This window comes from Heteronotia binoei, chromosome 1 (genome assembly GCF_032191835.1).
Source record: "Heteronotia binoei isolate CCM8104 ecotype False Entrance Well chromosome 1, APGP_CSIRO_Hbin_v1, whole genome shotgun sequence".
In the NCBI taxonomy this organism is placed as follows: domain Eukaryota; kingdom Metazoa; phylum Chordata; class Lepidosauria; order Squamata; family Gekkonidae; genus Heteronotia; species Heteronotia binoei.
In genome coordinates this window covers 71,591,170-71,879,527 of record NC_083223.1, presented here as the reverse complement: position 1 = coordinate 71,879,527, position 288,358 = coordinate 71,591,170, and the positions used below count along the sequence as shown (strand labels likewise).

The 288,358-nt window shown below is 42.9% G+C and overlaps 2 protein-coding genes and 2 pseudogenes across 3 annotated transcripts; 2 read left to right on the top strand and 2 right to left on the bottom strand.

Moving 5' to 3' along the window:
• The first annotated feature begins 72,782 nt into the window (after nt 1-72,782).
• Nucleotides 72,783-73,468, top strand: LOC132567201 (ferritin light chain, oocyte isoform-like; annotated as a pseudogene).
• A 41,641-nt stretch (nt 73,469-115,109) lies between these two features.
• B3GAT2 (beta-1,3-glucuronyltransferase 2) lies at nt 115,110-159,657 on the top strand. Its single transcript, XM_060235617.1, has 4 exons — nt 115,110-116,042; nt 150,644-150,788; nt 159,271-159,419; nt 159,519-159,657. Exons 1-4 carry the CDS (start codon nt 115,485-115,487, stop codon nt 159,603-159,605), a joined length of 939 nt encoding a protein of 312 aa, XP_060091600.1. The 5' UTR covers nt 115,110-115,484; the 3' UTR covers nt 159,606-159,657.
• Nucleotides 158,819-273,319, bottom strand: SMAP1 (small ArfGAP 1). Of its 2 annotated transcripts, XM_060235596.1 has the most exons (11): nt 272,824-273,319; nt 212,631-212,764; nt 211,496-211,581; nt 209,154-209,229; nt 205,815-205,892; nt 205,169-205,249; nt 187,429-187,513; nt 171,661-171,791; nt 167,007-167,172; nt 164,329-164,657; nt 158,819-161,016 (listed from the first exon to the last, which is right to left on the bottom strand). In XM_060235596.1, exons 1-11 carry the CDS (start codon nt 272,939-272,941, stop codon nt 160,882-160,884), a joined length of 1,419 nt encoding a protein of 472 aa, XP_060091579.1. In that variant the 5' UTR covers nt 272,942-273,319; the 3' UTR covers nt 158,819-160,881. The 2 variants fall into 2 exon arrangements, with proteins under 2 accessions (XP_060091579.1, XP_060091589.1); XM_060235606.1 differs by lacking the exon at nt 205,815-205,892 and having other exon boundaries at nt 272,824-273,296.
• Nucleotides 190,580-191,012, bottom strand: LOC132569495 (transcription initiation factor TFIID subunit 13-like; annotated as a pseudogene).
• Nucleotides 273,320-288,358: the final 15,039 nt, after the last annotated feature.

The following is a 288,358-nucleotide window of genomic DNA, read 5'->3' as shown; positions in this document are numbered from 1 at the left end:
ACCAGCAGATCTTGAGCAAGGACTACATCTTGAGGGGGCAGCATCCCAGGTGGCCTTGACAGTGCTCCCCAGTCCCAGAGTATCCTTCACCAGCAGCTGAAGCATGTGTGCCAGGCATATGATGCTCTTGAGGCATACACTTTGCAGCATGTTGCTTCCATGACTATGTAATCAGGCACAATGCTGCCACCACTTACCCACTTCCTCAGGCTTCTCTGTAACACATGGCGGTGATATATTGCACTGTGTGGTCTGTGTGGCGGAATATATTTTGGGTTGGCCCTCTTTATGATCCTAACCATATTCTTCATGGTCTTAAACATACTCTTAAACATACTCTTTATGAAATTGGCTACAAGAACTCTTTCTGAGAGTAGCTATGCTCTCGTGAAATGAGCACTAAGCTCTTCAAACAGCTTAGAAGCCTCTATATTTCTCTTTGATGCAGTTATAGCATTTGGTCACCAGAGGTTTCAGTCTCTCAGCATTAGGGTTGCCAATCCCCAGGTGGGGGCAGGGGATCCCCCGGTTTGGAGACCCTCCCCCCGCTTCAGGGTCATCAGAAAGCGGGGGGAGGGGAGGGAAATGTCTGCTGGGAACTCTGTTATTCCCTATGGAGATTTATTCCCATAGAAAATCATGGAGAATTGATCCGCAGGTATCTGGGGCTCTGGGAGGGCTGTTTTTTGGGGTAGAGGCATCAAATTTTCAGTATAGCATCTAGTCCCTCTCCCCAAAATACCCCCCAAGTTTCAAAAAGATTGGACCAGGTGGTCCAATTCTATGAGCCCCAAAAGAAGGTGCCCCTATCCATTATTTCCTGTGGAAGGAAGGAATTGAAAAGGTGTGCCGTCGCTTTAAATGTGATGGCCAGAACTCCCTTTGGAGTTCAATTATGCTTGTCACAGCCTTGATCTTGGCTCCACCCCTAATGTCTCCTGGCTCCACCCCCAAAGTCTCCAGGCTCCACCCCCAAAGTCCCCAGATATTTCTTGAATTGGACTTGGCAACTCTACTCAGCATCATGGAGCCTCTATAGGGGGTCAGATGGGGGAACTGGGTACAAGTTCAACCACTATGGCAGCCATTGGCATAAACCCAGCAGCTAGGAGTAGGGAACTGGTTGCCTGAGGGGTTCCCAGCCATTATTGTTTGTTATTTACATTTGGCTTCCAAATTGGTGACATCAGAAGCACAACTGAATGACATAAGTAGCCGTGTGTGAGAGGTCATTAATGCCTATATAAACTGTGGATTTTTCCGCCCACACTGCTGATCTGGACCAAAGTGTAGCTAGACTGCCTCTGTGTCAGATTATGCCACACTAGTTGGGACTTAGAATCCTGGACTGCTCTGCAGAGACATTTTCTTCTGCTGAACAGCCTAAGGGAGGAAACAGCCTTTGCTGATTTAAACCATCTTTGGTATGAGATCTCAAACACAGAGAAAATCTAGAGCATAGCATCTATTAAGACATGGGACTTTGATTGCAAATGGGAAAATGTAACTAATAGGGGAAGTCCCTACTGAGACTTATAGTTTTCATTATTGCTTTATTGTATTCTCTAAATGTGTAACTGTTTTCTGTCCATATATTTTAAGCCTTCTAAAGGAGTGTTCTTAATTCTAAAGGAACTGTAAGAGCAACTGTACTAATGTAATCTCTGTTCTGTCTTTCTATCCATATATCTGAAGCCTTCTGTCTAAAGAAGAAACTGAAATGTACTAATGGTATCTAAACTGTTTGCCTTCTGTCTAAAGAGAAACTTGGAGTCTAGTAAACTGTTTTTGCTTTGAGAAGCCTGGAGTCCGATAAAGTTTATCTACGAGGTCTTAAAACTTATTAGTGGATATGTATTAGCCTTCTGATAACTGCAGGTTGTTTTAGTTCCTGCAGGTTTTGATTTGGATGTTTTATATTGCTGGGGGTACAACAGAAATCCCCCAACAGTCTGCATCTATCCTCTGCACATGAAGCAGAACCACTTTGTAGCCTGGTGGCAAGGCTGTCCCCTCCTGGGCCCTGGACTATGCCCTGACAGTCCTGCTGGCTGTTCCAGAGGACCGGCATGAAGAGCATGGTTCTGCCTCGTGCTCTGGAGAGCTGAGCCTTGACCATCAGCACTGCAATCAGCAAAAGGTTACATCCTCCATGAGGGAGAAAGGTTGGCCATCCACAGCAATCATCTTGCCAATAAGGCAAGTGACTACTTCCTGAGCCCTCCACATAGCCCTTGTGACCTCTTGGAGGGTGGCCCACCATGATGTCCCACCTACAACAGCCCAAGTGTGGGGAGCCTTTCTTGAAGGGGCCTCCAGCTCCCTATCTGCTTCTGTCTGCTGAGAAGGAGTAGGCCTCTTCTTCCTCCCACTGGCCACCATTCTTTCCTCTGGTGGCAACATAACTGAGTGCACCCTTTGCAGGTGCCTGCAGAAGATGGAGTAGGACAAGTGTTGTGGTGGGTTTGCACCACTCCAGACATGGCTATGGCAAACCTGGCACTCTTCCACACAAGGGTCACTGGGAGGGTGAAGAAATGTTTCCAAATTGTGCCCCCAGGCACAGCTGCTTTCTGCCACTGGGCTGGGAGGGGTCCTAGAGGGGCAACAGGAGGCAGGAGAAGCAACGGGGAATTGGGATGTGGGAAGGGACAATACTTCCCCTCACCCTCTGAATCATTGCTGTCAGAGACCTCTCTAGAGAGTTTTAGCAACTGCTAGTGTCTCTGGGCAACTCTTTGCCTCTGCAGAGAGCCCCAGGAGCAGATTGGTGGAAGGAGGCTCCAAGACCCCTGATAGGGCTAGTCTCCAGTGAGCTGGCCAGATGACTGTGGGGCCCAGAGATGGGGGCCTGTGGTACACAGGGAGTGGAGGATATCTTCTCCCCATGACAAGCACCCTTTGCACCCACTTTCACCCTCATGGCACACAGGGGTATTCACATTCAGGAGGGGTGGGAGAGTATAAATGTGGGATACTTGTGGGTGGGGGGCTGTAACTGGGACACTTGAAATGTAATCTACGCCCAAGCTGGAGAGGGTATAAAGGAGCTAGTCCTAACATTCATTATGCAAACAACCCTAGAGGCACAACTATTACTTAGGAACATAATTGAAATAGTTCCCCTGCATTATTTCAGTGTATGAACATAGTCTACAATTCAGTCTAGAAATACTTGGTAGGGCAAGAAACAGTGAACAATCATTCTTCATTGTGCAAGACAGTTTGCATCACTAATCATTTTAAACAGAATACTCTGATTCCCACTGGTCTAGAGTGGTTGGGGTACCCACCAAGCTGTTTTGGAGTAACTTTGGGGAGCCTCTGCCAAAAGTCTTGTCATGACTGCCTTAAGGGGGACTGTGAGAGTTGTGGACACTGGACATGCTTGCTTTTCTGGTGGGGCTGCAGTGTCTCCCAAGCTGTTGTGGGGTAACATTGGAAGTTGGAAGTCTCTTGTGATTTCTGCCTTTCTGTCATTGCATCACTAATCACTATAAATGAAAAATTTCCACCGGTCTGGAGTGGTTGGGGTGCCCATCAAGCTGTTTTGGAGTAACTTTGGGAACCTCTGTCAGAAGTCTTGTCATGACTGTCTTTCTGTCCTTCAGAACCTGCCTTTGGAGACTTGGGAAGGCTGCAAGTAAGGAGGGGGGGCTTGTCTTGTTTCCAGTGTCTGGTAAAGGGGAAGTCTACCCAGGGGAAATTTCCCTGTGAGTTTGGTGTCACTGACTTGTTCCTGGGCCATTCCATAGACTCCTGTAACTGCACCTATCTTTTCTAGACAAGGGGTCTGCAACTGGGACCCCAGAGATGTAATCCATCCCCCACTTGAAGAGATTGTAGAGGAGCAGGCAGCAGAGTGAGGTTCCCTGTGCATTTGGTGTGTGTAGCTTGCAGGGAGTCCATATACACTTTGATCCTGTGCCTGACATCCCACCCACCCCCCAGCACTTTCCTAACTTGCCCTTAGTCCTGCTGGGTTTACACTGCCTCAGTGGAACTGGTTCTGCTGGGCACATTGCACTGGTTCTGCTGGGCTTGCAAAAATCCCTCCTTCAGTTTCTCCTGCAGAGATTCCTGGGGACTTTGAGTCTGTTCTACTGGGCTTCTATTGCCTTTGGGAATTTTTTTGCTGGTTTTTCCCCTCCGTTGGAAACAATGGAGAATGGGGACATCTTTGAGGGGGCATAACTCAGACCCTGTACGTCCAATCCTCACCAAACTTAGAGGACAGGTACAGGAGAGTCAGCCAGAGATCTGCTATGAGATTGGTGTCTCTAGTGCACTGGAGGGGGCATTCTACCATTGTCACAAACTGAACCGGTTTGTCTAGTATCAAAAAGTTTGTGATGGCCCATGATTTACAAACCACACACACCATGAACCACAAATCAATACAAATCCCATCTTCCCAGTTCATGCCCATCCCTACCCAAGTCACCAAATGACACAGGATTTTAACTCTTGAATGTGCTTGTCCTTAATATCAAACTAGACACTGGGTGATTTTTTCATGTTCTTTAATGGGAAATAGCAGTTTTGCAGACTATGGTGTTGGGGAGAGAAGGGGTTTAACCCTTTTCACCTGAGCTGTTTTGCCAGTCCCCATGCTTTAACTAGCCCTGGAAAGGAGGGAAAATACAGGCCAAGACAAAGCTTGAAACACTAAGTACATTATCCTAGTATATGTACAAAGCTTTGTTTCAAAAGAGCTGGGGACAACCTCTGATCTTTATGGCCAAATATAGTTTCTTATCACTGTGGCTCAATTAGACCTACAGGACAAAAGGTATTGTAATGTTGCTTAATAACTGGGGAGATCCCTTCACTGGCTTTAATGGCTCTGATCAAAAAGCCATCAGAGATTAACCTTTCCAGCTGCAAGGAGAGAGCAGGGCAATGGAGGGTGTGAAAGAAAGCTACATTCTTGGTAGAAGACATAAAGAGCTAAGCAGACAGACTCTGCTTGGAACAAGTGAAACGCCTTGAAGTGCAGGAACTTTCTCACTCTGTCTCTCCCTCCCTGTGATGTAGGGCAAAGAGATATCTCTCTACCTGCAATCTACTTTTATACTTGTAACGAAAGCAAACACTGCAACATGCCATAGGCTTCCTGGGTTCTCTCCTCCAAAGGAGACCAGTCTAGGTATGCATTAGCTGATGAACCTCAGAGCTAAGCAACATGGCAACATTCTCATGGCTGCTACCATTTTAATTTAAAAATACCATAAGTATAGTGCTTTTTTTCTCCCCCTCTCCTATGCCTTTCAAAGTGCTGAAACAGCCAGCAAGGGGGGGGGGGGGGCATGCAGCCATTTCAGCACTTGATAAGGTGGGAGGGGTAAGAGTGACTCAGCCCACTGTGCTGCAGGATTGATCAGGATTGAGCACTTGCGGCATTTTAAAATGATGTTAAAATGGCAACATGGCAGCCATGAGGATGCTGTCACATCAAGCTTGGCCATAAGCTATCATTCTTGCTTGCTATTAACATAATATCTGGTCGTGCAATATTAATCCATTCATCGAAGAAGGAAGGGAATTCCTGATGAGCACCCCTCCTCAATGTAGCCTCAAGTCCCACCTGGTCCCGTGGGCATTTCAGGAGGTGCAGCATGCTGCTAAGTGAGGGGAAAGGCCATGATGAATCACTTACATCAAATTGCAATGTTGACTTAACACTGTGGGGGAAAGTGTAGATGACTGGGGAAGGCAATGGCAAACCACCCCGTTAAAAGTCTGCCGTGAGAACATTGTGAAAGCAACGTCACCCCAGAGTTGGAAACGACTGGTGCTTGCACAGGGGGCCTTTCCTTTCCCTCTAACCCAGTGTTATCCGAAAGGTCTAACTTTGCCAGAGGCCTGCCAACAGTATTTAATTTTCATAAGCTAATTAATCAATACAGTATATTTTATTTATACCACAAACATTTCTTTGGCATGAAGAAATCAGCCCTTCCCCCTCAAGTGTGTAGCAGACCCTTCACATGAACAGCCAAGTGTGCTGAGTGCGTTCCCAGTTCTTGTCCCTCTCAAAAACCCCCACAACACGGGCCTCAGTGTGATCAGTGCTCCAGCCAAGGTCTTGGTCATGCAATTTCAAATCAGTTTCAAAACAATTGAAATGTACAGTGTCGATGTATCCGTGACTAAGCCTTTGGTCAAGTTATTCAACTTAGTATAATTTCTCCCTTTTCCAATACCATATATGCTTGAAGAATAGCCAATTAATATTGTTCCTGATGTATCCAAATATCTCAGATATTTAATTGGCTTCACCAGAACTTCCACTATCACATAGTATAGTCTCATTTTTCTAGTTGCATCATAAATCAAATGGCAATAAGTTTTAAAAACTGCTTTCTTGTCTCCCATTCTGGCAGTTTTTATAGCATGTGATTAGTTTGTCTCTGTATTTTTAAACAATTTTTTCTAGAAATAATTATATACTGGCCTTTAATTGTGGTATTTTATCTATATGGCCGTGTGTGTGTGTGTCAGCAGTAATCCTTTATGTGAATATATCGGTGCATGCATTTTATATAAAAGAGTAATACTCCTCAGAATTATAGCACTGCTATATTGCTATTCATCTCCTGATGTCTTAGCACCTGCAGATTTATAGAAATATCATTTTGCTGCGAAGTGTGATCTATGCTGTATTTATTTTAAGATACATTGCTTAAAGCAGCAAAGTTTTAAATAATGGAAGATAGATTATGTCTGTGGGATATTCACACTCTGTTTCCTGTTGCCTGCAAGTCCATTGTTCCCCTTCTCTTCTCATTTCATCATTACAGGACATTTTGAAAAGGTACCTATGAAATGAACAGCCTTACCAATGCATGCACTCCAGTGTTTTGCTTCGCTTTGTTTTTTTCCTGAAGGAGAAATGTGTCCATTACCTGGCTTTTCAGACACACTACAGTGGCCTGTCTCCTACAATGTGCCCTAAGAATGAGGATAAAGACATGAATAGGCAACATTGTGAACTGCAGCTTCTTTTTTTGTTTTTAGGCAGTTTACACAGAATGAACCCCCCCCCCCCATGAATTCAATAGTAGGGCTGTCAAACTCCAGGTGCTACCTGGAGATCTCCCCTTATTTCAGTTAATCTCAACGTGACCAAGATCCATTCCCCTGGAGAAAACAGAGGGTGGATTCTATGCATTATATTCTGCTGAGATTGCTCTCCTCCCCAAACCTCCCCTCTCCAGGCTTCAACCCAAATCTCCAGGTACTTTGCAACCCAGAACTGGCAACCCTAGCTGTGCACCAAGAAAAGAAATAAGTGTAAATTTGTATCCGATGTTCAGATGTCCATAGTAATTTTTACTATGGTTGCTTTAAGTTGATAGAGGACATTGATGATTCACAAATCAGCTCTGTATGGTTTGTTCAGGTTAAGGTGATTTGGGGCCATTATTTTCAATGGGGATTCTACTGGAGAGTCTAGGGCATCTATTTATAAAGATAAGGACAACAAAGCTGCACACAGAGCTTAGTCCTCTCTCTAACCTAAAAGCCTGCCAAGATTTAAACTAATTGGACCAATGGGGTTAATTTCACAGGCCCCAAAGTAGGTGTTGCTCTCTTCCCATGGGTGGAAAATGGTGGTCAGCAGTGGCCTAGCAGGAGAGCACAGCCATTCAGCAGCATTTTTTTAAAAATCAGCTGCATGTATTTCATTTTCCTACTCTCACAGTGCCTGACAAACAATAAAAAAGTTACCTCTCTGCTGAAAACTCTACATTTGCCATCTTTCCTTGTTGTGGACCGTTTGGTGTTTGTTTCCTTTCAGAATGTGAGGAAGGCAGAAAAATCTCCCCTTCACATCCCCAGAGCTTAAGGACAAAGTGTCTCTTGGGGGCTTTTTGTGGGTGAGCTGAAAGTTTCAAGCAAATTTCACCAAAATTGCAAAGCAACTAGTGCTGCCAGTCCACTAAAGATGCCCAAAGTTTCAAGTGACTTTGACCAAGGCATCCAATTCTATGGGCCCCTGAACAAGGTGCCCCCCAGTCATCTGACTTCCAAGGCTGCAGCACTGCACCACAGCAGCCAGACCTCCAGCTCTGCCAGGAGTACCTGCATCTGATTTTTAGCCAGGAGCAGCCTTCACTTGGTAGATACCCAAAGATGTAAAACAATTTAGACCTTTAATCCTGGTTTAACTCTGTCCCCAAAGTGACATTCTACACCAGGATCATAGAGAAACCAACTCTATGACTCTATGATTCTATGGTTTTAGTGTAGAATGTCAGCTTGGGGACAACGCTAAATCAGGATTAAAAGTCTAATGCAAAATTGGTGGGAGTTTCTTAATACCTAAGAATCCTGGATTTGCGTTACCTGTCCAGGAACTGATTGAAGCATCCCAAACCATCTATATCTTTGGTTCAGGACTTTCATGAACGTCATGGATGGCACATATATATCTGATGTGCTGCCAGCTACACTGGCTCCCAGTGAAGTACTGGGTTAACTTCCAGGTTCTGGTATTGACCTTCAAGGCCTTGAGAGGTTAGGGACTGACATATCTACAGGACTGTCTCCTCTGTTATGTCCCTGGGAGAGCATTATGCTCCTTGGACAGCAATCTGCTGGTGATCCCCAGCGACAAAGACATTAGCTGTCCTCAACCAGGGCCAGGGCCTTCTTGGTTCTGGCCTCAACCTGGTGGAACTCTCTATCAAATACCATCAGGGCCCTGCGGGACCTTTTGCAATTACATACAGAGTCTCAGGCAGAAGTCTCTCATACCACCCACAGTTTGATCATTTTAACTGGAGATGCTGGGGACTGAACCTTCCACAAAACAAGCAGATGTACTGCCACTGAGCCAGATGTACTGCCACTAGGGTTGCCAAGTCCAATTTAAGAAATATCTGGGGACTTTGGGGGTGGAACCAGGAGACTTTGGGGGTGGATCTAGGAGACATTAGGGGTGGAGCCAAGATCAAGGCTGTGACAAGCATAATTGAACTCCAAAGGGAGTTCTGGCCATCACATTTAAAGGGATGGCACAACTTTTCAATGCCTTCCTTCCACAGGAAATAATGAAGGCTATGGGCACCTTCTTTTGGGGCTCATAGAATTGGACTCCCTGGTCCAATCATTTTGAAACTTAGGGGGTATTTTGGGGAGAGGCACTAGATGCTATACTGAAAATTTGGTGCCTCTACCCCAAAAAACAACCCCCCCCCCCAGAGCCCCAGATACACGCGGATCAATTCTCCATGATTTTCTATGGGAATAAATCTCCAAAGGAAAAATAGAGTTCCCAGCAGACATTTCTCTCCCCTCCCCCCGCTTTCTGACAACCCTGAAGCGGGGGGAGTGTCTCCAAACCGGGGGATCCCCTGCCCCCACCTGGGGATTGGCAACCCTAACTGCCACTTTCCTCTCAACTGAAAAGCATGTCAGGCAATATGAAAATCTCCATGTGATGGCGATGGCCCATACATACAAAAAAAGAAGAAGTCTTGGAACAATCAGAAGCTTTACTGCATTATGATAGCTGTTCATAGACTATCATAATTGCAGTGACTTCTTTTTTGTTTTTGTTTTGTAGTGTGTGTGCACACACACGCATGTGCATACATGCCTGGAAGTCATAGCAACTTCTGGCAACTCCTACTGGGGCATGGAGGACATTCAAAGAGGTGACTTGATACAGTCTGCCTCTGCCTCCAGGTATTCCAAGGAGGTCTCACACCCAAGTATTTGCCACAGTTGTCCCTGCTTAGCTTCTACAATCTGACAAGCCGTGACAAGTTCTTTGATGCAGGAACTATCACGGCCCAGGCTGGTTCTTAGGGGCATGGATGGAGAAGGAGCCCCAGAGAGAGAGGCAGAGAAACCACAATGCCAATGTGTGGGATCTCAAGTACTATTCAAGCAGAACATATACAGGATAGTATGAAGTTATTGTATACCGAGTCATACCACTGGCTCATGACATCTCAAGGGTTTCATGCAGATGTCTTCATTGCTTAGTTACCTGAGAACTCTTCAATGGATCCACTAAGAATGAACTTGGAAGGAATTTCTCGAGGCGGAGCATGTGCTCATCTCTGGAGTCTTGCCCGCAGCCAGTAGCCTAACTTTGTGCCAGTGGTTACTTTTAGCAAACAGACAGTGAGACACTGCAAAGCATACTTGACAAGTGAAAAGCTCTTCTTCCTTAGCTATTAATTAATTAGGAACTGTGGTAGATAGCGGAGTTTTAATATTGTACAGTGCTCAAGCATATGCAGGTGGCGGCAGCAGTGGCACCAGCAGAAGAAGATGATGATGATATTGGTGGCAAAACAGCAGTAGTAGCAAAGATTCAGACTGCTTGACTGTTAGAATTAATTTCAATGAAAACACAGAGTTTTAAGGGATCCACAGCTCTAATAGAGAGAGTGATCTTATATAGCAGTGTGATACACTATGCCCAGAACATTTCCTTTGCCCACCAAAGCAAGGCACACTTCTTTTGCTACATGAAAGAAGAATCTCACTAGCACATGGCTAAATGCCTCTTTAATAATGAAGTATGAGTGCAGCTGCTCAGACATAAGCGTCACAGTATCCTCTGCTAAATCAATACAGACTCATTATGTATGAATTATTAATACTGCTTATTGATCACCATTGTTTATGCACAGTCTAAAATGAGCCGGGCTTTACAGACTCACAAAAGGGCATGATTCCTTACTTAACAGTCTAATTTTAGATTCTAATATGATGTCTAGTTATCAAGGAGTCACTGGCAAAACTTTTTTCTTAATCTGAATATGGGATGCCACAAATGAAAACAGTGGCTGTGGACAGAAGCAATGGGAGAAGACAGAATTAATGTTGAATTCCAGTTGTGTAACTTGCAGTTTGGTTGGGTTTCCTACTTTTAAAGTGTTATTTAATGTGCTGTGGGGGCTGGTTGCTTGTTTTCATCTGCTGCAGTTACTCAAAACTCAGTACAGGAAAATGCTCACATTTTATACAAGCATTATACCACTAGACCCAGAATATTGGACGTTGTACCTGCTGACATCAACAATTGTACGATACCTCAGTAAACATGTTTCTGCAAGGGTACTTGCCAAGTGTGAGGGGTTGTTCATTCTACTTATTTATATATGAAAAACCCATTTTTCCTTCCCAATGGGAACCAAAAGCAGTTTACAAGATAGTTCTCTTCTCCTCCATATTCTTCTTGTAACAACAATAACCCTGTAAAATAGATTAGGCTTGGAGAGTGAAAGGCCCAAGATTCTCGCCAAGCTTCTATGGCAGGATAGAGACTTGAACTTGTGGCTCTTACATCATAGTCCAACACTCTAACCATTACACCACACTACTCTGGACCCTACCCATTTGTTCTTCATCAAGAGCTCCAGGCTATTTTTCCACATCCAGATTTATTTTTCATCTTACAGCATAGGGGGAGAAAACAGGAAACTGGCATTGGGAGACCAAAGGTTTTCATTGAGAGAACAAAAGTTTTCATTTTTAATAACTTATTTTAAACTATTAGCTACCTTTCTCCCTTGCAGAACTCAAGGCAGCTCACAATATAAACAAATATTATTAATTTAATTTTTTAGAAAACACAATAAATACAATAATTATAATAACCCAATAAAATAAAAAATTAACTACAATTAGGACTGCCAATAAAAAACTACGTTGGTCAAGTAAAACTCTAAATAAAACTGTCTTTAACTGTCTTCTGAAGATCTACAACAAAGGGGCCAGGCACACTTCCATGGGGAGGTTGTTCCATAATTGGTGGGACTGCCACTGAAAAGGCTCTCTCTCATGTGCTAACCAGTCAAGCCTCTTTGACTGGTGGGACAGTTAGGAGGGCCTTAATTCTTAATTCCCAGACAAGAAGATGGTCCTTCTGATGCCCCCACCCCAAGCCATGTAGAGCTTTAAATGTCAAAAGCAACACTTGGAATTAGCTTCAGGGGCTGATTGGTAGCTGCAGTCATGTGCTCCCAGCAGCTGGCTCCAACCAGCAGTCTATCTACAGTGTTCTGCAATGGCTGCTGTTTCCAAACACTCTTTAAGGGTAGTCCCAAGTGAAGTGCATTGCAACAGCCCAGTCTTGATGTTATTAAGACATGGGTCATAGTGAGTAGATCTGACTGAACCAGGAACAGGTGCAGCTGATGCACCAGCTGAAACTGGTCAAACACACTCTGATCCACAGCAGCCAGCAGGTTTTCTAAGATGACTGCTGTGGTATTCTCAAGATGTAAACCTGGATTTGCAAGAGGCGTATAACCCCATGCAAGGCAAGAGACATGTGAAGTTCTTTGTCTGCCTTTCTACTAACCCAGAGAACCTCTGTCTTGTCAGGATTACATTTTAGTTTGTTCATCCTCATCCAGCACATTACTGATCCCAAGCACTGGTTCAGAACTTCAACAGCATCCTTGGACTTAAGTGCAAAAGAAAGGTACAGCTGGATATCATCTGCATATTGGTGACATCACAGGTCAAGCAACTCCTACGCATCTGTTAATTCTCCCCTATCCTGATGTGACAGATTGCACTTCTAAAGAGGCTTAGAAGTGTAGTACCAACAGCTAAAGGACTATGAATGGTTAATTCTTCACAAAGCCAGAGAGCCTTGAGTGTCAGACTGCTCTGGGCAGTCTGATAGGTTGACTCAGCTGAGCAGGAAAAAAGTGTTGAGAGAGCTGGATGTCAAGGAGATTCAGTCAGAAACTCAGCCTTAACTGAGAATAGATGTGTAGTGAGACTATCTAAGAACAGCCCTGACAGAAAAGGGTTTAGTGATGACAAAGTCATATTTCAGCCATGACTGAATACAGTCTGACATTAAGCATTAGCTGAGAGCAACTTGAACATAGACAGAGAACTGGGAGAAAGTTTGGCAAGGAGGTTTGGGTAGTAGTAGAAGACTCCCATTTAGGCCAAAGGAAAGGGCATAGATTTCCTAGAGAGAGAAGAAGAATCACTTCCCAGTCAAATGGGGACAGTTATCTCTAAGGAGTACAGAGATCCCTGGTCTAGTGTGATTAGAAACTGTCTTTAGATACCTAAAAGCCTGTTAACAACTCAAGAAGTGTAATTGTGTTCCAAGAGAAGGGGTTTGGATACTGGGAAGAGGGCTCCAGCCTTCTGAGCACCAAAAGAGTCATACCTGCATTAGCATTTTCAGACAAATGAGCCTTTTGGAACCCCAGATTTGCTTTGTAATTGCAGCCTAAGCCTAATTTTTATCCCGTTCTTCTTCTCTCAATCATCACAATGACCCTATGAAGTAGAACAGGATGAAAGAGTGACTAGCACAGTATCAACTATTGCACTTCAAGACTGAATGGGGATTTGAACTGAGGTCTCGACAGACCTGGTCCAATGTTCTAACCACCAAAACAGATTGGCTCTTTAATAATTCAGTCTTAAAAAGAGGTATGCTCATTTAAGTCTGTGGGTTTAGGACTGCATTGCAATTGTAAGTAATGGTTAAAACAGTCAGCTAACAAAAACTGATATCTCACAATGATACATTTCTTTTTAAACCATTACATTTCTAACTCGCATACAAAAATAAACTGACCTTGAAAACATTGATATTTAAATGTATTATAATCTTTTTTATTCCATTTTTCTACCACAAATGAATGGTAGAAAAGATACTCACATACATCACAGTAAGGACACAATATATTTTCATAAAAATATATAATTATATAAATATAATTAAGCAGCCTCACACTTTATCATCATACAACAATAGAAAAATCCAGAACTCCCACATGAACATAATCACATTTGGAAAGTTAAGGACATTATAAGCAAAACCCTCACAACACATCACAAACCAACAAGTGAGATAAAAGCAGGATCATTTACTGGAGGAACGGCAGTGAGTAATTATAAGGGAAAGTACTACAGTGGGGAAAATTAATAAATACAAACGTGTGTTTATGTGTATATTACAATAAACATGCTGTTTTGATAATTAATAATGTCAACAAGCAATATGATGGGAGGGATGGGAATGAGAATTCATACCTGGTGTCTATATTGTTGTGTAAAATGGAAATAGTTTTCAAAGGAGGCTTAGATAAATATTCTTAGTAATAAGATGTTATGTAAAATTTGTAACATTAAAAATTTTAATATTGGTCAGTTAGGGGTAGCTGAGTCGGTCAAGATTTTAAGCTGCTTAATGTTATTTTAATAGTTGGCTTTAATATTTTTATTATTGTATTTGTGCATCTCTGGGGAGGCAACATATGAGGTTTCCAAATAAATATACTCAGTTTCATTATATGCTGAACAGCCTTTCAGTAGTACAGCTATTAAAAGAAATAGCATTTGTACTTGTCTGGTTTACCGAATTCTTTCAGTATACAACTTATTCAGCAATATGTACATTTTCCCCAACAAGGAAAAGAGTGGCTAGCTCTTTTGATGAGCTGCCTGGTACCAGAGGCAAGAGAGGAGGAATTACTTTATCATCTCTATCATAAGCCACATTTTGGCTATAGTCTCAATCACCCCTATGCCACAATGATATAATGGTTCATTTGAAGGGATTTGCTTGTAATGACTCTCAAGGATTGTTGGTGACAAAATGTCACAATGTGCTAATATAAAAGCTCTCCTATATTTTGACACACTTAGAATTCTAAATTGTTTGTACACTTCATAAGTACTGGTCCTGGAAAGTTTAGATCAAAAGTGGAAGGTGAACAAAGTTCATGTGCCACAGCATACATATTCTGGTAATTTATATTGCAAATGTTCTATTGCAAATGTGACTAATGTTCAGGCCTTCTCTACCTTGTGAGACAGACAGGAGGGGGAGGGGGGAAACACTATTAATTTCTTGAATTACTACTTTCTTCAATTTGCTCATAAATGCATCTTCCAACACTAAATAACTTACCATTTACTGAAAAATATGTTCTTAACAGTAAAATATTAGTAGCACTGAAGTAGAAATTGGCAGAACTTCACTCTATAACAGGTTGGGTTCCAAACATTGCCTCAGCAAATGCTGGGAGATTTGGCGGTCAGTGTCTGGGGAGGGCAGACTTGGCAGAGGATGTGATGTCACTTCTGGGCTCCAGGCTACCTCCTCTAGTCTCTATAGTATTTATTGTAGAGACTCTGGGAAATCCATAGAGCAGGAGTCCCCAACCCCCGGGCTGTGGGCCAGTACCAGACCATGGCCTGTTAGCAACTGGGCCATGAGTTGTATAATTATTTCATTATATATTACAGTGCAGTAGTAGTAGTAGTAATAATGAAGAAGAAGAAGAAGAAGAAGAAGAAGAAGAAGAAGAAGAAGAAGAAGAAGAAGAAGAAGAAGAAGAAGAAGAAGAAGAAGAAGAAGAAGAAGAAGAAGAAGAAGAAGAAGAAGAAGAAGAAGAAGAAGAAGAAGAAGACGACGACGACGACGACGACATTGGATTTATATCCTGCCCTTCACTCTGAATCTCAGAGCGGCTCGCAATCTACTTTACTTTTCTCTCCCAAGACAAACACCCTGTGAGGTGAGTGGGGCTGAGAGAGCTCTACCAGAAGCTGCCCTTGCAAGAACAGCTCTGCGAGAGCTATGGCTAACCCAAGGCCATACCAGCAGCTGTAAGTGGAGGAGTGGGGAATCAAACCTAGTTCTCCCAGATAAGAGTCTGCACACTTAACCACCACACTAAACTAATAGAAATAAAGTGCAGAATTGTATCATCCCAAAACCAGTCCCTGGTGCCAAAAAGATTGGGGACCGCTGCCCTAGATTGTCACTCTAGCCATTGGAGGCTAAATGGAGGCCATTTTTCTCGTGCTCCTCAATTCACTAGGTGCAAGAAATTGGGGAGGCAGATAATTCCCTGCCCTGTGTGGGTAAATGGGAAGCCTAATAAGAGAATGGCTTGGTGCACATAATATTGTGGCACACAGTAACATTTGCACAATAAACAAATTATGTTCATAACAGAGACAAATATCTAGGGTATGTGCCAGACACAGAGAACACTAACTCATGCTGCTATGTCATAATCTCTGGTCATATGTACGCTGCTGGATGCATATGAATATGTTTAAACTGGTTTTGAAAGGAAGGAGGACGTTGTAGCCTCTCATACAAATGATAAACAGCAGGGAGTTGCATCATTCCCTGATTCAGTAACCCATTGCATGCTTGACAATGCTTAACTTCAGATGGCTTATACTCATTATAATGCTGTGGTTTATGTGTGAAATATTTTAATCTTGACAGCTTTTTTAGACATTATGTTGAAGCCAAAAATTATGTTTGTCATACCTGAAATTCTGCAAGACTCCCCATTTAATTTCCATTAGTCCTTTGCTCTTGTCATGTGACAGTTTTCCTGGCAGTAGTAAAATATTTAATATCTTCTGTGGGAAATATTATTCCTGACACAAGTTTTCCTTTTTCTGCCCTCATCCCAAGCACATTTCAGCAAAACTAATTTGGAAGCTCAATGATGCTTTAAGGAGGATACTTTGAGCTAAGCCTGTATTTCTTGTTTATACAATATAAACAAGGACTTGGTGCCAGAATGAAAAGCATTTAATATTGGGCATGCTATAAATTTCCTATGACATTTTGCCTTGGCTTGTGATTCAGGGGGATATTTAGCGTTTGTTAAAGATCTCCAGTCAAGGTTGCAGGGCCACTCATCTCTGACTGTGCGATAAATATTTTTCTGCATTAAAAAAAAAAACCCACCACAAAATATAGATTAACTGAGAATGACTGAACAATAGCAAAGCATTTTCTTGCCTGTGATTCCAAGTTTTTAGCAGATTTTAGATCTGTCATATATTGCCAGCCTCTTTAATTCAAATCTCTCCCCCACCCTTTAATGATATGTGATGTTTACAGAATTTATATTATCATATATTTATTTAAGCATTGGCAGACATCTCCTCAAAAATGGTTCTGGAAGTGGCTAACAGTTGGGAAATAATTAAAAACACAATAATTGTCATTCACCAAAAACATTAAAACAGCAGACAAATAAAATACTCATAATGTTAGGCTGAGAAGGAACCAACTGTAGGATGTCTACTTACCATCAGCTTAAAACATCTATCCCTACCCTGGCTTATTACCTGAATCCTCTCTTAGGAGGAAGAAATCCTTGGGTGCTGCCTTGGTATCTGGGGCTCTAGAGGATGACTCACACACACAATTTTGGTGAGTTCTGAAGCGCTTTACCTCTGACAGAAACCTTTTCCTGCTTTGCTCATCCCCCCTCCCCTCCCCCCATTTGCATTCTTTGTTTATATTAACAGAACAAATTAAGTTGATCTGACTACATAAAGATTTTGAATGAATTTCTATAAGAAGGGGACCTGATTCGGGGGGGGGGGGTGTTTGTAGCAGGGACTCCTTTGCATATTAAGCCACACACCCCTTAAGAAGGCAGTCCTCCAAAAGCTTACAAGGCTCTTACTACAGGGCCTACTGTAAGCTGCAAAAGGATTGGCTGCATCAGGTGAGGTCTCCTTTCTTAAGGGTACAAGGCACTGTTTCTATTATTTGGGGGACCCCCTTTTTTAGATTTCAGGTTTTTCTGAAATCTTGAGTCTTTTTCTCAATTTTGCAAAAAGATCTGTCTTGTCTGTTCATGGCTCCAGTGTCCAGATTTAAGTATCCACAGATGGGTTCATGTTGAGAATTAGGTACATAGATAGCCCATCAGGGGAGGGTGGGATATAAATATAATTAAATAAATAAATATGAGTTTTAATAAATAACTATCAATGTCTGCATGTATGCAGAATTCATATAAACAAAACCACATAAAAAGAAGCCCCCCCCCATTAAGGTAGGGCAGGGCTGGGGAAGGTGGAGGGGGAACTAGGTGATTGGACAGGTAGAGAAGGGGAAAAGAAAGAATTGATTGGCAGGACTGTGTAGGAGGAAAGAAATGGACGCTTGGCTAGGTTGGAGAATGAGGAGAAAATACAGAGATAGGGAGAATTCTGGAAGGAGGAGGAAACCAGGCCATTTGACAAATTGAGAGGGGAGGGGAAAACCAGGTGATTAGATAAAGAGGGGACCAAGTAGAGGGCGGGATGTCTCCTATCCTGCCAGTTCTCATGAGTTTCCTTCTTGTTATATTGTATTTCTGAAATTTATTTACTTATTTTTAAAGCATTATGTGATCTATTAATGTCATTTTATAAATGAAATATAACTTTTTTCTTTATGATTCATAAGATCACAAGGGAGGAACAGGGAGAGGTTTTGTGCTATGTTTTAATGGGCTTGCAGCCCGGACTGGGTCACTTTTGTACTACCAGATCTGGGCACCTTGTTACCCCCTCCACCACGAGGGACTGGTGGAATACAAATGTGCAAATGGAATATTTTAAACATTAAATTGAAGGCATTTCAGCTACAGCAGAGATACTCTTCAGTTCCTCCATGCCTGATATTTGGTTCCACCCATTTGTAATGACTGGCAAATAGAAAGTACTTACTGTACCAAGCTCAGGTTGCCCACATGTACTAATGAATGTGGCACTGAACACAGCTTATCTGTAGGATTGGGTAGTAAAAATTTTGTTGTGTAACACAGTATTGCACTTTCCATTTCAGGAGTTAAAAAAATTGATTCCCCTCAGCAATCCATGTAAAGAGCAGGAGACAAGATTCTGACTCTCATAAGGCTGCCAAGTGTTCGTGATAGCTTTACAAGCGGCAAAATCTCTTATTAATTGTTCACATTTGTGAACCCCTCGCCATTCTGGCACAGTTCCCTTTCCTGCAAAGTTATTACTCTGGGCAATCCATCCCAATCGTTGTCACAGTCAAATGTTAATTCACAAAATAATGAGAATATGGAAATTCAAAATCTTCCACAGCTTCAGTGAAGACTGGTGAATCACCTTACTGTTAGTATGCAAAGGTCATTCATTGAAGATCTTGGCTTTATAACAATTATAGAGACATTGCAAACAGGGCATTAATGGGGCAATACATTTTCAGTGAGCTATGTAACGGAAAACTCTAGAGCTGATCAGGGCTGTAGCCACGATTTTAAAAGTGGGGGGCTTTTTAAAAAGTCAGGGGGCACTTTTTCCCAACCACTGTGGGGTTTGCCACTTCTCAGAAGCTTTCTGCAGTTGAGGCAAAATCTGGAGGCTCTGAATGTGGCAAAGTCGAGGCAGTCAGCCCTAAAACTTTGGAGTCAAGAAAGGAATGCACCTTGCACGCAAACAGCGGGGTTTCCTTCCACCTCATTCTCCCCCACTCCAGCACTTGGTAGCCAGCAGCTCTATCCATCCCCATCCACCCATCTATCCATCCCCACTCCCCAGCAACTTCCTCCGCCTCCCTACTCCCTGCCTGCTGCTTTTGCTGCTGCAGTGCACTGTGCCCTGCTCAGCTCTCCTGGCTCTGGCTGCCACCACTGATGCTTCACCAGCTCAGCCTTGGCAAAAAGAAGAAAAAGCAGACTGCACCCTGGAAAGCCCCCGGAGAGGGAGTTGGGAGGCCCTGCCTGGAGGTCAGGGGGGAAATGCCCCCACAGGCCTCCCTGTGGCTACAGGCCTGGAGCTGATGCTAACTCGTCATATGTCTGCCTCCCTGAAAAGAAGAACGTCAGCTTCCTTATGAGAAAGCAACCTTATGTGCAAGGGGGGGGGGGGGGTTGTAGCAGGACCTCATTTACATATTAGGCGACACATCCCTGATGTAGCCAATCCTCCAAGAGCTTACAGAGCTCTTAGTACAGGGCCTACTGTAAGCTTCAGGATAGGGTTGCTAAGTCCAACTCAGGAAATATCTGGGGACTTTGGGGGTGGAGCCAGGAGACTTCGGGGTGTCATTTCCTATGATGTCATTTCCAGGTCAAAGGTCAAGTGATGTCACTTCCACCCATTCCAATGATGTCACTTCCAGCACCAAAACCCCGCCTCCTCCAGTTCTCCAGTGGAACTGACTTCTGTAGTCTGGATGAGTTGTAATTTCAGGAGATCCACAGGTCCCACCTTGAGGCTGGCATCCCTAGAGCTAAGCATCATACCAACAACTATATCCTGAAAATCATTCTTCAGAAATGAATGTACTTGCTTGGAAACTTTAGGCAAGTCAGACTTCCAAGCTCAGCTCCCTCCTATGTAGATTCAATATATATTTAATAGTACCATTGTTGTTAAAGCTGTCAACATAAATAAAAAAGCTGTACAATAACTGCTGTCCTATTAGCCTCTCATCATTTCTGCCTCTTGTGTATGTTGGTGGTGCGTGTTTCAAGTGGGCTTCCTGTCACATTTCTGACTTTCCATTCTATCCTCTAAAACCAGCTGTAAATACTCCAGACCTTCTGTATGAAGATTATTACAATTCAGTGTAAGTCACTAATGTTCCCTTGCTTCAGTAGCCAGGAGGTGATTGCTGGAGTTTCTTATGCAAACCGGCAGCATGTTCAAACAAAGGTTCAAAATCTCAGACTCCTGTGGTAGCTTGCTGGGAGAGTTTGGACCAGTCACACACTTTCAGCCTAACCTACCAGCTTGGCAGTAGGTTCTGTCATTTGAGGTGCTCTATCATGGAATTCTGTCATTTGAGGTGCTCTGGCCAGTCCAAATGGGGCAATGACCACACTGAGCAAAACACTCTCTCTCTTCATGGGGGCTGGAATGACAATCACAGGTCTAGGCTGTCCCAGGAAGGCAGCTGAGGCAAGGAACACAGCAGTGGAAAGGGGCCTGAGAGCATATTTATCCCCCCAGCTCCAAATGGAAGGTAAAGCCCAGGCATCTAACACACACACCTGCCAGCATGGATGCAGATGGCTCCACTCTCACCCAATCCAGCTGCCTAGTGGCAGCAGACTGAGAGCATCCTTCCCCCCCTCCCTTCTCAAATTAGAGGCAAAAGCCAGGACATTTATCCCCCCTCCTCCACCCTGCGAGCATGGATGAAGAGGGCTCCACTCTCTTTCAAGTAAGCCGGACAAGGCAGCAGCCTGAGAGCATCCTTCCTCCCCCACTCCCAAACAGGTGAAGCCAGGGCATTTAACACCCCCCCCCCCAAGAGCATTGATGAAGACGACTCCACTCTCCCCATGTAACCTGGATGACAGAGGCAGCCTGAGAACATCCCCCCCCCCCATCCCTGAACGGAAGGCAAAGCCAGTTAAAAATAATTTTAAAGAGCATGAATGCAGATGGCTCCACTAGTAAGTTGAGTAACAGCAGCAGCCTGAGAGCATCCTCCCCCGCCCCTCCCCCACCCCTCCCCCAAGCCCTGAATGGAAGGCAAAGTCAGCTAAAAAATAATTTTAAAAGAGTATGAATGCAGACGGCTCCACTAGTAAGTTGGGCAGCAGCAGCCTGAGAGCATCCTCCCCCGCCCTTCCCCAGCTCTGAACCGGAGGCAAAGCCTGTTAAAAAGTGCCCCCCCCGCTCCCAGGGAGGCAAAGTCTTTTTTAAAAGAAAAAAGAAAGGCCTGGAGAGCAAGCTGCGCTGGCAGCCTCAACCAGGAATGAAGCAAAGGCTGGCCTCCACACACACACCCGCCCAGAAAGCCCATAGCTGCTGGGAGGGGGCCAGAGCCCACAGCCCTCACCCCCCAAAGCAGTTTAATCCTTGCTCAAGAGCCGGCTGACCTCAAACTCCCCCCCCCTCCGCTCCCCCTCCCCGCAAGCAAATGGGCGTTTAAGCCCCACATCTCCAAAGCAAGATCTAACTTGCCCAGCAGCCACAAGAGCGTGCCGCCGCCCTCAACCTACACCCAAGTACATTCTACAATCCCCTTGCACATGGTTTTTAAACTGGCCAGCGGCTGCGAGGGCCTGCCACCCCTACTGAGCATGACAGCTTCAAAAAGCGTGGTATGTGCTGCTGCCACATGGGCCTGCCGCCTGCAGCATGGGAAAAAAAAATAACACCAAGGTGGAGAAAAAAAACCCCAACCTTTTCTTTGGAGAAAAAAAAAAACAACCCTTACCTGTTGTTTCCAGATTGTGGCTCAGCTCCAGTCTGTGCTGCACCTGCTGCCTCAGCTTGTTCTGAGGCCTCAGGCTGGGGCTAGGAAGCAAAGACGACCACCAAGCAACTTGCCCACGCCCACCAAATGAGGGCTGCTGGGACAGGAAATGCGGCTGTTGAAGAGAGGAGGGTGAGGCAAGCCCACTGAAGCCTGCTTCTCTCAGAACTTGAAACTGCCCTGTCAGTCAAAGACTTGTGCTGGCTGGGGGTGGCGCCGGCAAGGGACACACAGGGAATCACAGAAACAAATCCTAGAGCATCTCTCTGGTATCATAGAGACAAAATCCTAGAGTGGCACCAAAATTGGCGCCATTTTTCCCCCGCTTCCGGATTTTTGGAGAGCGGGGGAGGAGGCTGCATATTGGGGGGGGGGTCCCCCGCCCGGGCAGGGGAGTTGGGAAGCCTACTTCAGGAAGATTGGTTGCATCAGGGGTGTGTCACCTAATATGCAAAGGAGTTCCTGCTACAACAAAAGTCCTGCTTATGTGTATGATAACGCAAGATAAATATCATTTTTCACATCCTAATATAAAATCATAGAGGCTCAAAGACTGTCTACACAAAGAGCTGGATTGCATAACACAACTACTCCTGGACTGTACCATTTTATTCCTCAGGTGTGGAGATTATTTAATGTCTTCAGTTTTTTTAAAAAAAAAATAACCCTCCACACCAATATTATGGCAAGAGAAGACTGGACTAGAACCCTTGTTCCTAACATGTACTCTTCTGTTTTTCATAGGAAGCAATTAACATGTGAACAGCCATTTTTACTCCAAAGTGGAACAGCCCATAAACAAGTTTTGTTCATTATGCCTTGCCTTGGTAGGACCGAATAGCACTGATGCGGCAACATTTATAGCTACAGTCCTGCCAGCGCAGAGAATGGAGAGACACAAAACTGTGCTTCAAAGTCCTGGTGTTACCACGAAACACAGGGACTTTGTAATGTGTAAACAGGCCCTTTATATCCCGCCCTTCATTACCCAAAGGAGTCTCAGAGAGGCTTTACTACCCAAAGGAGTCCCTGTGAGGTAGGTGGGGCTGAGAGAGCTCTCCCAAGAACTACACTTGAGCAGAACAGCTCTGAGAGCGTTATGACTGACCCAAGGTCACTCCAGCTGTTGCATGGGAAGGAGCAGGGAATCAAACCTGGTCCTCCCAGATAAGAGTCTGTTCACTTAATCACTACACCAAACTGGCTTTCAAATTTCACATAAAAATGAAGAATATGTTGAGAGAGAAGACAAATATCAAAACCAAAATGGGAACTGATATTAATAAAAAGCACCAACTACATGGCATCCAGATCCAGCTCTTCTTTAACTTTCAAAATAGATTTTATTTTTGCTGCACTCAGAGTGGTGACAGAAAAAGTAGCCAGGCTGTGTGAGCTCCCAGTCTGTTATATGGAAGAGTTATATCCAGGTGAAGGGACACATAATTCAAGAGGGAAAGATTTTTCAAAGGCTTTGCCAGCTTATTTATAGCCTGTCTTTCCCCAAATGGCACTGAGATATCTGACAACTAACTTTAAAATACAGTCCGATCACTTTAAAAAAGAAACCCTTTTCATAACAGTTTTATTCCGAATAAAAAGTATCTTTATAATAGGTCATCAAAATGGCTGTATACACATTCCTTAAAACCAGATAGAGTTTTCTGGCAAATCCCTTTTGCTCAGCGACTTCTAGAACTCTGTGCTAGTTTCCAGTTGCTAATAAATTACAACCATTGCTAATAATAATAACAACACTTGTGTGATGTGAAATCACAACCAACTCCTGACCACCTCAGGGACTATGGGGTTATCAAGGGTCAAGATTAGAGGTGGTTTGCCATTGCTTGCCTCTGGATAGCATTCCTGGACTTCCTTGGTGGTCTTCCATCAAGAATTAGCCATGGCGGACCCTGCTTAGCTCTCTAGGTCTGACAAGATTGAGCTTGTCAGAGCTATTGACTACAATTCTTGTAAAAAAAAATCTCACCCCTCAGTTGGGTTCCCATCTACAGTTTCCATATCCCTTTATTCATATTTCTCTTTATAGTTAATTGCAGACCTCCGATTCAGTGGGAGCTCACAGGAGCACAGCTCCTGAACCTTTCTGAGAGTTCCACCCCCTCCTTCTGAGAGTTCCACCTCCTTGTCCATTGAATAGTATGTGCAGTTGCATAACAATCCCCGGATGAGCTCCACCACCTATTTTTCTACACAACAACCCCTGGTTAATTGCCAGATCTATTTGAATCCTGGTGTACTGGGGAGTTTTGTTTTTTACTTTCAATGGTCAATAGACTTCATTGCAGTGTAGTACTAAAAGGACTTAGAAGGAGATAACTCTGTTTAGGATGGCACAGGGAATGACCTTGTCAGACAAAAGGTATGACAGCCTTCATACTGCAGTTTCTATTTATTCCATTAAGACACGTAAGCTGGGTAATGCAAAGAGAGAGTGGCTTTTGTTGATTGATCATCTGCCTTTCAAGGGAGTCACTTATTAAATAAGCTATTATGTTTAAATACATTTTCATATTACCAAAATTTCAGTATACATCCTTCTGTGAGATAGTGAAGGAGGTATGAATGAACATCCAGTTTCACAAATAAAACTTGCTACTTGTTAAAGGGAATGCTTCCTTTTTGGATTCTGAGCTGGAGTAACTTATCAGAATCTAAGGAGCCTCAAAACTAGCCGCTAACTTCACCCCTGTTTTTAAAGCCCCAAATGCTTTGGAGCAGGCCTGTAGCCAGAAAATTTTAATTGGGGGAGCCCTCAAAAAAAAATTGGGGTGGAGGGGCCCCCCTTTGGCGGCTCCCACTCTCTCTGCTGCCACTGCTCTGGTAGATCCCAATCTTCCCACTGCTCTGGTGGCCCCCGCCCCCCTCCACGATGCCTCCCTCTCCCCCCCTCCCACTTACTCACCCAGTGAAGCAGTGAAGTGCAGGCTCCTGGGGCTCTTTCAAGGCGCCCCAAACCACCCGAGGCCGGCTTTCCGGTGCACTCAGCACGTTCAGCACTGGGGCAGCCAGCGCTGAACGTGCTGAGCACGCCGGAAAGCCACCATAGGAACCAACGGCCTTGGCATGGCTTTTCCCGCCAAACAACTGATCAGCGGGGGGGGGGACCTTGAAAGAGCCCAGAAGCCACGCTTCACTGGGTGGGTGGGAGGGAGGGAGGGGGAGGTGCCACATGAAGGGGAATGGGGGCCGCCAGAGCAGCGAGATCGGGGACAGTCAATGAAGTGGCAGCAGAGAAAGCAGGGGCCACCAAAGCTGCGGGGAAAGGAGGGCCCATAAAGTTCAAAGGGGTGTTGGGTGGGGAAGCCGTGCCCCCCCCCCCGGTGGCTACAGGCCTGCTTTGGAGTCTGATTGAACACTAGTATGATCACTACCATGTAGTGTTCCCTCTAAGCTGAGTTGACATTTTTGTCTTTGCTCAGGAAAAATGGCCCCAGAGCAAACTTTGCAGAACTTTAATGCAAGTAGCTCACAAAGTAGAATATTTGCTCACAAGACTCCACAGCTTAGAGGGGGTATTGCTACCATGTGAATCTCTCCATACCCTTGGGATGTATATGGACCTACCTACTTGCCTACAAAAGCCAGTGTGATTTATCCCTACTGCAAGGGGAGCTTGCCCTGCACACATACACACATCTTTGATCCTCTAATGGCATACGAACCTGTCTCCAAAACAACTTCTGATTTTCAGCATCTTTGATTTTTCAATCTCTATTTTAAAAAATTCAGACACTGCTTCAGGAACAGGGAAGGGAGTTGCTTGTGATTGTCATAATGGCCAGCCAGTCAGAATGTTTGCTGGAAATGGTAAGATTTGCTTGCTTTGGAGTTGTATTGTTTAAGGAAGGTGTAGAGTCTGATCACAAAGGGGTGAGTGTACACTCACCTGCGACATTGCCATGCAATGGGATTGAAATTGTGCACTGTGACTTTGGCGACTGTGCTGCAATCTTACACATACTTGTGGGGTTCAAGGAGGGTAGAGAGTGAAGTGTTGGGAAGGGTAAACACATACAACCTTTTGGAATAACAAGTCCATAGCTTATGTATTTATTACTACAGACAAAGGAGCAATAGCACAGCATGGGGACAGATCCTAGCATTGGGCAACCCACCTGCTGCTTGATGAACCTTTCCCCTAGACTACCTGATGAGAGATTGACCATGAAATGGCAGGACAGATGTGAGCACTGGCTTCTATGTGGTTCCCCTTCCACCCAGGATGGAAGTCAGCCAACAGCCCCCTGCCTGGTCCTGTGGCTGAGTGACTCTGCACTCCAGGGCACCTTATGGAGTGCCACCAAAATGGGGGAAGTGTGCATGTAGACATGGCTTCCCCCCAAAAGGACCCATCCCAGTGCCCAAACCACAAAGCTGTGACAGTAAAGAATGAAGTAAACAACACTATAAATCATATAGCCCAAAATACTAGAGAGGGCAAGCCACTGCCGAGGACAAAAAGGCTAAGGCCCAATGTGGGGATTCCAACCATCAACAGTGCGGCAGGCTCTTGCCGCACCCCCACAATGTGCCTCACAACTTGATATGGGTCACCCAAGACTCAGCGAAGTTGTCAGAGACCCAGCCCATGACCTGCCCCTGCCAGACAGCATGCAGTTAGGCCTGCCTCCCTCCAGCCTCTCCCACCTCCTGACCCACCAACTATGGTGAAGGTAAGTCTCAAGCCATGCTTACTAGTAAGTTCCACTGAACTCAATGGGATTTATTTCTAAAGTTAAATGCTTGGGATTGCATTGTAGGTCAGTGGCTGTAAAGAGTATAACAGCTGCTGAATGTCTTCCATCTACAAATTTTCCTAGTTTAATCCTCTGATTGCATTCCAAAGAACTGTGAAGACTTCTGTTTTACTGACGGTATTTGGATTGGGGTATTTGTGAAGCATTTGATCTTAAGTTTTGACATAACTATTTATTTACTTTTATTGATTTTTGTACCTTGGTCTTTGTTCTTAGAGACAGGTTGGCAAGAAATAAACAAGTAATGCTTAATAAACACATAATGCCTCCTAATTCATAATGATAAAAAATCATTTGATTATCTAATCAACAAATTGAATAAATTCAAATGTAAAGGGTTGTGCATCTTCATTATACATACCAGAAAGATTGTTGGGTTTTGATGCTGGCATTTTTTAGATGTACCAAGTTCATATTGTGCATGGGAACTACAAAACTGTAGTCAAGAAGAGACATTTCCAGTCCAGGGCCATTGCTGTTACAAATAAGAATTTTGGGAAAAAAATGATTCCATGGCTAGCTACATGGAGATCTTTCTAGTCATTTTCCTCATCAACATGTCTAGCATTGGAAAAAAGAGTTCCCAAATGGTTTACCTTTGAATATTGCATTTAAAAACACTTCAGCTGTTCACTGACACATTTGTTAGTGTTTAGCTGAGTGCAGCCCTCCTGGGGCAGGCCTTAGAAAAAGCCAGCATGATACTAATGGCTCCTGATAGAAGGTCATTCTCCCGTTCCTTCCAGCTAATGTATCTGGAGTCAATAATTAGCAATATTGTGTTGGATAAAGTAATAATTTATTAAAGTGAGTCTGTCATGAAGGAAAAAGTGGAGTGATTAGCTTTACATTTTGATCAATTAATAGCACTCAGGCCAGCAGCTTTTCTGAATCATTCTGAAGCCTCAACGAATCAATTGAGTTTGTAGGAAGTCCATTGAGAGGCATAAATGGAAACATTTGTTACTTCACAATATTTATTTTTACAAATAGGTCTCATCATTAGATAACCTTAGTGTTATGAACCACTGGAAAGTACTCAAGATATCCCTTTAGAAATTACATGAGTAATTGAAAAGTGTTTTTGTGGTGAGCTTTTAACATTTTTGAATGACCTGAAGTTCAGGAAAGAATGCTTTTATAGCTATTGATAAGTAATAAAAATACAGTGGATGTAACCCATCGTGCCCACAGCAATGGAGAAAGGCAGGATGGCTGGATTTATGTATAGGAGGCATGCACTTGCTTTCCATGGAATAGACTTTAGTGGCCAGACATCACTAATATCTGGCAAAAGGCATGTCTGGCAATTGGCCACCCACACGGATAGATGGAAAAGGACTCCATTGAGTTCTATGAAGATGCAATTGTAGAAGAGTGGATAGTTAGTCCCCGCCAATGTTCCCTCTAAGCTGAGTTAGTGTGAGCTAGCTCATGGGTTTTTAGGTTCTGGCTCACGCATTTTTGTCTTAGCTCAGGAAAAATGCCCCCAGAATGAACTAATTTATGCAGTAGCTCACAACTTTAATGCCAGTAGCTCACAAAGTAGAATTTTTGCTCACAAGATTCCACAGCTTAGAGGGAGTGTTGGTTCCCACCAAATGTTATTTTCAAGCCACATGTTTATGGTTGACCAATTAAAAAAAATGCAAATGTCTCATAGGCATTATCCTACTTTATAGATTTGATAAGGTAGAGGAAATCAGGTCTCATTTTGTTATAGAACATCTGGTTGTACATAACAGGAAATGTAGCTAAACCACAAGGTCAACAGTTATACGATAGGAAGCATTGCTTAGCTGCAAAAGGGGATGGGCGAGACTTATATTCTATACTGAAGAGTAGGGAAACGAAACCTAAAGTGTGCCAGAAGGGGAAAAACAAAACTTAAGGTTCAACGGCCATACAAGCGCCAGGTGTATCTCAAAGAGGGAGGGGGAAATATGGGGTGCGCGTGTGATAGATTGAAAGGGATAGGGCAGAAAGATTGTGAGGCTGTTGGCTAATTGGTCAGCAGAGCCAGCCTAGGCGTGTTAGGAGTGGCTTAAATTGAGCTATGCTGCGACACAGACTTCAGAGATTTGGGTGAGTTTACTTGCTCTAATCTCTCTGTGCTTTGCAAACCACGAAATAAACGCTTGCTTCTTTGACCCACTCGTCCAGAACTCCTTTCTTCTAAATAGATTGGCCTTCTGGCCATAACAGATTTGGTGGCAGCGGTGGGATACAAGGACTCCTGAGTGAGGGTCTCAGTACCGACTGGCGCCCTAGTCCTGGGCCCACTGGTCCCGCGTTTGGGACCAGGAGGACGGTCATTTTCTCGATGTCGTTTTGACACCTCACAGAGCCGAACCGTTCCAGTGGGTTGGAGAACCAAGCACATGAGGGACGACGTGCTCAACGGAAAGAGACTGTCATCCCTGGTGAGTATTATTGGTCAAGTTAGACTTAATGGGAAATAAGACATCTAAGGGTCCCAAGGTCAAGGGGGACGCCCCGTTAGAAAGACCTAAGGACAATAAAGGTGGGAATGGAAAGGGGACACAGGTTGAGTTCCCTTGGGATTCTCCACTCGGGCAGTTGTGCCGAGAGTGGGAAAAAATTAAGGATTATGGAGTCTCTAAGGAAATGGTAGTTAACAAATGTTTGAAGGAGTGGCCACTCATTAGAGACTTGCCTTGGGGCCATATTTAGCCTACATATGGTACTAAAGATAGGGCGGTAGTGAGGGACATGGAACAGTACTGGCTCTGTCTGGTGCCTAGACCTGAGGTCCCAGAGAACCTCCACTGTGTGGATGTCTGGCTGGCCTTTACATCACAACAGATCATGATGGCTGTGGGGAGGAAGGGAGAGATGGGGCCTGAAAAGGAAAAAGCAGAGGAGGAGAAAAGGTGGGACCCCTTGGATCATCCCCCTCCATACCACTTGCCTAATGCCACACCATTGGAGGAGGATGACCAACCCCTCCCCAAGGGAGAACAGGGTCAACACCCCACCCCACACGAAGAGAGGGGGCGAATTAACTACGGGGAGTTAAGAAACATCATTCAAAGGAACCAAGTGTGGGGGGATAAGAATAAGGAAGTGCAACAAAAAGTACAAGTAAAGGAAAGAGAGTCCAATGTGGGGAGGAAGGAATTATCGGGTGGAAAAGGGGGGTAGTGAAGAAGATGAGACTAGTGAAGGGGTGATGGGGGGAAGAATTGCTCCCCTCTGCCAGGTCCCAATGGGGAATGGAGTAGGGTTTGTGGACATCCCGCTGACCTCCACGGAACTATGTACCATAAAAACTCAATTGCCACCCTTGTATGAAAATCCTAAATTGTTCAGGGACAAACTAGATGGCCTCTTGAGCTCGTCAGTTTATACATCCAGTGAGCTTATGCATATTTGTAAACAATTAGTGGGAACCAAGGAGACCCCCTAGGCTCTCCGCACTGCACGTACCGAATGGCTCAAAGAAGGAAATGATAGGCAGGAGGCGGAGTCTTTAAGAGTTCTCCCTGAAGTCAACCCGGAGAATCTAGATTTTCAGAACCTGGAAGGTCGAACCTTTTCTGTCACTTATCGAAGTCTGTTACTGGGGGGCATTGTAAAAATGATCCCTAAGGTCTTTAACCCTCAAAAGGCCTTTGGACACCCACAGAAGAAGGAGGAAAGCCCACTGGAGTATTTAACTCAATTAAGGGAGGGAATGTTGACTTTCACTGCAATTGATCCGGAGTCGGGGGAAGGAGAAGCGGTTCTTAAGTTACAGTTTGTTTCAGATAGCAGTGAGGAAATTAGGAAGAAACTTCAGAAGTTGGATGGGCTTATGGGAAAATCCTTACAGGATTTAGTAGGTGAAGCTCAGAAGGTAGTAGCGAGAAGGGAAGAGGTAGAAGAAAAGAAAAAAGTAAAGTCGATGGTCCAGACAGTGAAAGAGGTACAGAAGGAAATTTTGGGAGGAGAAGGATATAGAGATGGATTTTGGTACACTCCGCCTCTGGGACGCCGGCCCCGTTACGAGGCTCGGTACGGAGCTCCGAAAAAAGGGATGGGACAGAGAAAAGAGGGTTTCCGGGCACCCCTCCCTAGGGATATGTGTAAGTTTTGCAGAATGAGAGGACATTGGGGCAGAGAATGTCCAAACCGCCGACAAGGCCAGGCCGAACTTCATCGGGTGGCCGCTATGTACGACGGAGACAATGAAGACTAGGGGGGGTCGGGGTGTTCTGCATTTTGGACCCACTTCTGCAGAGCCCATGATAACCCTAAAAGTGGGGCAAAAAGGGCAGGAGGTTAGTTTTTTGGTAGATTCAGGGGCAGCGAGGTCTTCCTTGGCACAGCTACCCACTGGGGTTCAAATTTCAAATTGTAAACTTTCTTTCTTCCCCCCCCCCCAATAATATTAATATTTATTGACAAACAGATGACATAACAATAAAAACAAAAAACCAGTAATATACACATAAAACATATTAACATCAACATCAACATTAACATTTAACATCTAATGGAGTGACTGAGCTAAAAAAACAAAAACTATCAATACTTTCTTAACATTTCAAAACCTAATTGATTAGCCCATAAATACATTGGGTTCCAAGTCTCTTCACACTCCTCCACCTTTCCTCCTTTCAATCTACACGTTAACATATCCATTTCAGCTGTTTCCAATAATTTAGACAGAAATTCATTTCTGTTCGGTATTTGCGGCTTTTTCCAGTATTTAGCATACAATATCCTTGCTAATGTAATAACATGGAGTAACAACCTTTTCATTTTTTTTGGTAATGAGATTTTACAAATATTTAAAAGATATAATTCTGGTACATGAGGAATTTCCACTTTCAGCATCTTTTGGCACCAGTGTGATATTTGTACCCAGTACTTTTTTGCAAAATCACATTTCCACCACATGTGGTATAGCGAACCTTTTACTTTTGTGCATTTCCAACACTTATCTGAACTATTTGGAAAGGCTTTTGAAAGCTTTTCTGGGGTATAATACCAACGGTAGACCATTTTATATAGATTTTCTTTTAGCAAGGTAGATTTAGACAATTTAAGATTTTCTCTCCAAATTTTTCCCCAGTTATCTAAGTCATCTAAGTATAGCCAAATTCTTGTAACCATTTAATCCAACTTTCCTTTACATTTTCACCTTGCATCCTCAATTCCAATAGCCAATTATAACATCTGGAAATCAGTTTTCGGTCTGACTCTAATATAATGCAATCGAATTCATTCAGTTTTTGGGGGAAACCTAACCCTTTATCCGTCTTATATCTTGACTTAACTTGTGTTCTGAGCCACCAGTCCATTCTAGAGATTTGATCGGTATTCAATTCCTGTTTGGCATCTAATAAGCTTTCGTAGGTATAGTCTTCTTCCCACTTAAAAAGGTTTGGTTGAACCAACGCTTCAACTGGTGAGAGCCATTTAGGAGTATATCTGTATATTTGATTTTGAATCTCCGACCAAATCTTGTATAAGGACTTCCTTATTTCATGTCTAAGAAATTTACTTCCTTTTGTTGGGCAGTCATACCAAATGTATGAATGCCACCCTCTAGTCAAGTCGGCCCCTTCCAATGTTAAGAGTCTTTTATTTCTTAATAGCAGCCAGTCTTTAACCCAAGTCAGGACACATGCTTTATGGTAGGTTTGCCAGTCTGGTAAGGCAACCCCCCCCCCCCTTTCTTTACTATCTTGAAGGACTTTTAGTTTAATTCTCGTTTTTTTTATTTTGCCAAATGAATCTTGCCACTATCTTATTCAATTGTTTAAAAAAGGTTTTAGGTAGCATAATCGGCAACATATGAAACAAAAATAAGACTCTTGGAAGTACGTTCATTTTAACTGATGCTATTCTCCCCAGAAGGCGTGTTAGGAGTAGCTTAAATTGAGCTGCGACACAGACTTCAGAGATTTAGGTGAGTTTACTTGCTCTGATCTCTCCGTGCTTTGCAAACCACAAAATAAATGCTTGCTTCTTTGACCCACTCGTCCAGAACTCCTTTCTTCTAAATAGATTGGCCTTCTGGCCATAACAGATTCAGGTCTGCAGCAAAGTACTTTAGACATGATAACACTGAAAACTGTCTACCATTTTGATGGCTGAGCTTACTTTGCTTGTCTCCATTTTTGTTCTCTTTGGCATAATCAAAAAGAAAGTTCAGCCACAAAAGGCTCACTGCAATCAAGCAGAGTTCTGGTGAAGCTCTTTCACCTGACCAGTTATTAAGGACCAATTTATAGCCAATTATTCCGCTCAAGTGAAATGCAGTCTCCTTCCACAGTCCCTGCCTGCAGCCTAATTCCCCATGCCCATTTCCTTTAATCACTGCTCATAAACAATGACCTCCTTTCTGCGGTCAGTCCAATCTTCCCTCCCTTTTACTGGATCAAGTTTGAGTTGACCATGGGTCACTGAAAACTGAGGAAGTAGTACTAATTTTGAGTCAGCCAGCTGCCTAGTACTACTACTATCACCACCTATACACCCACTACTTCATGGGTGACTAAAATGCTACAAGGACAATCCAGTGTCCTGACCAATAAGATGAAATTTAACTTTTTTGCAACTGGATTCCCCCCCATCAAAACCAACACATTAGTATAGAAGCATTTCAGTGCTTCGCAAGAGAACAGTTATTTACATTATCAGTAGTCCCTATAGTTTATATTATTAGACAAAATAAGATCTTTTACAAAGGTTTGAGGAAAGCATAAAACTGTGCTTTATGCAGACCATCTTCTTCCATGTGTTCTTTTGTGCCAACTACAGTTACCAGGAGGCCATCTCTTGGCTATCGCACCACTTGGGGTGGCTCATCTGGTATCGACTAGAGCCTGGGCCTTTCCCATCATGGCTCTGGTTTTGAGGAATGGGATCTCTGAAAAGGTGAGGGGAGCCCCTCTCCTTGGAGATCTTCAGGAGGCAATTCAAGGCCTGCCTGTTTGACATGGCTTTTGAGGAAATCTAAATTGGCAGACATCTTTTAAGATGGGGAGCGGGGAGAGATTTGGGACTTCTACTCTCGGTTTTAGAAGAGGATGTATTAATTATTATGGTAAGCTGCCTTCTTGTTGTTGCAGCCACAAACATTTCTTCCATCCATTAAGCAGGAATTTATTCTTTATGTTATTGTTTCTAGCTTCAAAATAAATGTTGATGAAAGAGAAACAGTCAGGGTGCTTATCTTTCAAGTAACAAGAGAGCTACAACAAAAATATCAATTTCAATCGGTTATAGAATCACTATAATAATGTTGAGCTGTGACTGGAGTATTTGTTTCACATATAGAAGATCCAATAGGCTTGCCAATCCCCAGGTCCCAGCGGGAGTTCTTCCGCTTTCCCAGGCTCCTTCCCGCCCCCAGTCAGCTGGCTGGCAGGGGAAGCCCCACCCCCAAAGCCACCATGTGACTTTCCCCCTCCGGAGGCTCCAGTCTCCAATTGATAAGGCTTCTTCTTGGGATGGGGTGTCTGTGTTACTTGGAAGAAGTTGGATGCAACTCGTGAATAGGCTTTTGCTTTTGACAAGTACTGGCTGCAACTCTGACGCACTTCAGTTTTGCCAGAAATGGAGGTGTGGGGGGAGAACATCGGCTGAGCACTTCATTATTCCCTATGTGGAGATCGATTCTCATAGGGTTTAATGGGGAATTGACCTGGAGGTTTCAGGGGCTCTGGGGGAGCTGTTTTTTGAGGTAGAGGCACCAAATTTTCAATATAGTATCTAGTGCCTCTCCCCAAAGTACCCCCCAAGTTTCAAAATGATTGGACTAGGAGGTCCAATTCTATGAGCCCCAAAAGAAGGTGCCCCTATCCTTTACTATTTCCTATGAAAGGAAAACATTTTAAAAGGTGTGCTGTCCCTTTAAATGTGATGACCAGAACTCCCTTGGAGTTCAATTATGCTTGTCACACCCTTGTTCCTGGCTACGCCCCAATATATCCTGGCTCCACCCCCAAAGTCCCCAGATATTTCTTGAATTGGACTTGGCAACCCTAAGATCCAAGATTCAGTCTCTGGAATCTCCAGTTAAAGAGGTTCAGATAGCAAAGGCACTCTCAAGATGCACTGCTGCCAGAACAGACAATACTGAACTAGGTGGACAAATGTCTTTCTTGATATAAAGATGCAGGGGCTGTGGCTCAGTGGGAAAGCATTTTCTTGGGATGTAGAAGTTCTCATCTGACCTGTAGAAGGTTACATCTCAGATGGTGAGGCAAGGGGAATACATAGCAGGGCCTCTGTAATAGTAAGAATGTCCCCCAAAGAAAACCAGTGGAATATAATGGATTATTTGATTCTGGCCATTATTTAATACAATAGCTGTTACAGTCCTTAAAACAATCTGAATGGAGAACCTAGCATTTCCTATAATGAAAATGTGTGTGTGGTTGCTAAATGTTTCATGGTTTAACAATATGCCTGCTCTAGTAACATCCAAATTGGTTTACTGCAATGAGCTCTATGTTGGTCTGCCCTTAAAGACTGTACAGAAACTGTATTTGGTACAGAATGCTGCAACCAGAGTGGGCTTCAGAGACCATATCACTCCAGTCTTGTTCCATCTACACTGGCTGCTAATTTGCCTCTGAGCCCAATTCAAGATTCTGGTATTGACCTACAAAGCTCTGTATGGCTCAGGATCATTGCATCTTAAGGACCTCTTTCTCCCTTATGAACCTACTGATTCACTTTGGTCATCTTCAGAGGCCTTGCTTCCAGTGGCCCCACCGTCTGAGCAGAGCCACTGACAGAGAGGGGCTGGGGGACAAAATTCAGGGAGCTAAAGTCCACTGGAGGGCCTTTGAAGCTGGCCAGCCTGATGCTACATCCAGCTAAACATCTTTCAATTTATTTTAATGCAGTTCTGGCTGCAGCCACTAGGGGTGCAGGGAAGTCTGAGCACCCCAAAATTGCACTCTATTATCTGCTAGACTTCCCTTTCTCCAGTACTGAAGCAAACTTTCCTAACAGATCATGCTAAACCCATCAACTAATCTGGCAATGGAGCAGGCAAGCAACCCTGGCTCATAGCTGCTCCTCTAACTGTCAGCCTGCAGCCTGCTAACCAAGGTCATTTTCTATAATAGTCTATCCTTTCTCTTCCTTTCCTTGTACCCAGCGCAGTCAGATCTTACAAAGCGGTAGTTAGGGTGCTGCATCAAGATAAAACAACCTTTCCCTTCTTTTCCCTAATTTCTCCCTCCCCCTTTTCTCATTCATTCCTATCTCCCCCCACCTAATTTTTCTTCCCTCCCCTTTATTTTCACTTCTTGGTCTCAAGACCTTCTCATCCCTATTCTTCTTGGTAACAGAATGTACTTAAGAGTGGGGAGGGAGAGAATATTTCCCCATGATCTACAAAAGTTGTAAAAGGATGCTTCCCCTCTTCCATCCTTTACATGCATGGTAATGGAACATTAATCTGTTTTAGAGTTTATATGTGTGGAACAGAAGTTACAACTCCCAGTTCCGGCACTGGTGGAAGATCTAATAGCCCTTTGTAAAGGCTACTTTGTTATATGACAAATTATGTAATCTTTTAAATATAATTCAACATTAGATTTATAACAAGGAACAGGCTTCCTCAGGAGGTGGTGGGCAGCTATTGAGGGATGAGGAAATGATGACTATTCAGGTGAACTGCGCTGCTGTATTTTTATGTATTTATTTTGGAATTTGGAAAGTCTGGCTCCGCCCAAAGTCTCCTGGTTCCACCTCCAAAGTCTCCTGGCTCCACCCCCAAAGTCCCCAGATATTTTCTGAATTAGACTTGGCAACCCTACACCAGCCAGTTTTGTGATTCTTGATGTCAGATGTGTGTCCATTTATCCTTTGGTGTATGGTATAACCTGCTTGCCATGGCTGGATTAACAATTAGGCCAAGTAGGCACTGGCCTATGGGCCCTCATGCCTTTAGGCTCCCCAGACTGGCTCCCCCCCCCCAGTTTTCCCCCTGCTTGCAGCCCTCCCAGACTACATGTTCAGCTAGCAACTGAGCTGCTCTTTGCCCAACTTGCCTGGTGCGGCTGCTACTGACATTGTCACCAAGTTTGCCTCTCTCTGGCTCTCCCCTGCAGCTTTGTCAAAGGAGCTTTTGAGAAGGTGCTTGCAGGCTGCAGCAGGTGTTGCAGGTGGTAGGGTGGGAACTCTGACTCTGGGAAAAATTGCGAGGGAGCCCCCAAGATTTTGACTGCCTAGGGGCCTCCACAGGGTTTAATCCGGCACTGCAGTGTTTGCCCTATGTACAGAACGGATTGTTGGCACTTAATGACATATACAACATTATAGAAGATGAGCAAGAGCCTGAGATAGTGTTGTTAATGTTGTTAGGTCCAGTGAATGTATTGTCTGGGTGTATGTAGCAACAAAGTTGGCATCTAGGTTTAGTGCAAGCTCTGGTACTAGTGTTCATGAACATATGAACATATGAAGCTGCCTTATACTGAATCAGACCCTCGATCCATCAAAGTCAGTATTGTCTACTCAGACTGGCAGCGGCTCTCCAGGGTCTCAAGCTGAGGTTTTTCACGCCTAGTTGCCTGGACCCTGTTTAGTTGGAGATGCCGGGGATTGAACCTGGGACCTTCTGCTTACCAGGCAGATGCTCTACCACTGAGCCACCAAATTAGATATTGTATTATTGTGAGTGAGGAGTTGTTTAAGATTGGCGGCCTGTCTGTTGGCAAGAAAAGGTCCCCCCCCGGTGAAAAAGAACTGTCATTATCCAGTAGAGGTTATAAGTTGCTGATGATGCCTTGAATTGTTTTGAGTTGAAAGTTGCATGCAACCACTAGTGGTGTCCTGTTATTGTCTCTTTGGGGCCTGTCTTTCAACTGGTTTTCTCTGTGTACCATCCTGGCTTTGTTAATCTGTTTCTTCTCTTCATTAGGTGGATATTTTAGTTCCAAAAAGATTTTCTCTCAGGTGAGAATCTCTGTCTGTAGGACTGGAACAGATGCGGCTATAGTGTAGAGCCTGGCTGTTTTTAATATATATACAGCCTTACAGCAGAGCAGCCCCATCTAAATTCATTCACATAAATAGACTTAGACTGAAGTAACTCTGCATAGAATTGTACGCTAATGAATCTAAAAACTCTGACAAAGGAAGAAATAAATTATTTGCATTACCTTTTTTCAACACTTTGCTAATTTTATAACAAGTTTGCATGCTCTCCTTGACAACACTGAATATGCATAATGGAAAATGTGCAGAGTAGCAAAGAGAAGTAACATAGAAAAAATTGTGAGATGGTTAAAATAACAGTAATTTAAAAAATGGATAAATTGTGTTTAACAATGCCAAAGGACAGGAGATAGAAATCTTGACCTACTCAGCTGCACCATACTGAATGATATAAATGTTTACTTCACAGATTTTATATCTCTTAATAATATCTAGTGGATTAATTGCTAATAATTTGTAAATACATAGGAAAAGAGGTCTAAACATGCTCTAAGAGCATCAAGTGCTGACAGCAATTGAATGTCAGTTAGAGGAAAATAGAACAGAGGGAAAATCAGCCTGCACAAGTCTCTGAGAGTTTGTAGAATCATTGCACACACACACAAACACACCAGCTAATTAGGGACAATATGTCAAATTACCCTGTCAATCTTCCCTTTTTAAATCCAAATTTAGCAACTTTAATAATTTCATATACTTGCATCTTGGCTTTTTGTATACCCTTTACGAACATCATTACACATAGCCTAGTTCAAATCTCAATTTAACTACAAATTCATATTTTGGTCTGTATCTTGGTCTTTCCATTAACTGGGAAGCCCAGATGGCTAGAAAAGCAGTTGGAAGATGCAATAAAATTCACACATAAAGATAGGTACAGGATAACATGCATAAGCCTTTGCATTTGTACTAAATACCATTGTTCTAGGAACAAAAGGATTATTGCCACCATTCAGATGGTTCATATCCCACATTCTGTCCTGTATCGTGTATTTTCAGAAATTCTAGAGAACCAAAGCCCAACATTGGAACCCTGAAGGCTGTTCTTGTTGTTTTAGTGCCTCTTGTGAAGGTGCTTACATGGTTTGGGACTAATCTGGATGCCAGCCACAGAATTTGCCTGCCCTTACAAAGAAGTTCAGAAACAAATACTTTCTGACCTTCTTGCTCCGTTGATCTTTGAGTCATCTTCTCAAAGCTACATAAGCTGGAGATAAAATAATTGTGAGCACTACTGAGGATTAGATCTGACCAAGAAGTCCAGCAATGTTGTGAAGCCATACTCCCAGAGCCTGCTACAAAAATCTCACTGTGGTGTCTGAGATCTTGATATTGCAGCCTCAGACCAGCACAACAGCTGGGCAATTGAGGACAACTCACTAGGCAGTAGCACTGCTGAGAAGGCTCCAGACTCAGCAGCCTTGAATCAATCAATCAGGGAGCAAGCTTGAGTCAGCAATGTAAAGTGGTTGCATAAAAGAAAAATGGAAAAGACAAGCACAACCTTGGAATGCATCAGCAGAAATGCTGCATCCAAGACACAGATAATAACAGTGCCAGACTGTTCTGCCTAGCTTGGTCTTAATAGGAATACTGGCTTCTTTTTGTTTTAAGAAGATGGGCATTCTTTGTGGGAAATGAAGTTGAGGAGTGTTGAGAGGAGAGCAACTATTATATAGTGATGAATGCTTGGAATGTTCAGCTGAAATCTTCTGCACACTTAGGAGGAAGCCCACTGATAGATGCGTGAAAATTTTAGGATTGTCAGCCTCCAGGTGGGGTCTGGAGATCTCCCACTTTTACAACTGATCTCCAGTGGCAGAATTCAGCTATCCTGGACAAAATGGCTGCTTTGAAGGGTGGACTCTATGGCATTGTGCCATGCTGAACTCATTCCCCTCCCCTCCCAAGCCCCGCCCTCTCCTGGATCCACCCCCAAAGTCTCCAGGTATTTCCCAACACAGACTTGGCAACCCTGAATTAAGTTTTTATTTAGACTGATGCAGAGAGACTGGGTTGGAACCTGCAAGCCATCAGTGGAAGGTACTGCAGGAAAATTTATTCCTAGGATCACAAGAGTCAGGTTGAGTCATAGTTATATAAGTCAGGATGCTAGACTGCTGTGGGGTGGGGACAGACTTGTTTCCTTTTTGCTTTTATGTTTGTCCATGTATTTATTGAGGCTGTAGACCTTGCCGTTTGCTGTAACTCTGATGGGAATGTTGTTGGAGGATGAGTGAGGTTGCCTTTGCCTGCTTGCTTTCTCTTTTGCCTGTAACACATGAAGTATCTACTCTGTCCTGGCAGGGAGGCTCATGTCTGGTTCTCAAGGACATGATATCTCCTACAGACAGTCTCAGCACCTGGCATGCAAGGGAGGGTTGGGGGAGAAACTGTTACCTTTGCTTTGCGCAGGCTTTCTGCTATGAATTTTGGCAGGCGGGTAAAGGTTCAGGAGAAGGTATATAGATCTGGCTCAAGGGGTCACAGCCAAATCTAACACAAAGAGTCGTACCTGCAGTATTGTGTCTATCAAAATTGAGGCAGTGCAAGAATAGTGTCAAGCCCCTCCATTTTCTTCTTATTTACTGCTCAAGGCCTTCTGTTATTTACTGCTTAGATGGCCTGGCAATCTGGCATGCTATTGTTTTTTACCCAGGATGGTTCCTGTTGTGTCTGCTTTGGAATGTGAGATGTCACCCGCCCTGGTTCTCAGAGTTCTTATCTATTCACAGGCAGGGCCGGTGCTACCGCTGTAGGCAGCCGCCGAGAGCGCAGAGCCAAGCAAAGAGCACTGGGCTGGGGACAGGGCACCAGTTTGGGCCCTCCCACCCTCCCTTGCTTACGAGCGGACGGAAATAGTCCGCTCAGAAATTACAGCGAGGCTCCTGGTCTCCGCATGCGTGCCACTGCTGACTGCCGTCGCTCTGCCTCTCGCATCACAGACGCTAGAGGCAAAGCAGCAGTGGGCAGCGACAGCACACACGCAGAGACCGAGAGCCTCGCTGTCGCTGCACTCACCCTTGTCGGTGCTGGTGGCGGGGCGGCAACTACAGCTTGCCCATAGGAGGAGTGCAGCTGTGCTGGCAGCCTGGGGCGGCAAAAACCCCAGCACCACTCCTGTTCACAGGTCCCTGGTAGAATGCTTTGTAGTGGGGAGTTATTATGTTATGTTAATCTGGTGGTAACCTTTAGATTTGAATATTGCCGCCATTTACTAATGGTTTATATTATTCTATATAGTGATTGTGCAGCTGGTACTTCATCAGTATTTTCACTGACCATGTCAGTGAAGCACTACCTGATTTCTAACAAATGCATCTATTTGAAATAACAAAGGATCTCATTATTTGGAATATCAGGGCTTGACAAATAGAGAAACTGAAATGTATAGTGGGGTGTGAGTGTGTGTATGTGTGATGGAGAGATTAAACAGTTTTTCTTTGCAAGGGGCAACCAATTAGTTCCAGCAGCTATTAAAGTGTTCAAAGCCAAAACGCTTGCCCAAATCCTCTATGGTATCCCTATTTGGATCTCAGCTTTTACCAGGAAAGTGGAGGGCATTCAAGCCTCATTCTTTAGACAAATTCTTGGTTTGCCAAAATGTGTGTCCTACTTTGCTCTCTGCTCTGAAGTGGGTCAGTCTTTGGTGGAGACAAAAGCCTGGATTGCAGTGTTTAAATTCTGGCTCAAAATTCATTTTAGAACAGATCCCAACAGCCTTCTTGATTGTATGAAAAGAGACCCATATATTTCATCCTGAACAGCAGTGCTTCTGTCTAAACTCAATCAATTGGGGTTAGAGGTAGATGATTTTTCTACCGCTGATGAGTCGTATATCTTCAGATGTATTAAACTGAGACTATGGGAATCGGAGGAAACGAAATTACGGCCAACTGACCCTTATATTTGCTCTCCAGCTTCCTTAGGTCTTTATGCTTTTTGTGGCAAAATGCCCAATTATCTATCAGACCTAACCACTCCAAGTCATCGCAGGGCATTTATGTTGGCTAGACTAAACGCGTTTCCCTCCAAAGTTTTACAAGGGAGATATCAGCGAGTCCCTTTAGCCGACAGACTTTGCTCCTATGGAGCAAATACCCCTGACTCAATCCAGCATATGTTGCTTGATTGTTCTTTATACCATAACCTCCATAAAGATTTATTTGGCAAGCTTTCTTTTTCTCCAGATTTGTCTATTCTGCCACCCTGTTATTATTTATTGAGTGATACTGAGGGGGTGGTTAGTGAGGCTGTGGCAAAATTTCTGGCTGACATCCTCAAATTTAATTCTGACCATGTTTGAATGCATTTGTAAGCTCGGTTTTATTTTGATTTTATCTCCAATGTTTAAGTTTTTATATTCTGTGTATTTTTATCTGAATCTTTTATGCCATTAAAGGTTTGGTATGGTATGGTGATGGAGAGAGAGAGAGAGAGAGAGAGAAGCAAGGTACAACTATCTTACTTACCTTGAATAAAACTCTTGGTCTTACAGGTGATTTTTGTATTTCTCCCGTGGGATTGAGACAGCAAAGCAGCCTCTTGCTCTTCCCCAAGGGGGGGGAGGGTAGCGGAGCCTCAGCCAGTGGAGAAGTTTGGCCCTGTAGTTCCGCTGTGTAATTGAGAGAGCCTGGCACACTGTAGTTTAATTGAGAGAACTCTAGCTGTGCCAGGCTCTTTCAATCACACAGCAGAGCTACAGAGCCAAGTTCCTCCACTGGCTGAGGCTCCTCCTCCCTCCCCCTCCCTTGAGGAAAAGGAAGGGGGAAGAGGGAAAGAGCAAGGAGAGGCTGCTTTGCTGGGCTGCCTCAATCCCATGGAGAAAAACAAAAATGGTGATGACAGAAGCAGGAAAGAGGGAGAAGGAAGCAGACCATAGGCATTTCTTTGGGGGATGGACAGAAGCCTTGTGGGGGCTGGATCAGGCCCATGGGCTGCACATTTGACACCCCTGCTTTGGTTCCAGATGATGCTGAGATGAAATGTGAATAGCAGCACCTTGAATTGAGCCTGGAGGCAAACCGGAAGCCAGTGGAGATGGGAAAAGACTGAAGTGATATAGTCTTTATGACATGCTCCAGTAAAAACTGGATACAGCATTCTGTACCAACCGCAGCTTCTGGATAGTCTCCAAGAGCAGATCCACATACAGCACATTGCAGTAATCTAATTTAGACATTGCCAGGGCATGCACCACAATGGCAAGATCTTTTCCACCCAGGAAGGGCTGCAACTTGCTTGGCAGCTAAAGCTGGTGAATGGCACCCCTCACCACCTCTTATCCAACAGGACACCTGGGTCCAGGAGAGCCCCCAACCTTCTCCTTTAAGGAGAGTGCAACCCCCATCCAGAACAAGGGACAATCAATTTCCTGGGTCAGATGTTCCCACACTAGCTGCACTTTCATTTTCAGCTTGTTAGCTCTCATCCACTCCAAAACTTCCTGCAGGCACCAGTTCACAGTTTCCAGAGCCTCTCTGAGTTCTCCTGGTAGAACAAGATAAAACTAAGTGCCATCTGCCTGTAGGTGGCCCAAAACTCTAGATGACTTCTCCCACAGCTTTACATAGATGCTGAAAAGCATGGGAGACAAGATGAAACCATATGTCCCTGCCTGGGAATTAGGATCACGAGGAGATGCCCTCCTGAATGTCCCACCAATTTAAGACACTCGGTTGGTGGGTACATGAGAGAGGACCTTTTCCTTGGCAGCCTTAGAATTATGAAGCTACCTCCTCAGGAAGGTGAGCCTGGCCCCCTCATCATCAATCTTAAGAAGGCTGTCGAAGATAGTTTTGTTTAGGACTGCATTTGATTGATTTAGCTTTTATTACTGGCAGTCCTAGTTGGAATGACTTTTAAACAATGACTTTTATGGGTTTTATAACTACTTTTTATTGTTTTAATAATGCTTAATCTATATTGTACACCACCTTGAGCCTCATAAGGGAGAAAGGTGGCTAATAAATGTTTAAAATAAACATAAGAACATAAGAGAAGCCATGTTGGATCAGGCCAATGGCCCATCCAGTCCAACACTCTGTGTCACACAGTGGCCAAAAAATTTATATACACACACACACACACACACACACACACACACTGTGGCTAATAGCCACTGATGGACCTCTGCTCCATATTTTTATTTAAACCCCTCTTGTAGGTGGCCATGCTTGTGGCCGTCACCACCTCCTGTGGCAGTGAATTCCACATGTTAATCACACTTTGGGTGAAGAAGTACTTCCTTTTATCCATTTTAACCTGTCTACTCAGCAATTTCATCGAATGTCCACAAGTTCTTGTATTGTGAGAAAGGGAGAAAAGTACCTCTTTCTCCATCCCATGCATTATCTTGTAAACCTCTATCATGTCACCCCGCAGTCGACGTTTCTCCAAGCTAAAGAGTCCCAAGCGTTTCAACCTTTCTTCATAGGGAAAGTGTTCCAGCCCTTTAATCATTCTAGTTGCCCTTTTCTGGACTTTCTTCAATGCTATAATATCCTTTTTGGGGTGCGGCGACCAGAACTGCACACAGTACTCCAAATGAGACCGCAACCTTGGGAGGCCTCATAGGCCAGAGGCTAAGGGACAGAGCAGCAGTCCCTCAGCACCATACTCTGAAACCTACCCTTGAGGTAGGTCCAGAACCACTGCAGAACAGGGCCTTCCAGTCCCAGATGCTAATCCAGATAGATACTGCGATTGGTGGTATCCAGGGCTTTTTTTGTAGCAGGAACTCCTTTGCATATTAGGTAGGCCACACACCCCTGATGTTGCACGTCCTCCAAGAGCTTACAGTAGGCCCTCTAAGAAGAGTCCTGTAAGATCTTGGAGGATTGGCTTCATCAGGGGTGTGTGGCCTACCTAGGGTTGCCAAGTCCAATTCAGGAAATATCTTGGGACTTTGGGGGTGGAGCCAGGAGACATTGGGGGAGGAGCCAGGAACAAGGGTGTGACAAGCATAATTGAACTCCAAGGGAGTTCTGGCCATCACATTTAAAGGGACAGCACACCTTTTAAAATGTTTTCCTTCCATAGGAAATAATGAAGGGTAGGGGCACCTTCTTTTGGGGCTCATAGAATTGGACCTCCTGGTCCAATCACTTTGAAACTTGGGGGGTACTTTGGGGAGAGGCACTAGATACTATACTGAAAATTTGGTGCCTCTACCTCAAAAAACAGCTCCCCCAGAGCCCCCAAAACCTCCAGATCAATTTCCCATTATACCCTATGAGAATCGCTCTCCACATAGGGAATAATGAAGTGCCCAGCAGACGTTTTCCTCTCCCCCCTCACCCCCCCATTTCTGGCAACTCTGAAGTGAGGGATTGGCCTCTCTACTCATGAGTTGCTGCCAACTTCTTCAAAGTAACACAGACACACCATCCCAAGAGGAAGCCTTTCCAATCGGAGCCTGAAGCCTTCGGAGGAGGAAAAGCACATGGCCCTCTGGGGATGGAGCTTCCCCCCACCGGCCAGCTGACTGGGGGCGGGAAGGAGTCTGGGAAAGCGGAAGAACCCCTGCTGGGACCTGGGGATTGGCAAGCCTAGGCCTACCTGATATACAAAGGAGTTCCTGCTACAAGAAAAAGCCCTGGTGGTATCAAAAGACGCTGAGAGGTCCAGGAGAATTAACAGGGCCATACTCCCCCTGTTTCCCTGCAGCTCATGTTATCCACCAGGGCAACCAAAGCTGTTTCAGTCCCATAACCAGGCTTGTTGTAGCATCACCCTTTTTTTAAAAAAGCATGAAGACCAACAGCATGGCAGTGAGAAGGCTAGACTGAGCCCATCTCTCTAACTCACTAGATTGCTATGGGCAGATAGAAAAATTTACAGACTGAGTTAACAGACTTCAGGTAAAACTTCACCACCATGAATCTACTGCATGAGTAAACCAGCCCTAAATTCTTTGCCGCATTTTCACTACTCTTGGGCACTCAGGCACTTTATGAACGTTGCATTAATGTAGTATGATGGCCCAAGGTATGGGGAAAACATCACGCAGCATAAAATCATTTTAATTCTTCCTTTCCCCATTAGTTGGCCAGAGAACTGAACATGGACTCATGCATATAGGATTTAATTACATTATTAAAGCAGTGTAAACTTAAATGGAATGGGAACTCATCTTTCTACAGCCAGGCAATCCCTGTGCATGTTTAGCTGCTGGGAATTGCTTAGTTCATGTACATAGTCTGTGTATTTCCCATTTGGCACAGGAATGTATTTAATGTGCTTGATTTCATGGTCCTTTTATTACTGAGAATAATTTTTGGAGCATTGGCCTGCCAAGAATGTGCAATTTATATAGACATATGGTATTTACTTGGGTGCCTATGGAAAAAAAAGTCAACTGAGTTCAAACAACTGTAGCAACTTTATTTCCTGAGAAATGCCAGGCTTTTATGTAACAAGATAAAAATGAGCTCTGCAGTGCTTGGAAAAAGAGAGTGATTACCAAGAGTTGGAAAGCCTGCAAAAGACTGAGGCTTTAAATTACCTCTGGGAAACGCTGTATCTCCCCAAGGCCTTTTTCCCCATCCACTACTAGAAAATAAAACTTTAAGGACTACCATGCTGGCTGAGATCACATCTAAGGCAGGACTTTGCCCTAAACAGCAGCCAAAAGCCAGTCAGAGTCAACAGGACATGATAGAAATCACCAACCTCAGTTGTCACTTTCACTGTTTAGTAGTCCAGGGTTGCCCAAGAGGAGTGATTCCCACCATGATGCCTCTGGACTTGCCAGTGTATTTTTTGCCTATTTCTTCTATCCCCAGAACATTTCTTTCCTGAAGTCAGCAGCCATTCCTTACTTTCCTCCACTTCCTTGAAGCAGGAGGTGTTTTTGAACAGCCCAGGAGACATCACCATTATGTCTGCAGGGAGCACCCATGCAGGAAAGAGCTTTCTCCATCACAGAAGGCTGCTTGGCTTGGAACCTCCCAATGTTTTTTGATTGGCCCGGTCTTCATAGCAGCCATTTTGTGGTGGTGTACACTATTCTGTTCTCAAAAGTCCATAGACTTAACAGGTTTGAGGGGTCCTGCCACAGAGCTTCCATTTCTAGTGCCTACTACCTGCACTTTTTATGGAGAACTGTGTTCAAAGCTGTCCCAATATAGCACAGCAATGAATTCCATAGTTGAGTTTTGCATGAAGAAAATGTCTCATTTCACTTGTCTAGAACAATGAATTAAATGTTCCTGAGTGTTTTCACAGAGAGAAAGAGATTGTTCTCTGCACTCAGAATCAAAACAAATGTGATGTTGGGGTACGTGTGAATGAATCTCTTGTACCTTTTAAAATGTAAACAACAGCTGCAGGGGAATGGCCCTGTTGTATCATGGAAAACCCTGAATTTAAGGCATTGTGTATGCTCTTATTTGATTATGTGCAGTGTGTTATTGTGCATAATGAACTAGATCAATTTGGGAGTCTAACCCAGTGTATGATTAGTGTGTGATCTTGCATTTACTCAGGTTCTGGACAGAACCTGCAGTACTGTGATTTACTCAGCAGAGCTGACCACCGGGAAGCACTCTGGTAGGCCTCTACTTCTTTTCAGCCATGTTTCATTGATAAGTATCACAAGATCTTTTTTTAGGAGACAGATGATCCACCCTCCTCAATAGCCCTTTTCTGTGCCTTCTCTAGTTCTATAATAATAATAATAACATTTAATTTATACCCCGCCCTCCCCGCCAAAGCAACTATTTGTAACTAAAGCAACTATTTATAACTATGTGGCAAGCAGAACTGTAGGACCACCGTATGTTTATATAATGGCTACCAGGTCCTTTTATGAGCAGTAATGCACAGGAAAGCAGTTCCGGCTGGCTTGGCACCAGGGGGTGTGGCCTAATATGCAAATGAGTTCCTGCTGGGCTTTTTCTACCAAAAAAAAAAAGCCCTGACGGCTGTATACCTGGTTGCTCCACACAATTACTCCATCATTGATGGCTGGCCACAGAATGCATTAACTAACTCCATTAACAGCCCTATATTTATGGCTGAATCAAAAAGTCTACCTCTATTTGATCTGAAATGGTGCAATCACTCAAGCAAGCCAATTTTGTGGTCATCAGCTGATAAGCACACATCTTTGAACCATCCACAGAGGTGCATGGATCTGTATCTATAGGGAAAAGGTAAAGGTAGTCCCACTGTGCAAGCACTGAGTCATTACTGACCCGTGGAGTGACATCACATCACGATGATTTCTTGGCAGACTTTTTGTTACGAGGTGATTTGCCATTGCCTTCCCCAGTCATCTACACTTTACCTCCAGCAAGCTGGGTACTCACAAGTAACACAATTCCTCTTTTCTAGTTTGACCCTTAGAGTCTGCATTGGTCAAATGGATTTAAGCAACTTAATTTAAGTATGGGCAGACAGGCATACACAGATATCAGAAATTAAGTTCATGGCGACTTAGCCATCTTTACCTAGCAGTGTGAAAAATCTGGATGTTGAGTGAATCGCAGCACTTTATTAGCAAATAACCATAGACCCCTGCCTTTGTTGCAGACAATAATAACACTGTTTCTTGTTTGTTCAAGCTGCCATCGTTATTCTCCCAGCTGATGGGTTTGATTTATGATTCTTAATATCTTTGAAGTAATGCCAGTGGTAATTGCACTTGCAATATTGATTTTTGACAAAGCCCGTTTTATTCTATATGAAACCATTGCTTTTAAATCAATGACACACACATTGCTAGTTCAGTGATAATAACACAAATATTCTGATAATGCTTCGCTTCAGGGTTGTTGTTTTTTTCTGTCCACAGTTTTTGTTTATAATGCGCAGCTTTGAAGGCTTGAAGAAATGGCTAAATAAAATTGCTGGATGCTCACCAGCTCGAGAGACGCTGTCCCAGCAGTCTCATATATTTTATGCAGAACAAAACATTCTTAATTAAGTGGGTCCTGCTGTGAAAGGGGAGGAAAAAAACACTAGCTTGCTTCCAAGGGAACTGAGCTCGAATGATTATTAAGCATTCTAGAAAAGAAAAGAGGCATGCACTATTTTTTTTTTAAAAAAGGGAGAGAGCCAAGGGGGAAATCTTCATTACAGGGAAATGGCTGACAAAGTCTTTTAAAATGACATCTTTCCCTTGTGCATGATGACGCTAAAGGTAGATTTCCCCCCGCCCCCCATGATACTTGCATTAAAAGTGGTGGTCCTCAATCCATTCTTATTTTTCTGCACTGGAGCTTTAATTTCTCAGTTGAGATTAATGGCATTCGGCAATTCAAATAACAGAAGCCATTACAGCAGAGAAACCGAACATGTGACCCACCACCTCCCATTATCCTCCCAGCCGTTCTACTTAGTACTTGTCCAGGTTAAAATGTTGCAACATTTCTCTATGATTTAGTATCATTTCTATTGTGATATGACAAGCCTGTGTGAATAGTAAGTATTGGAAAGCTGGCAGTAGCTTGGAGGCATCAAAAATTCTGATTGCTACATTGTGAGGAACAGTTAGGGTACTTTGCACTTCCCCCCAAACTTTCCCAGGGATCTCTTAATAACAGTCCAGTTGTCCCTGAAGTGGAAGGTTTTCTTTTTATTGGACCCTGGCCATTGCCCTTCATGGCAGTTGCCTAGGTGACTCTTCATTAAATATCCTTGGCTGCTCCGTGCCACAGAATATGTTGGCAACATTGGCAGGAGGTGAGCTCAGGCAATCAATGTTCACAAGGAATGCCAAACATGACAAAATCTGCTCAGTGCTAATGGCAGGGGGGAAATAGGAGGAAGCAAAAGAAATTCCTCCAGCGTTGCATATGACGAAGTTTTCAGAAGAGAAACTTGGGAAACTAATGTGAATATAGGACAGGTATTTGAAGGTTATGTAAGTTCCTTGGGGCAAAGATCCATTTTTTAAACTTATGTTAACTTCTGTGAGGTGTCACAAGAGAAAGAACATCGAACAACCTTTGTCAGTTTGCAGATGAAGTTTAACGGGACTCAAACCTTTGAGTCCTGATCAAAGGGAAACAGAACACAGGTGCCAAGAAATTGCTGTTCTTGAGGTCTTTCTATACCAGCACCCCATCAGATGATCAGCAGCATTTAGAGGCCCAATTCATGCATTATTACACCAACACAACATTCATTTCTCATCTTCTAGGTCCCAAACAAATCTAGTGACATTTGGATGACAGGCTTACTCAGACAGGCAGACTGTGCAAATAATACCCACCTCAGCATCTCATCTCAGTGTCTGGAATGTCCTACCATTTGAAGCTCTACTGGTGCCTGACTGGTTTTCTTTTAGCACCAAGCCAAAACATTTCTTTTTACTCAGGCCGTTAACTAAGGAAGGGACTTGATCTTTTGGGGTTGTTTTGAGGCCTACTTCTATACTGAGGAGTGTTTTCTGGCTTACTTTTAGGTTGCTTAATGTCTGTTTTATTATGTTTTTCTGCCCTGGCTTGGTTTTAATGGCTTCTTTTAAATCTTGGTAATCTGTGTTGTAGTTGTTGTTTCATGATTTTTATGGTATTGTTTTTATTTATAAACCACCAACTAGAGAGGTGGTATATATGTTCTCTGAATAAGTAATATAGTAAAAGTGGCTCTTGAAAAATCCCACTGGAGTTCCGGGCCCTGCAGGATTTATCTAAATTTTGCAGGGCCTGCAAGATGGAGCTCTTCTGCCAGGCTTTTAATTAATCTAATGGACATCCTCTGAAATCTTTGCTTCCCCCAGTACTTTACTATCATTGTGCCTAAGTTGTGCCTAAATTGGGCCAAGTATTCCAGGTTTTGGCATCTTGAGCTCGGTGGGGTCTGCGGAGCTCGCTCGCGGTGACCCCCCCCCCGAACCGGGCGGTAGGAGGGGTGCCACAGCTGTGGCGCCCCAAGTAACACTCTGGAGGGATCTTCTGATAGCAAAGGGCTCTACAGGAGCCAGGAAAACGGCGGCAGCTGGTCCCTATCTCTTCTGTCTGCCCTGATGCTCCTCCATTGCAGTTACCATGATGGCAGCAAGAGATGAATACCCGACTGCTTTCTTTTTCTAACAAGCTTCTACTATACTATATCATATTTCTGCCTTAAACAGCAAGATGCTACAGTGCAAGTAAGTCTTTTTATTACCACCAACTAATGGATCTTCTGGTATAACACCAATTGGGACTGTTCAAAAATAAGGGGGAAGAGGAGAATATTCCCCCCCCTTCTGTTTTCCTGAGTGAGGCTTCAAAAAGACAAAGAACAAACTTAACAACTCTTAAGAATTTAAATTGATTTGAACAGGGATATTTGAAAGGATTTGGCTTACAACTAAACAAGCTACAATAAGAGTATTATTTTATCTTAATACAGTCTGAATAAAAGTCGTGTATATTTTTAAGAGAAATGCTTCTGATATCTGATGGAGATGGAATTGATTACAAGCAGACTGTAAGAGGAAAGCACATAGCTGGAGGAGTTTCAGAAAGATAGATTATCTGGGACTTGGAGCTGGTTTTTTAACTTTGATTACTGGACTGAGTTTAACTGTAGAGAAGATAGCGATTCAACCAAACGAAGCATTTGAAAAAAAAAAAGATATTATGGTTGCCATATCTTCATTAAAGCAGAACATCGATCTGTTGGCAGAGTTAATACGGGACAAGGTGGAAATCTTTGTTTTAAAACACAGTGGAATGGAAAACATATACAAGTGGAGTGATGAAGGGATCCCAGTGATGTCTACAGAGATGAAAGAGCTGGATAAAGATCCAGTAGGAAAGGAGTCGAAAGAAATCAAAATGGAGACATTATGTGTAGCTACAAAAAGGAGGCGGAAATCAAGCTGGATTAAAGTTTTTGCAGGAGGAAGTGATGGTGTGGAGATCTCATCATTTCCAATAAAATGGATATATGTGCTTAAAGGGAGAAAAGGCAGACTGCTTTAAGAAGACCAAGTCATGGAAAGCTTTTAAAAAGAAGGGATTATAGATTGTTGCTCTTTCTTGTAATTGGTTAACATGGAATTAATAAAAGGGAACTGGCATACGGCCTTGAATAGCTTGGAAAAGAAAAGCAAGACTTCCAGAGAAGCATGACTTTGAAATGGCAAAGAGACTCTTAAAATCAGAATGCTTCTTTTCTGCTTGCTATTTGATTTATGAAGCGTGTATTTTAAAAGTTAAATAGAGCAATTTAATAGAGAGTGGATTATAGATAGGTATGGGTTTTTCTATGGGTTAAAATAAATAAGGGTGAGAGAGGGGGCCGTTTTCACTTAGAGATTTTTTTTAAGTCAAATAGAGCATTTAATAGAGAGTGGATTATAGAGAGTATATGATTTTTTTATTTAAGAAAAATAATAAGTATGGAAAATGAGGCTATCATTGCTTATTAAATTTGTGCCTGTTGTTCTTTCTCTCTTAGGGTAATATGGAAATAGGAGATATAGTCTCCAAAAAGTTTAATGAAGTTAAATACTTAAAGTTAAATACTTAAATATCTAACTTAGATAAATAACTAGTTTGGGTCAATTTATAATAATCTAGACAACACAGGTATTTGGAAGCTTTAAAGATCTGCTTATTTTTTTTTAAATAATAGATCTTGTTGATATTGTAACAGATAAAGTACTGTCTACTAGTTTTATTTTGTTTTTTTTTATTATTTCTACTTTTATTTTTTTATGTTGGAAACAATTAAGGTAGTATGAAGGATAAAATGATTACAATCTTCTCCGCTTATGATTATGTTTATTACTGTTAAAATTAGTACTTATCCCTAATATGGTTAAGATTACTTAGTGGCTTTTATTTTGTGGTTGGCTTTGATGATTTTCTTGTTTGTTGGTATCAAAGATGAATAGTTTAGATTCATATTATAAGCATAAATAGAAAAAAAAAGCTCTATAATAAAATAATATTACTTAGAATGTAATGGTTGTACTGGATTAAATGTAAGACTTGCAGGTAGAAAAAATTTAATATCAGGTTTGAAAGAATCCAAACCAAGATGCCATTTCTTGATGAGAAACCTGCATTCCAAAGACATGACTGGTTAGTTTGAATCAGCAGATCAAATTCAGCATCCCACCAGTTTATTTGGCCTCCCTTTGCCATATTGTAACATCGCAGAGATGGCAGATTCAACAGTGGGCAGACTCCTTTACTCTGTGCCTCACTGAAAGGTAGGGTTGCCAACCTCCAGGTGGCAGCTGGAGATCTACTATTGCAACTCTGTGGAATTATATCCTGTTGAAGTCCCATCAGGTCCTGCCGACCTTGGGGTTGGTTTCAGTGGGTAAAATTAGAACTCATTAGCAGAAAGAAGAAGAAGAAGAAGAAGAAGAAGAAGAAGAAGAAGAAGAAGAAGAAGAAGAAGAAGAAGAAGAAGAAGAAGAAGAAGAAGATATTGGATTTATATCCCGCCCTCCACTCCAAAGAGTCTCAGAGCGGCTCACAATCTCCTTTATCTTCCTCCCCCACAACAGACACCCTGTGAGGTGGGTGGAGCTGGAGAGGGCTCTCACAGCAGCTGCCCTTTCAAGGACAACCTCTGCCAGAGCTATGGTTGACCCAAGGCCATTCCAGCAGGTGCAAGTGGAGGAGTGGGGAATCAAACCCGGTTCTCCCAGATAAGAGTCCACACACTTAACCACTACACCAAACTGGCTCTCCAGGTGGCACAAATTAAAAAAAATAAATTTAATTAAATAGAAATATTTAAACGCGCAGGATGTATGCACAGCAGAAAACATCCAGCATCTGAGCAACAGCAACAAAACATATGAATGCCAAAATAGGCTAGCAATTATTAAAAGGGAAGCTGCAGCCCCTTACAGGTCAAGTCCTCCTAACAAGCTCCATGGCAAAGTCACAACTGAAGGGGGATCACTTCCATCTTCGTGGTCAGCTTGTCACCTCATCAGCAAACATACTCTGGTCCCTCCTGCAAGGTTAGCAGAAAGTGCTAAGCAGAGCTTCCAAAGGAGAGAGAAATTCCTGGACTGCTGCCACTCCCTTCAAGTAGGAGAACCTAGCAGCTGCCAGTAATTATCTCAGCCAAGCTTTATCCCCCTCCCCCAAGGTTAGAGCCTGCCAAACATTACTCTCTCCCAGTCATCGAGGCTTAGCAAATTATAGGTTTATTCAGCCCTCATCCTTTATAAGTCCCTCCCCTCCCTAAACCCCACCCTCCTGAGACTCCACCCACAAAGTCTCCAGGTATTTCCTATCCCAGAGATGACAGCCCTACAGAAAGGACACAAGAGGCCTCTTGGGATGCAGATGTACACACCCTATGCCACTGTGGGTTCCAAGCTTTCATCCTCAGCCCTCTTGTTCTCTTTCAGGTTCATGTCCACCACTCCATTGCTTACACTGCCCCCCAGTCATCTAGCTGCTGGGCTCAGTCTGCACCTTGCCTTCTAGGACTTCAGCTTTCTCTAGACAGCACCTTCTCTCCTATTTCAGAATCCAGGCTGCAGACAATGTTTCCCTGAGAAGTCAGAATATTCATAGACATTCCAAAAATTGCATTAGATCAACAATATAACCATTACCAGCACAGTATAATAATTAATAATGATCAGCTATCTTTTGCATACAATAATACTATGCTGTGAGTATATATTCCACAGCCCATTTTTCATTATCAGTTGTTGAACTATCCAAACATTCAACTGAGCAGTTTTAATAAAGTATATTCATGGCAATGGCAGTTCTTATCTGTACCTAAGACAGAAAATGAGGACAGCATTCTGAGGTGGTAAAACAGACTGCACCATTTCAGGCTGCAGGTAGACAGACACATTTAGAAAGCCATCCTACATAAATGACTCTCTGCAAGTAGAAAGTTAATGCAACAAGGAGCATGTCTGGCTGGTAGATTCTCTGTCTCTGATGTGCAAGGAAGGTTGTTGTGGTTGATTATACAGACGAGCATTTTTAAAAATGGCACATCTCACCTGCATTCTAAAGAGGCAGAGTCTGTTCCACCACCTCAGGATCTCACCACCAGGGCCGGATCACCCACTAGGCAAACTAAGCAATTGCCTAGGGTGCCAGGAGAGGGGCACTGAATTGGGCTCCCCCCCCTCCTGGTGCCCAAGAAAATGCCTAAATTTGCCTCCCCTCTGCCACCGCCACTGCCTCCACCACCACCGCCCACCCCATCCCTTCCCTAGCACAGCACCGTGCTCCACCCACCTCCCGGCACGATCAAAGGCTCGGCCCTACCAACTTCAACGTGGCCAGCATCAGATCATTCTTTGAAGAGAGCACTAGAGGAGGCTTCGCTCCCCCCTCACTTCCAGTTCCAGAAAAGAGGGGGGAGAAGCCTCCTCTAGCACTCTCTTCAAAGAATGATCCAATGCTGGGCATGTTGAAGCTGGTAGGGCCGAGCCTCATTGCATTGTGCTCCTCTGATCAATCGAGGTGGGGGGCAACAGTACATGGTGCTGCTTTGCGATGCTGCAGAGGGAGGGAGGGCATCGGTGGGGGGGGCAGGCAGGGAGCCTGCCTGGGGCACCATGCATGCTAGAGTCTGTGCTGCTCACTACCTCATTCAGGGTCGATGCTTTTGACTTCAAACTGATAGGGGGTGGTATTTGGGAGGAGGTGACCAGCACCACTGGTTGTCAGCTCCCTGACCCATTCTGCAGCTGCCCAATGAGGCTGCATAAGTGCTGTAGCCTGCCTTGGACCAGGCAAGGGTTGCACAGGAGAAGTCCCCCGTATGCCACTTTCAAACTCATTGCCTTGCATCTCTATAGTCCCCAGGTCTTTTTTGAGCAGTAGCACACAAGAACACAGTTCTGGCTAGTGCGGCATCAGGGGTGTGGCCTAATATGCAAATGAGTTCCTGCTGGGCTTCTTCTACAAAAAAGTCCTGAGAGTCCCCAGTGGAGCCTGAAAATGGTGGCGGGGGGGAGTTAATGTGGTGAGGCACCAGCAGCCAAGTCCTCATTCTGGCATGTGTAAACTAGAATTAATTCTTAGCAGGCCCAGAGAGGGGCAGACTGGAGAAACAAAATTCCAGGGCCCAGGTCATGCAGTGAGGGATGGTGGCTCAGTGGTAGAGCATCTGCTTGGGAAGCAGAAGGGTCCAGGTTCAATCCCCGGCATCTCCAAAAAAGGGTCCAGGCAAATAGGTGTGAAAAACCTCAGCTTGAGACCCTGGAGAGCCGCTGCCAGTCTGAGAAGACAATACTGACTTTGATGGACCAAGGGTCTGATTCTGTATAAGGCAGCTTCATATGTTCAGTGAACCCAAAACACCAAGGAAGTCCTGTGATTTGCCTTCATATCATTTTTTGGTTGAATCTGCAAGGTGTTAGGGGTGCTGGGAAAGGGAATATTTTCCTGGAGGACAGGCAACATGATTCTTCAGACTCTGTCTGCAATGCACATCTACAAATAAGTAACTGATCATAAAAGTAATTGCAGTTAATTAAAAATGAAGATCGACTTTGGGATGATATTTGCATTGGAGGAAGAAATGCCCATAAGAATATAATTCAATGTTTGCTCTAGCCAAATGAACAAATGCCGTGTCAAACGTGTATCAAACACACTTCTGGGAAGAAGGATCTCAACCTTTAGAAGTAATAATGGTGCAGAATCTTTATGGCAAGGGGGCACACTTAAGACAGGCCTTGATGGTAAGAAGTACATTGCTAAATGCATTTACTGTAAAAGACTTTTTATCACTTGAGGTAGCAATATATCATTATGCACAAAGGAAAAGAGGGGGGGGGAGACTCTCTAGTGCATTTATGCACATAGCGTAGCCCGGCTCTTAAGCTTACTAATGCAGGGTATTCTTTTTTTTTAAGTTCTTAACAACTATGAACTAATAATCACTTCAAAGATAAGCTATCTAGGAATTCCTCTGCTCCCTATGCAATGTGGTCCTGCCTGTGTTTATTCAGAAACACATTCCTTGGATTTGAGTGGAGCTAATGCACATATAACTTCAGGAATGCTGCCTCAAAATAGTGCATGGGGTAGAATAAACTGTATGGTAAAGTCATGGGAACTACTGTTGCCAGTTTTAGGAACTTCTATCCCAGCCCCACGTACAAGATTATTTCTTTTTCTTGATCTAGACAGACAGACAGAAGAATCCAGGGTTGCCATTTCTCGGTTGCAAAATTCCTGGAGATTTGTGGATGGAGCCTGGGGAGGATGGGAACTGGGGTGGGGAAGGATCTCTGTGGGGTATAATGCCATAGACTTAACCCTTCAAAGCAGCCATTTTATCCAGGGAACTGATCTCTGTAGTCTGGAGATCAGCTGTAATTCCAGATTTCCAAACTCTACTGGGAGGTTGGCAACCCTACATGAGAACCAGCTCTCCCTTGCTGTGAATATAAAGTGAAACATGCACAACATGCAAGACACAGAGCTGGAAAGGACTTTCTTTTCTCAGTCCATATTTCTCTTTGTGCCTCCCCTACAGAGGACAGCTGAGGGCTGATAGCATTTGAGAGCTGCTGACTCCCAGTACACTAAATCACAAGCAGCGAGGCCGTCCAGCTAGGGCCACAAAGAGGCTATTACTTTAACCTGCACTTGCTGCAGAAAGAGTTTACCGGTCTCCCAGTCTGGTTGGCAAATTATTTTGTGGCAATATGATGAACAACGAGGGCAGTGAGCAGAGGCAAAGGTTTTTAGGCGACCTTAATTAAACATTCAATCAAAAGCAATTTTACTGTACATAATTATATTAAAATAACAGCTGAATATGATCTTGTACAAAGCAATCAATGTACATGATTTTTCAATAATCCACTTTTCAATTAACAGGATCCCTTCTGTGGCATTCTTTCTGTACATGAATATGTCTCTAAACCATTATCCATTAAATCCCAAGGAATTTTTTTTCATCTGACATGCCTTCTATTCCCCCACAGTGTCTTGCTGATAAGAACACTGCTAGCACTGATGACTAAAATCCTTACATATTTGTGAGGGTTTTCTCTGGAAATTTTCTTTCATGGATTTTGGTAACAGTGATATGGTCTCCAGAGGAAACTTACAGCCAATTATTTTTAATATGATACCCACCACCCTGCTTCAGTCCAATAGTGTATTGTTTAAGAAGACCAATACGTGTGAATATAATTGTATCTTTCCTTAAAATATCATCTACATATATCTGACACACTCTACATTTTACTAAGTGTCTCGGGGGTGTAGTGCTATTGACAGAAAGACTTGAGGTATCTGCACACTATAAATGTGTGTCTCTTTTATACCCATTTAAACGTCATGGCTTCCTTCAAACAGACAAGGGAACTGCAGCTTGCTGAAAATTATTTGTTGGAAACTACGTATGTCCCATGCCCCAACAATTTTTCCCTGGGGAGGGGGAGTGATTTTTTAAAAATCTGTTTCAGATTGCCATGTACACATGTCCCTATACTGCTTTTCAGAAAGAATTTTATATAAGAATTGGGAATCCACAAGGACTTCCCTGTCCCCCATTATTTCTTCTTTCCTATCCTTGAAAGCTCCCATAGCATCTCCTTCTTTCCAGGCTCCTTCTCACTCCTTCCCATCTGCCAGCTGACTTGGCTTTATCTCCTCCCTATCTTCAGTTCTTTGCAATTCTCTATCCATACCCAGGAAAATGATGACCCTTGCATGGGGCTCATCCATGCTGAGTGCCACCATCTGCCACACCTTGCATGGGCCTCACCTCATGTGAAGCTCATCTGGGCTAGGTGTTGTCACCTGCTTTGCCTGGGCAGGTGCCAGATCTGTGCTACCTCATGCAGTGCTCAGCCAGGCACTGTTTTCCTTGCTTCCTCTTATGTGGGGATTGGCCAGTAGGGGTGTGCATTCGGTTTAGCCGAACCAAATCAACCGCGGAATAACCCCTGATTCGGCTTTATACAGAATAGCATACAGCCGATTCCAATTGGGGCCCATTATGCAGGAGCCGAGTATAGCTCCCCATACACTTCCGTATAAATATTCTGAAGTATACGGAAGTCAATGCAAAAGGCGGGAAAGGGGCTTCTGCAGCCTCAGGGGAGCTGCTTGCTTCCTTTCCCGCTTTTGGTAGCCTTTTCCTGCCTCTCCCATAGCCTTCCTGGGATCAGAGAGCGGGGGAGGGGGAAGAGGAGCTCCAGCAGCCTTGAGCAGATTGTGTTTTGTGTGGCAGTGACATTGGCAACTGGGTTTATATTGGTTCCAGGCCTGCAGGGTTCATAGAATAGATAGAGAAATTTGAGAGTGCAGCCTGAGGGAGTGAGGAGGGACCTCAGGAGGGTACGCCATAGAATTTTTCTGCCAAAGCAGCCATTTTCTCCAGGGTTACTAATCTCTGTAGTCTGGAGCTCACTTGTAATTCCAGGAGATGCTGAGTTCCCACTTGGAGGTTGGCAGTCTTGGGAGTGGAGATAGAGAGCTGAATTCGAAATGCAGAATAGTGTTCATTCTATTTATTTAATTTATACGCCGCCCTACCCCACAAGTGGCCTCAGGATGGCTTACAATGTAGTGCATTTGGGTCCTATAGAGATTATCTGGTGTGAAGTTAGGTTTGGCTTTGGGTGCCCCAGGAATTGGACCCCCGGTCCAATTTTTCTTTTGGCCTTGTGGGTTTTGTGTGGGACAGTGCCCTGAAGCTGCCCAGCAGTTTGGGGGGCTCTCCTCAAAACATCCTGCTCCCCAGAGCCACCTTTCCCACGACAATTACAGTGGGGGAAGTAGCTCTAATTGGTTTTTTCTCATTATTGGGAGCAGTGTTCCTTTTGGGGTGCCCACAGATGGGTGCAGTCTTTTTGGGCCAGGGGGGTTTCATGCTGGGGAGTCCCCTGAAGCTGCCCTGCAGTTTTGGGGCCTCTCTCTCAAACCCCTCTCTGGCCAGAGCCACTTTTCCCACTGCAATTATAGTGGAGGAAGTGGCTAATTGGGCTTTCCCCATCATTGTTGGCAATGGGCCTTTTGGGGAGCCCAGAGACAGGGACCCCCTGGCCCAATCTTTTTGGGACTTGGGGGTTTTGTAGGGGAGAGTCCCCTGCGGGTTCCCTGCAGTTTTGGGGCTCTCCCTCAACCCCCCTGCCCCCCCAGTAGCCTCTAATTATGCCCTATGTTGCCATTGATTTCAATGGCCCATAGGGTATAATGGTGGAATAGGGGCACCCTCTTTGGGTGCCCCTGGAATGGGATCCCCTGGCCCAATCTTTTTGGGACTTGGGGGGTTTGTAGGGGAGAGTCCCCTGCAGGTCCCCTGCAAATTTGGGGGCTCTCCCTCAAACCCCCTCCCCTCCAGGCGGCTTCAAATATACCATATTTGCCATTGATTTCAATGGTCCATAGGGTATAATAGGGCCGTATATTCAGAAATAGCTGTGCATCTACCGTATGTGCAGCTATTCTGACTACGGAATTCAGAAATATACGGGATTCCGTATCCCCCCCCCCCATATACTTCAGAATTCGTGTACTACTGAATTTTTTTTTGCACATCCCTATTGGCAAGGTGCCAGCATCTGCCTTGCCTTGAGTGCACTGAGCCAGGCATTGCCTTCTCCCCGGCTGACTTCTCACATAGGGCTCAGTGGGTCAGGTTCTGTCTTCCCTGTGTTACGGGAAATGCTGGAGGTCTCCTCTTTCTATGGGGGAATTAGCAAGAGGGAGACCTAGGTAGAGCCAATTAAAGCAAAGATCTTTTCTCCAATAATACAGAGGACTAGTTTAAAAAAGAAAACTCCAGAATAAATGTATTTTATAATGTTTACTAGAAAATGTGTAAAAAGATACTGTCACACACACAAACAATACAATACAGGCAATCAAGAGGCTAGGAAAAATAGAGGTGATCAATAGGGATGTTTAGGAATTGTTGAAAATGGTGACATTAGCTGTTCCGGAAGTGCAGATGTCCATTCAGCAAGAAAAATGGAGAGAAGGGCATGCATGACCAGCGTGACATGCCCAATAGACCCAATTACAGAAAGTAACAGGGGGTACGATCTGTATAATGGCGCCCTAAGGAATGTATATGGTAATGTGATGTGGACCCAGTTTACATAGGGTTTTGAGGGGTGGGAATCCTCCTGTAACTATGAGGACCGTAACGGCCATTGATGGACTTTTCCTGGGCACCTGAATGAAACCCAGTTTAAAACAATAGGTGAGGCTGACACAGTAATGTTTGCTAGGATGGGTCATTGATGTTTAATGTTTTAATCAGTTTAGCTCTGATACTCTGAGGAGGAGTAAGTGTAGAAGACAAAGGATTTGTGCAAGTGGCAGACATTAACATAGAAGTAAAAAAAGAATCTGAGTTGTAGCAAGAGGCCAGGGAGATGGGCCATTAATCAGTGGTCAAGAAATAAAACATGAATCATACTTTAACTGTGAACCCTTTTGTTATATGCATTCCGCTGGGACGGGGACATAGGCCAGACCAGGAGAAGAAGACTGCAGATTTATACCCCACCCTTCTCTCTGAATCAGAGACTCAGAGTGGTTTACAATCTCCTATTTTTTCTTCCCCCACAACAGACAACCTGTGAAGTGGGTGGGGTTGAGAGGGCTCTCATAGCAGCTGCCATTTCAAGGACAACACCTGAGATAGCTATGGCTAATTCAAGGCTATTCAAGGCCTCCTGGCCACACCTGCCTTGCCTCAAGACTAGTTGGGTGCTGCCTCTCCCACCTTGCATGGGGCTTGAGTGAGTGAGGCTCAGCCCTTCTGTAAGAGCACTGGCTGGCCCAGGTGGGAGGGCAAACCATCAGCCCATCAGGATGCATCTACGTGCTCTCAGTCGTCATTCTCCTCACTTATGAGACAAGTTAGGCTGCAAAGGTGTACCAAGCCCAAGATTACCCATTGGGTTTCCACAGAACTAGTCTGGAACTAACTGCTATACTGCACTGGTGTTGAGAACCTGATATCTAAATAAATTCCTGTTTAGAATAATAATAATTATTATTATTGTATGGTATTGTGTGTAGAATAGCCAGGAGATCCTAAAATTGTCTGGCACCCTCAGGTTCTAGCTCTTAGCATTATGCTAGTGGTGAGCTAAATTTGTTTTTAGGGGCTGAGAAAGCTCTGAAGAACTGTAAATAAATAAAAATAATAAATTTTATTTTTATATCCCGCCCTCCCCCACCAAAAGGCGGGCTCAGGGCGGCTCACAGACATGACTACGTCATGATTCAATTAAAAGCAGATAAACATTATAAGTACAATACAATTACATATATAGATTAAAATACATAAAAATAGGTGCTATAATTTCTGGTGTCACAATTACATATTAACAGCTTCAGTTACAACATAAGATGGCTAGAGTTAGAATGATTTTATCAAGTTAGTCTGGTCCTAATTCAAATGCGAGTTGGAAAAGAGAGGTTTTGCAAGCCCTGCGGAACTGGTTCAGGTCCCGCAGGGCTCACACCCCCTCTGGGAGTTGATTCCACCAGCGCGGGGCCACTAATGAGAAGGCTTGCTCCCGAGTTATCTTCATTCTAGCCTCTCTTGGCCCAGGGATTTGTAGGAGGTTTTGGGAGCTAGATCTTAACGCTCTCCTGGGGATATATGGGGAGAGGCGGTCCCTGAGGTAGGCAGGTCCTCGGCCATATAGGGCTTTAAAGGTAATAACCAGCACCTTATACCGAACGCGGTAGACGACCGGTAGCCAATGCAGATCCCGCAGCACCGGCCGCACATGTTCCCACCTAGGTAGTCCCATCAACAGCCTGGCCGCTGCGTTCTGCACTACCTGAAGTCTTCGCGTTCGGCACAAGGGCAGCCCCATGTAGAGGGCATTGCAGTAGTCTAGTCTTGAGGTGACCGTTGCGTGGATCACAGTTGCTAGGTCGTCGCGTTCCAGGAAGGGAGCCAACTGCCTCGCCCTCTTGAGATAGAAGAAGGCGGATCTTGCGGTGGTAGCTATCTGGGCCTCCATCGATAGCGAGGATTCCAGTAGAACCCCCAGGCTCTTGACCTTGCGCACTGGTGTCAGTGGCGCACCGTCAAAAGCTGGCAGAGTAATCTCCCCCCCCGGTCCGTCCCGACCCACGCAAAGGACCTCAGTCTTCGTTGGATTCAACTTCAGCCCGCTCAGCCTGAGCCAGTCAGCCACGGCCTGTAACGCCCGGTCCAAATTTGTAGGGACATCACCAGTCCGGCCTTCCATCAATAGATAGAGCTGGGTATCATCAGCGTACTGATGACAACCAAGCCCATACCTCCGGGCAAGCTGGGCAAGGGGGCGCATAAAGATGTTAAACAATGTCGGGGAGAGAACTGCCCCCTGAGGCACCCCACAATGAAGCGGGTGTCTCTGAGACAGCTTCCCCCCAATTGCCACCCTTTGTCCCCGATTTTCAAGGAAGGAGGAGAGCCATTGTAAGGCTAGCCCCCGAATTCCTGCGTCGGCGAGGCGGCGGGTCAGCAGCCGGTGGTCGACCATGTCGAACGCCGCCGACAGGTCGAGCAGCAGCAATACCGCCGAGCCGCCCCGATCCAGTTGCCGCCGGAGGTCATCTATGAGGGCGACCAAGACTGTTTCCGTCCCATGGCCCGGGCGAAAGCCGGACTGGCATGGGTCCAAGGTGGAAGCGTCTTCCAGAAAATCCTGTAACTGTGACTGTCCCAAGGTCACCTAGCTGGTTTCATGTGGAGGAGTGGCAGATCAAGCCTGATTCTCCAGATTAGAATCTGCTGCTCTTAACCACTGCATCAAACTGGCTCTTTTCAGAAATACCTATTCAGAAATACCCTTTGACAGCTTTTAAAGAGACCTGCTTCCATGAGTGATTGTAACACTACAAAAGAAGATGGGCACCTCTTGCAAATGCTCCCAACTAATAGAGAAGTTGGTTTTATACAACACCTTTTTGTGGCACCTGCACTGATCCTGCTCATATTGTATGCACACTATTCAGATATATATATATATATATATCCACTGAAAGTTGCATGTCATTTTATATTTGGGTCTTGGCTCCAAAAGACTTTCTGTGACTCAGCTTTTTCTAACCTGTTCCTTAGAGCCAAAGATTGAACCAAGGGGATTAGTTTTCAAGCTCAGCTGATAACTGCCATTGTGCTGTAGTTATCATTTTATAAAAAAGTGCTGCAGGGATCATTTTATAAAAAAAATAGGTGGTGGAGCTCATCCAGGAATTGTTATGCAGCTGCACATACTATTCAATGAACCAGGCGGTAGAACTCTCAGGAGGAGGAAGTGGAACTCTCAGAAAGCTTCAGGAGCGGCACTCCTGTGAGCTCCCACTGAATCTGAGGCCTGGTTATCACTGTGTTCAAGGAACTATAGGTATTTGTCAACTCACATCTGATTTTCCACTTATTAAAATGTAGGTCTGTTGTGGGTGAATTGTTTGTCCTGATTTAGAAAAGGTTTGCCACAACTAAAGTGTTAAAATATAACATAAAAAGAGTCTCTTCCCATCTTCCTTTCCTCCCATTGTTGAACTTTCTAAGGTAGAAATAAAGCACTAGTGATTTTTTAAAAATTCTGGATTCTGTGTTCTGCTGTAGAGTTCCATGGTGTATGTCTGTACAGAAACGATTTCCTTCTCACTAGATGGTGCTCTAGCCCTTCATCACAAGGACAGCTGAGGAGGGGAGGGGGGAGAGAAATGTCCTTAAAAATCAGGAAATTGATGCAGTTAGTATGATTCCAATTACCACTTCTGCTAACCCAAACATCAACGTATCAAAACATGCGTGCAGACTAGAAGGTTATAGATGTGCAATGTGTCTAGTTGTAAAGATATCTGTATTTTCATTTACAGAAACAAGGTCTTCCGCTGCTGCTGCAGGGAAAAAAATAGAGACATTTACTCTGAACGTTACAGTCTTCTTGGCAAGAACACATTCTCTGTACCTGCAGCTTTAAAAATTTACGATGGTCTTAGCTGTTGACTTTATTAGCTTAAAACTGCAGTCAGATTTATTCTTATTATTTTTAGGGCATTTATGGGCAACACCATCAGATTAAAACCACTGGACTGGTGGTTATAGAACAAAAAGTCAGACAGTATTACTTAGTGGCTAAAGCTGGTTTCAGGGATTAAGGGTATATCTATATAATAGACTTAAGTTGCCTTAATAGTCATTCCCCAACCCCCTCAGGGCACTCTGTGAACTCTAATACTATGGGGAGGCTGAGGAACATTTATAGACTTCTCAGTGTTTGCTACAGTTCCCAGAAATCCTTGGGGAAGGCATGATTGTTGAACTGGTATAGATTTGATATACTTTTACAGTGTAGGTATGCCATTAGGATGGATTTATCTTTATAAATGGAGAAAGTAGAGATATGGATCACACAAAGCAACTGTGATATAAAGATGCTATTCAGTCTTGTATTGATTAAATATAACAAGCCCTGTATTGCAATGGCAGATTTCTCTCAAGCCACAATTTCATTAACCAATAATATTTTGATGTGTACTGTCCTGTTTTCAACAAGAAAGTGATATAGAATCATAGAACCATAGAGTTGGAAGGAGTCATATAGGCCATCTAGTCCAACCCCCCTGCTCAATGTAGGATTAACCTAAAGCATTCCTGACAAGTGTTTGTCCCACTGTTGATTGAAGACTGACAGTGAGAGGGAGCTCATCACCTCCTTAGGTAGCCTATTCCATTGCTAAACTACTCTTACTGTACATTTCCCAGCCAGTGCCATTCCACCTAATATTTAAACCAATCGTTGCAAAATCTATTCTCTGCTGCCAACAGGAACAGATCCTTGCCCTCCTCTAACAGCCCTTCAAATACTTAAAGAGGGCAATCATGTCCACCCTCAGCCTCCTCTTCTCCAGACTGAATGTTTCCAGTTCCCTCAGCCTTTCCTCATAGGATTTGGTCTCCATGTCCCTGATCATCCTTGTCGCTCTCTTCTATACCTGCTCCATTCTGTCCACATCCTTTTTGAAGTGAGGACTCCAGAACTGCACACAGTACTACAGGTGCAATCTGACCAATGTGGTGTACAGCAGGACTATGACATCTTGCAATTCGGATGTTATGCCTCTGTTGATAAAACCCCACATTAACCGTTTTTGTCGCTTCATCACTCTGGCTGCTGATATTTACCTTATGCTCCCTCAAGATCTTGTTCACACATACTACCTAGAAGTCTATCCCCTATGCAGTATGTGTGTTCCTTCTTTTTGTTACCCAGATGTAGAACTTGGCACTTATCCTTGTTGAATTGCATCTTGTTCACTTCTGCCTGTTTTTCCATTATGTTCAGATCTCATTGAATTCTATCTCATCTTCTGCTTAGGGTTGCCAGATCCAACCCAGAAAATATCTGGGGACTTTGGTGGTGGGGTCAGGAGACTTTCACTAACTAAATAAATAAAAATACAGCAGTGCAGTTCCCCTGAATACAATCTTTATTTCCTCATCCTCTTTTCTTGCCTACCCTGGCAGCTGCACTTCCACTAAATGAAAGTGAAATTTGTGAAACCCCCACAAGTCCCCTTGTCAAGTTTTGGAAGCATTTCCAAGCGTGGTTTTTTAAGGGACACAAACACAAGCACACACACTCACAAAGCAGCCAAAATAAAAAAGTTTGTGAGCCCACTGTTGTGATCTCACTGGGGCAATTTACTTATGGAAGCTGCTGAATGTAACAATCTGCTATATTTCAACCAGCTTATTCAGACAGGAACAGGAAAGAAGAGCAGCCTAGGGGGTGGAGTTTTCCTCCATCCCTTAATCAGGTTCTAGCTAACTTTTTCCTATCCATTTTACTATAGAAATTACTTCTGAAGCAAAGTCAAAACAGAGGGACTCTGCTCTCTGACTTTCTCACAGCCTCACACACTCGTGGCTCTTCCTACTCACCCCGCCCACTGCTTTCCTGCTGCTGAGATTTAAAGGCACACACATCTTCCAAAATACAAACAGTTGCAAATGTCTTCTAAGCCTGCCGAGGTTTTAAAGGCACAAGGTGGCTGTTGGGGCAGGGCTTTCCCCTGCCAGCCAGCTGGTTGGCGTCAGGGAGGAACCTGCAAAACCAGGGGAACCCCTGCTGGGACCTGGGGACTGGCAAACTTACTTCTGGTGTGTTTGTGTTTCATCTGCAAATTTAATAGTCTCTCCACCCCTTCATCCAGATCATTTATAAAATTATTGAAAAGTACTGGGTCCAGAACCAAACCCTGTGGCACCACACTAAGGACCACCCTCCAATTAGATAAAATGCCATTGACAATTACCATTTGGGTGCAGTTCTCCAACCATTTCCTTGTCCATCTAACTATCCAAGAATCCAGGCCAAGTCCTCCAGTTTACCCATCAGAACATTATGAGGAATCTAGTCAGATGCTTTACTGAAATCCAGGTAAACAAGATTGATGGCATTCCCACAATCCAGTAATCTCATCACTTGATCAAAAAAGGATATGAGGTTGGTCTGGCAGGAGAACAAGTCCCCAGATCATCAAGTTGTGCTTCAGATCTTTGCAGAATGACCCCTTCAAAATGTGCTCCATTATCCTCCCTGGAACAGAGGTCGGACTGACTGACCTGTGGTTTCCTGGGTCATCATTCCTCTTATTAAGATTGGGATAACATTTGCCTTCCTCCAGTCTTGTGGCACATCACCCAGCCTCCAAGAGTTCTTGAAGATGATGGGGAAAGGCTCTGCAAACTTTCTAGAAAGTTCTTGGAGCACTCTCAAGTGTACACCAACTGGCCCAGGGAATCTGTACTCATCCAACACAGGCAGGTATCCCTTAACAACCTCTCTGTTCATGTTAACCAGTAGTCCAGACACCATGCCTTGCTCTCTACCAACTTTAGATGATCCTCTTCTCTTCTTCAGGGAAAAAACAGGCAAAATTGAGGCTTTTTGCTTTCTCCCTGTCAGAGTTTCTCCATTTTCACAGAAAACATACTACTCTTTTAGAAGAGATTATCTGACATCTATCCAGGTGTCAAGCAAGAACAAAGCTGGTATACCTCCAAGGGGATTTCTGCCAGTTTCCAAATATACCCAGTTTTGTATCCCAGATAATCCTTATACACTTGGAGATAGGATAGAAGCAGTGTTACCAGTGGAGATTTAGGGTGAAGTTCTAGGCAGGTCTACTCAAAAGTATGTCTCAAAGTTGTTGTACAGGATGAAAAAAATATTTTAGTAATAGATCTTATCTGCTGCTCAACCTTTTTTGGTTTATCACTGGTATGTTCAACATGCTATCAGGAAGAACATACTTAGGATCAGCATATAACAATGACCATATAAGTACGGTATGTGTAAAGAATTCTCAGTTATCCCATGGCTCTGCCTCATTAATGAGAATATAGTGAAACCCTCCCATAGCAGATGGAGCTCTGCCACAGTTATTCAATTAAGCAGTGGCCTACAAACACAAACACGTTATACATAAAAATGAAGCAATTATATTGTAACATGATGATCTCCACAGCTGCTATTTCTATTGGAATAGGCCTATAAGTGATTGCAGTGAACTACTGTATGCAAATTTGGAACCAGCAGAAACATCTCAAATGAGAGTGTAATTAATCAGCGCAGCAAAAATAAAGTGATGGGCCTAACTCTTCCAAAAGGGGATTTTGTATGATTTGCACATTAGGCTAAAATGGGAGTCAAGTGTGAATATAGAATTCTGTAAAATAGACTTGTCAAGTGCCAACATATGAAAATGATCAGTCCAATCCTAACCACATTTATTCCAGTGTTGGTCCAAGTAAGAGTGTTCGAAACATGCATCAGCAGGTTCTCCTCCACCTGCTGTCCCAACTGCTTGAGCCATGAAAGGATATTGCCTAGAAAGCCAGAACATGCATTTCAAGATTTATACATTAAATTCCTTTTCTTAAATGTGTATTAAAGTCTAACAAATTAAGGAACTTCCTATTGTCATTCTGTAAAGTTATACAACTTTACTGAAGTGTTTCCACTGGCATTTTCTCTAGTGGAGGGAGCACAGTTCACTGATTTCCCCTGGAGTTCACTGACCCCCAGTTGCAGTGTTCTTAGATGTTATTTGTTTCTGTGCAAATATGGCCATTTTAAAACAGTTTAAATGCAAGGGAATTAAGCCTTCTAGCTGTGATGCATCCTTAATATTTAGAACTAGCCACCTGGCTGAGGGACATTATAGGATTTGCACTGGGGATTTCCCATCACCTCTTTAGAATCTGCACAAATACAGCAAGTTTTGAATGAAGTGTTGAATGCATTTACATGCTTAACCCCAACTGAGGCATTCTCATTAAAATGGCTTGCATATGGTATCACTGCTCCAGCTTGGTCACTTCCTCCCTGTCCTCCAAATTAGGGAGCTTATAAGGGGCTGCACCCCTTTAGGGAGGAATACTGGGAGAAGATGAAAACTTGCATAAAAAGAAAATGCCTGATTTAACAAGGAGCTCAGCTCTGATGCCTAAGTGGGGTTGTGTTCTCAGTCCTGCTCATAAAAGTAGGTCATGGAGCAATAATGCGAGCATTGGCCTGAGCCAGGTACCTGGAATCCAGGAATGGTTGTGGCTGTCTTAAAGATCTGCATCCTTCTGCGGATCTCCTCAAGACAGCAACTTATGAAATGAGATTTGAAACACATCTTGTTTTTCTTTTCTTTTTTTTTTTAAAAAGGTACTGTAGCATTTAATTTTCAATCCAACACCAACTAATAATCCAATAACAAAATAACAGCAACAACAGCACACATTTTAGTAAAAACCAGAGAAATAAACCATTCCATGCTTCCTGACTAAATTATAAAATCACAGGCATCAAGCAGAGTTGGGGGAGGGGGTTGGTCCTGAGATAATGGGCACAATCATGCCCCCAGTTTCTTTCTATCTTTCCTCTGAAGGCTGAGGCACCTGGGATGGGGCTTCTGATGAAGTAATTGAATGGAAAGAATTTTATATGGAAGAAGGCAGTCTTTTAATATACCCTGGTCCCAGATCACTTAAAGGTGTTATAAGTTAAAACCAGCTCTTTGAACTGCACCTGGAAACTGACTGTGACAATTGAAATATTATTTATTTAGACATTTCCTTAGACCAGCAGGCAGGCAAGAGGCAAAAACCACAGCTGAGATGTTGTGCAGCCAGCAAGATGTTCCCCTAAGAATTCTCCTTCCTTGCTCCAGACGGCTTCTCAAAATAGGCAAAAATATATTCCCCAGGGTGAATCCTACAACTGAGTGGGCTTCCATATTCTAAAGCAGAAGGAGTTTCTCGAATATTCTTCAAAGGCAGCCCATATATAAACACAACATGATCAGGGCAATGAATCTGTAGTCCTAAAGGACTATGGAAGGAGTTCCATTTTTGTGCCGGGGGCCTTTTCTGTTCTCAGCTCCAGCCTGCATTTTCCTCTCAAGGACAAAAATAAAATTGTATCCCTTTTGTTTTTCATGAGCTTCGCCCACACCAAGTGGTGTTTAACCCATACCTGCTGACCCTCTCTGGAAGAATTACCACATTTGTATTCTACTCTTTCTCCAAGAGTTCATGATTCTTTCCTCTGTTACTCTCCCAAGAGAAATAGAGTTATTTGCTGAAGCCAACCAGTATACTTCCTAGCTCAGCAGAGATTTGAATGGAGGCCTCCCCAGTCTGAGTAATGGGAATTCTGAATGTGTAAGTCAGACCATCAGTCAACACACATATATTCCAATGGGCCCTAGTTCAGTCTTTTAAAAATGGCTACCAAGTATGTGGACCAGAAGGAACTCCTCTGAAGAACTCTCCAGTTGGTTCACACAAATGAACAGCTGACATTGATATGGAATGAGCTGGAATGGTTCTTCCCTGCTGGGAGGGTGGCATTTGCACAGTGTCTCCCCCATGCCAGCAACAGCTGTGGATCAGGCTGCTTGTCGTAAAGTGCCAGTTCTCGGGGAACAGGCTGAACACACATGGCTAAGGTGGAAACACAATTACATGTCCAGAATAGACTAACAGGGGAAACAAAGTAATAAGGTTAATAATAAACTCGTCTTTAAATGGGGGGGGGCAGAATGGGGGCACCTCTAGTGTTGTATGAATGCATGAAATATTGAAAGCAAATTATAGAGCCAACCACTTGGTGTGGGCAAAGCTCATGAAAAACAAAAGGGATACAATTTTTTTTTTGTTCTTGAGAGGAAAATGCAGGCTGTAGCTGAGAACAGAAGAGGCCCTCAGCACAAAAACAGAAGTCCTTCCATGGCTTAGGAAAGCTGCTTAAGAGTATGAAAATGAGACAAATAAGCCTCTAGCCAGGTTTATTATAAACATATTAATTGGCTTAAGCGCCTCTTGAGTCTGCACCTTGCAATCTCAGATTATTGAAGAATAACACTCCTCTGAGGCATTTATTTTGCTTAATATTTCTGCCTGCTCCAAATCTGGCATTTGGGTTTTTGGAAACTGCAATCCTTACCCCTTGTGTATAGTAAACTGTTTTCCTAAGAGAATGTTGGAAGTGCCACCATGGGATTGTTTTGCTTCTACTAAATTGGAGGCTGGCTTTTAGACTTCTATCATGGAACTGAAGCATTATTGGATTTGTGCATAGCCTAGGATTGCAAACTCCACTTTAGGTAATTCCTGGAGATCTGGGAGTGGAACCTGGAGAGGGAGGGACCTCAGTGGTGTAAAATGCCATAGTGTCTACTCTCCAAAGAAGGCTTTTCTCTCTAGTCTGGAGATCAGTTGTAGTTTTGGGTGAATTCCAGGGCCAGTTTGGAGGTTTGCAACCCTAGCACAGCCTGTATGATGGAAACAAATAGGCACATCTCAGGTTCGAATTCTTGGCTGGACATAGGGTTCCTTTGCAACTTGGGTCTTGGACCTCTTAGTAGCTTTTGAAGAAGAAGAAGATATTGGATTTATATCCCGCCCTCCACTCCAAAGAGTCTCAGAGCGGCTCACAATCTCCTTTACCTTCCTCCCCCACAACAGACACCCTGTGAGGTGGGTGGGGCTGGAGAGGGCTCTCACAGCAGCTGCCCTTTCAAGGACAATCTCTGCCAGAGCTATGGCTGACCCAAGGCCATGCTAGCAGGTGCAAGTGGAGGAGTGGGGAATCAAACCCGGTTCCCCCAGATAAGAGTCCGCACACTTAACCACTACACCAAACTGGCTCTCTATATTTGCACTGAACTTTTGAGGGAAGATTTGGTTTCAAGCCTGGAGATTTGTCCTGAACCATGGTCTCAGCAGTATTTTAATGTATCATCATCATCATCAACAACAACAACAATAACAAAATTTACTTATTTATTAGATTTTTTTTTTTTAGTCACTGCTCACCCAGGGCGTCTTGCAGCAACTTACAACACTTAAAAACAACACATAATAAATACATTAAAAACCAACAAAATCAAATAATACATATAAAATGTTAAAATATATGGCTCAGCACCACACTACTATCAAGCTAGCCCAGAGCCTCTAGTTAGCCTCCCAAAGCCAACATGAACAATTTGGTCTTACAAGTCCTGTGGAAACTACCAAATCTCACATTTCAATTTAATTTAATTTAATTTAATTTAATTATTTTATTTTATTTATTTATATCCCGCCATCCCCACTGGAGAAGGCTCAGGGCAGCTCACAACAATAATATAAAAACAATCAGTTTAAAAATTGCATAATATTAATATGACAATTAAAGAGACAATAATTAAACAATCATTAAAACACTCTGGTGCTGATATATGTAGTTGTTTCACATCCGATGGCTTCAGTGTTCTTACATTTTCTCCACAATAATGGTAACTCTACATGGCACAGAGGTCATCACTACCTACTTAAAGCCAAGGTGAGTGTGGTTCCAACACCCTGCATGAGAAGGGGCCAAGTTAAAATGATCCACCCACAGAGGTTCATGAATTCTAGAATACACTGGCAGTTTTTAGGAATCCAAACGTGTGTCCTGCTAAGGCAGCAGTGGAACATGGGATATGAAGCTCCTTGATGCTATCAACAAGGTTGTCCTTTGAGTTTATTCCACCTTTGGCTGTCCTTCTCCAGCTCTTGCTTCAATGGTGCTTGAATGAAGCAGGATCATGACCACCCCATCCTCCCATTTCTCTGTCAGATCAGCAAAGCAGCCCACTTCCATCAGCACCATAAGCTCCATGGTCTACAACACCAAGAACAAAGCTGGGGTGAACTGCTTAGTCAACCAGTTCTTCCATACCAACTACACTTATCTGTCCTTGGGTTTTTATTTCACCTGGGATGATGTGGCTTTATCCAAGTTTCCCCCCTTTTTCCAGCACGTCTGAGGAAAAACATGAACAAGCTGAGAAACTTCTGACCTTCCAAAACCATTGTGGAGGGAGAGTTGTTCTGCAGGATGTTAAAAAAAAAAAAAAAGGAACAGGATGAATGGGGGAATGGAGACTCTGCTGTGGCCTTCGCCCTTCAGCTGAAGAAGAGGGTAAACCAGGTCCTGTTGGATTGGCACTAGATCACTTCTTGCCATGTGGATCCTCGTATGTGTGACTTCCTAGAGACTCACTACCTTGATGAGGAGGTGAAGCTGATCAAGAAGCTGTGGGATCATGTGACCAACCAGAAGTGGGTGTGTGCCGGTGAGGAAGGCCTGGGTGAGTATCTCTTTGATTGCCTCACCTTGGGCAAGTCCAGCAACTGAGCTACAGAGTGCTGATTCCCTCCAGAGTCCTCCCACCAACTTGTCCAGCTGTGTTGCTCCAATCTGTCATGTGTCTATTTTTAAAAAATAAAATCTGACTGTTCTGTGAATGAGGCATGCCTCTGCATCCTGCATACCTGGGGAGGGGGAGAAGTCTGTAACTTGCATTAATTAAAACTTGGCATCAAGCAACTTTTTAAAAACCAAGGTTGCCCCTTGTTGACGTCTCCCACCTATGGGATGAAATCCACCCAGCCACCCCCAGTTTATGATGGAGCTGGGTGATCTGAAAAGTTGTAGGAAACACCTATAAATGAGCACTGGCAGAGAGATTGTACTGAATTTGACAGATCATGCTATAGTGCTCATTAAGACCAGTGAAGGTGCAGTGACAGTGGCAAGGAAAAATTATTTCTCTACTATTATAGCATCAGCTAGTTTACGTTCATCCCAGTTGTTCAAGGTAGCTCTGCTGATGCCTAAATCTGAGCCTCTAATGTCCCAGGAACTGACAATTAACTGTGATACTTTTGCCAAGCTTTTTGCTGCTAAAATATTGAGAATATGCTCTGATCTGGATGTCAGTTATAATGTAGGTACACCAGACAAAAGCCTAATATACCGCCTGAGCTATTTATGAACCATTTTGATGCAATTTCCATGATGGATGTGAACAAGACCTGGGATCTGTGAAAGCTCCTACTTGTACACCAGGTCTTGTTCATCCTGGCTGCTAAAATCATGTAAAAACCACATCATCAAACCCTCAGTATCTATAGAAATAAAACTGGTTTCATGCTGGGAAATCCCAGCTCCCTCATTCATTGGGACTGGGTGAGACTGCACTGCATCAGCAATTGGATAATGAAGCCTCCGCCACCAGATTGGCTTTCCTATTGGCTCTACTCAGTGTCACCCACCCACTGTAGACTGTGAGATGCTCCCCCAACTGCCAGAATGAACTTGCCTCAGACAGAGACACATCTCTGCTGCTTCTCCAGTATCTTCTGCAACCTTTGGCTTTCCTATTGGCTCTTCTCAGCATCACCTGCCCACTATAGACTGTCAAACACTCTCCCAGTCACCAGAATGAACTTGCCACAGACAGACACATCTCCACCATTTTCTGCTACAATCTTTGGCAAAAATTTGGCCCCTTCCACTTCACAGTGAAAAAGACACAAAGCCGCTCTGAAGACCAAGTTTGAGGCCTTCAGCTTAGGCTTCCCAATCCCCAGGTCCCAGAGGGGGATCCCCCAGTTTTATAGGCTTCCCCCCTCCCCCAGCCAGCTGGCCAGCGGGGGAAGCCCCGCTCCCAGAGCCATCATGCACCTCTATGAACGATTCCCATAGGGAATGATGGGGAATTGATCCACGGGTATCGGGGGCTCTGGGGGGGCTGTTTTTTGAGATAGAGGCACCAGATTTTCAGTATATCATCTAGTGTCTCTCCCCAAAATACCTCCCAAGTTTCAAAAAGATTGGACCAGGGGATCCAATTCTATGAGCCCCAAAAGAAGGTGCCCCTATCCTTCATTATTTCCTATGGAAGGAAGGCATTTAAAAATTTGTGCAGTCCCTTTAAATGTGATGGCCAGAACTCCCTTGAAGTTCAATTATGCTTGTCACACCCTTGCTCTCGGCTCCGCCCCCAATGTCTCCTGGTTCCACCCCCAAAGACTCCTGGCTCCACCCCCAAAGTCCCCAGATATTTCTTAAATTGGACTTGGCAACCCTACTTCAGCTCCTGCAGTCTAACTTTGACATGGCTGCCAGCAGCAGCCCTCTGCCCCAAGCTTACACAAGACCTGGCCCTGCTGGGAGTATTTCATGCCCCCTGGGAAGTGCTACCCAGAGTCTGTTGCTCAGTAAAGGGAGAGGCCTCAGGCAAATAGAATGACATACAGTCCACCCTCCAAAAGCAGTTATTTTCTCCAGGATGGGGAGAGAGATGTGTTGTCTATATGCTACCAGCAATTTCCTCCCCAAGAACCACTGTTGCCAATCTCCGGGTGAGGGCTGGAGATCACTCAGAACTACTCTCCACATGACAGACCATCAGCTCCTCTGGAGGTGGGGGACAAAGTGAATGCCTTCACTTGGGTGAGTGGGAAGACAGCAAGGCTGGGGGGCATTAGCCCAGAGGCCTTTAGTAGTTGTTGGGGAATTCCTAAGGTGTCGCTACAGGCCTCTGAGGGAGAGGCCTTTCCTCCGGGGGAACAACTGTTGCCGATCTTCAGGTGAGTAGCAAAAGAAAAGCTAAGCTTCCGTGATTACCAGCCTCAAACGTAAACAAATTCCAAGAAACTATCAAGATTAATATAATATATATTGAAAATTGGCAAAAATAAGTGCACTCATTTAAAAAACACAGAACAGCTTAGAAAGCTATCAGAATGTGACATTATCAGTGAAGGGGGGGATGCCAGAAGTTAGTCTTGCCTAGGGTGATAGACAGTCTAATACCATTTTCGCACACAGCTTACACCTCGCAGTCACAATCCTGTTCCCTCTGCAGCGTCCAGTCGGATTTCCCACCATCTGCGCCGGAGTTACAGGAAGTGCCGCAGCTTCTGTGTAGCAAACATAAACTGGGTTTTAGCGGTTTACGTTTGCTATGCAAAAGCCACGGCACTTCCTGTAACTCCGGCGCAGATGGTGGGAAATCTGACCGGACGCTGCAAAGGGAACAGGATTGTGACTGCAAGGTAAGCTGTGTGCGAAAACGGTATAGGGCTGGCCCTGCCCAGAGTTATTAAAACTCCTGGCCTGTAGGCCACGCCCAGGGCTTCAATCAGGCCTGCGGTAATTTTCTCCCTCCTCCTTCCCCTCCTGTCCTCACCTTTTGAACCTCTGAGGCTGCCAATGACTTCCCAGCTCTTCTGCCTTGTCTTTGCTGGCTTCTGGGCTTGCAAAGCTGCTAGGAAAACATGGAATGGATTTTCCATTAGAGACCTTAATAGAAAGTCCATTCTCTGTCTCACAAAATCCCATTTGTGTCAGATCCGGCCCTCGTAACAAATGAGTTTGATACCCCTGACCTAACCAATAGTACTGCTTGTGCTGGACTTATGACTGCCCTCCACCACTCCTTGCAACAGCTGTAATGAGGCATAGCAGCTTTGGTGGCTGCTTCACACTCTCCAGTACATGCATAATATAAAAGCCAGATATGAAAGAGGTTTGTAAGGCAGAGTTGCCAACTTCCAGGTGGGGACTAGAGTTCCCTTGCAATTACAGCTGATTTCCAGACTACAGATATCAAGCCATCTGCAGGAAATGGCAGTTTTGAAGGGGGCACTCTATGGCATCACATTCAGGCTGAGCACCCTCCTCTACCTCCTCAGGCACTGCTCCCAAAGTGTTGGCAATCCTAGGATGGAGTTGTCATCACAATGGGGTAGGTGTGTGGACTTCAGTCTCAGGAAAGAAGTCGGAGTAAGAATTACAATCTTATATAGACCCATATAGGTTGTGAATGTGATTAGTAACAAAAAAAGAGAAAGGCCTGGTATATGACCTGCTATAAAGTATATGTATGCTGTGTTTGATAAACTGAAGGAAGAGAGTGGGGAACAAAAATAAACACTTCTTATCTGTTCATGTGAAATTCAGGCTGCTGTCCATTAACTGCATACCTGTTGAGCAGCTTTAAAAGAATTTCTATCAGTGGCTTCTAAGTGGCAGTTAGTACTGCTGTCCTAAATTTGAGATTATCATATTTATTTATTCATGTATGCTATTTATAGTCCCGATTCCTCATGGAGACTCAATGTGGATTACACAGTGCAAGTCAATGCAATCAATAAGACAAAACATCTAATAAATCATGTGATAGGACCATGATCAGAGGCATCTAAAACAAACCAAGTATTAAGCATGGCATGTTAAGCAAGCAATTAATGGTGTTACATAAGTAGAAATAAAACGCGCTGAAAACAAGATAATGTGTGCATCAACAAAAAAACCCCATATACCATTCACATAAGTCCACAAATTCGTTCCCTTCCTTGAAACATCTCCTGAACCATTTTCATTTTCCAAACTTTATACCCCACCTTTCTGCCCTCATAAGAGCCACTGAGACAACTAACAAATTAAAACATGCATAATAAAGTTATAAACCGTCAAAAATAGCATCTTTAAAGCAACCAGCGCTAAATACATACAAAAAACAAAAATATCATAATATTGGGCAGGAAGTAGGGATCACTGAGGGAATGCCAAACAAAACAAAGCTTTATTAATTAGATTTTCAGTTGCTATTCTGCTTATAAAAGGCACAGGAATCCAATACAGAAATTAGGATGAACATTTGAACACGGATGTCTCAATGAAAGGAATTTCGCCCAAGCGAAATCTGAGTGCTCACTGCTATGCTTATGGATGCTCAGAACAAGGCTGTATCCAGATCTCAATGAGGTAATGCCTTCTGTTCTGTAGGAGTTATGTTGAGGCTTAGTGAGGGCTTTGCAGCCCTTGCACAGCAGCCTATTGGCCCATATTTCAAAAGATTTGCACATTAAAGGTTGTTTTTGCACCTGCTGCTGGCTACAGATCAATTACAATGTGTTTTTCATTTACCTATTTGATCCCTACTGTATTCTCATGTCCTTGAAACGGAGATACAACTAGGAGGACCACTGAAGGGGGAAGGCAAAGTCCTTCTATTAGCTGTTCATTGCTGTATGTCCTCCCCCTCCCTCCTTTCCACCATCTTATCCCCCTCTCATTTCTTCCCCTGGCAGCCTCTGTTTTTCCCCACCCTTCCAGTTTGGTGTAGTGGTTAAGTGTGTGGACTCTTATCTGGGAGAACCGGGTTTGATTCCCCACTCCTCCACTTAGAGCTGCTGGAATGGCCTTCGGTTAGCCATAGCTATTGCAGGAGTTGTCCTTGAAAGGGCAGTTGCTGTGAGAGCTCTCTCAGCCCCACTCACCTCACAGGGTGTCTGTTGTGGGGGGAGAGGATATAGGAGATTGTAAGCCGCTCTGAGTCTCTGATTCAGAGAGAAAGGTGGGGTATAAATCTGCAGTCTTCTTCTTCTTCCCTCCTCTACCTTGCTTTCCCCCCCTTACCAGTTCCTCCCCCTTTAGTTTCACTCTTCCCATTCCATCCCATCCCATCGTATACCTTTCAGTTTATTTTCACCTCCCCCAATATTGGTACTAACCAAGGCTGAAAATCCTCAGCAGAGTTGGAAAGTAATATCTATTGCTGTTTAAACTTTAAACAAATATGTCTTCACTCTGCTTGTATGCATGTTTCAACAAATATTATTTTTTTCATTTCTATTTTTGCTAGTGGGCAATAATCAAACTGCGTAGGGTGGTTGTCCAGGTTTATCAGAGTAGGGAAGAAACAAAAAAGTATTGACTGAATTATTCTTTAGTCTATCCTTGATTTTATACTAAATTTAGATGTTTATAGTTCTAAATGGCATTTTACTTTATAATATAATTGTATTGTCTCCTACTTGTTATTATCTGGATTTTTATGAACAAATGCCTAATAAAGTTTTCAGTCAGTCAATCTAAAAAGTATGCCATATAACAGATGTGTGAGGGAAAGGAGGAAAGTGATACCACCAGAGCAAAGGACATAACTGAGTGGCCAGCCTTACCCACAAGAGTGCTATCTAGGGCTGCCAAGCTCCCACTGGGGGTGAGATTTTTCCCACTTTGGGGGTCCCCAACACGCTGGCATGGAGCTGGCCAGCAGGGGGTCCCTCCCCACCCCCCAAAAGCTCAGTTGGCGTGCGACATGCCCAACAAGATGATGTCACCAGGAAGTGACATCATCATGCTGGGCACATCGCACTGAGGACACTCTAGCATTTGATGGGTTCTACCCAAATCCTAGAGCATCCCTGGCATGATGTGCCCAGCACAATTACATCACTTCTAGGTGTCATCATTGTGCCACATGTGCTTCACACTGCATGAATGTATCCCCCCACCAAGACCCATGTCTTGGCAACCCTATACTGTTCAAGCGTTACCATCAGCAACCTGAGACCAACCATCTCAAGGTGAACACAACATGCACTGATTTAAAGTCATCCTTCAACTTGCCCTTGTTCTTTCCACAGCTGGGAAGGGACCAGACCCTATGGCAGGGGTGGCCGAACTATGGCTCAGGAGCAACACATTGCTCTTTCACACATATTGTGTGGCTTTTGAAGCCCCCGCTGCCCTGTTGGCTGGTGTGGAGAAGACATTGTCTCTTTAAATCACTTCTCCAAGCCAAGCCAGTTGGCAGCTTGGAGAATGCATTTAAAGTTGCTTTCTTTCCACCTTTCCCTCCCTCCCATCAATTTTCCTTCCTTCCTTCCTTCCTTCCTTCCTTCCTTCCTTCCTTCCTTCCTTCCTTCCTTCCTTCCTTCCTTCCTTCCTTGCAGCTTTCAAACATCTGACATTCATGTCTTGTGGCTCTCAAACATCTGACTTTTATTCTATGTGGCTTTTATGTTAAGCAAGTTTGGCCACCTCTGCCCTATGGGAACTCTGAGGCATGCATTCCAAGACTTTGTGAAAAATCCAAGTGAGGCAGGAGTGAGAAGCTGTAGTGAGAGGGAAGTAGCAAAGCTCAGAGTGGAAAGATTTAGTCACTTGCCAGATAATCAGAACCTCACTTCAGCTGCTCTTGATGCCAAAGAGAAACTTGATGATGGCCTAACGTGTGCCCAGGTTTCTGAATAAAAGGATGCAATTGGACTGAACACTGAAGAACCAGTGCTGCACTACGATTAGAGTATCAAATTAGGACCTGAGTCAATCAGGTTCTAATCCCTGCTCTGTCTTCACCTTGGACCAGTCACGGTCTCTCATCCCAACCCATCTCAGAGGGCTGCTGCTGAGAGGATTTAGTGCAGCAGGAGAAAACTATGTGAACTGCTTTGGATCCAATTAGGGAGAAAAAAAGGGTAAAAATAATAAATAATAAGGAATCAGAAACCATTCAGCTGCCACTTAACACCTACTACAAGCAACAAGGAGCCATTCAGTGGCCATTTAATACCTACCATGTGGCATCCAAAACCCATCCACATGGGTAGGGGGCTTAATGATAGGACTCAGTCTTCACAAAGCTAGTTTCAGGGGGCAGCCATGTTGGTGTGCAGTAGAACACCTAGATTCCAGACCAGTAGCACCTTACAGACCAACAAGAGTTTCGGGGTATAAGCTTCTGAAAGTCAAAGTTCCCTTCATCTTTTGTCCATATCTGAAAAAGGGAGCTTTGTCTCGTGGAAATCTTATCGATCTCTAAGGTTCTGCTGGACTTGAATCTGATCCTCACAAAATCTTGCATTACTACTGTGGCTTTCCTGAACAAAAGATGCCACACGGAAAGACACAGTGAGCATAACTACAACACCACAAAACTTGGGTTGTATTTATACTAGTTTTGTCATTGTCATTAAACAAAGTATCTTAGAAACTGTGGTTGGGGGCAATGCAGAGAGTTCTTTTTAGAGATCTCTAATCACCATCCCAGGGTGAAGAGAGAATGATAGTTAAAGTAGGTCAGATCTGTAATGTAGCTACACCCAGAGGAGGATTTAAGTCAATGCTCCTGATGCCATCATAGCCACTTACAGTAAATGCTAGGGTGAAATGGTCTTTCCTACTGTTTTCTCCTACCAAACAACTACCTTTATAGGAGCAAGGTAATAAACCAAAAGTTAAGCCACTGCATGATTTGAGAGTAGAAATGAATTCTGGATGCTACAAAAAGAGATACATCTTTGAACTCTATTCTGCATGCTATTAGAAATAAAGCCAGAATCCTATCCCACTGCGAGTTAAGCTTGAAGGGAAAATGGAAACATTTGAAAAAAGGCCCTTGAATAAGTTCAGTGAAAGAATCAGCACCTTAAAAGCCCATCTTGATAGCTCAAAGGCTCAAAAGGGAATTTGAATGAAGTGAAAGTCGGTGCTTTGCTAAAAAATAGAAACCTTTTTTTAAAAAAGCAGTAAAAGCAGTTTTAATAGATATTCCTAGAACTAATAGAAAATGCTGAAAGGGATTTTCCCGGAGTTCTGGAGACAATTCTTGAGATCAAAACTGAAATCTTCCCTTGAAACAGTGAGAACACTTCACAGTCCCACTGGGGTAGCTGCAGTGAGTGAAATTCTCCCTTTATGGGCTCCAAAGCTGTGAAATTTAAATTACTTACTATAAATTGCTTTATAAATACTTTCTGATGGTTTATATTACAGCCTGAGGAACAGGTGATGTGTTGACAAAAAGATGAAGCTCATGGATTTATGCACAGGGTTGCTACCTGTAAATATTGCCTCTTCTGATTCAAACATAACAAATAAGGTATCAGAATACTACTATTAGATTTCAGTATCCGATTTCAGTATTCCTCATCTCTGGAACTTCCAGTCGCATACACTTCCCTCTTTCTGTCTGCCTGCCTGCCTGGTGTTTCCCATCTCTCCTTCCCTTGGAGTCAAACTTGATATGACAGCATCCATGGTCTGACTGATAGATACTGTCATCATTTTAAAGATGTCTCTAGAATTGATGTAAGCATGCCCTACCCCTTGTTCCTCCTGGGGGTCGCTGGCTATTACCTGGAAGCCATAGTGCTTCACCCTGCCACACTGTAGGCCCAGCCAATCAGGACTGAACCCCCTCACGGCATTTTTATATTGTTTTAAAATGGTGGCAGTGTCCATTAGTCAGGCCTGTGGATGTAGTCGCATCCAGTTTGGCTCTCAGACTCCTTTCTCTGGCTTTCTTTTGTTTCACTTATCACTCCCTATTCCATTTCTCTGGGCAGGCCTAACTCAAGACATCATACAACAATCTCCAGATGGGAGCCAGGAATCTTCCCTGAATTCCTGACTACACAGATTTCCCCTGGTGGAAATGGTAACTGTGAAGGGCAGACTCTACAACTTCATATTCCTGCTAAGATCCCTTCCTTCTTCAAATTCTACCCATCCTCATATCTCCAGGAAATTCCCAAGCAAAGCTGGCCATCCCAGCTGCCCAGTGCAGAATTCTAAGAGCCTTTAGGCTGATGGGGACAAGCCTTCCCATCCCAAACTAGACTGTTCTGCTCCTCTATTCCTATTTTCTTTCAATAGCCCCTTTCCCTTACTCCTCATACATGACTGCCATAACAGTATTCATTTGCTTGCCCAGAGCAGGGGAAAGGAGCTTCCCTTGGGGATATCATCCCTTCCCTGCTCAGACACTTGTTCCAAAAGGCAGGTCCAAAGGACCCAGGTTTTCCCCACTGTACCTTTTGCCTTTGCTCCATTCATTTGTATGAATCAGTGAGAAGGGGCTGCAACCTGGAAACCTTTAAATAAGGAAACAATGCTTCACATAAAACAAAATTAACTTAAGGCAGTGAAATAGAAAAATTAATTCTTGCTTGGGGGGGGAATAGCTTCAGCACTGCCCCCCCCATGTTCTCAGCTCTCTGTATTCTTTCTTAAGTCTTCTATCACTCACTTCCTCATCCATAAAATTTGCCCCTCTCTCTGATCAGAGAAGGTTAATATTTTAGGGCTGCCAACTTCCAGGTAGTGGCTGGAGATATCCTGGGATAGCAATTGATCTCCAGATGACAGAGATCAGTTTACGTGGAGAAAATGTGGCGTTACACCCCATCAAAGTCCTTCCCTCCCCAAGCCCTGCCCTCCTCAGCCCCCCCCCCCCCAAATCTCCAGGTATTTCCTGACCCAAAACTGACAACCCTATTTCTACTCCAAGTTTCACTTCTCATTCAATCTCTTTTTCTGTTCACAAACTGAACCTGGTCTAATAACTATGGCAGACTCTTCTTTTAAAGGTTGTATAGCTTCTGTCGAATTTAATGAGAGATAACGTATCATCCAAATACATCATTAGCAGATGTTCCTTTTCTCTACATTTAATTCCTCTAATATCTTGATTAGATCTTAATTTATTAGCTAAAGGCTCTAATGTTATGATGAAAAGCACACGGGGGAGTGGGCATCCTTGTTTAGTACCACAATTAATATTTACTATACTGGAAACGATTATGCTAGCACTATATGGTTTGCCATAACTATGGTAGACTATGATAGATCTCACTCAATATAGCTGTTTGTTTTTGTGAGTTGTTTTAATAAAACCAGACTTTTTTCTTGTACAGTTTGCTCAGTTTTACCTGGTTGTATAAAAATTTTACAAAAGGAGTTCTGGTATTTTATATAAGCTTTGTTTCAGTCGGGGCAAAAATGAGGGGGGGTGGAAAGTGACAATACAACAACAACACAGGAATTCCCCATATCTCTATGGTACAACTAGAATTGACATTGTGAGATTGTTCCACCTCGCCCTCACTTTTGGTCCCACTAGAGCAAAGATGCCAGCTGATAACCTTGAATCAAACACTAGGTTAGGATTCAAAAATGTGTAGCAGCTCTCTCACAGGTTGATCACAAAACCAAGAGGGAGGAGGAGGAAGAAGAAGGAAGAGGCAGATAGCTGGATGTGTGAAATAGCCATGTAATACAGCCTGTTGCTCAGTAATGCTACATTTATTTTTATTTAATTAATTTATACTCTGCCTTTCCCTCAGTGGGAACCCAAGGTGGCTTACATTCTCCTCTCCTCCATTTTTCCCCTCACAGTAATCTTGTGAGGTAGGTTAGATGGATAGAGTGTGACTAGCCCAAGGTCACCCAGGAGGCTTCCATGTCAGAGTGAGGATTCAAACCTGGTTCTCCCAGATACTGGTCTGACACTCTTGACAACTACACCACACTGGCTCTTTGAAAGCTGGATTAGGAAATCAAGATTCCATTTGACATTTTGAGAAGGATGAATTACCATGTAAAATATGACTAATTCCAAACTAGACATGACATGAAGTTGCATGCATTTTTTACACACACACGTGTTGCCCTGGGAGGTTACAAGTATGAGCAGAGGAACAGCAGGGAGAAGGGCTACATAATCTTTTCCCTTGCAGCTGCTTTTCTATTCAAAAGCAACTGTTCCATCCACAAGCCTACGATATGGGGTTTAAAAGGTCAGCAAAACAGAGAAACTTATCAGATCAGGTGAAACTGATAAGCTTTCCTAGTTAGAAATAGAGATGGAGAGAAAAATAATGATTGCCCTGTGCATGGAGATGGACAGTTACAATTGTGGAAGGAGAATTATTTACACTAAAATGTGTGCATAGAGGAACATGACTTTCCCCACACAAACTACTTCAAAGCATATTTCTTCTTCCTTCACAATATTTGTGTGACATGGATTTGGGTTAATGCAAGTGAGAATAAAGAAAGTGATTATTCACATATGATTATTCATGGAAGCCAGTATAGGTTTGACAGCTGTGAGCTGGAAAGGAGCAACGCTTATTATCCCTTTCAATTTACCACTCTCCTAGCCCCTTCTCTTCAGGATGAGGAATTAGAGCAGGACTCTCTCTCTAGTGCAGGGGTGGGGGACCTTTTTTCTGCCAAGGGCCATTTGGATAGTTGTAACATCATTCACAGGCCATACAAAATTATCAGCTTAAAAAACAGTGCTCTGCCAAGGGAGAACTATTCAGGCTGGCAAAATTAATGCAAATAATTGTTTTTCTATTTGAAGTCATGTGGGGAGAGCCTAATTTGACACACACACACAGCCCACTGCCCTCAGCAAATGCCTAGGTCCAGGGCTTTTTTGTAGAAAAAAACCAGCAGGAACTTATTAGCATATAAGACCACATCCCTAATAGCTGGCTCCCACCTTCCACCTCTCCCTCCTTCCCTTCATGCAGAAACTGCAGCTGCTCCCAGAAGACCATTAAAGGCACCCAGATATCCCAGCAGCAGTCCTTCACAATGCCCACCACTGTGTGAGAGAGAGGGGGGACAGAATAAAGAAATGAGGGGGAAACTTACCTAAACTGTGACAGTGACTTTTCCAAGTCCTGCAGTGATCCTGGCTGGCCAGCCAGGCCCCAGGGAGGCTGCCACGTGGCTTGGCTCGGCCCAGACCACGTGATCTCAAGAGCCGTAAATGGCTCTCAGGCAGGATGTTCCCCACCCCTGCTCTAGTGATTCTTCTTTTTCCTAGGCTCCTGGCACTACCACCTCCTAAAGCTGAATGATGATTACCACAAAAAGGGAGAAGGATCTCAACATAGACAGTATCCAAAGGACCAGAAGAAAAATGTATTGCAGGGGAAATTTAAAATCTACTTGGGTAAATACCTTGTAGAAAGGTATAAGTGAATGCTCCTCATTGCCTTCTCCAGTGGCATAACCTCTTTGACAAGGTCTGGGAGACTCTAGCAATAGTTCTATTCTGTAAAATATGTAAAACAAAACTTTGCATTTCTCAAGGCTTGGTGAGTGAAGCTGGCAACTGACTCTCTCCCCACCCCACCCCACCCCCAAACACACACAACTTGTGTTCTGCCAAGAGAGAGATCAGCTTTCCAAAATTCAGGGTAAAGGATTTGTTTAGTTCAGAAGAAAAATGCATTTCTCCACAAGAGGCTTTTGCAGCTCTGCAGAAGGTGAGTGGATTCTGTTCAGGGCCATGAATGATCAAGTGAGGTAATTAAATGATGTGAGGGGGAGAGCTATGCCTTCCCTAAGGCTACTCAAAAATACTAATGCATGACATAGTATTGATTTAAACAAATACCAAAAACTAAGATTTTGTAAAAGTATTCATAGTGTCTTGAATAATTATTCATAACATTTCTGGATTATATTTATATTTCTATATTTATTCAAGTGACTGATATGATATCCCAGTTTATTTAGATGATTGGGGGCTGAGCTATATGCAGCAACAACAGATCTATAGAGAAGGGGGGGGAGAGGGAAGTAGGACTTCCCAGCCTGAGAATGTGCGGGTTCGAAACACTGTCAATTGCACTGCGCTGTTCTTTACTGTTTTGACATAGGAAAGTAACCTGACAAACAGGTCTGAACTATTGACAAATAGCTGAACTTTTTGGTAAAAAAATCAGCTCCTTGCTCGCAACCAGCACTAGTCTTTGTCCTGGTCTCATTCTCGGTTCTCGAGTTTGTGCAGGGGAGGGAGCAAGCAGAGAACACGTAGCCCTACTCCAGAAATGCCAATGCAGGATCCGGAAAATCACTGCCAATCAGAATAGATAGTGCTGAACAAAGATTATAAACCAGGGGTGTCAAATTCATTTGTTATGAGGGACGGATCTGACATAAATGTGACTTTGTCAGGCCAGAACATGTTGGGCCCGCCCATGTGGGTACCTATTTAAGATTAGGTAGCAGAGATATAAACTGTATAAAGGACACAGACAAACACAATTATAGGTTTTTTGAAAAAATAAACTTAAAATAAAGCATGCTTAGAACATTAGCATTGGTGGTCTTAAAGGTGCTTTCTTTGTATTTCTCCCATGGGGTGCAGGGAACTGGGCAAAGGAAGCTCTGGCTCTTTCCATCCTTCCTCAGGGGAGCAGAAGGGGGAGGAGCCTCGGCCAGTAGAAGGAAGAGAGGCTTGGCTCAGTAGCTGTGCTGTGCAATTGAGTGAGCCTGGCAAAGCAAGCTCTTCCTCCCCAAGGGAGGAGCCTCAGCCAATGGAGAAAATAGAGGTTTTGTTCTGTAGCTCCTGTGTGATTGAGCAAGCCTTACAAAGCAAGCTATGATGCAAAAAGTAGCAAGAGAGGGGGAGAAGGAAGCAGATGACAACCAGTTGCTCAGGGGCTGATAGGAGCTCTCCGAGGGCCTGATTTGGCTCCCAGGCTGTATGTTTGATATCCCTGTTATAGACCAACAATTGGTCTTAGTATAAGGTATTATAGAAGTTTCGTATAAGCTCTGTGTGTTTACATGAAGTCTTAATATTCATTTGCCATCAGAACGAAACTACCAGTGATGTTGATATACATCAGTATTTTGCCAGAACAAAGCTTCATCATGGAAGATGGCACACTGGGTTAGAGAAATATTTGTGCCTGCACTGCAATGTATCTTACATCTCATGTGATGCTATATAAATATAGATTAAAACAGACCTGCCATACACTGCATGGTAAATTATGCCATTTGAGAATGGTGTAACATTTCATTCATACTTAGGGGGAAAGTTATGACAAGGAGCTGAAACTGTGTTAAATTGCATGAGCTGAAAAATTACATAACAGCACATTGCTTATGAAAAGTTGTGACAGGTGTAACTGCTTGCCTTCCATTTTCCCAAAGGCTGCACAGTATGTCCTACTCCAGTGTCATAAATTATCAAATATATGGAGAGCATTGATTTTATTTATACAGCAGCATCACAAGCCTGGGACTTTAAAACGGCAGGAAAGTGTGAAGAAAAAGGGGCTAGATCTCTTTTAGAAGAATTCAGTGTCATTCACCAGAATTTCCAGCCAGAGAGTAGAAATTCTTAATTGATTGAAAAATACAGCACAAGTTAATTTCCCTAAGTGGCTTGAAAGACAAGATAGATGTTGCATTCCGATGTCATGACCAACTGGAATGAAACTGGTTACTTGGAATTGGACACAAACATGGCTTGTTTGCTGTATATGCAAGTTCACTTGGTTCTCCCCACCTCCCTTTCTGCGCAGAGCTTGATGGGAAATTGCCTGTTCTGATCAAATGCCAGTTCACTATGATATTTAGGTCAGATGCTTGAGCAAATCAGAATCTGTTTCTTCCAACAAACCATGATTCTAAACTAGGATTAGACCTTACTCTCCATTAAACTGAATTCCCACAAAGGGTTATGAATTTCTGAACTGATGGCGAACCCTTTGCTGTTAATTCTTGTCTGGTACAGACAACTGTGGAACTTTCCCTCTACAGTCATAGAAGTGGAGGCCTTGTCCTTTCTTCATTCACCTCTTCATTTCCAAGTCTGTTTCTGAAAAGCAACCCTTTTCCATGCTACATCTGGAGGAAAGGACTGCCTCAACTAATTGTCCATGTGAATCAAGAGCCTGTTATCTGGTAGCACTATTTCTATCTAATCCATTTTAGCCTAAAATGTAAGTATGGTATGATAAACAGGTCTTAAATTCATAGATCAGTTACCAAGGCAAACTTCTATCAATATTGAAGAGAAAGCTTTCTAGTAAACAAATTGGTTTAAAAGAAAGCAGAAAATCTCACAAACCAATTACACATAATTTGCCATGAAAATGGTTTGACGAAGATGTGCGCACAGCTTTTTTTTTTTTAAAGTTGCCTTGATTGGTCACAGACTTATATGCAGCCTGTTCTAATCCTTCTCATGAAATTATTAAGAATGTAACATCTTTCTTGCTCTTGTACAACAAGAAATTAAAATGTAGGCATGTATTAAAATTGGCATCATCATCATTCTCTCTTCCTGGGAAAGCCTGTGGTTTATAGTGCTGTAAGGAGTTAGAAGGAAACATGGCACTGCAATCCTAAATAGAGTTACACCCTTGAAAGCCCATTTACTTCACTGGGCTTAGTAGGTTTTAACTCTGTTTAGGATTCCATTCAGAAGTAGTTTCAGCACATTTCCGCTACAATTGCTAGCCAGAATTTTTGGAGGGTAACAATGGCAACTAAAATGGTGCAACACCATCATAAATCTACAATGTGAATATCCTTGTTTCATGCCTCACAATGATAATGCCTATTTTCCCAGATGTCAGTTTCCAGTATGGACCAATTTCCCTGAAAAGGGCAATGGGCTTCTCTTTGCTTTTGAGACTGACCACATCATAAACGATTCAGTTCAACCGTGAACTGGCATAAGTAGCATATCAGGCTCAGAAATGAACTAGGGCTGAAGACAAAATATATGTGGTAGGTCACCCCAGCGGGGAAAAAAATGAATGTTTTCTATTAATGATAGCACCTTAGGAGTTCCTTTACATTTTGATTCTGTAAAGCAAAGCCCTGGCGCATTTGCTGTTTTCTGAATGAAGCTCTGTTTTTAGGAGCTTGTCTTTCAGAATTTGCTGAATGTCATAGGGATGCTGAGATAAATGCTGTACATGTTCAAACTGGACTGAAATAAGCCTTGGGTATTGATTCCTGTGTGGGATTTGCATCCCATTGTATTTGAGGATATGCCTTCGGAAGAGGCACAGCTCATTGGAAGAGAACATCCTTTGCATGCAAAAGGTGTTTGTGTCAGGATCGATCCAGTTCAAAAAGGATCTTAACGCTAAATAGTATTGGGGAAGGTCCCTGCCTAACACTTCAGAGAGATAATTCTATACAGTTGTAATAAGTTTAGATTATGGTGAATCTTGGATAGAATTCAATCTCTCCTTATTACTACCTACCAAATAAACTGCCCCACACTATGCTGTCTCTGACTGCAAGTGCTTGTATGACTTCAAACAGCTGCTTTGTTTAGAATACAAATTCTAAATGGGTTAGATCTCTTGAGCCAGCTTCCCTTCAGATATGAGGATCTGTAACTGCCTGTCTGAGAAGTATGGTAGTATTTAATAATCTTTAACTCATCTTAGGAAATACTCATCACCTTACAACCTAATATCCCTCCACCAAAGGACTTCTCTTCAGTATATATGATTGAATTGTGTGATGGATTCTGCTACCACTTAACCTTATTCACAAAGCTCTGAGCTTCTGAAAGCTACACCTTGAGCATGTCAGTCATGAATGCTAAGGTGACTGGATGTATAGTCTTCTTCCATGACAATGGCAAAGCCATACACAAGTACGTAGGAGATTATATGACACCAGGAAGCCCTTTGCTTGGGGTCCCAAAGTGAATACCTAAATGTGTGCTGGTAGCTAGCTTGCTGTTTGGATTGCTGACACCAAAGAATGCGAAATGTCACAATATCAAACTGGTACTGTTGGTTATTTTATGAATGTACGGGGTGAACATATCTATGCATTTCACACTATTCATTATTTCATTGAATGAGAGTCCAATTTAGACCACAAAAGAAGACTAAATTTCTGAAAGAGAAAGCAGTTCAGAAACAAGAAAGCAGTTGTTTTGCTCTCATCTCCCTGAGCAACAGAAGTTCAAGGAAGCTTTCTCTGGGGTCAGCCTTCTTCAAAGAAGGGGATGCTGGCTTGTTATGCATTCTCAGTAAGCTGCCTTACAGCCAGTATTAGAGAATGGAGCAAGCGGGTTTTGTTCATGAGGGGCACCTTCAGAGTTCAGTTAGCACCGAGTGGTGAGATCAGTCTTACATGGTTGTTTTGTACTCAGTGCAGCACAGTGCATGGAGAAGCAAGGACTCCAGGTCTGGATTTTAGGTTTTTCATGGGTTCTTGGAGGTGCAACATCAAATTTACTTTTAGAATAGGAATTAAAGAGGCAAGTTAGCAGGAATGAAGAGACCAAGACAAACTATGTAGAGAAGCAAGAACTGAGAGCACATGGGAATTACACAGCTATTCCAAGCCACTTCAGTCAGATAGATAGATAGATGACATGCATTCAGTGCTTTCATTTATGCTTTCATTCAAAATCTGTTATGTATGTGTGTTATTTTCAGTATGCTGATGACACCAAGCTGTATCTGTTACTGGATAGTCACCTGCATACCACCCCACAAAATCTGGCCACAGATCTGGAGCCCATGATTGGATAGTTGAAATGAAGTGTGAAATGAAGGGGCTTTGGAAGAAGAAGAAGACATTGGATGATACCCCACCCTTCACTCTGAATCTCAGAGTGGCTTACAATCTCCTTTACCTCACCCCCCCCCCCCAACAGACACCCTGTGAGGTAGGTGGGGCTGAGAGCGCTCTCCCAGAAGCTGCCCTTTTAAGGACAGCTCTGAGATAGCGACGGCTGACCCAAGGCCATTCCAGCAGCTGCAAGTGGAGGAGTGGGGAATCAAACCCAGTTCTCCCAGATAAGAGTCCGCACGCTTAACTACTACATCAAGCTCCCTCTCAGTATTCAGTATTTGGGATTGGGGCATAGGTTGCCCTTTCTTGACAAGGTGCCACTGACACCAGCACAGTCAATTAAGAGTTTGGGAGTCTCTCCTTGAATATGGAGACCCAAGTCATTCACATTGCCAGGCTGGCATTCTTTCATCTGTGCCAAGCCCAGGCCCCTTTCCTGTTGCACCCTGACCTAGTTATGGTGATCCATGTAATGGTCACCTCCAGCCTAGACTAATGTAACTCACTCTATGCTAGCCTACCCTTGAGACTGACCTGGAAGCTCCAACTGGTCCAGAATACAGTGATGCGAGTCCTGACAGGAATACCATGGACTGCACATATGCAACTTGTGCTGTGCTAGCTACACTGGCTCCCATGGAGCACTACGTCAAGTTCAATATTTCAGTATTGACCTACAAGATCTTGAGCAGTCAGGGACCAATGTACCTATGAGACCATCTCCTCCATTATGGCCCTGGGAGAGCATTATGCTCCTTAGCCAGCAATTTGCTGGTGGTCCCTGGCCCTAAAGGCCAGGGCCATAGCCCTAAAGACCAGGACCCTGTCCTTGACCAGGGCCATAGCCTTTTCAGTGGAAACCTGATGGAACTCTCTGCTGGATTCCATCAGTGCCCTGTGGGACCTTATGCAATTCTACAGAGATTCTCTGTAAGGCAGAGATGTAAGGCAGAGATGTTCCACTGTGCTTTTGATTGAGGGCAATGACTCTTACCATCTTAGCTGGTACCCTGCTTTACTTTCTGGGTGCTTTTTGCATCCTCCCCTTGCCTGTGAAGTAGCCAGCAGTCCAAACTGGGATTAATTTTCACCATCCAATTTTAAATGTTTTGAAGTCACTGATTGTTTTAATTGTAATTTTTCTTATGGACTTGTACATCATCCAAAACCCTACAATAGCAGGGATTGAGTGATTCAAAAATACTATCACCACCACCACCACACTCATTATGTTTTCAACAAGAGCTATTTTCTTTTTCAGGCAACATGAATTAGGCATACATGTCAGCTCACTCATCTACATTTGGTTCAGTATGACAGGACCATAGGCCGTCTTGTGTTTGTAATCCTATGGCGATCTCACCGTCTTCCCTATCTCATTCACAAGATTTCTCCTTTTTTCCCTTTTTCTTTCTTGTTGAGTAGCCCTATACCCTGTTCTTATTTGTCTATAGCTGTCCTACCTAGTTGCATATATATATATATTCTGAAATGGCACATGAGAGGGTTTTGAAAGTTCAAAATAAACAAAATGTTTTATTTGACTTAGAGAAGAAAAGATCAAGTGAAATCAGGAATAGGATGTATAAAGTGAACTGATAATAAAACTGAGGTAACTTTGCAATCACACTAACTCCAGATAATTTGTTGCCAACAAGTAGGTGTTTCTGCTATGCAAAAAGGTCTTTTAGAACTTTGACAGACACTTTCTTTTCAGTTTTTGTTTAAACACTCAAGCATAGTTATCTGAGTTTCACTGACTCTTGAGGTCTAGAAGACAGGAATATATAACCAAGTTCCCAAAATCCTTCTATATACACAGATCAGGGATCACTGCTCTTCATTAGAAGTTATTTCCCTTCTTAACTGGACAGAAGCCACTTCTATTTACTAGAAGCTATCCTCTCCTCTCTCTTTTTTGCTTGAATGGGAATCCTCCTTGATCCACTTGCTCTCTTAGCCTCCTCCCCAGTCCAGTCAGTGCTTAACTGTCTCTTTTTCAACTGTCAGGCCGTTTTCCCACTCACCTTTTACTGGCGCCACGACCATCCTGACGCCGGCGAATCTGCCTGGATTTCGCAACAGAAGCGCCGGCGCTCCCAGAAGCGCTGGCGCTTTCCGTCGCTAAGCCAGCGCAAACGTTTTCCTGCATCTTTGCGATTTCCGTTTGCGCTGGCTTAGCGACGGAAGTAGCCGGCGCTTCTGGGAGCGCCGGAGCTTCTGATGCGAAATCCAGGCAGATTCGCCGGCGTCAGGATGGTCGTGGCGCCAGTAAAAGGTGAGTGGGAAAACGGCCATAGTTTGCAATTGAGATTCCTTAACTGACTCTCTCAACAAAATTCTGTTTGATCAGCTCAGCATTCAAAGGTTCTCAGACACTGTTAGGTATTAACCCTTGACAGACCATCACAAATCCACACACATTGAACCAGTCACAGGGCTTGTACATACACAAGTTCTTATGATTTAAAAGCACAACTCATCTTGGACTGAATAATTTTTTTAGAAAAAAAATTAAATTATTCAATGAATCAGCCCTGAAACCTTATCTTTTTTTACTGTCAAAAACTCATGATGATAAAAGCACTGACACTAAAAGAAATTCCAAGCTAATATTTTTAGATTTAATATATTCAACCACAGGCACCTGAAACAGACAGATTTTTTTCACTGTTTCATCCTACCAGTACAAATAATAGCACATTTTATGTGTTTCTCCAACTGCTTTCGCTTCTGTTTCCTGAAGGAGTGAAATAGTTTTCTCACACAGAACAATCAATTTTAATAGCTTTTCTCCTGTGCTGTTGTCTATAACAGTAATTTCAGACAAGCATATATCAGGCCAGGGGGTAGGGATCCTAATACTCAGAACTTTGAGGAAAGCAGACATGTTAGGGTTATCCACATGACCATATTGTCACTACAGGGTGCCATTTTAGCAGGACCCCATGGTGGAAATCCACCTGTTTATTGGATGGGTTCAAGATGTGCATATTTGCCTGGCAACCTTTAGCTTTGCTCTGTAAATTCCTAATTGGCAACTCATTTTTAACTGAGCAAAGAAGAGGCGACAACATTGGTTCCTCTCATTGACTCTTCCCCTCAGTGCTGAGTTGCCAGCAAAGGACTTTTTAACCTCTTTCTTCCCTGCTTGATCAGCCACAGAGAACTTGACAGAGTTCTTCTGTTGATATGCCGCGCAGGCAGTTCAGAGCTTTTGTTACTGTTCACACTGGGGGAGCAAAAAGGGGAGTCTCAGAGTCAGAAGCTGAGGTAAATAAGTAAAGGGATAAACCTTGTAAATCTTCTGTTGCTGTTCACAATGGGATGGAGGAAAGGTTAAAAAGAGGCTTTTTGACAGTGCCTGAAGCAGGCTCTGGCCATGAATAACTCTTTGACAGTTCCTGAAGCAGGTTCCTTGGAAGATGGTGCCACTGAAAAGTTGAATTTACTCAGTGTAAACATACAGATTATACAGTGGAGCGGGGGTGTCAAATCAGGGTCTAGCTGAAGCCCCACCCTGCTTTATTCCTTCAGCCAAGACAAGGGTAGTAGCTCTTGATATCAGATAGACAGAAGGTGGCAGTCCAGTCATTGTTGACAAAATTCTGCATAATTTCTGGACTCTGAATAAGAGGGAGACAAAAAGAGCAGAAGTGCCTGAAGCTCTCAGAAGTTCAAAAAGATAGTGCAGCCGGCCATCAAAATACACTCCCATGTTACTGTTGTTCACAAGTTACACATGTACACTCAGTGTATAGTGTACACTTGATTTTTTTAAAATATGTGCATTAATCCTCATGCTTCATTCAATGCATAGATAGCTGATGGAATGAGCTAAATCCGACATGTATCCATGTACTGGTCCCAGTTTAACTTGCAAAGTGAATGTGTGTTGGCTCTTTTCTTACAAACTGAAGGATGCATGTACAAGCAGCATGCTTTTTATGTTCCTGCAACAGGATCAAATTGCACACTGGAACACCCCGCCTGCTAATCTAGCATGCAGGGACTATTTTAGTTCAGCAAAGAGCATCTTCAGGGTTGGGGAATTTACAAGATGGCTGAAGGCCATTTCTGCTAGAAAAGCTAGGACATCTGACATTTATGCAGCCTGATAGCTTAGAAGACAGAAGATCAAGATGGAAAAAAAAGCAATTGATTCACTGAATTAAAAAATAACAACCCTATTTTAAAGCCTAATTCCTGATTGATAGTCTTGGTAATACCAAAATTCTCAAGATAATCTTGTAGTTTGTAGGAGATAAATCTCTGCAGAGAGGCACTTCTTCCTTTATCCCAAGAACACCTTTACCAGTTCAGACTATAAGCCTGTTTCAACCAGTATTATGTTTGTGGCAGATTCCATTGGGATGCAAGTGCTCTGTTTGCATATAAGAATCTAAGCATTGGCAGCATACTGCTTAATAAGAATACTCAAGTGTGAGAAGGGATAACTTGAACATTTTACCAAAAATGTGTTGACAGTCCTACCTTTTGTGTATCTGTATACTTCTTGTTTAATACTGTCTAATACTGTAATACTATTACTTAATAATAATAGTAATAGTACTACTAATAATAGTAATACTGTTATATAATCTCACTGCTGTGAGTTTCACAAATAAAGGGGGAAGACAAAAAAGGGAGATTTTAACAGGCTGTCTAGTTTGGTAACTGCCCTCAGTATCTCATTTATCTCTATTTCCCATTTATTTGTGGATTTAAAATAAACCTTCACCCAACATTTAAAGGTCAGCGTGGGCAACAGAATTTTTAAAATACCAAAAATGTATATATTAAATGATATTTTATGCCTAAGTATAATTGCATACCCAACAGGCATACATTTAATTTAATTTTTAGATTTATATCCCACCCTTTCCTGCAAGCAGCCTCAGAGTGGCCTACAACAGAAATTTAGACACCTATTACGGATTTAAAATAAAATATCGTAAAAATACAATATAAAAACAAAGACAATACAGCATATGCCTAAATAAAAAATGTAGTAGGGACTAACCCAAATCCATTAAATTTCCTTCAACACCTTTACCCTCTGTCTTCTTTTGTAAATGATAGAGTCACCACAGGGAATACAAGCCTGTAGGTTGCTGCCTCACCATCCAACTAGCCAAGATACTGGAGACAAATTATTTTATTTCCTGGTTCCTTACATTTCTATTGTTAGCACCTTTCAAGAGATCTTAAACTGCAGCACTCAGTGGGGGGGCATAGTTCCCCCTAAGCTACAATAGGGGGCACTGGCGCACAATATTTTAATAGCCAGTTCAAGGGATTTCTGCTTCAACTAACAATCTCCATTGGAACAATGGAGGATGGGGGCACCTCCTTCTGGGGCCCATATAATCTGACCCCATTATCTGATCTTTTTGAAACTTGAGGAGGATTTTGAGGAGAGTAACTGCAACAAATTTGTTGTCTCTACCTCAAAAAACAGGCCCCCACAGAGCCCCAAATACCCCCAGATCAATTCTCCATTATAGCGTGTGGGACCATTGACTATAATGGTCCCCATAGGCTACAATGGAGCAGGGGGAAAGCCTAATTTCTGCACATCTCAATTATGCCTTTCAGTATGATTTGTAAGTTGCCTTGAGTCACAGCAGAAAGTGGAATATAAATATTTGAATAAATAAGTAGTTTGGACAGGTTGAGAACATTCAAACAACTTCCTGCTTGTGAGATTAGGCAAGATTCTAACAGGGATTGTTCCTTCTCTGTTATATTTGACCTGTAATGCTGATTGTCAGAAGAAGAAGAAATGGACTGCAAGAGTATGCTTTCTAAGGCTCAGCACAGGGCAACAGTCCAAGGTCAGTTCTACCAATATAGTGGAAAGGGGTGGGTAGACCTGTTGCCCCCCAAGTCGGAATAAAGAGGCAGACACAAATGAGTTGGTAAAACTATGGGCCACTTTATTAAATAAACACATCAACGGCAAGGGCAACCAGAACTGCGGCCAGGTCAGGGCCAGGGGTCTCAACAGACCGCTCCCCTGCCTTTTTGCGGGTGAGAGACCCGGCCCCCCAGCCAGAGCTGTGAGTCACACAGCTCCCATCAGGCAGGCCCAGCAGGGAGGCATGTACCGGAGGGCCCAGTCACCAGACGTGCGTCTCAGCGAAAGGCACCCATCCAATCGAGTCTCCACGACAGTCTGCATTCACACACCTTGGGTCACCAATACCCAAAGGTTGATCCTGGCAGACCCCTAACTCCCCAAAAGGGGGAGGCTAACCGGTGCTCCCCAGGCCGCATGGCACCATAAACCCAGTAAAACATGCCACAACTAAGGCCAAGTCTCTACTTAGAGCTTAGAACCCACCGGAAGGCCCAACGACAACTCAAGCCCTTGCCGAAGATCCCTCAGGAAAAGCATATTACCCTTTTCTGAGAGATGCACCCCATCCCCTCTGTAGAGGTCAGGATACTTCATAGAAATATCCGGATGGGGCAAATAGTGGCCCAAACCACCCTCCAATGCCTTACAAATCTCCTTATTCGCTCTGTAACAAGCCCTCTCTATCCCAGCTGGATTCCAAGCACTGCGCCACACCAAGCGCGGAATCATGGCCGACCAAACTATAATGGTACCGGGCCATCTCTTCCTAATGTCCTTGAAATCGTCTCGAGCCTGCAATATCAAAGCCTTGCCCTTAATCAGGCTGAGATCATTCCCCCCCAGATGAATCATTAAAACCTGAGGAGGCAAAACCATACTCCCATGAAATAAAAGTGGAAGCAAACCAGGCCACTGAAGACCTCGGCACCCCCGCCATTCCACAGTAACATATTGGCTGAGTCCCAGCTGAGAGCCAACATCAGTTCTCCGAGCCTGATGTGCCGCCCAAAACACATAACTGTGCCTGCAGATGATAACTCGGCTCCTCCAGCCAGGAACAACAGCATCTAAAGAGAAAAAACACACAAAGAATTCAGGTTTTCACGGCTGGTAACATCATTAGGGTTTGTAGAATCTTTCGGGATCAAGTGCCGTGTTCTACTGGAGAAAGTTTTCCTTCCAGATGTTTCGTTCTCAGCTGCGGAGAACATCCTCAGTGGCGTTGCAGCCGGAGCAGGCGCTCAGACCTTTTTGGCTGCTGTGCATCTCAATGCACAGCAGCCAAGAAGGTCTGAGCGCCTGCTCCGGCTGCAACGCTACTGAGGATGTTCTCCACAGCCGAGAACGAAACATCTGGAAGGAAAACTTTCTCCAGTAGAACACGGCACTTGATCCCGAAAGATTCTACAAACCCAAAAAACACACAATTTATAAAACCTAACCAGAACTACCCCAACTCCACTGACAAATCTAAGAGTGGAGCAAAGGGCGAATATAACGCTTAAAAGCCTGAGACTGCCAACGGCCAAGGTGCTGGATGGACGAAGAAGAATATCCCAAAGCCGCAGCCGTTGAAACTGCCCCAATTCTAAAGGAGTGAGTACCAAACCTCACTCCTGACAACCCCAGAAGAGCTAAGGCCCTAGACGTCACTGCCCAAACCTGATGTTTTGTCAGTGGGCTGCCTCCAAAATGACAAAACAACAACCCTTCGCAGCCTCCGCACACTGCCAAATAATCTGCCAATGCGGCAACCGGGCAAAGCTCCACCTCTGAACACGGACCCAGGTCCACTACACGTCCCAATGCCCTGTTGGTCCGTCTTGGAACGGCGGACAGTAAGAGCCGCCTTACCCCCCCATTAACCTAACATCCCTAAGTGACAAGGCCCTACCAGAAACATCCTTCCTGGAGCTTGCCACTAACTCACTGATCCTAAGCGCTCCCAAAAAGGCCACCAAAGAAGCTGCATGAAACAAAACAGCCTCAAAGTGATATGCACAAACTGCACTCCAAACCCCCTTCAAACCCCTAAGAATCTCAGGAGACATAGGGTTCCTGGTGTCAGGATTAGACCCGACCTCTCTGGACCACCCTTCCAGCATCTTTCGAATATGAAAATCTGCTGTTTCCTCCTTATACCCTAATGCCTTGCTAGCAAAAGCCAACGCAGACAGGCGTCCTCTAATTGATCGCACAGCCAATCCCTTACCTTTTAAGGAAACACAATAATGGAGCAACTGCTCCACTGGGAGGAGCCAAACAATGCGATACCCTACCTCAGCCCTAAAGACTTCAAACTGCCACACAGCACGTTCGTGAGACTTCCTGGTGCTAGGCACAATGGCTAGGCCTATCGCTCTGCAAGCCTCGGCTCTCCAATCAGCCATAGCTCCTGGGGCATTCGCGCCACCTCTTGATCGGCATCCGGGGCCAGCTGACGAAACCTCTCCATCTGTTTACAAGAGAGAGCGTCAGCCACCCCATTATTCACCCCAGGAACATGTTTGGCCAAAAACAAAATGTTATGCTGCAGGCAACGCAGAGTAAAGGCCCTCACCAACCTCATAACCCGTTGTGATTTGGATTAAAGGGAATTAATAACATGAACAACAGCCATGTTATCACACCAAAAACGTACGGTGCGATCGACCATATCACTCCCCCACAACCAAACCGCAACCAAAATGGGAAAAAATACTAAAAAAGTGAGATCCCGGGTCAAACCAACCTGCACCCATGAATCCGGCCACACCTCCATGCACCAGTGTCCATGGACGTAGACCCCAAAACCTAATGACCCAGCAGCATCGGACATGACCTGAAGCTCCGATTCGAGTCTCATGTCCTCTCTCCAAAAAGAAATCCCATTAAAGGATTCCAAAAACTCCTGCCACACCTGCAGGTTCTCCCTCATGCTGCTAGCAACCCTAGTCCTGTGCTGGGGCAAGCGAAGGCCCGCCATAGCATCACAGAACCTAAGAAGAAAGGCCCTTCCAAGGGCAACCACTTTGCAAGCAAAGTTAAGGTGCCCAACTAACTGCTGAAGCTCAAGAAGCATAACCTTCTTCTTGAGGAGGAAGGTACTAATCCTACTCCTCAAATCCTCCAGCTTCTGACAAGGAATCCTGGATGATTGCGCTAGGGTGTCCAATTCAATTCCCAAAAACACAAGGCACTGGGCCGGGCCCTCAGTTTTTTCCTTGGCCAATGGCACACCCAACTCAGCAGCCAGCTCAATAACGCCGGACAACAACTGAGCGCAACGTCCAGTACCCTCAGGACCCACAAACAGATAGTCATCCAAATAATGAACAACATCCTGTAAACCCACTTTCTCACGCACAACCCATTCGAGGAATGTGCTAAAACACTCGAAAGCAGCACATGATACAGAGCAGCCCATAGGCAAAGCCCTGTCCATGTAAAATTGCCCTGCAAAAGAGAAACCCAAAAGCTCAAAATCATCCGGATGGACAGGGAGAAGGCGAAATGCAGATTTGATATTGCATTTAGCCAGCTCAGCCCCCTGAACGACGCCCATGGCCCGATCAAAGGTAGTATACTTAACTGAGCAAAGTTCCTCAGGAATCCCATCATTAACAGAAGAACCCTTGGGGTAAGAAAGGTGGTGAATCAAATGAAATTCACCAGGCACCTTCTTAGGTACCACCCCCAAAGGGGAAACCCTAAGGTTAACCACTGGAGGACTAGAAAATGGGCCCAAAATCCTATCCTCCGCCAGCTCCTTGGCAATCTTAACCTCCACTACATGTTCTAAACCATTAACTGAACTAAGGTTCCATGTCACGAGCTGGGGCCAGGCCAGGCGAAGTCCAGGGGCAGTCCAAGGTCTGTAACCGGTGAGCAAGAGTGTCCAAGGTGCCAAAGCCAAATCGTTGTCCAGGTATCGTAGGTCAGAGGTTCAGAAGCCGTAGTCAGGGGGTCCAGAAGTCAAGCCAAGGTCAGGAGGTCCAAAGTCAAAAGCCGAAGTGGATGCTAGGACGTCAGGTAGATGACTAGTTGCTTCCACAAAGCCTCCTCCCAAAGCCTACAGCTATATAGCCCTCTGCTGGCTGTTGCCCATTTGGGCTAATTGCTGGCTCAGAGAGGCGGCCAGGATCCTGTTGCAACTCAAGCATCCTTGCTCTTAGAAGGGCCAGAATCCTCTCAAAACTCAGGGCTCAGAGAGCGTCTTGCTTGTGAGCGTGCCGCCCTCCTCCGATCCCTGAGGTCCTGACGGAGGCGGTCACGCACACGCGCCACCCGAGAGGGCGAGGCAGGGGGGCTGGGATCTTCTCCAGCAGGAGGCAGGGGCACTGGTGCAGGTGGCAGGGGCACAGTTTCTGCTGCAGGCTCTACAGGGTCCCCAGCACCCATGACACTATCCCCCCCCCCAGGGCCCCCCTCCGTCGAGGGGCCTGGGAGGTCGGGGTGGTCGTTGTGGAACCGTTGCACCAAGTCTGGGGCATGAAGATTGTCCACGGGCTCCCAAGACCGGTCTTCTGGGCCGTATCCCTCCCAGTCCACAAGGTACTGGAGGCCTCCACGATGGTACCGGGAGTCCAGGATCTGGCGCACCTCGTATTCTTCTTCATCATCCACCAACACTGGTGGTGGTGGCGGTGGAGAAGGAGGCCGAGCTGGGTCAGGGCGTGCAGCTGGAACAAGGAGGGAGCGATGGAACACGGGGTGAATGCGGAGGTGGGGTGGCAACTGGAGCCTGAAGGCGACGGGGTTTATTTGTTCTAAGACAGGGTAGGGTCCAATGAACCGCGCATCCAGCTTGTGAGACCGACCAGGCCGGCGCAGGTAGCGAGTTGAGAGCCACACCTGATCCCCCGGCTGGATTGGGGGGCCTTCCTGCCTCTTCCGGTCCGCAGCTAGTTTATAGGCTTCCTTGGCCCGCTGTAGCTGCTCTCGGAGCAAGTCTTGGCTGGCACGGAGTTCTTGCAGGTAGGCCTCAACGGCGGGGACATTCGTGGGTGGCAGGATCGCCGGGAAGAACCGAGGGTGGTACCCGTAGGTTGCAGCAAACGGGGTCATTTGGGTGGAGGAATGGACCGCGTTGTTGTATGCAAATTCCGCTAGAGGCAACAGAGTGGTCCAGTCGTCCTGCTGGTAGCAGGTGTAACAGCGGAGATATTGCTCTAGCGTGGCATTGGTGCGCTCTGTCTGACCATCTGTCTGTGGGTGGTAAGCTGAGGACAGGTGCACTCGAGTCCCCAGGCTGGAATGGAGGGCTTGCCAGAACCGAGAGGAGAACTGGGGCCCCCGGTCTGAGATCAGGTGGGCTGGGAGTCCGTGCAGACGAAAGATGTGTTGCAGGTAGAGCTGGGCTGTCTCCTGAGCTGTGGGAAGTTTCGGGCACGGAATGAAGTGGGCCATCTTGGTAAATAGGTCGACGACCACCAAGATGCACGTCTGACCCTTGGATCGTGGAAGTTCCGTGATGAAGTCCATCGAGATGGTATCCCAGGGTCCTGAGGGTGTGGGCAAGGGCTGTAACAACCCCGAGGGTTTGGCTGGGACGTCTTTGGCCCGTCGGCAGACGTCACAGGAGCTGACATAACGGGCAACATCGGAGCGAACTCGTGGCCACCAGAATTCCCGTGTCAGCAAGTGGGTGGTCTTATGTTGTCCAAAGTGCCCAGCGGGTAACGCGTCGTGGGTCATGCGTAGTACTTCTGCCCGCAAGGGCCCGGGCGGCACATAGAGGCGTTCGTGGTGTAGCAAGAGGCCGCCTCGAGTCGTGAACTCGCCTGTTGAGCCATCTTGGAGTGCCTGGAGGTGTTGCTGGACCCAGGGATCATTGGCCTGGCTAGCACGAATGTCCTCCACGAGTGCTGGTGAAGTGGAGGTGGCTGCAAACACTGAGGGTGGCAGGATGGGAGCAGCAGCCACGGTCTCAGTCGAAGCAGGAGCGTATTCCGGTTTCCGCGAGAGCGCATCGGCTTTCCGGTTCTGGGTATGGGGGATGTAGGTGATCTTGAAGTCAAAGCGGGAGAAGAATAGGGACCACCGGATCTGGCGCTGGTTGAGACGGCGGGTGGTCTGGAGATGCTCCAAGTTCCGGTGGTCGGTGAGCACTTGGACAGGGTGGCGAGCCCCTTCAAGGTAATGTCTCCAAACCTCAAAAGCCACCTTGATCGCGAGCAACTCCCTCTCCCAGATGGTGTAGTTCCTCTCTGCCGCAGTGAGCTGGCGTGAGTAATAGGCGCAGGGCTGGAGTGGCTGGGACGGCTCCTCGCGCTGGGACAGCACTGCTCCCAGGGCCACGTTGGAGGCATCAGCTTCCACCGTAAAGGGAAGCTGGGGGTCGGGGTATCTCAGGAGTGGCCCGGTGGCGAAGCGGGTCTTCAGGGTGGAGAAAGCGTTATCGGCCTCTGGGGACCAGTGGAAAGGTTCTTTGGGGCGGAGTAGTTGAGTCAGGGGTGTTGTCAGAGATGCATAGGCTGGGATGAATTGCCGATAGTAGTTGGCAAAACCAAGGAACCGCTGCAGGTCTTTGCGATTCTGAGGGGCCTGCCAGGTCAGGACCGCTTCCACCTTTTTCGGGTCCATGAGGATTCCCTGTGGTGACACAATGTGACCAAGGAACTCGACGGAGCGCAGGTCAAAGTCGCACTTCTCCAGCTTGGCGTAGAGGCCATGGGCTCGTAGGCGCTGTAGGACCTGGCGGACGTGCTCGGCATGCTGGGCAGGATTGCGGGAGTAAATTAGAATGTCATCCAGGTATATGATCGCAAAGCGGTCGAGCAGGTCCCGGAATACATCATTCATGAACCTCTGGAAGACAGCGGGGGCGTTGGTCAATCCGAAGGGCATCACCAGGTGCTCGTACTGCCCGTATCGGGTCCCAAACGCGGTCTTCCATTCGTCTCCGGGCCGTATGCGCACCAAATTGTACGCTCCGCGGAGGTCCAGCTTGGTGTAGATTTGGGCCCCCTTTAAACGATCCAAGAGTTCAGGGATCAGTGGTAGAGGGTACCGGTCGCGGATGGTGATCTTGTTCAGGGCCCGGTAGTCATTGCACAGCCGGAGTTCCCCGCTTTTCTTCTTCACGAAGAGGACTGGAGCAGACAGGGGAGAAGTTGAGGGTCGGATGAATCCGCGCTTCAGGTTCTTGTCCAGGTAGTCTCGCAAAGCTGCCAACTCAGGCTCCGACATTGGGTACAGACGCCCCACCGGGAGTGGTGCCCCAGGTACCAAATCAATGGCACAGTCATAGGGTCGGTGAGGGGGAAGCTGATCTGCTCCTGTCTCTTCAAAGACATCGGCGAAATCTGCATACTTCTGAGGGAGCTGAGGACCACCACTCGGGATGCCGGCTGCTAGAGTGGTGGGAGGAGTCAGATGGGGGCATGGGTCTCGGAAGCGTAGTTCTTGCTGAGCCCAGTCCACGATGGGGTTGTGCAGCTTCAGCCAGGAAAGGCCTAGAATCAGCGGGAAGCGAGGCATGCGGGCGACATCAAACTGCAGCTGTTCTTGGTGCTGCTGGACGTGGAAGGTGATGGGACAGGTCTCCTGGGTGACGGGGCCAGAACGGAGGAGGCGCCCGTCAATAGCCTCCACCAGCGTCGGAATCTCTTTTGGCTGCACTGGGATCTGGTGCTGCTTTACAAAGGCGGCATCTACGAAACAGTGGGCCGCTCCCGAGTCCAGCATGGCATACACGAACAGCCAGCGTCCATCGGGCAGATGGAGTTTGACTGGTAGCAGGAACGGGCCCGGGGTATCAGCCTGTTGTTCGGAGGACCCAGCTAGTCGCCCCAGGCTGGAGGGTCCACTTACGCCTGGGGCTGGCCTTTTGGCGGCGGTGGCAATGTAAGTCTGGGTATTCGATGTTTAGCAGGGCAGCCAGAGGCATAGTGGCCTGCCGTGCCGCAGTAGAGGCACAGGTTCTGCGTGCGGCGTCTGGCCTTTTCTTCTGGAGGCAGGCGGGGTCGAGCAGCTCCAAGCTGCATAGGCTCACCCTCGTCTCTGGTAATAGCTGGGGATGGGAGAGGAGCCAAGTGGCATGGCGCAGGGAGCTGGCGCCCTTGGGTCTTGGCTTGGCGGCGACTTTCCAGGCGGCCATCGATGCGGAGGCAGAGGGTGATAAGTTCCTGGAGCGTGGGGGGCCGCTCCACCCTGGCCACTTCGTCCAGGACTTCCTCTGCCAACCCCTCGGTAAACTGGTCCATCTGCGCAGCCTCATTCCACGCCAAGTCTTGGGCCAGGAGCTTGAATTCAGTGGCATACTGAGCCACCGAGGACTGGCCTTGTTTCAGGGCCCTGATTTTCCGGTTGGCTGTGGCTGCTTGGACTGGGTTGGAGAAGGCAGCAGACAGGTGGGCCTCAAACCCCTGGTAATCAGTCAGTAGGGGAGAGGACCCAACCAGTAGGGGTGTGGCCCACTTGGCCGCCTGCCCCTTTAACAGACTAATGATAAAACACACCTTCGTCTTGTCATTGGGGAAGTCCCGTGCTCTTAGTTCAAAGTACAGCTGACACTGTGCCAGGAACGCAGGAAATTCTTCCACAGCACCCCCAAATCTGTCAGGTGGGGGAACTGGGCACTTGGCTGGAGCACTGGCTGCAGGCTGTTGCTGCAAGTGCACTACTGCCTGTGCCAGCTGCTGTACCTGGGCTTGGAGGGCAGCCAGTAGTCCTGCGGTTCCACTTGCTTCAGCATCCATCCTGTGGAATGGGTGTTTGTGTGGGTGGAAGCAATCTGTCACGAGCTGGGGCCAGGCCAGGCGAAGTCCAGGGGCAGTCCAAGGTCTGTAACCGGTGAGCAAGAGTGTCCAAGGTGCCAAAGCCAAATCGTTGTCCAGGTATCGTAGGTCAGAGGTTCAGAAGCCGTAGTCAGGGGGTCCAGAAGTCAAGCCAAGGTCAGGAGGTCCAAAGTCAAAAGCCGAAGTGGATGCTAGGACGTCAGGTAGATGACTAGTTGCTTCCACAAAGCCTCCTCCCAAAGCCTACAGCTATATAGCCCTCTGCTGGCTGTTGCCCATTTGGGCTAATTGCTGGCTCAGAGAGGCAGCCAGGATCCTGTTGCAACTCAAGCATCCTTGCTCTTAGAAGGGCCAGAATCCTCTCAAAACTCAGGGCTCAGGGAGCGTCTTGCTTGTGAGCGTGCCGCCCTCCTCCGATCCCTGAGGTCCTGACGGAGGCGGTCACGCACACGCGCCACCCGAGAGGGCGAGGCAGGGGGGCTGGGATCTTCTCCAGCAGGAGGCAGGGGCACTGGTGCAGGTGGCAGGGGCACAGTTTCTGCTGCAGGCTCAACTTCCTCTACAGGGTCCCCAGCACCCATGACATTCCGAGACCAAGTTGGCACACAAGAACCCTGAAAAGGAATTCTAAAACCCAATGTAAAACCATTCAACAAATATAAACTATCAGCCCTACGCGGGTATCTGCGTAGCCGTCGCTCAAGAGATCCCAGCTTTATCAGGCTGGGGCCCTTTTCCAGCTTGGGAAGAACCCCCACTTCCACCCTGTCTCTTCTGGCCCTTATGTGGCCGAACTCTTGAACAGTTGTTAAAGGAGTGTGGGCTGGCACACAGGGGGCATTCGTGCTTGAACTGGCAAGCTTTTCGACTGCACACCCCCTGTGACCCAAACTCTCAACAAAGCAAGCGGGGTTGAACCACCTGCCCCCCTGAACCGCAGGAAGATGATGAAGAAGTAGCCTAAGAAGAGGAAGCCTTAGTAACTAAATGGCCGCTGTCAGAGCGGTCGCCCAAATTGGGCTGAGCCGGTGACATAACTTGCAGCCACAGTTGCTGGTGGATGCGATCCCAGGGGAGGGAAGGGTACAAAGTGGCCCTCGTCCTGAATTCCTTGTCATACTGAATCCACGCTAAACATCGTGGTCCCTTTGTATATAATGTCCATATACTGGATTAGTGCTGCCGCCCGCCAGGGCTGAGCACGCGCTATAACTCCAGCATACACAAAAAACCCGGGCAGCCAATTAGCCCAGGTCCAATCCACCTTCCTCTTTTTCAACTTCTCCTTGTCCTTATCATCAAGATCCTCCTTGTCTTTCATATTCCCCTTTAAGAATCGTTTCTTTTGTGGCCGGTAACAGGTGATCATCCAAAGGTAGGGCAACCTCACCAAAGGGCATAGCACCAAAAGGGACCGCCCCATAAGGGGAAGGTAAACCCCAACCCCCAGTTAAGAAGGGTGCCACCCCTTGCTGCCCCGCCCCGGCCAATTCCCAAACGGTCCAAACTGGCCCTGCGACCAGGATCAGCTAGCTTGAGGCCCTACGCCCACAGAGGAAGTAGTGAGTGAACTCCCAGGTGCCAAGCCCGCGCCATTAGGCGCGGCAGGGCCCCAAGGCCCCCACGGCCAAACAAGCCCCGTGAAGGTACTAGAACCGTCACCTGACTTACCTGGAACTCCAGCAGGTACCAAAGCAGTACCTGCACCCCCAGAGTCAGAAGAAGAGCCAGATCCCGCATCAGGAGCATCCGAGCCCACAGCTCCACCTGCAGCAGCAGCAGACCTGACCTCTGAAATAGATAATCACGGTAATATATCGGCCTGAAAAGCCATTTTTGAAACCACTCCCTTTTGAAAATTCAACAAAGGAGGCAACCCTGACACCTGCTCTAGGGCACGCAGCCTTGTAAGGATAGCTGTGTTCGCCTCATCCTCCCCCTCCTTATCAGGAGGAGGAGGAGGTGGGGGACGCTTCTGCGGGGGTTTTGGAGCCTTACAGGCAGGCTGCTTCCCCTTTGGCTTCCCTGTACCTTTTTTCCCCGACATTCTCAGAAATATAAACTCTGACCGCCAAAAAATTGAAACCAATATCAAAAATGGCTGCCAGATGTCCTGTCCCTAAAAAGGCCTCCTAACTGCCACCCAAACCACAGCAGGAGAAGAGAAAACCCCAGACTCGCACTCCAAGGTCAAAGTGTCCAGCCCCGCACACAGCACCCTTAAAATAGCAGCCCACAAAAAAACAACCACCCCAAAAAGAATGGCTGCTCGAGCACCTAAAATGGCCTCCTAGCATATGTGCACCTAAAATGGCCACCTAGCACATGTGCACATAAAATGGCCCCAAGCCACAAGGCACTAAAGAAAGAGAGAGAAGGTGGGGGGGGGGGGTAAAAGGCAGAAGCCTACCACAAGGACTCCCCAAAACCACCTAAGGCCGCAGCCCACAGCAGCACCTAACCCCCCTGATCTGGGCACCCTGCCACGCTTTAAAAACCCCGAATCCCCTCTTTTTCTTTCTTTTTTTTTACAAACTGTGCTTCCAGCGACGCTCCGTTCTTGTTCCCGGCCAACGCTGGCCTCAACAAAACACCGCCGGTCCCGAGGTGGCCCCTGGCACCCACCCCGATGCAGATGCTAAAGGCTAACAGCCCCCGACGCAAACACTAACGGCCAACAGCCCCCAACCAGGCCTGATCCCTAGCTACTCAGGAGAGCAAGAAACACGCTCCTTTCCTCCGAGCAATGCCGAGGGACCGAAGAGAGGGGGCGGATGCTTCTCAAGGCACATTCAAGCCCCGCCCCCCCTGAAGACACTCCTAAACGCATGTGCAGCAGTCCGCTCTCCCTCCAGGGAGGCAAGTTGCCAATATAGTGGAAAGAAGTCAGGTCTATCAATATAGTTGAAAGGGGTAGGTAGATCTGTTCTCCTGAGGACATGTCTACCAATATAGCAGATGGGGATGGGGGGTGGGTAGACCCAATATAGTGGAAAGGGGTGGGTGAAATTTGACTTGATTCTGTTTTCTTTTATGTTTAAATTATTCTTCAAATATAGTTTAAATATAATTTAAAAGAATTTATTCTGAGATATTTACATGGTTATGGAAGTAATCTAAAAACTAATTTATGTGATACTCAAATGTAGACTCACTCACAACTTTAATGCTACTTGCTTTTTTCGCTCATGAGTAGAATTTTTGCTCACAACACTGGAGCTTAGAGGGAACATTGGCAGTGTGGAGGATGTTAACTATTACTCCCTTCACTATTTTCCAAGAATAAATTGCATTGGGAGCTGTCAGTCATCCCACTGGGGCAAGTAAAACATCTAAATAGGGATGATTTTCATAGGAAAAACATATTGAACAAAAATATTAAACCCTTTCAAATTCAGCCCCCTCTCCCCTGGATGTTATTAATAGAAGTAAGCTTTCAGGGGCTTGAACAAGCTGATTTTTCACTTTTAACTGACCCTCAACTGCTGTCAGCATTTCATGCCTCCTGGAGCACACCCAGACCTCGACAGGCCATTGCAAGGCAGAGAGAGATGCATTTTAATTGTTTTTTATGAGTTCAGAGTTATATTTTCCAGAGTTCTTGGAGAGTCCCACTGAGTTTGGGTGGCTCACTGGTCACAGAGAAAATCCCAGCCTCCACCACAGAGTAGTGCTATGGTAAGGGGAAGTGGCAATTACCAGCAGGCACCAGGAAACAGCAGCAGAGCTGCTAATGCAGGAGTCCCCAACATTTTGACCCTGTGGGCACCATTAGAATTCAAACACAGGTTGGTGGGCACAAGCACAAAATGGCAACAGCAGGAGGCTAAGTCAACCACAAAATGTTCTAGGGTCTATTCCTAGGGTTTACTCTAGTCTTAAGTCTTCAACATTTCAGACAGAAACTCTGTGTAACAAGGTGCCTTTAAAAATGAATATACTGTTTAAAAATATTTTCTCGTTTATACATGGCTTACCTTCAGCTGTGCAGTGAAGATCCTTGTGCCATCATGGCAGCTGCAATTTTTTAAAAAAATCTGCAGAGTCAATCAAATTTCCAGTGAACTGTCAGAAGCCCTGCTAGGCAGAAGTCCCATCTGGGCCCACCCACTTCCTAAAAGTGGGAGGGCCCAGGAAAGTGACCAGTGGCTACCATAGGCAGGGGACCCCCGTGCTAGCACCGCAGCTGTAGCACTGTACAGGTATGCAGCTCCTGAGTAGCTGGTGGAATCCAGCATGAACACCAGGTGATGACATCAATTGCTGGTGCCACTAGCCACTCAGGAGCTATGCATTATCAAGTAGTTGCAGTCAAGAGTGTTGCCTGCTTTTGCCTCCTCAGTATGTTCATTGGTGGTTGGTCATTCACTCCACACCTTCTGCTTTTGAAGATGTAGAAAACTCTACCTTGTCTGCGAGTTGCCTGGTTTTGCCACTGCCATTATTGACAAGAAGCCATTTGATACAGTAATTTAAAGAGACTGGGGATCTGATAACAAACCCTCCAGTATCTCATCTAGTTTGGTATTCAGTGTGGTGATTCACACGAGCTGGCTGCTGAAAATGTGCCTGGTCATAGGTTGGTTACAATTCACAGTGCACTAATCCCACACAATGGACTAATCCATTTAATTGACTTGTAGTAATTTGTAGTCAACAGGACTACCTTGGAGTAATTTGATAGACAATGTGGCCATATAATACATCGACAATATTCCAACTGTACACTTTCAACTTTTAGAATTCCAGAGTAGTTCAACATATAATTAACTCCCTCTTTCAGTCTGAATTTAGAAGTTAAAAATGCTGCACTGAAGAGTGGCATCGTTTGTAGAACTGCAGTAAGAACAGAAGTAAGACCTGTCATTGACTTCGTAGTCATTTGTGAAGTCAACTGACAAGGTGCTTCATATCATTAAAAATATTGCAGGAAAGAGAGGCTGGATGGTACAGTGTCTGGCTAGGATCTGGGAGATCTGGATTTAAATCCTTGCTCTGCCGTGGAAGCTTTTTTAAAAAAAAAATAGGTACATGTGTCTGCACCTGAAAGTCATGGCGATCTCCGGTGACTGTCCCCTATTAGGGGCCTGAAGGATATTCAGAGAAATGGCTGAATAAAGCCTGCCCTCACCTCCTGACTGCTGGTATTCCAAAGAGGACTGATTTCCCACTAGCGTTGCTCTGCCCCCAGGCTTCTGTTTTCCTTGGAGCAAGCGATAGATTTCCCACTAGTTGCTCCATGGGTGCATTCTGAGCTGCGGCAACCTCCAATTCTCCATGCTGCAACATAATCCTGAAAAGACAGCATCTAAAAATGGCACAGGGAACTGGAGGTTGCCGCGGCTCAAAATATGCCCGCAGAGCAACTGATGGGAAATTGATCATTTGAGCCAGCAAAAAACAGAAGCCTTGGGGCAGAGCAACACTAGTAGGAAATCGGTCCTTGTCTCCCATCCAAGTACTTGCTAGAGTCAACCCTGCTTAGCTTCCGAGATTGGGTTTGCCTGGGCTTATCCAGGTCAGGACCTCTGCCAAGGAAGCTTGATAGGTAACTCTTGGGCAGGCACACACTCTCAGCCTAGCCCACCTCACAGGGCTGTTTTGAAGATAAAATGGAGGAGAGGAAAACAAAGTAAGCTGTCTTAGGTCCCAAATGGGGAGAAGGGAGGAGCATAAATGGAATCAATCAATCAGTCAATAAGCAGGGTGGTTAAGAAATGTGTTTAATAGTAAATATTTCAGCCAGTAGAAAAAAAGGCAGTGCATTAACTGCACTAATAAATGAGTGCTTGAACGATTCAATCAAGTGTATGCCTCAAAAAGAGGCTGTTTATTTAGAAATGCAGATCACTGTAGATAGTTGCAAGACCCCTGGACATCTTACAGCAATAAAAAATATAACTGGGAACACAGTGTCACAAGGCATTAGAAACAGTGAACAAAAACCCAAGTAGACAGAAATGTTGAGGTCTGTTACCGGATGCCAGAAATCAGTCAGAGAGATGGAAAGCTGTTTTTTTTTAAATTCTATCATAATATTACCCCATTAAATCTTTTCTGACATCTGCAACTACAACTGCCATTAACGCTTCTGTCCTTATCCCTTGGAACTGCTCCCTTGGCTCAGCCCTCAGGTTCAGGCACAAAAAATTTCCGAAAGGTCTGAAAGGTATAGATGTAAAGCTGAATCCCATTAGGCTTGCCAGCTCTTTACTGCCCCTGCTTCAGTGTTCTAAACAGCAGCATGACATGCAGAAATTAAGCAGGTAAAGTTTTCCCAGCCTCTTTCTCTCCATGCCAGGGAAACCTTTACCAGCCTTATTTTCTCATGGCAGGGTGCTGGCACAGGAGAATGGCCAATTAAAAAGTTGGCTAGTGTGTAAATGTCACATACTCCCTCACTTCATTATTCCTTAACTTTTGTGTCCCCACTTCTGGTCCTCCCCTCCTTATCCCATTGTATTATGGTACTATGCTGAAGGTTATGGGCTTGGAATTAATTCACCTCTGTGACTCTTGCCTTTGCTGTGGGGCAATGGCGTTTGAGCTTTGTTGATTGCATCTTTAATTCATATGCTCTATTATCTAAGCAAGTACTATTTGTTTAAAAAAAATCATTGTACAGTAAATGGGGGAAACGGCGGGATGTTTAGCCGATCTGAGAGTGATGCTATTTTGGTTATTGGCCTTTACATAAACTGCATCAGCACAAAATGGGCCACTGTAATTTCATGTCTGAGATGCTCTGATTTGGATCTATTGAACTATTTATATTTTGCTGCATCCCTCCTGTGTTATTTCATTAATCACATAACGACCCTTCCATTTCTCTACAGAACACGCTAACTCTAATTATCTCTCCACTGCACAGATGTTTCCTCATTTAGATGTTTGGTGCACAGCCATTTGTCACTCTGGTTTTCACACAGATTTCAGTTTGCATTACATCACTCTAATGTCTTTTCTGCATCTCAGTCCTTGGGGTTTAATATGTCCCCTCTGGATAGCAAGCAGACCTATGTGGCCTAGTTAGGTGCCTGTGTAAAAGATAGTTTTGTCTGTGTGGAAGCTGTTTGAAAAATATCTATTGATTTTGTGTGTAATCCTGCACGCTGTAGGACTGCTTATATCCCATCTAAGCAACCTAATTATATGTAGGATTGCAACCTCTGGCACCTGAATTATTACCCTGGAAAGGCCAGTGTGAAGTTAACATTATGTGTCCTTGCATGCTATTAGTTAGAGCAATTCCTGCTCTAGTTAAAAACATATGCTAACAATTTTGCCTTTTATGAATAAACGGATAAACAAGCGTTTGATCTAACATCAGCAGTGAAAAATACTGAAATAGGTAGGCACATATTCTGGTGTGGTTTTACATCTAAGGGTACACATTTCCGTTGTGCAGCAAAAGGACCACCTTTGTTCTATTCCAAAATGCAAATTGATATAATCTTATAAAACAAATGGTGCTCTGGCATTCTATGCAGTCCCTCTGTGAGGCTACCAAAAAGAAAAAAAAATCGTATCTGGGTTCACTGGGGCTTACTCCTCAGTAAGTGTGCAACCTAAAAACTAAGCACATTTGCTATGGAGTAACTCCATATTTAGAAACAATAGGACTTAGACAAATTCTATGGATAGTTACTCAAAGAGAAAGTGCCACTGTGATCATTAGGACATACTCTCTAGTAAATGCACACAGGAACACAGGTTTATTCTGAGTAAACATTGCTTAAGATCATACAGGTTTTACAGAGTTGTTTTACTTCTGTCTTTCACAGACTCTTTCACATGGCACTGGTCCAGATGTAATTCCGACAAATAAAAGACAGGGGGGCAGGATTCTCTTTGCCCCAGATTTCTAAAGGCACCCTTTGCATGCTACATTGAGGAGTACTAGGAGAGGAACTTAGAGTGGATTGGCCATGATCCCCCCTTCTTGGGTAACATCCAAAGTGAGAACATATATACATTTGCCTCCTCCCCCCCATAAACTGTGCAAGCTGATGCATATCTCCACAGTAGACCTTACAGTGGGGGGGAGGTGCAGGGAGAAGATGTCAGAATCTGCTCTTAGCAAGTGGTACCATAGGCTGAATCGGCACCTATAACATTTGGAAGTTGGCTGGGCTTTGGGCATCAGTCAGAGTCAGCCAGCAGCCGTTCATTTTCTTAGTGCTAGGAGGGTGCGAATTGCAGAGCCTCTTTACATCTTTGTTTCTACTGAGCCTGGCATTATTCCTTTGTGGCCCCAGGGCTTGGCATTCTGTTGCTCAGGTGCACGAATGAGGTCTCAAGCAGCGAGTACCAATAAGGCTGGGACTGCGCGAGCGACACCTTGCCATATGTTACCCTCCGCTGGAGCCTGATAAGCTCCCACCTATTTCATCTCCGGAGAGGGATGGGTCTTCCAGTTCCCGAACAATAGGGCTGGAACGGCAGGTCTTTCGACTCTCGAAGAGGAATCCTCTCCAGCCCAAGAAATGTGGAGAAACTGCCAGTCTATGATCTACCCACTAGAGCCTGGGTTTCCTTCCCACCCGCCCCCCATTTAAAACAACAGCAGCGCGATGGGCGAGCCCCGCAGCAAGTCCGACCTAGAGGAAATCCTCGGCTAATTCCTTCCTCTCCTTCGGGGTTCGCTTTGCAGTTCAGCAGCACTGTTCTCCCAACACACAATACCCCGGCGCTGTAATCTTCCTCGGCTCTTTGGCTGGCAAGCTGATTAGAAGTAATGGCATTTTCTTTCTCCTGGTGTGACTAATCTTCACCCCACCCACCAAACCCCCGAGCCACCTCCTACTTCTCCCCCCCCCCCCCCAATCCCCAAGTCTCTGGAGTTTTAAGCACGTGAATCTGTTCTGCCGATTCTCGAAAGAGACCCTGCAACGTTGAGGAGAGGACCAGGCAAGACCAGCACCAGAAGCAGCTCCTCTCCTCTTAGCCACTTCCCCAAAAAAGGAGGGAAAAAAGGCATCCGCTCCCCCACCCCTGCGCCGCATCAGCCCTGAAGGGATCCCTCCCTCTCCTCCCCAACAGACAGAAAGACACACACACCACCACCACCACCGCAAGCACCCAGGGAAGCAGCCCGCCGCGGAGAGGCTCTCTCTCTTCTGCTGAATCCTTCTCCCCCCACCCCACCCCACCCCAGTCCGCCCCGATCGCCTCCTGCAGGACCTCATCGAGCGGCCAGCGCCAGCCCCGCCGTTCACTGCAACGCAGGACTTCGGCGGAAGCACCTGGAAGAGAGTTCAGGACACCTCGCCTCTTGTCCCGCTGCTTTAGGAGAGCCGGAGATCCAAAGGGACGCGATGCTCCAGGAGAAGGGAAGAGACGGCAAGCGGCGCTCCCGGGCGAAATAACCCAAGAGGCGCGGGGACTCGCACCCACCCGGCCCCCTGGCTGATCCGCTCCGGGGGCTCCGCGGCCGAAGGCGCAGAACAGCGGGGAGAGGGCGCCCCCGTTTGCGGCACACCGCTGCTCCCCGACGCCAGGCGGCCGCCTCGACAGGACGGCTCTTCCTTACCCCCGAGAGGTCAGTGGCCTCTCGCCTCGGCAGGCTCCCAACATTGAGGCCTCCTCCTCGCCTCCGCCCCCCAAGCGGCGCCCCGAGCCCCATTCTCCCCCGCCGCCCTACCCCGGGCTGTGGGGGCCCCGGCGGCTCTTCCCCTCCCCTCCTCGCTTGGTGCCCGTCCGGCTGCGCTGCGCCGAGCTTCCCAGCGCCAGGAAGCCGGGCGTTCCCCCGTGCGCCCTGCCGCCCGCTCCATGGCGAGGGGAGCGCAGGCTGAATCTCCAGGGCGGAGGAGGCGCCGGCGGCCGCAGCAGCAGCCACCGAAGCGCCCGCTGCCACTGCCGCTGTTGTGAGGGCTGCAGCGCCGGCGAAGCGGCGGGGAGCGGGCGCGGTGGCGGGGGGCCCAGCATGAAGTCGCTGCTCCTGAGCCGCTTCTTGGTGCTGCTGCCCTGGGTGCTGCTGGTGATCATCATGCTGGACGCGGACAGCAGCCACAGGGCGCCCCCTCCGGTGGCCGGCCTCGCCCGGCGGCCCCACTCCCCGCAGCAGCAGCAGCAGCAGCACGAGGGGGCGCCCCGGCGCCGGGAGGCCGAGCTGCCCATCATCTATGCCATCACGCCGACCTACAGCCGCCCGGTGCAGAAAGCCGAGCTCACGCGGCTGGCCAACACTTTCCGGCAGGTGGCGCGCTTGCACTGGATCCTGGTGGAGGACGCCGCCGTGCGCACCGAGCTGGTCAGCCGCTTCGTGGCGGGACTCGCCGAAGCCGGGGGCCCGCCTTGCACTCACTTGCACGTGCCCACGCCCCCGCGCTACAAGCGGCCCGGCCTGCCCAGGGCCACCGAGCAGCGCAATGCCGGCCTGGCGTGGATCCGCCAGAGGCACCAGCACTTGCCAGCGCCGCAGCCCGGAGTGCTCTTCTTCGCCGACGACGACAACACCTACAGTCTGGAGCTCTTCCAGGAGGTAGTGCGGAGGGGAGCGGGAAGGCAGGGCAGGGGAGGGGAGGGGGAGCGAGGACGGGACCCCCTGGCGAGGGCGGTGCAGGCACAGCCACCGGCTTCAAAACAGGGCCAAGGCCGAACTTCCCTCTGCGCCCTTTCCCAGAAACAAGCCCCCCCCCCCCTTTGGTTTGAGGAAACTTGCTTTGCGAGCAGGCTCAGGTCAGGGCGTCTGAGACCGTCACCGCTCGCTCTCAGATACCCAGGGGGATGTTTCTTCCTGTAGGCGCCGCAATCCCTTTCTCCCGCCACGAGCTTTGCCTTCTCGCCCTGCTGCACAAGCACGTGTTTGCCACAGGCCCTGCTTGCTCTCCCCGCCTAAAAACACGCCTGCTTCCCGCCTGCCGCACCACACCGGTTTCCAGCCCGGCTCGCTCGCATCTCTGCCCCCCGACTTGGCCCCCTCGGGGCACCCTGCTGCCACCACTTCCCCTGCCCCGCTTGCACTGCAAGTCCTGCAGCGCCGCCGAGCCAGGGGGGTCTTTTCGACTCTTTCGCCAACGCCGTGGTGCGGAGCGTATGTTTATTGGTATTGCCTGCGGGGTTTCGTCGGAGCTCGCCTTTTAGCCTTAAAACTTGGTTTCGTGCCATCTTTCCGGCCTTTGAAATAGTGCGTAAGTAAAGAGATGTGTTTTACCATCTGCAGAGAGCTCTGCTTCCTCATCTTCCCGCACTTTCACATTTAGAAGCAAAGGTTTCCAGAGAACTGACTTCCAATTGTGCTGTGTTTTATTGAGAAATTATATACCAGAGTATTTACTCAAGTGCGAGACTACCCCCCCCCCCAATACCATCAGAAAAGAGTGGATTGTCTTTCATTCATGTACAAGTTAGTTATCCAACAACACATTGTTCTGAGGTTTAAGGGACTTCCTTACATTCAGGGTGGTCTCCCTTTTTGAGTGCATATGGCTGCTATAGGCCCTCATTCATGCCTAAATTGGTGTGGAGACCAAGGTACAGCCTTCCCATTAAAGCCAGGGTGCAGTCTTCCTAGCTGGGTTTTTCACTGCAAAGACCTTGAAAGTTCAAATGCAGTGATGCATTTCCAAGGAATAGCTGTCATTTTATTACCACATCATTTCTGTCTTCAAAAAACGTTCCCTCTTACTGAATGCATGGACACATCCCTAAGCTGTTGAGGGTTCCCCCCACATGTATTCTTGTAACTATTTAATGAAGCTTTGAGGTTAGTACCATAAGTTCAAAGCATTTTATTAAAAACAATATCCTATTCTATAATTTCAAAGTGACTTCCCAAAAAATCTTGTGATAAACCTACATTTTGAAGATGGTCATTTCAGAGGGTAGCTGTCTTGGGCTGTAATAGAAGAATTAGATTTGCATCCAGTGGCACTTTAGAGACCAATGACATTTCCATGGTGGAAGTTTTTGAGAGTCAAAGGGAGCTGTGACTTTCCAAAGCTTACTCCCTCAAAATCTTGTTGGTCTCTAAGGTACTGCTGGACTCAAATCTCAGCTGTTCCCCATTTTAAAGGCTACGTTAAACGGGATGTCTAATTATATGGAAAAGTTCAAAAGAATCCTGGTTTGGTTCTCTCAGCTGTATACTGTGGGGGGGGGGGAGCTCTTACCCTCTTTTTCTTAGCCTTGCTGTAATTTCTTTTCTCAAAACAGCCTAGGTTTTGGAGCAGGGGTCAAGTGTTTATATAGTGACTGAGCATCCTGTCATGTATCTCTGATATACAGTTTTTTTAAAAAAATCCACAGCTGTTCAGGAATTTGAGCAAAAACAAGCTTATCCCCTTTCCAGTGGGAGTTTTTGGCAAATTTGTGGAAAGGGGGTGGTAGGAAACAAGAGGAGGCTTGCCAGCTTTCTTTTCTATTTCCCTGCTGGCAGGATGGAGCATTTTATACATAAAGCAGTGTGAAAGGAGCATCTTGCACATAAGTAATGGATAAAAGTGTAACTTTGGTGAGGGAAAAGACAGGCAGTGGGGAAGCCTTGAAGGCTGAAATAAGCCATAACTCACTCAGGTAAATTCACATGTCTGCTATTTTGCCTGCTGTATATTCGGATGAACATCCTCTTTTATAAAGGATTTCCCTTTTTTCCAGAATGCTCACAACTCAATAGGTTATAATCTTTCCCTTCCCCTACAGGAGGATGCCCTGTATTCACAGAATTCAGTGGAATTAACATTTATGTTTTGGTGACCCTCAAGAGGGGCGAGTGCCTGTGTTACTACCTACCACAGATTCCTCTCTGTTTTGCAACTAGGCCAGGTGCATTAAGAATCAATAGATTAAAGCTGAGGCACTGCGGAAAGATGCGGAGCACATCAAGTCCCTGAAGAGAGAGTCGTTTTGGAAAGCCTGCTCAACCCTGCTGACGTGTGTTTAGATTTCAAATGCGTTTGGGTCTCTTTCAATATGCTTGCTGGCAGGTGTTGATTCCCCCCACCCCCCAAACCACTATTCAGCTGAAGAACCTCACTTCCTCTGCTTACACGGCAGCCTCATGCATTGAAACTTTTATTGAAAGTGATTGAAAAGAAGAGAGTTCAGTTGTTCTGTTGCCGTAGTTTATTTTTTGCTAAACTGTGGGAGGCTGCGCATAGCTCTTTAATGCCAGTAGAGCTCAGGCATTCATTTTCTTGGCTGTAATTATTTCAGCTGTGCTCTCTATTTGAACTGAAAGCTGGTGGAGTTTAACATCAATGGAAGGTGTTGCCTGAAAAGCTGCCCCATTCCCTGAAGTGGCGCTGTGGTAAAAAACGAAGCAAAACAACCGCCAAGACAGGATTCCATTTTTTAAAAAGCCTAAATTACTTGCATAAATAAAAGCCCTAATTACCTAGGAGAGGGGGGGAATTAACTGCTGTATGAGGTGGTATAGTCAGAATGTGCCAGTTGAGGTCACGGCTGAGTACCTTCAAGTAAGAAGACACACCCAGACTGGATGTAGTGTTTTGTTGGTTATTACTCTTCCCCACCCCACCCCAACACACACAGTACAAATGAGAACCTTTTCCAATGCAGTTTGCAGGGTTAAACCTGAAAAGTTAAACTTGATGTTGAGCTGCTGTCTCTCAAATATACAGATGCAGTTCTGTGCCTAAGCTGTGCTTCAGTGTGAGAAGAGAACAGTTTGCTTTCAATAGAGGCCTGTTTCCATCAAAGAGCAGACTGGAAAGCTTGACTTATTTGCATGACAAGGAAGGAGGATAGTCTCCTGTGTCAGGAGGCAGTTGGTTTCCAGCTCGACCATTGATGGATGGAATTTCTCTGAGGAAATGGTTGGTAGATTTAGCTAGCATAAGAGGGTATAAGAGAGCAGATAATCTCTTTCTCTATATTGATTTGGCACCTTAAACACAACATTGCTGGAATTCATCGAGAATGCCTCAAGCACATTTTACATCCTTGAAATAAAGAATTTGAGAGAGGTGCTGTCTTGTCTTCACTCAGCCACTGATCAGAAACTATGAGTTGAAACCTGGGAAAAAATGATTTCTGATTTGACTTTCTGTTAAATCTCCCTTTCCTCCCCCACTTCTAGACCAGGATCAATTTACAGAAGCTGTACTGCTTTTGGGCCCCCTGTGAAAAGGTGCTAACCTCTAAGCGCATCACATGTGGCAGAAATCCAGCCAGAATTTCTCCCATGAAACCTGATTAATGGCATGCAAGAGGAAATTGATGCTTAGTGCCTCCCCACCCCCCCACCCCGCCTCCTAGTAGCAATTCTCACCGCTGATTCCTCAAGCCAAAAGGAGCTCTGATTTAAGAACCATTTCAAGTGTGAAAATTATGAGTCTAACAGTATGGGCAGGAGAGGTTTTTTTTTAAAAAAAAAAAATCCTAAATTCAATTTCCACGCCTTTTTTTAATTGGCTAGCTATGTATCCTTGTACAGAAGTTGCTGCAGTTGTTAAGTTGCCTGGGTAAGATGACCCTTTTACTAAATATGCATATTTTATGCATCACTGCTGCTAAATTTAGCATATAAACTAATTGAGTTTTCCTTGTGTTGTAAGGGAGGTGGCCTGTGTCACATGTAAGCAGTCCAGAGGTGTGTGGCCTTGAGTATGCTCTGTGTTTTTCTTAAACATGAATGATAATTCAGGTCTGGCTTTTAAGAAGATCAGTGTTTTATGCCTGACATATTACGTAAATTAGTAGCTTGGCATAATCTGGTTTTGTGTGCATTATTAATCACATAGTTTGTTTGTTCTATTTAAAGAATGATATAACTTTGTCCAAATACCTCCAACTGCTACCTGATGTAAAGAACCTTCCCCTTGTCCTGAGGCTTTATTATTTATTCTGAAATTTAGACCTTGCTTTTCTCCACAGTAGAGAGCCCCGTGGCGCAAAGTGTTAAAGCCGCAGTACTGCAGTCCTAATATCTGCTCACGACCTGAGTTCGATCCCTGGCGGAAGCTGGGTTTTCAGGTAGCCGACTTGAGGTTGACTCAGCCTTCCATCCTTCTGAGGTCGGCAAAATGAGTATCCAGCTTGCTTGGGGGAAAGCGTAAATGACTGGGGAAGGCAATGGCAAACCACCCCGTAAAAAGTCTGCCGTGAAAATGTTGTGAAAGCAACGTCACCACAGTCGGAAACGACTGGTGCTTGCACGGGGGACCTTTCCTTTTTCTTTCTCCACAGTGGGGATCCAGAGCAGTTTCTCACATCATTCCCCACTGTTTTATTTTATCCTTGCAGCCACCACCCCTTGAAATGGGTTAGGCACAGAGAGAGTGTGTGACTGGTCCAAGGTCACCCAGTGAACATCAGTGGCAAAGTGAGCATTTGAAGTGGATCTCCTAGGTCTTGGTCTGGCATTCTAAGCATGCTGGCTCTTTTGCTTCCATCAGAAGCCATAAGGGCTAGAAAGGCACTTTCTGCCCTGGCTCCAGCCTGGTGGAACATGTCCCCACTAGAGGTCCCGGCCCTACCTGACCTACTACCTTTTCATAGGGCCTGTACAATTGAGCTGTTCTGCCAGGCCTTTGAGTGAGACAGCGGGCATCCATAATACATCAAATCTGACCTCCGTTGTTGCAATATTCCATCTTCACTTGGACCTATTCTTGCACCATTGATTCCAGCTTTATTTGTATTATAGTTTGACTAGTTTGTCTACTGCCTGGAATGATGGAGTATTTTAATAGTTTTATTCAGGGTGGAATTCTAGCAGGAGCTCCTTTGCATATTAGGCCACACACCCCTGATGTAGCCAGTCCTCCAAGAGCTAGTTTGGTGTAGTGGTTAAGTGTGCGGGCTCTTATCTGGGAGAACCGGGTTTGATTCCCCACTCCTCCACTTGCACCTGCTAGCATGGCCTTGGGTCAGCCATAGCTCTGGCAGAGGTTGTCCTTGAAAGGGCAGCTGCTGTGAGAGCCCTCTCCAGCCCCACCCATCTCACAGGGTGTCTGTTGTGGGGGAGGAAGGTAAAGGAGATTGTGAGCCACTCTGAGACTCTTCGGAGTGGAGGTCGGGATATAAATCCAATATCTTCTTCATCTTCTTACAAAAGAAAAGCCTTGTAACTTCTTGGAGGATTGGCTACATCAAGGGTGTGTGGCCTAATATGCAAAGAAGTTCCTGCTAGAATTCCACCCCTAGTTATATTGCTTTTACTGTTTAATTGTTTATATTTGCTGCTAACTGTTATTGTTAATTGCTATTGTTCAATTCTTTTGTAGTCCACCCTGAGCCCACTTGCGGGACAGGGCAGAATAGACAGGGCCGGTCCTGCCACTAGGCAAACTAGGCAATTGCCTAAGGCGCCAGCCTGTAGGGCATCCAATTTGGAACCCCCTTTAAGAAAGTTTGAGCCGAAAGAGGCAGGTGGTGGGGTGTGGGAAAGGCTGTGCAAAGTATCCAAAAGGAGGAAGGGAGGAGCCGGGAAGGGAAGCAAGACCTCCAGGGCTAAGCAAGGGAGCCGTCCTACTCACCCAGTCCAGGCTTGTAGGGGGCGCGGTTGTGAGTTGAGGGCTCTGGCCCGCCAAGGAACAGTGTGGACGGACCAGGCAGAAACTCCGAGTCAACTCCATGCCGCACGCACTTCTTTCTTTCTTTCCTTCCCTCCATCTACAGCATGCAGGAAGAACACCCCTCCACGATCTCCCCCCCCCCTTTTACTGCCAAATAGATGAGGAGTTCCTCCACTGACTGGCTTTTCCCGGTAGCTGTGCTCAGCTACTTCCTCTTTTTTCCCATTCAAATCCCACCCCCTCATTGCTTGAGTCCACTTCCCTCTTGCTTCCTTCTCTCTCTGCGAGTCTGAAGCAATGATTGTGCCCAATGGCATCTGTATGCTGCAGATCTCCCAGCACAAGTGGGTCCACTTCTCCCTTCCCCTTGCCTTCCTAACTTGCCTGTGGGATCTAAAGACCAAAACAAGGTCTTATTTAAGGTATCCGCTTTCCAGTGCCTTGCTTCCAGCCCCCGCCCCCTTCCATGTGTGCGTGTTTTCTGTATGCTTCAGATCTCCCGGGAGCAAATGGGTCCATCGTCCCCCTCCCCTTCCTAGCTTGCCTCTCTGCAAACTGCAAAGCAATGCTTGAGTCCAGTCAGTGGCATCCAAATATCAAGGAGGTTTCCTTAAGGTATCAGCTTTCCTGTGCCTTGTTTCACCCCCTTTGTGTGTGTGTGTGTTTTGGATGCTTGAAATCTCCTGGGAGCAGCTGAGTCCTTCTAGCTTGTGTCTCTGTGCAAACTGCAAAGTTTGAGTCCAGTGGCATCTAGAGAGGTTTTCTCCAAGGTATCAACTTTCCAGTGCCTTGCTCCCCCCCCGCCCCCCCCCCCGTGTTCTGTATGCTGCAGATCTCCTGGAGCACCTTCCTCCAGCAGCTTTCATGTGCCTTGCTCCACCTCCTCTCTGTATTCTGTATGCAATACAACCTTCAGAAGTATTTATTTAAATGTAAGTTATTTCATTCTACTCTAAGGTTTATGATTGTAGTTGCAGAGCACTGATTTTAATCACAGGGACTGTTGTTCCACTCTGTGAGCTGTTATTCCAGTTCCAAGACAGTTATGCTACTCCCAGTGGCTGTCATTCCAGGCCCAGAGCATTTTATCTGGTTCCAGAGGCTGCCATTCTACTCTGGGGTCTGTCATTTCACCTCCAGAATACTTATGCTGTTCCCAGGAACGGTCATTCCATTTTGGGAAACTCATTTCCAATTCAGCAGGCTCATTACAGAGCTAGAGTCCTACTCAGGAGGCTGTCATTCCAGGTCCAGGGCGGGTTTCAAAAAATCTGTTTCACAGTTTTATTGCAACTAACTTGGATAGCTGAGGCTAGCCTGATCTTGTCAAATCTGGGAATCCAAGCAAGGGTAAGGGAGACCACCAAGGAAGTCCAGGGTCGCTAAGCAGAGGCAGCCAATGGCAAACCATTTCTGGATGTCTCTTGCCTTGAAAACCCTCTAGGGTCACCATAAGTCAGCTGTAATTTGATGGCAAAAATGGTATTTTAGAGGAGCCCATATAAGTCAATTAGCATTCCAGGCTCCCATTATATCCAGTGATCTTTCAGGCCTCTCCCATTGTTTTCAGTGGGTGTTTCTATCATTTGTTTTATTTAGTGCTCCCCCAATGTGTGACCCTAGCAGTGCAGTCTCCTGTGGAGCGGTGTGCTGGAAGATTTGGTTTGTGACCAGTGGCACTGAGAGCTGTTGAACATGTGTGGGGGGGTGCCAGACGTTCGTCTTGCCTAGGGTGCTAGATAGTCTAGAGCCAGCCCTGAGAATAGAAACTAACAAAAACAATTTTAAAAATGAGATTGAGAAATCACTTTTCAGAAAGCCAAGTTTTCATTCCAGCAACCTCTGCTGGATATCCAGAATGATGACAACCCCCAGTGAAGTGTCAGCTAGAATGAAAATGCTCCAATACCCCTAGTGTTCTACATCATTTAAAGCATAATGGAGATGCGTGATACAACAATATTTGCATCTGCGCAATTCAGATAAAAATTACTGAAATGATACTTAGGCTTTTAACTGCTAGTGAAATGTAAGGAAAATAGGGTTTGTGAAAATAGGAGTTGTCTTGCTGATCTTCTCCTTTTCCAGAACTGTTAGTCAACCTGATTACACAGGTCCATAGTCTGATTGCATTCAGTGGTCTCACCAGAAGGACTGAGTTAGCTTTTGCCTGCCAATCAAAGCACACAAAAACAGAGAGGAACTCTGCAATCCAATTCTATATTTACTTAGCTGTCAGCGGCACTGTGTTTGTAAGTCCTTGGATTGGGTCCCCAACATGTTACCCATGGTGCAATAGTGCCCACCAACACCTTTCTTAGTGCCCACCAAATGTTTTTTTTTTTCAAAAAGTGGGTGTCGCCAGGAGGGGTGTCTGATTGGACACTGAAGATACTATCAGCTATGCAGATTAAAATGACATTGTTTCAGAGACAGCTTCCATCACAGCATTTGTTTTATTCTCTCTCATCCGACTTTCCCAGTGCATTTTTAAGTACCCTTCTTCCGTGCATTTGGACTTCCTCTGTATGTGACTCCACTTCTGGTGGCAGTCATTTAGTGGTTGTGCTCACCACCTTGTTATATTCAGCCTTGCAGCATGGAGTTTCAGCGTGTGCTTGTGGTGTGATCTGTTTGTGGTTTTTTGGCTTGGCATGGTTTTGTTATGGTATACCATAGAGTATGCCCCTCAAGGTGGTGATTTTCTGTAGGGGAACTGATCTGACTTCAGCTTTTCATCTCCTCTCCCCTCCCTGCAGCTTCTACCTAGAAAAAGTGCAGTCTTTCTCCACACTAAGGACCAAAGCAGCTTACATCACTCTCCTCTCCCTCTTTTGAACTACACAACAACCCTGTGAGGTAGGTTAGGCTGAAAGTCTGTGACTGGTCCAAAATCACCCAGTCAGCTTCCATAGCAAGAACCTGGATCTGGCAGACCCTGCTTGAAAGTGCCAACACTGGTTGTCATGGTGGGGGGAGGGGGGCTGTTGCTGAACAGTAGCAAGCAGCCAGGCCTAGAGTAGCCAACCTCTAGTGGAGCCTGAAGATCTCCTGGTATCAACACTGAACTCCAGACAACAGATCTCTCTCCCCCTGGAGAAAAGAATTACTTTGGAAGGTGGTCTCTATGGCAGTGTTTCCCATTTGCAGGGTTGTGACCCGGTACCGGGCCATGGAAGCCTCACAACCGGGTCACAAGAAAAGGCAAAGCTAGCCCCTTTTCCCCCGCTCCCAGTGTTTGAGATAAAAGCTAGCATCCACTGGCACTTTAGACCCATGAAGTGTTCTTCAAGGTATGAGCGTTCATGTGCCTTGCGGTATGTTCTTTTGGAGAGATTTCCCCGGGAGGCCTGGGCGGCAAAGAAGGGTGTGTGTGTTTTTGTAAGCCGGGAAAGGTGGGGAGTGGGCATTTTTTTATCAAATGACCCCTGGGCAGAATTTTTGGTGGCTGGGGTCATCTGATGGTGAGGAAGGGTCTTTCTTTCTTTCTTTCTTTCTTTCTTTCTTTCTTTCTTTCTTTCTTTCTTTCTTTCTTTCTTTCTTTCTTTCTTTCTTTCTTTCTTTCTTCTTCTCTCTCTCTTCTTTCTTTCTTTCTCTCTTTCTCTCTCTCTTTCTTTCTCTCCTTCCTTCCTTCCTTCCTTCCTTCCTTCCTTCCTTCCTTCCTTCCTTCCTTCCTTCCTTCCTTCCTTCCTTCCTTCCTTCCTTCCTTCCTTCCTTCCTTCCTTCCTTCCTTCCTTCCCTGCAAGTTATGCTCTGTCTGTATTCTTAGTGCTGGGAGGGGGGAAACAACAGTGGGAGGGCTTCTAGTGCCCTGGCCCCACTGGTGAACATTCTGGTGCTTTTGGGGCATTGTATGAGGGAAATTTGGACTGGATAGTCCACTGGCCTGATCCAACATGGCTCCTCATGTTTATGTTCTTTCTTTCCGTGTCTTTCCTTTCCTTTCCTTTCCTTTCCTTTCCTTTCCTTTCCTTTCCTTTCCTTTCCTTTCCTTTCCTTTCCTTTCCTTTCCTTTCCTTTCCTTAACTTTCCTTTCCTTTCCTTAACTTTCCTTAACTTTCCTTTCCTTCCATTTCATTCTTTCCCTTTCTCTTTCTTTCTTTCATTCCATTTTTACTGGATGAAACTTTTCTGTTCATCATACTGTTGTTGTAGACATAGGAGCTCTGCCAATGAAAAGTTGGCACCCCCAGTTGTAGCCAGGTGGCCTATGAGATTTCTGTGTGAGTGAGTGAGAGTAAGAGGTGTGGGGCAGAAAGAGATTATTGGAGATTACTGCAGGATATCTCAACAGCACTGGAAGAGATGGTACTATGAACTTGGCACCATTTTACTGATCCTGCTTTTAACAGCTGTCTGACACCAAAATTAAACTCCTCCTGTAGATATTAAAAAGGATGAAAGTAGTTCACTGGCTAAGTATCTGCACAACAGGTTGCTTTTAAAGGCATGGGAAATACAGCCAGTAAAAAGCTGCAAGCCCCTCATAAATATTCTTTTTGGGATAACTGCAGAAAAGCTTGTATGAACTTCATATAACTTGAATTTAATTCATTAATTGCAGTACAATTCTCTGCTACCTTTTACAGCAATTTCCCAGTGTTTCAGCCAAGGAAAAGTATGAAAAATAGCTGTCGAAAGATTTTCTTGAAACCAAGCAAGCTTGGTTGTAGCTTGAGGCAGGGTTCCAGTAGTAACAGCTGAAGGAAGGGCCTACTAAATGTGTCAGCAAATTTTGAGGTAGAGCAGCTGTCAGGGCCCAGTGTGGGTGGTGCACAGTGTTGGCATTCCTGATGGCAGTGGCAACAGCACTCCCAACTTCATACACTGGCCAGTGCTGTTGAGGAAGGGATGTGGAGGTGGTGCAGGCAATTGAACATGGGCATTAGGAGTGCTTGCAAGCTGGGGAAGAATACACAGATAGGTGCATGCAGGTATGCGGGTGAAAAGAGAGGACCGTCCACTTTCCACCCCCATTTTGGCTCAGCATGAGTTTCAGAGAGATTTTTCTGAAAATGAATTTACGTCTGAAGAAAAGGCAGGTTTGGGGGAGTTCCCTGGAAGTGACATCACAGGAAAAAGTGGAGTTTTGGTTCAGTGTGCCCCGGAAGCGACATCACTTGGTCCTTGACACCACAGGAAATGACATAATTCCTGTCTCCCACCTCCACCCCCAAAGTCTTCTGGCTCCACCCCCACATTTTAGTGGGCCATGAAGGAGAAGTGTAAAAATAACCAGGCCACGGGAAAGAAAAATTTGGGAAACCCTGTTCTATGGCATTCTATTTGACTGAGGTGTCTTCCTTTACTGACAGATCCAAGCTTGGTTGCCTAGCAACAGCCACTGTCTAGCAGCTACCCCAGTGACTCAATCCTTGTCTGTCCTGAGGTGAGGCTGAGGGGAGGAGAAAGGGAGGAAGTGACAGGAAAGAGGCAGCTGCCATAGCCTCTGAGGATATGCTCCCAGCGGGGCCAGGCCTTGCCGCCTAGTTGCATTACCACCTTCATTCCCTGTCTCTTCACCACATCTCCTTGCTGCTGCTGCTGCTGCTGCCTACTTTCTCTTCTGAATGCCACAGAAATTGGGTAGGTAACAGTGGGTGAGAGACAGGAGTGTACTCAGTCAATGGAATGCAACAGAACTTAAGTGATGATTGATGGGCCAATGAATGATGGAGCACCCACCTCAGCCAGTGGGAGGGCTGTAAAGTGCCAGTACTCTTAATATATATATAGGATAACATTGTACAAGCAGGAAAGATTATTCTGTTCTTTTTTAAGTCAGTTTTGAAGATTTATCATTTTACATCTTTAGCTTGGAGAAACGTCGACTACGGGGTGACATGATAGAGGTTTACAAGATAATGCATGGGATGGAGAAAGTAGAGAAAGAAGTACTTTTCTCCCTTTCTCACAATACAAGAACTTGTGGGCATTCGATGAAATTGCTGAGCAGACAGGTTAAAACGGATAAAAGGAAGTACTTCTTCACCCAAAGGGTGATTAACATGTGGAATTCACTGCCACAGGAGGTGGTGGTGGCCACAAGTATAGCCACCTTCAAGAAGAGTTTAGATAAAAATATGGAGCACAGGTCCATCAGTGGCTATTAGCCACAGTGTATGTGTGTATATAAAATTTTTTGCCACTGTGTGACACAAAGTGTTGGACTTGATGGGCCGTTGGCCTGATCCAACATGGCTTCTCTTATGTTCTTATGTACATTTTTGAAAAGCTATCATTAACTTCAAACATGCTGCTCATAGTCCATGTGGACCATGGAAACACTTTGGGTAATCATGGCAAAAGAAGCCATTCAGAAAACAAGAAACAACCAAAATTAATATTGTTGCTGGTTTGTCATACTGATGATCAGTTTCTGAATTGCTGTTGAATGGTTGCCATGGTGACTGTCAATTTGAGTGTTCCCTGTCAGCCTTTGCATTTGTAAACAGCTTCATAAAGTTGAATTTGCTGTTTGAGAACAGGTGGGGCAAACTCTACAATAACATAAATATATTTATAATGTTAATTTTGGAGGGAAATAGGACATGATAATTCTAATTAATATATTAAATTTAGGCATCACTTACAGACATTATATTGGTGTTTATTACTTTGGATGTTGCTCAAGGCTTGAGGCACTGCCTTTCTGTTTTTCTTCTGAGAGTTTTTACTTTACAATAAGAGCCTACACAGCCCTTGTGCAGGGGACTGACGGATAGGAGGGGCCACTTAACCCTTTTCCCTGACTTCTCCTACTATCCCATCCCCACTTCTGTCCTTGTGAAGAGAAAAGATACCTGGACTAGGAAGATGTAGTTTGTGTATTTGTGTATGCAGAACAATACAGTAGACCAGGGGTCTACAAGCTTTTTGAGCCTGTGGGCACCTTTGGAATTCTAACACAATGTGGTGGGCACAGCCACAAAATGACTGACTCAAAATAGCTGCTGCAGGAGGCGGAGTCAGCCACAAAATCGCTGCCACACCTTCAGTCACACAAAAAAGATTCTTATGCTGTGGCAGCAGCTGCTGCCAAAGCAATGTTTTTAAAAATCTGCACAGCCAATCAGAAGCCGTGCTGTGCAGAAGCCCCACCTGGCTCTGCCCATTTTCTGAAAATACTTATGTTTAAAACAGTTTTATTCCAGTAACATATGGTAACAATCAATTCTTGCATTATTAATTACTTTTTATCTATCCCATATATTACTTTTCTAACCCCTCCTCCCCCCGTTACGTGACCCCTGCCGGTGTTGTATACTTAAAATACTAATGTTTAAAGGTACCCTTAACTAATAAAACAAAAATTTCTATTTTTCTTTCTTTTAAGACTTAATCATTATCAAAAATTGTCCCATGTCCTTTTATTTTCCACTCTTTTTCTATATAACTTCTAAACTTCTTTCACTCCAACTTAAAAGTTTCTAGATCATAGTCTCTTAAAATTCTTGTCAATTTGTCCATTTCACTCCATGTTATGACTTTTATAATCCAATCCCATTTCTCTGGTGTTCTTTCTTGCTTCCACAAATGTGCATATAACGTCCTAGCAGCTGAGAGCAAGTACCAAATTATAGTTCTGTCTTCTTTTGGAAATTTTTCCATATATAATCCCAACAGAAAAGTCTCTGCAACTTTCTTGATTTCATATCCCAAGATCCTAGATATTTCTTGTTGAATCATCTGCCAATACTTTTTTGCTCTTTCACAAGTCCACCACATATGGTAAAAAGAACCTTCATGTTTTTTACACTTCCAACATCTATCTGGCATCTTATTGTTCATCTTTGCCAACTTTTTAGGAGTTATATACCATCTATACATCATTTTAAAATAGTTCTCTTTAATACTATGAGATGTTGAGAGCTTTATAGAATTCTTCCAAAGATATTCCCAAGTTTCCATCTGTATTTCTTTATTTACATTAATTGCCCACTTAATCATTTGAGATTTCGCTACTTCATCTTCTGTAGACCATTTCAAAAGCAGTTTATATAGTTTTGAGATTAATTTTTCATTATCTCCAAGCAGAACTATTTCCATTTCTGTTTGTTTTCTTCTTCCTTCAGTTGTAATGTCTTTTTCCACCAAACTCTTTATTAGTTGCATTTGAAACCAGTCATATTTATTGTTCAAATCTTTCGCAGTTTTCAGCTCTATTTTATCGCCTTGTATTTTTAATAGCTGATTATATGACAACCACTTTTCTTCACCCACTTCAGCCATTATTTTTATCACTTCTGCTGGCACTATCCATAACAGTTTTCTCTCATCACCATATTTCTTATATTTTATCCACGAATTCAACAAATTATTTCTTATATGATGGTGAGAGAAAAAACCATCCATCTTTTTTCCCCCATAGTACATATAAGCATGCCAGCCGAATTTATTTCCATGACCTTCCAATGCCAAAAGTTTTCTGTTTAGTAGCATCATCTATTCTTTTATCCACACTAAGCAGACTGCTTCATGATATAGTTTTAAATCTGGTAATTGGAATCCTCCTCTCTCTTTTGCGTCTGTTAAAATTTTCATTTTGATCCTTGGTTTCCTCCCAGCCCACACAAATTCTGAGATCTTCCTCTGCCATGTGTTAAACTGTTTGCTGTCCTTCCCAATCAGAATAGTTTGAAATAAATACATTATTCTTGGTAAAATGTTCATTTTAATTGCAGCTGTTCTTCCCAGCAATGACAAATTAAGTTTATTCCATTTTATCATGTCTTCATCCATTTTACGCCATAGCTTCTCATAATTATTTTTAAACAAATCAATATTCTTCATTGTTATCTCCACACCCAAATATTTTACCTTCGAGGTAACTTCACAACCCATTAGTTTTTGTAACTCCTTTTGTTTACTTACTTGCATATTCTTACATAAAATTTTTGATTTTTCTTTATTTATATAAAATCCCGCCAGTTCGCCATATTCTTGTATTTTAGCTAACAGCAAGGGTGTTCTTGAGTTGGATTTTCATTTATAAACATTATATCATCTGCAAATCTCTATTTTTATAAGTAAATCTTTTTATTTTTAATCCTTCTATTTCTTTGTCTTCTTGAATTTGCATCAGCAAAATTTCAAGTGTCATTATAAACAACAGTGGAGAGAGCGGACACCCTTGTCTTGTACCTTTACTAATGATCATATCTTCTGGAAGGTCTGCATTTATACATAGCCTTGCATATTGTTCAGTATATATTGCTTTTATCATCCTTATAAAGTCTTCTCTCATCTCCATTTTCTCCATAACTGCAAACATAAAGTCCCAGTTTAGGTTATCAAATGCTTTCTCTGCATCCGCAAAGAATAATGCTACTTCCTTTTCTGGATGTCTTTCATAATATTCTACAATATTTACAACAGTCCTAATATTGTCTCTTATCTGTCTTTTGGGGAGAAAGCCCATTTTCTGAAAATACTTGATGGGCATCAGCAAAGGTGTCGGTGGGCACAACATTGGGGGCAGAAAAATTATGTAATGAGGTAGGGCTTTGTAAAAGAGAGATTTAGGTGGGTAGCCATTGCGGTCTGAAGCTGCAGAACAAAGTTCAGTTTCAGTGGCACCAAGAAGAAGACTAGATTTATACAGCACCCTTCTCTCTGAATCAGAGACTGAGAGCAGCTTACAATCTCTTTTATCTTTTCCCCCCACAACTTATACACTGTGTGGTAGCTGGGGCTGAGAGAGCTCTCACAGATGCTACCCTTTCGAAGACAACTCCTGCGAGAGCTACGGCTAGCCCAATGCCATTCCAACAGCTGCAAGTGGAAGAGTGGGGAATCAAACCCAGTTCTCCCAGATAAGAGTCCTCAAACTTAACCGTTACACCAAACTGGCTCTCAAGCTTATACTTTGCACAAAAACTTTTTTGTCTTAAAGGTGTCACTGGACTTGAACTTTGTTCTTTGTAAGAGAGTTCTGGAAAACTCATCTGGTATCCTTCTCCAACAGAAGTTAGGTTATATGGAACATATTCAGAAGAAGATCCATTTACAAATTGGATCAGGTTGGAATACTAGAATTCTTAATATTGGCATCAGATTCTTTAGCAACAGGTTTTGAGAAATGGCATATCTAAGTTGTTTCTTGGTATATTGCTAGAGCTTTGAATCTAGTGCTAGATAGCTTATAGCATGCTTCTTGGTCCTCATGTGAAAGCAGCACAAGATAGTTGATTTATTAGGGTTATAGTGCCAGCACAAGAGCAGCATACACTCTTATAGTATGCATCTACTCTTAGTACCGATACTAGCAGCTATGCCATCGATTCTGTGATAATACAGGTCGGGCCACTGGCAGGGTCTTTGGCCACCGGCTGTCTTTGATTACCTTGATTAGTACATTCCTTCATGTGCTATGATTTAATGGCAGTCATTAAGGTGTGAGGTTCTTCCATCCTTGACTAAGTTCATCTGGTTTAGCATGATAAGTTACTGCTTAATCAAGGCCATATCCCACAAAACCAACACCCTATTTTCTCAGTGTTCAGCTTCTAGTCCCAGAGGAGAAATAATGACTGCCTTTAAATAACCAAAGGAAGGCTGGCCAGTGTGGTGGAATGGGGAGACCAGGGTTCAGTCCTTACTCATTCATAAAAGGTCTCTGGGTGACCTTCACCAGTTCTTCTCTTTTGGTCTAGCATACCTTATAGAATGTTGTGATAAAATGAGAAAGGGTGGAATAAACAGTTACTAGATAAATACTTAGCATGCTGATTCTAGACACTTCAGTGGCCGAGGTGGGCTTGTGAGCTGGTGTCACAGAACAATGGGTATATGTACACTCTTAGGATATCATGGTATAAATGGAGAATGGTGTATTGAATAATAAATTTAAGGTAGCAATCTCTTGCCTTTGAACTTAATATGATTCAGCTTGGTAGGTCTTTCTTCTGATTAAACATGCACACGACTGGGTTGTAATGCTTGGAAGTGCCCACCTCAGCTTGTAAAATTAACCCATGCTCACTTATGCTCATTACATTTAAAAAAAAAAAAACAATCCAAAGATTAGCTGCGTGCACACCGCTTGTAGTTTGTTCTATTTTTGTAGCAATGGAAGAAAGAAGACCGTGTGTTCAATAATTGTATATTGTAAATCAGTCCATAAACAGCAACAACAAAAGGCTTTGATGATGGGAAAAAGCTGGATAAGGGTGTTAGACTTACAGCATGCTAGAAAGAAATAATTCTTCAAAATAAATGAATCCACTGAATCCAGTGTTCTTTCACTTCCAGCCAGTTTGAAGTGTGACCTATCAAAGGAAACTGACCATTTTTAACCCCTTTTTAATGCCTCATGTAGGAGCTATTGAACTGGGGTCAGTTCTGTAAAGGGCAGTGATGCTTGTTGTATTAGTCACTTTTTCTTTATCCTTTTAAGTGTCAAGTAACTTTATGAAGAAAATGTTAACTTGCAGAATAAAGCAACAGAAGGGCCAAAGGCTGTCACCTTAAATTTGATCATCTTTACAGAGGTTTCTACACAAAATCATTATAACTTATGCTTGGTTCCCTTCCCTGCAGCAGTGGAAGATAATGATCCATGCAAAGCCCAGCTCATCTTTAGATAATAACAGATCAGTTTGGGGTGGGGGTGGGGGTGGGGGGTCAAAGTCAGAGTGGGAATCCAACTGACCTCTAATGCTGGTGTATTCCAGAGATACACTGGTTTAAAGGAGCCTTTATATTGATGGAGACCACAAGTAGCTCTGCACGCTTCCACTGGAGCAGCACCACCATGGCTACACACCAGTGGATTAGTGGCATGAACCCCTGCACTGGCAGAAATGTAGGATGCCAGGGGGCCATGGAGCAGATGTGAATTATCTGGATGCCACCCCCAGGGTCCCCCTGTGGACTCCAAAGTTTGTCCCCGACAACGAAGAAAATCCGTTTTCTTCGTTTGTCCCCGACAACGAAGAAAATCCGCCATCAGTACTAACTAGAAGAGCGTCAAGGATAGTGTTATAATATGTTTTAGTTAATTGTTTTAACAGGTTTTTAAGGTTAACTAATGTTTAATTTAATGTTTCTAATGTAACTGTTTTATTGGTTGGTGCACCATTGGTCATCGTATTGTTAGCCGCCCTGAGCCTGCTTCGGCAGGGGAGGGCGGGGTACAAATAAAATTTATTATTATTATTATTATTTGGAGTGCCCATGACACTGAGAAGCACCAGAAGCTGTCTGCAAGTAGAATCAGGGGTTGTTCATTTGATTGCTGTCCCCACCCACTGGTGCTGATCTTGCAGTGAGGGCCATCTCCCCACCTGTCACCACACCCTGCCAACACTAGAAGTCAAGACCAGGAGCATGCAGAGACATCCGCCCTCTCAGCCCCTTCTCTCCTGATGCCAATCCAACAGGCACCTCTCACACTGGTACCAAGTGGGTGTGCAAGAGGCAATGCCACAGTACAAGTCTAGCATCCACACTGAAGCGGTGGAACGATTTCTTTGAGCTCTCTCATAAGCGTGTCCAAGCCCTCATGGCCAGATGCATCCCTTATGATTGGACAGTGGAGGAGGGTCTGCAGGGAGCTGAGGTTATCATGTGGTTACTGATTCCAGCCAGTGGTTGTTGCTGGGCACTATGTTGAGGCTCTGAGTGGTGAGCATCGTATTCTCCACTATCACTCACTCATTTCTAGTGGGTCGGGGTCCAGTTAACTTTGTCCCCCCAGTGCTCCCCCGGTCACAACCGCTTTCCCTCCACTGAGCAGGTGACTCTCAAGGTGTGGATGCAAGTGCAGGCCTGTCTTCTGAGGGTGGAAAAGAGGAACCTGAGCGCAGTAGCAGCCAGGTGATGACCTTCTTTGATGGTGGAGGACAACTCTGCCATCATCATGCCCCCATCTCCACTGCCAGGGAGCTTCCACCCCCCAGGACCCCTCAGGAAGGACACCACCTTCACTTGTCTAGTGATGAGGAGATGCAACTCTATGGTGGAACAAGGTTCAAAGTGGTGAGGTTCCAAGACCAGGGGCTGCAGTGTTTCCCCCCTGTGTCCAGGTCCTATTTGCTGACATTGACTTCTTATGTGGTTGACAGGTGACGTGGCCTTGACCCCAAGGAGGCAGATAGTGATAGCAGCATCCATTGTACAGCAGATGCTTGGTATTCCAGGGATCCTTGTCCTCATGCTTGAGGGGAGCTGATGAAGATGATGGACATGTATTTATGGATGCCAGTGTACCTGCTGCTGTAGTGGCCAGGGGATGGGGTTCGGACTGCCATCCCTGGCCCCTGTGCCACAGCTGCCGTTTGCATGGAGATGGAATGGGATGAGGGCCTGGTCCCTAGGTGTTGACCCTTTGCCTGTTTCAGCCCATCCCTCCCATCCTGTTCTCCATGTGGGTGGCAATCAAGTGAAAGTATCTAGAGAACTATCAGGAGTGGCAGGAAGCCTTTGCTAGGGACCAGCAATGGATGGAAGACCTTGCAGTATCTCTGTAACTGTAAGTTGTTGGGCACTTACGGAGGCTTCTTGCTGTGGCAAGGGATGCCTGGGAGGGCCCAGAGGGACCTCTTAAAGTCTCTCTGAGGTGCCCTGGCACCCCCATCCCTCCTGCAACGCTTCAAGTAAAGGTGGCCCACGGAGCAGGGGACACACTTGGGGGCATGGACAGGCATCAGGGCACCACAGAAGATGGTGAGCATGGGGTCACCCAGATATGCACATTGTTGGTGCCCTCAGTGATTCATCAGCGTACTGCCAGCTTCAGGTGCTGCAGGGCTTGTGAGTTCAGGTGCTGCAGGGCTCGTGTCTTCAGGGGCACTCAGGGTTGCCAGGTCTCCCTTGGCCATCAACAGAGGGTGAAGGGGTAGGAGACTAGGGGTGGGAGACTCCTAGATATTTGGGGATGGGACCTGGGGAGGACAGGGACCTCTGTGGGGTACAAAGCCATTGAGTCCAGCCTCTGAAGCATCCTTTTTCTCAAGAGACACTGATCTCTTGATTCTGGGGATGAGCTATAGTTTCAGAAGAACCTCAGGTTCCACCTGGAGGCTGGCAACCAGAGTTGTCCCCCTGCTGACTGGCAGCTGGTAGGGGCTTGTTACAGGAGTGGGTCTCTTTAAGGGGGTGGGCTGTCGGGGGGAGTGGGTCTTTTCTGGACTGCCCCTTTCTGACCATGGTGGTGTCATGGTCTTGACACCACCTCCTTGACTCAGGCATCCCATTGGCCTGACATGCCTGCCTGTCATGCTGCCCCTGCTTCGCAACAATGCTGGAAAGGTACAATGAGGTGGCATTGTCATAGATAATGTGGCTGTGGCAGCTGCCTGTGGACCTGTTGGAGCACTGTCAGGCAAAGCACCCTGATTTTCTCCCAAGGGTTAATGTGATATTGGTAGGCCTGCTCCAGCTTGTAAGTGTCCATAATCGGACTTCCTTGCCTAGACCAGCCTTATATCTTTTAATCATGTGATACTTGGTTCATCATGGGATAATTAGTTCATCATGTTCAGTGTTGTAACGAGATGGGAGTGGTGAGACAGGAGTAGTATTGTAATCTTCTAGAGGGTTCCAGCAAGTGAGCATCCTGATTGGATTCGAAAGACCACCTGACGCCAGATGGCAAGAGACTATAATTAAGCCATAAAGAAGAGGGAGGCCACGGTGACTTTATGATTTGACAGAAATGTGGCTCTGACAGTGTTAAGCTCTGTTGCAGTGGATGACTACGTAGACGATGCTTGAGCATCTAGCTTGGACTTTGATATTTAAAAGGTGTGTCATCTTATACCAGGTATTGAAGTATTGGATAGAAGAGTTTGCTTTCTTATTTTCATGCTGCAAGACAGCAGAGACTGTGTTGCCTAATATTATCTTATTCTTTAAACGTTTAATAAGTCTTCATATATTTTACCAAGGTCTGGTTTCTTATGTGTCTATAGCCTTGAAAACCCCCATCTCCGAGTGCTGCTTGCTTGCCCAACAAGTGGTGGCTCACAGGGATCCAGGCTTGAGTCCTAGACAGGCACCTTTTCTCTCATTTGGCTGCCATGTAATTAACCCCATGAGGGAGCTGACTGGTAGCACCATAGCCAGCTGACACAGCACTGGCATGGCTCAGGATTGTTCTGCCCATTGAGGCTGTTTAAAACAAAATTGTGATGATCATGACTGCATACTGGTTAACAGTTCCAAAAAGGTAGTCATGTTAGTTCCTTGTAGATGAATAAATTTCACTTGCTGTCTTTGCATATATTGCTTTTACTGTTAGTGCTTCATGCTTTTCCTACTTGATTTCTGCATCCATTTGTTCTGTCATTTGCTTCTGGATAAATACTAAGAGTAAAAATAAAATTTTGAAAGCAAGTAAAGTAACATATGACAGTATTCTGTAAATGTGTGCTTAAAGTGTTTGTGATATCTGTAGAATGGATTTCTAGGCAAATTGTTCTTCTAATTTACTTGTTTTCAGTTATATGGCTTCTTTCCCTGATTATTGAAAGAGAAACAGTTCACAGAGCATGCGTTGCACTGTAGTTGAAGTGAATTTGCTTTTCAAAGCTCTGCTTTTTTATATCAAACGATCTTCCAGGTGCTCTCTGATTCCTTCATATCTCAACCTTGCAACCAGTACATACCTGGTTGGTAATACTTCATGGTAAGCAGCACTGGGATTTTGCGAATGGCCAATTCAGTAAGACAGACATGACTCCCCCTTCCAAAGTTAGAACCCTTCTTCCTTTGAAGAGCTGATCAGGATTGGGAGATCCTTTGATTTCTAACCCTAGTAGCTCTGTTAGGAGCCTGTAAGGATAGCAGACGGCACAGAGCCTTCTGCTGCATTTTTGAATCTGTGCCAGCGCGTTATAATATCAGCTCCCCCAGGACTGAAGTGACAATCCTTTGTAAGTAATCTACAGATGGGAGCACAAATGGTACAACAGATTACCAATTACCGTTCCAGGGCTTCTTAGTGAAATCTAGGGGGACATACTTTGAAGGAGAGAAACTTACTGGAGACTTTAATATCCTCAGCAGCCAGTTGTTTTTGTGTGAAATGAAGGGGGTGGGGATTGTGTGGGAAATATTTAGTGTCTAAGTAGGGTAGTAATAATTGTTGTAGGTGAGGCGTTTGTATAGATTTGTTTGCAAGGCAGAGACAGTATGTGTACACACTGGGAGCAAAGAGAAGGGGTTTCTTTGTGGGGATGCTTCTCTGCCCTTCTGGATGCCACCCCCCCTTAGCCTTTCACATATTTGGATGAGTGCTGCTATCTTTACAGTGGCTCCCAAGGTAATCTGTGCATATGCGAAAGATTGCCACCCATGTGATTCATTCTGACACCAAGCTCGTACATAATGCAAGTGACAGACCCTCTCAAGAGGCCAAACATCACTTGTGGGTAAATGTGGTGTCCGTTTGGGTGGAAACCTTTGTGTGTATCCAGATAAGCTTGGAATTAGTGCCAGAAGTAGGCATCGGGATTGTCTTTGCATGAGGTTACTGAAAAATATTCTAAAAGATAACTTTCATCTGACCTTTTATATCCCTTTGAACAATTGGAGGATGTGAAACAGAAAGTTGCTGCAGTGTGGTGGTAACTCCAGGCTCTGCCCATCGTCTTTTGGGTGACTATAGTCTTTTGAGGGGGGGGGGGGACTCAGCATAGCCCTCTTTTCCTTGGGCTAAATTAGATGAAATGCTGAGAGATGAATGATCGACTGGTAGTTCAGGTGTGTTTTTGAAAACTCCAATGCTAGAGGATGAATATCTGATTGAAGAAATAATGGTGGTTCTTAATTCATTCACAGCTATCCAGGGGGGAAAGATGAGGATTTATTTTCTTCCTTATGGGTAGGAGAGCATGGCAGGGGGAGTGCATTTCAGCTTAAGAGTGACCAGAAGTATCCCTCCCATACTGTGGGAGACAGATGCATACCATGGCATTGACCAGATTCAAGGAGTTGTGGGAAATTGTCCAAGGAGTGAACAAACAGTGGCATTGCCTAAATTACAGGTGAAGGAGAGCAGTGCTGAATACTGTTCGGATGTTACAGATGTTTTTGGATGGTGTTGTACTCCAAAGAAAATAGTAATTGACATTAGACGCCTTTGACGCTTTGAACACTATCAGTAGCAAACTGTCAGGAAGATCACCATAGAAAATTGGGGGTGTGGCAGTGTTCCCTCTAAGCTGAATTAGTGTGAGCTAGCTCACAGTTTTTTGGCCTCTGGCTCACACATTTCTGTATTAGCTTAGGAAGGACAGCCCCAGAGCAAATTAATCTATGCACTAATGAAATTGCTGACCCTGAACTTTAATGCCAGTAGCTCATGAAGCAGAATTTTTGCTCACAAGACTCTACAGCTTAGAGGGAGGAATGGGGAGGGGCACTATAAACAGATCTCTTTGAATGGCTTTGTACTCCAAAGAAACTAGCAGTTGACATTAGATACCTTTGATGCTTTGAACACTACCAGTACAAACTGTCGGGAAGATCATCATAGAAAATGGGGGGGCACTATAAATCCAGCACCCAGAATTGTGAAATGTAGCTTCTGCCCATCTTCTAGGCAAAAGGATTGATGGCCTTCGAATTGTGTTTACAGAGGTGCTTTTAATCTACTAGTTCATTACCTTAGAAATATAACAGATTTCAAATGGATTTGCCATGAATGTTGTGGAAGACCTCTGGCATTTGAGCTCCAACAGATTTGATCAGGATTGGGCCCCTGCAGCAGTTCTAAACAAAGGGAATTTCATCACTAAAATGGTAGTGGAGGCATCCTTATGGTGGACTCCCGGACACTGTCACAGCTAGTTGAGCCCTGAGAAGTGCTCTGTTTAAGTCTTCACAGTGGTTTAAAAAGAGTTGCTACATCTTTTAACTTCTTGTTATTGAAAATGAAGCACTGTCTTAACTAGACACTGTAACCCATGATATACATTCACATTGATATCCATCCAAACCTCAACTGGATATATCAATAGTGATGACTGATCCTTAGGGTGGGGCGGCATAATTGCTACCTATGAATACAAAATGGTTTGCTCATTAAAAGTTAAGTTGCCCAGTACTGCTGGAAAACAATGAACATGATAGCCCAGATCCAGAGGAAAGTTATGCTGTTTAAGTTCTGCTGAAGTTTCAGGTTTGTTGTGACCAACTTCATTCCTTTCAACAGGAAATAAACAGAATTTGTTGTGTGTGGTCTAGGGACAAGGGACATTTCTAGTACATAAACGGAACTGCTTAAGGAACCCCAACTTTGCTTGCATCCTTCCCGTTGCTCCAAATGTCATGCACACCAGCCATGTACACTGAGCTAGTCTGTAAATAAACAGTTTGCTAATAAATGGAAAAGAAAAAAATGATAATTTTAGAGAGCTGATCATCTATATGGTAGAAATTATAAAATATCATTCTGACATATCTGTAAAACATAGGAGATACTTATAAAATAATCACATCAGGCGATCAAAGAATTAACTCAGTATTTTAAAGTTCATATATTTGGCATTTAGTGTCCCAAAGATAATGCTTTTTATTCTAGAGAGGGTTTCATAGGTAGAAGGGGGCAGGTGATTTTTGGCAGTTCTCCCTCCTGCTACAGATTTACATCTTCTGCATGATGCTGCCCTCTAGGAGCAGCAATTGAGACTGCAGTGGGTGGTGCAGGGAAGTCATACTAAACAGATGGGAATCCCTTTTCTCCGCAGAAATCTGTAGAGGATCCATGCCAGTATTGTGTGATGGAACAGTATCCTCCTTCCTGATGCCTCTACAGCTGGTCTCTGTGCACTGGAGTTGCCTCTTAGTTATGAGTCCTAGATGTGCACATTTTCTGTGAAACTTTCTCCTCATATGCCATGCTTCCTGATAGGCTTATTGACAAAAACTAATTCTAATTTGTAATCAAACTGATTTCTTTGGTGTGAGAAGTTCTCCAAAGATACAATGTTCATCCATTCTTGCAGTGTATCCAAGATGGTCTGTGATTATGAATATGTTAATTATCAACTTGCATGTGATTTTTCATTTGCATCTGTGTATTTGGTATGTGTTCCAGACATATGCTGTGACCTACTGGAATAATGCTTTTATTGGTTCTGCAAACCATTTTTAAAGTAAAAATGAAGTGATTCATTTAAGTGATTGAAGGCTCTTTTGAGTTTCAATTATGATAATCTTATTGGTGCATGTACATGTGTGTTTAGGTTCACAATATTCCTTTCTTCGTCATCATCTTCTTCATCTTCTTCTTTGTCTTCTTCTTTTGCTTTGTTTTGCAAGCTGTATCAGGGTAACTGCACCAAACCGTTTTAAAAGGAAAGCTAAATAATACATGAGAGAGGCTTGCATGAATGCTTGAATTCTTGTGTTTTTTAAGTACAAGAGGCTGCCATGGATTATGCTGTAATCTGTTATGATGTCCCAGTAACCATAGTCGTAGGGCTTAGATTTCAAATTTCAACACCAAAACTTCAAACATTTCTGTTTTTTAAAATAAGCTAAAATTCAGGAGGAAATGATAACTCCTGGCCAAATTTTGTTCATTTTAGCAACCTCAAGTGAACATTGACAGTGCTGTGTATATTTTTCAAAGCTGTAAGAACTTGCTGTTGTATTTCTACAGTCAGTGCCTCAACTGAAACTTGCCTGAATACTTTTCAGAATATATTCATACAGGCAGTAGGTTTAACCCCAATAGGTCTTCAGTATTTTTATTTTATTAATTATACCTGACTTTTCTCCCACTAAGGCCCAAAAGTGGCTTGCAACATATTTCTGACCCCCTAGTCCATATAGTCCACTGCATTCAGTCATACTACATTATGACAAGGAAAGTACCCTAGATGAACATATGAGCAAGGTATCAGCTGTTGTATGAACATATGAAGCTGCCTTATACTGAATCAGACCCTCGGTCCATCAAAGTCAGTATTGTCTTCTCAGACTTGCAGTGGCTCTCCAGGGTCCCAAGCTGAGGTTTTTCACACCTATTTGCCTGGACCCTTTTTTGGAGATACCGGGGATTGAACCTGGGACCTTCTGTTTCCCAAGCAGATGCTCTACCACTGAGCCACTGTCCCTCCCCTATATGAACATATGAAGCTGCCTTATACTGAATCAGACCCTTGGTCCATCAAAGTCAGTATTGTCTACTCAGACTGGCAGCGGCTCTTCAGGGTTTCAAGCTGAGGTTTTTCACACCTATTTTCCTGGACTCTTTTTTAGTGGAGATGCCGGGGATTGAACCTGGGATCGTCTGCTTACCAAGCAGATGCTCTTCCACTGAGCCACCGTCCCTCCCCACTGAGATAGATGAGATAGTGCAGAAAGGAACAGGCTTTACTCTTAATGCTGGGGGTGACAGTGTGCAAGCTTTGCCCAACCCAGTTAGTGCCCTCTTTATTTTGGCTATGCCACTGAATGGCCACTGTTCATTCTTTTAGGGAGAACTTAAGCAGTGCACTTGGAGGCAGTGTCATGGAGAAACAATATAGGAAGACCATCTTTGTACACTTCCACATGTAGTCCTTGCACATGCTTTTCATGCATAATCCACAGTCCTAATGGTGTACATTTTGAGTGTCCTCAAACCACCTGAGCTGTAGATGCAAAGAAACAAACTTCTATATATGTGTGAGGTGAGGAACTGTGCACACAAGGGGAGGGGGTGCAGCACATACTTACTTTGACAAAAGAAGCTGAAATTATGCCAAAAGGTGTGACTGCACCAGTTGGATTTGCCAAAGTAGTAGGAGAGACTGGACATGCAGCGCAATCCTAAACAGAGTTATACTTTTCCAGGACCCTTCAAGTTGCTTAGGATGGCACTGCCAGTGTTCAAAGTGTTGATGATTGAGTCTTACATACTTGTAACTTATTTTAGTCTTCAGTTTTTGGTTGCAAACTGTCTTGAATGTTTCTTCAAGTTCCCATTTTTCACTACTGTCAGTCAGGCCAGAAGGGAGATAATAAGAAGACAGAAAAGAGAAGGCAACTGACAAACAAGGTGTAACGTACTCGAAGCGGAGACGAGAGTAGGGCAACATGGTTTATTAGGAGCACGTTGCAAGAGAGCTAACACGCGGGCCGGGTCCCACTTATATACAATCCCCGGTACAGCCTACAGGGTTGGTCAGGCCAATCCTGACCCGTTGAACTTCCCGCCACAGCTGCTGATAGGCGGGGAGATTCGCGCCCTGCGCTGGGGCTTCTGGGACGGCCCAGTTGCCCCTGCGCCCGGTCGCATATTATTTACTGATACACTACACCCCTCCCCCCCTGGTTAATGAACGTAGTCTTGCAGATATGCGGGAGGTCGGCGCTCTCTGGTGGACCGTCTGGGGAGGTCCTGTGGGGGAGGCGCCGCCACCGCATCTGATGCTGCGGGGGACCCTGGTGCGGACGGTGGCGGCCGGACTGGTTCTTCGGCACCTTCGGGCTCTGGCGGTTCCGGTGCTACCAGGGCCGGCGTTAGGGGTGATGGGGCCGCGTCCTCCGGCCGGTCCCCGCTGGGCTCCTCTCCGGCTCTCGCCTCTTCTGTGTCCGCCAGTTCCTCTGGTAGCGTGCGGCGCCTCAATTGATCTATGTGCCGCCGTAGTACCTGGCCCCCCTCAGTTGATATGTCGTAGTGGCGGGACCCGGTGACTCGTAGCACTCGGCCCGCCACCCAATTGGGCCCCCTTGCGTAGTTCCGGGCGTAAACCGGGTCGCCCGCGAAGAAACCCCTGACTGCGTCCCGGACCTCGGGGCTCTCGCGGGTGTCTGACGCCCGGTCAGGGTGTAGTCTGTCCAGCCGGGTTATGAGCTTTCGTCCCATGAGGAGCTCGGCCGGGCTAACCCCTGTGACCGGGTTGGGGGTGATCCTATTGTCGAATAGGAATGCCGCTAATCGGTGGTCCCAGTCTCCCTGTACAATACGGCCCAGGGCTTCCTTGGTGGTGCGGACCATCCGCTCTGCCTGACCGTTGGTGGCTGGGTGGAAGGGGGCCGACCTTATGTGCCTAATAAGGTATCGCTGGAGGAACGCCTGGAAGTCTGCAGACGTGAAAGCGGTCCCATTGTCCGAGACTATGGTGTCCGGGATACCGTGTGTGCTTAAGACCCTGCGTAATGCTCGGATTGCGGCTGCGGACGTGGTGGACCCTACGGGGATGACCTCAAGCCATTTGGTGTAGGCGTCCACAATTATCATGAAGATCTGCCCCTGGAATGGCCCCGCGAAGTCGAGGTGGAGTCTCGACCATGGTTTCCTGGTGGACTCCCACCTAGTGGCGGGGGCGCTGGGAGGTTCGGGCCGCGACTCCTGGCACGTCTGGCACCTGCGGACCCAACTCTCTATTTCCCCGTCCATTCCCGGCCACCAGACGTAGCTTCTGGCCAGGGCCTTCATGCGAACTATGCCGGGGTGGGTCTCATGGAGGGATTCTAGAACACGCCTTTGCAGCGGGGGCGGAATCACCACCCTACTTCCCCATAGTAGGCACCCCTTGTGTGCCGCTAGTTCCTCCCTCCTGACCTTATAGGGTTTGAAATCTTCCCCCATGTTCCCCTCTGGCCACCCCCTCACCACCCAGTCGAGCACCCGTGCAAGTGTCTTATGTTTCTGGGTGGCCTTGGCGACCTCCGCTGCGTGAAGGGGCGGCTCTGGGAGGCTTTCCATCAGCATGACTTGGTGTGCGGGGGCGGGGTCTGGACCCATTTCCAGAAGCGGCAAGCGGCTGAGCGCGTCAGCGTGACCCATAGCCTTGCCGGCCCGGTGTACCAGTGTGTAAGTGTAGGAGTTGAGGAATTGATTCCACCTCAACACGCGCTGTGACAGGATTTGGGGGGTTTGTCGATCTGGGGCCAGCAGACCTAAGAGGGGCTTGTGGTCCGTGGCTATGGTGAACCTCCGCCCGTACAGATACTCATGGAACTTGCGGACCCCCGCCACGATCGCCAGAGCCTCCTTGTCTATTTGTGCGTAATTGCGCTCTGCCGGTGTCAGTGTGCGGGAGTAGTACGCTACCGGCACCTCCCTCCCGTCCGGGAGTTGGTGCCCCAGGACTGCTCCCACCCCATACGGCGACGCATCGCAAGCCAAGATGACGGGGAGGCCCTCGTCAAAATGGTGGAGCACCGCGTTGGACACCAGAACGTCCTTGACCGCCTGAAATGCGGCGGCTTGTCGTTTGCCCCAAACCCAAGGGGCTTTTTTATCCAGTAGGCGGTGAAGGGGCTCTGCTAGGGCTGCCTTGTGGGGGAGGAATGAGTGATAAAAGTTAAGGACCCCCAAGAAGCTTTGTAGCTCCGCTTTGCAGGTGGGGGCCGGAGCTTGCACGATGGCCCGTGTCTTTTCTTCCGTGGGGTGGATTCCCGCTGCGTCCACGGCGAACCCCAGGAACTCCACCCGCGGCACCCCCAGCAGGCACTTCTCCCTCTTGACTTTGAGCCCCGCAGCCTGGAACCGGCGGAGCACCTCTCTTAGGCGGTTGCCGAATTCTTCGGGGTCCGGGGCGGCGACTAAAACGTCATCGAAGAACGGCTGGACTCCGGGGATCCCTTTAAGGAGGGCGTCCATTATACTCTGGAAGATCCCCGGAGCGACGCTTACCCCGAACTGTAGCCTCCTCACCCGGAAGGCCCCCCTGTGCGTGACTATCGTCTGGGCCTCGGCCGTCTTATTGTCTACCGGGAGCTGTTGGTAGGCCTGGGCCAGATCCAGCTTCCCGAAGATTTTAGACCCCGCAAGGGCAGCCAGGACGTGGCTCACCACCGGCACTGGGTAGGGGTTATCCTGCAGTGCCCGGTTTATCGTGCATTTGTAGTCTGCACAGATCCGCACCTCCCCGTTTGGCTTAAGTGGGGTTACGATGGGAGTCTCCCAGGGGGCGTAGTCCACTGGCTCCAGGACTCCCTGGGCTGTAAGGCGGTCTAGTTCGGCCTCTATTTTGGGCTTCAAGGCGAACGGAACCCTCCTTGCCTTGAGCCGAATCGGCCTGACCGTGGGGTCTAGGGGCAGTGAGATGGCCGGCCCCTTGTAGCTTCCCAGGGACCCGTCGAATACTTCGGGGAACTCTTTGCAAATCTCCCCGAACCCGCTGGGCGTTAGGGTTTGCCCCCCCCTCCACGCGTATTCCCAAGGGTTTGAACCAATCCAGCCCTAGCAGGGTGGCAAGTTGGCGCTTTACCACCAGGATGTTCAGCGGCCCGTAGAAGGACCCCCTCTCGACTTGCACCCGCGCCCACCCCGCAACTTGCACCGGGTTCTTCTGAAAGTCCCGGAGTATGAAGTTCGCCGGCCGCAGTTGCAGCCGCTGCCGGGGGCACAGTTCCCTCAGGGTCTCCTCCGCAATGAGGGAAATGGAGGAACCTGAGTCCACCTCCATTTGGCAGGGGTTTCCTTCGATGAGGACTGCCACTTTAATTTTATCGGGGGTGGCGAGGGGCAAGTTCAGTACCTGTAGGGACGTGGAGTCTGCTGAGTGGAGCTCCGCTGACTCGTGGTGCGTGGTCGGCCTCCGGCGGTTGAGCTTAGCCCGGCAAGCCCTGGCGATGTGGCCGGTCTTCCCGCAGCTCCGGCAGTCCCAGGTCCGGTACTGGCAGTCTCTCCGATCGTGGGCGTCACCGCAGCTGGCGCACTTGGTGGCCGGAGCCCTCTCCGACGCCGGTGGTCGATCGGCCGCTCGGGGGCGTTGGGCCGCTCTGTTGGGTGGGCCGGCGGGGCGACGCAGCTGGTAGGCTTCTCTCTCCTCCATGCGGTCGTGGTCCAGCTCCTCGTGGTGGACGGCGTCTGACCGGGTCTTGGGAAAGGTCCTGGAGGTCCTCTCGAACGCCACCGCTTCGCTGAAGGCGCTCTGGAGGGTGAGCTCCTCTTTGGCGAAGAGCTTCTGCTGGAGCCTCTCGTCGCGGAGGCCCCATGTGAACCGGTCGGCCAGGGTGTCTTCCAGCTGGGGGAAGTTGCAGTTCCCGGCGATCTTGCGGAGGGCTGCCAGATAGTCGGCGGCCGATTCTCCTGCCGCCTGGTCCCTCCTGTGGAACAGGAATCTGCGAGCCACCCGTGAGGGCTGCGGCAAGAAGTGGCCCGTGAGGAGTCTGATGATCTCCTCGTAAGATTTCTCCGCCAGGCGGGCGGGCGCCGAGAGACCCTTTGCGATCTCGAACGTGGCAGGCCCGCATACGCTCAGGAGAACATCCCTCTTTGCTCCGGCGTCGGTGACCTTGTTGGCCCGGAGGTAGAACTCGACCCGTTCCGAGTAGGACTCCCAGCCCTCTGGATTAGCAGGGTCGAAGGCCTCGAGGTAGCCGGTGATTCCGCCCTGGTTGGCCATGGTGGTGGTGGCGGTCGTGATCGGTCGTTCGTTGCCCAAGATCTCCGTCGTAGCCGATTAGGCTAGAATCCCATCCTCGTCGCCAGTGTAACGTACTCGAAGCGGAGACGAGAGTAGGGCAACATGGTTTATTAGGAGCACGTTGCAAGAGAGCTAACACGCGGGCCGGGTCCCACTTATATACAATCCCCGGTACAGCCTACAGGGTTGGTCAGGCCAATCCTGACCCGTTGAACTTCCCGCCACAGCTGCTGATAGGCGGGGAGATTCGCGCCCTGCGCTGGGGCTTCTGGGACGGCCCAGTTGCCCCTGCGCCCGGTCGCATATTATTTACTGATACACTACACAAGGGATAAGGAAACTAGAAATATCAAATAGGAAGGGCCATGGAACAGTGGTGGATCATCTGCTTGGGATGCAGAAGGTTGCAGGGTCAGTTCCCAGCATCTCCAGTTTAAAAAGGATGAGTTAGTAGGTGATTGGAAAGACCTCGACCAGAGTTCCTGGAGAGCCACTGCCAGTCTGAATAGATCATACTGACTTTAATAAACCACTAGGTAAATTCAGTATAAGGCAATTTGGTATGTTCAAATGAAGCATTGCAACCTGAAGAGTTTGTCCCTTATCCCAAAATACAAGATTTACATTTTTGAATGAATGGACTAAATCTGGGGTTTTCTTCTGGTACCAGTAATTCTCCATTTTATAGCCCAAACAAATTGCATTACTGTGAAGCTATTTTTAGTTATTCTTGTCAAACCTATGTAATGGCCAGTCTGCTTGTGTTCTGTGTAACCATCTGTAAATAACTTTTGCTTGCATTTATTGCCATACTTATTTCAGAGTGTATTAAAACTATCCTCTAAAGATTAGCAACCTGATTTCCTACCTAGGGTTTTCCCCCTTATTAAGGTATTGTAACAGTGGTACCAGGTATTGATAAGGTTTTGTAGCAGTGGTACCAGTTGCTTTGCTTCCTTTTGGATGTTTTTCTTGTAAAGTTTAAATCTTTCATAAATTAACTATTTCTTTGTTTAAGTCGCTAGCTGGGTAGATTTGTATAAAAGTCAGAGAGAGAATTGATTAGTGTGAGGAGGTATAAATGGGTGCAAATTGTATGTCTTGGACTCTCTCGAGACCAAGCCTAAGTCCACATCAGTTTTATTGTGATAGTCAAAATCTGTATTGGTGCAGGATACAAAGGCATTTTTCTCCTTAGTAGGCTAATTTATTGTGTAATTTTCCTTGCAAAGGCACAGGAAATCTTCAGGGGAAGGGTGTGACCCACTGAGAGATTCCTTGCAGCATGCACTTTTACAAAAGAACAAGGTGATGAGGGAAGGAAGAAGAACGTAGATTTATAGATTTATCTCTGAATCAGAGTCTCAGAGCGGCTTACAATCTCCTTGTAAGGTAGAGTAATTGAAAGGTGTGTTAACAGACTGGATGGATGAACAGGGCATATGGATGGCTATGTGAGTGGAAGGGGAGAACTAGCACCTGGAAGAAAAGTAAAAGGTAAAAACAAACTAGCCTGGGGTTATGACTTTCAGTTCCCCAGTAAGAACATAAAAAAAAACCATTGCTTGATCAGACTAGTGGTCTGTCTAGTGCAGCATCCTGTCTCACACCATGGCCAATCAGTTCCTCTGGAGGTCCAACAATAGGCCATAGAGGGCAAGGCCCTCCCTGATGTTACCTCCTGGCACTGGTATGCAGAAGTTTACTGCCTCTGAATGTGGAGGTTCCCTTTAGTCAATGTTTTCATTGACCTATCTACTACAACCCCAAGATCTTTTACCCTCTCAGTCTCAGCAAGTTCAGCTTATATCTGAAGTTAAGCTTTTTGATCCAGTATGTATCACCTTATACTTAACAACATTGAATATCTGCCACATTGTTGCTTACTCACCCAATTTGTAGAGATTCTCCTGGAGCTCTTTAAAATCATGCTTGGTTTTCACCATCCTGAATAATTTTGGGTCATCTGCTTATTTGGCCACTACATTTCTGAATCTTTTTTTTTTAAAAAAACCTATAGTTTAAAAATTAATATACAAAATAGCATACATCTGAACTGTTTCATATTGACATTTCCGTATCTGTTGGTTATCTACAAATACAGCAGAGGTCTGGATCTTTTATGAATAATAATAATAATAGTTCCACCTCCGATCCTTATGGAACCATCACCCAGTTGCTTACTCACCATCATGAGAACTCTCCATTTATTCCTATTCTTTGCTTCCTGTCATTTAACCAGTTTTAAATCCGTAAGAGAACCTGTCTTCTTATCCTGTGACTGCTAAGTTTACTCAGGAGTCTCTAGTGAGGTACCTTGTCAGAAGCCTTTTGAAAGTCCAAGTATATAATGTCTCCCAGGTCACTTTTATCTACATGCTTGCTCACTTTTTAAAAAAACTCCAAAATTTTGGTGAGGAAAGACTTCCCTTTGCAGAAACCATATTGATTTTCCTTCACTAGGTTTTGTTCCTCTCTGTGCCTAATAATTGTGTCTTTGATTACATTTTCTATTAATTTGCTTGGGACAGATGTTAGGCTAACCGACCTGTAATTGCCTAGTTCCCTCTGGACCCCTTTTTAAAAATTGGTCTAACAATTGCTGCTTATCAGTCTTCTGGTATGGTGGCTGAATTTAGTGATAAGTTACATATACGGGTTAGTAAATCAGCACTTTCACTTTTGAGTTCCCTAAGAACCCTTGGGTTTATATCATTAGGACCTGGACACTAGGACCTGGAGACCCAATAGGTCTAGAATAATCTCTCATCACCTCAGTTTGACTCAGTTCTTCAGACTCCCCAATGCCATTTTTATTCCACCTCCACCCCATATTTTTAAAGTTCTGAAACAGATAAAACTGCCCTTTCTTGCTTTTCTGCTGAAACCTCGTTTATGCTTCATGCCACTACTTTGATGGGAATGCTATTGTGTTGTTTCAAGAATCCACTACAACCAGTTTAGTGTACTGGATAAGAGTGGTGGACTCTAAACTGGAGAACTGGGTTTGATTTCTCACTCCTCCCCATGCAGTCAGCTGGGGGACCTTGGGTCAGTCACAGTTTTCTCAGAGCTCCACCTACCTCACAGGGTATCTGTTGTGGGGAGAGGAAGAGAAGGCAGTTGTAAAGCTGCTTTGTGACTCCTTTGGGTAATGAAAAGCAGGATATAAAAAACCAAGTCATCTTCTCCTCTTCACCCAGGGAAGGATTTCCTGACTGGTAAAACTATTTCTCATTAATGCGGCCCAGGCTTGAAAATCATTCTGTGCTTTCTTCTTACAGATGCGCACAACCCGTGAAGTGTCTGTTTGGCCTGTGGGGCTGGTGGGTGGACGACGCTATGAGCGCCCCATTGTGGAAAAGGGAAAGGTTGTTGGCTGGTACACTGGATGGCGGGCAGATAGACCTTTTGCCATTGATATGGCAGGTGAGTAGCTACTTAATCTCAAATAGATTATGTGAAGCAGCACTTTAGATATTATGTGACTTGTTCTTAATAGTGAACAAATAAATTTAGGATGCTTGTATGCCTCTGTAATTACACATTGTTTTTCCTTCTCTGGGGCAAGACAAACTGTTACCAGATTGACAAGCATTGCTGCTGAAATGGTGCATGTTTTCCTCCTGATCCAGAAAATGTTTCCCATTGTCACAGGTACCCCAGGCTTGTTTCAGTTGCATAGTAACCCTCAGTGCAGTAGATGGTGAGGGAAACGTCTTTCAGACACGTATGCTGGTGACTTAAGATGGTGCTACTTTTCTGTCTTGAGAAGAACATGAGTGTTGTTTTCTTTGGATCCAACACTGAATCCTGCATTCCTTTTTAAACCTCTATTATCCAAGAATCCGAAGAAGCAAGGCATGATACAGATAACCAGCACTTTTTGTTCTCCCCCTCCCAGTTTAAGGCAGTTCAGAGATCTGCTTCCTTGAATACAGAAATGCCATCTCTAGCGTTATTATGTCACAGACAGTGCCATCCTCTGTTACTGTTTTTTAAAATTATTGCTGAATGACTGTGAGACAGCATATGTTCTACACCCTGTGGATTTGACTGCTTCTCTTCCTGCCTGTGCTGGCCCCAGTACATTACTGGAAGGAGGGAAAAGTGCTTGTACAGAGGCTTCTTGGAACTGGGTCCAGGGGATCTGATAAGCCTCTAGTTACTAGAAGCTTGAACACATGAAGCTGCTTTATACTGAGTCAGGCCACTTACCTGTCACAGTCAATATTGTCTACTCTGACTGGTGGTGGCTCTCCAGGGGCTCAGGTGGAGATCTTTCATATCAGCTGCTCCTTTTAACTGGAAACTGATGGTGGGGCCTTCTGTAGCAGTGGATGCTCTACAACTGAGCCAGGGTCCAGTCCCAAGTTTCAAGTGGGCTTTATCAGTTAAAAAAAAAACCCACAGAAATTTGCTGCCATGGGAGTTCCCTCTTCTTTCTGTTCTCTTCTCACCAGGAGACAGATTGCACAAAGGATTACAGAGTGGTCAGGTTGAATATGAGAGACTGGATATATGTAGGGAGATAGAAACAAAGGCTGGAGGGAATTTTGCTGATGGAGGATGGGAGACACAGAAGAATGGATCTAGGTTTTATGCAGCAAGGAGGACAAGAGGTGGTGGGAAAGCTGGACATTTTATGGCATACAAGTGACATTTGAGAAATGTGGGGTGGCATACTTGGGTATATTAACAACTTTTTGTGTTCATGGCTCCCTTAAAATGTGTGCCATAGGGGGGCATTAAGTGCTGGAAATAAAAAAAAAATGTTGAAAGCAGAACTTCTTCCATGTGCATGCGTCTTCGGTTTTAATTCTCTTATAAGTCTCGCTGTCTGTTATTGTGGTTATTTACTTTTTAGAAATAGCAAAACACTCCCAATTATCTTGCATTTTATATGGCATTTCTGTTGGAATGCTTGAGTGAATTTCTTCTCTGCACCTCAGTTAATTACTGCAGACAGCCAATATCTCTCTTTGCGTGAACACTGTACAGTGTAGTAGAAAACAAGCCCCATTGGGTAGTTCAAGTGCAAAAAGAATGCTGCTTCATCATGAAATGATTCATTTTCAGTTGGTTTAGGTGAAATGATGACCATGATCGCTTGTAAGGTAGATACAGTGTGCAAGCACATGCTTTAGGAAGAAAACGGCAACAACTAAAGGCTATAAGATGAAGGCAGAAAAGCTCCACAAATTAATCTCATCAATCTTCAGCTCTACAGTTAGTGACTGCATAGCCCAGTCTAACTGTCAGTTTATAAGCTTGGCCAGCCTTGTGTGTACTGTATGCACCTCCAGTGCTGGCTGAATTGCTTTGGGTACTCTGGCAGTCATGCTCCTGCTCCGCCATAAGCCTCCATGTCTCAGAGAATGTGAGTGTGTGGAGAAGAAGAAAGAGGGGATGTAAACAGGTCAAGTAAACGCATCACATGATCTGGTTTTCTTTCTGTTAGTGGATAGTGTTCTCTTTTAGTCAGAAAAAGTGTATACAGTTACATACATAGTTAATAAAATATTTTTGCTTATCTGAAATTTTCCATGAGATGTTAATAATTTAGAAAACTGAAAGTACACATTTCCTCAGCACTAGAAAACAGTTTATCAGTGACAGGTTCAAATAGTTCTGTGCATCATGAGGCAACAGTGGAAATGTAAAATACAAAGCCAATCATTCTCTGTGTGGGAAATAAACACTGGTAACAAGCCATTGGTTCCTCCTACTCTCTGCAGATTTCCCCCTGCCAAGCAAAACCAGTAGTCATTTCCAATGGATTAACTTCTCTTGGCTTGGAAGTCTGTTTGGTTTCCTTGGTTTGTTGAATTACTTTTGTGAATAATTCAGTTAGAGCCTACTGCTGACAATCAAATGATGACCCCAGGCATGTACTGGTCCATTCAATACAACCATGGAATATAAATTGTAAACAAAGTTGCATAAACTTAGGCCAGTTCCACACTAGACCTTTAATCCTGGTTCAGCCCTGTCCCCAAACTGATTTTCTACTCTGGAATCATAGAATCATAAACTCATAGAGTTGGTTTGTATGATTCCATTATTCTAGTGTAGAATGTTAGTTTGGGGACAGGGCTGAACCAGGATTAAAAGTCTAGTGCGGATGAGATGTACAAATGAATATGAAACAAGAATAAATGTAAATCACTGAGTTTATTCCAATCAGTTTTTTCACTCAGTCTCATCCAGTTTCCTTATTACAGCTCTGATCCAGCATGGCTTTTGTGCATGCTGATTCTCTGATACCCAGCGTAGCCTATATTTGGTGGTTGGAGGGGACCCTTCCTCTCTTCTTTGTCAGCAGAAAAGTTAGTTGGATCCAACCCCATTATATATGACAATCTTGTTCAAAGATCTCTGATTGTGTGTACATGCTGGGAAGCTATGATTGGTTCGTTATTTATATGCTAAATATGCATACAGCTAGGGCTTTGGGGGGGGAGCCCAGCAGGAACTCATTTGCATATTAGGCCACACACCCTGATGCCAAGCCAGCCAGAACTATGTTCTTGTGCATTCCTGCTCAAAGCCCTGTGATACAGCAAATGCTTTACACTGTAAGATTGTTTTGCATCAGCATCTACATTCAGATTTCCTGTTAATTCCTATACAGAAGTATCTTCTTTGGAGGAAGTTGTTAGTATCTGAAGCAGCCCTCATTGGGCCATAGTTTGAGGAGCCCTGCTTTTAAGTCTACTAGTGTTTCACGATACATGAGGGTTTGGGTTTTAGTCTTTACAGTGTTCTTTGGGGAAGACTCTGCACATTATATGTTTAAATGTGGAGTGTATGGACAGTAGGGAGATGTACAGTCTCCAGCCCGGTTATGGGAAGTGTCACAGGGATGTGCACTATTTTGAGGGGCAAAGCACACTTGCAGCACACCCAGATTAATCCCAGCACACAATTTCATAGTTGCTTCTGTGTTATAATGTGGATGTGGGACTTCAGGAGCATTCAGAGGGCAGAAAGGAATGTCTCTGATTCATTGGCTATAGTCCAAACCAGCGGAAAACTGCAAGACAAAAGTCTTGCTTCCATAGCTGCTGACACGTTTATCTTGACTGAATATGAATAAAACTTGCTTCAGACCTCCAGTGTTGCCATACCCTACCAGTAACTATCAGTGTAAATTCCTGGCTGTGGTGTTTAAAAGCCTTCCAGGCTGACACATCCAAACAGAAGCATTCTAGTTTATATTGCTGTAAATCTGTGCTTAAGAATCTCCCTTAAGCCTTGAGGAAGCCCTGGAGTTCCCTTTTAAAATCAAATCTAAGTTATCTCTAGAAGAACTATAGAATTGCAGACTTGAACTTTCTCCCTTCTAGGGAGTCAACATTTCAGACTTCCATAGCAACACTACTAAATGTGCAGTCTTGGAACAAAAGCCTGCTAGTTTCAAGTATACCCAATATTTAAAACAAGGGTACTTGGTGGTTGCACGTTCCCTATGTGGTTTCAACTGCTGCAGTGCATTACCACATTTTGCTGAGGGAACTGAAGAAGCAGTTTAGGCAGTAATCCTCTTTTTGTTAAAAATAAACTTTAAATGTGTGTTGGTGCACCCAGTTGTGAGCTGGAAGTCATCCTGCCTGAAGAGCATAACAGGCTCTGCCCCCTTTCCCTGTCACCACTTGGTGTATGTGCTGCTTCACAGGCAATAGCTGTGTTATAGGGACAGGAGGAACATACAAGTACAGAGACACTTCCCCAACAGTACCTGGTGTTCGGATGTGGCCCTTCAGAAGAAGCATGAGTTGTAGTCTTACCCAGAATCCTGTTGTGTCATCACTTTTCTCATCTGGTGTCTGCTTGCCCTATTTCAACCATTAGCTGCTCAGAAACCTGCGTGACAGTGAACTGCTTTTTTCTTTAATGCAGTGTTTACTTTTTGACCCCAAACTACAGAGAAATAAATAAAGTCATACACTACATGCAGAGAACCTGCTGCTGTTTTGTCTGCATTGCAGATGAAACCAGGATATTCTCCTCTGGAAGCTGCCGTGAGAGTATTATCTATACAAGAATACAAGAACTCATGGGCACTCAATGAAATTGGTGAGCAGTCAGGTTAAAATGGATAAAAGGAAGTACTTCTTAACTCAAAGGGTGATTAACATGTGGAATTCACTGCCACAGGAGGTGGTGGCAGCTACAAGCATAGCCAGCTTCAAGAGGGAATTGGATAAAAATATGGAGCAGAGGTCCATCAGTGGCTATTAGCCACAGTGTGTGTGTGTATATTGGCCACTGCGTGACACAGAGTGTTGGACTGGATGGGCCATTGGCCTGATCCAACATGGCTTCTCTTATATTCTTATAAGCAGTGGATAAATTAACCTACTAGTTGGTCCAAGGGGAAGGTGGAATTCTTTTGATAGAGTTTAGAAATGCTAGTTGTTTGGATACAAACCACTTCTTTTCAGAAATGGTCTTATTTCATTTCTCTCCCTAGGCATTGTGGGCTCTCCCCCCTCCTCACTTTCACCCTATTTTCAGTATTTACATGGATTTACAAAATAAATCAAGTTATTAAAAACTAGATTGAATTTTAAGTCCATGTAATGCAGAACTGGAAGTCCTTGTGCTACCATAGCAAAAATTACTAGCCCTATAGGTGTATAAACCTATTTGTATGTGTGTCAGTTTTAAACAGAAAGATGTCCAACTTTGGTAAAGATGCCTGAGGCAAGTTGGGGAGGGACAGTGGCTCAGTGCTGGAGCATCTGCTTGGTAAGCAGAAGGTCCCAGGTTCAATCCCTGGCATCTCCAACTAAAAAGGGTACAAGGCAAATAGGCGTGAAAAACCTTAGCTTGAGAACCTGGAGAGCCACTGCCAGTCTGAGTAGACAATACTGACTTTGATGGACCGAGGGTCTGATTCAGTATAAGGCAGCTTAATATGTTCATATGTCATTTTAGAAACCTAAATCAAAACTATGTATTTTGAACTATGCTGAATTTGCAGACATCCGAAGTACTTAAATGTTTTTGAAAACAAAGGTGCTGGCAAGATTGCATGTTACTTCAGTTCTCTGCTATGGTAGAATTGCTAAGCGATATATATTATAGAGAGGGCCAGTCATTCAGACATAAGAGGATGGACAAAGCCACTTCAGGAAAATATTCTCTCTTCAGATTGAAGATAGTGCACTCTGTAAGGACAACCCAGTGAACATACCCAGATGGTCTGATACTTCTGTAGTTTCCTCCTAGAATGCTGTTCAAAGGGGGAAAAAACATGACTTCTTGTATTTTGACCTATGAAGTTAGATAACCTGCAACAAGACCGGCAAACATCAGAAAAGCTCTGGCAGGCCTAGGAAGGCAATTCCCCATCCTGCGTTAGTGTGCACAGGAGGTGGTTGGTTCTAATCAATTAGTTTCAAGCGGCTTCTGCTGTCTGAAATTCCATGGTTCACACCAGCTCTGCTTTGGATAAGCCACCTGCTGCCTTTTATCATTTGCTCTCATGACTGGATAGCTTCAGGGGTGGCAGGCTCATAAAACATACATGCACCAAATTCCACACCAAGGCAAGGTAACCGCCCCTATTCCAAATTTGCCCTTTGCAGTACAGTATCATTCCACTGTCCTCAGCTCTGACACTGGTTTTCATTTCCAAGGAGGTAGCAGCATTAGTTTGTTGCAGCAAAAATGAACTGGAATCCCTCTTTAGTGGATTAAAGTTTACAGCCTTGGCATAAAATTTTGTAAGACCTTTAAGATGCTACTGGACTTTAGCTTTGAGTCGTCATACTGGGAACTATGATAGCCTTAGATGCCCAAGTAATAGCAAGTTCACTTTGTAGGTAGTAAACAGCATCCTCTTGACTCACTGAGCGTGACAAGAGTTCAGCAGTGCATGTGTTACAGCATGAGTTTTCATTTGTCTAAAAACCCACTTACCAGATGAGGCAGCTGAATAGTCCTCTTCCTTCTCTCTGTTCCACTTCTGGTTACTGTTCTCTGTATCACTGGTTCCCATCCTTTGGTATGGTGACCCACAGGTCCAAATTGACTTGCTATAATGACTGATCCAAGGCTAACACAAGGTTTTTTGGTGCCCTGGATAAATTTGGCACCCATTTCAGCATTCCAGTTTCTACAGTGGCTAACCAGACTCTTAAGCTCATTCTAGTAACTATCAGGACACGTTTTACTTGATCAGCATACATGCAGTGAGGAAAAAATATCACCTGATGTATGACATGAAAGATACTGTTTCTGGGGTTATACCTTGGTTTCCAAAATACAGAAGAGACCAATGGAAAAGACAGGGTCATCCATTAAAGAGGGCTGGTCTACAGCCCGCTTTCAGAGGCTTTACAATCTACTTCTGGGTCCTGACCCACAGGCTAGGAAACACTGCTGTATACTGGGCAAACTATTTGCCTTCCCACCTGATCATTTCCCCATGGAATTCACCGTTGCAAAGCATTTTGTGGTCCATTCATGGGAATGTGTGTTGACAGCTACCCTTTAATACTTTACAAAGAGAATTTACCTTTTAGCAATAGAAGCTTGGGGTTTTTTTGGAGAGGGGGGGGAATCTAGCTATTGGAATGACTGCAAACCTGATCAGGAGGCAGCCTTATGTGTTCCTTTCAGCACTGCAGTTACCAGAAACAAACTAGTCTATAAAACAAGAACACTAACTATTGTGTCAAATCTTATTTGGAGCCGCTTTGAATTGCTAGAATGCTCAGTGTGTTCACGGAAGAGAATAGAACAATCACTTTCCCAAACATCTCATTCAGCACACTGACTCTCAGCTATGTTCCACTGCAGGAAGCAGGACTTGCTTTATAATAAGCTTGCTTTATTAATGTGTTACTGGTTTTCATTTCTAAAATGTGAGGTTCCTCTTCCTATAAGAGGATCAGCCTCATAGAATGGTTTACCCTTAAATTTACAGGACAGCTTATGGTTTATAATGGGGGAAAAGATCTAGACATGTTTTGCTACATTCTGTATAATATTGTACTAGGCTAACCCACAACTCACTGTGGGAGATATTCACAAATCTGGTTTTAAAGAATACTACGCTTAACACATTTCAATTAAAAACTAAATGGAACAAAGTCAAATGCACCCTACTGTTAAACACAATTTATTACAAGCGCATTTAATAGCAATGCTTGCAAGAAATAACATGGGACACAGAAAACTTAAGATGCCAGCCAGCCTTCTGGTTTTAGTAGGCCATTTCATATAATAGAATCCATGTGATAGGAAGCAAGAGTCCTTGAACTCACATGAGCATTTTGCACTTTGTAAGAACCTGTTCCTGCACTGTATTGCCTTACAGGTCAAAAGCCTAGTTTTTAATAGTTAGGAACTATAGGTAGGTTATGTTATGCACTCTACTGAAATAGATGATACAGAGGATCACTTATAAGTACCGGTATCAATGAAAAACTAATCTGCATGCAGAATTCATTAAGTCAAGTTTATTTTATCCTCTAGTTAACAATTACATTCACTTCAGACTTCAGTTTCCACTTAATTACAAAGGTGATATCTGGAAAAGGAAAAATGGTCTGTTCCTTTGAAACTCACCTTTTCCCACCAGGCCGACTGTTCATTATACATACATTCCAACTGCTTACATTAAATGCCAGTGTTTACATTCTATCAAAATGTATGAGGAGCACTCAACAGAGATGAGGAGGAGCACAGCTAATAGCTTTTCAGAATAAGATGAAGTGGCTTGTAGCACAAAAATAAGCTGTGGAACTTGTGAGGCAAACCCATGAGTGACGGTACTGCATGACTCCCTAAACGTTTGCTTGGAAATGCAAATAGGTTTTTAAAAAGATGATGTCTAAAGCTCAGTGAAATGTGTTAAAACTTTGGTTTAATCATGTAACTAATATGATTTACACAGGGTTTGCCGTGAGTCTTCAGATAATCTTATCGAACCCTAAAGCTGTATTCAAACGTCGTGGATCACAGCCTGGGATGCAGGAATCTGATTTTCTGAAGCTCATAACCACAGTGGAAGAACTGGAGCCAAAAGCAAACAACTGCACAAAGGTACTAATTTCACTATTACTGCAGAGATCTGCCTTTTAAGAGGTAACATAGAAAAGAACTAATTTTTCCCCAAAAAATTTAATTCCCCCCCCCCTCCAGGTTCTTGTATGGCACACACGAACTGAAAAGGTAAATCTAGCTAATGAGCCAAAGTATCACCTGGACACAGTCAAAATTGAGGTATGACCTGTAAACATAAAATGGGATGTACCAAAACTAATGGAGACAACAGTGTTATACCTACTGAATGAAGTTAAACATTCAAACACTGTACAGCTTGCTGTTGCGCAACAACATCCTGTATTCATCTGAAGAAAGACTTCTGTGCAAACCACCTGTCAGATGGATTGAGATGTACGTAATTTGTCTTTACTTGTTTTGCATGTGTTTCTCCAATCATTTTAGCACTTTAAGTAAAAACATTCCGATTGTTTTGACAAAACCAATTAAACGCAATGGAATAACTGGGGTGGGAGACTGATCTAAAGCAATGTACATTTCAGTTTGTTGTTCATTCATTTGCCAGATTTATACTTGATGTTTATTCACCCCGACTTACAGTTGTTTTTAATAACAGCAGACAAGAATACCACAGATAATGAATTAGTCTTACAATGTGCTGGGTTTTCTTCTTTCTTTAATATAGGGAAGTAACAGCTTATCAGTACGAGGCACCATAAAATGTAAACACAATTAATGGCATAAACCTGGATACAGCTGTCATGACAAAGTTACATCTTCCAGAGAGATACCCCGCATGTATGTTGTGCAGTATACTTTTAGATTAGTCCTTTTGTCACCACCACCATCTCCTGTGTTGTCTAACTGACTTATTTTAATACAGGAAATTCAGAGATCAGTTTCTGTTTGTCTGTTTTTTGTTTTTTTTAACTGATGGGATTACCATGACATCCAGGCTTATCTTTTTTTCACTACTGTATTTCCTGTTCAGCACATCATAGTAATATCACAGTGAAATGAAACAAAATCATTGTTGCATAAGAAAAAAGCTTCAGTGATACATCTTATTTATATGATTAACATTTGTTCATACCGTACCTTCTACAGGAATACTGGGTAATTTTCTGGGTGGGATTTACACCTTAAAGAGATAGTACTAACATGATATCTATTTCCCTTATATGCAACCATTTGATCTATAACTGATAAAATAATTTGAGTATGCAGTTGGTCATATAGTTCTGAATATGATTTATGAAATCAGATGTACTGTGGAATGAAAAAGCTGCCAATGATAGGTGTTCTCAACCTGCTTTTCACTACATCAAAATTTAAGTCAATACAGACCACAACACGGTCAGTTAAAATTACTTCTTAATATGAACAATTCTGTGAGGTTGGAGAGAGAGAGAATATGTACATGGACAGATCAGGGAAACTAGATGCATTGGAGCATGGAATGTCAGATCTCTAATCTGGGTGGCAGTTCTATTGCCATTTTTTATTTCCAGAGTTGTGTGCTGAGAGTCTGGCCTGAGGAACTTCCAGTCCATCCTGCCGCTGTGTTTGGGGGCTGGCCAAAACTCATCATATTGCTCGAACTACTCAAATTCATTCCAGCCATTTGTTGATTCATCTGTGAAGTACATATGTAAAACAATAGTTAGTACACAGCTGTTTGAAAATATAAATCTTAGAACTTAAAAATGCAAAACTCAAGCTTAATTTAGCAGTGAAGAGAAACACTGTCTCAGTAAGTCATATATTCATAACTCCTATTTCCAGGATTCTTTAAAACATGGTTTTAAAATTAGCATAGGTGTGGTTGAAGTGCCACAAATTTTCATATCCTTTCTAAATCTTACACATGTACTTTCATGCACTAAAAACTGCAGGCAGCAAGTTGCATATAGTGTCTTCCTATGTTTTGGTTTGGCTATACATTGTAGCAATCTAGATTATAGAAGAATTGCAGATTTATACCCCACCCTTCTCTGTGAATCAGAGACTTAGAGCGGCTTACAATATCCTATATCTTCTCCCCCCACAACAGACACCCTGTGAGGTGGGTGGGGCTGAGAGAGCTCTTACAGCAGCTGCCCTTTCAAGGACAACTCCTATGAGAGCTATGGCTGACCCAAGGCCATTCCAGCAGCTGCATGTGGAGGAGTGGGGAATCAAACCCAGTTCTCTCAGATAAGAGTCCGCGCACTTAACCACTACACCAAACTGGTGGGATATAAATGACTAAGGAATATAGCTTGTGCACAGACATTTACAATACTGGATAGAATCCAAATTTTAAAGTATGTTTTCTGCCAAGATGCCTTACTAAGATATAAACAAGGCCAAATTTATAGTTACCAGTGACATGAGAGTAATTTGCATGTGTCTGGATGCCATGTGACTCCATTAACATTTGCAGAAAGCAAACATGTTTGCTTGCAGCCCTGACACAGTACCTGCCTACACCAACAGCAACAGTTTTGGGTCTGGGAAGTAACCACACTATAGGGGCTGTGGTGGTAGAGCATCTGCTTGACATGCAGAAGGTTCCAGGTCCCTCGTATCTCCAGTTCAAAAGGCTGGCAGTGGGTGATGTGAAAGATCTTGGTCTGAAATTCTGGAAAGCCACTGCCAGTCTGAGTAGATGACTTGGATGGACCAAGGGTCTTATTCAGTATAAGGCAGTTTCACATGTCTGACTCAAGTGATCTGCTTTTTGCAATTCAGCCATATGATAGTTCTAGTAACATATGGATTGGCCTTCAGTTACAATATACAGATTTATACTCCAATGTTAAGAGATAAGATACATCCTGAACTAGAGATAAGATACATCCAGAACTAGATGCTGAATTTCATTTTACTGTAGTTCAAAGATATTTCTATGAAGTGCACTGTCAACACATTTTAATTTTAAGCATCTTACAACCAGAGTATCTTGCTGTGCAATCCTTAACCATGTTTACTTGGAAGTCCCACTGAGTTAAGACTACGGACAATGTTAAGTCACAATATACCGGTGTTTTCAGTAAGTAAATGATTGTAAAATGTGATAGTAATTTGAGTTAGAGGCAATTTGCTAAAATCTAGATAGCTTTAAAAAAAATCATTGTTAAGAACATTTTTCCAGCCACTGTTGTAAGCACAGTTTGGTACAATTTCATATCATTCATGCAAACAAATTCAAGTTGAGCATGAAATACAATGGAAATTATTCAGACAATGTATGATAGGTCATTACAAAATTACTAATTCTTGTATACATTTTATTACTGTTTTTTCAATGAACGCCTCCTAAAGCAGTATCTTATGGATTCCTAAATTACCCTTAGGAAAAGATTCTGCAATGACAGCCAGATGGCTTATTCCAGTCCATTATCCCCCACACAGGCTTTTCCCAGAGCTGTTTTTAGGACAGACACATCTTGTCTAAGATTTCACAGAGCATGTCTGCACCGTCTTTCCTTGAACTGCAGCTTTGCATCAGCAACAAATAGATTGTGAGGGTATGGATGGCTGATGCAGAAGAGTGCATGCTGGATCCAGGAAGCTGGCAGTCATTGCATTATTTGAAGAAGGATACTTAGCCACAGAGAAATGGACTCAGACTGGAGCTTGCAGACCAAAACCAAACAGTTCCATATGCAAGCCCTAGGCTGATGGATTAGCACTTTTTACAGCTATTTTTCACACCTGATGGTTTTAAATTCAAACTGGTAAAAATTACTCCTTAAAATTGTCCTAGCAGTTTTGATTTTTGTAAAAAAAAAAAGCTGGCTATTACTAATTATTATTAAAGGCTCACAGTTTCATTACTGTTACAAGTGTAGTGACTCCTCTCCTTGACAGGATCCCACAGCACTTTGTAGTCGGCAATAATCTGGGTAAGGTGTTTCTCTGACCTCAACCCACACAAGTATATTGCAGGGCAATGCGGAATCCAGCCCCTAGGAAGTATTAAATAAGCTGCTCTGGCAATATAATTGGCCCTTATAAAAAAAAGCTTGTTGAACATTAAGTTTACAACTCAATGCTTACAGGGATTTTTGCATTGTAGTGAATTGGCTACCAACAGCTCATAACAGTGTTCCTGTGGGAACTGCAAAAAGGAGCCTGAAAAAAGATCATGAAAAGAAGCTACTTTCCACAAATCCAAGGTGTAGGAATAAAAGAGTTCTTCTATCATCTATTTAAGACAATAAGCTTTTCAGAAATTCAGTACTCTACAGACTGCATGAGAATTATTACACCACAAAAGGAACTGTGAGTAAACAAAGATAAAATAGTCTGCTACATGCGTTCTCAGGACCTAGCATAAATAAGAGAACCCAACTAAATGGGGTAGGCAGTAACTGGGCTATTTACATATGTACAAAAATGGTTGAAAATATAAGTTTTTCACTCTGTATAACTTTAAAGATTTCAACTACCAACATGGAAAGCTAGGGGGCCAATTAATAGCGCAGACCTGATCAGTTAACACCCTAATGAGTCCACTAACTTTGACACTGCAAATTCTTAAGATTCTTGCTTCAGATTACCAAAGAGTCAGCAAGTATTTCAACTACACACCTAAGGCAAGAGTAGAACTCCCCCTCCCCCCTTAATGTGGGTTTGTTAGATTCAGATGGGTAGCCAAGTTGGTCTGAAGCAGAACAAAGTGTGAATCCAATGGCACCTTTAAGCCCAACTCAAGTTTTATTTAAGGTTATAATATAAGCTCTCATATGCATGCACTGGACTCAGATTTTGTTCTGTGGACCTGATGTGTCACTTTCTCAACTGGTAACTGTTCTGGAATGCAGAAGCAAATCCAAATGTGACCAATATAGAAGGACCAAAACTTCTAGTATTCTTTGATACTTGCATCTGGAATGTAACCTTAACAGGAAATGGGTCTTCTTCCCACACCCTACAAAAAAAGAAAGAAAAACATTTCTACCTGAGCGAGGTTCCACTGAGCTTGCTGATTTTGCTGCATACCATATTTATTCTGGGGTGAGGCTACTTGTCCCACTGTTGTTCCTTGGGGGCCAACAACGTTTTGAGGAAGTCCCAAACCAGCACTTTGTGCAGCCACAGAAAAGCCATTGGGCATTCCCATGCCCACCAACATTCCTGTGTTTTGTCCTATGACAGGCACTGACTGTCCCATCATGTTTCCCATCATTCCAGGGGCTGCAGGCACAGGTACTCCCATGGCTGGAAAGCCTTGAAAATGAGTTGATGGTGGTGCAGTGAAGGGCATAGACTGTGGTCCCATGAAGACCCCTGTATTGGATAGAGGAAAAGAACAAAAAAGACAGTGAATTTTATTATGTAAGGAACAGCTTAAATTCTCTAAGATAATTTTGCAAAGATGTTTTACCCACACACAACTTCAGTTCCATATGGCAAAAAAAGCCAGATAGTAATCCTGTTCAAAAATTACAATGAATGCACGTACAATCAGTTTTGCCATTTTATATGCACTGAATAATTATCATGTTACATTCCGTGCATGTACAGCTGAATGTGGTTAAAATCATGCATTTGTCCAGGTACAAGTCCCCCTGTTATATCTGCAAAGTGAATGCACATTGGTGCTCTTTTACAAACATTCATGCATGCTTGGTAACATGCGAGCAGGTTTTATGTGAGCTGGGAATGAGGAGATATCCTGCAGGTCTTGCTTTCTAATTGCCATGTTCATGAAAGTTTGCAACTAACTTTATAAGCCATATAAATTTTAACAAAAGTTAGCACAAGGGTACAAAATCCCTGTGTTGCTTTTAAAAATGTGACTGTCTTTTAGGGTGCTGATGAGGATAAGATATTCATTCCACCAGACATGACTGCTAGTTCTTCTTCCTCTTCTGTCAGCCACATGGTCCTCTCAGTCCTGCTTGGCTTAGATACAGCATTCTCACACTGAGGCAGTAGTGACCTAACAGGAATGAGGGGTGGGAAGGGTTAGTTGCTTTATCTGATTAGCTGCATCTGCTACAGACAAGCTTGGGCTGTTATCAGAGGTGACCTCAGACCACCTAGAGCAGGAAATAACTGCTTCAGGCAGGCTACTGGTGGGCTGCAAATTATCTTGATAGAGTTGCTAGAATTTATTGTGGTTTCTAGTTTAGCTTTTGAACAGTTACCTTTCCTCCTGTTTCTCCAGTACTGGAGTTAGATATTGAAATTCTGTTACATTTGCTCTGTGGGGAGTATATAGCTAATAGGAGAAGTGTTAGCTAGATGATATCAGTGCCAAGCAAAGCCAAGTTCTTTAGCATCCATTCTTCTGTTGGATTCTTCATGTTTTTTCCCCACTTGCTGTGCTGCTTCCATTCCTTACACTTTCCTATTTTGTCTGGTTTGTACTTCACCCTCACTTTTGTTTCTGCATTTTTACATATCATTTTTCTTTTTACAGTTGCCTTCTTTATCCCTTTTTGTCAACAGCCTTCCCTGGAAGCAAGGCCTTAACTCAAATCAGAGATTCTCATACTGCAGCTCTAGAACATCTTCTGATAGTAAGATATGCAACAGTAATACCTAAGAGCAGATATGAGTATATGCAGAATACTTTCCCTTTACAGCCAGCAACTACTCACTGGAGGAGAGACTCTGAAATTACCCTCTATAATCTCCAAGTAGGGTTGACCTGTGTGGCATTTCTCAATTAAACACTCCCTAAAAGAAAGACGTGTGAAATGGAATGGTAAAAAACAGCTTAAATGGACCAACAAGACTAGGACCTTCTCTTATGGTTGTACTCCAGTATCCATCTCTCCTTTCTCCAGCCTGGCTCCAGAAAGGTCCTGTTAGTTCTATGTGCAAATATTTTTGTATCCATGAATAAAGGACATATCTGATGTTTTAAAAAATGATGCATAGGATGGTATCACCTTGCCCAGATTGAGATGAGAACCAGTGTAGTATATTGCTTAAGAATGTTGGATTTTCATCTGGGAGACTCTCTCATGCCCTGAAAGCTTGCTGGGGGAACTTTGGCCAGTTACATTCTCTCAACCTAACCTACCCCACAGGGTTGTGAGGATGAAACGGAGGAGAGAAGAATAATGTAAGGCATGGGGGGAAATTGTGGGGTATGCATGAATAAAATAAATGATAGACACTGTTCCACCCTTTGCCCTTCCCCTGACACTTGCCTGGTTTGTGAAGATTTGCTGCCTTCTGGAGGAAAGAAATGCTGCTGCGCAGTTTCCTAGGCAATTGGGGACACTCGCCTAGCATCCCATATAATGCTACTTGTTTGCACTGTGCAGCAGCAAGAAAGGGAGGGCTCTTTATGCAGCCTTGGCAATTTAGGGAATATTCTTTTGCCCAGCAGTAATGATAGGGAGGGGCAGCTCTGCAGTCCATGAATAAGACTGCATGTTCAGGGGGATTTTAAGAGTCTCCCTGTCTTTGTACATCGAAGAAATGTAGCATTAAAGGAAAACAACCACTCTCAACTTTAAAAAATCATGTTTTGTTCTTCATGCTTAAGTTTTATTTTAACCTGTGTAGAAACAGGAAATTAACATGAGTACATGCTTTTTGAAGGAAATTCCCACCTGTTGAATTCTTACCACTGCTTTCAATTGAGTTGCTCTGAAAGCAGATTTGGAAAGTAATTACCTGGAGCATTTTGCTGGGGCATGGTCCCTGTGCCATACAGTGACAAGATGGAGTCTTTGGAGAGCAGTTTCTTTGCTGACTCTTCGGATTTTGTTTGTTCAGTGAACAGATCAAGGTCCCCCGATGCAGCAGACAAAGTGGCAGCTGCAGGGTTAGTGGAAGCACTCTGGGAAATAAAGGTCAAAAGAAGACTGCTGAAAGAAATTACACTAGAAGAAATGCTAGCCAATGTACATTTCAATCTTAAATTGAACAAAACCCTGTTTAGTTACAAAATTAGTACTAAACGTGCCAATTTCAAGGGTCATAAGAATCTGAAAGCTATACAGGAATAACAGATGTGTTACAAATATACAGACACAGAGGAATTTCAGTGCATACATACAAAGAACACATTATTATTCATTTCTTAATGTTTTCCTTACAGGCTTCATAAATTGCAATGATATATTACTAAAATTATGAGGAAGCTTATTCTGTGAAGCAAAATCAAAACAGTTCCACACTATGCAAAAACATGTCTCCACATAGTTGATCCCACAGCAAACTGCCACAGGAGATGGTGGCAGCTACAAGCATAGCCAGCTTCAAGAGGGGGTTAGATAAATATATATATTTGGCCACTGTGTGACACAGAGTGTTGGACTGGATGGGCCATTGGCCTGATCCAACATGGCTTTTCTTATGTTCAAACATGTAAAGTGTGGAGTGTGTATGCATACACATGGGAACAGTGGTTGAGCCACAGTTGTACACCGGTGTTGTAAGAAATGCATGTATATATCTATGTTTTCCATGTTTTATGAGCTTGCTGCAAGAAATATTAGTGTAACACCAGTGGACACAGTAAATTTATTGTGTAAGTTGTAGAGATGTCCCTAGATAGGAACTAGAAACTCCCAGAACACTGAAAGATGGTGTCTTTTACAACATGACTTTTTCTACTGTTGGTAAAGAGAGTGTATGAAAAAACATGGTGGATCTATGGTATGCAACATACCAGCTGATTTTCAGAATTTGCCAAACTTTACAAATAAACTTTGAAAAAATCAATTACTTCTTGTCAGTCATTCTTTTAAAATAAAGGGTTACAAAGAAATCATAAAAGTATGGCTTTTTTCAGGATTTATTTTAAATGTTATTCATGCATCTTTCTTGTCATCCCCCCCCCCTCCCAGTAAAAATATTTCTTCCACAACTCACTGGGGAGTCCAATCCAACTATTCAAAGAGTTAGAGAAATTGAATAGGTCAGGCTAAGTAACAGGTACCTATATTTCTCAAGGAACTTGAGAGCTATTACCTTCCTAAGCATGGAGCAAAAAGTAGGACTGTGTCCCTGCAGTTAGCTTTCTACGTAGTGAGATTCAAATAGGATTCCTGCCTAAAAGGTTTCATCTTCTCCACAGCACTCGCAGATTTTGAGTGGCATTTTCGTCTATGATTTCCTTGTCTCCTTGTTACCTTTTTCAAATACTCTCCTTGGAGACTGCATTACAGTGGAAACCACCTTCCAGAGGATCCAACACACAATTTGCTGATTCTCAAAAGCAAAGCAAATGATGGACAGTTCCATCAATTGCTACTTCCATGAAACTTGAACAGCTTAAAGAGTGAAATGAATTTGCGCCGTTTGATGATAGGTCACCTAGCTTAGCCCTCTGTATGTGTCTGTCTCTAGATGAGGTGGTATGCACTTTCTGCAGCAGGATTTATGGCTCATGCTGTGAATCTTAGAAAAATGTCTACCAAAGTCATCATGCAAGGCTAAAGAAACCTGCATATAAAATTCCTTTTCAACTGCTGACAACAATTTAGGGATGAAGGGAAATCTCTGTTGTGAGAGACCAAGCTTTATTTCTAAAAACATTTTACCACTTGAAGTGCCTGACTTTCCTTTCTATATTAGCAACGAATAGGTTTCTTGCATGAATCAACCTGGACACACATCAGTAACTGAGACAATAAAAACAGCTGGATTCATTTCTAAGAAAGCATACACAAACATGAAGTAACTTTGAAGAGCTAGCTAGATTATACTTTTCACAAAATAGAACACAATTTTTTTTTAAAAAAGCCCTCATTTAGTAAATAAAAAAATCAGAATTATCTAATACAATAAGTATTAATTAGCTAAAAAATATTTTATGCAAACATCTAAAGTAAAGTTTGGATTCTCAAAGGCTTCAGATGTGTTTTCAAAACACACAGGAATCTATTGCCCCAGGTACAGCGACATTGTACAAATTCACAAGCTGAATGGTTCAGTAGTTTTTGTCAGGAAAAACTGCACCCTTAGAAGCCAGAAATTCTTACATTTTTATGAAGTCAACAGAGCATGAAGGAAAACATTTTTCCACAAACTATAATATATCTATGGTAATTTTTTTTAAAGTATATTAACACATAATTTAACTGCATCAAACCTTTTTTCCTCCAATAGGTAGTGAACTGATTTATCTCAAAAAGTTTATAAAATTGTTTTATAAAATTAACCACTAGCGATGAATGGATATAATAGAAATGATATCAAGCCGTTTAAGTACTGTAGTTAATTCTTCTCCATTCACAATGACATGCTTTATACATAACAGAAATACACCCACATACCCTGGCTAGGAAAAGAAATATTTTCACAGCAATAGTTTGTTTTGATTGAATCACAAACCATGACTGAAATTCTCCTAAGGAGTGCAGAGATTCCGATGGAACAACAAAAGCATTTAATTTCCTAGCTCTGCAAGGGCATGAATAAGGAATATGCAATCCTCAGGATTCCACCAAGCTCCTTCCTAATAGTCAAACCATGGTTTGGTATTGTGTTGCATGTGTGTTTGTATATATAAATATATAAGCAAAGCCCTGCTTAAGTGAAAGAATGTACCTCAAGCAATTCTGAACCAGACACAAGTCAGTATAAAATAGAATTTAAAAGTTTACGTGCATTTACAGACTGGCAGTTAAACTATGTTGAAGTAGATTTAGGTGAGTAGCTGTGTTGGTCTGAAGCAGAAGAACAAAGTTTTAGTCCAGTGGCACCTTTCAAGACCAACAAGGTTTTATTCAAGGCATATGCTTTTTTTGTGCATGCACACTAATCTGAAGAATTTCTTTACATTAGTTATAACTCACTGAGATTTAAGGCCAATAACAAATCAACAGGATGATATATCTTAACAGCTATGAATAGGACAAGGATTGCAGAATCTGAAAACAAAGCTGCAGCCTGGACAAGGCATATGTATTAAACATGACATGTTAAAACCATGCACAATTGTGTGTGTGAAGTGCTGTTAAGTCACTTCTGACTTATAGCAACCCTATGAATGGCCTCCAAAACGTCCTATCATTGACAGCCTTCCTCAGAGTCTTAAAAACATTACATTAGTATAAATACGGTGCATTTTTCTGCATCAGTCTATTATGATGCAGCATTAACTTGCTTCTCCGGTAGCAATGCTAAGTCCAGTATAACTCCTAGGCTCTCAACAGAGTCAGTAAAGGTCAACTGAGCACCATTAGAAATGTGCACCAATGCTGTTGTTTAGGACTGCAAGCTTCCTAGCCAGCGTTACCTCATTCTTGTCTGGGTTCTTGTTCTTACTGAAATTATGTGAAGTGGGGTGAGCATACCTGCAGTTTGTAGGATCTTTTTTTTTATCTATATGGTTTGACTGCGGCTGGACACAAAATGATGTCCTAACAGGTGGAACCAATTACCCAGGATGACTAGAATGTACAAGAGCAACTCTACTTACTATAGATCTCCTAATTCAAAGTCAAAAAGATGACCGGCTTCAAAAGTTCAGCCACAGACAGCACCATTGAAGCTGTGTGGCAGTGATTAAGCACTAAATCCACAACAATTTTTGTTTATTTGCAATTTTAAAGGAATAGCAGCTTGAATTAACATCCTGAAGCATAACGTTCTAGTTTACAGCTGGAGAACACAGACTGAAATATACACGTTGCCCATGAATCCTGCAAATAAGTAACGTAAAATAAGATAGAACACATTGCTATCCCTACCATTTCCATTAGAAAACCAGACTAACAACAGCCCAATCCTGTGCATTTTCACTTCTTCAGATCTGTTCTCAACACCCCCTTTTTGAGGATCTACATTGACTCTCTCCATTACTTTGCCATTTTCTTTTAACAATATCAGCAATCTTGAAAGATTTCCTTTAACTACAAGTTATTCATTATTGGGTAGGCTATTAATTGCAGATGTTAGGACTACTTTCTGCTATTGGGAAACTGCTGTTCCCATCATAGGTAAAACTACAGCTGAACTGCCTCCACTAAAAACTGTGCAGTGATGCAAGGTGATGTGAAAGAGTTGTTAAAATGCCACTGATTTCTTGATGTTGCAGATACCAAGTGATGATCAGGTATTAACATTTCATAAACTATTAGCATTCTATTCTTCAAGCATGAGAAGAGTAAGATTTCTATGGTGCTCAAATGAAGCACCACCAAAAGAAAGACAACAAATTCCTGCCTAAATATTTACAATATAATTCTGAATAGCCCAGATCAGCTTGATTTCATCTGAGGTTGTAAATTCAGCAGGGTCAGCCATGGTTAGTATTTATATGGAAGACCACTGAGGAAGACTAGGGTTGCTTTTAAGTAGTAGTTTTTCTGCTTACCTGCGAAGGAGGTACAGAAGAGGCTGGCAAGGGATTAGAGATCATTGGGCCAAATATATCCAGGTCATCATTCAGAGCTGCAACAGGAGTGGTGATGTTTCCATTTGTAACAGCAGAATCAGCAGGGCCATCTTAAATGACAGCATTTTAGAATGAAAAGTATTATACCAGATTTTAATAACTGCAAAGTATATACACAACAAGCCAATTGAACAAACCGCAAATTCTTCAGGAAATTGGGAAAAACATGAAACGAACCACCAATTCAGGCAATCCAATGAACCATGAAATGAACCACCATTTTTGTGTTCTATGCTCATCCCTAGTTACCAGATTAATAGCTTGATGAACAGAAACAGCAGATTATCAACATCTTCCTTCAAATCATCAGTTTATGAAACATCCCCAAACTAGTTTCTTCTTTGAGTATCAAGATCTTAATATCCATAGTTTATTACCATAATTAGGGGCATCAACTCTTGGTTCACTGAAGACTGCAGAGTATTAAAAACTCAACTGCATAATATCTATAGCCAATTTCAAATCTCTAACAACCCCTCTTCTCTTTTAGAGTACTTCCAGGTAAAAAAACAGCTAAGGGAGAGCATGACAAGGAAAAAATTAGAGTATTTGCAGTGGGATCAACTATACCAAGCCACTATTCGAAACAATTCTAAGAAGTTCTGGGCTATAAACTCAGGGTCTAAATGTGTGGGGCCTCTCCCCAAGTCTGTGATTCCATCGTGCCTGGTTTCAATATTTCTCTGACTTGTTTCAGCAAAACCAAGATTGTACCATTAAGCCATGTGATTTTTATGATAAGGACTTACCAGCTTGGCCACCCGTGACACCAGACGGAGTAACAGAATTAATAAACCAACTGAAAACTGGGAAAGCTCCCGGTCCTGATTTGATTCCCCCAGAGCTCTTAAAGTTAGATCCAGAAACAGTGGTCTGTCCCTCTTGCTTCCCTTTTTACCATGATTAATCAACCGGGCCTTATTCCTGATGCTTTGCGAAATGCAATTGTAGTCCTGATCTACAAGAAAAGTGACTGTACAAATCCTTCTAATTACAGGCCAATCAGCCTTCTTTCCATTATAGGCAAAATATACGCCAAGCATCTATTAACTAAATTAACTTCTTGGATGTTCCAGCAAAGAGTCTTAGGTCCTGAACAAATTGGGTTTAGTAAATCATTGTATCACTCAAGCATATCTGGCTGACAAATATACTACCCCTAGGAATTCCAAACTTTATGCAGCTTTTTTGAACCTTAAAGGGGCATTCAACTTTGTAGATAGAGAGCGACTATGGATTAAACTCCATCAACTGGGCATTGATAAGAGACTTCTCAAACTAATCATAACTCTATATTCCTCCACCACTTGCCAAATCAAAACTTCAACTACTTGGGAACTGACACCTAAAATTCCCTTCAATAAAGGAATTAAACAAGGATGCATATTTGCTCCTTTTTTATTCAATCTATTTCTCAATGATTTGGCTCCTGTACTAACAGAAGTAGACTGCCATCCCCCAAAACTGGGCTCTACGCGCATACCCATCTTGCTATACTCAGATGACACAGTACTCCTTTCTCGTACGAGGGTTGGGCTTAAACGATACTATACGCCTTGAATAGATGTCTGGTTTTTTCAAGAAAACAAATTGCATCTGAATTACGAATAATCTAAGATTCTGGTTTTTGCTAAGTCTTGTAAAATCCACAAATGGCTATTCGATGGGAAAGAAATAGAACAGGTCAGGAATTCTAAATACCTATGACTCCATTTTAGTTACAATATGTCCTGGTCATGTCACCATAAATCTGCAGTTAACTTAGCAGCCATTACTGCATCAGTCATTTCCCGGTTTTTCTTTAACAGAGGCAACCAGTTTGTTCCAGCGGCTTTAAAAATCTATAAAGCCAACGTAATCCCGCAGTTATGGTATTCCAACTCGGATTAGTGCCTTTGGGTCTGATATCGAAAGAGTTCAGTCCAAATTTGCTAGGAAAATTATGGGCCTACCATGCTGTGTCTCATATGCCACTCTTTGTCTAGAAACAGGCCTTAATATGTTAGAAACCAGAGCATGGCTTATATCAATCAAATATTGGCTACGTGTGCACTATTCTGCCAACTTTGGGAGTTATTTATATAGGATTGCTGTCTGAATCCTCCTTGTGCAAATGGATTTCCTGCATAGAGAGGAAAATAATCACCTTAGGTTTGTCTATGGATTCTCTTTACATGCTTCCTCTTACAAATGCATACTATGTAACAAAACGCAGAATTTTAGATAATGAATTACAAAAACTAATGAACTAGTGCTGTGAACAAATCTTGCTTCCCTCTGAATTTTGGAATTTCCCCAACTATTGGTCATCTGCCTTCTTATTTACCAACTCTCCATGTTCCAAAATTGCGTAGAGCATTTACCCTTGCTAGATGCAATACAATCCCATCATCAGTTACCTATGGTAGATATTAAAAAATCCCACTTCCATTAAGACTATGTATATGTAATTTAAAACAAGTTGACTCATTGTCCCATATTCTTCTTTATTGTCCCCTATATGATACTATACGCCCTAGGTTTCTAGATCCAATTCTGTTCAATATGACAGGCTGCTCAGATGTTGTAAAGGTTTGCCATCTTCTGAATGATTTGTCATCTGAAATAACAGAAAGGGTTGCTTTATCCTTGAGTCTGGTAATCAAGGATCAATTGTCCAATGTATAGCTGCATATGACTGTTTTATTATTTCTGTAGCTGTTTATTTGTTGTTTATAATCTGATATATGCCAATAAAGGCTTTTGATTGATTGACCTATTATTGGAATATGTTCCATTGGAACTTACTACCTCAGATGCAAAATAAAAGCAACTTGGAAATATCCTTCACTGTCCGCTTGATTCTAGTGTCTATAAATTCTGCATCATTTAATCTACTGTTTATTTAAGTTCTATAAACATTTTTATGAAATGAAGTGGCACAATATTGACAATTCATCACCCACTCACCCCACCAAATCATGCATATTATAGTTGATGGCACTTGACCCAGGACAGAAGGCTGAGTTACACCATATCTCCTCTTTCTGTTTCATTCAGTTTAGTAACTTCTGTGAACGCTTCAATCCCACGTCTGAGAAATTCTTCCTTAAGCACAGTTAATACTTGCAGTTGTACAGCACTTTCAGTGTCCAGATAATATTATCATACATTTACAACAGTTTTGTAAGTCAGGCCAGTATTATCCCCAGTTACAGATGGGGGACTGAGAGAAAATGGCTTATTCTGACACCACTTGGTAAATCTGTGGCAAGGACAAGATATGAACCACCAACCCTCAGATCATACTCTTCCTGTGTCCTATGTGTCTCAGTATATTTATATGTCTGCTGTTATTACTGTCCCCAAATGAATAATTAGACAAGGTTTTTCTTAAGCACCCAAGAAAATGTGAGGAGGAATTAATGGGTACACCCCCCCAAAAAAAATATTCCAGCAAGTGCATGCATACCAAACACACACAAAGTTCAGGGATAAGTTCTTGTACAAATGTTCCCCTCTGCTGGGAAGAGGGCAATAAGGGAAAGATCCATTATCCATATGCCCATGGATTGCTGGATTCAACCCACTGTCTCCATCCTGAATCTATGTTACTAAATTTAAAAATGAAGCACCTAAGATTAAGGATTATGGACATTCTTGTGGAAGTAAAGAAAGCTGTGGAGACCTTCCCCAAAAGTCAGGTAGAGACTTGATTTTGTACTACTTGGAACAATGTATCTTAAGATACTGGTATTTTAAGTAACTTGTGAAATGTACCAGTTTCTTTTATTATGAAAACTTTATTCTGAATCATGTTTATTTGCATATTTTGTTACTGAACGTCTGCATTAGCCTAAGTACAACAAGCTGTTGTGCTTTATGGACTATTTTATTGAGAATAAACAGAGAAGTTCAAAAAGGTACTTTGAAAAATTTGATCCTCTGGAACATATTGGTCTCCAAATGAGGAGAGTCTCACATCATATTTTATAAAGCCTAGCAACCAGTGGTGTGGTGGGATAAGAAGTTGGTATCATATTATTCTTGATGGTAGCAACATTTATTGCTATTCACCCAGATAGCCAAGCACTTCCAAACAAAATCACAGGGGCACTATTTTACTAAGGCTGATATAGTGGCTAAATCAGGATCAGCAGTGTCACTAACAGAAAACTAAGGGCAAAGTCTAGCATTTCTAAGAGTAAGGGTGAATATACGCTTTCCACCTTCACACTTGAGAAAGCAGAATCCCAAATGCAAACATTTGATCCTTGTGCAAGGGATATCTGCAATTTTCAGACTCTCGGGAAAAAATTCCTTCATTTAGTGAAGCGGGAAGTCAGCAATTCTCTTGACCTCTCTTTCATACCTTCCCTTCGCAAGGCAAGATCATCATACTGCTTTCATCCTTCCTTCACTCAAAGATTTTAATTTCACTTGTAATGAGCATGGAAGAATAAGTGTGAAGCAAAAGAATACCATTTGAAACTGTTATTTGCCACACTACCAAGATGGACATTTGCTTTTTCTAGCATTTCACAGTCAAAGTAGGTAGATGGTAGCTCTGCACAAAACACTAGCTGGCTGACAGCAAATCTTTGAAGTGAAATAGTGATTCTGTTTTAAAGTTTCCCTTTACTTATATTGCTAATCATGAGGAATTCTTAATATCTTGTAATCCTATATGATCCACAAGAGTTCATGTGGTGACATATTGTTGGTGTCTTTGAAGAATTAAAATCTAAGCATATGGGACAAAGTTGCTAGACTTTTGGACCGGGAAGAAGAGATGTTGCAATATGGATGTCTGAAAGATCTACAACTTTCACATTATTTGTAGTTCAAGGAATTTGAAAAAACAAAACTAAATATACAGAATGACACGTTCTGCAAATTTTGACTTTTGAACTCTCGGTTCTAGTTTTAAGTAGATAGAAAACAGAGCTATTCAGAGGAAGAGAACCAGAAAGCCCATTTTGAATTTGTACATGATCATTATTTGATTCAACTGAAGTATTTTTACAAGCACAGAATAAAGCCTTTATGAGATACTTTCACTATGAATAATAATAAGCCCTTCGGTGGCAAGTGAGCAGCACATTCCAAGAGTCACAGGGGTATTTGTTCATGCTCTTGCTAACTTCATTTTTCTCTTGTTATGATAGTAAATGCAGAAGCACTACTGCAACAATACACTGGGGATTCTACACTAAAGTCAGGCAATCAAAGTTGTGGTTCCCATAGCAACTGTAACTGTGCCACAATTTATATACTTATTAACCCACAAAGATTAACACCTCACTAAGGCACAGAATTCAGATATGTGCAGAAAAAAACAAACACATCATAGCCATGTAAACCAGATCTATTTTGTAAGACTGGTGGCTTTTGTTATTTCAAGCATAACTCTCATACTAACGGTGAGATCCATTATTCAATGCCCCCCCCCTTTCCTTTGGAGAGAATAAACTTCAGGGCTTTCATAAGAACCACATATAGGACTTGTGAGAGAACAAGTGAGCACAGTCTGCCCTATGCTAATCCCTTATTTTTTTCACATGGAACAAAATATTACTATGTTCCCCTAAACTATGTTGATAGCTTCATGATTTTCTAAATGGAAAGAGATTTCTTCTTCCTCAGTATGGTCTACATCCTGGATTTCTTAACTAAAAGTAAAGAACAGCAGGTCATTCAGGCAGTTCTTCACAGAAAACAATGGAATATCTGCTTGTCCTCCTTCCACTGAGGAAGATAACTTCTAGGACAAAAAGACTGCCATATTAAGTAGCTTCCAAATTTCTCTGGCCATCACGAGTTCCTTTCTTTTCATTCTAAAATGAAGAACTGTATGTCAAAAGCGGTAGAGGAATCAGACACATTCTTGGTATTGGCTTAAAACATTTCAAAAATTGCAATAAATGTTCAACTTGTTATTTTTTCCATTTTAAATATATTGAAATGTTTGATATGTATGAAGAAAGATACATCACTTTAATCCTACATCTTAAACTATCTTTGTCACAAAGTTAATATTTTTACTGGTAAAAAATAAAGCTACTGGTAAGAGTTCAAGAAAAGTTAGTAGAACTGGAAGCAATGTTGACAAAGGCACTATAAATCCACAGCCGCATTAAAGGTCACACTGAAATGATTAGTAGCCATGGTGCATCAGGCCAGTGGCCCATCCAGTCCAACATTCTGTGTCACCCAGCGCCCAAAACCCAGTGTCAGTCATGGCAAGTTCTGAGTCAAAAAGGATATGTTGCCCTCATGCCCTGCTTCTGAGCAGGATTGCTGTTGGAAACCAAATGTTGGATTTAATAGCACTGGTCTAGGCTAGGAAGGCACTTCCACAGCTACTTGAATTCCTTCCTTGACACTCTCTCACATGTTCTGGTGAGGAAAACAAAGGGACAGCATCTCCATGTTTGTTATGCCATAGATGTAACAACTTTAAAAGTAGAATCCTTTTTGCCATCATATTTTCCAAGTTATTACTCCTGCAACCATAGAACCAATGCTGGATTTTTGGAACTGTGAGACATCCTATTAGCTGCTCCACAGAACCTTGAGGAACATAAAGAAGCTGCTCACTCTGAAAGCTGTCAAAAAGCTATTCTTTCATAAGCAGAAATAATTATACTAGGCATGAAAGAGCTTCACTAAAATGCACCAGTTGGTCAATTTGTTTGATCAGCAGTCATATTTCAATATCTACCAAATTAAGGTTATATTATCCATAGCCTAATACAGGGGTATTATGATACAGACTAATTTGTTTTCAGTCCCCTTCCTAATCCCCAGCATTGCATTTGTCTTTTTTTATTGCAATTATATGCTGAGATGACCTCTTCAGTGAGTTTTATATAATTTATTTATTTCCATTTATGTTTATTGGATTTATATCCTGCCCTCCCCGCCGAAGCAGGCTAATTTATGATGACTCCAAGATATCTCTTCTGGTCAGTTACTGCCAGTTCAGACCCCATCAACATATATTTATAGTTAGGATTTTGGGCTCCAAAATGCATTACTTTACACTTGCTCATGTTGAACCTCGTTTGCTTTTACTACCTCTGTTACTTTGCTAGTTAACGATGCAGGCCTTTATACCTATTCGTACCTTTCCTAACTTGCAGTATGCATTGTATCTGAGCTTCCAGTATTGTAGTTTTAAATGGTCTCCAGCTTCCCAAAGTGATTTGCCACTCCTTACCATTCCTTCCAGCTTCTTCTTTACCAGCCCCCTCATTTGAGCAAAGTTACCCCTTCTAAAGTTAGATGTGGTTGTGTTGGGTCTTTTGGAGCAACTCCCTGTTTACATAAATGTGAAACTTAATAGCATTATAGTCACTGTTCCCAACCAGTGTTGTCACATTTACATCTCTCACCAGATCCTCGGTGTTACTTAAGACTGAATCCAGGATTGCCTCTCCCCTGGTAAGTTCTGTAGGCATCTGCTCCATAGCACAGTCATTGAGAGTAGGTAGAAACTCAATCTCTTTCTCCTGACTTTAACACATATTGACCCAGTCAATGCATTGGTAGTAAAAACCACTTATGACACAATTATTTCATATTTTCCTTGATTATTTTTCTGTTTTTAAAATCATTCTCTAACCTTTGATCTGGTGGATGATAAACTTCCAGAGTTAAGCTTCCTTTTGGGCCCACTATTTCCACCCACAGGGTTTCTGTAAGTGAAACTATTTCCCTTCAATTCTCAGTTTTACTGGAGTGTATACTTCTCGGACATAACAGAGCCACTTCACCTCTGACCCTTCCTTCCCTATCCTTCAGATATAATTTATACCCAAGAATCAGTGTATCTCACTGATCATCCTCATCCCTAACAAGTTTCTGGAATGCCCACAATGTCTATGTTCTCCCTTCAGTTAATTACTCTCAGCATTCCACAATTAAAAAGGATAAATCAAAATCTATTTCCAATTTTGATATTTATTTCCTTCACTATGTTTTTCCCTGATATTAAATCTGAACAAATGGTGACCATATAGACCAAGCTTGTTATTCCACTTTGGTCCTTCCATCTGTTAAACACTGTTCATTATGTTTATACTAATTTGATGCTCACCCTCTACCTGCATGAATGAACTGGTAGCTTCCATTTCAATGTATCTCAAGAAGTGCGTGTGCGCACAAATTATATCTTGAATAAAACTTTTTTTGGATTTAAAGGTGCCACTGGACTTGAATTTTGTAATGTTCTTCTCCTCTGACACTAAGCATTCCAACTCCTCCACTGCACCTTGGACACTTCTAGCATTTGTATATAAACTTCAGCAATTCCCCAGACATGTTAGGCCTGCAACTTTCCTCCTGTGGCCTCTAAACCTTGTCAGCTTTGTCATCATCTCAGCAGCCAGTCCTAATGCATTTCCCTCTGGAACAGTAACAGCTACCCCTCCAACTTTTAGACATGAGCCATCCCAAAAGAGAGACATTTCATCTCCTGTCGGTTTTCCCCAGGATCTAGTTTAAAAACTGCTCTGCCACCTTTTTGATTTTAAGCACCAGCAGCCTGGTTCCTCCTTGGGACAAGAGGAGGCCATCTCTTTTGTACAGGTCCTGCCTGTTCTAAAAAGCATCCCAGTGCCTAACAAACGTGAACCCTTCCTCCCTAAACCATCATCTCATCTACGCATTGAGACTCCTAATTTGTGCCTGTCTAGCTAGCCCTGTGCCAGGAACAGGCAGCACTTCTTAGAAGGCTACCTAGGAGGTCCTGGCCTTGAGCATCTTGTGTAGCAGCCTAATTTTTTTCCTCCAGGACCACACAACTATACTTTCCCACATCATTAATGCCAACATGTGCCACAACCTCTGGTTCCTCCCCAGCACTGTCTATCAGCCTATCTAGACTACACATAATGTTCACTAACTTTGTACCAGGCAAGCAAGTCACCCTGCAGTCAGTATGCAGATTCACAACCCATCTATCTACATACCCAAGAATCAAATCATCAAATACCAAAAGCCCCGCTCCCTCCCAAGGGATGGTTCCTTGGTGCAAAAGGATACCTGCTAACCAACGGTAGAAGGGATCTGTTCTGAGGGAACATTCCCCTTATCTTCAGCATGGTACCTGTTTCCCCTTGGCCCTCATGGTCCTGACAACTGTGGGGCTACCATCGAAGAAGTCCCTGAGGGTCTTATCTGTGTACCTAACCAACTGGTTCTGCTTTTCCCTGTCAGCCACCTTGGCGCCAAGGGCACAAACTTGTTCCCTGAGAACCAGGAACTCCTCACACTGTGCACATACCCATGCCTTCTGTCCAGATGGCAGATAGTTTTACATGTTGCACTCAGTGCAATACACTGGAGAGCCCCCAACCTCCTGCTGGCATTCTACCTTCATAATTGCTCCCCCCCTTTTCATAAATTTTATAAATCGATATTCATCTATGTTTTCTGTATGGCACATCTAACTGGGAAATGACGCATCAAATGGAAAATGAGTTTTGCTTCTTCCTGCAAGTTCAACCTTTCAACATGATGAAAAGGTAACGTTTTAATATTATGTAGTATTGCAAGACTTCCCACAAAATGAAGAGTACTGTTTTTTCAAACTGTCACTTTAAGAGCAAATGTATACTTGCAAATTTAAAAAAACTCAAACCAGGGATTCTTTGTGCCTCAGATCTATAATATTGCTAACTTCTGTATGCTCATTATGATGAAAGCAGTAACAATTATTTATCTGTAGAAACAAAGAACAAGGATGCTTAACTAGAAACGCACATATACAGTACACATTGACATACATAGAAGGGTAAATGACAAGGCCCACAACTGACTGCAAAGACACACCTTCTATCAGGAATACACGTGCAAGAATATTAAATATTTAGAGCAAGTTTTGTTTAAGAAAAGAACATTAGTGCTTTAAGGACAAGTAACTTGTTTATCACTCTTATCTACAGTGTACTCAAATCACAAATGTGATAATCTTCTATGGAACTCTTGAACCAGAGCCCCTGAGATCTCTCTGCTATATTTATTCATTGAGGTAACTCAAACCAGAATTATATCATAACAGCCTGAATGCCTTCAGCCTTTCAGAACCTGAACCTCCTCTCTTGCCATACTTTGTGGAAGAAGAGGAAATGTACAAATATTCAAGAATGTCAAAAGCTATCACAAGTAAATGTTCTCATAGAGAGTACTTTTTAATCAAATTTGGGTCAAAAGGACAGTGTCTTTCAGAAAATGATGCAGAGTCAGATTAAAAAGGTTTGCACAGCTAATTCAAGATATGAGAATTGCACATCACATGGGGTTGGGCCTGTATAAACTCAACAACATCTGCTATTACAATGGTTGGGACTATGCCACTACCTAACAGAGGCCATATTAAGAACAAGTGGGAATAGGGTTGCCAATCCCCAGTTGTGGGGCAAGGTATCTCCTGGTTTGGAGGCCCTTCCCCCGCATCAGGGTTACCAGAAATGTCTGCTGGGCACTCCATTATACCCTATGGAAAGCGATTCCCATAGGGCATAATGGAGAATTGATTTGTGGGTATCTGGGGCTCGGGGGGTGGCTGTTTTTTGAGGTAAAGGCACCAAATTTTCACCCAAACATCTGGTGCCTCTCCTCAAAACACAGTTTTCAAAAATACTGGACTGGGGGGTCCAATTCTATGAGCCCCAAAAGAAGGTGCCCCTATCCATTATTTCCAAACGGAGGGAAGGCATTTAAAAGGCGTGTGGTCCCTTTAAATGTGATTGTCCAAACTCCCTTCAGAGTTCAATCATGCTTGTTACACCCTTGCTCCTGGCTCCACTCCCAAAGTCCCCAGATATTTCTTGAGTCAGACCTGGCAATGGCAACCCTAGATGGGAAGGAGTAAAGAAAAGGCCAGATGAAGTCCAGCATCATCACACATACTACTGAAGGTTCTCCACTGTAACCACACATTAAAAGCTTCAGATGTTGCCTTCTTTACTGTGTGTACATCAGATTGACAATACAAACACTTTGGGAGATAGAGGTTTGCATCAGAATACTCATATCTCCCTGTTTTACACTCCTAAGACTCGACAAAACCTTAGAGATGCATGCAGAAGATTAAAAGACAAGTTTTAAAAAGTTCCCACATAGTCCATAATTAATGCCAATACTATTAAGATGCAATGTGCTTTCTCTGGCAGCACATATACTAAAATCTGGATAAAAAGAATTAAGATGAAGCAACATATATACAATTCAGGAACATTTGTACTGCGGCTCCTTTCTCTTTATTAATTTTATTCAACATTAAAATAAACCGAAATAGCAACTGAAATTTATGTTCCCACTACACAGAACAAAGGGTCACATTTAAAATCTAAGTTACAAAAAATAATCTTCAGATTCTTCAGCTTTATTGGGGGGGGGGGGAGCACAATAGCCAGGGATCCAGAGGACCATGAAAGCATATGCACACGAAGTGCTTCCATACACACACAGGCAGAGAGTTGCTGATTTTCTATTCCAACTGTACCTCCTTGCTTCTCACTGGTACCCCCCACCCAGATAAAACTTTTTTATGGGGCGGCTGCTGCTGAAATGGAACACTCAGAAGCCCCTGAGCATATGACGACAATTAAGCATCAAATGGTAATTATGTCATTTAAAGTAAGGGATTAGAAAAGACTGGCAAGTCTTATTGTTTGTCAAACCTTTAGTACTTGGTGACAGCATACTAATGGGTAGGGGACACTTCAGCAGAGTGAGGGCAAATAAGCCAATTTCATATATTTTGTAATTCCCTTAAGTTAGTTCATTTTGGTCAGAAGTTGAAAAATTGGTCAATTTAATATGGATACGTCTCCCAGAGCTTCCCTGCTTGAAATGCCCTTGACTTTTTCCCTTGAATTCTTCCATAATCATATAGCAGTTACTTTCTCAGGCCTAAATTAGTAAACACGAGGCTTCTTCTGTCTAATGTACTGAACAAAATGGCTTTTGCTAGGACACCTTTTAATTAAGATTAATAATTTAAATTTTATAAAGCACTTAAGAATGTGCAAAGCAGTGAACAGTTATTTATATCTTTGCCAAATATATATAATATATACACCTTAATCTTGAATCTTAATCCGTTTATGCTCTCATAACACATCCTAAAACACAACTTCTCCAGTTATGTTAACTGAATTCTTTCATTCGTTTGTCAATTTTTAATTGCATATTATAACTGGTATTCCCATACAGTTTACAGTCTTCCCCTCACCCCACTATCTAGATATCTAGCCAATGTAATAAGCCTAACTACTTGCTTTGAAACAATCACACAGAGCTATAATAGGCATAGACATAACAATACAAAAATTTAAACTATAGCATAATTTGCTTTTTTTAAACATCTCAGCCATGTTAGGGCTGAGGAATATGCAGGCTATTCTCTTGCCAAAAACAGACCATAAACTTGAACTAAAAATTATTATAATCTCATTAAGAATAAAGGGCACATTTTATATTCAACAAAAAAAGCCCTTACATTTAAGAATGTTGGAGTTTCAGCATGTAAATAAGCTATTTACTTAAAAGATGAAAGATAGGTTGCACTTTAGATTCAGCGATGGAGAAAAATGTGCCTCAAAGATCACATCCACTGGTGGTGTGAACATCCATAAACATAGTTCATAATTTAAATTCACTGTTGCCAGTCCGTGCGTGGCTTGACTGCTCTCTGGCTCTCTCCTTCCCCCCCCCCCCCACACAAAAGAACTCCCAGCCATCCACAGGGCCGAAACCAGAGTGCCCAGTGTTTGGGTGCTCTCTGGTTCTCTCCTCCCCCCCCCCCCCACAAAAGAACTCCCAGTCACCCAATGGGCTGGGCTAAAACACCCAATAAGCATGTGGCTTGGGCACTCTTTGGTTCTTTCCTTCCTCCCACCCCCTAAAGAACTCCTGGCTACCCACTGGCCTGGGGCTGGAGGAGCCAGTGCGTACACGGCTTGGGTGCTCTCCGGCTCTCTCCTTCCTCCCCTACCATGAAATTACTTCTGGGCATTCACCAGGCTGAGGCCAAAGTGCCTAGTGCACATGCAGCTTGGGCACTGTCTGGCCACAGGCTTCTGCCATTGGTTGGTCTGGCATTCCCTACTTAAGAAAGGCAGCAGCAAGCTGAGAAAGGGCAGCCAGCAGGTGAGCTAGTCTCCCGCATATGGTTGTGGGACTCTTCAGTATGGGCTTTCCTTCTCTTGGTTTGCTCTCCTCCAGCCAGGACAGCAAATTTAACTGGAGCAGTGGAGAAGAGCCACCCAATGGAGAGAGACTGACTGACTCTGCAGCGCCCTGAAGTTAGGCAAAGCACAAAGAAGTGGGACAAGACACATGTGCTTCTTGCCAGCACTACATCATCCCACAACAAGCCCCACCTACTGTGAAACCCCCACGTTGAAAAGCAGGTTTCCCTGGCATTGTAGCCATGCTCCCTAAGTAGGAAATACAATTTTTTTCGGACCGTGAACTGGGAGCTCGTGGCTGCCTTCAGCCCCAGCTGGAACACTGTTCTGTTGCATTCTGGCTCAAAAAAAGCCTTGGATAGATATATTGATAATTTTATATTACCAAATCAATTGATAGTTCATTTATAGCAGCTGTTTCAGACAGAGATGATGTTGAGTCAATTGCTATGCTTTCAGAGCATCATATTTGTTTTAATTAGATGTGCTAACTCAATACCACATAGTCTGAAAAATGTGTGAAACTTGAAAGATTCCCGCATTTCCACCAATGATAGCACAATGTGCAACTTTAAATTACATAAGCCTCATTTATTGGCATCTGATTTCCACAGTGGTAGTTTAGACTTCAGTATCTATCACAGGAGTCTGAACCTGAGGTATAAATACATGCCAAATTCCTACATCAAAAGCAGCATTCTTCATATAGTATACATAAAATCAACATGAGACAAATTACAGTCATTCAGATTGATCTGCTTTGTCAGTTTCACTCCAAATACTGGAGTCTCTCTTCCTGCCACCCCACGCCCCAAGGATGAATCTGCTTTTCCAGTACAAGCTTACCCCTTTCTAAAATGTAAATGTAATCATGTTTTTCAATGCCAAAATTTAGTTGAAGCCCAATTGTAGCTGAAAGAAAAAGATAATCCCCTACTTAAGCATTACAACTGTACATAATGGGCTGGAAATACACAGTGGCATTGGAGCATTTTAAATGTTCTCATAATGTGATATCTGTACATAAAAGAACTGAAAAGTCAATTTAATGTCAAATTTGTCTAAGCTAAGTACCCTGGCAGCAATGTTTCTGTGATCAGGTTGCATTTTCTAGAACATGTGGCGCCTGCTGACACCTTTCTTGGCACCCACCAAGTGGGTGGGGAATCTGCCCAGCAGGGCTTCTCACTGGTCACTGGAGATCCAACCGACTGTGTAGATCTTTTAAGTATGTTGCTTTGGAATCAGCTGCCTCCACAGTACAGGAATCTTCATGGTGTAACTTAAGGTAAACTATGTGTATTGAAGAAAATATTTCAAAACAGTTTGTTCATTTTAAAAAACATTGTATTATACAGATCTATTGCATGAAATGTTGAAGATTAAATTAAATTAAATATCTTTATTGCATTAGCAAAATATTGCCATAGCAATGCATGGACGTTGGCAGCTGGCTTGTGTCGGTGCTCCAAGGATTTCAACTTTTAAAAGGTTTTAATTAAGTTCCTTTGGCATAGAAACCTGTTTGTGTGCCTATGTTTACATTAGGAGATATGTATATATATTTTCTTAATGAAATGTTGAAGAGTTACTACTGCAGTTATGTATTACTTAACTTGCTGAGATTCTGTGGTTGGTGCTGACTCTGGCAGCAGCCATTTTGTGGTTGACACCCTCTGTGTCAAAATTCCAAATGTACTCAGTGGTAAAAAGGTTGGGCACCCTCATTCTAGAACTATGGTTATGGAACAATCTTAGTTTTGATCAAACTAGACCTCTGAAAGACTGGTTAAGCACACTGGGATTCGGAGGTATTTTAACATTAATTATAAAGTACTCTTACAAACCAATATAAGGAAACCCCAGACATTTAATGATATAATCATCCTGTACAGATGAAGTAGATATAAAGCAACAGACATGCTAAAGGACTCAAAATCCATTCATCCAGTAAATTGTTCTCTCTCTCGTTTTCTCTCTTCACCCCCTCTCCCCGCCACTGCAGCTCTCAATCTACTCTGAAACTCCTCAGTTTCCATATGGCAAGAGGAACTGCTGTTTGAGCAACCCAAGTCCAAAGCTCCCTCGGGTAAACAGAACTGACTGCACAGTTCCTAAGATTCCTGGGTACAAGCAGAGGCATTCAACAGAAACTGCACAATGTTCACATTGACATTACAGAGCTGTCTACTTTGGAGAAATATAATAAGGCAAGCCTAGCTTTTAAAAAGCATGGTGTCACAATCCACAAATGCTTTGAAGATCACTTTGATAGTTTTCCCTTCCCTAAGGAGCTCATTACTTACAGTTTAGTAAAGACAGCACTGACAGGAACAGATCCCCTTCAATTCTTTTTCTAAGTAAATCAGCACACTACAACACTATTTTAGAGTTTAACCAATGATACTTGACAGCATATGAAACATCAAGCCATTAAATTTATTGTAGCATAAGTATTGCTGAAGCAATTCCATGCAAGTTGATACTAAGATAATTTACTACTCACCAAGTCCTAAAAGATCAACAGTAGAGTCTGGAATTTTCTTGGGACTTTCTTTAAGCTCCAGTTGTTGATCATCTTTCTTCTCAGGCTTTATTTTAAAACAAAATAAGCATGCAGTTTTAACTTAAAAATTTCCATTAACATCCTAGAGAAGGAAAAAAATTAATCACCACAAATAAGTGACTTGGCTCAGCCTCAGTTTTTAGTGGAAAGAGTCATCAGATTATCTTAATGTTACTAGAGCATATAGAAGGAAATGGGGGGGGGGGGACAGAGAGAGATGATAAAATGTGCAGCTTGTACCCATGTAGGAGCATATATATCCACATAGGTACCTATGTTGGAGCAAGAAATGGAACAAAAATGTCACTTTAAATCAATGCTTATGGGTTATAAACTGGCAGAGATTGAAAAGGAAAGATTTTACCCCAATGAAATATCAACTCAGCATGTGTAGGAGTGGGGATTATAAGAAAGGGGTCTAAAATTAAATGGCCAATACTGTAATGCATTTGCATAGATCTGACCGCGGCCTTATTTGGAATATTGTGTAAAGTTTGCGTCTCCCTATCACAAAAAGAGTATTGCAGAGAAGGAAGAAGTACAGAACAGTTTAACCAAGATGATTCTTGGTTAGCATTAACTGTCAGCATTACGGTAACTTAAAGTTATGACTTTTTGTTCTAATGTACATTACCTTGCGTACACTGAAAATAACCATTATGATAATCTTGCTGGAGCACATTCAACAATGAGAAATGTGTTATATAAATGCGAAGTAGTTTTTAAACTCTTGCCCCTACCCCGGTACTTAGCTCAAAGTGCCCCTCATGTCCATATCCAGAGAGCAAAAGCCAGAAGGCCAACGGGAAGCAGCAGCTTGATCAGCATCAGAGGAAATAGCTGCAGAAAACTTAAAATGCAAAACATTTCCAGGTCCCCTCTGCAAGAATGCTCATCTTGGAAGCAAACAATCCTGACTTAGTTCCAGCCACAAACAATGGTCATTGTTTGTGACAACAATGACAAGTTGCTAGCTTTCCTGTGAGGAAAAATCAAAACATCCTGGTGCTTTTCAACTTAGAAAAAAAAGATGACCACGATAAAAGTCCAAAGGGGTTGGGCTTGTACTTAGTTGGCCATGGGCTTAGAATCAGTCAGCATTATATATATGTACTGGGTCTTGTAGAGAAATAGGATAGAAATTGCCAAATACTCACATCTATGTGTGTGTGCATGCAAAAATGTTTGCTTGAAGGCCATCAAAAATTAAAAAAATTTCCTACATGGAAGCTTCTTCCATTCTTTCTCTCTATCTAGAACCAGTAGGGCAAGATTTATCATTTAACCAGCAACAGTTTTCATTCACAGGACACATGAATACGTTATAGCAAATTCAAAATTCACCAGGTTTGCTTTTAAAACCTTTTCTTTGGCTTTCTTAAAAATGAGGGGTTGGCTTCCAGATGATGAGTGGTGCTGTGCAGAAACAGTGGGCGGTTGTTGTGAAAAGTGACTCACTATGCATGTGGACAGTGTTGGAGAAAGTGCACAAACTCATTCAGGAAAAAAGAATTTCTGGCAAACGGTGCCTTTCAGGCTCCTTAGCGTTTCAAGGGGAGAAAGGAGAAGTCTGGTGGACTTGCTGGCTTTGAAAACTGCAGTTCCTTGCCTGACAAATGGTAAGAAGTGGTAGGAACAGTGTAGATGGATTTGCTCCTCTATTAGCATCAACCCATATTTATGGCTCAGAATTTTACTCCACACCAGTGTTTGCTTCTTCCCTTGTGCTGCAAGCAGGAGTTGCCTAGTAATTCAGTTTCCTTTTTTCCTAGGACAAAAGTTAACAGCACCACAGGTTTAACAGCAATTTTGCACAACATTCACTACAGCTGTTACAGGTTTGTAGACGCATTAGACAGGGAAGGTTAAAAACATCCCTGCTGGATTGGTGGTACAAGGTTCTCTTAGAAAAATGTGGCCTCCTGGCTTAAAGAAAGCATTGTGATTGGGGAGGGGATGAGCCAGTTTAACAGTGTATTGCCCAGGAGAGTGATACCCTCCTAAGCCCACTGATTTTCATGGACTTAGAAGGGTATAAATCTGTTTACAACTGCACTGCCAGTTGGGTAGTCATTATCTCAGCCTTTGCCTCGTAATTTGGTTATTTTTTGGGGGGAGGGGGGCATTAAAAAGGCAGTCTCTTACCTTTTAAATTTGAAATAGCATGATCCAGTTCGATTTATGAAAAGTTACAATGCCAAGAGCTGTAAAACGTGAAATAACTTTTCTTTTCTTGTCTATATTGTTTATCTATATGTCTATTTCTCAAGTGTGGGCCAGTCTGTGGATATCTAAATCTGTGGATCAGGCTCATATGGACAGAAAGGAGATTTTAATCCAAACCTGGGGGAACCCCAGATATGCAGGGGGGAAAACTGAACACTGTAAAATTACATAGGGGAGTTAAATCCCACCCACCCCCCAAAACAAGAACTCTGCCTGTGAGTGCACCTACCTTCTATGTCAGCACTCAGGAGATGCACTGGTGAAATAACTTGCGGGGGGGGGGGGGAGGCAGCAGTATCAGTAGAAGGACAGGGAGCCTGGCAGTGATGTTGGGGGGAGATGGGATGGAGGCAAGGAGGCTGGCAGCCACAGTGGGCCCAGCAGCCCTGAAGAGTCATCTGGCTTTAGTGGTGGTGGTTAAAGTGATCTTGGGAAGGAGTGGGGGAGGCAGACAGTAGCTGCAGTAAACCCGCAGCCATGGAGGGCCACCTGATTTCTTTTTTTAAAAAAAAGGTTTTCATAGTAAAGGTTTAATGAACTCACTGAACAAAGGGTTTGCAATGAAAGTTCAAACAAGCCCCTGTATGGGAGTAATACTGTATGAGGTCAAGGATCACCCAAACTTATTTCTAAACCTTACTATTATGTTTTTAAAAAAATGGACAACCAATGTTATATTACATACACATACAAAATTTCAAAAAGTTCTTGGCACAACTGAGTGAACAAATGTTAACTACAGCAGTTTTTGTTGGTAGTAAGCAATTAACTAGGACAAAAATAACTAGGCTTGTAGTTCAAACAAAGCAAGCTGGTCCAGCAGGATCAATGTATTGCCTGGCTCCCAAGGAAAAAGTACAGTTCAAAGCATCATAGAATTTTTTGTTGCTCTGCATACACTACAAATCTGCCACACAAAAGCCCTCAGGATCCATAATTTGCTTCATCAAATGCTTTTCTAGCCCATTTCAGTTCTTCATTCATGGTCAACAAGTCTTTCACACGAGCAAACTTCCATGGATCTTTACGGATCAAGAACACAATATCTTCAACCTGTACTTGTCCTTGCTGTCCGATTGACATTGCTTTGTGGGTCATTTCTGTGATGAATTTAATGACCAGATCTTCAAGAATATCCACCGATTCAGTGTAAGGATTCTGGTCATCTCCAAAGCCACACATCGTGCATCTCAGTTCGTTGGAAAACAACTGTTTCCTTTTGCCCTGTGCACCATCTGGGCCTTCACCAGCTTCCTCAGTATCTTCATCAAAAGGGGGTCTTCCTCTTCATCCGCCATGACTGCAAGAGGCGCTCACCTCCCGGCTCTTCCCACCAGCCTTCCTGTTAGCCTCACCACTGACCACCTCTACCCATCCACAGGCTGTTTCGAGGGCCACCTGATTTCATTGGTGGCGGCAACTCTGGCACTTGGAGGGGGGCAGGTTCAGCAGTGAGGAGCCTGACAGCCCTGGAGGGCCACCTGGCTTTGGCAGCGGCACCAGTGATGATGGGGGAAAGGGAGATTCAGCAGTAAGGAGGAAGGTGCTGTGGTTCCTTTATCACTGGAGGAGGTAGGTGTGTTGTTCTGGTGGTGTAGGGAGGGACAGCAGTGAGGGTGGAGGGGGTAGGCAGGCAGAACAGCATGGTGGCAGTGAGGAAAGGGTACAGAAAGGTGGTTGGGGATGAGGTGTCATAAGCCAAAGGACTAAGTACTGACCAGTGGAAGAACTTCCTCATGAGTTTCTCATGGGTCCCTGCTTGTTGATCACTATTCAGTAAAAAGCTCTGTTTATTGTGCTGCTTTTTAGGAGAGGTTGTCTTAAAACTCAGAGGCATCTGCGTTTATGTATAACCTCTTTTTTTTGCGGAGGGGGATTGTCTTACATTTAGGGTCACCTTACTTTCCAGTGAACACAGCAGATCAGACCACATGCTATTTGTGCTGCTACAAATTCACATCAGACAGCTGTGAACTGATGTCACTTTATAAGGTGTTCAAATATTTTTGTATCAAGTCAAAAATGTTATCACTTATAGTCATGTAGAACACATATGTAATTCAAATTAATAAGATCTTCATTATTTGAGTACGACTGTAAGACTCACATATCAGCAGTGGAAATGCACATAATTTATATAGCCTCTCGGTGTAATTTGATCTGAAAGCAGCTCCTTCATATTTGTTCAAACTGTCTGCCATTTTATGTTACAGGGAAGCTTTACAAAAAAGATTTAGAAATGTGATCCATATTATTTGATTTATTTCCTTTAATTGGAAGTTTCTTCCAGTAACTAATGGAGACGTATAAAGCTAAGTGCACACACAAAAGAACACCACTGTATTGCAGATACCAACCAATGCATATTCTCTCAAATCTGGAAACCTATTAAGAAATTTTCACAGGCAAAAGCTACAGAATATAGTTCACTGAATACTAACTATTGGAAGAAGTAGATAGAGAAACACAGGACAGTGTTAAGTCACACACTGCTCAACTGGTGCACATGCCATGACTATTGTCAAAGCAGACTGCACTTCTTCACAGTTTGGTATGTCCTTTGCTGCCAACACTGCAGGAAATATTTAAAACTGCTCATAAGGAGCATTCATTGATCCAAGACATTCTTCACAGTGAAAGAGTAAATTTAAGCCAGTCTTTAAATGCTATATATAGCACACACACACACATACCTTAACACTTGGATGTTACTCAATGCAGAGACAGACAGTGCTCAGGTTGTGTCAAATGGACCTGGCTGGTCTCCGTAGACAACGTGAATAAATACTGCCTGAACTATCTATATAGGATAGTGTAAATCCCTGGTGGAAAATTCTACATTATTTTAAATCTGAATAGGTTGTCCTACCCAAAGAATATGCCAACTGCACTCTGATGTTTTCCCATTGGCCTATTTTTCCATGTTTATTAACCTAAAAAGTCACATTAGTGACTACCTACACGAATTACATTTTGCATCAGTGACAGAAAGAAATCTGCTCAATTTGAAGACGAAATCTAGATTCTCACACCTTTTAATTTCGTTTCTAATAAATTATTCAAGCTACTTGCAAACCACTATAAAAACCTTTATTAAAACTTTAAGAAAACATTGTCACCAAGAAAAATTTGCAACCTACTCAAGGCTTGCAAAGTGTCCATAATTACTGAACAAAACCTTATTTTGCTCTTACTAGGTTCAAACTGTAATTTTTATATAAACTAATTAAATTTATTCTCTCTTTATTGCCTTGATGGCAATAAAGTTTTTAAATGATTGCCTAAACATACGAGAACTCCCTTAAGGCAAGAAAGTAATGTTAGCTATTTTCTGTACATTTTCAATAGGCCTGCAGATATTTTTCCTGACAGCTCATATGCCCTTTTCATACCACTTTCTTCAATAAGCATGCATTAAAAAGCTATTACTCCCACTGAAGGTTCTTAGAAAAACTCTTCAAAACTCCTTTCAGCCTTTTCTCGCTAACAAAATATATAAAACCATGGTATCAGTGCAATCTTACAAGTTAACATTACCCCACTACACAGTTCACTGTGAATAATTTCCATTGGACTTTCATTGTACTGCATGCTACCTTTCATTTATGTAATGATACTTTATTAATCTTAATTGTACCTTTTAAAAAAAGAAATGTGTTAAGGAGTTACATTCCCTGTTGACTAGGGTCCCATTAGGCTTGTCATTAGAACAGAAAGGAAAGCCTACGGAATATGGATGTTTTTCTTTAAGGTACTAAAATACTGAACATATTATGTTGTTTTCCTCTACCTACATTTTGAACTAGTAAGTCACAGCTGTACAGTTTGGCTTGCTACCAAATTACTGCTACGATGCATTCATATTAGACCTCAGAAGAATATAGTTAACACAGAAGCTAGTATTCATTCACATAAAATATTTTGCAAAGGAGGTTGTCAAAGGTTTCTGCTGACAGAAAAGAACCAACTAAAAGCTGGGAAAATTGTTTTGCCTTATCACCCATCTAAGAATATAAAGCTAAACTTAGTGAATATTGACTACTCATCTGGGTAACTGTCAGGCTTATTGACCAGCTGACGCAGGCATGTTGTTTAGTGTATTTACAAAATGGAAGCCTGGGGATTTGAATTGCTTGTTTAAGCAGCATTTATATGCATGAAGGTCTGTCACCCAAATACACAACTAGTACTAAAAGAATCTGTTATTCTTAACATTCTCAATCCATCAGATACAGGCCTGTATCTTAACATACAGGCCTGTATCTTAACATTATCTTAACATTCTCAATCCATCAGATACAGGCCTGTGATTTTTTTAGAATTACAATGCTGGGCTATCTGGAAAAATTATGATTGTTTACCTTAAATGGGAGGAAGGGAAGAATGGTCTAGGTCTACAGACTGCTTTTCCCTTCCTAAGACAGACATTTTGAAACTTATATTTAATCAGGGCTGGACAACTGCTCACTTAATTCTTTCCAAAGCACTAGGGTTATTTAAACCTGAATTCTACAATTTTTCCACCTTTCATTAGCTGACCCAACTGTTTTGATCACCTTTTCTTATGTTTTTGCAGTCACGTTGCTGCTTGATACAGAAAATTACTGCCTCTACGTTAAAAATGCATAACAGGATGAGAACACTGTTTACTAATCAATGCTTCACATGTCTAAGTATATTTAAACTAACACTACTCTTTTGTCTATTTCCAATTGTGGTATACAAACTCTCCCTCTATATTTTTGGATACACTGCCAGCATTCAGTTGTCATAACTGATTGTAGTTTGTGTAAACCAAGTTGTATTCACCAGAAATACATAAACCAGATTTTAACAGAAAAGGGATAGAAAAAAACCCAAAATTATCATGGGGCAGAGAACACACACACATAATTTTTTAGAACTTATAGGTTCTAAAATGAAGTTGATGGGCAGCAGACTCACGATAGGCAAAAGGAAGTACTTCCTTTTCTATCCCCTTTCAATCCCTTCTTCACACTATTTATCAAATTGATTAGAATGTTTATACTCTATCTTTTTCATGGTTCAGCAATAAAACAACTAAATAATTTGTGGTTGCCATATGATGTGCTGGTAACCACTAGTCTAGCAGGCTTTAATAAGGTCAGACAGTTCATGAAGGTAAGATCCATCAATGGTTACTAGCTACATGAACTCCATGCTCAGAGACCGTAATCCTCTGAATGCCAGTGTACTGAGGGACAAGAACAAGGAGATTTTTAGGCCTCTGTCCCTTGCTTGTAAACCTTCAAGGGGCATCCAGTTGGTCACTGTGTGCAATAGGATGCTAGACTAAAGAGCAGCTATGCCATAAAAATCTTATATGTCAATGAAGCCCAGCGAGTCCTACTGATTATTATTATTATTCTCCAAGCTATTTCAAGTTCTCTTAAATTGCCAACTGTTGGTAAAGCTACATTGCATGTGCAGCCTGCTATTGGTCAGCTGCCACAAATCGGAAGGAATGGGCAAGAAATGCAAGGGCAAACTAAATCTCCTTCTCAGTCACAGCTAAGGCTCATCAGCCATCCTTCCCACCCCTTTTGTATAGCTACTTCATTGCATTCCCTATACTTTTTTAAAACCGTAAAGCAAAATTTTAATATTTCACAGCTCTGACCCCTGCTCTTACCACATTCCTAACCTTGTTTTCTTTCAGAAATGACAAGTTTGTCAACATACAGTCATGACTAGATCACTAACACTGGCTTTCCCTTGGAATATAAAAGGGGGGGATATGGGTAAGATCTCTGCTGCAGGCATAGTGCACTGAGAGTCCCCTCACCTTAAGTCTATAGATAGTCGTATCTTAATCCCATTATAGCTACAATTCTATGCCCATTCACCCCACTGGACTTTATTTCCAAACAGGCAGGCACAGGATCACATTACATATGCATTTCAGTTAAACGGGCAACCATTATTTTCTATGCTTTATGTAGCAGTATCTCCTCCATGAATCACAGATAGCGTAACAGCCCTTAGAGCTGTGTGTGTCATCTGTATCTGGTCTATCTATTCCAGCCAACCTTGAAATGGTGAACAAATAATTCTATATGAAAGGGAAGTTCAGAAGACCTCAGGTAACTCTTAGCAGCAGCTCAGTCCTCATGCCACATTGCAAGCTGGCCTGCTTGCCCTCCATGACATTATTTCCTACACTGTGGAGCACTGATGCAGTTTAGATCTCAACAATATGTCCACGAATCCAACACAGGCATACATACATACCCTTCCTCACCAAGAAATACCATTAAATTGAGACACAAAAAGAAGTGAAACAAGGTAGTCTGATTTTAAAAATTCTGAATAAAATATGAATATGCAGCTAAATTCACAGATTTTAAACATAAGCACGATTAATTTCTGGACACCAGTGTAATGTAATGATTGGAGTGTCAGACAAGGATCTGTAAGACTCTGGTTCAAATCCCTGCCCTCCCAAGAAAACTTTGTTGGGTGACTCTTGGGTCAGCCACAAACTGTCAACCTAACCAACCTCACTGGGTTGTTGTGAAGATAAGATGGAAGGGAAGAGAATAAAGTAAGCCATATTGGGTCTCCACTGGGGAAAAAGGGAAGGTATAAATGAAGTAAATATCTCTCGTTTAATTCCAACCAAATCTGGATGATTTATAAAAGAAATCATTAGAAAAACATCTGCAAGTAAACAACAGAAGCATTCAATTTTCTTTCCTCAGTTGATTCTCTCTAGGCTCGCAGCAAAACAGGCAGTTGATCAATATACAATGTGCCAAGCAGGCATGAACTGGTTATTTGTTTTGTGATGTCCAGCATGGGAATTAATGATTTTACAAAACTCCTTGAATAACAGAAGTCTCTCAGAGGACCAAACAAATTTCACAAGCAACAATTAGAAAATTGGCCTGAATGCTTACCTGTGTTAATAAAGGAAGATTAAAATACACAAAGCAATAGTTTGAACAAAGGTGTCTAATAAACAGACTAGGCAATGTAATAACTTATTGTTATATCTAGAAATATTCTGAGCAATACAACTGAACAACATCCTTGCTTCTGTCATCAGGAGGAAACTGAAAATATTATACAGTATAATGTATATACTGCATTCTACATAACATTCTTAGCACCAGGTTTTGAAAAACAAACCTCTGATTGCATGTCTGGGTTGAGTATGTGGCTGGTCTTTTGCTCCACAGTGTGGATAAGTTTATTTTAAAAAAAAAAATTCATCCGAGAATGAAATATATCATAACATGTACCCTGTTTCAAAAGCCCACCCATGGCTTCGAAAAATTAAGGAAATAAAACCATGCCATCAAGATCTGCCAAGGTGACAGCAACACTACACAGCAGTTGTTCTGACAGCTGCTCTGCAAAGGAGGCCTTGTTCTTTGCCCTTCCCCTTCTGTTGGGTGCAGGTGACTCACAAGGACCTTTGTCTGCTTTGGCCTCCTATATGTTTCACTGTAGTTTGTTCAGTCCTTTTGTATTCCATGTCACAGAGACCATTCGGTACAATTATTTAATCACAAAACCATCAAATCTACTTTAATCTGAATATAGCCTCATGGATGTTGTCTACTTGATCATCTATTCCTTTATTATTAGGCATATGGCATTTTTGTGATGCCCCTTGGTTTTAAATAAATAAGACTGGCTAAGCAAAACAGTCTACACATTTCTCACTAAGCACAGTTCTGAAAGATACCGTACTCTAATTAATGTGTGTGTTGTGTCAGTGTTAAGTGCTGAATTAATGTCCTCCAAAACATCCTAACATTGCTCAGGTCTTGTAAACTGAGAGACTCAATATGAAATGGACTGACTCAGCAAAGGGGGACTTGGCTTCCTTTGCTGAGTCAGTCCATTTCATATTGAGTCTTCCTCTTTTCTTGCTGCCCTCAAGTTTCCTAGCATTATTGTCTTTTTCATTGACTCTCATCTTCTCATAATGTGACCAAAGTACAATAGCCTCGGTTTAGTCTTTTTTAGCTTCTACGGAGAGTTCAGGCTTGACTTGGTCTAGAATCCACTTATTTGTCTTTTTGGCAGTCTTTGGTATCCATAAAGCTCTCCTTCAACATCACATTTCAAATGAATCAGCTACCTTCCTGTCAGCTTTCTTCACTGTCCAATGTTCACACCCAACATAGTAATGGGAAATACTATGGCATGAATTACCTTGATGCCAGCAACACATCCCTCCCTACTACACTTAAGAATCTTTTCTACCTTCCTCATGGCAACAGGATGTTGGGGCACACCCATTTCTTTTAAAACCAACCATAGTTTTTCATGATCCACACAGCCAAAAGCGTTGCTTTAATATCTGAAACACAGGCTGGTTAACTTCTTAAATTCTTTCATATGCTCCAGTAACCAATGTAAATTTGCAATATGATCTCTACTGCTTCTTCCTCTTCTGATTTCAGTTTGAACATACGGCATTTCTTGTTCCATATATAACAGTCTTTATTGAAAGAATTTAATCATCACTATACTTACATGGGAAATTAATGCAATGGTCTGACAGCTGCTACAGTCTGACATCCTCCTTTTTCAGAATTGGAATACAAATAAAATATTTCCAGTCTGTGGGCCATTGTTTTATTTTCCATATTTGTTGGCACAATCTTATTAAGATTTTGATGGACCCCATTTCTGTCACTTGGGATAGTTCTATTGATAACCCAACTACACTGGTGCATGCTAATTACAATTACTCTCAGTACAGCTTTTGTGTTTCACTTTCTAAAACTGTAGGCCAGGGGTGGCCAACGGTAGCTCTCAAGATGTTTTTTGCCTACAACTCCCAGCAGCCCAGCCATTGCTGGCTGGGGCTAATGGGAGCTGTAGGCAAAAAACATCTGGAGAGCTACCATTGGCCACCCCTGCTGTAGGCTCTTCTTCAAAAGATTCTTCTTGGAAGAAATCTGTCATTCTTCCATCTCTTTTGTTCAGTGCTCAAGTGTTTTCCACCCATCTTTATTTTGTCCAGTTAATGTATTTCTGTGTTGATCTTTCAGCATGCCTAACCATGCTTTAAATTTCCTTTGATTTATTGGATCTTGTTAGGCAGGTCTCTTGTTCTTCCTTTTTTGCTGTTCTCTTCTATTTCTTCACACTGGCTACTAGAATAGTTCTCTTTATCTCTACATGAGAGTCACTGCAATACTGCATTTAGGCTTTTGACTGTTTCTGGCACCTTTTACTTTCATTTCTCATCTGTTTTCTCCATCTTCTGCTTCCAATTATGTGATCTATCTGATTTCTATATCTGCTGTTTAGTGATGTCCATGTGCACAATCATCTGTTTGGCTGCCTGAAATGTGTTTACAATGAACAAATTGTTGCATTTACAAAATTCTATGAGTCCTGTTTCATTTCACGTTCCTAGCTCAAATCTTCCAATGCTATTTGATGCTGCTTTGTTTCTACTTTTGTGTTCCAGCCACCTATGATTATCAGCACATCTTGTCTAAGCATGTGATCAATTTCTTCCTGAACACTTGTATAAAAGCTTCCACTTTCCTCCTCATCAGAATCTATAGCTGGGGCATAAACTGTAATGATGGTTATATTGATAGGCTTTCCATTAAGTCTCATTGATATTATTTGGTAAGACTTTGCATTACAACCCCTAACTGCCCATGCTACATCTTGCCTCATTATTAGAGCAACTCCAGTTCTCCTCTGTTTGTCATTCCTCAAGTAAAAAACTCAGTAATTTCCTGACTGAAAATATCCTAATCCAGTCCACTTTAATTCACTCACTCCTGGAAAAGCAGTGTTTAAATGCTCCATTTCCCATTTTATGATTTTGAGCTTACTTTGATCCATGTTCCTATTATACATGTAAAACAGCTTTGGACTACCCTTTTGCATCTATTCACGTCAACAACTGAATGTCCTTTTCAGAGTCAGTTTTAAAAAAATGGGCCAACCTAAAATTATCTTTTATGGGAAGGGCGGCTCTAATTAAAATGAGCATACTTCCTAAAGTCTTGTTTCTCCTACAAATGATCAATTTCGCAGTAAAGAAACCTTTCTTCAATAAATTAAATCAACAGATAAGATTCTTCATCTGGCAAGGAAAGAAACCGAGGGTCAGATGGAAGATCTTAACTGACACTAAGGAAAACGGAGGCTTAGGCCTCCCTGACCTTGAGATCTATCATATGGCATGTACGGCCTTATGGTTAAAAGATTGGATAACATTACAAGATAATCGCTTATTGGCTTTGGAAGGGTTCGATCTCCAGGCAGGCTGGCACGCTAACCTCTGGTACATAGAAAAGAGCCAAAAGTACTTTAGAAGCCACTTGATCAGAAAGTCCCTCTATGAGGTTTGGCTGAAAATCAAGAGAAATGTATACGGTAATATTACACCCAGATGGGTCTCCCCAGAAGAGGCCTCAGTACAACCCCATTTACGGAACAAGACGAAGGTTACCAGATATATAGATCTGCTTGATGGAAAGAATAATTTGAGGAAGAAGGAGGATTTAGAAGGTCAGGGGATAAAATTGGACTGGTGGACAATGGCGCAAATAACAACCAAGTACAATAAAGATAAACTGCTTGGGTTCACCAAGGAAGATTTTAATTTTGATAGAATACTAGCTATAGGACAAGATAAAGTAATAAAAAAAGTGTACAATTATATGCTACAAATGAAACTCCAGGATGAATTGGTTAAGGTATCTATGATAAAATGGGCAAAAGATCTTAACAAAAATATAACTTTAGAACAATGGGACTTATTTTGGAAGATCAATTACAAAATTCTCAAACCGACTAATTATAGGGAAAATGTTTTTAAGCTCTTCCACAGATGGCATATTACGCCCTCCCAACTCAATAAAATTAACCCATCAATCTCGCAGAAGTGTTGGAAGTGTGGCACAAAAAATGGTTCGTTCTTCCACCTATGGTGGTCATGCAAAATAGTGAAAAGATACTGGGTAGGAGTGCATAAAATGCTATCCGAGATAACAAAGACAAATATACAACTTAAAGCAGAACTAATATTACTCTCCTTTGTTAGAAACGAGATCCCACGGGATGATGAATACATAGTAGTTTATATCTTGACGGCGGCTAGAATTCTGTTTGCCAAATGCTGGAAACAAAAGAGTCCTCCTCAGCAAGATGAATTAGTTTCGAAAATACTACAGGTAGCCGAATTAGATGTCTTAACTAACTTAAATAGAGGAATGTCAAAATGCGAAGCTTTAGAAAAATGGAAAAAATTTTATGATTGGTGGGAAAAAAAAAAAAATGAAAACGAATGATGTAAGGTTCGTTGCTATGTAAATATTCATATTCTGATATTTGACCTACCTAAATAGGAGATGTTAACTAAGATTGGAGAAAATCCACAATCACCCCCTTCGGATATGAATTTAGACTGTGTAAACTGGGAAATGATGTTTAAAATTAGGTTCATTGTTTATTTTTATGTTCCACATGTGTTTCAATAAAAATGGAAAAAAAAAAAAAAAAAAACAACTGAATGTCCTTTTGACTTTAGACAAGTTAGATCATTAAGAGTAGTGCTTCAAGAGGGGATTGGGTAAACATATGGAGCAGAGGTCCATCGGTGGCTATTAGCCACAGCTTATCGTCAGAACTCTCTGTCTGGGGCAGTGATGCTCTGTATCCTTGGTGCTGGGGGGGGGGGCAACAGTGGGAGGGCTTCTAGTGTCGTGGCCCCACTGGTGGACCTCCTGATGGCATCTGGTTTTTTTTGTCACTGTGTGACACAGAGTGTTGGACTGGATGGACCATTGGCATGATCCAACATGGCTTCTCTTATGTTCTTGTACTAGTCTTCAACTCTTCCACAGTAGCTGAGGACCCATCTTCCAGTATTGTATCTTTCTAATTTTGGACTGTCTCATCAAAGGGTTTTTAAGGTTTAAGAGTTGGTCAAAAGTGATTTACCACTGCCTTCTCTGTGCAGTGCTAGCCAAGGTTACCTGAAGTGGCACTCCCACTATCTATAAAAGATCTTCCATTAGTGTTACCTTCCACTACTGCTGCTGCCCAGTAGCTACCCTTTGAGGATTCCTCTGTCCCCATCACCACTGGAACTGCCTATTTTCTTCTGCTGGTGTGTCTGTTGATCCCTGAAGGGGGTTGGTGCATCTTAGTCTGGTATCTCAAACCATTTCACCTTTGGTGACTCTGCTAGAAGTTTGGACCCCTTACAGTATTACTCTCAGTGTTGCTGACACATACAAAAGTGCTTCACCATGTTAAGGTGCATGTCCAAGAGGGCATACGTACTTGGTACTGCAGTTACTATAATTTACATATCATTTTCATACACATAAATGAAGAGTTCAGTTAAACAACACATCTTGCCTACAGCATAGAAATATTTTAACCCAAATCTGAGTCAAATGCTGTGGGAATTATATATATTTAATATTGAAAGTTCTTTTTCAAACTTCAGTCTGCAACATATGATTCTCCAGGTTATAACTTAGCATATTTTATGACTTAGCATGTATCCCATTAGGCATATTGTATGCTGTTCTGCTCTAATGCATATTATGATTTCCTTTGTGCTATTGCCATTATTACATATTCTTTTTTTAAAAAAATCAAGATAACCAGTAATAGTATGAACACAGAGAAAGTGTACATAAAACATTACTTAAGAAAATTCATATGTTTAGGTGAGAGCTTTTATAATTCCCAGTTTCCATTTGCTTATTCTCTTATATACTATGCTAGGGTTAAAACATACTGCTGCTGTTTTCTCTAAAGATATGCAATTAACAAAATAGGCAACAATTATTTCTTGCTGCTAGAATGCAAATTATTTGCCACTAATATTATTAAAAAAAACTTGTTACTTGTTTTGACCTTCCATTGCCAGGAGCCAGTATACAATGCCATGATTACTGGCCACATAAATTAATTCAATTCTCTTTTAAGCTGCCATTTAATCTTTTAATATTCATAAATGCTGTGTGAACAAGAACTGCCACTCAAACAGATTCAGAACATAGTAATGTTAACATAATGAAAGCTCATCTAGGCTCTCATACATTACACAGTGGGGGAAAGTGTATTCTCCATACTCCTTGTCCCAAAGAACACAGTCACTATAAAAAAGCAAGCATTATGTTAAAATTAAAGTTAGCTTGCTGTTAACAATGGACATTTTGCTGAAACACGGAAAGCAAACAGACAGTCTGCACATATGCCATCCCTGCCTTCAGTAATTTCAGGTTGGGCAGGAGGAAGGGGAGAAATCTCACGTCTCTCCTGCAGTGAAATGAGATGCATCAGCTGTCCCTGTGGCTGGCGCTTTTGCATCCCACTGTGAAGGAGAGGCATGGCATTCACTCTTCAGGGAAGAGTAAAGAAGGAAAACTCTAATTGATGGGGGAAACTCAAGTAGGCTACATCCACAGAGGAAGGTATTTGTTCAAGTTTTATCCAGTGCTTTCATTTAGTCTATTCTGTCAACAGACCTTTGCTCTCTGGCCCATGAGCATGCCTTCTTCCATTTCAGCTCCCTGTTAACCCCACTTTCAGCTCTGTTAATGCTGCTTTCCATTAACATGCTTTAATTCTCTTTCCCCATATACACACACTCCATAATATGTTCTCTTTATCACCATAAATCTGCAGCCCATCTCTCAAATCCCTTTTTCTGCTTCCCCCACTCAGATGTCTGTATAGCCCATCTCTCAGTTATCCCCACCTTTCTGTCTGTGCCCCACCACACTACTTTCCATGCCACTACAGGCTACTCTGTATTCCGCATCTGATATCCCATTTTTGTTTCCCCAGTAAACAGACACCTTTGCTTTTCATAGCATGCTTTCATCTTCCTAAATCAGCACAGATTTCTAAGCTCCTTCCTTCCTTCCTTCCTTCCTTCCTTCCTTCCTTCCTTCCTTCCTTCCTTCCTTCCTTCCTTCCTTCCTTCCCTCCCAATTTTCAACTTTTGCTGACTCCACTTCTACCACAGCTTCTGTTTTATTTCTGTGTTCCTCACCAAGTTTGGCAGCAACTGAAGAAGTGGCAATTCACACCAGTGCAAAGGTGGACCAGGCTACCTGGCAGGCTCATTTACAACAGACAGGGGGAACCCTGATGCAGTTCCACCATGAAACTCTGAAAGGTGCAGCTATACAGATACAGTGAGGCATGAAGGCTGTGCCATCAATCCTACTCTTCCTGGTCTCAAAGTACCACTGCCATTCCCACTTTTGATGGCTCAAGTAGGGGGCCTTGCATGTCCCCATAATGATGTGGAGGAGGACCCTGAGCTATGGGTATTTGGCAATACCCCAAATGTGCTGCAAATGTGGAGGGGGTGCAATAGATTTGTAGGGCTGGTGCTGATGCTAGAAGAACTCAAGCAGCTCTTTTTTCGTGCTTCATGGGGCTTGTCCTGCTCTGACAGAAGTGGAGGGCTACACACTGCAAACATGTCTGAGCACTTTAGGTGAGATAAGGACCAAGAAGCAAAACCTGACACAACAGGAGGAGCCCTGTACTGCTGGAGACAGGGTTATGTAAGAGGAGGAGATGTGAGAGCTAATTTTCAGTCATTTCAGCTAATTTGCTTAACTCTGGTGGCATATATAATTTTGTTAAGAGCTCCGATCTTGGATGTGAATGTACAAATAATGAAGTCCACCATCCCTTAAGGCATACGTGCTATTGGGTTTTGCTTTCTGTAAAGTGTCTTTCCGCCCACAGTTCATAAACAGAATTCCACTTTAAAGAGGAATTCTGCCATCAGGCAATCTCATATTCATGCATTATTTTCTGGACAAAATTCTACTCTGTTTATACACAGCACTGGTGTAGCAAAAACAAGGACAGGCTCCATGTTAAAGAACATCAGACAGTGTCTTACACTTGTATTCCTGGAACCTGTACTACACACATTTCTGTGATCAACCCATATCCATACACAGGTCATGACAATGGGCAACTTTCATCCCTCCACTAAGTCCTAGGAGGTCTTTGTACAAGGTCAAAGCACTAACTGCTTTGGAAGTATTCATCACAGTCTAGCAGATCACCAAAATCATTGTGAGGAAGTTTTGCTATGTAGAAAATGATTTTAAATTTATCTGGAGCTCTCATATATTGTCATGTTATAAAAGCCATGATCTGGCATTAAAAGGCACAGCAAATCACTCTCTTTCCAGATAACCCATGTCAGCTATTATTAGCATTAAAAAGGCAGAAGAGGCCCAAAGGAATCTGAAAACGAAAGAGTGGAAGTTTTTTTCCCCTCTCTTGTGAGTGTGTTTCTGATACAGAAAGTCGGGAGCCTCTTTGAGGAATCAGTATTTCCAGTGACTCATGCTGAGCAATAGTTAAGCTTCAAATTACTTTTATTACATGCATATTTATAGTACAAAGAGACATACTATTAAAGATCTGTTAAGAAGGAAAAAAGTCTTACTTTTTCAACTCCTAAACATTTCAAAGGCTTTTCTGGGTCTCTGTCTTTCTTTTTCTCTTCTTTCTTTTTTTCCTTTTCCTTCTGTGGGGAGGATATTTTCATTAGTATCTATTACACATAACAAAAAGTGTAAGTTTAAAACAAGAATTCCACAGCTATGTTATCATCCAAGCTAATATTCCTATTTCACACATCTAACCAACATCTTCATCTCTAAGGCTTTGTGTATGTACTTTCAACTTACACAGTAAAATGGAATACTGATCATGTCTCCTGGACTTCTGTATGCCTATTAAATTGTAGGGATTTCCCATCCAAAAAAGTTTTATTTGGTACCACAGAAGAACAGCAGAAGAAATGTTCAGAATCCTAATTTGTGGGGAAGGATGCAAGCCATAGTTCACAGTTCAGACATAATGACAGACTAAGGTCTAATGGAAGCCCAGAAGCTATAAATTAACTGGCATGGAAGAGCAGAATGGAGTACAAAAGTCTAAGGATTCCCCAAACTTGTGGTTTAGTTTTAAAAGATTGGAACTACAAATCATGACAATGGCCTGGAAGAATTAAGCTACATTACCATTAAAACAAAATGCAGAAAGCATCTGTACCGAGACACTGCATATGTAGTAGGAAGAGGAAATACCTCCATTTTAGCTTTCTCAGAAGTAGCTTGCAGAGAAGGAGAGGATGCCAAAGGCTGAGCAGCTTCAGATGAAGACATCTGCACAAAGCGGATGAAAGATGAGAAAAGCACTAAGGCAGATTTAATTAACAGGCTACAGGAACAGCCACAAAGTTTACTTTATTGCTGTCCATTTATCTCAGAAGGTACAGAAGAAGCGCAGAGAAAACAGGACACAGGGAAACAAGCTACACAAGAAATGTGGCTTTTAAGGTTACATTTTAAGGCTAGCTTTACTCCTAAAAGCCACAAGACCCATTTTCCATCTCAACACCCATTTTTCCGCATTCAGGGCAGACTTCCTCAGTCCAGTCCAAGTACTGACCATAGAAAAAAATAGTCCATTGTAAAGAGCCATGCATGCTGTCAGTCACCTCTTCATTTTTAAAAAAAATGTTACTAGAGCTAGTTTTTTTGGGGGGGGGGCGGTTGTTATCAGGTAACAGTGAGTGATTTATGGCTGAATTTGCTAGAATATAAAATAAGAAATGAACTTGGATAAGATCACATCACAAGCATGAGGGAAAATAATTAAGTTTCATCCATTGTTCAAATTTCATCCGCTGTGACTGCTGAAATATTAATGTCCTGGAGCTCAAAAAGAACACTTTTCCATGGGGATATGGAATGAGGCAAAGACACCTTTGTTCTTGCTCATTCGTACGGAGTATTTATTTTAACAGTGAAGGATAATCAAGAACTATAATTAAATGTATAAGTTTTAAATAAAGCTCTCCATTTGGAAATAGCAAAGAAAAAACCATGTATGGTTTATAAGGCAATTCATTATCTAACACCACCAGGCATATTATAATGCAATTCATACGGAGTTCTGAAGATCTATGTATAACAGCAGCAATAAGCACAGAATTTTCCGCTTCACTCATAATATTACTCAGCTTGTACATGAACAGATCCAACTAGCACAAATAAGATCAGGTTCATTTACAAGTATTCCCAGAAATATTTAAAAAACACACGTATGAAAATATTTTATATCAAAAATATATTTAAAAATCTCCAAGGGGGGGGGGGGGGGCTCAGGGTTAGGACAAAGTTTGCTCCAAACTAAAGAAAAATCCTCCCCTTTACAATGCCCCCATAAAAAAAACCTGTGCAATTAATGCACACTGGAGACTCTCAACTGAGGACTCATGTGACTATCCTGAGAGATCCAAGCCACCATTTAGGGTAGCCTAGACATCAACACACCATGTTGCTCAGGCCCCCTTGCCTCACTTGAAGGACTTAGGGCCCATCAAAAACACTGAACGAAAGCTGATTTTCCCAATGCTCTATGAAGTGTCATAAATGGTAAATTCCACAAAAGATTCTAAGTGAGACAGCGGGCCCTGACAGTGTCATTAGTTTTTGCCTAGTCAGTTTAAAATGGAGGCCAAGATCTTGGTCAGCATTCAGAAACAGGTGGAAGAAAATGGAAATGCATGGCCCCCACCATGAGGTGAGATAAAAGGGTACGGGGAGGCAAGGAAAGCAGTAGCCTGGGAGGTAAGAGATGAAACAAAATTAGAACCAGGAGGGTGGAGGGAAAAAAAAGGAAGGGAAAACAGAAGCAGCAAAGGAGAAAGAGCAGGGAGCTGGAACAAATACCAGTGGATGAGTAACTGACAACGAGGTAGGAAGCAATGGTATTTGTGCTTCCCCCACCTGTACACACCTACTTAGTAGTCAAAATGACCCACTGAAACAGATCTTTGCTATCTGTACATAGCAATACACTTCTGAGTTCCTACAAGTAAGAATTCAGGCACCTCCAAAGCACTTACATCCATGAACGTGCTCTTCCATCAGCACCTAAATAAGACTCCTTCAGGGTCTCCTCCTGTTTCTTTAAAATGCTATATTTCATTACTACTATTTCTGCCTTTTTGTGCAGTGTGTAACTCTCCATTCATCTTGCTGGATGACCCTGAAACTGTAACCAGTTCCAGAATAGCAGTGTGTGTAACTGAATTAGAACAGGTACTCATGGATGCCACGGATCCTTCAGACACCTTCTCTAGTACCCACCAAATGTTTTTAGAAAGTAATTAGGGCCAGGTGGGTCTTTTGCCCAGCAAGCCTTCTGATTGGCCACTGGAGCTATGATTGACTTTGCAGATTTTGAAAACACTGCTTTAGCAGCAGCTGCCACCACAGCACAAGGACCTTTACTGTGTGGCTGAAGGTAAGCAGCAGCTGCAGTTTTGGCAGATGCTGTGCAGATCCACCCATTACATTGCTTCAAAATTCCAAAGGTGTCCATGGACTCAAAAAGGTTGGCAACGCCTGGATTATAGTTTTGGAATAGGAATGATGCAGTCTGAGTTCAAATTTCCCCCTTTACCACAAAGCTCATTAGCCTAGTCACCATCTTAGCCTACCCATGGCTGGACCAGTGAATAAAACACATGAAGAAAGGATAATGTATGCTGACTCAGGTCATTGTAGAGAGGACATGATTAAAAACAGAGATAGCATCATAGAGGCATAGAGTGTGGGGGGGAACTGTAGTGTGAAATATCGCATTTACACTTTAGTTCCCCTCACTGGGACATAGAACATTATTTCCTATTCCAACATAGCAAATTACAAAAGGATACACTATATAGTTAAAGATTAAGGTATTATTGATTTCTTTTCTTCTCCATAGGGACAGTGATGAACTTAAAGTATTCACTTTGCCTTCACAAATAGGCTACCCGATTGGCAAATTCCAAACATTTCCTTTGTCCATCAGCAGAGCAGGTGTAGCCTGCAGTCCTTTTGAGCTCCTACCTCAATAGTTCTTGATCCATTTTTCACGTTCAGCCTACACAGCACAGAAAACTTCCCCACTTGACAATACAAAATTGAATTATTATAATGGGATTTCATTTTGGATTAAAATTTTTAGCTTTCTTTTGAACCGGTCCTGGAATTTAACAGTCACCCATCTCAGACTCATTTGACAAAAATGAATTGCCATTTAGCTTGAACTACAGAAGTACCAATTCATGCAGGAATCTGTATCTGTACACTCCTACTCAGTTTCATCCTAAATTAACAGTCAGGATTCTGTATTTACCATGCAGGTCACTCTCAACCAATTCTCTTTGTGATAATGAAGGTCACTTTTGCCATTTCTCTGTACTAAATTCTCTTTCTCTTGTTAATGTATGGTCAGTTCTTTACTATGCATTTAATATTCCTACATACATTACTTCTCATCAGAGTTACTTAAACTATTATAGTACGTGTGACAATTAAATTTCTATATGAGCACATTAAGAGAAATTCAAAAGAAAGCAATGGGCTTACACTGCTGATATTAACTGCATTTTTGTCATAGTATTTCTTCTTCTCATATTTATCTCTGATAAAAAATTCCACAGCTCTGGGGTCAGATAACTTAAGGAAAAGACAGAAAATGAAAATAACCGAGAGAGTTAATAGCGCAGAACATTTAATTCCTAAATTATATCCCAGATAAGAGCTCTAAAGGCAAGCGGATTCTCACACAAGTTCTGTTTTAATTACTTTCTAGCAAAGTATCTATTCCCTGCTCCATGTCACAGAGAATATCTACAACTTACAATGAAAAAGAAAAAAGTGATTACACCAGAAGCACTGGTATGCAGAAGATGAATCTCTTTCCATTTACCCTAACTTTAGTTAAACTTCAGCCGTGTGTGTGTGTGTGTCTTTTATAGATGAACGTAACTTCATCTATGCTTTAGGGGCAGCCCTGTGCAGTTAATCTTCCTCTATTAGCCATTTTTGCTATTTTATTTGCTTCACCGGCAATAGGGTCACATGTTCATGTCAAGTACCCTACTGTTACACTGACATTAACTGAAGCTGAAAAGCAGTTTAATTCTAAGGACTTTCATTAAACTTGTGTACTATGCCACTCATTTCAAAGCAAGAGATGGTGTGGAGGCAAAAAATACTGACCTGGAAAGCTCTTCACCATCAGCAATACTGCAGTGGATGGAAGAGATGCTCACATATACCCCACCCTCCCCATGAAGCAGGCTCAGGTTTAAAATTCAGGCGATTCGAATTCCAAGAGGCTTCTATTCTGTGTCTCCTCAGTGGCAGTGACATGGGATGTTGAGCTCACTAGGCTGAGCTGACAGCAGGGAAGGCCAAGATGGAGATTTAGATGTCCTCAACTGAAAGTCCAGTGGAACAGCTCCATTTTACAGGCCCTGCAGAATTGCAGTAAATCCCACAGGACCCTGATCTCAGATGGGTGCTTGTTCCATAAGGCTGGGTTGAGGGCCAAAAAAGCCCTGGCCCTGAGGCCAGTCAGATGTCCTTCCGGCCAGAGATAATCAGAAGGGGATGGTCACTTGATTATAAAACTCTGCCAGGTGGATATGGGAAGAGACAATCCCTGAGATATGCAGGTCCCTGGCCACATAGGGCTTTGAAAGTTAACACAAGAACCCTGAACTGGATCCAGCACTCTATGGGCAGCCAGTGCAGCTGTTGGAGCACTGTCTGAGTGTGAGCCCACACTCCATGCTACTTTCCTCACTTGTTTTTTTTTTTAATTTCCTTTGTCCATCAGCAGAGCAGGTGTAGCTCGCAGTCCTTTTGAGCTCCTACCTCAATACTTCTTGACTCATTTTTCACTTTCAGCCTACAATGCGCAGAAATATATTATATTATGGTATATTATGTGTCTTTTATTAAATGGGGAAAAGTCTATTTACTTACACACGCACACATAAACTAAGACTGATTCCCCACTAGGCTTGTTCTGGTGTCAGAGACCTCCCCCCGCGTTCCCGACCGATTTTGCACAGGCTGCCATGGGGCCTCTTATCTGTCCATTTTCTTTCCATTGCAAGTGGGAGCAAGAAGTTAAATAGTAGCCAAAGAGGACTAGGTAAAGGAAAGAATTCTTGATAAGTACCCAGCCCTTTGCAAGTAAAAGCTTCTAAGCATGTTGGGAGCACAGGAAGCTGCCTTATACTGAATCAGACCAATGGTCTGCTGGCAATGGTTCTCCACAGTTTTAAGTAGAAGTCAGGAACTATAGTTTTTTCTTCTTTCTTCCCACTAACTGGCTGCTATTTCATTTCTCTTTCCATTGCAGGGCCCATTATGAGCACAGTCAGGATTTGAAGGATGTCACGGCTTGGCTCATAATGGCTCGGGCACTTTCAAACTGAGGGCGCTGGTTTCCAAACTGCCTTCTTCCTGCAATGTCAAAACCTACCACTACCTTCACATCCAATGTAGCACCGGCATAAGAGTTTTGGCTCCTAACCCTGCATTTAATCAATAGAAGCATTGTGTGACTCATACCATTGCTCTGATTGTTATAACTAAATCTACACTACTGCCGAAACTACTGTTTGTTAGACTGAACTCTTCCTATCCAAACATTCTCTCCACACACCATATTTAATACTATCTAGCCAACTGGTGCCATTGAGTTTTAGCTTTTCTGAATTAAATGAAAATCATCTTACTGTTCATTGGAAACTAACTGTATCTTTTTATTGGTTTTGAACTCAGCTTTTCAACTTAGCCTTTTAGTGACTCTGTACTGTGTATATTTGAAAATCATCACTATGTATGGAATAAATTGCAGAACACCTAAAATTCTCCAATTGTGTTCAATTCCGGTAAGTTACAAAGGATACTGATCTGTTTGAGGTCTTCGAAAGTTCTCTGGTAGATTAGCTTCGTAAAGTAATCTTGCCTTGGTATTTCCCATCTCCTGCATGCACTGTAAGAAATGACAAAATAAATATACTGACTGCTTTAATACTTATTTGAATATATTTTATTTTTAACATATAACATGAAATTCTAATTCTCCATCAGAAGCAAAAGAACTTTTAAGTATCACTGTGAACAGTCTCTTAAACTGTACATATTCAAGCTGCTATTTTTTGAAATCAGTTACACCCAGCCACTACCTGTCACCATTATGTTTTGCTTTTAGCCATTTTTTTTATGTGATGATAATAAATACTATAGTAATAACTGGTTTTGTACACCAGACAAAAATATTTCATAAAGTTTGAGAAAAAGCTAAAGCAAGAATCCTGACTCCTTGCTGTCCATAAAAAAACTGCAGAGTTCAACCAAATAAGTGACAACCAAGACCACAAATGTTTATTGTATGTAAAAGACAGCCATTTTGTTAGTATTGGCCTTCCACTTTGTTACTTACCTCCTGTTTTTGTTTTTAACAGCAGAGAACTCTTTTAAAAATTACAAATATTATTACAACAGTAGATTAAGGCTATCTGCAGAGGAACTTCACCACACCTTCTCAAAGTCTGCTTCCCAGTCAATGGAGTCCTAGCTGAACCAGGGTTGAAATCCGGCCTTAAGACCTTCCTGTTGAATGCCAGGTCAGTAAATGGAAAAACTACTGCTATTCAAGATTTAATCCTGGATGAGCAGGTTGACCTGACATGCATTATGGAAACCTGGCTGGATAAAGCTAGGGATGTAAATCTGAACGAGCTCTGTCCTCCAGGTTTCTCTATACAGCAGCAGGTTAGGCCCAGAGGATGGGAAGTCACAGTGTCTACCATGATTCAGTCCATCTGTCAAGGTGCCTCATCCAGCAGTCTGCCAACTCTGCATGTTCCTGAGCTACAGCCCCTTAAGCACTGTTTGTTTACTGTTCTAAAAAGAGGAGGCCTTTTTTTTGGTCTATCGATGAACAGAAATGATACATTTTACCAATTACGATTTTTCTAGCAGATCTTTCCAAATCCTGCTCCCCATATGCTCCCAAACCAACTGTGTGGTATTTTTTACCTGTATTTGTTCTGGTGTCCATTGGTCCAAATTGACAGATTTGACCCTGGATATATGAACACCCAAATTTCGATGTATACCAGCACATCTGATACAAATAAAAACACCAGTGTTCCAGGAAGCCCATCGGGGACCTAAAGGAGTAAAAAAAGAGTAAAATAATCCAAGATCTGACAAAATTTAAATTTTTTCTAGGAATAAAAAAACACAACTTTATTTCCAGCTCTCATGGTTGAAAAGAAAGGCTATAACCTAGCTAATCCACTGTTTGTATATGAGCAGGACCACTTTAATTCACAGACTACTGCTCACTTGCAGGGAATAACATGTCAAAAATCCAGAAAGAAGAGAGGATATGCACTGAAATACAGCTCTATCATCAACATCCAGTCATTTTTACTAGCTTCTCCAGTTATTCTTATTTAGGTTTCTCTTCCACTCAAAACAAAATTAATGTTAAAATGATTAATGTTTATACATTTATAATATTATAAGAACATAACATAAGAACATAAGAGAAGCCATGTTGCATCAGACCAATGGCCCATCCAGTCCAACACTGTCACAAAGTAGTAAAAAAAAACAAGTGCCATCAGGAGGTCCACCTGTGAGGCCAGGACACCAGAATCCCTCCCACTGTTGCCCCCCCCAGCACCAAATTTTGTTATATTTTGTTATATTGTGAGAAATTCACAAAAATAAAAAGTTATTAAAATGTTATAAATGCTACGATCATCAGAATAAATGTGAATCCAAATGGACAAATTCACAGCAAAAGCCCTGTTAACCAGCACCTAGTTAACTGGAATGCCCAAGACTTAGGGGCCCACCTGAGTCACTCCAGTTGACTGGCACTACTGCCCTTTGGCTACATCCAAAACATTCATGTGGGGTGGCAGTGAGAGGGCAGCAGTAACAAGCAGTGGAACACACAGTGAGCCTGAACACAAGAGTCTTCCAACATGGAACCTGGCAATTGTTTTTTAGAAAGTGGGCCGAGACAGCTGGAGCTATTTGAGTTTTTTATATTTATGGTATACTGCAAACAGGGGTTTTATGTAAAGTACTGCACCTGTGCACATAGTGGAGCGAAATTCTGAAATTACACTGGGAGTTGCTTTTGAAAAACATGATTGGGCTGCACGGCTAAAATGCTTAATGCATCTAACTGGAACTTCTATTGAAGTCATTAGATCTTTGCAGTGTTAATGCATTTTTATAATTCAGGCAGAAGTTGATAACATTGCTACATCAAATTTTGGTCACTTTTCAAAAATCATTTATGTTTCTATCAAAATGTGGCCAGAATCTCTCTTAATGTACACAGGTGCAAAGAACTCTTAACAGCCTTTCAGCACCACCATTGTTACAAATAAAAGTTCTGGCTAAAAATAGCTTAAAGAAGGGCACATGTAAAGGGTGTAGCCAGGAGAAGCATTTTTTCTTTTGTATATATGCACTTGATTCCTGCAAGCAGGTCTAAGGGGATGTGCCTTGTACTCATTTATATCATTCCTCATGGATTGGACTCAAAGTGTTGATTGCTAGAGACCAGTTATCTTCATTGTGGATGCTGTCCTGTGGGCTTCCACACAGCGCAATCTTATCCCCCATGTTATTCAACATCTAAAGAAGAAATCATTTGTAGTCTTGAAACTGGATGTCTTCAATATGCAGATGACACTCAGCTCTCTACATCTCTCTATCCAAATCCCCTGGTGATGCAGTAAAGGTCACTGCCTGACTGCTGTGGTCAAATAGATGAAAGTGAACAAACTGAAATTAACCCAGACAACACAGAAGTGAGGCTGACTGGGAAGGGAGAGATTCTGAAGGAAACTGTGCTTCCCACTTTTGATGTAGTTCAGCTGACTTTTGCTGATTTTGTTAAGAGCTTAGGGATTATACTGGATTCAGCATTGCTGCTGGAGAAGCAAGCTAATAAATCTGCAAGAACGCTTTCTTCCAACTCAGTCTAGCCCAGAAGATGGCCTCCTACCTTAACATGGCTGATCTACCCATCTGTATCCATGCCATGATAATGCTGAGACACTTTACACAGATCTCACCTCAATGTCAACTCAGAATTTAAGGTAGCACAGAATGCCACAACTTGATTATTATCAGGAGCTATTGCTATTATTCTGCAAATTACTATTATTCTGTAGTCACTTCTTTGGCTACTCATCAGATATTGACATCTTATACAAAACCATTCATGCCTTGGACCATATACCTGCAGAACCACTGCTCTCTCTGTGTTCCACTATGACTGTGTCACTCATCTGAACAGGTCATTCTGCAACTGCCATCTGCAAATGAGGAAATCTACTGCCCATACACAGATGTATTTTTCGCTCCATAAGACGCACCTGACCATAAGACGCACCTAGTTTTTAGAGCCGTTTGTGTGAATTTAGAGGCGTTTGTGTGAATTTTTTGCAGTATTCGCTCCTTAAGACGCACACACTTTTCCCTCCACTTTTTGGGGGGGAGAAAGTGAGTCTTATGGTGCAAAAAATACTGTATATTCTCTGTTATGGCCCCCATTATATGGAATGGCCTGCCTGATGCAATCAGGAAGGCTCCCACTTTCCTGGCTTCCACAAGCTATGAAAAACTGAATTATTTAGGAGGGCTTTTTTACACAGGTAATAGGGCTATACTGTAATGAAATGTTTCAGAAAGACGCTTTATTAATGGGAAAGGGAGTGTGGACTATACTACTTTGTATAGTACATACTGTCTGCTGATGTAATTTCTGCATCCTTTAACATGTCATGTTAATGCTGATGCTTTTTTCTAGCTAGGTCTCAGGAGGGTTTTTTTTTTCAGATTTCTGCAATCGAAATCCTATTGTATTATTTATTGGAAGTTCCATTCCTGTTGATTTAATTGTCTCATACTGTATGATCAGCCAAGTCTCAGTAAGACAGGTGGATGATAAATGAATAAAATAAAGTCAGATACTGCCAAATGAGGTTTGATATGTATACTTTTTTGTGTATGCAAGAAAATATTTTAAAACTATGTTAATTTAAAGAGGCATCTCTTTAAACACAGCTTTTGCCTACAATGTTGAAAAACTACTATCGGAGTTATATATAACCTAATTTCCTGACATTTTTTATTGCCCCTGTTTCCTGTGGCAGCCATTTTCTGGTGTGTCAGAATTCCAAAGTGATTGAAGGCTGAAAAGACTTGGGGACCCATGCTCTAACAAAAAAGAGGAGAGCTACAACTACAGGAAGTCAAGATGTCTTTACTATCTCAAACAAGAATACACATGGGAAATATAAGAGATAGTGGTACTCGTGTCATAGAAAACACAGCTCTTCAAACTGGCTACATCAAAAACCATGCTATCTCTGAAAAGTAATATGGACAACCACAATGGATTATAGCCAAACAACAAGCAAAAGTTGTTCTTCGGATAGCTAGGGCTAGAGTGCACCAAACAGCCATTACACGAACACTGGTTAATTAGTCCTAGTAGTGGCTATTTTCATACAGTGATTCATTTGTCTTTGGAAACTCCCCCCCTTTCATGGCAACATAGATTTTGAAGTCCTGCAACAGAATGAAGAAATATCACTTAACTCATGTGCTTCACATGAACGGCTTGTTATAAAATCACTCCTTGTGGTTGAACAAATCTCCTCTTGATGTGCGCACCAGCACTTACCCTAACAAAGTATTAAGCCCCCAGAGGCAAGAGTCACTACAATGGTACAAATAATAACATTCACAAGGGTTTAAAACGGGGATGTCAATTGTCTGATCTATGGGCCAGAACCAGCCCACCCAGAGCTTTAATCAAACCCCCAGGGCTCTTTTCTTCCCCTCCCCCCTCCTGTCTTCACCATTTGAAGCTCCAAAGCTGCTCAATGGACCTGATCTAGTAAGTAAGCTAACCTGGGAACCTACAGCCAAAGGAGGATATTATACTGCAGAGCTGTTGCCAATCTGAGTAGACCCCGGGGGGAAAATCTTGCAATGCTATTTCATTGTTTTCCCAGGTTCAGCATTTTATATATTTTTAAGTATCTGCTGTGATCCTTGTGTTTTTTCTTAATGATTTATTTTTTAAAAATGAATTGCCAAATCCCACTGTCCCCCCCCCCCCACTTTCATATTTTCCCAGGCTCAGAGCATTTTATATTTTTAATTTCTGCAGTAATCCTTGTGCTTTTTCCTCATGTTTTATTTTAATGCAATTACACTGCCAAATCCCTCTATTCCCTCACCTTTCCATTTTAAACAAAATATTGCAAGAGTTTTAAGCATGTTTGTATTTAAGTTAAAAATATCTTTAATTGTGTTTGTCTGTGTCTTTTATAAAGTTTATATCTCTGCTACTTCACATTACATTTTGTGACACAAATGACTTGGCCCTGCAAAATCCCATGTGTGTCAGATCTGGCCCTCCTAACAAATGAGTTCAACACCCCTGCTTTAAAACTAACCATCTGAATGCAACATGCAGGATTAAACAGAGTTTGTTCCTTAACTCTCCAATCCCAAGATTTTAAAACAGGGTTTAATCCTGGTTTCAGATTCCATTTAGTAGAAGAAAAACTACCTCCAGTTAAGTGTGTGACCACAGTAGTACTTCATGGATAACCAGTGTAAATGTTAAGCTACCATGAGAAGGGGCTGGAAATGTTAGTGGCTCCAGAAAAGTTTAACCCAACTGCACATAATTCATATTTCAAGTCTGGATGCTTGTATTTCAGTATCAGTTTAATTGTGCTGAATGCAGCCAAATCTTGAAATAAGATTGACACCTACATGTAAAAAGAAGACATATCTGCAAGCTAGTAGTGAATGGTTATAAATCATCTATTCAGAGACAAACCGGCTTTTCACGTCCACCCCTTTGGCAAGTTTTTCAATAACTTTTTAGGATTCACGATTAATATATGTGAATAACCTTTCAATCAGGAATGAAAAGTCAGGATCATCAAAGCCAGGCAGCAAATTCATATTAGAAACTCAGTGAAGCTATGCTTAAATTTAAAGCTAATCCCTCTGGCTGTACTGTAAGAAGCGTAAATGGAAATTACTGAAATGGTTGTTGCAATTAATACTTGACCAAATTATTTCAGCCCTAAATAAATTTTTTAAAAAGACTTAGACATCACAAGTACGGCAAATATTGCCAATGCACTGTTTGTTTATGGGTGGTTTTTTTGGGGGGGGAGGTTGTTTTTTGTTTTAAAGCAAGTATAAGTATTTTCAGGGTTATATTAGCAAGTAAAACACAACATTCTTAAATATGCACCTATGCCACATAAATGAAGGACAGCAGAAAATTCTGACTGGACATGAAATGGCTGTTAAATAGGAGTGGCAGTCGCATTTGACAGCTGAAGCAGCAAGTCTGCAGATGTAAAGCTGCCGATAGCTGAACTACTAGGAACAAGCAACAAGATTAAGAGTACTAAGGATGTACACAAGCTTCAAAGTTCAGAACCTGAATTTAGGTCTTCAGATTCAGATTTTAACAATTTGGAACTTCAATAAAGTTAACAAGAAAGAGTCATTTTTGAGCTAAAAATGCTGCATGGTAAGGCAGAAGGGTCATAGTTTTGGGGTGGGCACTTATAAGAAGATCTGACCACACTTCTTCCTGCTTCCTTGCTTTAGGGTACTATGGGGGGGTACAGATGAACCTTGCTCATGCACCAATCTTTTCTACAACCCACATTTTATACTGCTAACACATTCTCCTCATTGAAAGCATGATTTGTTTCAGCACAACATATAGGGGAGGAAAATGAATTTCACTTACCGATCCTCATAAAGCTATAATTCTACTATCTAAATCTAACAAACTTTATCCTGTTTAATAAATCCAAAAAGGAGCCTAAACAAAACATAAAACGTTTCCTATTACTCTATGACTCCACTAATCCTAAATCTTATTCCTAAATAGTAAGTAAATATGTACAATGATGGTTAGAGTGGGAATAAAATCCAGAATGAGGTACTTGGAAAGAGAAGACAGTTTCAGCACATAGAGCCAAGGGACAGCAGATGGATTATGGAGAAGCTATGCCCACAGTTCAGTTGGAAAGAATCAGTGCTTACTGCTGTCTTTGCATGTTTTAGGACAGGGGTGGCCAATGGTAGCTCTCCAGATGTTTTTGCCTACAACTCCCGTCAGCCCCAGCCATTGGCCATGCTGGCTGGGGCTGATGGGAGTTGTAGGCAAAAAACATCTGGAGAGCTACCATTGGCCACCCCTGTTTTAGGATTTTTTAAGTGCAAATAAACACCAGTCTCAGACTTCGTTCTCATGCCAGCTCCTCTCCCCAAACCGTCTCACCAATCAGGGGACACCAAGATCCACAGCCTTACCAACAGAGCCTACTTTCTATTGGAATTAGTGGAATTCCAAATATTCAGAAGTATTCTGAATTATTCTGAATATTATATGATATATTCTGAATATTATAAAAATTGGGTTTTGCTATATATTGATCAACAACATTAGTATTTTTTCTTCTTCTTTTTTCCTTTGTCTGTGAATGACACCTGTATGCCTGTAATAATTTAATAAAGTTTAAAAATGGGGGGGGGGGGGTTGGTTTCAGCAATATTCAAAATATTGCAAATTTGGAATTTAGTGCATTGCAAATGATTTCAAGTCCTTGTACATCCTTATGGTGAACCTCCTCCCTCTGCTAATGTACACCAGCGGCAGCCTGAACCCTACTTAACGTTAACCAAGCTTTTGGAACCTTCCTTTCAAGTCATTAGCTAGAAGACTTGGTAAACTAGTACTAGCCTTAGTCATAATTATGATCACCAGAGGAAGGGAATATGCGACATCACTGCCCATTATAAAGTGTTAACTTAGGCCAACTGGCCTCAGGGCAACCTACTGTGCTTGGAGGAAAGGCACCACAGGGAAATAATTCAAAAATATTTTAATATCATAATGGTACGATATACTGTGACCTGTGATTTCTTGAAAGGTTTCAACAACATTAAGTTTTGCTCAACAACAAATCCTTGTAGATTTTTGCAGATTAAAAAATGAGGGCTACAACATTATCCCTCCAAAAGTGTGATAGCAATGAAAGCAAGGCTGCTGGATAAAGCCTGCTTCAGATAATCCCACCAGACTTCATTGATGTATATTAATGACTTCATCAGTGCTACCTCCAATTCTGTCTGACCATAACAGAATAAGACACACTGGTTATTTTCACAGATGATATTTAATCCATTTTTAGATTATCACCTTTCTGTAATATAAACATAGACCTAAATAAACTAGAATACACAGTTCATGCAGAGTTATTTTTGTGTCACATTACTATTCACAAGTGATGCACTCCTGACTAAAAAATGCTGGTTAAAATATTTAATAGTATGATAGACCCCACGTGCTATAGTGGTTACAAGCGCTGGACTTGGATTTGGGAGATCCAGGTTCTTCAAATCCTCACACTGCCACGGAAGCTTGCTGGGTGACTTTTGGCCAGTCAAACACTCCCAGACCAACCTAATTCACACGGCAATTATAAGGATAAAATGGAAAAGGGGTGAATGTTGGTCTCCAATGGGTGAATAGAAGGGAGTATAAATGAAGTACATAAATAGTACAAGTGTTAAAAATGTGAATATTTGATGAGAGACTTGTACCTGCATAGCAAGCATCTTTCCTTTTACAGTAAATTTGCTTTGAGGCAGATACACAGAGAGAAATCAGAGGTTACACAACAATTAACGTACATATTCTTCAAGGCCTTTACATTTCACAGCATGCCTCATCCAAACTACATTCTGTTCAAATATCAACTAGAATAATTTACATCAGACACCAGAAAATCTCTTCATCTTCCAGTTAAGGCAACAACAAACAACATTTTTCTCACAACAGATATTAAGGATGATGTTACCCTTTTAATCTGCTTTTCAGAACATTTTGAAATGCCAGTTACAATAACATTCTAGCAATAGATCAACTACTCAGTTCTATTGACTGTTCCAGCTTAAAAATATGGAAGTTTGGACAGTATCTATTAAGACAAGACGTTACTTGCAAGAGCTGCTTGCAAATGAAATCTACAAGGGTTTTTTTACACATTTTAAAAAAGAAACTAACATGAAAAATGTTCAGCATTTTACACCCTAAGGTAATTTCAATGGCCTGATTCATCTTCCTCCTCCCAAAAAGCCAGAAACACTAACAAAAAAATCCCCCTTTATTTAAAAATTAATATTTTATCTTTCACCCATATGAACACATTTACATTCTATGTTAAAGTATGTTCACAGTAGGGGTTGACATTCCAGTTATTCTTTACTGCTCTTAATCTGACCCAGTACACAGAGACTTAGCCTCAAAAGTTATTTTCGGTGCCAGGACAGAATAACCACCATCCTCACAAGTGTATGGAAACAGGGAGCTCAGGAATAAACTGCAAAGAAGGAAAATAAAAGGTTTTTATACCAGTCTTTTCAATACTAAAGGAGTCTGAAAGCAGCTTATAATCACATTCCCTTCCTCTACCCACAACAGTCACCTTGTGAGGTAGGTGGGGCTGAGAGTTCTGAAGAACTGACTGGCCCAAGGTCACCCAACTGGCTACATGTGAAGGAGTGGGGAATAAAACCCAGATCTCCAGATTAGTGTCTGCCTCTCTTAACCACTACAACGCCTTTTCTGTACATATGTACACTAGCTCCTAGTAGGTTGTGCAGACTGAATTAAAAACAGGCAATCTGATAAATTTATGGTAATGTCAAGAAAAGTTATACTAGGGTATGTTCAGAGTGCAAATAGCTTATCTGTCTGGACACTCCCTGGGAGAGATGTAAATTAAATGCTTTTACCCAACTCTGGAGTTTCCCCTCAGTCATTCTGGCTCTAGATGTCAGGGTAATAACCAACCCTAGTGATCTCATCATTCACCTTCTTAGTTCAATCAAGCACCTGGGTAAATTTCTAGCCCTGTCTGAAGCTTGTCAGAAAATTTGAATACATTATTCATTAACCTTGAGTCTGTACTATCTTAACCCCCTCATGGGACACTTTAACTGTCAGTTTTCAAACCTTCCAGCAAGATTCCAAGTTTTTGCCTTAAATTCAATCCTGTCCCAGAAAAGCCACTGCCTTTAAATATATAAAAATCACCTTCCAGCCACCCTATCTTTGTAATTAGTTTCTGGACCCAAACCTGAATCCCCAGCCTCACAGTCCGCTTACTTTCTGGATTTATACCTTTGCCACCTCCACCCCATTCTGGACTTCATTAACTGCTTCCTGACATAGTAGCTGACTTCACTTCTAAAGCCCACAATTTCTTCCCTGAATCTACCTCTTTCAACCACCCTGGACTAGGCTCTCCCACTGTCTTCCCATTCCAGGAACAGGCTTATATGCTTCCCATTCATTATGGCAGCCTAGTTTGCTGACTGCTAGCTGGCAGTCTCTTGTTTTGTCTCCCTTGACCTTTGGTTCTTCCCCAATTAGGCAGTAGCCCATATATGCATAGTAGGGCTGTCAACCTCCAAGTGGGGCCTAGAGGTCTCCAGGAATTACAACTACCTTCTGACCAGTTTGCTTGGTGGAAATGGAAGTTTCAGAGGATTGACTTTATAGCACTCTATCCCCACTGAGATCCCTATCCTGCCCAGGCTCCACTCAAATGTCCAGCACTTTTCCAACCTAGAATTAGCAACTTGAGTGAGAAGGTTTGTGTTAAAGATTCATTGATACATTGTCTGCAATTGTTTTATTGTCTGTCCTTGCTATTTTTGCTAGTTTCATCTTCTACCTGTATCTTTTTTAGAAGCAATACATTTTGTTCCCTTATTTAAGAGCTATTTCTTATCTCATTTTTACAAAGGGCTATTTCAAACTGGGACCCTGGTACACACTAGACAGTCGATCCCAATTAACTAACCAACCCTGGGTAACACAAATTGGGTCTTACACATTACAGCCCACACCATGGACTCTTCTTTGGGTAACATGTTTGCATCAATTCCAAATGACTGTTTCACAGGATGCAAGGGAAAAATAAATAACAGGGAAGTCCACGGCTCTATGCACACACAGTCATATTGATGGGCATTTCTATATGAAAAACCACACATTTTGGCTGTTTTAGAATACCAGGAAAATTAGTGATAATCACCGACAATTCCTTCTCCTGGCTCACTGAAGTATGGAATCTGATGTACAGCCAGGGGTGGCCCAACATCCCATGGCGCCCTAGGCCGACTCGCTGCCTGGCGCCCCTCAACTCCATGCCCCCCCGAACCTCCTCATCCTCCCTCCCTTCCCCACAGCATGTTAATTTCAAAGCCGGAACGGGCTCCACTGCTGCGTTCCAGCTATCTAAATCCTCCCCACCTCCTCCTCCTCCCTCCCTTCCCCATCGGTGGGCCACCACATGTTAATTTCAACCCCCCCCCCCGTGATTCAAAAAAACAGGCCATGGCCGTGCTCCCAGTCTGTCAGGAGCAGCGTCCTGAAAGGGCGATCCCGCTGCTGCTGAGCTGACTCCTCTCGATCCAGGAAGTGGGGAAGGGAGGAGAACAGCAGCTGGACTGCCCTTTTGGGACACTGCTCCTGACAGACTGGGAGCGCGGCCCCGCGGGGCAGTTTTTCCGATGGGGGGGCTTTGAAATTAACATGCAGTGGGGAAGGGAGGGAGGAGGGCTTTAGATAGTCGGAACGCGGCGCTAGAGCCCATTCCGGCTTTGAAAGTAACATGCAGTGGGGAAAGGAGGAAGAGGAGGCACGGGGGAGGCAAACTAGGTGGTTGCCTGAGGGGAGGCCGATTTTGCCACCCCTGCCCTGCTGGTGCCCTAGGCAACCGCCTAGTTTGCCTAGCAGGAGGGCCAGCCCTTTGTACAACTTCATGCTGGGTTTCAGGAAATAGAGCCCTTGGAAGCAAAAAGTTTGCTCTTTGGAAGTGCTGGCAAAATCCAGCACAAGTTCACAGATGCATCTCTCATGTTCCACCTCCCAACAAAAGATACGTATGGCCATGGTGATTGCTTTGTAGACACTGAATACCAGGCCTTTACTAGATGGGAAAGACAGCTGCAGAAGCCTTTTTAAAAAAATCAAATACTGCAGCAGCTCTTTCCAACACAGTTATTGCTTAGTTTAATTAGCGTAAAAACAAAGTTACTTGCTCAGTTATTGACGGATGAGCTCAGACAGGTCACTCACAAGGCAATCCTATGCAGCCAATGACTCTTGTCTAAGTTCACTGATTTCAAAGGACTTCAGTCCTATGAAAAATTACTCATCTGTCAGTGCTAGATGCCAGAATACATAAAATGCTATAGTACATACAGAAGGTTCTCTTAAAAGACCGGGCACATGCTGAAGAAGAAAAAATAAGAAACATTGTGTCAGACATGGTTGCCTAGGGTAATTCATACTCACTTATATCAATCAGATGAATGGTTACTGGCAAGTCTGCATTACAATCCAGCATCAGATTGGTTTTTAAATGGCATTACTGAAAGGACAGCCATCACCAGAACAAAAATTCATACAAGTGATGGCTTGGATCCAGGGATGCACAAGTAGAAACATACATGGACTTAGAGAAGTTCCACTTGCATAAACAGAAGTGCTAAGTGGGGATGCAATAAATAAGTTGATGTTAGTGCAATCACAAATGTTGCACCCTGCGCAAACCGGCATCCTTTGTTACTCAGGATGGTTTTTACACTGTCCTAGTCATTCCTCAATGTCCACATATATGGACAACCTGCAAACTGGGAGATCACTTGTATTGCTCAATCTAAATACACCAGTCTGATCTGAAAATAGATTCCTGCTTCACATGAGGGATGCTACAGCTACCTCCTATGGGGTCTCTTTCTACCTTTTCTCATAACTTCTATATACAAGCAATTCTTCAAACATCTGTTAACCTTTTCCAGCAATCGCCTGCGCAATTATGAGGAACATACCAGCTACAAGAAAAGAAGAGGCAAAAGCTCAATCTTCTTTTGATACAAAACCACAGCCAGCCATCTGTCAACTTTTGTAAAAAGACACCCAGCTAGATAATATTGTAACAAAAGCTATGTTCATTTCCTCCCAAAATTACAGACTTGTGGGTGTACTCTCTCACATACCTTCCAATCTCCACTGAAAGCACAATCAGCATTATTAAGAACATAAAACAAGCCATGTTGGATCAGGCCAATGGCCCATCCAGTTCAACACTCTGTGTCACACAGTGGCCAATATATGTGTGTGTGCATACACACACAGACACATACAGATACACACACATATATATACTGTGGCTAATAGCCACTGATGGACCTCCACTCCATCTTTTTATCCAATCCCCTCTTAAAGCTGGCTATGCTTGTAGCTGCCGCCACCTCCTGTGGCAGTGAATTTCACATGTTAATCACCCTTTGGGTGAAAAAATACTTCCTTTTATCCATTTTAACCTGACTGCTCAGCAATTTCATCGAATGCCCACGAGTTCTTGTATTGTGAGAAAGGGAGAAAAATACTTCTTTCTCTACTTTCTCCATCCCATGCATTATCTTGTAAACCTCTATCATGTCACCCCGCAGTCGACATTTCTCCAAGCTAAAGAGCCCCAAGCGTTTTAACCTTTCTTCATAGGGAAAGTGTTCCAAACCTTTAATCATTCTAGTTGCCTTTTTCTGCACTTTTTCCAATGCTATAATATCCTTTTTGAGGTGCGGTGACCAGCATTGTACACAGTATTCCAAATGAGACTGCACCATCGATTTATACAGGGGCATTATGATACTGGCTGATCTATTTTCAATTCCCTTCCTAATAATTCCCAGCATGGCATTGGCCTTTTTTATTGCAATCGCACACTGTCTTGACATTTTCAGTGAGTTACCTACCACAATCCCAAGATTGGTCAGTCTCTGCCAGTTCACACCCCATCAACTTGTATTTAGAGCTGGGATTCTTGGCCCCAAAGTGTATTACTTTGCACTTGGCCACATTGAACCTCATCTGCCACATTGATGCCCACACACCCTGCCTCAACAGATCCCTTTGGAGTACCTCACAATCCTCTCTGGTTCTCACCACCCTGAACAATTTAGTGTCATCTGCAAACATCTCCTTTGTCCACATGTTTGTTCACCCCCTCAAAGAACTGTAACAGGTTAGTGAGGCAAGATCTTCCCTTACAGAACCCATGCTGAGTATTCCTCAATAACTCGTGTTCATGAATGTGCCTACTCATTCTGTCCTTGATAAGGTTTTTACCAACTTTCCTGGTATTGAAGTCAGACTGACTGGCCTGTAATTTCCCAGATCTCCTCTGGAACCCTTTTTAAAGATAGGGGTGACATTTGCTACCTTCCAGTCCTCAGGAACGGAGGCAGATTTCAATGAAAGATTACATATTGTTGGCAGGAGATCCACAAGTTCAACTTTGAATTCTTTCAGAACTCTTGGATGTATGCCATCTGGGCCTGGTGACTTATTAGTTTTTAATTCATCAATCAGTTGCAGGACCTCCTCTCTTGTCACCTCAATTTGACTCAGGTCTTTCAACACCCCTTCCAAAATTAGTGGTTCTGGAGTGGGCAAACACTTTTTATCTTCCACAGTGAAGACTGAGGCAAAAATACATTCAGCTTCTCAGCCATTTCCCTATCCTCCTTCAGTAATCCTTTGACCCCTTGGTCATCCAAGGGCCCCACTGCCTCCCTGGCTGGTTTCCTGCTTCTAATATATTTGAAGAAATTTTTATTGTTGGTCTTTATGTTTTTTGCAATATGCTCCTCATAGTCCCTTTTTGCCTGCCTGATCACAGTCTTGCATTTGATTTGCCACAGCCTGTGTTCCCTTTTATTAATCTCACTTGGACTAGCTTTCCACCACTTAAAGGAGTCCTTACCTTTTACAGCTTCCATTACTTTGTTTGTTAACCATGCAGGCCTTTTCTTATACCTTATACAAATGGTGAAATCAATAACGTTATGGTCACTGCTCCCAAGTGGTGCGATCACTTTTACATCTCTCACCAGGTCTTGGGCATTACTTGGGACCAAATCCAGGATCGCCCCATCCCTGGTAGGTTCTGTGACCATCTGCTCCATAGCACAGTCATTGAGAGCATCTAGAAACTCAATCTCTTTCTCTCGACCTGAACACATATTGATCCAATCAATCTGCGGGTATTACGACACAGTTTTTACATTTAGCCGCTATCTTTAATCCTTCCATCATATTATAATCATCCTCTATCTTTTGATTTGGTGGGCGATAACAAACTCCCATAGTTAAATTTCCTTTTGGGCCCTCTATTTCGACCCAAAGCATTTCATGAAGGGAATCTAATTCTTTGACCTCAGTCTTACTGGACTGTATACCCTCTCTGACATACAGAGCCACCCCACCTCCAACCCTTCCCTCCCTATCCTTCCGATATAACTTATATCCAGGAATCACCGTGTCCCACTGATTCTCCTCATTTCACCAAGTTTCTGAAATTCCCACAATGTCTATGTTTTCCCCCAACACTAAACATTCCAACTCACCAATTTTACTTTGAACACTTCTAGCATTTGTATACAAACATCTATAATTTCCCAGGCAAGTTAGGCCTGCAACCTTCCCCCTGCTGCCTCGAGACTTTGGCAGACACTCCATACTGTTTGTCACCATCTCAGTGGACGACTCTGATCCATTATCCAGTAGAAAAATAACAGCTAACCCTTCATCTCTTTGAGATGAGTCCTCCCGAACCAGAGACATTTCATCTCCTGTCGGCTTTCCCCCGAGATTTAATTTAAAAACTGCTCTGCTACCTTTTTGATTTTAAGTGCCAGCAGCTTGGTTCCATCTGGAGACAAGGCTCTTTTGTACAGCTCCCACTTGTTCCAGAAAGCATCCCAGTGCCTAACAAACTTAAACCCTTCCTCCCTACACCATCGTCTCATCCACTCATTGAGACTTCTAATTTATGCCAGTCTCTCCAGCCCTGCACATGGAACAGGTAGTACTTCTGAGAAGGCTACCTTGGAGGTCCTGGCCTTAAGTCTCCTGCCAAGCAGCCTAAATTTTTCCTCCAGGACCTCACGACTGCATTTCCCCAGATCATTGGTGCCAACATGCACCATGACCACTGGCTTTTCCCCAGCACTGTCTATCAGCCTATCTACAACACGCATAATGTCCGCTACCTTCACACCAGGCAGGCAAGTAACCATGTGGTCAGTATGCGGTTTTGCCACCCAGCTGTCTACGGCAGCCGGAGAGTGGCACACACCCTATTTCCGCCAGCGCGGAGGAGCATATGCTGGAGTAGCTCTCCCTACCGCTGGTGTAGTGGTAAGTTCGCCTCCAGAGCACTTTCAGCACCCCCCCCTTAGGATTGTGCTGTAAGTGAAGGATACTAGCATAATGTTAAGAGAGAAGATCCAGCATCTTGGACAGGCTAATGTAGTGGCCATGGAACCATGATCACCATCCACAACTTCTTGGTCTCTGTGTAGTCACTGACATTCCTGAGATTTTTTAAAAAAGAGACAGAAACCTCTACCTTTCTCCAAGTTGGTGAAACAACTGGAGCAGCATATATATTTAGAATCATAGATGTAAACACAATTTTATTTGGTAACATATGGTAACAAATTATATTTCTTGCATCATTAATAACTTTTATCTATCCCACATATTACTTTTCACCCACCCCTCCCCCCGTTACTTGACCCCCGCCGGTGTTATTTACTTAAAATACTAATATTTAAAGGTACCCTTAACTAACAAAAACAAAAATTAATATTCTTTTTTCTAAAACTTAATTGTTATCAAAGATTGTCCAATGCCCTTTTATTTTCCACTCTTTTTCTACATATCTTTTGAACTTTTTCCACTCCATCTTAAAAAACTTCTAAATCATATCTCTTAAAGTTCTTGTTAATTTGTCCATTTCACTCCATGTCATAACTTTTACAATCCAATCCCATTTCTCTGGCATTTTTTCTTGCTTCCACAACTGCACATATAATGTCCTAGCAGCTGAAAGCAAGTACCAAATTATAGTTCTATCTTCTTTTGGAAATTTTTCCATTTTTAATCCCAACAGAAAAGTCTCTGCAACTTTCTTAAATTCATATCCCAAGATCTTAGAAATTTCTTGTTGAATCATCTGCCAATACTTTTTTGCTCTTTCACGAGTCCACCACATATGGTAGAAAGAACCTTCATGTTTTTTACATTTCCAACATCTATCTGGCATCTTGTTGTTCATCTTTGCCAATTTTTTAGGAGTCATATAACCGCTATACATCATTTTAAAACAGTTCTCTTTAATGCTATGACACGTCGAAAGCTTCATAGAATTCTTCCATAAATATTCCCAAGTTTCCATCTGTATTTCTTTATTTACATTTAATTGCTCATTTAATCATTTGAGATTTCACTACTTCATCCCCCGTAGACCATTTTAAAAGTAACTTATATATTTTTGAAATTAATTTTTCATTGTCTCCAAGCAGAACCTTTTCCATTTCTGTTTGTTCTTTTCTTATTCCTTCAGTGTTGATATCATTATCCACCAAACTCTTTATTTGTTGCATTTGGAACCAGTCATATTTATTATTCAGCTCTTCAGCAGTTTCCAATTCTATTTTACCACCTTGTATTTTTAAAATTGATTATATGACAACCACTTTTCTTCACCTATCTCAGCTGTTATCTTTATTACTTCAGCTGGCACTATCCATAACGGTCTTCTCTCATCTCCATATTTCTTATATTTCATCCATGTATTTAGCAAATTATTTCTTATACAATGGTAAGAGAAAAAAGGGTCCATCTTCTTTTTTCCATAATACATGTATGTGTGCCAGCCAAATTTGTTTCCGTAACCTTCCAGCGCTAAGGGGTTTTTTATTTAACAGAATTATCCATTCCTTTATCCACACCAAACAGACTGCTTCCTGATATTATTTTAAGTATGGTGATTGAAATTCACCTCTCTCTTTTGCATCTGTCAAAATTTTCATTTTAATCCTTGGTTTCTTCCTAGCCCACACAAATTCTGAAATTTTTCTTCGCCATTTATCAAATTGTTTACTATCTTTCACAATAGGAAAAGTTTGAAACAAATACATTATTCTTGGTAGAATATTCATTTTAATTGCAGCTATTCTACCCAGCAATGACAAATGAATTTTATTCCATTTTAACATAACTTCATCCATTTTATGCCATAGCTCCTCATAGTTATTTTTGAAAAAATCAACATTCTTCATTGTTATCTCCACACCCAAATATTTTACCTTGGAGGTAACTTCACAACCCATTAGTCTCTGTAAGGCCTGTTGCTTATTTGTTTGCATATTTTTACATAAAAATTTTGATTTTTCTTTCTTAATACAAAGTCCCGCTAACTCCCCATATTCTTGTATTTTAGCTAACAAAGGTGTAACTTGTATAGGATTTTCATTTATGAACATTATATCATCTGCAAATGCTCTGTATTTGTAAGTAAATCCTTTTATTTTTAGTACTTCTATTTCTTTATCTTCTTGAATCTGCATCAATAATATTTCAAGAGTCATTATAAACAACAATGGGGAAAGCGGACAGCCTTGTCTTGTACCTTTGCTAATTATCTTCTGTAAGATCTGCGTTTATACATAGCCTTGCACGTTCAGTATATATTGCTTTTATCATTCTTATAAAGCTTTCTCCTAACTCCATTTTCTCCATTACTGCAAACATAAAGTCCCAATTTAAATTATCAAATACTTTCTCTGCAAACACAAAGAACTACTTCCTTTTCTGGATGTCTTTCATAAAATTCTACAATATTTACACAGTTCTAATATTGTCTCTTATTTGCCTTTTGGGAAGAAACCCCCGCTTGATCGTCCTTTATAAAATTTATCAAATGTTGTTTAAGCCGTTCTGCCAAGATTCTTGTATATATTTTATAGTCATTATTTAATAGCGAAATTGGTCTGTAATTTTTTACATTTGTGACATCTCTATCTTCCTTTGGAATCAACGAAATAACAGCTTCCTTCCATGTGTTTGGTATTTTTCCCTTTTATTCTTATCATGTTCATCGACTTCTGCAGTTTCTGTATTAGCTCATCTTTAAAGGTTTTAAAATATTTAGCTGTATATCTATCTGGCCCAGGTGCCTTTCCATTTTTCATTGCGTTAATTGCCGCCTCAATTTCAATTTTTTCAATTGGATCATTCAAAACTTTTTGCATATTTTCTGTTAAGGGTTCTATTTTTATCTTTTGTAAATACTCATCCATCTTTTCTTTTTTTATTTTAACACCTTTAAACAACTTGGCATAATACTTTTTATTCCCTCTTGTCTAACCACCTCTTTTCCATCTACCACAATTTTATTAATTATTTTATTTTCTTTTTTTTCTTCAATTGCCTAATCAAATATTCTCCAGATTTATTTACACCCTCAAAAGATTTCTGCTGCAATCTTTTCAGATTCCACTCCAATTCTTTATTTAACAAATGTCTCATTTGCATTTGTAGTATTGTAATTTCCTTTATAATTTCCTTTTTCCCTGGCCTTTTTCTCAACTCCTTCTTTTTTGTTTATTTCATTTTGAATGCCCAACAACTGTTTTTCTTTTGCTCTCTTATCTTTATTATTCAAAGTAATCAATATTCCTGTCATTACTGCTTTATAGGCGTCCCAGACCGTCTGAAATTCAATATCCTCTTTGTCATTCATTTGAAAGAAAGCTTTAGTTTCATTTTCTAGCAATGTCACTATTCTATAGTAAATCTTCATTCAATCTCCATCTTCTCAGTTTATTAGACAATTGTGTAATCTTTTATCCACACTAGACAAACTAGACAATCCTCCTCTTTCTTTAGCATCTGTTAAAACTTTCATTTTAATCCTTGGTTTTTTCCCGGCCCATACAAATTCTGAAATCTTTCTTTGCCATTTATTAAATTGTTTACTGTCTAGTACAATCCGAATAGTTTGAAACTAATACATTATTCTCGGCAAAATGTTCATTTTAATTGCAGCTAGTCTACCAAGCAGTGACAAATTAAGCTTGTTCCATTTTATCATATCTTCGTCCATTTTACGCCATAATTTTTCATAATTGTTTCTCATTCCTTCAATTTCTTCATCATCTTGTATTTGCATCAATAAGATTTCAAGAGTCATTATAAACAACAATGGTGAAAGCGGACAACCTTGTCTTGTACCTTTGCTGATTATCATTTCTTCTGTAAGATCTGCATTTATACATAACCTTGCACATTGTTCAGTATAAATTGCTTTTATCATTCTTATAAAGTTTTCCCCCAACTTTATTTTCTCCATTACTGCAAACAAAGTCCCAATTCAAATTATCAAAAGCTTTCTCTGCGTCCGCAAAGACTAATGCAACTTCCTTCTCTGGATGTTTTTCATAGTGTTCTACAATATTTGCAAAAGTTCTAATATTGTCTCTTATTTGCCTTTTAGGAAGAAAACCCGCTTGGTCTTACTTTATAAAATTTATTAGATATTGTTTAAGCCATTCTGCTAAGATTCTTGTGTATATCTTATAATCATTGTTTAATAATGAGATTGGTCTATAGTTCTTTACATTAGTGACATCTCTATCTTCCTTTAGAATCAACGAAATTACTGCTTCCTTCCATGTATTTGGTATTTTCCCATTTATTCTTATCACATCCATTAATTTTTGAAGTTTTGGTATTAATTCTTCTTTAAACATTTTTAAAATTTTTGCTATAAATCCATCTGGTCCAGGAGCCTTTCCAATTTTTATTGCATTAATCGCTACAATTTCTATTTTTTCAATTGGATCATTCAAAACTTTTTCCATATAATCAGTTAAGGGTGCTATTTTAATCTCCTGCAAATACGCTTCCATCTTTTCCTTCTTTACTTTAACACCTTTAAATAGTTTAGCATAATATTTAAAAAATTCTCTCTTTATTCCTTCTTGATCTACCATCTCTCTTCCATCAGCCACTATTTTATTAATAATTTTACTTTCTCTCTTTTTCTTCAATTGCCAGGCCAAATGTTTTCCAGGTTTATTCGCTCCCTCGAAAGATTTGTTTGAATTTTTTCAAATTCCATTCCAATTTTTTATTTAACAGATGTCTCATTTGTGCTTGCAATATTATAATCTTTATAATTTTCTTTTTTCCTGGCCTTTTCCTTAATTCACCTTCTTTTTTCTTAATTTCATTTTGAATGTCCAACTGTTTATCTTTTGCTCTCTTGTCTTTATTATTCAATGTTATTAGTAATCCTCTCATTACTGTCTTGTAGGCATCCCATACCATCTGAAATTCTATATCCTCTCTGTCATTTACTTGGAAGTACGCTTTGGTTTCATTTTCTAGAGATGTCACTATTTCTTTATTTTGTAGTAAATCTTCATTTAATCTCCATCTTCTTGACTTTTTCGACAGTTTTGTAATCCACATTATTGGGTTATGATCAGCTCCTATTTTAGTTAATATCTCTATTTCTTTGTTATAAGCCCCAAATCTTTAGTACCCCACATGTCAATTCTAGAGAAAGAGCTATGTCTAGCTGAAAAAAAGGTATAGTCCCGTACTTCAGGATTAAACTTCCTCCATATACCTTCCAAAGTCTCCTGTTTGACCAATTCAAAAAAAGACTTTGGCAATTTCCCTTCTTTATCTTTTTTTTTCCTTCCCAGATCTATCTATCGTATTCTGAATTGTTCCGTTAAAGTCCCCCATCAATAAAATTTGCTCATAGGTCACTTCATCAAGATGTTGTGTAATATTTTTAAAGAAAATGTCTTTAGCACCATTTGGAGCAAGAACAACGGTTTTTTTGGCATTCAAAGTAATTTCTACCACTATATATCTTCCATCCTTATCTTTAAATACCAATTTCAGGTCTAATTCTTGTTTACTATAAAAGCTTACTCCTCTCTTCTTCTGTTCAGCTAATGTAAAAAATTCTAGTCCCAATTGTTTATTCCATAAAAATTTATAATCCTTTTGTCTAATATGCACTTCTTACAAACATACTATATTACAATTTTGTTTTTTTTATCCAATGAAACGTTGCCTTTCTTTTTTGTGGTGAATTTAGTCCATTTACATTCCAAGATATCAACTTGTAATCCATCATGGTGCAAATTCTTTATTTTCTTCATAAAATCTACGCAGTTCCTGTGTATTTGTGATTGTAATCCTTTTCCCTTGAAGTTCAAAGCTCAAACCTTCAGGTATTATCCATCTATACCTCATTCCATTGTCATGCAGTTTTTCTGTCAATTTTTTATATGCCTTTCTACCAGTTAACACTTGTCTTGGCAGTTCTTTCATAATTCTTACTCTACTGCCTCCCACTGACAATGACTTTTCAAAGTTTTTATTCATGATTTTTCCCATCATTTCTTTTATCATAAATCTTATCACCACATCTCTTGGGAGATTATTATTTTTTGCATAGAGTGAATTTACTCTATACATATAGTCATACATATTTCTATTCCCTTCAGGATCTTCCTCCAAAAATTCTGCAATTATTTTTATTATGTATTCTTTCAAGTCTGATTCTTCATCTACACCTCTCAGACGGATCTGAGTTTCTATCAGTTTGCAGTCATGAATATTCACTTTTTCTTGTAATTTTAACAAGGTGGAGTCATGTGTTTTCACTCTCTCTTCCACTTCTTGTACTTTCATTGTTATTACCACAGTGTCATTTCTGAGATTCTCTATTTCTTTCTTTATTCTGTAGTAAATCTTCATTCAATCTCCATCTTCTCAGTTTCTTAGACAATTTTGTAATCCACATTATTGGGTTATGATCGGCCCCAATTTTAGGTAAAATCTCTATTTTCCTTTTTATAAGACCTAAATCCTTAGTGCCCCACAACATGTCAATTCTGGAAAAAGTTTTTTGTCTTATTGAATAAAAGGTGTAGTCCCGCACTTCAGGATTAAATTTCCTCCATATATCCTCCAAATTTTCTTGTTTGACCAGTTCAAAAAAAGACTTTGGCAATTTTCCTTCTTTATTATTATTTTTCCCCCAGACCTATCCAATGTATTCTTAATTGTTCCGTTAAAATCCCCCATTATCAAAACTTGGTCATATGTCAGTTCATCAAATTGTTGTATAATGTCTTTTTTAAAAGCATCTTTTGCACCATTAGGTGCATACAGTCCCAATAACTACTTTTTTTGCATTTAATATTATTTCTACTGCTACAAATCTTCCATTTCTATCTTTAAACACTAATTTTGGCTCCAATTCTTGTTTGATATAAAAAAATCACTCCCCTTTTCTTCTGTTCAGCCAAATGAATAAAATTCTAGTCCCTATTGTTTATTTCATAAAAATTTGTAATCCTTTTGTTTAATATGCACTTCTTGTAAACAAACTATATTACAATTTTGCTTTTTAATCCAATGAAACGTTGCCCTTCTTTTTTGTGGTGAATTCAGTCCATTTACATTCCAAGACAATAATTTGTAATCCATCATGGTGCAAATTCTTTATGTTCTTCATAAAATCTAAGCAGTTCCTGTGCATTTGTAATTGTGATTCTTTTCCCCTGGAGTTCAAAGCTCAAACCTTCAGGTATAATCCATCTAAACCTCATTTCATTGTCCCGAAATTTCTGTCACTTTTTAAAATGTTCTTCTGTCATTTATCACTTGCCTTGGCAACTCCTTCATAATTCTTACTCTGCTGCCTCCCACTGTCAATGTCTTTTCAAAAATTTTGTTCATGATCTTTCCCACCATTTCTTTTGTCATATATCTTATGACAACATCTCTTGGTAGATTATTTTTTTTTAGCATAGAGTGAGTTCACTCTATACATATAATCATACATATTTTTAGTCCTTTCAGGATCTTCCTCTAAAAATTCTGCAATTATTTTTATTATAGATTTTTTCAAGTCACCATCTTCCTTTTCAGGTACTCCTCTCAGACGCATCTGAGTCTCCATCAATTTACAGTCATGGATTGTCACTTTTTCTTGTATTTTTAACAAGGTGGGGTCATGCACTTTCATTCTCCCATCTACCTCCTGCACTTTCTTAGATGTTTCCTCTTTCTCTTTTCTGAGATCTTCCATATCTTTTTAAATCTCATAAATAATTTCTTTTTTAGATGCAGTTATAATCTCTTTCATGCTCTTCATCATTCTGGCCTCCATTGCCTCTAATTGGTCCTGCATTTTCTCCAATGAAGCAGCCCTTGTACGGGTTTGCTTGTGTTCTGACATTTAAAAACACCGAAAATTTTGATCTCACCAAATTCAAATTTAGCTATCACGATCAAAAGATTAGGGCTTGCTTTTTACAACAAGCCTAATTTCGCTGTCCTCAGAGCTTCCCAGACCAAGATATTAATTTTTAAAAATTTTAGATCCTTCAAAATGGCGGTCGCAACTTTTTGCTTCTCACTAAAAAAATTTTCCTTTTTCCTTTTAAAGGCTTTTAAAGTCCAATATAAACAATATGTCCAATAGTATTTAAATTCTTATCACCTCAATTATTTCCAACAATTTCTAATGTCTCAAACACTTTAAAAATGTTATTTTAATTTTGACCTCCTTACAATGGCCACCGATGTTTCTCTATGGTATTATACTCCTAGAGTAGGCTTTTCATCTACTACTTCCTGCTTTACTTGCCACCAAATCCCATTTTCGCTGGTAAAGAGATTTCACGATACTTGATGTACTTTCTGTGTTGATTGTATATGCTGCAGGGCTGTGACGATGGTGCTCTTTTTTCAAAACCTCAAGTAGTCCAAACAATAAATTCCTTCGCACTTTTTAGCACTGTCCTTTAAATTTACAAAGTCCAAATTTCACCTCTTCCTCCCTTCTTGTTCCAAGCTTTCTAGATTTCAATTTCCCACCTTTTGAATTTATTCTGTTTAACCGTAAATAGTCCCAGAATGAAAGATAGTAATCTGTACCTTTTCTGCCAATTATCCAGATCCACACCAGTCTTGTGTAGCTTTAGATGTTTAGCAATGTCCAAGAAGGTTAGGATTCTGTCCAGCCTATGTCAAATAAATGACTCTGAGAACTTCTGCAGATGATGAAAATGCAACTCTTCTCCTGAGACCCCTCAAAGCCTCAATGGAGCCCCCCCCCCCAGGATTCCCTTTTAGCCAAGGTAAATCTCCTCAAAGTTTTCTGTGCATATCTTGGACTAATCTCTGACTGAGAAAAATAGGCAGTAGGCATTAATTTGCCTTTCACTACCCCAAACAGACATTCCAGCCTGCTCCCAATGTGAGAAGCAGCTCAGCTCGGCATTTTCCTCCCCCAGAAGTCAACTGGAGCAGCATATTATACCCCTTTAGGAGAATACCTTTCTTACTACTATACTCTTGCTGCAGAAGGAAGTTCATCCCTTGGAGAAGAGCTGGATTCAGAGTGTTAAATACTCTGAGTAGGGAAAACAAAGAAAACTCCATAATATCATGGCAAGAATCTAGTGGTCTGATGTTATGGCTTCCCAGGCTCAAATGTAATAAATACATATGTAAGAAAACAAGATAATATTGGATAAAGATCCATGGAAAGATACATAAGATATTAAAACTTAAGTTTGTGATGGACCCAAAAAAATATGCTATTAAATTTTTTACCAAGTAATATTACAAGAACACACAGTGAACTATTCAAATATATGGTAATGGCAGCAAGGGTGATACTTGCTTCTAAATGAAAGGTGGAAAATGCCTAGAATTGACAGACTGGAAGAATAAATTAACCGAGCACGTGACAACGGCAAAACAAAATCTTATTTACCGTATTTGCTGGCGTATAAGACGACTTTTTTGCCCAGAAAAAACATGCCTCCAAGTGGGGGGGTCGTCTTGTACGCCGGGTGCACTTCAGTTGGGATACCATATTTCCCCGAAAATAAGACCTTCCCAAAAAATAAGCCCTAGCAGGATTTCTATGCATTTGTGATGGGCTTATTTTTTGGGTAGGTCTTATTTTCGGGGAAATACGGTAGATCCAAAGCACAAGGGATGGGTCACGGGGCGAGAGGCTGTCTTTTGCTGTGGAGGGAAAAGGTGCTGTGCAAGCCCGATCCTTTGCATGCTTACTTGGAAGTAAGCCCTTTCTGAGTTCTGTGGTTGCTCGCTCTCTGGCTGCTGTCTTTGCAGCCTTGAAACGAAAACCCAAAGCAACCACCTATACATTACGGTATTTAGCGACCTTCTGTCTCCTGTTCCTAGGGATTCGCTGCCTTGCAGCTCTCGCTTCGGGGAAGAATAAGGGGGCAGTTTTCATTCAGCAGGAGAAAGGGGCCGTGGATGCTCTTCGAGCCTTTCTCCCTTTTCTTGCTGGTGGGCAAACCAGACTTGCATTTGCTTACAGGCTCCGTCTGTCGTTCTCTGTTTGTACGGGGAGGGGGAGAGGCAAGAGATCTGCTGGCCGGGTGTGTTTGTCTGTGACTGTAGCTGCACGCAGGCAGAGATGTGCTCCCCCCACCCCCAGTTTCCACCAACGATCATTCCCCCCTTCCCTCCCCTGTATCGCTTCGGCTGTAAATGCCCTTATTGCAGATGGTCTCCCATTTCTCCAGCTTCCAATTTTGCCCCAGAGATGGAGGATGGGAAAACGCAGTAAAAAGATATTATCCAGGGCAGGGAGGATTTCTACTTTAAAAAAAATATTGCAAAGATGGCTCCTCCCCCCCCCTTTTTATTTGCACCTTGACTCCCTGCATCCTTTGGCCTGCTGGCTGGTGGGGAGAGAAGCTGACGCATCTAAAGCAATGAGCGGCCTCCCAGCTGGCATTTTTAAAAAGGGAAAAAAGCCTCACGAAAACCAGTGGCTCCTCTCCGCACATGCTGCTTTCCGGGGTTGGGGGGGGGGGCTGTCTTTGAAGCGCGCGAGCCTGTGGGTGCTCTTGCGTGCGTGTGCAGGCATCCTTCTCTGACCCGGCCGGGTAACAATGAGAGAGGGAGAGACAGAAAAAGTGGCCCAACACCACCAAATTAAATTCCTGAAAGATTGGGGATTTGAACTCAAGTCTTCCAGATTCTAGTCCAGCAACCACTATACCACACTGGCCAGGAGACTTTAGTTTATTTTACCTGAATATGCCTGTGTTTGAACTTCCTTTCCTCCTTGTTAAACTCTCCCTCCTCTTCTTCTGTTGTTTCTGTACTATTGAAGTTCTAACTATAAGATTGCTTCAGGTGGGGACTTGCTTTCTGTGTTTATATTATGCACTAGTACAACTCCCAAAACACTTTCTCCCTAATCAGCTGCCATATTCTGCCACTCTTCCTCTCCAGTGAAGGCTAAGGGTGGAAGCTCAGGGGGCGAGAAATCATCCCTCTTAAAAGGGCCACGCCTTTTTGGTCTAGAGATAGACTACTCTGCAAGCTCTGCCACCCAGCGCTAGATGAGGCAGGAACAAAGAGGAGAAAGTGTGTGGAAGGTGTGCGGAAGAGGGGGTAGTCTTAAACGGCGAGTATATAACCAACTCTATATTTTGAGTGGAAATGTTGGGGGGTCGTCTTATATGCCCAGTCGTCTTATACGCCGGCAAATACGGTACATAACAGATTGAATTTAAAATTTCAGGCAATACGTTTGTAATAATGAAATGTTAGATATGAAGTAATGAAGAAAAGATAGAATAAAAACAAAGTGAAAATTTGAAGTATATATAAATTGTAAGTAAGTTCTGTCTGACAGTTGTATAAATATAATAGTATGTAGATGCAATATGTATGACCACAAATGATTGTCTATGTATATGCTAATATCTGTGTCCATGTAAGATGATCATCTATGTATATTGTAGTAATACATCATTTTTGTTTTACTTAGTTGTAAAAAAAATCCAAACTGTGTTGATAGAGATGGGGAATACTAGGCAGAAAGATCTCAGGAACAATCAAAAGACCTGAAGCTTGAAGACACCTTGAACTAATTATGAGAACCACAAGACGAGGCTAAAGACCTGTGTGCCAAAGAGGATTTTCTTTGATGTCACACAGGTGAAACTCTTACATGTAGGGGTAAGATTCCAAGGGCATCATCTCTTCTGTTTGAAAGAGGAAAATGGAATGAGCTCTTGAGCACAATATTTTGACCTCTCAAGTGTGTCATCAGTCTTTTTGTTGAAGAGGTCCTCTTTCTCAAAAGGCATATTTTTAGTCAATCAGTGCTCTAACTTTAAGTTAGACAGTTAAGAGTGAAGCCACACATTGAGTTCGACTCCGTGCAAAATTTCCTACACAAGTGGAAAAATGGAACTTTACATTGTCACACCCAAGCCTTGGCAATGACACTATTCACCCTACAAGATAGGCATATAGCTTTAAAGTTATGGTTCACTCTTTTCTCATTTCCTCTCCAAGTTGAGTTTATTGCCAAGACATGCAGATAGATCCAAGTGGGTAGCTAATACCTTGAAGAAAACTTTCTTGATCATAAAGGTGCCACTGGACTCTAACTGAATTCTATGCCAAGACACGCAGTTTGTCACCTTACACCACTGCAAAATTACAGAGTTTTCTTTATATCCTGCCTGTGAAAACTCTAGTCCTCTCTCATGTTGACTACTGCAGCCACTTCCAGAGATGTGGACTGGATTTTTTTCTTGAATAATTGCCAATGTTTTATTGTCCATATTTGTATCAAAAATCTAATTTTAAGCATTCATATTATATTGATAATAATGAATGTTTTTTTATACAGGCAACCTTACAAACTCTAATTAAGAATTTCAGGTCATTATCCTAGGGATTGTGGAAGAGTTGGATTAATCTGTAATGTAGGAGGAAGAAAATTACAACTACTATTAAATATAATAACAAAAATTAAAACCCAATTATGTAGATTAATCCAGTTAGGTAAATCCAGTTAGGTAAATTAATATTTACTTAATTGTCTATGCAGATAAAATTAAACATAAAAGCTAAAATCCTTGCTCTTATGCCTCCTCTGAGATGGTAAAGGGGACATTGTAATAATGTCATGAAACCTGACATGAAACTGTAATTTTCTCCATGGCACCACTTGTGTTATGATGACCTAGTGACTGCCAGCCCTCACGGGTCATTGGGTTTGCGGAGATTACAATGTAATCCAATGATGGGTTATTCTATAGCCTATGCTCACTGAAACTGATGGGCTTAAAATGGAGTTACTTTGCATAGGATTGCACTGTTATTGCATGGACAATTTTAGTGCCTTTAAAAAGCGTAAAAGTAGCCTGTGGTATGTGGTCTTTAAAATTTTACAAGTATTATCCCAATAAAAACAACTTCCACATAAAGCAATGAATTTGAACATTTAAAATATACTTTTATTTTTCTGTAACAAATATTCAGTTTAACTGCATGTTGTTATTTGTATTTAAAATTCACTGGCTTACTTTTAAAATGTTGTTTAATAAATCAGATCACATACTATTTAGGACAGGGGTGTCAACTATGTGGCCCAAGGGCCGGATTAGGCCTCCAGAGGGCTCATCAGGCCTGCGAGCAACTCACTGTCATATGCTTCCTTCTCCCTCTCTTGCTTCCTTCTGCATCACAGTTTGCTTTGCCATGCTTGCTAAATCACATAGAAGCTACAGAGCAAAGCCTCTATTTTCTCCATTGGCTGACTAACACATGAAACAACTTACGTACAAAAGCTTGCAATGTCCAGTCATTTCATGTTTTCCCCCAGGTCTTAGGTTCAAAGCATTGACCATGAGATTTCTTCAATGAATGTCAATAAACCAAAAGTTGGTGTGCAACTTACAGATACATACCTGAACAGTGGACTCAAGATTGCTATAGCACAGACATTGTCTCCAGATTTTGATGCAATAATTTAGAGCAAGAGATGTCAGTTATCAAAGACTATTACAATATTGCAGGCATATTAATGTTTTATATTTTATTTTAAGTTGTTAAAAAAAACCTTTGTTTTTGTCTGTGTCCTTTATAAAGTTTATATCTCTGCTACTTGGCATTACATTTTATGACACACATGGCCCAGCCCAACAAGGTCTCATTTATGTCAGATCTGGCTCTCATAACAAATGAGTTTGACATCCCTGATTTAGGGCATCAGAATGTTCTGGAAAATGTTCCAATTTGTGTGTGCGTATGTGTGTAAAAAGACAGACAGGATGATAGATAGAAAAACCCAAATCACTTATCTAATCTTCTGTGGGCTCAATGTTGCACCTGCATCTCCTCACCTTTATCCAGTATTGTCATCAAAAATCTCTTATTCTTCTGACCACATGACACCCCTCCTCAGATCCCTGCCAAGTTTTCTGTCCACCCACAGAGCAATCAAACTTTTCATCATTGCCTCAAAGCCCTTCATGATCTTACCCTCATTATCTCACTTTATATATCCTTACTCTGTCACCTTTGTTCTTCCCCTACTTTCAACCATCCAAAGGTCTCTTGCTCCCTCAAACAATTCTATCTGTAATTGCTCAATTTGCTTAAAACTATATTCCAGAACACTAGAGTAATGCCACCTCTCTCATTTCCTTCAAATTTCATCTTTTCAGTGAAGTCCGTGGAACTACCAACCACCTTTCCCTCATTAAGGCATGTTTTAAGTACATGGAATTAAATGAATACCTATAAAATGTATGATTATAGCACTATATAAATAATAAACACAACTTGGGCAACCACTTGAAGAAGTCGGCAAATTGCAATGGATACTGGAGGTCATCTTTGGTATTTTTCTTATGCCTCCACACTGTCTGAAGAAAACACAAGACAAGGCTTTTCGGTAGTTGCATCAAAACTATGGAACTGCTTTTTCAGGGACCTTGCCCCTTTGTTGATGACTTTCCACCATCAGTTTAAAACAACCTTGTTTCAGTAGGCCTTTGCCTATATAAAATACACTGCATAAACTCTTGGTACAATGCTAGCTATTTTCCTTTCACTGATGGTTCTTCAGAACCAGCAAGGTAGCTATTTAACATAGGACAGCTAAGCTCAAGCCTAGAATTAGACCTTTTCATTTTTAGAAATGCAACAGTACTTCTCATCCTACATTTAAAGACAAACTTACTAGAAACCAAATACGGTGACAAACTACTGTTTTCCTTTCAAGAAAAATTTATCTATTGTGTTTGTTCATCAGCAGAAGTCAATCAATTATGTTAAAATACATTCTGTTAAATATTACAATAAGCATACATGCTGCAAGCAAATACATATTTTCAACTACCACCACAAATCCTTCCTGCTCAAGCGTAACTGTAACACTTACAAGTAAGACCAACAACGTTTAATTCAGAATGTAAGCTTTCATATGCATGCATACTTCTTCAGACCAGGGGATGGGGTATGAAGAAGTATGCATGCATATGAAAGCTTACATTCTGAATAAAACTTTGCTGGACTTAAAGGTGCTATTTGACTCCTACTTTGTTCTACTGCTACAGACCAACATGACTGCCCACTTGGATCTACTTACAAGTAAATTAATTACCGTTATAACTGTCCTAAGGTTACGGAGAAGAGAATTTGTGATGACAGTCAGGAAATGTACATATGTGGAACATAAAATCAATTATTTAAGAGGGTCAACAGGACTTGCTTCCAATGAGTTACATGTAATTTTGAAGCCTTTTAGAGAATGTGTAGAGGAGAACTTTCTGACTATTGAAAATAATTTACAGGCATATTATCAGTGGTAGCTCCCTATTTCACTTCTATCATTCATTGATTTCTCAATTCCCCTGAGTTTATTAATTATGGAAGCATTATGGAATGTGTATCACCATAACCTACAGAAGTGACATAGTCACAATGCAGGCCAACTTTATTAACCAAAGGCCATTACATACTCAATATGCATCCAATCCTAAAAGCACCAACACCAAAAGATAAAAGATAGCATTGTACCAAACAGATTCTAACAATTTTTGAAAGGCAATTACCAACTTGTTAAAATTTAATAAAAATTATTCTGCAAGACTTGTAAAAATTCACCAACAAGGCAAGAACTATGGCAAACCTAGGACCATTTTTAGTTTACACACTGTATATAGACTGTAATAGAAAACTGGGTTCAATATACACTCAGATGTTGATATCAAAATCATACGTTTAAAATATCTCCATATGTTTATAAAATCTCAGACTTCAATATAATATTAATAACATTTATATACCTACACGTTGCCTACTTGGCTTAGCTAGAATCGCTTTTTCTTTGGGCAACAGGGACTTTCTTATTTTATTTCTTCCAATAAATGCAACAGGAAAAAGCTTTCTTGGTCTTAGCCGGTCCAAGAGAGTTTAACTCTTCTGCTCTTTATTGCTGTCAGCCCTAACTGATATAACACTAAAAAAGAACTCCCTCCTTCTTCCAACTTACACATTCAGATTGCTGAAGCACACAACACCAAACTAGAGGCCAACTAGTTGTGTTCACTTGGATTAATGGCTCCATCTAGTGGCACAGTGAATTTGTTCATAGAGAAAGCAATCGAGGCAATACTTGACAAGCTGTTGAATAGCTTTTAATTAAGCATAACTGGACTTCAACAATCTTAAGAAATATTTTATTTTCTTACTGGCAAGGTAACCTCTCTCTCTCTAATTCACTGAAAGTTCCTATAGAACAAATTTATTATTGTTACTGGTCTTTTTTTGTAAGATATTACTAAGTGAAGCTTAAGTTTTGGCTTCTCATTTGCAGTTGTTTATGAACCATATGCAATCACATAAGCAAGAGCTCTTTAATTTCAGTCTGTAGAGCTATTTTTCTTTCAGAGCCATTCTCACTTTCCTTTACAGAAAATCAGGTACCTCATACAATTTAAATAACACAGGGAAAGATCTGCCATTTGATTCTTCCAACAGCACAGGGCAAAATCTCACTAAACTCATTACAGAGTCAGACACCAAATCACAAAGACCCACAACACAAGTTTCTATGGCCATACATCTCTCCCATCAACAACAAGATAAGGAACTGACAACAAAATAGGCAAAGTCACCCATATACTTCTGTTAATAAAATATATAAAAATATGTATGCCTGTCTCTATAGTTATTGTTATATATTATAGTAATTGTTTGTTATCCATTAGGATTACACAGCAACAATAAAAATCCACTAAAATGAAAGCATGCAGCAAAACCTTTAAAAGGCTTTTAACTGCTTCTGAAATACTATTAATCACATAACCTGCAGGCATACTAATGTGCCTTTCTATGTAGTGACACATATTTCATTAATTTCTGCCAATAATGCTCCCTGATTCGCTTGCCTGCTCTAGAGGTAATAGAAGCATTACCTATATTTCATTGTGAATAAAATATATAGAATAATCAGATTGCAGACTAGAAATAATGATAGGGCATCCACAAAATCATGCATAATAATAACCACAAGTTAAAAAATAGGATTATAATCTTTATTTTCCAAGCAAAGGGAATATAAGCCTGACAAAATATACTTGCTGATGCTAATCTAATTCTGGTGTAGGCATAAATGAGCGCCTGCACAGTCAGATCAGGAAGACAGCTGTTAAGAAGTAACAAATGGTATAGAAAACTAGGTGATCACCTGCATACACATCAACAAGGCAGTGCTGATAAACTAGCACCTAAAGCAAAGCAACTGCTCAAAATAGCAGATTCAGGTAATAGATGTAGTCTGTTTTCAGCAACAGAGCCTCCTACAATATACAACTTTGTCAAAAGGAACAGTGCAAGTAACATGCATAAATGCATACAACACTCAAAGACTAAAGTTACTCTATAATAATGGAAACTGTTCCTATACATAACAGCTCTTAGACCTATCAGCTTACACCTGGCTTGGCTGTAACCAGCAGATGGCCACAAATACAGCAAAATTATCTCCCAGAATGCCTTTGATTGGCTTGCTGGATTATCAGCCTACAGCCTGGCCGGCCAACTAAGGCAAGCAACCCTGGCATTCAAAATCTAGAAATGACCAGAACACTAGAGCCCTAGGCATAGGTTCTTTATTTTGACAACCTCCTCTTGAGAAGATTCAATAAAGTAATATCTCATTATTTTCTGGTTATTCTAACTAATGAGTAAGTTTCCTCAAATCCCAGTGATTTCTGCATGGCAATTATCTGCATGGCAATTTAACCTTCAGAAGGTAGTGATACAGATATCTTGTTCCTAAGAAAAAAAGGATGGGCATTTCCAATGAAGTAATGGTTTAAAATACACAGAACCAGACAAAAGTTTATTTTGTAAAGTAACTACCAGGATTTATACCTTTAACTGTTAAGGGCCACCAGAAGAACAGAAACAGAAGCTAATCTTACTGGGTCCAAATTGAAAAAAAAATCATTGGCATACAACCAAAAGCAAACATTGACATTATGTACCTGTAAGATCCCGTATAGTTGTCAATCAGACCTGTGATGAACATCAGACGGTTTGACAAATTCCAGCCCCTCATACATAGCAGGCATGGCCTTTGCCTGTTATTAATGTAATATTTGTGAGGGCATGAAGCCCCAAACCTAGAGTCAGTCCCAAGCTATCTCAGAGCTGTTCTCTTAAGAGCAGATCTCTCAAAGCTCTCTCAGCCTCACCTACCTCACAGGGTGTCTATTATGGGGAGATGAAGGAGATTGAAAGCCACTCTGAGACTCCAAGTAACGGGCAGGGTATAAATCCAATCTCCTACTACTACTTTGGCACCTATTCAAATGGTAATCTGTGTATTATCAATAGATCAGGAAGCTCTTAGACATACAAAGTCAAGGGTTTCTGAGGAGTCTGGTAATCAGTGTTTAGGCTTTGAAGCTAGTACCATGAACTTAGAAAATATAAACTATTCATTCCAGGGCAAAATGCATGAATGAATCCTCTCATACTTGGAAAAATCCAGCACTTAGCCAGACTATAAAGCCTTATGGGATGCTAAGTCAAAGACCTGATAGAATAGAGTCCAGAGCTAATTCAGAAATGACTGAGAGATTATTTATTTATTTACCTTAAATTTCTATCCCGTCCTCTCCACAAGCAGACTCAGGACAGCTAACAACAAGATCCAGGCTCACTTTACATTAAATCCTCTGACAGAATGGAATTTAAGCAGACATTTCTTTATCATTAAAAAGTCAGCCCCTTTCAGTTGCACATACTTAGGCGCGTGCTGATTTTTATTTTTTCCCCTAGTGCAATACATGCATTTTCCAGAAGAGGGCATAAGAGAAATAACATTTTGCTTTGTTTAGAAGTATGCCAATACTTAAATGAGCACATTGCATAACTGGCCACAGTTTTGCTTTACACAAGTATATGAGAAGAAAAATTCTGATGGTTTATGTATATTACCTTTTTTGTAACATTCCATCTCTGAAGAAGAGAGATGGGCCAAAGAAAAGGTTTTTATTTACTTTTAAAACTTCTATTACCCTCCCTTGCCACATCCCATGTATGTTTCTTCACCAGGGGAAATCCAATACAGAACTGCCTTCAGTACTTGTTGCCTCAGTAACTACAGGCCTAAACTGGATGCATCCTTGCTTGTGCAGCATATTGAAAGGAATTTGGAGCAAAGAGATAGCTGCAATCAGGTGGAGAAACTGGCCTAGAAAAATATACACCTGACAGCAAACCAGGTGCAAATCTGGATGAACTTCTAATACATACTGCAGTCTTTTAAATAGCTAATGGAACGCTACATCTCAATTTTAAAAAGATCCTATGAATACATTTGATAGCATGCCTCCCCAATATCAAACACCTGCTTCCCCTTCCAATCTCAGTCAGTTGAAAATTCATGCCCGCATGCTACTCCATGCACTGCCAGTGTTTGCTTGTAGCATGAATGTGTATACTTCTCTGCTCCCATCAGTTAGGAAAGGGCTTCCCCCTGGCAACAAGATTTCACCGCATACTTCAGAGGTCCTTCCCATCTGAAGAACCCATCTACCCTATTACCCACAGAAATCCCCTATACAAAAACACAAAACTGATACCTCACAGAGCTCCCTATACTCCTAGGGCCTAAGTAGTCAGAGGTCCAGGCAGACTCCATCTTAGATCAAACCTGAGAATCATAGTTGAAATTAAACATAAAGTGTCATTGTGTAGTGAGACAGCCAGGTCTATGTGAGAAACCGTCACACTCCTTAATCATGTCCTTATCTTGTGACCCACTATACCCAAAGCAAATTGACAGCTGTTTGCAGGACAATAAACTAAGAATACATCTCATCAAAACCATCCCTAATATAAACTGGCCTGGTATCCTAATCAAGTCCCCAACCAACAGGTTAACACTCATCTCCTGAACCAATAGCATCACCCTTGAGGTAACTCAAATACCCTAAACATCTGCCTCCTTCCACTAGTAGAAAACAGCACACATTTTAAGTATTAAAGAGCCCTTTTACCACTGGCATTTAGGCTCAGTTCCGCCCCAGGACTGCCCCTCACAGTCTCTGCCTTTTACGCCCTTTCTTCACAATTATCCATGTTCAATAAAGACCACATCTTCACTCTGAGTCTCAGAGTGGCTAACAATCTCCTTCTCTTCTGTTCCACACAACAGACACCCTGTGAGGTAGATGAGGCTCTTTCCAGAACTGCTCCTGAAAGAACTGCTCTGAAAGAACTTGTAACTGACCCAAGTTCACACAACAGCTGCATGTGGAGGAGAGGGGAATCAAACATGGCTCATCAATTAAAGGTTGCCTCTTCCTCTTTTCCTTTAATTTCCCCCAAGATCGTACCTGCATATACACAAACTTGAGATCCCATACCAGAATTGGTAGGTGCATATGTAGAGACCTCCTTGCTTTACATGGTAACAAGCTGTAACCTTTCCCTTGTTTTCATGTCCATCATATTTACACATGAAGATTTAATGGGAGGAAGAGGTGATTTGTCTCTATTTTTGTGCCCCAAAATTAAATGGAATTCTGGATACATTGATGTAACTGTTAATTTCATGTTAATCAGAGTTGGACTTTACCAGTTCAATACAGTTTTTGCAGCTTGCTCTAAGCATATAAGAAATTAACTCATTTTAGGCAGTAGCATTTGTTTCTTTAATGTGGACCAATAATTATCTCGTGTACAGTTGTTGCATTTATGACATTCTTCCATTAGAAGTTTTCGGAGACTGTTGTATCAATTGTCACATTAGTATAAAGATGTATAAAGATGTTTTGTTTACTGTTTAAAAAGCAGAGCTATTGGATGAAATAATGCTTTCAAATCTGTGCACACAAGAATATTTACACCAGCACACATGCAGAAGGGCCCTAATCCCAAAAGTCTTGCAAATAACCAGGTTTATCCCTTCCTTTCAGTACAGCAACTCCCAAAGCCAAGCCATCAAATCACTTTCAAAGCGCCCAGAGTTTATTGCATACTTCAGCACAGAGAATTTCAGCTTTAAAAAATATCAAGAAAACCCCAGGTGTGCACTTCCTCTTGTACATTTCCTCTTGTACATTTATACTACTGGCTTTTCTAAACAAGTAACTCAGGTCTTTTAACCAGTTCCTCAGCTCACAAGCAACCAAATAACACTTACAAATCCAACTAGTTATGCTGTGACACAATGGCCTGATTCAGACCCACAAATGAAACCAAAATCTAGGGTACAAGAATGGATTATACTTGCCTCCGCTTCTTATTTGAAATTTCCTCACTCAACTTCTTAACTGATTAGTGTTCCAGCTAAATGTTGTTAAGATTAAACTGGTCACACTCTTCAAGTCAATGAAGCAGCACAGTTTTAGAGTAGACATATATCGCACTGATCTGGAATAGAGCAGAAGAACAAGCAAACACACGCATTTGTCATGTGCTGCTGTTTCAACAGCAGGGTCGGGACCCGGCACTGGCCCACACCGGCCTCAGTGCTGGGCCGCAGAGGCCCCGGTGGCCTGCTGTCCCCCCAGTGGCATCGCACCCCTGCGCCTCCCTGCCATGTCATTGTGACTCCTGCGCCTCATCCTCCCTCCCTTCCCCATCCCAGGTCAGTTTCAGGTTGGTTAAGGCACCTCTCTCTACACCCCCCCCCCCGCCTGATTGCTTGATTGGCAGGAAAATGGCACCGAGCTCTCATGGGGGCAGGCTGGCAGCAGGTCGAACAAATGTCTGAAAAGGGCACTGCTGCTGCTGCTCCCTCCCCTGCGGGAAGAGAGCAGCAGTGCCCTTTTCAGATGTTCGTTCGACCTGTCGCCGGCCTGCCTCCCCGCTGAGTGAGAGCTCAGCTCTGTTTTCCCTTCTGATCAAGTGATCAGGCAAGGGGGAGAGGCGCCTTAACCAGTCTGAAACTGATCTGGGGTGGGGAAGGGAGGGAGGGAGGGACCTAGGCCTGACTTCCCCCTGGCCAGCTGAGATCAGGGGATTCAGCCCTGCTTGTGCTGCGAGAGTCAGCTACGCGGTAGAGTCAGCAGTTTAAAAGGTGAGTTACTCCCATTCCGTTTCTTTCCGTTTTTCTTTTCCTTTCATACCCTTTTCTCTTTCTTTCTTTCTTTCTTCCTTTTGTCCCTCCTTTCTTTCACGCCTTCTCTCTCTTTTCCTTCCTTCCTATTTCTTCTTTCATTTTTTCTCTATTTGTTTCCAACTCTTTCCCCCTCCCTGTCAGTCAGTCAGTCTTTTTCCTTATTTGCTTTATTTCCCACTCCCCTTCCTCTCTCTTTCTTTCTCTCTTTCTTTCTTTCTCTCTTTCTTTCTTTCTTTCTGTCAGTCAGTCTTTTCCCCAGTCTCCCTCCTCCCTCGCCATTGCTAATCTGAGTAGAGCGGGGTGGGGTGGGGGAAGAAGCTTGAAATGTCCTGTCATTTCATGTTTTCCTTTCTTTCTCTCTTTCTCACTTTCTTTCTCTGTCAGTCTTTTCTCTCTCTCTCTCTCTCTCTGTCAGTCTTTTCCCCTGTCTACTTTTCCCCCTCTCTTTCTGTCAGTCTTTTTTCCCCTGTCTTCCTTCCTCTCTCTTTCAGTCTTTCTTTCTCTCTCTGTCTTTTCCCGTCTTTCTCTGTCAGTCAGTCTTTTCCCCTGTCTTCACTCTCTCTCTCTCTGTCTTTTCCCGTCTTCCTTCTTCCTCTCTCTCTTTCTGTCAGTATTTTCCCATCTTCCTCCCCCTCTCTCTCTTTCAGTCTTTCTTTTTCTCTCTCTGTCAGTCTTTTCCCCTGTCTCCTTCCTTCCTTTCTTGCCATTGCTAATCTGAGTAGACCCGGGGAGGGGGGGGGGGAGAAGCTTGAAATGCCTTGCCATTTCGTGTTTTCCCAGGCTGAGAGCATTTTATATTTTTAGTTTTCTGCTGTGAGATCCTTGTGCTTTTTCTTGATGTTTTATTTTTAAAATTGCATTGCAAAATCCCACTATTCTCTTACCTTTCCTAAACAAAATATTGCAAGAGTGTTAGGCTTGTTTGTACAGCATTTCCTATCTCCCAGCACCACCCCCAAAGTTTCCTAGCTCCACCCCCAAATTTTAGTGGGCCACGAAGAAGTGTAAAAATAACTGTCCCACGGGGGGGAAAGTTTGGGAAACTGTGTCCTAAACCTTGGTTACACCTGCAGGTCGGAATCTGGTCAGTGTTAATGCTATAAACTCAGGAACTACACTTTAAATACTACACACTACACCAGGGTTGTCAAACTCATTTTTATGAGGGCCAGAACTGACATAAATGAGACCTTTTCAGGCTGGGCCACATGTGTCATAAAATATTATGCCAGGTAGTGGAGATATAAAGACACAGCTAAAGATTAAAAAAAAAACAAAGCATGCTTAAAAGACTAGCACTCTTGCAATTTTTTAAATTTAACAATCTCTGATAATTGACGTCTCTTGCTCTGAATTACTGCATCAAAATCTGGAGACAATGTCTGTGCTGTAGAAATCTTAAGTAGGCTGTTCAGGTATTGTTCAGGTGTGTATCTCCTAATTGCAAACCTACTTTTGATTTATTGACATTCATTACAAAAATCGCATGGTCAATCTCATTGTCCAGAGGAAAATATGAAATGGCTGGGCATTGCGAGTTTTTGTACATAAGTTACCTCATGTGCTGGCAATGAAGAAAACAGAGACTATAAAGCTTGATTGAGCAAGCCTGGCAAAGCAAGATGTGATGCAGTAGGAAGCAAGAAAGGGAGAAGAAAGCAGATGACAGTGAGTTCCTCATGGTCCTGATAGGAGCCCTCTGAGGGCCAGATCCAGCCCACAGGCCACACGTTTGACACCTCTGCACTATACTAACACATGCAGTTTCAAGTGTCTTATGTGCTTAAAAGCAGCTGCCCTTTATTCAAGTCCATGAAACTGGCATATTTTTCATTCCTAAAGAATGTTCGTTAAGATCTCTGCCTTCCTAATCAACATTACCTCTGTCCTAATATGGAACTATGCATCTGCAATGTCACTAGCTTTTAAAATTCTGAGCATTATTAACTGCATGTATGTTTAAGCCAGCCTTGATAAATTTTCCAAAAATAGTCCAAAAATTTAGGAGGAAAGGTTTTGTGTTTTAATTACCATATTTTTAAATCGCTGCTACCACAAAACCTAATCCTAACCTCTTCACAGTTTCTTGTAATTTTATTCAAGCTCTGATAAAATGTTTTAGTAATTAAATTAGTACAGGGTTCATCCTGGTTGTCCTCATCACAATGAAAAGGTAACCTCTAATCGTAACACAACTTCTCCCCAATTTCCCATAATTCCACTACTGCTTTAAAAAGCTCCATTTAATTGAATCTTGGAACTAGTACAAAAAGTAACCACTTAAGAGATTGTTCATGCACCACCACTAAAAGGTGTAAAAGTTAAGTTTACACAGAAATCATGCAATTATAAGACCTTCATTTGGTATGCAGCAAAACACTGAGTAAAAATGATAAGTAAGCTTTGTACATATGCTGAGAAAGGTCAAGATACACTACAATAAAATCACTTTGGAAAATACTTGGTGCCACTATGAAATTTCTAGGTGCCATGGCAACTTTAAATGAATTCTCCAAGCTGCCAGCTGGCTTGGCTTGGAGAAGGGATTTAAAGAGACAAATGCCTTCTCCAAGCCAGCCAACAGGGGTGGTGAGGGCTTTGAGAGCCACACAATATGTGTAAAAGAGCCACATGTGGCTCCTGAGCCTCAGTTTGGCCACCCCTTGCCTTTGGGCACCTTAAAAACTAATGGGTTTATTACGGCATTGGCTTGCATACATGAAAACCTACTTCAGATACAGAGAAATATAGAAGAGGGAAACTAAACAATGCCGGAGAAAGGCCATGAAATTTGAGAGTTACAGTCTAACATTTCTGACGCAAAGCTTAAATGTATACAAGAACAAGTGATCTTTTACAACAGCAGTAACTGGCCATAATAATCATCTAGCTTTGCTATGTTAATTTAGCACTCATAGTGAGAGAAAATCCTGATCTCAACCATGCCCTAAAATGATTAGAATCAATCTTGATAAACTCTAGTACAGCAATTTTATGCAGCAGTCTCCCTTAGAAGCTTTCTTGCTGAATAATAGCAACATTCAGATGTAGATGTTGCAACAAACCATCAGGGCTACCTCTCTAGAGAAAATGAATTTATACAAACTGTGGAGAAACACCATCTTAGAGTGCTGGTGCTTCATTGGCAGGGATCAGTAAATTCCTCAGCAGGCTTTGTAGCCTCCCTCCAACCCCCCCCCTCCCTTCCAGAGCCAAACCAACAACTCTAGGGGGAAAGTCTCCTAGAGAGGCAGGAAGTTCTTTTGTTCTTGGCATGTGCTAGGAGGAGGAGTTTCTCAGTTCTCGGCTGCAGCTCGAAGGAAGAGGTTGCCAGTGGGAGAGCTCCTGCCTGTGCATGCGGCCTATTCAAAAGAGAATGAGGCCTCCAGGCAGTAAGACAAAGTAAGTCATCCAAAAGGGCAGGGCATGTTTAGATCAGGGCCAGCAGGATGCGTTTATAATCAACTTTTCTTTGTTATACTGGTTGCTGTACGGGTGCTGTGCTGTGCTAATTTTGTAAATGCAACTGTTTTTGTTTTGTTTTTCTTTTCCTATCTTTTTCTCTTGTAAATAAATAGTTTTTCTGTTTTAAATGCTGGCAGTCAATCTCTGTACCACATAGATCCCCAAACCGCTTTAGACCATGCTGTTTTTAAGAAGGGGGCCCCAGGGAAGGGGGAAGGCATGCAGTTGGATAAGGTGCCAATCCTCCAGGGGTGCCCCAAAGAAGTGCTGAGGTCTCTGTGAAACCCAAGTACAGGGTGGCAGAGGACCTTGAGGCCGGGCCTCATAGCTGGAGAGGGGGATTGGGAGTCCTGTTCCTCTCAATCTGAACCCCGGGACTGAGCAGGTGGTGGCAGCGCGCCCAAGGGGCAGGAGGAGAAATAGCTCCCTCCAGGAGTTGGCGACTCAATAGGGAGTTGACGGGACCGGGTCTGAAGGCAGAATCGGGCCGGTTCCGTCACACAAACTATTACTGAATGGAAAACATTCTTCATCATCATCAACACCAGCATGCTTCTTGCCTGGGCTGGCCCCACATTATGGCTTCTTTGACTCCTCTGTGCCTTTCTCAAATCATGACAGGCCTAACATGTGAAAATAGTTGCACCTTTGACTTAATCTTGCACTGAGACTGTAATGTACTGAGTGACGAGACGTGTTGAAGGCAACATGCTTTATTAGCAAGTACATCACAAGGCAAGGCAACGCGGGCCGGGTCCCGATTATATACATACCCCGGAACAACCCTCAGTCTGGCCAGGTCCAATCCTGGCCAGTTAAACTTCCCGCCACAGATCTTGATTGGCGGAACGTATTTGCAGAACTACATCCGGGGACCAGTAGACTTCCACTGGTCACCGCCGTAGCGTCCGCTGTGTTGTAATTTCGGGATTGAAATGCAAGACACAACACTCTTCCCCCCCTAGTTTAAGACACGAAGTCTTTCAAGTAGGCTGGCGTCCCGCGTTCCTGGGTCGACCTCCTCGGGGTTATTTGGGAAGTTGGAGCAGCCGCTGTGGCTGGCAGGGCAGCTGGTTCCTCGTGGTGGGGTGACGCTGGAAAAGGGCTGTCTGTCGCCTATTGCTGTTCTGGAATCTCCTCTCTGGGGGGGTGCTCCCTCCGCTGTGGTGCTCTTCCGCCTGCATAGCTGGTGCGGCCGGCATAGGCTGGGCAACTTCTGGGGGTGTTGCTGTTTGAATTCCCCCCCCCGCTTCCCGCTCCCCCGATCGCTGTCAGTTCTTCCGGCAATGTGCGATGGTGCAGCTGGTCAATAAGCCTCCTTAAGATCTGGCCCCCCTCCGATGAGACCTCGTAGGAGCTGGGCCCAGTGACCCGCAGCACCTGGGCAGCTAACCACTCCGGCCCACTTGCAAAGTTCTTTGCGTATACCGGATCCCCAGGAAAGAATCCCCTAGCGGCTTCCCTGGTTTCGGGGGAACTGCGGAGGTCCGTAGCCCGGTCAGGATGCAACCTGTCTAGCCTTGTGATCAACTTCCTCCCCATTGTAACTCGGCAGGGCTTAACCCAGTGATGGGGTTGGGGGTGATTCTGTTATCAAATAGGAAGGCTGCCAGGCGGTGATCCCAATCTCCCTGTACAATGCGACCCAGGGCCTCTTTAGTGGTGCGCACCATGTGCTCTGCTTGGCCATTGGTGGCTGGATGGAAAGGGGCAGACCGAATGTGCTGGATGAGGTACCGATTCAAGAACTCCTGGAATTCCCGGGAGGTGAATGCGGTCCCGTTGTCTGTGACGAGGGTCTCGGGAATCCCATGAGTGCAAAAGACCCTTTGCAAGGCTCTGACCGCTGCCGCGGTGGAGGTTGAAGCTACGGGAATCACTTCCAACCACTTAGTGTATGCATCGACAAGAATAAAGAATATTTGGCCCTGGTATGGCCCCGCAAAGTCTAGGTGTAACCGGGACCACGGCCTCCTGTTGGACTCCCAGCGGTGGACAGGGGCATTGGGCGGATCAGGCCAGGACTCTTGGCAGGTTTGGCACCTACGAACCTACCCTTCTATCCGTCCATCCCCGGCCACCATACATAGCTACGTGCCAGGGCCTTCATACGCACTATCCCCAGGTGCGTTTCGTGTAATGCTTCCAGCACTTGCTTCCGCAATGGGGGGGGGACCACCACCCTGCTACCCCAGAGAATGCACCCTTTATGCCTGGACAATTCTTCTCTGCATGATGCGAATCCCTGAATTCTGCGTCCAGTTTGCCCTTGGGCCACCCCCTTCCCACCCAGTTTAAAACACGTGTGAGGATGTGGTCTCTACCCATGGCCCTAGCTACCTCAGCGGCATGGAGGGGCCTCTCTGGTAGAGTCTCTATAAGCATCACATGGGCAGCGGCAGGTGGCTGAGGGCGTCCGCGTGTCCCATAGCTTTGCTGGGGTGGTGGTCCAGGGAATATGTGTACGAGTTGAGGAACTGGTTCCACCACAGGATGCGCTGTGACAGAATTTGCAGTGTCTGGCGGTCTGCAGCAAGGAAACCCAGTAGCGGCTTATGGTCCATGGCAATCGTGAAACACCTACCGTACAGCTAGTCGTTGAATTTATGCACACCTGCCACTATTGTCAAGGCCTCCTTGTCTATCTGGGCATAGTTGCGATCTGTGGGGGTCAGGGTCCTCGAATAATAGGCCACGGGAACCTCCCTCCTGTCTGGGAGTTGGTGCCCCAGAACGACACCCACCCCGTGCAGGGAAGCATCGCAAGCCACAATTACTGGTAAGGATTCGTCAAAATGGTGGAGCACATCATTGGAAACTAGGAGGTCCTTGACTGCCTGAAAAGCGGCGGCCTGCTTCTTTTCCCAGACTCACGGGGCGTTTTTATCGAGGAGCCTATGAAGGCGTTCTGCGATGGCTGTTTGTGGGGCAAAAATGAATGATAAAAATTTAATAATCCCAAGAAACTTTGTAACTCCGTCTTGCACGTGGGGGCCGGGGCTTGGACAATAGCCCTGTTCTTGTCGGCCATCGAGTGGATTCCCGCGGCGTCTACTGCAAACCCCAAGAACTCTACCCTCGACACCCCAAGGGAACACTTCTCCCGCTTTACTTTAAGTCCCGCCGCCTGGAAACAGCGGAGTACCTCACGCAGACGGCTGCTGAACTCCTCAGCGTCTGGGGCGGCGATCAAAACATCATCAAAGAATGGTTGCATCCCGGGGATCCCTTTGAGAAGAGAATCCATTATGCTCTGAAAAATCCCTGGAGCCACACTAACCCCAAATTGTAACCGCTGCACCCAAAAAGCTCCCCTGTGAGTCAAAATGATCTGGGCTTCTGCTGTCTTGGTGTCCACCGGGAGTTGCTGGTAAGCCTGGGCCAACTCCAGTTTCCCAAAAACTTTAGAGCCAGCTAGGGCTGCCAGTACGTGGCTGACCACCGGAATGGGATATGGGTTGTCCTGAAGTGCCTTATTTATTGTGCACTTGTAATCAGCGCATATGTGCACATCTCCATTCAGCTTCACTGGAATGACTATGGGTGTTTCCCATGCAACATAGGCGGTTCTAGCACTCCCTGGGCCGTGAGGCAGTCCAGCTCCGCTTCTATTTTTGGTTTAAGAGCAAACGGAACTCGCCTGGCCTTCAGCCTTATCGGTCTCACGTGGGGATTGAGGGGTAAGGTGATGGGAGGCCCCTTGTAGCACCCCATGGACCCATCAAACACTTCCAGGAATTCCTGGCACATGTGATCGAAATTTTGCCAGGAATTCCTGGCACATGTGATCGAAATTTCGCATTTGCATCTGCTGCACCCTCACTATTTGAATACCCAGCGGTCAAAACCAGGCCAGCCCCAGTAATGTGGTGAGCTGGTGTTTGACCACGAGAATGTCCAGCTTGCCCTTAAAGTTCTTAAACTCTACCCTTACAGTGGTCCAACCCATAATCTGTACAGGGTTTTTTAGGAAGTCCCGCAGTATGAAGTCCGCCGGTCGCAGCCGGGGCTGGCCACGGGGACAAAGTTTTCTTAGAGAATCCTCTGAAATTATGGAGGAGCCCGAGTCCAGCTCCATTAGGCATGGAGCGCCCTCGATTAGGACCGACACCCTGACCTTATCTGGGGTGGTGAGGGGCAAGTTCATTACCTGCAGGCTAGTCGATGTGGTCGAGCAGGCATCGGTCGAGTCGTGGTTGGTGGACTGGCGTCTGCGGGTGGCCTTGGCCCAGAAAGCCCGCGCTATGTGGCCCACTCTTCCGCAGTTCCTGCAGTCCACGTTGCAGTAGGGGCAGTCCTGGCATTCATGTGGATCCCCACAGCTGGCGCACTTGCTGTTGGCTGGTCTCTCTGTCGCTCGTGGCTGAGTGGGCGCTCTCGGCCCCATTCCTGGTTGGCGACGTAGCTGGTTTGCCTCCTCCACTTCTGGGCTGCCCGGTGCCATCTCCTCCTGGTGGACGGTTTCCGCTCATGGGTTGTTATAAGTTTTGGTTGCTCTCTCAAACACGGTGGCTTCGTTGAAGGAGAGTTGGAGGGTGAGCTCTTCCTTTGCAAAGAGCTTTTGCTACAGTCTTTCGTCTCGGAGGCCCCAGACGAAACGATCCCTCAGGACTTCCTCCAGCTTGCCAAAGCTGCAATTCCCCACGATTTGGCAGAGAGCGGCCAGGTAGATGGCGGCTGTCTCTCTCGCCCCTTGATCCCTCTTGTGGAAGAGGAATCAGCGGGCGATGATGGAAGGCTGGGGCAAGAAGTGCCCGGTCAGGAGTCTGACTATCTCCTTGTATGTTTTCTCCATGATCTTTGCGGGGGCCTTTGCAATCTTGAATGTGGCCTCCCCGCAGACACTCAGGAGCATGTCTCTCTTACAGCTGTCGGCTGTAATCATGTTCGCTCGTAGATAGCAGTCCACCCGCTCCGTGTAGATCTCCCACCTATCGGGGTTGGCAGGGTCGAACTCTGCCAGGTGGCCCGTCGTCCCACTTGGGTTAGCCATGGCGGTGGTGGTGGCGGGCGCTTCCGAATGTGTGCCTTCCTCATCTCCGACCAGGTCAGTGAAGTCCCGCTTGGGGAGTTACTTGGCTAGAATCCCATCCTCGTCGCCACTGTAATGTACTGAGTGACGAGACGTGTTGAAGGCAACATGCTTTATTAGTGAGTACATCACAAGGCAAGGCAACGCGGGCCGGGTCTCGATTATATACATACCCCGGAACAACCCTCAGTCTGGCCAGGTCCAATCCTGGCCAGTTAAACTTCCCGCCACAGATCTTGATTGGCAGATCTTGATTGTGGAGATACATCCAGGGACCAGTAGACTTCCACTGGTAATCTCCATAGCATCCGCTGTGTTGTAATTTCAGGATTGAAATGCAAGACACAACAGAGACTTTGATGAACAGTCTGGTTTCAGGATCAGAGATGCAGCCTGAATCATAGTCCGACTATCTAGTCAAGAAAGCAAACTCCCATTGCAGGAAAGGGGCCCCAGTTAAAACGATCTGCCCATGGAGGCTCATGGATTCTACTGGATTCCAGAATGCTCTAAGTGACTAAGATTTCAAACATGTGCTCTGTTGAGGCTGCAGTGGGAGTTTGGAAAGCAAAGCTCTTTAAAGCTAGCAACAAGGATGCCCCTCAGGACAACCTCTTCCATCCTTGATGCAGAACCCAGCCCCTAGCTTACCATGAATCAAAGTGAACTGAAAAGAGACAGGAGACATCGTGAATAATGCTAGCGAAAAATTCACACTGAATCTGATAAGAGCATGCTATAGAGCTCACGGGAAGACCAATGAAGCAGCAGTGCTAGCAAAAAAAAAGTTACTTCTCAGCTAAAGAAGAAGAGATTGGATTTATAGCCCACACTTCACTCAGAGTCTCAGTCTCCTTCCCCTCCCCACAACAGACACCCTATAAAGTAGGTGGGGCTCAGAGGGCTCTCAGAACTGCTCTTGAGATAACATCTCTGCTGAGAACTTGTGGCTGACCCAATGTCACACCAGCAGCTGCATGTGCTGAAGTGGAGAATCAAACCTGGTTCTCCCAGATTAAAGCCCACACACTTAACCACTACACCAAACTGACTACCATTGCTTCAGCTAGTTCACAACCATCCCAATTGTTGAAGATATATCTGCATTTGATGACTCCTAAATCTGAGCCTTTATTGACTCAGAACAAACAATTAGTTGCAAAGCTTTTGCAGTTTTTTGGAGGGTGATAATAAAATATTGCTAATACACAATAATTGGATGCTGGTCAGTCAGAAGACTGCATACTATATTGTCTGGTCTGTTTATGGATCATTCCGGCCCAATTATTGTGATGAATGTTGACAAGATCCTGGGATCTGTAAAGGCCACAACTTGTGTCTTAGAGTCTTGCCCATCCTGACTGCCCAAATCATGTAAGGACCACATCAATGAGCCCTTGGTGTACATCATAAATCAATCACTAACTCAGGACATCTTCCCATGACCACCCAGAGAGGCATCCACTACTTTTTTTAAAAAAAAAATACCTACAGAAAAATAATGTGGCCAATTATTGCCTATTCTGTAGTCTACCCTTTCTTGACCACATGACTGAGACTGCAGCAGCTGAGCAACTCCAGGTTATCTTGCACTGAACCATTTTTTAGTCTGGCATCAGGCCAGGCTATGGGACAGAAACAGCCATGATGACTTTGGTTGATGACTGCCATCTGAAAGTAGATAAAGGCCATGCTTCTTTGTTGCTCCTACCGGACTTCTCTGTAGCCTCTGATACAGTGGACCATTCCATCTTGTTGAGGCATTTGGAGACAGAAACAGGTCTCAAAGAATGTGTTCTGGACTGGTTCAAATCATTCAGTTTTCACAAATCAGACTCAAAGGGTTGCCATCAGAGACCATTTGACCAGTTGTGTAGGATCTGTCCTGTGGGGTTCCAGAGGGTGCAGTCCTATCCTCCATTCCATTCGACCTCTGTGTAAAGCACTTAGAAAAAATCATTCATAGTTTTGGGGTTGGCTTTCATCAAATGCTGATACAGGACTATATCTCATCCAGATCTCCTGGTGATCTGCTAGAGGTCCTATATCACTACCTGCTCAGTGTAGTTAAAAGGCTCAGAGTGAACAAACTGAAACTAAATCCTGACAATACAGAAAGATTCAGCTGACCCTGGTTGATTACATCAAGAGCTTAGGGGTTATACTGGATCCAACATTACTGCTGAAGAAGCCAGTTAATTCAGCTGCAAAAAAACCTCAAACTTTTCTACCCACTTAGTTTAGCCCGGAAGATGGCCCCCTACATTCGCAATTTATCTGGCCTCCTGTATCCCTGCCACAGTAACAACAAAACTAGACTACTAGGTCAACCCTCAACCCTCCAGTTGGTGCAGAATACCACAGCTTGATTATTATCAAGAGCTGGGTGGAGTACACACATTAAGTCCATTCTGAAGTCACTCTACTTGTTGTCTATCAGTTACTGAGTTATATTCAAGGCACAATGGCTGTCACAATCAAAGCCCTTCATGGTCTTGGTCCCTCGTACCTTCATAATTTCCTCTCTCTCTATGCTCTCCCACAACAGCGTCGCCCATCAGAACAGGGCCTTCTGCAAATGCCAGCTTGCAAATTGTCAAATTAGTCATTGACAGTAATCATGCATTCTCTGCTGAGGCTCCCACTTTATGGAATGGCCAGTCTGATAAGATAAGGAAGGCCCCTGCTTTCCTGGTATTTCACACACTATACAAAATGGAATTATTCAGGAGGGCATTTTTAGAAAACTAATACAGCTTTATTGTAATAGAATGGTTCAGGAAGAATGCTTTAATAAAGGGAACGACTGTGGACTATACTACTGTGAGTTTCCACATCATTTAACGTGCCATGTTAGTACTTATGCTTTGCTTTAACTTTATTCCAGGTTTTTACAGTTTTTATAGTATTATCCTATTACATGGTTTACTGGACATCCTATCCTATTGAGCGTGTTGACTTATAATGTGTAATCCACCCTGAGTCTCAGTGAGAAATGCAGACTATAAATAATATTTATTCCCACCCACCTGTGCCCAGTGCAAACTACAGGAGATCCATTCGTTACCATGCTGCTGACATATCCAATCGTCAAGGTGCAATGGAAGAAGGGCTGTAGCCAGGATTTCACATTTGGTGGGGCCCACAGCAGGATTTTTTTGCTGGGGAGGAGCAGGGGGCAGTTTAGACTGCCAGACCCATACTTCTTTAAAAAAAAGAAGAACCCCCCACCCCACACTGTTATTCCCCACTATTCCTAACTGCTGCTTCTTGTGATGGTGGAGAGCCCTGGAGTATGTGGGGCCATGCACCACCACCTTCCAGAATGGGAGAAGAGAGGTATGGCCAGAGCAAGAGGCTCGCTTGCTCCATGTGCTGTTGGCTGCTGCCACCACTGCGGCTGCTGTTCCTCCTCAGTCCAGCCGCATGAATATGGCAGCAGCAGGAGGCATCTCAGTTCTTGGTCCCACCCCTCGCAGGCAACAGGGGAGTGATTGGAGGAGCCTGAAAGATCTGACAAAGATCTGATTGGTGAGGCATGGACCCCTGCCCCTCCCCCCCGCTATAGGCCTGAATGGAAGGGGAAATTAGGAGAGGAAGTGTGTTCATGTGGCATGAGAGAAAGAGAGAGGTCTCAAAAGGGTGGAAAGGCAGGTGCAGACTGAATTACTGCTCTGCCCACACAGTGTAAAACAGGGAGCCCAGGTACAAGGCACTATACAATGCAGCAACAACAACAAAAATAAGACAGATATTTGGCCCAAGAAGCCTACAATATAAATTCAGTGTGAATGCCTACCATACCACCATTTCTCTCCTTCCAATATGTCACCTTTCATGAATCCTTTAATGATTAAACTACAATATGCTTTCCTTCTGGGTTTTGCGGGTTACTCAATTTATCGAATGTCTTTGAAGATTCAGAGTGCTACAATCCTGGTGAGGCACTACCATAAAATTACTTATTTCGAAAAGAATTTTCGTGAGTATTTCTCAAAGTTATTTTGAAGTCGTCTGTATTTCTAGGAAATTAATCACTTTTTCTCCCCTTTAGCAGAAATTGAAGACAAGGTATCTTCTCCGTGTTTTTTGGCTTAATAAATCAGATCTCTTTTTAACCTGCCGATTCATGTTATTTCTTCTTTATACATTAACTGCACACTTATACCAATATACTTTTAAGAGAACTCTTTTAAGATAATCTCTTCATAAGCTCACCCTACAGCACCAGTTATTTCTAATTTATTCTTCTAGTAACTGCACATCTGTAAGCAGAAGGCATTGTTATTCTATTTTACTATTCTAATTAGTATACAAGTAGCAGAAGCTTCAAGGAAATGGTAACTTCAAGAACCAAAGTTCCAAAGTAGCACCACCATTACAGTTTCCTGGATATTTTAAAGGCTAACTCATAGCCAATAAGTCGATTCCACTAATATTACTAAAAAAAACCCTATCTTTGGGGTAGATAACTTCAAAGTGTGCAAAGCGGAGCATGCTAAGTATATACACCAAAATCCACAAATTAGAGGTTAATTCGTACTCACTGTGATTCAAAAAAGGACAAAATTGATTTCCTCTGTAAAATAATTGCTGTATCTCCCATAAGGAATGCTTACAGCAGAAGTTATCAGTGGCTAACACAAACAGGTTCATGCACTGCCAACGGAGTATCAAGATTTAAACAATTCTTGCGTCAATTTGTCAACAAGCTTTTCACGTTTTATTTTCATTTACAAAATTTATACCCCACCATTCTGCCCTCATAAGGTCTACCAAGGTGGCTAACAAATTAAAAAACATCCATAATAAACATCACATTTTTAAACCATTAAAGCCTTCAAAAATACATCCTCAGAACAATTAAAATCAGAGTGGAAACATAAACACACAAAAAATTAAGGAATTAAAACAATGGGCAGGAAGGGGGAATGACAAATGAAACAGGACTCATCTGTCCTCTTCTATTGCCATCTCCTCCCGCAGGTAAACTCTAGTCTTCCCCTACTGACAGAACATGGCAATAGGAGACAGATGGGGAGGGAGTCTGGAGTTCTGATATCATAACCAAGAAGGCCCTTTCCCACACTGCCACTCACCTAATCTCAGAAAACATGGGCACCTGAAGCAGGGACTCAGAAGATGACTGTGGTGGGTGGGTAGGTTCATTAGGGAGTAGACATACTTGCAGGTATTTTAGTCTCAAACCATAAAGAAATTTAAACAGCAGCGCCTTGATTTATGCCTGGAAACAGATTGCAAGCCAGCAGAGATAGGCCAAGACAGGAGTAATAAAATCTTCATGATGCACTCCAATCAAGATCCTAGTTACAACATTTTGCACCAAGAGAAATTTCCAAACACTTTTCAAGGGCAGCCCCATGTGGAGAACATTGCTATAATCTAATCTAGATGAATCAAACGCATGCATCCCAGGGAAGGCCACAGCTGACTAACAGTCAAAACTGATAAAACTGGCCACAGCTGCCACCTGTTTATCCATCAACAGATATGAGTCAAACAGCATCTCCAGACTATGGGCCTGGTCTTTCAGGAGGAGTGCAACTCCATCCAGAACAGCTGATACCTTCAGGGTTCTAACAGCCTCTTTGGAATCATCTGAAAGTGAAAGACAGAACTGAATGCCATCTGTATAGTGGTGACACTAATGTCCAGATGACCTACCCCAGTTGTTTTATATAGGGGACACAGGAGACAAGATGGAGCCGAACAGCTGAACAGCAGTCCCCCAGCACCATCTTCTGAAACCTACTCTCCAGGTGCCTCCCAATCCCAGCTGAAAAAGGCAGCCAAGAAGGCTACGATGATTGGTGGTATCAAAAGTCACTGAGAAATCCAGGAGAATTAATACAACAGGACTCCCTCTATCTACCTCCCAGTGCAGGTCACCCTCCAGGACAACCAAGGCTGTTTCAGTCTTATAACCTGGTCTAAACCCAGACTGGAAAGGATCAAAACAATTCACTTCATCCTAGAAAGCTGTAATTTGAATTTAAAGAGACAGACTTACAAGTACTTCAGTTTGCTGTAATGAATAAGAGTGGCGGACTATAATCTGGAGAACCAGGTTTGATTCCCTAAGGTTCTATATAAAGCCAGCTGGGTGACCTTGGGTCAGTCACAGTTCTGTCAGAGCTCTCTCAGCCCCACCTACCTCATAGGGTATCTGTTGTGGGTGGAGGAAGGGTAGGTGATTTGTAAGCCACTCCAAGGCTCCTTTGAGTTGTGAAGGGCAGGGTATAAAACTACTACTACTTCCTCCTCAATCTATTGTAATAAATAAAATCAATCACAACATGGGGAGCTGTAATGAGGAGGTAAAATCCAGTAAAATGGCCTGGGTAAGGAAAGGTTATTTCACCAGATTCTTCCTCTTCACTGCAATTCCCCAATCAGTAGAAGAAAAAGGCTTTGTTCCTGCTTAAAAAAGAAGACATGCTCTTTATATGAATTATATTCTTCTCCATGAGGACTCATTGCTTGTAATTTTGGAGAACATTATGCCAGCTATTGAACAGAAGGTTTGGAACCTCATAAAGAAAAATGATTGACTTGCTCCCTATATAAAAATGAATGGCAACAATGGGTGGTTCCCTTCATGAAGCCTCAGTGCCTATATTTATGGAGTGTTGCAATGAAACAGAAGGTTTTGGACTTGCATATAAAAAGAAACTGTCTTCCTCCTTATTACAGCCCAACAAGAGGACGATAATAAGACTTCTGATGAAGTGACAACACGAAACGAGTCTACAACTTGTTACTCGTTGATATACTAGCCCATAAAAAAATGGAATTAACTCTGCTGAAAATGCCGTGAATGATAGCTGCGAAATTTATAAGTAGTTATTTTAGTAAAAAGATATAGTAGCTCATAAATAATGAACTACCGGTATGTTGAAAATGCTGTATTACAGTACAAGAATGAACTGTAGAAAATATCATATACCTTTGTGGCTGTTACTGTTAATTTTTTGTGTGAATGACAGCTGTGAAATGTATAAGTAGTTTTATTTAAAAGATATAGTAGCCCATATATCACAGTTATGGTTTTTTGTATTTAGTACGACATCCAGCCATTTAGCTGTTAGTTATTAGCTCCTAAAGAATTAAACCAGTGTAAATTATATCTAAGACAGAGTCTCTATTGAATTCAGATGTAAAAAGATCACAATGGTTGCTTTTGAACATCACAATAAATCATGGTTTGCTCAAACTCTAGTTTATCATGACATTTATCAGTTTTTTTGTAGAAAAAGCTCAGAACTCATTTCCATATTAGGCTACACCCCCGCTGTCACCATTCTTTCACACAGGGCTTTTCTGTAGAAAAAGGCCAGCAGGAACTCATTTGCATATTAGGCCACACCCCCTAACACCAGACAGAACTGCATTCCTGCTCAAAAAATCCTTGACATTTGTTATGATCCAGCAGGGCTCTTCTTATGCTCTTATCTAAATATAGGCTGCCCAACCAATCGTTTATCAATAGATACAATACAGTAGTTTGCACTACTTGTCAATTGAGGATTTAAGAAACTGTTTCTAATTACATCTAATTCAGACATTCTCTGCAATAGTTGGCATTTGGTGGTGCTTCCTCAAGATTCACCTTCCTCCCTACCTGCCTTCACCTTCTTTCCACTCCCAAACACCCCTTGCAGTGATGACTCACTAACCAGGTGCAATAACACCTACAGAGAATAAATCCAAAGAGCAATGGGACAGTTCTTGCTCAATCCCATGGGTACAGTCTGCCAACATAAATAGAAATTGGCTCACATAAAATACAGTCCACAACCCACCAATTGTCGTACTTTCTTCCTCAAAAAGAGCTCCCCCTTTAAACTCTTCTTATGTCCAAAGAAAGAACATCTGAGTGAGTGATCTGGCCATGATTGCATGTGCTTTTCCCAGGGCGTTTATTTTACAAGGTTAGGGAATGTGGCAAAACAGCAGGGCAGCGGGAGGAGGCTGTATAAGATCTATTTTGTTCCATTACATAGTTTGGGAAAGGCAGTGAAACAGGCCAAAAGAGGAAAGGGAGGGGTTACTGAAAACTGGCTTAGCTGAGTACAGTCCAAACATTTCAGAGGAAGCTTGGCTTGTCCTAAGTCTGCCTATCAATTTGTTGCCCATTTATTGTGTCTGACCAGTAATAGCAGCAGGGCCACGCAAAGCAGCTTGGGACAGCCTTTAGGGATTCTGCCTGAGGCAGTAAAGAACTTAAATAGTAGATTAGCAAAGTTTGAATCCAGTTTAAGACCAATTAAATTTTATTCAAGATATACACTTTTGTGTGAAAACACCCTTCTTCGGATAATACAGAAGCTCATACCTTGAATAAAATTTTGTTGATCTTAAAGGTGCCCATGGACTCAAACTTTGTTCTGCTTCAGACCAACATGCCTACCGACCTGAATTTACCTTCATGGAATATACAAACTTACTGTGGTTTATTCGGCAAACTAACCAAGATTTGTGCAACAAAATGTGAGCTAAGCAAACCTTTTCTTATCATGACCATAAAGCCACTTTTATCATTTGGACTCAGATTTCATGATTAGCAACAACCTAAAAATACCAGACTACTTCACTCTCCCTCTTAATAGCCAGAAAGAATTTACAGCCCTCTGCAAATGCATGGTTCTCCATACATGTTCCACATACTATCCTTGTTGGCAAGTCAGTAAAATGTGGTTTGGACCCCGTTAGGTGAATCTGTAACTGGCTGACAGATCACACCCAAAGAGTGCTTGTGATCCTCCTGGAGAGTAGTAGCAAGTGGAGTACCTCAAGGATCTGTCCTGGGACCTGTTTTGTTCAACATCTTTATAAATGATTTGAATGAAAGAATAGAGGGAATGCTTATTAAATTTGCAGATGATACTAAATTGGGAGGGGTTGCTAACACAGTAGAAGACAGAAACAAGATACAGGATGATCTTAACAGGCTGGAAAGCTGGGGTGAAACCAATAAAATGAATTTTAACAGGGATAAATGTAAAGTTCTGCATTTAGGTAGGAAAAATCCAATGCATAGTTATAGGATGGGGGAGACTTGTCTTGGCAGTAGTATGTGTGAAAATGATCTAGGGGTCTTAGTGGACCATATGCTGAACATGAGCCAACAGTGTGATGCGGTGGCTAAAAAGGCAAATGCAATTTTGGGCTGTATCAACAGAAGTATAGTGTCCCAATCACATGAAGTGATGGTATTTCTTTACTCTGCTCTGGTAAGACCTCACCTGGAGTATTGTGTTCAATTTTAGGCACCACATTTTAATAAGGATACAGACAAGCTTGAACAGGTCCAGAGGAGGGTAACAAATGGGGCTGGAGACCAAGTTCTATGAAGAAAGGCTGAAGGAGCTGGGAATGTTTAGCATGGAGAGGAAGTGGCTGAGATGTGATATGATCACCATCTTCAAGTACTTGAAGGGCTGTCATATACAGGATGATGCAGAATTGTTTTCTGTGGCCCCAGAAGGTAGGGCCAGAACCAATGGGTTTACATCAAAAGAGTTTCCAGCTCAACATTAGGAAGAACTTCCTGACAGTCAGAGCTATTCTTCAGTGAAACAGGCTTCCTTGGGAGATTGAGGGCTCTCCTTCCCTGGAGGTTTTTAAACAGACTAGATGGCCATATGACCACAATGCAGATCCTGTGAATGTAGGGGGAGGTATTTGTGAATTTCCTGCATTGTGCAGGGGGTTGGACTAGATGACCCTGTGGGGTCCCTTCCAACTCTATGATTATACATTTATGGATGAAAAGAGGATTCAAAGATACCAGTGGCTGCAAGTATAGAACTGAAGTTGATATTTTGAATACTGAGGTTTAATGTTTTACTGTCCAGATATCATCTCCCACCCCACAAAACCCCCAAGATTCAGTAAATGAACCAATAGAGAAGATCTGACCAATTTATGGCATTAAACTATAACTATTGCACAGTGTTGAAGATCACTGGTTTTAGCTGGGGAGTACGAAGCAAGAGGAGTCCAGTAGCACCTTGAAGATATCCAAGGAGTCCTTCCTTTACAACAATCCTCCCACCTTATGACTGGGATATAAAGGCTCAGTGATCTATCTTCCTTCCTACTTGAATCTGATGAAGGAAGCTTTAACTATTGAAAGCTGATATCCTAGAAATCTTGGTCTTTACTTTTTAAAAACTTCTATCTCACCGCTCCCCTAAGTCACAGGGCTTGGGACAGCTCTTTTAAGGTGCTATTGGACTCAAATCTTGCTCTTCTACCGCAGACCAACACTGATACCCATCTGAAACTAGGTGTCAGGTTCCATTAGTGGGTCCTATCCAAGCCTAAAACAGAAGGCAACAATGACTGCATCACCATTTTTTCCTTGATGTGTTTAGGGTATTACTTTAAGAGACGGGGAAAGAAGAAGAACAAGAGGTACAGAGGAAAAGCTAGAGGAAGACTAGACTTATTTCCATATTACAAGTTTTGGTTAAAGACTGGTCCCAAATAGGAAAAAGTTCAAGACAACTGGTCTGGATTTCTGCTGTTGCTGTTTTATTCTTTTGCGACACATTATGCAAATACACTACTCATAACACATTATGCAAATACAAAGTATGAAAAGAGCTGATTTGTTTGATCTCACAGTTCTCTGAACAGAAAATTAAGAAAACAGTTCAGCCTCATTTATTATCCAGTCCTATCTGTGAACCTTCAGACCATCTTAAAAATTACAATGTAAGAAGATGACAAATTTGAAACCCAGATCATGGAATTTCTTTTACAAACCTAGTGAATCAATGTAATATGCAATGCTTCTAAGCTCAAGACTACAAACATTCTGACTTTTGAAATTCCCTGCCATTCCCAGTGCTTCATCATTCCCCACAGGCAACTCCATATCTATTAAGGAAACAACTTCCTGATGTATGTGAAGTTAGAGCAAGCATCGAGCCACTGAAATATGACTCACTCCTAGAGCTTGGGATGTACTGTGGAGGAAGGGCAACACAATAAAACATCCGGGAAGTTTCAGGTCAAACATTCCAGGAAGCCACAGAGGCTGTTTTCCCAGCCTACAGAATCATCTAACAAGTTCTAATTCACACAAGAAAAGAAGACTATTTTAGAAGTAAAAGGATTATTACCAGCCCACTCAATTGAGTATACAAGTAATTGTCATATTCCATCTTTGTTATTTCTGGAGTGTGTTAAGAAAAAGTAGTTAAGAGTAAGGAAGCTGTGCTATCACACCTAGAACAACAGTTCTGAATTGCAAAGTAACTGACAATAGACTTCAGATAAAACTGCTCAATTGTAAATATTTTAATACAAAAATAAGTACTGTAATATGAAAATAACACAAACATAAGTATTTCAGCCTGCTAGGGACTGAAAACTCCACGAGTACCTGCCTCATAACTTAAAAACAAACCAACCAACATTCATTCAAAACCACATGATCCTTTCCACTAGACTTTTTGTCTTGCGTACTTGTACATAACAATGCATTTCATCAATTCTCGTCATATACATGCTCTTCAGTGTGTTCCTCTTCATCACTTCCAAACTCCACAGAATACTCAGAACCGGGATGGCAAAACTTGCTTAATGTAAGAGCCTCATAGAATAAATGTCAGATGTTTGAGAGCCAGGGAGGGAGGGAGGGAGGGAGGAAATAGATGGGTGGGAGGGAGGGAGGGAGAAAGAAAGCAACTTTAAATGTATGCTCCAAGCTGCCAGCTGGCTTAGCTTGGATAAATGATTTAAAGAAAAGAATGCCTTATCCAAGCTGGCTGATGGGATGGTAGAAAGTTCGAGAGCCACACGTGGCTCCTGGGCTGCAGTTCGGCCACCCCTGCTCAAAACTGAGATGTCCCACTTCAACATTATTACCCTGCCTCCTTCAAAAATATTGCATAAAACATGCACATATAAGAGTCTTCTTAAGGGAGATTAGAGAAAGGCTCAGGAAAGAGATAATTAAAGTGAACAACATTCAGAAGCTACCACCTCTATCTTGGGTGCCCATCTTCCAAGTTTCAATACACACATGTGATAGCTGAGATTATTCCCTGAAGCCAATATAAAGAAACAAGACCGACTGAGTGCAATGGGCCTTATTTCCAGGTAAGACTGCTTAAAATTCTAGCCGCAGTGTTCCAAGATGGACTGAAATCCTTACAAATGCTTAAGCCAAGGCAGGATACAAATGCTTTAATTACAAAATGAATAAATTTAACACATGGAATTATAGCTTCTTCATCAGAGATTTACAAGGTATAATGGACTTGTCTTCCAAACATCACTCTAAAGAATGTTATCTCTGGTTCGGGGCTGAGTTTCATTACTGGAAGAAAAATAAAAGGTTCTGGGACTGACTCCTGATAACTACTGTTTCAAATGAAGCCTGATCTTTAAAGGACACAGAAATGCTTTTGTCACAGCTTAAAGCTTTTACCTTCCAACAACCACAAAGACTAAAATAACTATCAACACACACAATCAATGTCAGGAAGCAAGAGGTGTAATGATGACAATGTTAAGCAGTAAGTGATGACAGCAGCCAAACTTTTCAGCTTAGGGGGGAAAGATTACTATGAAAAACCATTATAAACTTTTATACAAATATGCATGGTGTGACCAAAAAGAGGAGAGATAGAACCTTCCCTCTCTCCCCCCAAATTTAAGGGTACTCAATAAAATTTAAGAGCAGCAGATCCAGGAATAATAATAATAATTACACACTGTTGCACACAACTAACCAATGACCTATGGAACCTGCTGCCACAGGATGCAGTAGTAGCCCCTGGCACAGGTGCCTTTAAAAGAGAAGACTAAATAAATTTATGAAGAATGAGGTTCACGGCTATCAGAAAGAGGGGCCACATATAACCTCCACATCCAGAGGCATGGATCTTCTAGACACCAATGGTTAAAGGGACTACACTAGGGGGAACTTAGTTTGGGGCTCGGCTCCTTTGCTGGCAGTCCAGTGCCAAAAAACAAAGGTGCTGGGCTGGATGGACCGGGAGTCTGACCTAACCACCAGTCAGGCTCTTCTTAAGTTTTGAAGGAAGCCAACACCCCATGGCCCATCCAGTCCAACACTCTGTATCACACAGTGGCCAATCTCTCTCTCTCTCTCTCTCTCTCTCTCTATATATATATATATATATACACATACACACACACACACACACATTATGTATATATACACACACATAATGTGGCTAATAACCACTGATGGATCTCTGCTCCATATTTTTATCCAATCCCGTCTTGAAGGTGGCTATGCTTGTAGCCGCCGCCACCTCCTGTGGCAGTGAATTCCACATGTTAATCACCCTTTGGGTGAAGAAGTACTTCCTTTTATCCGTTTTAACTTGACTGCTCAGCAATTTCATTGAATGCCCACGAGTTCTTGTATTGTACGAAAGGGGGAAAGGTACTTCTTTCTCCATCCCATGCATAATCTTGTAAACCTCTATCATGTTACCCCGCAGTCGACATTTCTCCAAACTAAAGAGTCCCAAGCGTTTTAACCTTTCTTCATAGGGAAAGTGTTCCAAACCTTTAATCATTCTAGTTGCCCTTTTCTGGACTTTTTCCAATGCTATAATATCCTTTTTGAGGTGCGGTGACCAAAATTGCACACAGTACTCTAAATGAAACCGCACCATCGATTTATACAGGGGCATTATGATACTGGCTGATTTGTTTTCAATTCCCTTCCTCATAATTCCCAGCATGGCGTTGGCCCTTTTTATTGCAATCGCACACTGCCTTGACATTTTCAGTGAATTATCTACCACGACCCCAAGATCTCTCTCTTGGTCAGTCTCTGCCAGGTCAGTCTCTACCAGGCCTTCCAGAGTCCCCCATCCAATGTTCCCTCTTAGCTGCAGTCTTGTGAGCAAAAATTCCACTTTGTGAGCTACTGGCATTAAAGTTGTGAGCTACTGCATCAATTGTGCTTTGGGGTCATCCTTCCTGAGCCAAGACAAAAATGTGTGAGCTGGAGGCTAAAAATCTGTGAGCTAGCTCACGCTAACTCAGCTTAGAGGGAACACTGCCCCCACCCTCTCCTTCGCTCTCCCACATCCAACACCACAAAACACCCCCGGCTCTGTGACACACCTTCACCTTCAGCCTGCCGCCCTGTCCACCCGGCGGCTCCCAAGGCCACGCCCCCGCTGCCCCTTCGCCCTCCTCCCAGCTCACTTACCCTTGGCCTCGCAGTCCGCGCAGTACTTGTTGTCCTCCTCCCGCAGGAGCTTGGCCAGAATGGCCTGGTGCTGCTCGTTCTGCTTCTGCGCCTTCTCCCGGCACGAACGGGTGGACATGGCGAAGGGAGGAAGGGCAAAGGGAGAGGGGAGAGGAAAGGGACGGGAGGGGAAGAGATGAGAGAGAGAGAAGCAGGGGGGGAGACCGGAGGCACCGCGAGGCGGGCGCCCCAACAGCCGTGCGGACGAGGACGGAGGAGGAGAGAAGGGGGCGAGCGAGCGGAGCGCCAACAGCCAAAAGGGAGGAACTCCGAGCAAGCCGGCAACCCAGCGGCGGCGGAGCTTCCTCCAGCTCTTCCCTCCTCCTGTCACGCCGACACCAAGAGGAGCGCACGCCGGCTCAGCCAACCAGCGGCCGCCGGGAAGGCAGGCAAGGAAGGGACCAGCCCCACCATCGACTTCCTCAACCGGAACTACTCCAGCCCGGCGGCCACAACATCCGCCACCGAAGTCGGCTTCAGTTTCTGCCCACGCCCGCTGGGGTGGGGGGTGGTTCTTTTCGTCCCCTCTTCAAACCAATGCCTGAGGTCTATAGGGAGAAGACAAATTCAACAGGACTCTTTCTGTGCCTTAAAGGCTTACCGAAATTTTATCTCACCCTAAGCATTCCTGCAAGGAGTGGATCCTCACTAGACAGTCATTTCATGGAGGGTTTTTTTAAAAAAAAAAATGTGTGTGAAATACAGGAAGTTCAAAGTGAAATGTACTTGAATAAAAAAACACATAGACCATGCTAATTGGTTACCTCCTGTAATGGATGAGGAATCCCTGATCTTCCTACAAGTCAGGGAAGTAGTGTGAGATTTCTTAATGAAACCCAATTCAGCAAGTTCATGCTGCTTAGGGTTAAGGTTACCACAGATGTACTCTTTTTAGAGGACGTGTTTTCTCTTTTTTTGTGTGTGAATCCTCTTTTTGGGCTCTTTTAAAACGGACTCTTGGGGTTGGAAGGTTAGGAATATACCTAGTTAGTAGCAGTGATCACTGCTTAAAAGGGGTATTTAAAATGAAAGTTGTCATTGTGGTCACTTGTTTGAAGTAGTCAGTCAGAAAATATGTCGTCTTTTGCTTTTCAAAGTATGGTAACCCTACTCTAAGTATTAGGATTTCATTGTCAGATTTCTGTTTATTCTTTCGTGTAAGGACTGACATATGAACAAATGGAGCTGCCTTTTATTAACCTGGGGCTTCCTCCATACTGAGCAGATGCTCTATCATTGAGCCAGAGCCATTCTCCAGAATATCTTAATGCAGTGTAAAGGGTATTTTGACATACAACGTGGCATGTATCACATCAGAGAGTAAGAAAATGGACAACCCCAACAAGGTATAGCTGATAGATATTTTTAGATGCTCTAACAGCACTACTTGAATAGATATGGGGACAAAGTTGGGTCTTGGATTGTTGCAGGCTCTGTGTTTGTAACTCTATGAGTTGCCCCCTTGTTGAGGGAAGAAGCTAGGGTTGCCAATTCCACATTGAGAAATTCCTGGAGACTTCTGAGGGTGGAACCTGAAAAGGGACAATGCCATAGACGCTATCCTCAAAAGCTTCCTTATTTTCCACCAGGGGAAATGAACTCCTGTCACCTAGAGATCACTTGTAAATCTGGGAGATCTCCAGGCCTCTCTAGAGACTGGCACCCATAGAAGAAGCTGTTTTATGTTACGTGGTTGCCTCTCAGCAAGGAAAGACCTGCTGCACACTGGAGTGAATGGGGAATATAACCTCAACTTAAATATGCATTTAGGAGGTTTCTGTATTGATAGAATGGTTTAGGATTGATATGTTAAACATATGTGTATATTCCATGTTCCAGGTTGTATGAAAATAAGAACATTGTGTGTGAATACAAACACTGGTCAAGCCCTGCTGATTTCCCTACAGGAAGAGAGAGAAATCAGTGGGACTAAAAGGCTCCTTCATGCAACCTTGTGAAGAGACCCTGTGACTCTAACTGTTGCAGCAATCCATTTCATTTCATTTTATTTAGTTTAAATCCCGCACTTCCCACCAAAGCGGCTCAGGGCAGCTCACAACACAAAAGTTCTAACATAAGATTAAGTTTTAAAATACATCAATTTACAACAACAATAAACCAGTAAAAACAGTAAAACAGTAAAACAAAGCCATTTACCAAAGTACCATACTGCAACCTTCTATTCGAAATGTTCAAGTACTGAAAATCCACCCATCATCAACCTTCCATGGAAGCAAGTGGCTTAAAATCAGTAGTGGTGCATCACTCATCAGATGGGGTATATCCATATGCTTACCAGTGGACTGAAGATAAACACACAGTACTGTCTGCATTTTCATGTTGGGCTTCTAAATTGTGTCTTGTCTCTGACAGCTTTTTGATGTCTACAGTAGTGAGAAGGCAGTCAAAGGAGATGCACAGTTCTCACTAAGAAGTTCTGGAAAACATGTTTTAAATTTATAAATGACTTTGACTTAATGAATGAAAGCTTGCTTGGGAAGTAAGAAAACAGAACTGGTGCTTTCCAAAAATGATAGTACTTCAAATATCATCCACCAGACTCACTTCTGCAATATTTACTCTTACTATCTGCAATTTATTCTGGCAAAGAAAAAATATCTTTGGTTACTAAGACTTATGAGCATGATACAATGCTTAGATAAAAATAACTTATGAGGGGGTCCTGTTTTATTTATGTGAAACGTTCATTTTAAATAAATTAAAGTTATGGAACGTTCCTAAAATTGTTCTTCACTTATGCATTTTCATGCTAACCTGTTCCTAAACACTAAAACACATTCAGATGTATATGTTTGGCAATCTAAATTTCTGATTTTTTTTCTAAATTTTTAAAGGCTTACCTTATAACAGGAACCCAACTAAAGAAGGTAGGCAGGTATAGCTATGTGGGGGGGGTCAAGAGGAGAGCACAATACATAGTAGCCCATGCTGCCGAACAAATAAACTAAATGTGTGTCTCCCTTTGTCCTTTCAAAATTTATATTTGCGACTTCCTGGAGCATTCTCCACTCCCAGCCCTGACTTTTGGGGAGGAAAAGATTGGAGCTGCCTAGAATGGAACCACCAAAGGCTTTGGGATTGCTACTGTAGGGATTGGGGGGGTATGGGTTTTTATAGTAACTATTGTTGTATTTTCTTGAGAGTTATAAACATGGCTATTCATATAAGCTCTTAGTGTACTCTAGAATTCTGTTGTTTAAGTATCCTAAATTGTGTGGGGTATTTTTCAGTTTATTCAGTTTGAGGAATTGGACAAAGTCTACCCATCTGTTTATATGTCTGTTGCCCTTCCTGGCTACTTCTGGATGGGGGATGGCTGACTAGGGGCGAGAGGCAGTTAATGCCTTTGTGAGGGGGGGGGGGCTGTCACCCCATCCTTGAAACAAACTGTGATGCATCTGCCTCTAAATAAGCCTACCCTAGACCCTGTAGATCTCAGTATGTATCAACCAGTTCCAAATGTTCCATTCCTGAGCAAAGTGATTGAATGCGTGGAGGGAGACCACTTCAAGCTTTCCTGGATGAAGTGAATTGTTTAGGTCTTCTCCAGTCTGGTTTCAGGCTCAGTTATGGGATTGAAACAGCCTTAGTTGGTACATGACTTGTGTCAAGAGATGTATAGAGTAGGGTTGCCAGGTCTGTGTTGGAAAATACCAGGAGACTTTGGGGGTGGGTCCAGGAGAGGGCAGAGTTTGGGGAGGGGAGGGACCTCAACATGGTACAATGCCATAGAGTCCACCCTTCAAAGCAGCTATTTTCTCCAGGGGAAATTATCTCTGCCAGTTGGAGATCAGTTGTAAAAGCGCGAGATATCCAGGCCCCACCTAGAGGCTGGCAACTATAATATAGAAGGACTGATTCACCAGAACCTCTCAGCAGCTTTCAGTATCATTGACCATGATAACCTTCTGGACTACCTTTCCAAACTGGGACTGGCAGGCACCATTTTGTGGTGGTTCCCGTCCTACCTGGAATCCATCTTTGGAAAAAAAGATATTTTAACATCTGCATGAAACTGCTGGCTGAGGTCATCTGGGTCTCTCCAATCTTGGCCCATCTGCCCTGGCTCCCTGTCTGTTTCTGGGCACAATTCAAGGTGCTGCTTTTTACATTTCAACCCCTGTGGTTTGGGACCAACATACCAGCAGGACCACCTACTCAGTTTAATTTAATTTTTCAATTTATACCCCACCCTATCCCGCAAGCGGGCCCAGGGCAGCTTACAACATTAAAACAACATTAAAATTAATCACTTCAAAAACATAACCATAGATATGTCGATCAGATTCAAGAGCAATAATCAGTACAACAAACCACACAACATCGTGTAGGCTGGAAGTGTGAGCACCTTGATGGTAAGCTGCTGGGTGCTGTGGGAGCAATAACTTCATAGGACATCCGCTGGATCAAGTAAAAGCCTGGTGGAAAAGCTCCGTCTTACAGGCCCTGCGGAACTTGGCTAGGTCCCACAGGGCCCGGATCTCTAATGGGAGCTCATTCCACCATGTAGGGGCCTGGACCGAAAAGCCCCTGTCCGTGATCGAAGCCAGATGGGCATCCTTAGGCCCAGGGATCACAAGAAGATGTTGTGTAGCTGACTGCACTCCCTGTGGGGGGGGGGGCACTTATGAACCTACCTAACTGCTGCAGTCATCTTCTGAGGCCCTGCTTTAGGTGCCCCCATCTTCTGAGATAAGGCATCAGGTGAGGGCCTTCTCAATTGTTATAGCAGAACTCTGGAACTCTTTCCCTGGGGATATTCATGTGTCTCCTTGTGTTGCCATCTTCTGTCAACAGTAGGAATGCCAGCTTCCAGGTGGGACTTGGCAATCCCCCAGAATTACAGCTCATCTCCAGACTGCAGAGATCAGCTTGCCTGAAGAAAATGGCTGCTTTGTACGGTCATTGTACACTCTGCATCATTGTACCCAACTGAGATCCCTATCCTTCCTAGGCTCCACTCCCAAATCTTCAGGAGTTTCCCAGCATGGATCTGGAGACCCTACCCTACCCTATCTCCCACCAGTGGCCAGAGGGGAGCTGGCAACCTTAGTGAATACACAAAGACTTTTTATTTTGTTTCATGTTCCCTCAGTGATGTCTCCTTCCTGCTCTGTTTTACATTATTGTTATGTTTTTATATGTGTATTTTAGCTTGGTTTTATTTTTATGATATGTTTTTGTTTGGTTTTAATGGTTTTTAAGATGTGTTTTTATTATGTATGTTTTTAGTTTGTTAGCCGCCTTTGAGGTCCTGATGTCAGCAGAAAGGAAAACTAAAAACATTTCAGGTAATTATTAAACCTGCCTGAAATAAGGTTTTCTGAGGCATGTACAGTTTTAAGTGTAATGACCCACACGTCTGAGTGGTTTGTATTTACCTCAGTTGTATAGTTTTGTCTTCTGAATAAACTTCATTTTCATTTACTTTTAGAAAGCAAACCATCTTGTTGCGCCTGGCAAGTTATCTCTGTTATCAGTCCAGCCCAGCATAGGTTTATAGCCAGGCCCAGATTCTATTCTCTCAAACCATTTTCCACTCTTTCTGGGAACCCTGGGAGTTGGGGTGGGAAATTGAGTGATGCAGGAAAGAAAGCTTGTGCAGTGGTATCTTGTCTCCAGGAAATCCCTCATAATAGTATTCCCTTCTTAGCTAGCTAATCTGAATGGAGTTAATGGATAGTTTTCTACCTAACAGTCCTAGGGGATGAATAAGAAAATATTTCCACCAACCTGAAAAATCCTTTACTAATGAATTAGGGAGGTCTGATATGAAGAGCAGAATATCTCTTTGCAAGTTTTTTAGCTAAGTAGGATGATGAGGTCAACACCCTTCCTCAGTACTGAAAATGGGAAGACCGTTTGGAGAATAATACCCATTGAAACCAACCAAGATTCTGTGTATATTCCAGTAATTGTTCTTTCCTGTGAGGGGATTAGAGTACTGTTTTAATCTTAAAAGAGACCAAGAAGTTCCATGGATGCACTGTTAATCATGAATCTGATAAATAAAAGATGTTACCTTCCCCTTATACTGTTAGCAACAAATATAAATTCAGGGAGGTGGGATTGGAGATCAGTTCAGGAACATCTCTCTTTATCCGCATTCTTTGCCATAAAATGGTAGGGGAACTTGTACACTGGATAGCTATTGTTACTCTTCAGTTAGAAGTCCTCTGTGGCCTGCCCTACTCTCAAATAAGCAAATACAAGCGCAAGTTTTGTTTTTCTTGATGCACTCAGCTTCCTTTTACAGGAAGCAGATAATAATGTGCCAGTATATTTCTTAGGTGTGTATCTTACTGTTACTAGAAATGCTTGCTGTCTCCTCTTTAGATGGGAAATTAGCAAGAGGGAGACTTGGTAGAGCAAATTAGGAGCAAAGATCTTCACCAATTATACAAAGGTCCAGTTTTCATAAAGGAAGACTCTAGGCTTGATATATTTTAGAATGCTTACTAGAAAATTATGCAAAGAAGAAGACGACTGCAGATTTATACCGCACCCTTCTGCCTGAATCAGAGACTCAGAGCAGTTTACAATCTCCTATATCTTCTCTCCCCACAACAGACACCCTGTGAGGTGGGTGGGGCTGAGAGAGCTCTTACAGCAGCTGCCCTTTCAAGGACAGCTCTGCAATAGCTATGGCTAACCCAAGGCTATTCCAGCAGCTGCAAGTGGAGGAGTGGGGAATCAAACCCGGTTCTCCCAGATAAGAGTCTGCACACTTAACCACTACACCAAACTGGCTCTCCAGTTTGCTACAATCACGCACACAAGAGGTACAATCATGCACACAAGCAATAAAATACACACAATCAAGAACTAAGAATAATAGTGGCGATCGATAGGGAGTTGTAGGTGTTTGGTTAAATTGGGTAATACTACCTGCCCTGTAGTGCAGATGTCCATGCAGCAAGGAAAAATGGAGAGGAGAGAGAGTGTATGACCAGTGTGACACGTCCTAAAGACCCAATTACAGAGAGTAACAGGTGCAAACTGTATATGGTGCCTTACAGAATGGACACCGGAGTGTGGTTCTGGTTCAGTTAATATAGGGTAGCCAGGGATGGAGGCCCTCGGGTAACTATGGCGACCTTAATGGTTGTTGATGGGCTTACCTGAATGTATCACTAGGTTAAAACAATTGGTGTTGTTCACTCAGTACTGTGTGTCCGGATGCGTTATGATGCTCTAAGATAGACATAAATAGTTTAAACAATTTAGCAATAATGCCCTAAGGAAAGGTAAACGTAGAAGACAAAGGCTTTGTCCAAGTGTCAGACATTACCATAGTAGTAAATAAAGAAGAGAGTTGAGTTCCAGCAATGAGCCAGAAAGCTGGCCACTTAATCAGTTGGCCGAGGATTAGAAGCAGAAACAATACCTATCTGTTGAACCCATAATATTGTCCAGGGATGGAATTCTAGCAGGAGCTCCTTTGCATATTAGGCTACACACCCCTGATGTAGCCAATCCTCCAAGAGCTTACAGAAAAGAGTCTTGTAAACTCTTGGAGCGTTGGCTACATCAGGGTTGTGTGGCCTAATAAGCAAAGGAGCCCCTGCTAGAATTCCACCCCTGATCTTACAATCAGTTGGAAGTGGGAGAGTAGCCAATACAGGAAACTGCCTGTGGTGAAATCAGAGCCAGGCCCCAGAATTTTCTGTGCTATTTCACATAGAGTGTTTCCTTGGCCTGTTTTCTGACCAGTCTTCATTTTGTTTCCTTAGTTTGGGGTCCCCTTTGCTCCAGTGGGGTACCCCCTTAGCGGTAGACAGCGTCTCCTGGCCACATTACCCTTTTTTGCAAAGAATTCAGAGAAGCAGCAGAGTAACACTGAATGAAGTAGATTAGCTTGAGTGATTTGCCTAAGGTCTCACAGCAAGTTTTAATGACTGAACAGGGACTGAAATCTGGATTTCTTGTAGTGAAGGCTATCATGTTAACTACTTTCTCACATTAGCTCTCATTATGTTTGAGAGAAACCTAACGTTTACTAATGTCCAGAGGGAGGTAGTTAGCACTAACTAAATTTGTGAACTTAATTGCTCTCTCACATGTATGTTTCCTGAAAAGCAAATAAATCCCACTGAATCCAATGAAATTTACTCTCAAAAAAGTCTGCCAAGATATAGCTTTAAGATTATTCCTTGAATTAAAAATAATGTCTTTTTACAAGAACAGTATATTAAAAGGCTGACATATTTCAAAACTCATCACAAACACTGGTTTTCCTGTTAATAGCCTGACACACTAAATGGTGCTTTGTTGGTTTTAGAAAACAATGAAGTCTCTTGGTTACTACAGCAAACAGTGAGTTGTCCTCAAGTATGTACTCAAAAGTATACATTCATATAATCCTTTCTTTCTGACAGATAAACCTGAAACAGATAAAAGAGATAAAATGTACATGTTTTCAAGTCACTGCAATATATTCAGGTTTTATATGCTTAGGTGTACACTGTCTCAAGTGTGTATCTCAACAGGTAGTGTGGGAGGAGATATAAGCTAAACAAGTACCAAGAGTATCAATATGGCTATTTTGTAATTTGTGTGGCATTGTATAACCATATACATATAACTTATATATAAGTGCAGATTTACCAGCTATTACTTTGGTGGCAGCACCAGAAAAAATTAGTCCAAATAAAAAAACGCAATCAAAATTGTATCTGTGCAGTACCAATAAACTGAAGTATTTCCCCCAGCATTTTGTCTCTTAGATATTAAGCACACTGCCGTTCCCAAAGTCGGGCAGTTATCTGCTTATTCACTACCATTTGAGACCAAGCCTGGAATGTATAAATGTCACAAATATATATGCATTAATCTGTTAAAGAGATTAATCACCTGATGGCATTCTAGCATGTGATCAACAAGTGTAAACTTTAACACATAGAAGAATTAGCTTCCTGTTCTCCCCAAGAGAATGTTATAATAATATACATAGTGAATTCTGAAAGAGCATCATTTGTATGCCAAGCTACATGTAAAGCATCAACATAGTAACTGACGCAGTCTAGAGCAATATAAGTCCTGAATTGCATAAACACACTAGCTGTTAGTTCCACACTCGCGTTCACACACACAAAATTATTGTATTTGTTATATACACTACAGGTCATTTGACTTTATCGTTTCAACCAATTACAGAAATTAAAACAATAAATAATAAATGATGCCTGTCTCCCTGAAGTACACACACATACCCTGGAAAGGAGGAAAATGACAGGTTGCAGAAAGCATCCCAATTAGAAATGCTACAGTAAAGCAGGTGTGTGGAACTAGAGTTGTATGTGTTTACGCTCCCAGGGTTTGCAGGTGGATAGGGCTGCAACTCTGACTTATTCCTAGAGATTTGTGGGCAGAGCCAGAGGAGGACAGGCAATTCAGTGGGGATGGGAAGCCCTAGAGTTGACCTTCCAAAGCTGCTGTTTCCTCTAGAATTGATTTAGGTAGTCTGGGGATCAGATGAAATTCTGGGGGACCCCAGAACCCACCTCTATTACCCAAAAAGGCAGTCCAATTAGTGGGACAGCAGGGAGGGGGGTGGAATAAGCACAGGAGACTATGCAAGATGAGGGCAACCAAGGCCTAAACACCAAGGTTTATAGATATTGTCCCTGTGAGAACTCTCAAATAAGCCCAGTAATTTGTTCAAATTAAAGAGTCTTTTTACTAACACAGAAAATGAGGGGAAAGAAAGGTTCATTCAGCAAAATACACAACATTCAAGAGCTAAATGAAAAGGCAGAGAGGAGTGGGGAAAACAATATTTTAGGAATTGTATTATATCAAGAATCCACAATGCAGGGGGTCCTTGGTATGGTGGGCAGGGCTCAAAATTACACAACCAACCTGTAGTGTAAGTCCTCACAAACCAAAGGGGGTAGCTTTCCACCAGCCTTTTTTACTATCCCCAGGGCTTTTTTTTGTAGAAAAAGATCAGCAGGAACTCATTTGCCTATTAGGCCATGCCTTCTGATGCCAAAGCAGCTAGAACTGTGCTCCTGTGAGTTCCTGCTCAAAAAAAAGTCCTGACTATCCCTACAATCAGAAACCCATGGGTGGACTCCTGATCTTTCTGGGATTAACACCAGAAAGTCGATCCTGCAAAGCTGGACACTTGCAGAGTTTCTATGAAAAATTTACCAGTAGGTGAACGCTTTGATCTAGGTACTGAATTTAGATTTGCAGCGCTGAAATACAGAACAACCAGATATAGTAAAAATATATATTATTAAAGAGCACAGGAATATTTCTAGGGACAAAGCAATGAGCAGGAAAATAATAAAAGCTACATTTTAAATTCTAGCTACTACACAGTTAAATCCTAAGGCATAGTTACCGGCTAACTTATTGGGTAAAATCAGGCAATCATTCCAGGGCCTAACCCAAGATTAACCCATTACCTCCAGGAAAGCTGAAGTTGGCTTGCTCCAGCCAACAAAGAACAACAGAAAATGCAAGCTTCTTAAAATCTAAAAGTTGAATCAGCTGGGGTCCCTCCAGCCAATCCAAAGTTAGACTTTTGAAGTTTCTTGACAAGCAACTGCAAGACCAGATGGCTTAGCCAGTTTGGTGTAGTGGTTAAGTGTGTGGACTCTTATCTGGGAGAACCGGGTTTGATTCCCCACTCCTCCACATGCACCTGCTAGCATGGCCTTGGGTCAGCCATAGCTCTGGCAGAGGTTCTCCTTGAAAGGGCAGCTGCTGTGAGAGCCCTCTCCAGCCCCACCCACCTCACAGGGTGTCTGTTGTGGGGGAGGAAGGTAAAGGAGATTGTGAGCCGCTCTGAGACTCTTCGGAGTGGAGGGCGGGATATAAATCCAATATCTTCTTCTTCTTCTTAGCAGACAAGCAGTGTGCTTCTCTCTGTAGTGTAAACTCAGAACATCAATAAGCAGACCTGAGGTATGTTTTTGGCACCACTCTTCCAGATGACTGAATGGTGTGCTTCCTTGTCACTGTTCTTCAAAGCACAAAGTGACTTGTTAACTTCCCTATGACAATAGTGGGGGTGTTTTTAATTTTTTTTTTGGGGGGGGGGCTGGCTGAGTTTCTTCTGCCTTGGCTCTCCAGAATGTAACTGGCTCTGCCTTCCCCTTGCCTCCTTCATGCTTCCCCTTGTTACACTGAGGAGCATGTGTTTCTTTCTCTTTTTTTGCTGGGCTCATTCATGTTGACTTTAGATTGGAGGAGGGGGTTGTGGCTCAGCTGAAGAGCCTCTTCTTGGCATGCACAGAGTCCCAGTTTCTATCTCTGGTACCTCCAGTTAAAAGGACCAGGCTGCAGCTTATAAGACTTCAACCTGAGACTCTGGAGAGCCACTGCCACTCTAGATGGGGGGTGGGGAGAGAAAAGCTTGCAGTGCCCAGCCATTTCATGTTTTCTCACAAGTCCTAGGCTGGCTCAGAACATTGACCATGAGAGCTAGTTTGGGAAAGGGTTTGCTCCCATTCCAGGCAGCACAGGGGCATCAGCTCAGTGCTGCTCTGCTGGCTCTCCAGTTTGCCTGTGTGGATTCTCCACTATACCTGGGGCTTTGTCGTGGGAACACATCAACTACTTGCCTACCCAGAAAATGGTAAAATATCTTTGTGTGTGTCTAGGTTCTTTATAAAGTTCAGAAAACTTTAGTTCTCTGCCACCTGGCATTACATTTTATGACACAAATGGCCTGGCCCGACAAAGTCCCATTTATGTAAGATCTGGCCCTCGTAATAAAAGAGTTCAACATCTCAGTTCTAAACCATGCCAGTTGTCATCTAGGCTTTCCTTCTCCTCAATATATTTTGAGACATCATAGTTTATAAAAATACTGAACAGAAATAAAACATGCCAGAATTTTGATATCAGAATAGCTAACCTTTTAACAGTGACCAACTAAGTAGGCCCTTGAAATCTTCAGATGCTTATTAGCACTTTCAATAAAGAGCTACATTTTAAGTTGGCATGCATTCAGATAAAAATGTATCATTGGGCATAAATGACAATGCAGTGCACCATTAAACCTGGACAGACTAGGCTTCACTCCAGCCCTTCTGTCTGACTCTGATAATATGAAGCCTAAAACCAGGAAGAACATCCTCCTCTGAAAACCACTGGCATAATCATCTGTTTGCCTCAGCTTATATATTTTGCATGACAAAAGGGCTGGATGACTTTGTTTAAAACTCACAGTCCTTTCTTATACCTCTTCTTTTCAAAAGTCTCATTGCAACATTTTCAGCCCAACCCTAAATATTACCTTGTGGTCTGTGGCCGTTTTAGAAGAACAAATTTCAGAGAATATGGAATAGGGTTCTCAGTCTCCTGCTGGGGGGGGGGGGGTTCCTCTAGTTTTGGGGCCCCCAACCCACCAGTACGGAGCTGGCCAGTGGGGGGATCACCAAAAAGCTCCATCATGCCCAATGCGATGCGATGACATTGCCCGGAACTCATTACACCTGGTACACTGTGTGAGGGATGCTCTAGCAAATTGGCTGAAAACTCTATAGCACCATAGAATTCTCACACATTTGAGAAACTTTTCCTGTCAAGAGCCAGGTAAGATCTGGCAATCCGATTATGGAGTTCTGACTGTTTTGCTAAGCCACTATCCAAAGCAATCAAATGGTTGCTTTAATGCGAGTTCAGTGCTAATTTATCTCCTTACCTCATTGAGTACTTCTCTGTCACTTATGCCCAAGGATACTGCATAGCTGGTAATATATCCTGCTCTGCTAAAAGGCATGTGTAAATTTACATTATCTAATCCTTTGGTGACTCACTCCTGGGGCTCCTGATTCCCTGTCACTTATTTCTAATCAGAGAGTATTAACTTTATAATTCATTCTCACCTAAATTAGATATAACCCCCATTACAGAAAGTGAGAACATTCCCTCCTGACACTGTTGCAGATGCACAAAGAAGAAATCACATCTACAGAAAGGCATTAATAATAACTAAGCATCCAAGCTAATGAAAGGGAATAGCTTGCAATTACATGTGTAAGTAGATATCCTGCAATGCATAGCTAGAAGTTTCCTGTGTATCCACTAATGCAGAATGATAGTATAAGTTACTTCCCCAAAGCTGGGTTCTTGAAGCCTCCCACCATTCATATGGTGCTGTGAATCAGAAGGAAAACAAAATACTGGTGCCTCGATACTGAATGCGGGGCATCTGTGCTGTCTTCCAGGCACAACATCAGGATTTCCTGATGCTCTTTATCTATTTTCATGTTCCTGAATGTATTGAAAGTCTGTTTTATGGCAAAAGCTTTCTGCTTTCATGCAGCACCATTTTATTTAGTGCTCTAGCACACCGTTATTTCTGAAGCTCTGGGAACTAGCCCTAAAGCTATTCCCGCTTTTAAAACGAGGGACTCCCAGACCAGTCACAGCGTGCACACCTGAGCAAGCATTTGAATCCACTAGTTCTCCCAGATGAACCCCCCCTCCAAAAAAAATATCCATTATTCTGAGTTAAGGAGTTAGTGGATGCTGCATTCCTGAATATATTTACTAGGAAGTAAGTCACAAGGTTGGTCAAAGTGTTAAATCTTCTCAGTGTTCAGAGATTTTATAGGATTATTATTTCCAAAAATACTCAGCCAGACAAAAAATATAAACCTTTCATCTGTCCTAGGCTTCCCTTTCCATGGCTGTACCCACACTGGCACAGATTTCACTATATTCACAAGCATAGATAAACTGTCACTTTTAAAAACCATATAACATACAGTAGATAATTCTTTCTCTCAACCACACTTGAAATCCTCCCCAAACTAATTATTATAGCAATTAAAATGTTGTTGGTTTTTTTACACCAGTGCATTATATTTTGGACTGGATGAAAATAAGTATCTACAGATAGCAATGTGTCATTCCTTTGCCACAAGACTTAATCATCCATTGTTATGATAGGCATAATCTGCCTGATGTTCAATGTTCTGGGAAATCTCATCAGTATTTTCAGATTTCTCTGAGCAGACAGTTTCATCTTTATTTAGATCTGACATTTCTCTGGAAAACCCATATTTGCCTTTCTGTACAACAATAAATCAAAACAGCATCTTGCTTTTAGTCACACAGAAATGTATAATAATCAATTCCAACCTTTTCAGTTTCTGAAATTTGCTTTTCTATACTGCTTCTGCTCTCCAGGATTATTCCCCCTTATTGAGGAATTTTTGACTAATATTTTCCTGTTATCTTATCCTACAATTTCCATTTTGTATGCCCTGCTTCTTGCCTTAATTTTGTAGCTCCTATTTCATTGGTCCTTCTTGGCACTTTCCTCTTAATATAACAACTTTATGTTCTTTCTCCATGCCTTTTTATGAGGCAGTCTCCATATTCGATTTTCTCCACGTAACAGAGCCACAGCTGATCCTAGCTGTCCAAGGTGGTGTCTTCAAAAGGACAGCTTCAAATATTCCTGAACTGTCTCCCAATAATGATGCACAATAGTATTTGGGGGTGGGGGTGGGAGTTGGAGGAAACAAATCTCAAATCCAAGTGAAGGACCTACAATCTGTTTCTTTTCTTCCAGTATCCCTAGCACGGCCAGAATAATTGTGTCATCATTAAGAGGCATATATTTTTTGCGTAAAAGTGATACTACATTCCAAAGCACTGAACATCTAGAACTAGTACACAGAAACCCCTACTTTCCTTGCAGGCAGTCCTGTTTTGCTGCTTTTATGATACTAATGGGGGAGGTTTCCACTTTAATTGAAGAAATGCTGATACCAACCACTGGAGAACTGCCAACTTTGTATAACAATGAATATTATTCAACAAAAATTTGGGATACATCCCTGGCATTTAAGGGGTCAGCTTGCCCCAAGAAGTGTTTTGCCTTATAAAGTATGGCATCTTGATCTATAGCAGTATGTGTACGTCCTTGGATCCTCCGCACATGCCCACTTGCATGCAGGCCTTTTCCTCTTTTCTGTGAAATGCTGATTGTTTAATAGGATACCTTAAACTAAATGTATAACTACTTCAATACAAATTCTATAAACATACACCAAATAACTCCCTTGTACAAAAGTACTTTTAGGAACATTCAATACAAATCACAATGAATAGGGAGTCCCAATATATTGATAAAACTTCAAATGTCCACAAAAATTATTCTACTTTTTCTGATAGGAATCCACAGTTCCTATAATATCTTGTATCAATCTTCCTCATAGTCAGTTCTCACAGCTCATTCTTCTATTAAATCAGTTTTCATAGCAACAAGTCAGTACTCCATTCTCGTTTCACAAACTGCTTTCTCCAAACTGCATGAAAGATCATAAAAACATATGCAGTGCAATACAGTGGCAATACTACACCATACTTTTAACTATACATACAAATTGTAACCTACCTTTTCACTGGAAGAATAATTTTCAGGCAAGAATGCCTGTGGCAAAATTGCTTGCAATGATAAAATCATGAAGACTGTAAGTGCTTTATTTGAGGCTGGTTGACA

Bases quoted from the DNA above. Each gene is read 5' to 3' on its own strand.
- SMAP1 (XM_060235596.1), bottom strand. From the start codon at position 272,941: ATGTCCACCCGTTCGTGCCGGGAGAAGGCGCAGAAGCAGAACGAGCAG. The intron at 167,173-171,660 runs GTAAGCAGAAAA...TTTATTTCCCAG, and splicing joins CTTCTGTACCTCCTTCGCAG to AGTGCTTCCACTAACCCTGC. The intron at 161,017-164,328 runs GTAGAAATGTTT...TGTACTTCACAG, and splicing joins CTCAGTGGAACCTCGCTCAG to ATGAATCAACAAATGGCTGG.
- B3GAT2 (XM_060235617.1), top strand. From the start codon at position 115,485: ATGAAGTCGCTGCTCCTGAGCCGCTTCTTGGTGCTGCTGCCCTGGGTG. The intron at 116,043-150,643 runs GTAGTGCGGAGG...TTCTTCTTACAG, and splicing joins GTCTGGAGCTCTTCCAGGAG to ATGCGCACAACCCGTGAAGT. The intron at 159,420-159,518 runs GTACTAATTTCA...CCCCCCCTCCAG, and splicing joins AAGCAAACAACTGCACAAAG to GTTCTTGTATGGCACACACG.